This window comes from Aspergillus wentii (genome assembly GCF_001890725.1).
Source record: "Aspergillus wentii DTO 134E9 unplaced genomic scaffold ASPWEscaffold_1, whole genome shotgun sequence".
In the NCBI taxonomy this organism is placed as follows: Eukaryota; Fungi; Ascomycota; class Eurotiomycetes; order Eurotiales; family Aspergillaceae; genus Aspergillus; species Aspergillus wentii.
The window spans coordinates 2,828,942-3,082,692 of record NW_024467832.1 but is presented as its reverse complement, the minus strand read 5'-3'; the positions used below and the strand labels follow the sequence as shown (position 1 = coordinate 3,082,692).

The window sequence follows — 253,751 nt, the reverse complement described above, 5'->3', positions numbered from 1 at the left end:
CATATTGGATGAATTGTCGACGGGTCTGAGGATTTAGTAGGCGATCGACCGAGGGGAGATAACTAGGTAGAGCCAACCTTTCCCGAGAGGAAAAAACACTTCGACCTCGACGGAGGAGGAGGGAAACTCGGTGACGAGGCGAGGGAGTCGAGGAGGACTGGGAGCGAAACAGGCTGCGAAAGTTACGACCTAGACCTCTGCCAGGATGAGAATCGTTGACGGACATCTGCTAGGTGAGGTCCATCTAGAGAGGCAGCAATCATGACATAAGAAAGAAGGAAGCGAGGGTTTAGGGAAATGGGAGCATGATGCCGTTAGGGTAAGACGTACAGTCTGAGAGAGAAGAAGAAATAAAAGAAAAGGAAGGAAGAGATGGGAAAAACGGGAGGGAAAAGAAAAGAAAAAAGAAGTGGAACTGGAGAAAGTGGATTTGTATAAAATGTTTGGGTGTAAGTATTATTTTGCTCAGATCTACGGGCAGCCCCTGGGGCAGAGGAATGATTGGTGATGGCGAAAGGAAGCCCAAGACGACCATCGCGTGTCCTTTTTCAGCGGTGGATCTGAAATAATCATCAAATAATAATAATAACAACAACAACAATACAGAACTAATAGTCTGTCAGAGAAATAATCTACTAGTTAATATTAAACTGATCTCACAGTGCTTGTTTGCATCCTGATTGGCTGCCAGCCAGATTAACGAGGATTCTGTCCCGGTTTTGGGGACTGTCACCTGTTGCCAGTGGTTGTGTATTTCTTTTTCTGTCCCAGGCCGTGGCGTCTATAGTCTTGCCTGCTAGTAGATTCAGCGGTCAGATAGCCTCAATAATTCAGGTGTTGGTATAATAAGAAACAATATTAGGGATTCGTCAGGGTGCATTGGGGGGAGTCTGGGAGATCTGGTCATCTGAACCTTCCAAACAGACCCTGACCGGCCGAGGACAACCAGTGGATGATCTTCAGCGGTACGCCGGTATTGTATCATTCGATCGGGTGTTACTTGTCTGGTACTAGCCTGTCTATGCGATTGATCGATGTTTCACTTTTGCCCGTTTCAGCCCGCCCGATTTGGTTTAATCATCTGGATTTGCCACGCGATCGATCGATACTTACCTACGGCCTAGTAGTATACTATACTGGTAGTATCTGTACTGGTGGGATCTGTAAATGATAGCGGTGAGACAGCTGTCATATATAATAATAGACCATATCAAACAGCATGATCAACTCGGACTATTGTTGGCATTTCCAGGAATTCTGCACACGTTCCATCTGATCGGCCAATCGTGTCGTGCGGCTTGTCAGAGAACGCTTAGTCAGTCGACTGTTGAGGTTCGTTGCATATGCCCTACTGCACCTCTATCCATGGTACACTCGCTGCACTACTGCAGTACTCGTAGGCTGTCGACTGACTCACCGGAGTACGCCGTCGGGATATGTTTGTTGTCAATGATCTACAATGATGCCTAAAAAAGAAAATGATAAAGACAAAAAGAAGGTAGGCAACTCTAAGTGACACCGCCACCGTGCACCGCCACAGCCCAAGTGCGGAGATGCGCGTTCTCCGTGCGGAGTCCTCCGGATTCCGCTGAAATCGGCGGAAGGATCAGACAGAGCCAAGAGGGGGTCGGGGGTAGGGTAGAACACAGGCAGGGTGAATGGGAGTATTCATATAGCATAAACAAAACTAAGGACTGTTTTCCGATGACTGATGGATGAGATTGATGACTGATGAATACTCCGGATATCGGTAGATGATGGATGCTGTGAGAGTCAAGAAATTGAGGTGGTACATGATCAAACTCAATGGAGGGGAAGGAAGTGCGAAGCGAGGGAAGTCAACGGTATAAGTAATTGGAGGACTGGCTAGGTCATGTGGCCAGAATCAGGTGGTTGAGCTGTACAATCTGTCTGGAGGAGTGGGAGTGACTTGCCTCTTTATAAATATTATACCAGCAATTGAATAACGCCGTCCCAGATAAGAGCTCACCGGCATCGGATGGGGGCATAGAGTAAACTTAGTCGATCCTCTATGATAACTTTAACAGCAAAATGCAGTCTTGACCCGGCAAAACGATCACAAGAAGTACCCCGCGACCCACAGTTCCCTTGACTAAATGACATGACTTTTACTTTAACTGGAATGGGGGCCTCTGATTGGCGGGGCTCTTATCAGTGATCGAGGGACAGCATAGAGACGATCAACGTTTCAGTCACGCGACGACCCCATGGAGAGCCCGTGGGGTGTGGGAAGCACAGGACAGGGACTGGTCAAGGTCTGGTCAGTGTCTCTACATGGTGTCATAGACATTGATTTTTGATGGTCATCGACGGTAGTATGTAGTTGTATGTAGTACTCAGAGGGTAGTAGTACGGTCGGAAGCTTCACGTGACACTTGGCGCTGTACGGGCTCCCAGGGGGGGGCATCAATCAAAAGAATAAAAATCAGACGATGAATAATCGCAATCATACGGTAGGCGACGAAAAATCAAATAAAATAGACGAAGAAAATAAATGAAGACGAAGAAGAAAAAATCCAGTCGCCACGATAATCTCCCGGAAGGCCGCAGAGATAAACCCATTCTGTGACCATAAAGTATTCGATAACATTAATTCCTCCTCGCCTCCCGAACTTCGGCCTCTCCACCTTCACCGGCGGGATCCAATCCGGCATTTCGCTTTCCGCTCTCTCTTTTCGTGCTTCTCGTCCGACTCCGGCTGCGTCTCCGCTGTCTCTTCCTCCTTTGCCCCGTCTTCAGAACACACATAAATCCTCCTCTCTCCTCTTCATTCTCGCTCTTTCTTTCTCTCCATCCTCATCCTTCTCTCCTCCATCTCTCTCTTCTCAATTGTATACCCCCCCACATTTTATCTCTGATAAGCCTTTTTGCCTCTCACCGGCGGAAAGGAAATCTTCAAAACCGCTTAATCAATCCCTCAAATCTACCTTCACCATGTCCAACCTTCCTCACGAGCCTGAGTTCGAGCAGGCCTACAACGGTATGTTCTGTCTCATATCTGATATCGTATGATCGTCGATACTAATGTATACAGAGCTCGCCTCCACTCTCGAGAACTCTTCCCTCTTCCAGAAGAACCCCGAGTACCGCAAGGCTCTCCAGGTCATCTCGGTCCCTGAGCGTGTCATCCAGTTCCGTGTCGTCTGGGAGGATGACGCCGGCAACGTCCAGATCAACCGCGGTTACCGTGTCCAGTTCAACTCGGCCCTTGGTCCCTACAAGGGAGGTCTCCGTTTCCACCCCTCGGTCAACCTTTCCATCCTCAAGTTCCTCGGTTTCGAGCAGATCTTCAAGAATGCCTTGACCGGCCTCAACATGGGTGGTGGTAAGGGTGGTTCCGACTTCGACCCCAAGGGCAAGACCGACAACGAGATCCGCCGCTTCTGTGTCTCTTTCATGACTGAGCTCTCCAAGCACATTGGCGCCGACACTGACGTCCCCGCCGGTGACATTGGTGTCACTGGCCGCGAGGTCGGCTTCATGTTCGGCCAGTACAAGAAGCTCCGCAACCAGTGGGAGGGTGTTCTCACCGGTAAGGGCGGCAGCTGGGGTGGTTCGCTCATCCGCCCCGAGGCCACCGGTTACGGTGTCGTCTACTACGTCGAGCACATGATCAACCACGTCTCCGAGGGCAAGGAGTCCTTCGCTGGCAAGCGCGTCGCCATCTCCGGCTCCGGCAACGTTGCCCAGTACGCCGCCCTCAAGGTCATCGAGCTCGGCGGTTCCGTCGTCTCGCTCTCCGACTCCCAGGGCTCTCTGGTCGTCACCGGCGAGAAGGACAGCTTCACCCCCGCTGAGATCAACACCATTGCCGCCCTCAAGGTCGAGCGCAAGCAGCTCACCTCCATCATCAACGACGCCGCTTTCGCCAACAAGTTCAAGTACATCGAGGGTGCCCGTCCCTGGACCCACGTCGGCAAGGTCGACGTCGCCCTCCCCTCTGCCACCCAGAACGAGGTTTCCGGCGAGGAGGCCAACGCCCTCATCGCCGCCGGCTGCCGCTACATCGCCGAGGGCTCCAACATGGGCTGCACCCAGGCCGCCGTCGACGTCTTCGAGGCCCACCGTGAGTCCAACAAGGGCGCCGCCGCCATCTGGTACGGCCCCGGCAAGGCCGCCAACGCCGGTGGTGTCGCCGTCTCCGGTCTCGAGATGGCCCAGAACTCGGCCCGCATCAACTGGACCGCCGAGGAGGTCGACGCCCGCCTCAAGGCCATCATGAAGGACTGCTTCGACAACGGTCTCCAGACCGCCAAGGAGTTCTCCACCCCCGCCGACGGCAACCTGCCTTCTCTCGTCGCTGGTTCCAACATTGCCGGCTTCCGCAAGGTCGTCGCCGCCATGAAGGACCACGGTGACTGGTGGTAAATCAGTCGCCCCGTCGACATGATTTTTTGATGAATTTCCTTTTTTTTCTTTTTACCCTTTTCTTTTTCAAACAGCGTGCGGACATAGAGGCGCCGGGTTTTTTTTCTTTGGTTCTTTTGCAATGTTTATATCCTAACGGCATTTATCATGAATGATATGACTGAACTATATTTTTCCTCTGTAAATCGTAGCTCCACCTTCTCTACTGGATAAATTTAGTAGTCCTCAAGTTAGCCCGTTATGAGCCTTATTAAACTTAATTGGGAGTAGTCATATGACATTAATTTATTGATGTTGTTATTTCACTTTTGTTTTGTTTTGTTTTCCATACGCCACGCTGATGCTAAACCAAAATAAATACAAAAACCGGGTATCTCAATCATGCGTATATACACGAGTAGGTTAGTAGGTAGATAGGGAAAGTAAGTAGATAGGGTATCACGATTCCGGCCACGGCGCCAAATCATGCATGATTCCGCCCTGCTGTGGCCTGGTATTATCGAGGGTATTGTGCGTGTTTGTTTCGGGCCATTGCACCATCTCGAGTGGATCGGAGAGGAGACTGCGTCGGCGGGAGAGGACGCCCCCGCACGAGGGGTTTTCCTTAGCTTGATGCACGACCGTTGTTTCGCGGGCGCGCGTGGTTCGACTTCGACGGCGGGGTCGACGGAGGTATTCGTTGGGGACGGGGTCGACTTGTTTCTTTGCGGCTGGGACGAGGTTGAGGTAGAGGGGGAAGATGGCGCCCGCGCAGAAAAGGGCGACAAGCACGTTGTACGAGTATGTTGAGCCGTGGGCGTTGGCCGCGGCGTTTTGGGCGAAGGGGAACGCGACCCCGCCGCTGATGGCCATGGTGAGCAGGGTTGCGGCGGTTTTGGTGTGGCGGGCCGTGCCGCGCAGGGAGATGGCGAAGATGATGCTGAAGACGCCGCTTTCGAAGAGGTAGACCAGAAGGCCCATGGAGACGGCTGTTGCGCCGGTGGTTTTGGTGCCAATGATGGCGCACACTATCATTCCAATGTACGAGACCATGAGGATCCAACGGGGTTTGAGGAATAGCTGGGCAAACGCGGCTACAAAACGGCCGACGGCGAACACCGCATGGCCAACTGTCAGGTATTCGTATGAGCCGAGTTTGGCGCTGCACGAATTAGTACAAATAATTGATAATAAAATATACTGCTTGGAGCATACCGTGGATGTGCGTCCGTGACAAAGGTTTCAAAGCTCATCGAAACTACCTCTTGTCCCGCAACGTAGAAATACTGCGAAAACACCCCCAGGCCGAGAGTCAACCACACTACCGGAATACCAATCACCTTTGTCTCATTATCATCGCGACGACGATTGGCCAGTTCCTCGAGGTCTTCATCTGATGCTTCGGGAATCGGGAGATAGTAAAAAGCAGCAGCCAGGAGGACGTCAAACAGCGCAATGCCCAGATACGTCCATTGGACGTCGACAAGAGACCCCACGTCCGTCACCTGTTTGAATAAGACTTTTTTTGCCAACAGCGGCGAGACAACGCTCCCAATAGCTTGCACGCCCTGTGAAATATTCAATCGGATTTCCGAGTTCTCGAGCGGTCCGCAGAGGGCAATGAAAGGATTGGCGGCTGTCTCGACCACGGCCAGTCCAAACCCTACAATAAAGTTGGACACGCTAAAAGCAGAGTACGACGTCAACACGGCCGATGGCCAGAAGATGAGAACACCACAGGCGTAGATGCAGAGACCCGTTATGAATGTTGACTTGAATCCCCACTTTTTCAAGACTACCCGTCCGACCAACGGCGGGCCCACCAAATATCCACCAAAGTAAACTGCATGTAAGCCCATGGACCGCCAAGTATCCAGACGCACAATTTCCTGGAATTGACCGTTGAGAATGTCCAGCAATCCGTAGGCAAAGCCCCACAAGAAGAAAAGAACGGTGGTCAGCGCGATCGGGGCAATCGACTCCTTGTTGTTCAGTTTCAGCATGCTGGTCGGCTTCTTCATATTGACGAAATCGAAGAATGTGATGCTTTGCGGATACGAGCTGCTGGTCAAGGTCGTGTTGGCTTCTGGGTCTTGAACAGTTTCAGGTCCCGTCAAGAACTCCAGCATATTCATCCGCGAATCCCGACGGCTTCCACTAGCGCTGCTCCCGCTTCCAGCCTGAGAGTTCTTGTTCTCGCTGGCGGATTGCGATTGCGAGCGCGAAGAGCGTTCATTGGATGCGTTGGCAGGAGGAACATCAGCAGGCATATTGGCGGCCTGGATAGCATCGGCCGTGGTTCTGGTCTCGTCGTCGGTGTCCCTGATCATTTTGGGAATGATTCGAGCAACTAGCGGTTTCAAACTCGGAACGCAGGCGCACATGACCGACACATTTACCTCGACCACAGACCACATAAATGATAGCGAGGCGTACCCTAAAACATTAGCTTAAAACCTGGTGGTTCTGACAAGGGACATACAGCTAATATCATCACCTCGGGCATCTGAAAGGTGAATTGTTTGAATTGCGAGCTGACGAGATATGGCGGCATTTTGAATATAGACAATGCGGATGACATCCACGACCGCCACGAAAAAACCAAAGCTGAATGTGATGACCAAGATGATTTTTTGTTTCCGTGGAAGGCGCATTTGCGTAAGAATAGGCATGGGAAGGAATAGTATGGCCAAGTCGGTTATGATGTTGACAGGCGACGAGGAGAGATATAGGGTGAGAATATCAGTGCATTGACCGTCGGCCGGAAGGGTATATGCGAAAGCGGCTTGCACGGGTCGACACTGGAAGACATTGACCAGAGTCAAGGCCAAACCAGCGGCGTTAACGACAAAGAGGGTGACATAATTTGCCCAGCGGTAGACCTTTTCGCCTTTGGTCAGGGTTAGGTAGAAGACGAGAATAGAGGTTTTGACGGCCATCAAGGCAGGATTCTGAACAGTTAGCAATAATAACGAATGGAACCACACTAGACCACTCACGTAGAGAACGGTAAAGGCATAATTGGCGCGATTGAGACCAGGACGGTCCTGCGGATCGATGTTGACTTCATGAAGGCCCAGACCTTTGTGCGTCGCATAAAAGAGAGAAAAGGTGAAACCAAAGTCCAGGACCCAAGCCAGCAGAATCAAATGATCGTGCAATCCCACTCTCCCGACGACAAAAATCCTCGAAACGAATCGTAGACCGACAAACACGCTCGCAATGACGAGGAAAATAATCGACACGACAAGAACCTCGGGTCGATGGTCTCCCTCCATGGTGAGCGACCGAGTATCCGGACAAGGCCGTCGCCCGGACGGCCACGGCGCGAACCACGAGCGACAAACAGTTGTTGAAACGGCCAAAGACTTGTATCTAGAGTGTATACCGATTGAGGGGGATCAATTCCATCACTGGTGTGCGAAACTTGAGCCCCATCGTCGCCGAATTCGCGGTTCGGGGAGGATCGGGGAATTTGCGCAGTCGCTGGAGGAGCGAAGCGATGATGTCGGGGAGGAGGATATTTTAAAAAAGGACAGGGCGACGAGGGAGACCAACAGGTCGAAAGTCGAAAGTCGAAAAGAACGAAGGAAGCGACGTGGAGAAAATGGGGGGAGAAAAAAAGAAAAAAGGCACGAGGAGAAGTTCCGAAGGAGGGTAAAAAGAGTGGCTGCGGACGTGAGGGATTGAGGGGAGACGAGCGGGCGAAAGGCGGAGGCAGCCCGTGGGAGGAGATGCGTGGGTCTAGGGATGCAGAAGATGAGGACAATTATTTCAGAGATCAACTTGAGGGTGACTCAGACTGAAGGAGTGTGATGGTTATGAAGTGTCGAGAGAGAGAGAGAAGAGGAGGTGAAGAGGAGGTGAGAGGTGATGCTGTCCTGGCAGCTGTTCAACTGCAGAGCTGCTGTCCAACATTCGCATCCAGAGTCATCCTCGAAAAGCCTCAAGAATCCCAATCCAGCTCAGTCAGACTGACTCTTTTTTTTTTTTTTTTTTTTCTCCAATCATGCGGACCATAAATGAGACAGTCAGACTGGATTGACAGACGTAAGCTTTTTCCCCAGACCCAAAAAGAGCAAGACATGGTTCTCCAGACCGTGGACAGACGCCATCGAGCCGATCATCGTAAAGAAGCGCCTGTTTGGGTAAAAGAGCAGAGGGGGACAACACCAACCTGGAAAGGATTGACTGGACACGCAGTCAAGAACCCTAAGCGTTGGATAGTGTTGGAAGATCGGTGTTGAGGATTTGCTTTTGGTGGCAAAGTCGGTCTGGAAGAATGCTTGGCTGATCGACTGTGCATGTTGTTGATGATGAGAATAGAGATAGAGATGGGTAGAGGATATGCAATGATTTGATATGATGAAGAGGATGACAGAAGTTGATTTCCTGCATAATCTGACAATGCATTGTGTTCTTTGTTTGGTTGTTGGTGATTATGCAGTGTTGATAGGGATAACTTATGCACACAACTTCATTATCACACATATCAGTCTCAGACAGAGTACCAGACAAAGTATTAATTGAATACTATTATTATACTCTTCATCAGATGGTTCCTGATAATTGATCCGTAAATAAGAAACGTCTGGTTCAGATAAAAATTCAGATAAAACTCTTCCTGTTAAAAATAGTCGAAACAACACGAGTACGAGAGAGTTTCCTAATCAGGTAATGTATAGTATTCGTATTGCCTTTATATAAATCCACCTCTGCACTTGTTCAATTTATTCTTCATCTATTCTACAGTCACTCTTCTACATCATGTCTCCCAATCGAAGCAGCTACATCCGTTGTCCCTCCAACCAAGACGGAAATGTCTTCCAACTCTCCTTCTCGACAGTCCTTCGAGCCCTCCAGGCCATCTTCGCCTTTGTCACCATGGCCCTCTACGGTATCGACCTACAACACGCCAGCGCCGTTCATAACAGAGCCGATTCCAGCTGGATATACGCAGAAATGGTCGCTTGTATTTCTGTCGTCATCTGCATCGCACACTGCATCTTCACACCGAAACGAGGCGTCTGGTTTATCTTTGACTTTGTCATGGTCGTCCTCTGGGCTGCGCAGTCTGGGCTGTTTGGAATTATGTACATCGGCAATCATGAATCGGATGATAAGGACTTTACATTGTCAGTGCAAAGAATGAAGGCTGCAGCGGGGATCAATCTGGTGAATATGGTGTTGTGGTGTATTGCTGCTGTCTATGGGATTGTGTGTGTCTGTTCTTGTAAAAGACGGACCAAGAAGGTAGATGAGGAGAAGGATATCGAACGAGGGGTGGAAGAAAGAATTCAAGAGAAGCCAGAGAAGGAAATGTCCAAAGAGAAAGAAATGCTCAAAGAAAAGGAGGAGAAAATGGAGAGACCCCCGAGTTATGAATCTTGAAATTCTCGTGATAATTTAGCGACGTTGCACTGGGAATAACCTCGGATGTGATCAACACGAGCTCAATTGACTACCTACCATTGGCCAATTCACATGTTAATGCATGTTAATGTCATCAATACTACCCTGCTATATTAATATTGTTGATCATCACAGCCTATGCCATGCATACGGGCATATCTGCATCTTCACATGGCATCTTTCTCCTCATTATTTCCCAAAAGAGAAGGCGATCGGTCCAGGCCGGACAGGTAGTATGTCGATCTATTTTGCTATATAAAATGCACCTTTGCCAGTTTCCATAACAGCAGTCAGCATCATGAAGATATCCATTCTCGCCGTATTTTCCCTGGCTCATGCAGTCACAGCCAACTGGGCTGAGTCTATCTGGGACGATGTCAAACATGCCGTCAACTGTGCTGGATGCGAGGTGAGTTATCCACTACTAGATAGGATGTCATCACTGACAGACAGACTGTTCTATTTGCTCTCAAAGGAGTTGCTGATCTAGGCGAACACGCATTCCAAACCGTCCTGACTGATGTGTGCGATATCAGTGGTGTATGTTAATTCTGTCTCTCTATCTTTAAATCTCATCTTATACGAAAACAGACCGAAGATAAAGACGTCTGCTCTGGCCTCATCGCCGCTGAATCCCCTGCTCTATATTACAACATCAAGAACCTCGGTGTCAAATCCCACACCTCCAAAGTCCTCTGCGCCCAACTCTTCGGGCTCTGCCAATTCCCAGCGGTTCGACCGTATAACCTCACCTTTCCATCTCCCAAGCCAACCACTTCTCGTCCGCCTCCCAGTGGACAATCGCCTATCCGGGTAGCGCACATCAGCGACACGCATGTTGATCTATCCTACGAAACAGGATCGAATTATGAATGCTCCAAGCCCATCTGCTGCCGGGTGTATACGGACGAAGATGCTCCTGGGAATACCTCGTTTCCCTGCGGTCCATACGGCAACACCAACTGCGATCCCCCACTGCGTCTGGAAGAGAGCATGATGGCTGCTATCAAGTCGCTCAATCCTGCGTTCTCCATCTACACCGGCGATGTAGTAGCCCACGATCTCTGGATGGTCGACAAGACGGAAGTTCTGGATGACTTCAATGCCACCTACAGCATGCTGGACCAGCTCGACCTGGTCTACGCAGCAGTCGGGAACCACGACACCACACCAGTCAATCTCTTCCCCTCGACTCAACTGCCAGACAAAGACAATCAATGGGCCTACGATGCTCTCACAGCCGAATGGAAAAGCCTGACCAACTCGTCCATCCAAACCACCGAATACGGCTCTTATTCAGCCATCTATGAAAACCTGCGCATCATCTCGTACAACAGCATCTTCTACTATCAAGACAATTTCTACGCCTACACAGACCCAATGGCCCACGATCCCTCCAACCAACTCACCTGGCTCATCGACCAACTCCACGAAGCTGAATCCGCAAACCAACGCGTCTGGCTGATCTCTCACATCCCAACGGGCGGAGTGGACCATCTCCACGATTACTCGCACTATATAGACGAGATTGTCCAGCGCTACGAAGCGACCATTTCCGCCCTCTTCTTCGGCCATACACATACGGATCTTTTCCAAATCGCCTACTCTGATTATAAAAATCGTGCCTGGGACACTGCCTCGGCGATTGGATATGTCGCGCCATCGTTGACGCCGACGTCTGGCCCGCCTGCGTTTCGCATCTACGATATCGACCCGGTCACGTTTGCCGTACTAGACTATACGGTCTACATCGCCAACATCAGCAACCCGTCATATCAATCCAACCCCAAATGGGAGAAATACTACTCGGCGAAAGAGGCATATGGCTCTCTTCTCTCTCCACCAGTTACAGATTCGTCAAGCGAACTCACCCCATCCTTCTGGCACAACGTCACGGCTCTCATGGAGAAAGACGATTCCGTGTTCCAAGACTGGTGGTCGCGAACAACCCGCGGGTACAACGTAACGACATGTACAGGCGACTGCGCAAAGAAGGAAATCTGCGCCCTCCGCGGCGCCGACGCACAATATAACTGTGTTACAGCAACGCCCGGATTCCACTTTGACAAACGAGAGGAAAGCGAACAGAAGCCTAGGCCGGAATGTGAAGATGGACTGGGAAGAGTGCTGGGTGATATGATCCACAAGAAAGATTTCGTGGACTTGCTTCACGAGAGAACGGCTCAGTATCAGCACAGATAATGACATACCCTGCTACCTGGTATTACTGAATCACAATGCCAACACATTATAATATATGCATCGGTGTTTGAAATCCACCTGTACATCCATACATCTATCCATCTATTGGCCGACAAGCATCAATAAGAGACATTCCATGAACTCCGACAAGGCTGCTGTAACTGACGTGTCCTACATGACTCGTAAACAATACACCCATAAAAGAAGTACACTACCCAGGCAATAGACACTTCAAAGTACAGTGATAGTAATGGATCTATCCGCGATAAAAAAACGCCATAAAGCGCTGCTGGAGGTGGAGGATAGCAAGGATGTGATTATTGAGGTTTGTCTTACATAACTCCTAGGTACCTGATATGAGTATACTAAGAGATAGGAACTGTGTTCTCGTATCGAGTCTCTTGAGAAGGATATCAGTGAGAAAGAGAGTGAGTTGGAGGATAAAAAGGTTATCGTGGATGATGCCAAGGGCAAGTCGAAGAAATGGAAGGGCGAAGTTGATGAGTTGAAGCGTGAGAGGGTATTCCCCTACCTACCCTACTATCTTGGTTCAAGATGCTGATTACCAGGCAAAACTGAGTTATGTCTCTGTCCTCATCGACGGTGATTGTATGAATGTACGTCCTCCCTCCACCATCCATCATAAACCTCATCTGATAGAGAAAGTTCCACGACACCCTAATCCAAAAAGGCCACAGCGGCGGCCACGAAACCGTGCAAACCCTCTTAACCTCTATCAACGCTCACGTCCAAGACCTCGACAATCCCATCCACCCCATCCAGTGCAGAATCCGAGTGTACGCCAACGTGAACGGGCTGGGCAAGACGTATCGCAATGCGGGGATTATATCCGACGAAGAGACTCTGGTGTCGTTCATTCAGGGCTTCAATATGGAGAATGGATTGTGTGACTTTGTCGATGCGGGGGGTGGGAAGGAGTGTTCGGATGTTAAGTTGAGGGGTATCTCCATCTACCACCTACTATCTTATAGGTGATTTACTGACAGTGGGTAGCCCTTTTCGAACAAGACATCCAAGACACGCATTGTACGAGAATCATCTTCTGCGGGTCGTCAGATAACGGCTACGCACGACTACTCGGTCCTCACCGAGGATGTAATCGTATATCACTCATCCAAGGACCGCCGTTCGCATGGGAGATGAAAGAGCTGTCTACTCATTTTCCTACTGCTTCCTTTCCGGATGTTTTTCGATCAACCAAATTAAGCAGACGAGTCTCGTTCAGCCAGACTACGCCACCAAGTTCACCTCCCCAGCCAGCAGCACCAGCAGCACCAGCCAACTATGCCTCTGCAGCAAAGGCAACACCACCCCCACAACCACCCTCTCCCTCTCCCTCCCCAGAAAGAAAAGTCCCCAAAATCCCTATATTGAAGAACTCCTACGGGCAGCGCATCGACCGCCCCCTCCGCTTCTCCACCCGCGACCAGGTCGATTCCCTAAAACAGCTCAAACTGTGCAACCAATACCACATTCTGGGCGTATGCTCGTACGGGGAATTCTGCAGCCACAGCCACGAGCCGAAATTGAGCGCTACGCAGGTCGAGGATTTAAAGTATATTGCTAGATCGCGGGTTTGTGCGAGGGGTTTGGAGTGTGAAGATGAGGGGTGTGTTTGTGGGCATCGGTGTCCGAGGGAGAGTTGTGGGGGGTTTGGGTGGAATGGGTGTCGGTTTCCGAGGTATATGCATGGGGTTGATACTTCTGTTTAGTAGCTTACTGGGTCGTTCATTGTTGGTGTGTTTGGTTCTTTATTCTGATTCTGGTGGTGATGTTGTTGCTGGTGTGGTGACTCGGATAGTTAGGAGTAGTTCTTTGTTGAATCATACATACTGTTTCAGATCAAACTCAAAAACTCATAGTCAAGTAGCCAGTCAGACATGTCTCAGTCAGGAGTGAGGAGACGTCATAGTATCTGAATCTATTAAATCTAGTCTCCGTCAAGCTCAGCTCCTCGAGCCGTCAATCCCTACCTAACCCGTCCGATCGACATGAAGAAATGAATATCAGCGGCTGTGCAAAAAGGGGCTTACACTACAAGAATATAAATAGAGAAGACTTTCTTCCTTTGAGTCAAATTCATTCAAGTGAAAATGCATTGCTAAAACATGGATGGAATCCCAGACTCTCATCCATTTGCGCCAGTCCTTTTTCCTTGTCCCTTATCCCCATTCCGTAGTCGTGGTCATCGTAAGAATGTGAATCTGTCCAGTCAATGGTGTCGTGTGGCGTTGCGGTTTCTTAATCCCGAATTCTATAACTGATGTAGACCGAAGTCAAGAAGGTAATGTTGAACGAGTGTCGTGTCAAATGACAAAGGTTGAACGAGTGTCAAGTGTCGGAGAATGAAAGAATGTATCGACGAAACGGTGAAGATAAACGAAGGTATTCACAAGAAGGTAGAAATATCAACAGGTCAAGTATGAACGAATGTATCATATAAACAAGAAAAGAAGCAACGCCAGACTACAGATTCTGAATGTGTTCAAGCTTAGTTGATGTACCACTCAACACCGTGGAGACGGCCCTCGGCGAAGTCGGCCAGCGCGGAGAAGAAGTGACGCGACAGGTCAATCGAGGTGCTGTCACAGCCCATGCACTTGTCGACGACCTTACCGGTGGTGGTCTTGCCTCCGTACTTGACGGTGACCATCTTACCACAGTCGGCGTCAGTCATCAGGCCGACGGGCAGAGCAAGGACGCTCTCGGTCTCGCCATCGTTGGTCCAGCCACAGCTGCTGGGAGCGCTGGCGCTGGTGGCAACATCGTAGAAGGTAACCTGACCGGTGCAGGGAGAGCTCTCGGAGCATTGGCCAGTGCTGGGTGCTCCAGTGGAAGAGGGAGCGCTAGACGAGGTGGAGGTCGAAGTCGGGGTCTCCACAGGAGGCTGAGGAGTCTCGCTGGTGGTGGGAGCAGCAGTCGTGGTAGGAGCGGGGGCAGACTCCTGGGGCTGAGTGGGCACAACGGGAGCAGCGGAAGTAGTAGGCTCCTGGGGAGGAGTAACGACAGTAGGCGAGGGAGCGACAGGAGACGAGGTTTCCACCGGAGCGGGAATCGAAGAGGTCTCGGGCTCGGGCTCAGGAGAAGGAGTGGGCTGGCTGCTGACGATGGACACCACGGAAGTCTTAACAGACGGCTGAGCCGGCTGGGTGGGCCGAGCATCATAGACAGTGGTGGTGACATCAACAGTAGTCCATTCGACAGAGGTGGCAGTCGTCCAAACGACGACATCGTCACGCTTGGCAGCCGGAGCGGCGGAGGTGGCAGCAGCAAAGAAAGCGCTGAGGAGCGCAAGAGACTTGGTGAGAGGAGCCATTTCGAAAGAGTGGATGGCTAGATTTGGATGTATAAAGATCGAACGGATATAAAGAAGGACAACTGCACAGCAGTACACTCGTAGAGTGGGAATGAAGGAACGACAGAAGCTGTCAAGAAAGGACTGAGTGAGGATGAAAGAGAGAGAAAGACAGAATTTCGGGGGAAACGAAGAATACTTAAAGTGCCCTGAGCTAGTCGAGCAAGCTATACAGAATCCAGCCTAGCCTGCTTTTTAGTCGGTCGAAGCGGGGGCAGCCTCCAGACCCACCGTCAGCTCGTGAACCCTGGGTTCCGTCAGGGTCAAGCCAATCATAATTAATTGCCGTCCCCTCTCTCCCCTATTACCGTTCAATTGCGACGGCCTCAAGTCTGGGTATCTCATTTCTGGGACCGGGCCGATTCCAAACAGTGAGTCAATCAGCAAACACTGTCCTCCATCGGAAAATGAGGCAGCCAGAAGGAGCTGCCATCTCAGCATGATGTGTCAACGTAAGAATTGACGTGTGTTGGAAGAACAGGATATCTGTGCGGGTACCTGAATCGGAGAGTCGGAATATTCACTGCGAATCCACTGATTGGCGGGAGACCCAACGCCGGTGTAGCATCCCTGCTCTGGTGGAAGTTTACTCCGCTACTATGCCGGATCGGGGGTTAGTGCTGGGAAAAGTGTTTGCACGGAGTGATGAGACTGGCCCGTTGCAGGTCGGTTTTTTTAGCCCAATTGCCTTTTAAGAGGGATCATCCTGAACCCGTCTTAAGCCGCGGTGGACGCCACAGTTCCACTGTTTGTACCTGAACAGTCTCTGTAGGAGTATGAATATCTGTAGTACAATGTATGGAGTACAGTGTAGGTAGTAAGTAGGTATATGTACATATCAATAGATCATCTTATCTGAACAGAATAAGAATAACTGAATGAAACAGAGTAGCTCAAGGCTATGAATAGGAACAGCCACAAGACTAGTAATATATATAGGGCACCCCCTCTTTGTCGACTAAACTAGCGTGCCCACCGTCTCGGTCTCGACTCAGCCGTTTTTCTTTGACTCAACACATTCCAAGAAAAAGGTTTTGCTATCTATAGCCAAGTCTTTAGTCTGTTTCATCTTTGAGATTGCTAGAGGCTGTCAGAACCAAACCATGTGGTCTGAAGTTTTGGTTTGAATGGGATCATGTTGCAAGTCACATGTTTGGAGTTTAATGTGTCACAGGTATCCTATCTTGCATTAGCACACCATCTGGATAAGCATTCGGTCATCCAGGATTCGTTTTCTCTGGGCATATGACGGTCATCCATTATAGTTGACCGGTATTTAGTCTAGTCCACCTGCTCATTTTGTTGCTAATTTAATATGAGAAAGAATGCATCAATTAATGCTCATTATATACATTCTCAACTCAACTGATCTGTGTCGTCGTCTATCGAAATCCTAGATCGGGTCGGAAAAGTCTTGAATCACTTCCGTAGTCTTTACCGTCGAGTTTCAACTGGACTCGGCTCGCTCCAATCAACGAAACACTCCATGGCATCTCTTGTATCAGGGTGATCAGTTCCCAAAACCTCTTTCCGCAGCTGAGCACATTCATCCATCAGAGTCATAGCATCTTCATCGCGCCCGATTTCTTTCCAGGTGAAGGCCAGATTGTACATGCTGATAAGAGTACGTGGGTGCTTTGGTCCCAAAACTCTCTTTTCTGTGTCAAGTACTTGCATCTCCAGATCTTCTGCCAGCATCCACTTCTTTTGGCCATAATAAGTTGATGCCAGGTTTCCCATAGTACCCAGGGTATCAGGATGTTCTGGTCCCAGTATTTTCTTTTTCATCTTAAGCGCTTGTTGTTCCAACTCCTCTGCTTCCATCAATCGACCCTGGTTTTTGTAAACTGCGGCGAGGTTATTAATACTGACCAGGGTGTCGGGATGCTCCAAGCCATGCAGTCTTTTGTCAATCTCTGTTACCTGTGTAAGAAGTTTTTCTGCCTCTATCAGTTTCCCTTGATTCATGTAGTCCAGTGCTAGGCTATTAATAAAGCCCAGGGTCTGATGGTGCTCGAGTCCCAAGGCATTCTTGACTGTCTCCATCATGGGCTCGAGTAATTTCTCTGTCTCGTCATATCGCCCCTGACCTCGGTAGACCCACGCCAGTTTTTGTATACTATTCAGCGTATCAACATCATCTGCCCCAAGAACAGTCTTTCTCTTCTCCACAACTTGCACCAGCAGGCTTTCTGCCTCTCTGTATCGTCCCTGGTCGAAATAGACATTTGATAGTATATCCAGGCTTGTAAGGGTATCTGGATTATCAGATCCTAGAGCTCTCTGTTGGATATCCATAACATGTTCAATCAATTCTTCGGCTTTCTTATATTCACCCGAGGCTCTGTATGTCCTGGATAAATGTTTCTGAACATCGAGTGCCTCCTTATGGTCCGGTCCCAGTTTCTCTATTTTCCTCCCCAATAGTTCTTCAAACAAAGCTTTTGCTTGATTATATTGTCCTTCTTCCTTTAGATACAGTCCTGTATATTTTGCCAGCTCTTCCCTATCTTGTGTCCAGCCATGAAGCTCCTTACTATATAATAAGGTCAGAGCATGGGGTAGATATTGTCGCCAAAACTTTCGATTCACTTCTTCAGTAGATGGAAAGGTCACATTCATTTCATGTACTGTGTTAATTGTCCATTGTTCTAGCACACCTTCCTTTCTCAGCCAGTTTCTCATGGCTAAATGAACCAGTCGATGAAGACTAATCAACTTAGTAACTGGGTGTATTGTGATAAAAGAATATGCGTTGAGAAGCCCAAGTGCTTCCTCTTTCTGAATTCGGCTATCCGAGGGTAAAATAGATGGCGGGATTTCACGCGGATTAACACATGATATGAGTGATAAATACTCCGCTGCCAAAGAGTTGGAATTCTGGATCTCCTGGAAAGAAATCAACCAGGTGATAGCCACAGCATTCTGAGCTTCGTCGTATCGCCATTCATCCTCGAAATCCTTGCTGAGGAGTTCGATGGCCTCATGCTCCTGCTCTTGCAGCAGCGACAAGTAAGTGGATAATGGCGTTCCATTTTTATTGATATAGGAAGCAGCCTGGACAATTGCTAGTGGGAGAAATCCAAGTTGATAGAGAAGTGACTTGGTAGCTTCATGATCATCAAGGAGGTCTTTCTGAACGAGCGATGCTTTGAATAGATCTGTTGCTGTTTGATCGTCCATTTCTTGCATCTTAACCAGATTTGGTCCTGCTAGACTAACGGCAAGTTGTTGATTTCGCGTGGTTAATAGTATACAGCCTTGTCGTCCCCGAGGGAGGTAATTCTTCAGCGCAGAGGGGTCTGAAGATATCCACATGTCTTTATCATCAGCATTATCGAAAATCATCAGCCACTGGCCTGCATCTTCCTGGCTGAGACGAGACCGCACGCGCTCCTTTGCTTCTGTCGGCTTCACATCCTGCATCCCAAGTAATCGGCTGATATTCACGTAAGACTGCTGAACACGGGTCTCACTGATTGATGAAATCCAGAATATCAAGCACTCTGGATGTTTCTCCTGCACACGGTATGCCAACTCCAGAGCAATCTGGGTCTTGCCTACTCCTCCTAGTCCAGCAATTGCAAGTTTTTTTGCACCGTTTTGTGTGAACATTTTGCTCTCGAGATATTGGAGTTCAGTCCCTCGACCAGTAAACCGTGGGTTTCGATCGAATGGGATCATATACACAGGTTTTACTATCATACGTCAGATAAAATCTTGCTATTCAAATAAGATACATACTATCAACTTCTGAGTCTTTGCCTGTTGGCTTGCATTTTTCAGTCTCAGTCACTGAAGTTTCAGAGAGCAGCTCCTTTGCATAGGCAGCTGCCACCATCGCCGCGTATCCCTGCCACTGCTTGTTTTTATGAGAGTCGGAATAGTCGCAGATCCCTCGGATTACCAGACAGGGAAAGTGATCCATTAGTCCTGCTGCTTCCATTTCGAAACACAGTATTCCATGCTCTTGCGCGAGTTTGTCCCGTGTTTGACCATGCTTCATGACTTGGTTTCCTGATGCGACAAGGCCGTAGTGAATTTGAGATTGAGATCGCAATTTTCGATGAATCAGTTTGCTTTTATGGCACTTCGAGCAGTCCGAATAGGATTCTTCGTGGTCGTACGTCGATTCGAATAGCTGGTCTTCCTCTTGGCCTGGGGTGCCAAATTTGGATTGAAGCCGCGTGTTGCGTTTCATCACGTCTGATAGATATGTCGGAAATTGGGGTTCGTCTATCATATGATTGGCCTCCAGATTAGCCAATGCAGTGAGAATCACCTGCGGTGGCTTGCTGAGGCTTCCAGTGCGCTCAAAACGTCCTGAAGCAACTGTCTTGCCATAGTCGTATTGAACCACTCCTCCCAGCTGACCTGTTGGTTTGCTGACCACGATATCCCCAAGTCGAATATCGTTTGGCATCGGTACACCACCACCAATACCGACCATCAACCCAAACCGGATCGAATGGAAGGTGGACAGCATCTGGTCGGCCACTATTGCAGCCGAGGTGGTTCCATACACTCCATTAGGAAGGCATGCAATAACGATATTGTGTCCGCCAATTTCCCCTAGAGTATAGGCATTGTGATCATGACGGGGTTGGGACAGTTTGGGATGGGGTTTGTCCAACATGACTTTGGCAGCAGCCATCTCGAGTGGGAGGGCACAGATCCACCCCACTGTATAATCATTGTGCGATAGTATTCGGGTCATGGTTGCTCATCCAAGCAACTGCGACCTGAATAGCTGCCAAAAACACTTGAAATGGATCTATATCTGTAGATGTTTGGAGGAAGGAGTGAGGTGATTAGGAGGGGAACTCACGAGGCTGACCTTTGAGTGCGATGATGAGTTGTCTGCTTACCATCGAGAGCCAATGAGATATTTTTATCGAACAAGGATCTTTCAGAGCATCGATAAGGGAAGAATTAATCACTGAAACTTATGAGGTGCAATATAAATTCGCAGGAATTGCTATCTAGCATTCCTAGCATTCCTAGCTCCCCTGCCATGGTTTATTGGTAGCCGATACCATGTTCCATAGTCTCACAATTATTATAACCTACCATATCGGATACCTTCCACTGACCAATTGAGAAAGATTAAAGAAATTTGCACTCTTGAGAGCTAGAGAAACAGATAGTTGAACACAAGACATCGCAGCCCTGACAAGAAAACACGGGCCGATAGTTCTTCTGGGCAATCCAGCTAGCGATATTACTATGCCAACACATAATATCATCTTTAAGAATATCAAGCTAGTTTGGTCTTTGTTTGCTAATGTAGGCCAGATACAAGACCTCATCAACTTGGTTCATCAGCATCGGATCCATATTGAAGTGAGAAAATGGAGGTTGGATCATTCGGAAGAAATGAGACAGGAGTATGTATCTGGGGCGAGACATGGGAAAAACGTCAATGATTTTGGATTGAATAGACACCATCTATTTGCTCTTTTTTGAATCATCATTTTATACTTGACTCTAAACTGACTATGCACAGTGCACTGAAAGTTGAATGATCTTATAATTCTAAAATAGATTCACCATCTACCATCACTATACAGCCTGAGCATCCTCGACATGCTCGACAGTACTCGCAGCCTTCTTCGCACCCACAGCCTCAACCTGCGGAAGAACATACGTCCTCCACTTCCTCGCCGGAACCCGTTCAGCAAACAACATGGAAATCTCCAACCCACTCCTCCCTGTCGTCTCACCCACACAGAACCAAATCCACACCAACGAAGTCACAGTCGTCCCGGCATAGACGAATCCCACCATCGGGCCCAAATTCGCCGTGTAATAGAGATACGGCGCGGTGAACGACATAACCCACGTGGTGAGGTAGAATATGACAATAGACGTCGACATGATTTTATTCTGGTTCACGCCGACGGCCATTTCTCGGGCGATGGTGTATGTCAACGGGCCGAGGCCGAAGTTGTAGTTCATCGTTACGAGGATCGAGAAGATGACTAGCACGTACTGCGAGGATGTGGTGAGCGGTCTGGTGCCGATGCCCCCGATGATGATGAATGCCACCAGCATGATTGTCGTGGTGACGAAGAGGTTGGTTCGTCGTCGGATTTTGTTACCTGTAATGACTGACGCCCCGACAGAGAAGACCTGGAGGATGTTGATGATGAGCTGGATGACAAAAGGGTCTTCAATACCGATTGCCTGAGCGAAAACGACTCCATAAACATAGAAGAAGACAATCCCGCAGATCTGCTGCGCATACATGGCTCCAGCAGACCAGATAACCTTTGTTCGCTCAATAGGATCGAAAAGAAGAGCTTTCCACGACGAAAACTCAGCTTGATCCTCTTCACGCCGTTTCGCTTCCTCAAGAACAGTCAAATCATCATACGGATCATAGCCAGCCTCGCTCTGATGCACCCTGCAAAGCGCCTGCTTCGCCTCTTCCGTCCTCCCCTTCATCACATACCAAACCGGGCTCTCGGGGATAAAAGGCAACCCAGCCAGCATAAACAGCGGCAGGATAACCAATCCCCCCATCGGCAATTTATAAGACAACGACGACTCAATACTCTGTGTCCCCTGCGTGATCCCAGACGCCACGAGCTGCGAACAAGACTGCAGAAACTGGTACATCATCAGTGCCGGTCCACGAATCTGTACCGGTGCCACCTCCCCCGTGTACAGAAGTGAAGTCACGGTAAACTGGCCCACCCCGAGTCCGATGAGAATCCGACCGAGGATGATGACGCCTTCGTAATGTGTATCTGCGACTTGAGCGATACCACCGCCGAGCACACAAATCGACGCGAATAAAAAGACCGTCTTCCGGCCCCATTTATCGTTGATAGGTGCGGAGATCAACGCACCCAGTAAATCACCGATATATATAGATGACGCGGTGAGTGACGAAAAGCTGACTGCCAGCGCCAGCTTGCCATCCTCGTAGTGGTCTCCGTAGTCATTTTTAAACTCCTGCATGGCCAGGACCCCATTGTAGTACGTGTTATCGTAGCCATAGACGAGTGCTCCAATGGCAGACACAGAGCAGAAGAACAAGGCCCATTTCTGGGCTTTAAAGTCCACGTTTAACGAATCGAAGAGAGGCATGATGGGCCAGTTTGATGAGGATCAGTAGGCAAATCCGTCCCACCCCATCATGGGAGAGTGTCGCTATTTATTCTGTCCTACTGGCATCGGGACGGCCGTCTCTGATTCGACTCTCCGCTTTTCCCCAGATTCTTGTCGATCCGGGGTTGGGCAACTTCACCTCCACGGAATGCGGGGGTTGTTCGGTAATTCTTCTTTGCGTCATTTTTCTGTTCATTCGATTCAGCTTATCTGGTTTGTCGGCGGATATGCAAGCGGACCAAAGGATTATGCCAATGGTAGGCCAAGCGAGTTCAACGTTATACCAAGAATGCCACGACGGGAAGAAGTCGGAGAATTATCAGTCATCCAATCTTGCTCGTGATGTTGCAGTCAAAGCACATACAGTTAATGGCTTATTCGCTCTTAAGTTGACATGAACTACGAGTACTGGCATAAGGTAGATATTCTCAAGTCAATTCATTCTTAACCTAAATCACAGCCGTAAAACATCAAGCGTTATAGACTGGGTCCAAGGTCCATATATAACGTTTTCCAGTAAACCCACGCCTTGTAATCACAGAAAGACCACAACAAAAAGTACAAACGAAAAATGTCCATCAATCTCATAATATAGATACACCCAAACCTCCCGAGCGCCGAATGAACAAACCCATTAAACTTAACCCTGGCACATGATGCATGCCTCCTTGTTCTCAATGCTGCATTGAAGAACCTCTTGCGAGTAGATGTCATTCTCACGCTGCTCGCTTGTCTTCTCACTGTCCTCTTCTTGAGAGACACGGTTCTTCTGCTCTTCATCGGGGACAGGAGTAGCATCAGCGGCGAGGGTGCGTGGGCTCTCGCCACCTTGGTTGGCAGCCTCATTCTGACCGTTGGGCTGGCGAGGAACAGCGGCGTAAGCACCACCGGTGGTGGCACCGGCCCGCTTCTTGAACGAGGGGTTGGCACGAGCGACATTGGTGTCCTCAACCTTGAGCTGCTCCTGGTCGACAGTGAACTGGATAGCGGCGGCGGCAGCCATGGTACGGAGGTAGTACATGCCGGTCTTCAGACCCATCTTCCATCCGGCGAAGTGCATACTGGTAATCTTTCCCATGGTAGGCTCCTTCAGGTGGATGTTGAGGGACTGAGACTGGTCAATGTAGGCACCACGGTCAGCAGCCATCTGCAGGATAGATCGCTGGGAGATTTCCCAGACCGTCTTGTACAGAGCCTTGATGTCAGCGGGGATGTTGGGGATGTTCTGAACGGAACCACCCTCGGCAATAATACGGTTCTTCATATTGTCAGACCAGAGACCAAGGTCAACCAGGTCCTTGAGCAACCAGGGGTTGACAACCTGGAATTCACCGGCAAGGACACGGCGGGAGTAGATGTTCGAGGTGTAAGGCTCGAAACATTCGTTGAAGCCCAGAATCTGACTGGTACTGGCAGTGGGCATGGGGGCGACCAACAAACTGTTGCGAACACCGTGCTGGGCAATCTTAGCCTTAAGAGAGTCCCAGTCCCAGAGATCAGTGGGGGTCTTGTCCCACATGTCGTACTGCAGGATTCCCTGGGAGACCGGCGAGCCTGGATAAGTCTCGTAAGGACCAAGCTCCTTGGCGAGTTCAGCAGAAGCAGTCAAGGCACCGTGGTAGATGGTCTCGAAGATCTGGATGTTCAACTGCTTGGCCTCGGCAGAGTCAAAAGGCAAACGCAAAGCAAGGAATGCATCAGCAAGACCATTGACACCCAGAGCGATGGGGCGGTGACGGAAGTTGCTCTTCTTAGCCTCAGGCACGGGGTAGTAGTTGATGTCGATGATCTTGTTGAGGTTGCGAACCAAAACGCGGACAACCTCGTGCAGCTTACCGAAGTCATATTCACCACGGGCAGCATCAACAAAGGTAGGAAGGGCAAGGGAAGCCAAGTTACAAACAGCAACTTCATCGGGAGCACTGTACTCGACAATCTCGGTGCAAAGGTTGGAGCTGCGGATAGTTCCCAGGTTCTTCTGGTTGCTCTTCTTGTTGCAAGCATCCTTGTACAGCATGAAGGGGTTACCAGTCTCAGTCTGAGCCTCCAGAATGGCGTACCACAGCTTCTGGGCCTTAATGGTCTTGCGGCCACGGCCTTCCTTCTCGTACCTATTATGACGTCAGTATACTGATTTAGTTATGAAATATGTAGGAAACACTCACTTCTCGTAGAGAGCATCGAACTCATCGCCGTAGACATCGGCCAAGCCGGGGGCTTCGTTGGGGCAGAAGAGTGTCCAGTCACCGTTGGCCTCAACTCGCTTCATGAACAGATCGGGAGTCCAGAGAGCAAAGAACAGGTCACGGGCTCTGACTTCTTCCTTACCGTGGTTCTTTCGGAGATCCAAGAACTCGAAGACATCCGAGTGCCAAGGCTCGAGGTAAATGGCGAAAGCACCAGGGCGCTTGTTACCACCCTGGTCGACATATCTGGCAGTGTTGTTGAACACCCGCAGCATAGGAACAATACCGTTGGAAGAACCGTTGGTTCCGCCAATGTAAGAGCCAGTAGCACGAATACGGTGGACGTTAAGACCAATACCACCAGCAGTCTTTGAGATCATAGCACAAGTCTTGAGGGTGTCGTAGATACCCTCGATGCTGTCCTCCTTCATGTCAACGAGGAAGCACGAGGCGAGCTGTGGCTGGGGAGTACCAGCGTTGAACAGAGTCGGGGAGGCATGTGTGAAGTACTTCTGGGACATCAAGTGGTAGGTCTCAATGGCCTTCTCGATATCGTCACCGTGAATACCGACCGAAACTCTCATCAGCAAGTGCTGAGGACGCTCGGCCACCTTTCCGTCAATTCTCAACAGGTATGAACGCTCCAGAGTCTTGAAGCCGAAGAAGTTGTAGTTAAAGTCGCGGTCATAGACAATGGCCGAGTTAAGCTCATCTGCATGTTTCATAATCGTCTCATATGTTGCCTTTGAAATCATTGGCGCGGGCTTCTTGTTCTTGGGGTTGACATAGTGATAGAGATCTGAGATAACCAAGGAAAATTGCTTCTTGGTTTGCTTGTGGAGGTTCGAAACGGCTATACGGGCAGCAAGGATGGCGTAGTCGGGGTGTGTGACGGTCATGTATGCGGCAGTCTCAGCAGCCTGTAAAGCAGATTATAAATCAGCATGTGCTCCAATGTGGCAACCAAAGATTCTTCATACCAAGTTGTCAAGCTCAACGGTGCCAACACCCTGGTACACACCAGAGATGACCTTCTGGGTAATAGCAGCAGCATCGACATGGTCGGGGTCAAGGCCGTAACAAAGTCTTGACACACGAGCAGTGATCTTGTCGAACTGTACACGCTCCTTGCGTCCGTCTACAAATTTTGATCCGTTAGCAAAGAGATCACTCAAGCAGTGGCGAATGAATACGATCACATCCTCGATTGTCAAGCAGCTTGAGATCCATTCAAGAGCTTAAAGGTGAAATCTTACCTCTCTTGTAGACAAACATCTTGATTTGTAAGGCAAATGAGAAAACTGAACAAGGGTATTAAGAAGTATTAGAGAATAAGTGTAAAGACTGGGCTTTTCGTATGGTATTAGAAAAAGAAAAGCTTCGTCAAAAATGAAATGTGATGAGGAGAAAGAGGAGGAGAGAGGGATGGGAAGAAAAAAAGAAGTCGGAGGGGCAGAGATTCTGGAAGGTATTTGATCTCTCGCCCGGGCCAACGCGTTGCTGGTGGACACGGACGCGAATTTTCGTGTTTGGGCTAAATGGGCGCCCTTTGTACGGGTGCCCAGAACGCGCTTTGGGTGCCAGTCATGTGCTTTTGCGTGCCCTCAGTCCGGTTAGGCGCCGGAATCGGCAGTTGATGACTTCAGCCGAGTGGTATGATGATGTCGGTGAGCTGCGATATCAAGTGAACTGATCTTCTGGGCTATCAGTGGGTTTCGAAGCTCAGCTATGCTCAGTTGCATAAATCTGCCCTTTATACTCTGCAAAATGCCCTAGAATGATCTTCATCTAAAAGTACTATCTCTGGTACGAGATGAACTCTACAATGACAACAGTGGGTCGGATCTCATATTACCACGAGCGGTTCATTACGACTGATCTGATGATCTGATCGACGAACTCATGGTCCAAGGTAAGTAGATTCAAATCCCTGTTCTCGGGTAACGATTGTATTGTGTTTCAAACACAACTAAATTCAATATAGAAACATAAATGCCATTTATCAACCCCTTCAAAATCAACAAGCTATTTATGAAGGGGTTTTAAATGAAGGATCAACTCGAATGAAAACAACATATTGGATATATTTCGAATATTTATTCCATGGCCGGAACCGCAAGATAGAATGGACCCAACACAAGCATGCTCACAGTGTAGCCGCGAAGCCAACAAAGACAACAGCTGCGAATGCAGCGGCAGAGACGTGTCTGTCGGAAGCGCCAGCGGACACCGAGTCAGAGGGCGATGGCGAGCTGGAAGACGAACTGCTGGAGCTGGTGCCAGAAGAGCCACTGCTGTTGGAGTCAGAAGCAGAGCTAGTCGAGGTAGAAGTGACGAAGCCAGTGCCGGTCGACTTGGAGCCGGTAGAAGTGGCGGTGGTGCCGGAAGCGGAGCTAGTCGAGGAGCTGTCGACAACTAATATACAAGCAACGTTAGTCCTTGTCGCAAGGTAATCTGCACTGCAGCGTTGAAGCTTGATAGTACGCACCATTCTTGTGACCGGCAGACGCGCAGACATCGGAGAAGAAGTCGAGGGCCTCCTTTTTCTTATCACCGCATTTTTCAGTAATGGTGTCCTTCACTTTGTCGACATTGGTGACGCAAATCGCCTTGAGATCGGCGGGGTTCTCCTGGGAGCTTTGTAGAGGTGTCAGTCGATGATCTTCTTCCCCTCCACATTTCGCGTTTCCGAAGGATTGTCGCAAACCTACCCCACCGCAGAAAGAAGACAAGCAGGAGTCGAAGCAACAACGACGTTGCTGAGAGCCACGAGGGACAAAAGAATAGCGGACTTGGCGAAGTGCATTTTTGCTGATGAACTGGTTGAAAATCGGTTGTTGTAGGCCGTCGGTTAATCCGTCAAAACGATTAGGGGCAATGGATTGGGATCGCGAAAGCAAAAGGAATGAGAGGAATATGCAAAAGAGCGACTATACACAAATATCGGCTGTAAAGAACGTGGTAAATGGCAATAATAAGGAGTGTGGTTGCGCAAAAGCGAAAGAGTGGCGGATGCGAAGATAATCTGAAGAATGACAGAGATCTCGAAGCAGAATCCGATGAAGCAGAAGGAGGAAATTAGCATCGAAGGGGCCGAGGGTTGTTTCACTCCAAACTGGTAGCAACCCTGCCGATCATCAGTCCCTGTATTGTAATTACGAACAGTAAGGCTCAGAGTGGATGCCGCTAAGCTAGAACAGGATTGGCGTCAGGCACTCGATTGGGCGGAGACTCTGGGGGGCTGCTGAGTAAGTAACGGTGCAATTTCCCATACAGCCTCAATAATTCGAAGGCTCTGGCTAGACTTGAGTATTTATAGATAGGCTATTAATTTCGTGAGACTATAGATGGCTAAAATAGATTGAAAATATTCAGCTGACTTGCTATATTGCTAGGTTGCACGGATTATTAGCTAGTGGAGTACAGTTGTGTTGTAGAACTGTATCCAAAATCTTAGGTAGAATGTACAGTGTTTTGTTTCAGAACTATACACATGAAAGACACCCCAACATTTATAAAAGCGTGAAGCAAGGATTGTTGTATTTATATCATGAAGAATGTACAGAGAAACTCACAAGCAGAATACTCTTTCTGTCTGCAAAATGCTAACGGTGTTGGTTGTCGAATGTTGGATGTCCATAATCCACATCACCTGTCCCACATAGAATCATAATTGCTGGAAACAATCTCCTGAACATCCATTCTGAAGTCCACAATCTCCCTTCCATTGACCAGGTCATTTTCCCTCGCCCGTTTGTCTGCCTCTTCCTCATCCTTCGCAATCCCCGCCTGAACATGTCTCCGAATCAATCTCTTCCGAGCAATCTCAAAGTCCACATCGACAAACCAAAGCTCATCCATCAGGCTCGCAGCCTCATTCCACGGCTCCTTATTCAAACTTAGATAGTTCCCCTCGAAGAAGATAGCCCTGCACGTAGCAGGGATGGCTATATCATTCTCAACAGGATCCTTAACCGCATGGTCAAAGCTGGGGGCAAACACGCTCAGAGTCTCCGGTGTTACCTGTTCCCGGAGCTTCTGTACCAGTGTTAGAAACTTGTGGCCGTCAAACGTAAAGGCTGCACCCCGCCGGGCAACGGCGTACACGGGATCCGGCATCTGCGCGAGTTCTGCCCGTGTGTAGTGATAGCCGTCCATTGGGAGGGCTGTTGCAACGGGAGGGGAGTTTGCGTGTTCTGAGGAATAGAGCTGATTGATTCGATTGGCCATCATGTTGGCGAGTTGTGTCTTCCCGGATCCTGGGATGCCACTGATTGCTATCATTAAACGGGCATTGTCGGGAGTGGCTTGCAATTTTGCTGGGAAGAGGTTAGATATACTTCTATTACAGGGTTGGTTGTGCTGCCTGTTGCCATATTTCCTGTAGTGTCGAAGTGTCGACACTGCTTATAGGTACGTCCGGAGGGGCAAGCAACGATTCAATTACGATAGACTGCAATGACTTACCCCAGATTTTATCGACTAATCTATCCACCTGATGATCCATAGTGATGACCAGGTGCAACCAATGACGATCAAAAACAGATTCGCTATATAGTCAACAATGATATTTGACGTGGTCACGAGGATCGCGTCGAGATTTTTCACAAGTATGATAACGAAACAAAGGCGCCAAATGGCAATATATATATATAATTTTTGTGAAAAATCGTTCAAGGCAAATTGTCTTATGGTCAAAGCTTTTAATGGGAGGAGAAGTTGTGGAATGGTAACCAAAAGCAAGCTTTGTGGCCCTGATAAGAAATAGTCATACGCAATAGGCGGGGCTTGTCGTTCGGAGTGGGGTGCTGCGATGTGCTTCCCCGAAGCCTCCTCTACGTCACCGGGAAGGATGGTCGATCTTTTGCAACAACACCCGGAATTGTTGGAGATGATTCCATGGAGTGGTTTTTATAGGAGGAAAAACAACGGTTGGTACCAGGGGTACCCCTCTTTAATTAATGGAACTTTTCGACTGTACCTTTGATTGTCTAATACCCCACTTTCCATCTCGAATAGACTACCTCAGGCAAAAGGATGGATGGAGAGATAGTCAACTCGACCAAGCGCTGTACTCGCAGCTGTAAAACATGGTATATCACAGACTATGAATACAAAGAACCCGAGTGACTATATACGGGAATGGCTTTCCCCTGTTCCCAGGGCAGACAATGTCCACCTGGGCAAAACCATAATGCAAATCCACAAGAAGAAAAATCAATAATGCACCATCAACGCCAAACAGAATAACCCACCCCACCCGCTATTATTCAAACCGAAAGATATCTTTCCACATACAACAGTATCATATGTAAAACACTATCAACGACAATGGTAAGAAAGGAATATTCAGGGCCTCTGCCTGGCTGGCCCATCGGTGTCGTCAGAATCTGGGATTTCGTCTCCCGGGCCGAGCCTGCGGCCAAGAGATCGAGACAGGCCAGCAGCTGCCCACCATTCATCAGGAATATCCTGTCTGCGAGCAAGACGATCCAGTATGGCCTGCATCTGGGTAAAGTCCGGGTCGGTAGATGTATCGGAAAAGGAGAATGAGACCGTAGGAATAGGAGGTCGGCTATCCATGGTGGAATGAAGATTATGCATCTGCCGAATGGGGTTCATGAGGCGCATCCGAGCGCGATAGCGCTGGTTAAGAGCTTGCTGGCTAAGCTCCGACTCCGAGTCCGAGCCTGAATCGGAAGACGGTGGGTCACATGGGTTCAGGAACTCGGGATAGGGGTCGAGCACCATTCGCACTGTCGCCGCCGTAGGATCCAAAGAGGATGGAAGTGTTTGAGAAGGGTTGGCCGAGTTTCCGGATGTCCCTTCCCTCGATGCATTTGCCCCAGAGGCCGCTGTGGAACCGAATGAAGAGTCGGCACTGGGAAGATTGGCGTCTGGTGCAATGGTAGTTAGGAGTGTCTCCCACGCATCATGCTCTTGTTCGTCATCCTCTGGGCTCAAACTCCGCTGGCGGTCTCCAAGTCCATCAACAACGGGTCCGCGACCCACTCGATTCGCTTCGTTGATAGAGCGTTGACCGACCCTCCGCAACAAAGGAACTGTCAATCCATCTGGATCATCACCGGGACCACCGAAGCGGGGAAATGGGGATAGACGAATGACGTCTGGGTGTGGCTGCGAAGATGCCGTGCTGTGATATGCGGGAGCAAATCGCGGTGTGTAAGGCGGATGCTCTGGACTTTGTCGGTTGCCAGGGTCATCCCCTGGGGAGAAACGGCTGAGGAAGTCAACCATCGGCGACTCGCGCGGTATTCTCAACCGCCGACCAGGGTGATTGTGGTGAATGGCATCTCTTAGTAACCTTTGGCCGGCCTCTCGTCTATTCGAATCCACAAGTCCTCTTGTCAAATCAAAGGGGTCGTCGACAGGCCCAGAGTTCGGAGCTGGAGAGCGCACATGGTGTCTAAAACCATTCACTTCACGCTCAATCTCATCTGCGATCGGGCGAGGAAATCTTGAGCGAAGGGTTGCGCTGCGTAAGTCGGAACCACCGAAGCGCGACGGGCGGCGAATGGTAGATTGGCGGCGGATTGAAGATCGCGCGGCAGCAGAGGGATCCTTTATGGCGTTATTCGTAGATTTATCAGCGCCCGAAGGCTCACGGAACATTCTACAGCAGGGTTAGTACAATTGTTTGCCCCGTGCTCCATCCGGCGGCGAGGCAGCGCGTTTCACTCGACGGGGCACACGAGTCTGAACAAACTTACGGAATACCCATGGCGACGAAGTAAACAGCCCAATAAAGTACAAAAAAAATGCCAAACAATTCCTTTAACAAATGTGACCCCAAAAGACCGATAATAAATAGAAATAAAAAGAGTGGGACTAATCTCGGCGGGGAACGGGAGGATAAGTTGGCGACTTTGCGCTGGCAAGCCGGTGGTGGTTTGATGGAGAACGGGGGCGGACTGGCGGACTGGCGGAGGCAAGGAGGAAGGCAAAGGCAGAATGTCAGAAAGGAATTTGCACCTGAGGCTCCGAAGAAAACACGTCGGGGAGGAAAAGAGGCTGGAGTGTGGCGTCGAGAGGCTCAACAGATACGCCTGCGTACAATACAGTACGGCCGTTATCGCCCGCGGGTAACTTTCAACGCCTGAGTCTTGCATAGGACTCTGAGGCATCAACTCCGCGGCGAGGTCTGGTTATCTCGACCGAAAGGGATTTGTCTTCTTTCAACTTTTCTTACGCTTGGTCCAGCTTACATTCCACGTTGCGCCAGCCTTCTAAGTCATTAGGGGCTGCATCAATACCAATTTCGCCCAGAACGCTTTTCTGATGATGAGGATTTGGTCCAAACAACCACCAGACACCGTATATTTGGAGGAATGATTGAGCTCGGGCTCGGCCGGATTGCCAGTCTCCTACAGCAGACCCCTCTGTCATGGCAGGCCATCCATATCGCCGGAACTAATGGCAAAGGCTCGATCAGCGCTTGCCTTTCGCACCTGCTGGCGGCGGGCGGAGTCCGCTGCGGTCGCTTTACCTCCCCTCATCTTATCGACCGGTGGGATTGCATCACTATCGACGAGCGAGTAGTGCAAGAGTCCCTCTTCCGACACATCGAAGCCCAAGTCAAACTGCGCAATAAAACACTGGGGATTGGTGCCAGCGAATTCGAATTGCTGACGGCGACGGCCTTCGAGATCTTCAACCATGAACGAGTGGAAGTGGGAGTGGTCGAGGTTGGCATGGGAGGCCGCCTGGATGCTACAAATATTCTGAACAATGTTCTGGTTTCCGTCATTGCTAAAATAGGACTGGATCACCAGTCTTTGCTGGGAAACACCATTGAGGAAATCACTCGTGAAAAGGCTGGCATACTGAAACCTGGGGTTCCCTGTGTGGTCGATGGCACCAATGCGCCGGAGGTGATTAGCACTCTCGAACAGTACATCAACGACCTGAACCTTAATGCGATGTTTGTCCACTCGGACGTTTCCGATATCCAATCCCCGTTGCTTAGGCAAATATTCGAAAAGCTGGACCTTCAGCCTCATCAGCAGGCGAATATGTGTTGTGCTGTGTCGGCACTTCAGTTGGCCATGTCTAAACTTCGCCCAGAAGTCGACGTGGACACTTTAATCCCACATCTCGATGGTGTAGAGTGGGCAGGACGTTTACAAAACATTACCCTTGAGCCATTGGTTGCCCGCAAAGAGCCCATACTGCTTGACGGGGCTCATAACTCACAGTCAGCCGAGGTGCTTGGGGCGTACGTGGATCGCAAACTGCGCTCACCACAGAGTAACATAACCTGGGTGATTGCAGCATCGCGTGGAAAGGACTTGACTGAACTGTTTCACTCGTTTATCAAGCCTGGGGACAACGTTGCAACAACCGCCTTCGGACCTGTAGATGGAATGCCCTGGGTTAAAGCAGTCGACCCTCCAGAGCTTGCTACATGTGTTCAGTCGATCCTGGGGATCGGCAAGGTGAAAGACTTCGACGGAGACCTTCTGGCTGCCATCAATTGGGCCTGCGAGCAGGCCAGCGGTGGCCCACTGGTCATTGCCGGCAGTCTGTATCTTGTATCAGATGTTCTCCGTCTCCTCCGCGAGGCACAGGCGGGAAAAGAATCGCACGTCTCATGAGATAATCAGTTCGGGATGCCCCCAATGTTATATTTTGAAATAGAATGTAAATGTAAATATTTCTTGCAGCCATGGTTGATTAGCCGGCAGGCGAATTCCTTCGATAGTACTTATGGTACGGCGTAGTTCATGATTTATGCGCATTGTCCAACGCACAAACAGTCGCGCTATGGCCTACTAGTCCATTTTTGCAATTGATAATTGATTTAGCGTCATAGATTCCAAAAAGAGCATCCGGAAGATCTTTCGATCGACTTAGATAAGGTAGATCGGAGATAGGTAGGAAGCCGGTCGCTGCGTCATGTCCCGAACGGGTGGTGACCTGTGGAGAAGCGAAAGTTCAGAAACACCCCCAGTTTGTCTGAGTGGAACCAACAAACACCACAGTTGGCAGTCATTTCTTCCACTGTCCTTTGGTGGGTTTCCCATGGATCTGGCTGACAACCTGGATATTCTACCCTCGAAGGAAAGCAGGTGTCTGATGTGTAGCGACGCGTGTGGTCAACGCGGCTCCATGGGTGTGCGAGCAATTATCCCTCCTGTATGTCCCTCAACAGATCTCCATGCCCTATCTCCCCAAAGAGAATGGCTATCCCATAGCTCCCCTCGTTTGCTGTCTCACATGTGAATATTACTGACAATATTTGCTTGAAATAGGTTTTGCTGACATGAATAACCTGATCGATCGCCTGGCTCCTGCCTCGTTCCTCATTTCTCACCCTGTATCTGAAACCGCGCGATCTGACACGGCCCGCCTGATTTAGCGATTCCGAGACTGAGAAACAAGCGACTGATACATTTGTCGGATATGGTGTCTCGATCCAGCGAGGGCAGTGAGGCGGCGGCCCGTCCACCGTCCAGGGCGTCGGGGACATCAGCCAAACCGCGACTCTCGAGACTCAACACCAGCCCTACCAAGCGAGAAGATAAGACAAGGGAGGATAAGGTGGTGAAATCATCGGCGAAAGATGTGGCAGAGCTCAAAGATTATGTACGAATATGGCCCCCGGGTGTTATTCTTCCAGTGATATAATACTGACGGTCAACCGCATCGCAGCAATTGGGTGATTGCTTGGGCAGAGGTGCATTTGGGTCTGTTTACAGGGCGCTGAACTGGAATACTGGGGAGACAGTGGCTGTGAAGCAGATCAAGCTGACTGATCTTCCCAAGAGCGAGTTGCGGGTTATTATGGTAAAATCACTGGACCCTGGCTGGCTGGAAAAGTGCCGTGTCGCTAATTTTTTTTTACTACAGCTGGAGATTGATCTCCTAAAGAACCTGGATGTGAGATCGGGACCTACATCCCCAGTTCCTGGCAGAAAAGCTAATCCAGCTTCATTGTAGCATCCCAACATCGTCAAGTACCATGGATTCGTAAAGTCTGTTGAAACTTTAAACATCATCCTCGAGTATGTTATCTTTATTAGAGAAGACAAAGAAAAATTTTGGAAAGATGCTGACAGGCTCAGATACTGCGAAAATGGCTCATTACATTCAATCGCAAAGAACTTCGGTCGCTTTCCGGAGAATCTGGTCGGCCTGTACATGTCCCAGGTCCTTCATGGACTCTTATATCTACATGAACAAGGTGTCATACATAGGGACATCAAAGGCGCGAATATTCTCACCACCAAAGAGGGTCTCGTGAAACTAGCAGACTTTGGTGTTGCCAGCCGCACTACCGGTCTCAACGAGGCAAGCGTCGTTGGAACTCCTTACTGGATGGCCCCTGAGGTGATAGAGCTTTCAGGTGCTACTACGGCATCTGATATATGGAGTCTTGGTTGCACTGTCATTGAATTGCTTGAAGGAAAGCCTCCCTACCATAGCCTACAACCTATGCCTGCACTATTTCGCATTGTCAACGATGATCATCCTCCTCTACCCCAAGGTGCCTCTCCGGTAAGGTCCAAACCTCGTTGTCTGCCTTTTCATGTCTAATGGTAAAACAGGCTGTTAAGGATTTCCTCATGCAATGTTTCCAAAAAGACCCCAACCTTCGTGTCTCGGCCAGGAAACTTCTCAAACACCCCTGGATAGTGAACGCTCGCAGGTCTGATTCGGTCATTCCGAAAAAGTCCACTGAATACGAAGAAGCAGTAAAGAGTGTTCAAGAATGGAACGAGGCTCTGCGCTCACCCGGTGCAGGCACTTTACGAAAACCTTTCAAATTCGATCATAACAACCAAGTCCCTCTGCCCCCTTCTCGGAACACCCCAACGAAAGATACTCTACCGTCACCAATCTCTAAGAATGTAACAGAGAAATTTCGATCGGCCGATTCGAATGAGGACGACAATTGGGATGATGACTTTGCTACCGCCATATCCCCTAGTGCGATGAAGTTACCGCATCTCCGGCCACATGACAATTTCGGAGGAATGCTTTCTTCTGAGAAACTCAAAGCGTTTGCGTCTCTTGATGGGACAATTCTAAGATCCGATGATAGCTTTGAATTTGACGATCCTTTCACTGCTTCCTCTTTGCAGCCTGACGAGTCAGATTTTCAGGAGACAATTCGGCCAGTTCCATTCAAACAACCCCCAGTTGAAAGTGCGCAGCTCCAAAATCTACCACATCATCAGCCTGCTAAAAGCTCTATATCTCCCATGCACAATGTTCCAATTCTCACTCAGAATCCTGTGCCACCAATGAGACAACCGCCGCGTCCAGCTTCGTTCTACAAAGAGAACCCGGTTGAGGACTACTCCGATCTTATCATGGCGAATGAAGATTCATTGGACCGTAAGCTTGGAGCTTTCCGGGTAAGTAACTGGGGTGACTCTTGGCGTAATATGTGCTTACGAATTTTTCAGGAAGTTGATGAGGAGCCGGAACTCATCCTCCAAACCTCTCCATCGAAGGGAGCAGCTCAGTATCAATTATCAACCGAAGACGATGGACCACCACAACCACGGCTTAGGAAACAGATATCAGTCAAGCGTCATCGTTCCGCGATTGAAATTCAGAGATTCGCTGAAAATGAGAATGACGAAGATTTCTCTGACATCCTGGGTGCCGATGAGGTTGCTTTGGAGAAGCCTGAAAGTGACGGTAGCTCGGATCGTAGCACATTAATGCTTAACTCGAAATTATCGAACAACTCCTGGCTTGGAGATCAGGACGATGAGGATGACCCGTTTGCCCAGCTTGAAGAAGGTTTCGACGAAATGGATTTGGAAGCCAATATTGCGCGCGACAAATATGCTCGACTTCGAAGTCAAGTCGAGGGACTTGTTAGCTCCTTGAAGACCTCGCAGGATGAAGAGGTCCTTGCGGATATTTCAGACCAGCTGCTGACAATTTTCTGTGATCTCCCAGAGACGAAGAATATCATTATTGGTGCACACGGAATGCTACCCATTTTGGAGATCCTTGACTCATGTCGCCGGCGTGACATTATCCTCTGTCTGTTGAGAATTGTGAACGCTATCATTTATAACGATGACGAAATCCAGGAAAACCTTTGCTTCGTAGGCGGTATTCCCATCGTCAACGAATTTGCATCAAAGAAGTATCCACGGGAGATTCGACTTGAAGCAGCAGCTTTTGTGCAGCAGATGTATCAAACATCCACTCTCACACTCCAAATGTTTGTCAGCGCTGGAGGTTTGAATGTTCTTGTTGAATTTTTGGAAGACGATTATGAGGACGAACGAGATCTTGTTCTCATTGGAGTAAATGGTATTTGGAGTGTTTTTGAATTACAGGTTAGTTTGGCCTACTTGTTCGACGTATATGGCCAGGATCTGACAACAAGAAGGGCTCTACTCCGAAGAACGACTTTTGCAGAATTCTATCTCGCAGCTCTGTGTTAGATCCTCTTTCACTCGTCTTGAGTCGAGTATTAGACGAGGAGGGAGATCTGGCTGAGATTGTCGAGGGTCGTATTGCGAACATTTTCTTCATCTTCTCACAGGCCGAGAATCATGTCAAAGAAATGGTCTCTGAACGAACCGTTCTGCATAGTAAGAGTCCATGCATGACCCAGCTTTGGATTAGTTCTAACTTTTGTTGAAGGAGTTCTCAAAGAGCTGAAGCGCATGACCCCTGCTCACCAAATAACCATGTTGAAATTTATCAAGAACCTTTCCATGCTTTCAACAACCCTTGATTCCCTTCAGAACTCAAACGCCATTGACGTACTCACGGATCTTCTACGATCAACCATAAGACGACCTCATTTCCGAGAAGTCTCCAATCAGATTCTGAATACAATCTACAACATGTGTCGCCTAAACAAGACACGCCAGGAAGACGCTGCGCTAAATGGCATTGTGCCTCTGCTTCAGAAGATTGTAAAGACGGAGCGGCCATTGAAAGAGTTCGCGCTACCAATCCTCTGCGACATGGCGAACTCTGGAAAAGTTGGTCGTCGCGAACTGTGGCGCAACAAGGGTCTCGCCTTTTACATCTCCCTTCTTTCCGACCCATATTGGCAGGTTACTGCTCTAGATGCTATATTCACCTGGTTAGTAATGGTTCTCTTAGTTGAAAATATTCTGGCTTACCTTTGTTTTCTTATGACAGGCTCCAAGAAGAGACTGCAAAGGTTGAAGAGCATCTCCTGGATAACCGCCATGACAAGCCATCATTTACGGATGCCATTGTTAAGTGCTTGACGTTTTCCAAGGCAAACGCTTTTGAAAACATTCTTGAACCGCTCCAAAAGCTTCTTAGGTTAAGTCCACCAATTGCCTCGACACTTGCTCGGCCAGATCTCTTTACGCGGATCGGACAAAAGCTTCACCACGCTAAGGCTGCAGTTCGCCTGAACCTACTCCGAATCATATCAAGCATTTGCGACTCGAGTGAAGAGCAAGGAAGCCTTCTCGCCAGATACGGTCTTTTGGATGCAATCAGGGAATTGGAAAATGACCCAGCTATCTTGGTCAGAGATATGGCCGGAAAGCTTATTCAGTCAAGTGAGATGAACGATTCATATGGTATGGGAAAGCGCAGACCTGGCGCGAGACGGCAAAGCACTTCTACCACACCACCCGGTTATCTGGTAAACCAGTCTGCCCCCTCTACTCCACAACACATCCATCGCTCGAGTGGATCTAAAGGATATTACGAAGGGCGAGAGACGTCGCGACACCCACGGAATGCTTTAAGTGGCTCCTCGCTTGCAATGCGACCTGGGAGTCGAGATGGCAACGGCTCTGGTCTTCCCTCTGGAGTGAATGGAAGCTCTGGCGCATCAAGAAACAGAATGTCTCGCGGCATGTCTAATCGGCTGTCTCACGTCGAGCTTTTGACCGAGGAAGACACAAGGCCGCCTAGTTCAATGGGCCGCCGGCCATCCTTGGTTCCTAGGCGCCGAAGAACCCATACAGATGACGAATGGGCGATGTGATTTGACATTACTTACGTCCTGTCCATATTCCTTTCATGCTCTTTTCATTCAGTTGTTCATGCTACCATCTTCGGTCGGTTCTTTGGTTTCAAACATTAAGAACATAAAGGGGTAGCTATATAATGTTTTACCGAGTGCATCGCATAAAATAGGCGCATTGGGACTCGGTTTCTCTCTCTTTGAATTTCTTTTGTTATTCTGGCAAAACACCCAAAACGGACTGGCTGACTCTTGTATCTATCTCTTTTTTCTCTTTGTACTTTTTGTCGTATTTGGTCAATTTGGCCTACTTCTCTCGGAGCATTGTTGTATCTGTCGATATGCCAAGTGATGTCGATATGCTACATGCTACTGTTCCTTTCTAGACCAATTTTAGACTTATGGGATTCCTGATGAAATGTATATCTTCATCGTATGGTGCCGGACGTAGGGCCTCACATTTATTTTTCGAGCGTAATAACATTCCACCTAGTCGTACATTATGCCATACAACTCTAAGGCATGACCTATTATCAACCATCCTAATTCGATATCTTCTTGCCATTCTAGCCATCTCCATTATTCCATCAACTTGGATATATACCTCGGGATCACGTGCCTCCCGGCCCGACATCGGGAAAAGTGAAATCCGATTGGCGGCGAGGTCCGTCTGAAAATCTCCTGACGGCATCTTGAATCTGGGAACTGCCCTGGTCCGACTGTTGTGTTGCAAGGGTACAATGGCCTGGTGTTGACGTGCACGAACTCCTTATCAGGCGAAACGATCTCTCACGCTGTTGCTCCTAGTACGCCGCCCTTCGGTTCGGTATGAGAGCAGTGCTCCGCACGCCGTTGCGGGCGTCCGGCCTGGATCCCGCGACGGCCATTAAACACTCGAATTCACCTTTTTCGAAATCTGCAGCAATTGCTTCTTCGGTGCCATGCAGGTTCGCTTCTAGCTCGGTAAAGGCTTCGACATTGATCAGTCGACGGTGTGCCCAGCGGCAAACCTTGTCCTCCGTGTCAAGAAACAACTATTCTACGAAAACCTCTCCGCTATTCTCTGCAGGGGAGGCTAGCGGCAATGGAGGGAAGCAATCGGGGTCGAATGGGTCACGGAGAAAGGTAATCAAGTACGCAGTTGTTGGTGGTGTGGTAGGTGTTGGAGCGGTGGTGTTCTCGGACGATATTCAGCATCTATACCGCGCTACAGAGAGAACTGGACGGGTCGTTGGCACGCTGGCTGTGTGTATCAATGAGTAAGTTGGACATTTTCGCTGCTATCTATGAGTACTTGCTTATACGATTCTTTCATAATAGCTACCGCAAGACCCTCAAAATCGAAGCCGCCACACCGGAAGAACAAACCCAGAACATCAAGGCATGCCACAAGCGTTGCGCGGAGCGGACTCTGCGCGTTCTTGAGAAGAATGGATCTATCTTTATTAAATTGGGACAACATCTGAGCAGCATGGGTTACCTACTCCCGTTGGAATGGACGACTACCTTCATCCCACTCCAAGACAAATGTCCCGTCTCTTCGATCGAATCAATTGGAGAGATGTTCGTTGCCGACACTGGTCACCGGATCGATGAGCTTTTCTCGGACTTTGAATCAGAACCAATTGGAGCCGCCTCTCTTGCCCAGGTCCATATCGGAACGCTGAAGGAAACTGGTCAGAAGGTTGCGGTGAAGGTGCAACATCCGGCTTTGGCGGAATGGGTGCCTTTGGACTTGGCCTTGACGCGATTCACTTTTGCCATGCTGAAACGGTTCTTCCCGGAATACGATCTCGAATGGCTGTCAAGAGAAATGGATTATTCTCTCCCCGTGGAACTGGATTTCAGGATGGAGGCAGAGAATGCCACCCGGGCAGCTGAATACTTTAAGAAGCACTCTGATGTGCCGCTTGTTATCCCAGGAGGTAAGGTCATAATTGCCGGCACAAGCGTTGCATATACTGACAAAACCAAGTAAATTGGGCGCAAAAGCGCATCCTCGTGATGGAGTTCATTTCTGGCCGTCGACCCGATGACTTGGAATTCTTAGACTCCAACAACATCGACCGCGACGAGGTTTCTGCAACATTGGCACACATCTTCAACGAAATGATCTTTGGCGACAATGCACCCCTGCACTGCGACCCCCACGGCGGCAACATTGCGATCCGCAAGAACCCCAACGGACGTCGCCACAACTTCGAAATCATCCTCTACGATCATGGCCTGTACCGCACCATCCCCCGAGACCTCCGCCGCAACTACGCCAAACTCTGGCTGGCCGTGATCGATGCCGACGTGGATCGCATGCGCGAGTATGCGCGCAAAGTAGCAGGCATCACAGACGAGCAGTTCCCACTCTTCGCCAGTGCCATCACAGGAAGAGACTACACCGTGTTGACCAAGAACGTTGCCTCTACTCGCACCGCAGATGAAAAGGAGCATATCTCCGGCGCCCTCGGCGAAGGCATGCTCCAACAACTTGTCGAACTTCTCGGCCGAGTCCCGAGAATCATTCTCCTCATCCTCAAGACCAACGATCTGAGTAAGTCTACGTCCCCCTTCCACCAAGCAAATAAACCCCAGTCAAGCTAACCCCAAACAGCCCGCAGTCTCGACGAAAACCTCCACACCCGCCAAGGCCCCGTCCGCACCTTCCTCATCCTCGCCCGCTACGCCACCCGCACCGTCTTCGAAGAGCAAATCGAAACCATCAACGAATCCGGCGGCCTGCTGCGTCCCCTCAACTTCCTCCGCTTCCTCTGCGCCTGGACTGGCTTCCTGCGCGTCGAGTTGAAGCTGTCCATCTATGAGACTTTGCTATCTCTGAAGAGTCGGTTTGGGTCGTTGAAGTAGGATGAATATTCATTTCATTCCTGTATAAATTAATTTGCCCGCTGCTGCTTGAAGGGCTTGGCTTGGCTTGACTTGGCTTCGTTTGGGTTCATTGTTTAATGACTGGATAAAAGGGCACGGGCACGGGCACGGGCACGGGGTATATCTGTGCATCAGCGACGGCGTTGTTATTTCTCATATTTTTCGATATATCCTAGGGATAGTCGGCAAAAATTGTATACTTATATATAGATTATTAGAGCCGATAAAGCTAGAAGTTCAAAGTATCTGTTATTCTACTTATGTATTATAATCAGGAAGAAATCTGAGTTTCAATGGTTTTCATTACGAAACTATCAAAGGCACCTTTCGCTCGCAGTTTCAGCATAGATACTCCGTAGGTATAATCACAAAATGCCTTGCCAGAAAAAAGAAGAAAAAGAAAAAAGGGCATAAGAGAAGATAAAAAGAAACTGTACATCAAACAAATTCAATTTGTTTGTTTCCGTCAAAAACCTCACACATGGCCATTCCAAAGCATTTTTCCAGCATTGGCATCCTTTCAACCCAATATCAAGGGGTAGGCCGATGAAAAAGAAGAGAAAAAAATAAACGGAGTCGCGTATCAGATTATCAAATGAAAAAAGTGGGTATATAATCCCATGTCGCTTATTTTGGGGTTCGGTATCTCTTTTTTTTGGTGGACTTCTTTTTTTGATTTATTTCGATTTCCTTACAAGGTGGCAGCAGCACCCTCGGTCTGCTCGATCTCAACCTTGACGTTAGGCATGGTAGCACCAGTGCCTGAGAGGTCGGTCTTGACAGCTCTGGGGTTCTTGAGGTGGTAGTCGGAGATGGCAGACTTGATGGCGTCCTCAGCGAGCATAGAGCAGTGCAGCTTGACGGGCGGCAAGCACAACTCCTTGGCGATCTCAGTGTTTCGAATCTTACCGGCCTCCTCGAGGGTCATGCCTCGGACCAACTCGGTAAGGTAGCTGGAGCTGGCGATGGCGCTGCCGCAGCCGAAAGTCTTGAACTTGACCTCGCTGATCTTGTTGCTGTCCTTGTCGACACGGATCTGGAGCTTCATGACGTCGCCACAGGCGGGAGCGCCGACGAGACCGGTGCCAACGTCTTCATCACCCTTCTTCAGCGAGCCAACATTGCGAGGGTTGTTGTAGTGATCTAACAGTGCAGAACGGTCAGTATGAGAGATACAGATAAGCCAGCAAGGGAATACATATCTTTCTCGTGGTATCCTCTTCTCTGGGGACCAGCAGATGCCCGGAAGATGGATTGTGTCTGGGTCTGAACGCCGGAGAGGGCGGGTGTGATACGAGGAGTGGCCAAAGTGCCAACGGCGCGAGGGGCGACTGATACCAAGCGTCTGAACATTGTTGTGTGATAGTCAGGATTATTTCACTGCACAAGTGTAGTTGGATTTGATAGAAAGAAAACGTGGTGGATGATGGAGGAAGGATGGGAAAAGTGATGTCGTTTTGAAGAAAGACGGCAAACGGGAATCGATTAATTCTGGCTCTCGCCCGCCAGTATTATTCACCCCAGACTATACCGCATTGGGAAGCGTCCTTGCCTCCGAGCGAGTCCGGCCTCGGAGACCGGACTTAATGACGTTTTGTGGCCAGCATCCGGTTATGTCAGTTTGGATGGTATCATTATTTCTGATTTGTTGGTGTTCTCCACGTTCTTTTCTTTGCGATTCTTTCTATCGCTCTTTGGTGGTTCTCTAAAAGGTGTGGATGGGGTGGTTTTACGTTAGAGCCAGCGAAGAACTTTTCCCGGCTGGACGCTGACCCAATATGAAGTCGTCCAAGCCGGCATTACCAAGCATGTCCCACTGTTCTCCGTTCTCCTGAGATGCGTCAACCGTGGGATCACATCAGTGGCATTATATCATATTCTCATCAGATATTCCTTTCCTGTTCACGGCATCCGGTCTGATCCTCCTTATCAGATGACTCCCAAACACAAAACAACCCTGGGCAAGCCATCGGGCGTAAGTTCATCGTCGACTTTTCCGCGGTTCCCAAACAGACCAACCACCTTTCCCCGCTTTGCTGTTATCAGATGGGATTATCCATAATCTGATGCTTCGTCCAGTCATATTGTCGCTATATCGCGCGTTGACTAACACTCCTTCATAGTCGCTCAACGCCCCCATCGCCGCCTTCACCATGGCTATCGTGTTGTGCTCCTACTGCTTCTCGTCTATCCGTTCTGCCCGTCGTGAAGCCCAGTCTTCTCAGTCTGATAACAATAATCATATTCGTGCTGGTCCTTTACTGGATCGACAGTCGCAGTCGTCATGGGTACAGCAGGCATTGGAGGAACAGAAAAGGAGTCCCAAATAGTTTCTTTTTGTGTTTTTCTTTTGTACGACTACGTGTTAGATAGCGTTGATAATCATGACTTGGTGATGAACTGGCATCAATAGCAATAGTGATATTAATATTTATTCTGACTGACAGTCATGTGTAACCTCAACAACCATATCGTTCATCGTCAAATCAGAATTTTCAGTGTATCAATGATCATCTCCAGGCACTCTTGGTACTACTGGATCTACCATTAAAAAGAATTCATCATCTTATTGAAATGAAGATCGGTCGCTGTAGATTGTTAATACCATAAGAGCAATCATAATTCTCTTTCCTGACGATCTCATCATATCATCTGGATGTCTTGGTGAATTCCGGTGGACAGGATATTCGAGCCTTTGTGGGAAAGAAAATGCAGAAATTAAGGATTTTATTAGTCGCTCGGCAAGAATGCCAGGTCACATGATGTCTGACATCATCCGTCCTCTATCCAGTACTTTTGCGAGAATCTGTACAACAAAGTACCGTACAAAGTACCGTACAACAGGGATACATTTCTCGAATTGGTTAAATCATACTCAGGCAGATTATTACTGCATATGTATATTGCTTTGGAAATATAAAAGGTATGAATGTATGTACAACACATGCAACCCGGCGGAATAATCAAGAACGCTCGCAATCACAGAAATCTTTTTGCATCAAATCAAATTCACTGGCATGTGACAATCCCATTGTAATCCAGCTGTATCTTCACATGTCTCCCCCCTTGACGCCCATATCTCCTGGGCAATAGCGCCGAGGAATATGCCTTTAGCATAAATCCATTCCGCAGTAAAAGCTTTGTAACCCAAAAAAAACACCATTCAAAGCATATTACCTGCCAGATAAAACGGATTTTGTTTGCCCTGTGTCACGATCAGAGATCATCTTCCATCCCTGTAGCACAGTTTAAGACGCCGGTATAATATCTTTTCTCCTCGAAGAAACATCTGTCAATCAGATCCCTTTGGTTTCCTCCTTCATCTGCTGTAGTTTTAATTCTCCATCATGCTGTAATGTGTGGATGAGTTTTCGCAGGTATTCATATGTAAGCATCGTGGTCATCGCCGCGGGAACGGCACGGAATAGATTCGTGCCGATTCCAGAGTAGAATGCCCGCCATCCTTCTTCCTTCAAGATCGTCTGACAGGTACGGATAATCCCCGTATATCGGGGTCGGTTGGGCATGCCATCCGACGACGCAGGCGCCCGTCCACGGCCTTGGGGATGGTCCAAGCCTCCACGGAAAGTTATCTCCTCGGGTGAAGGCGCAGGGGCTGTTCTCTGTTGGGTCTGGAGTCTCGTTCGTAGCACTTCATGCGGATATGTCACGGTGCTAGCACAGATTTTACTCATGAACGTGGCACACAGAATCCCCATCCAGTGAGAGCTGCCATTATCGGGATGCTCTCCAATTCCATACCCTGTAAAGCCCATCTTCAAATATTCATAAAGCGGGAACTGAATGGCCACGTGGGCCAGTCCCAACAAAGCCGGCGAGAGACCGGAGTAAAATGAGCGAATTCCTTCGGTTTTGTACATTTTGCGGGCCGCATCCCATGTACTGGAATACTGCCATGGGGCTCTATACCCTTCGGTGCTGGATTTGAGACTCTGTGACATGAGTCGAGTTTTGATGACCCAGATGGGATTCGTCGCTATCGTCGAACATGCGCCGGCCGTAATAGATGCATAACCTCGTGCAAGCCACCAACTATCTGTAAACCGGGTGAAATCAGTCAATTGACCAGCCTTGGACAATAATATCGGGGCAGCACAAACCTGTGGTTTCGTGGTAATATTCTCGGGATCGATCATAAACCGCTAGATAGACGGCCCATGTAGGCAGATATCCCAGCAGCATAGGACCCAGTCCCTGGTAAAGACCTCGAATACCATCCGCTTTCCATATTATCTTTCCGGTTCCCAGCATACCACGATACAATGTTTTTGCTTCCACCGCATTTCCCCCTCTGCGTGCAAATCCACCCTGTGCCTGCAGTTTGGTCTTGATCACATCGAGAGGGCATGTCACGATCCCCGACGCTACACCCGCACTAGCCCCACAGAAAGGAGCAATATAGTAATTTGGAATACGAGTAGATAATATTTCAAGGCGACTGACGAGATCCGAGGTCGACGAGGCGTCAGGGAATTGTTGAGAATCCTGGGGAGAAGTGCCCTCTGGATGCGAAACCTGCTGCTCTTGGGAGCCGCTGGCAGCTCCGGAGGTGCCATGGTCTTCTGAAAACATCCTTCCAGCCAGCGCTCAAGCAGCTAATCTTGTCCGTCTTTATCTCACCGAGGGTTCCCGGACCCGAGCATATCGGTGCTCGCTCCGGAACCCAGAATGTCCTTTTCGGGTCGTGGTGGAAAGTGGAAGCGTGTCTAGCAGTTTTGAGCACTTGGGTGATTGTGGCCGTCTGACGGGGGCGATTTAGAGTTATATAATTTTTCGATGAGCCGATACTGCCGAACCGCTCGATTGACCGATGCCCTATCTTCATGCACAGACGGGGCGGGGTCTGTACCAGCACGCAACTCCCCTGTAGGAGCAAAACACAATTTCAACGGTTAATGAGCCCCATACCCAGCCAGTAAGCAATAGGAAAAAAAGAGGTCGAAAGGTCTGTCGGTTGAAAACGCCGAGAAAAAACGATGAGTGACGGGGCGCCACGGAAGATTGGTGAGTTAAGAAGGTGAGTCGATGTACCTTTGGCAGGTGGAGAGAGAGAAACAAGACAAGACGGCAGAGCCATCCGACTCCAAGCGCAATTCGAGCTAGCGGCCTAAGGCAGACCACGGGATCAATCACGTGGAGAGGACGGAACCGGTGGAACGGGTGCCTTGGTGCCCTGCAGCCTCAGGCATAAACTATCGGATGTTTTTGGGAAAGGCTCCCGACCGGACCTCCGTTTTGCACAATCTCCAACGTCGTCCAGCTTGACTGACCTTGTGATCCCTCTCTCCACGCCACGCCATCAATTGAACCTCACCCCCTCCTCTCTTTGGGATCGTCATCATGTCTGCTCCTTCGCTCGCCAACTACATCGTCAAGCGCCCTTTGCTGAAGCGCTGGATGATGCCCATTGCCAACTGGTACACCGACGCCGCCGGCTACAGAAGACTCGGATTGAGGTAACCATCCCCCTCCTTCGATATCTGAGGACAAGCGCGAGGGATACGAGTAGTCTGGGAAGGATTATGGGGCGAATTGGTTCTGTCGCAACAATCCATTCGCCTCTTGTCGTTTCCCAGTCTCCGCTTACCCGACATTTTCGATATGATCCTTCGTCGACAGACATGGCCCTGACTGACTGAAACCAGAGTCGATGACTTGATCCCCGAGGAGAACGACGCCGTCCAGGCTGCCCTCAAGCGTCTTCCCGCCAAGGAGGCCTACGACCGCGTTTTCCGTATCCGCAGAGCATTCCAGGTTCGCTCCCCTGCGACATTTCTCCAGAAGCAATGGTCTAACCTTTGTTCGCAATTACAGTGCTCTATCTCTCACACTCTTCTCCCTGCTGAGGAGCAGACCAAGCCTTCGGAGGTGAGCCAATTTTTCAACTTTTATATGCCATTGTCACCCTCGAGTCCCCACGGGACGCTCTCGGCCAATCCCGTGCCGCGGATTTGTAACTCTCGATAAATGCCATTTATAACGAATTTCGGTCTGGGCTGGACTCGAGGGGGCTAGAGAAAAACAAATCAAGGTTGAATGAACAATATCGCTGACCGTTTCACCCTTTCTAGGACGTCGAATACCTGAGCCCGATCATCCGCGAGGTCGAGAAGGAGTTCAAGGAGCGTGAGGACCTCGACAACCTCGTTGTCAAGAGGTAGATTACTTTTCTGCGGTTTGCTTTACTTGTTGGTCTTGGAAAATAGAATCTCTAGCTCTACGGTGCTGGAAGCAGAGGCGGAGGAAGGGTAGGAGGGTCCGGCTGTGCTGCGCTGCGATGAGCATGTCGCCGGATGTTATCTGATATTTCACTCGAACTGTGTACTGATACTGTACAAATCCATTTGTCATCGTTTATTTGATTTATCGTATGTGATATGGCGTGTAGCGTCGACTACCGGTCCCATACGTCCATGTTATACACCCCCGCGGCAAGGTGCCAAGCACACTCACTTCGCATGAACATTCATTTCCGAATATGCACTGTCTATTCAGCGGTTTGGGGACATTATATCAACTTGATCTCCGTCGTCCACACGTATGGATGACTGTACATATATCCGAGCACTGTGATAGGCCGATACCGATATCTACCCAAGCATGGAGTTCCACAAGACCCTTCGACATGGGTGATCAATAATCATATGTCATTTACCCACCGCTTCTCTTCTAATCTATATCTCTTTCGAGTATATATGACCGGCCCTCGAATGCCTGTCGACGATATATACAAGGTAGCCCGCTATCTCAGCTATACATTACCTGGATCCAGACAGGTCTGATAGTACCATTCAAGCGTTTAGTACGGCAACATCGACATTTTCTACTCGCCACATATACCACATAAAGAGACTCCTACAGTCCGTGTTAGAAACTTGGTTAGATGCCCAGATGCCCAGACTCGTAAGGATAACATACCTATATGGGGAGAACTTCGCGGCCAGCTCCACCATGTCTTTTTCAGGCATGTACTTGAACTTACCGCCCCCTTTAGCTTTGAGTTTGCTCACGTCTTTTCCTATGAAGGCTGCGCAACCTCTTCTGTTTCATGTTAGTCTCCATGAAACGTAGGACGAAAGTTTCAGAAATCAGATTATCCTGAACCACTAACTGCCGGTAGACAGGGTACACAACTTACTGCACACCCAGATCCCCCGTGGAGAAAACGTCGGTGCGTTTCAAGGCAAAGCAGGCAAACATCTCAACAGACCATTTGCCCAGTCCACGAACGGCAATCAGCTTTTCAACGAGCTCGTCATCGCTGGCATTCACCAGCATCCGCGCGCTCAATTCACCGTCTGCGAATTTCTGAGACAACCCTTGGATATATTCCGCCTTGCGCTGGGAGAGACCGGCTGTCCGCAACGTAAGAATCTCGCATTGGGATATCTCCTCTGGCGTTGGGAAACGCTCCGTCGTCTTCGAAGTCCCACTCACACTCGCAGTCACATCATCACCCTCGCTTTTGTTGAACAATGCCACGAATCTATCCCGGATCGACTTGGCCGCAGCACCCGATACCTGTTGCCCAATGATACTGACCACGAGACTTTTAAACGGATCGACCTCCTCCGCGAGCCCCTCGGGCGAGAACAATTTACAGTGGTTGTTCTCGATAACCGGTTTCAGGCGTGCATCTGCGGCAATCAAGTACGCATTGGCTTTCTCGAGGAGCGTGCCTGTCGTGGCGGTTGGGCGAGGTCGGCCGGTCTTGCTGGGCGAGATATCCGCCGAGCCAGGCGGGTAGGCAACCACCGAGGAGCCATGGGGTGTAAGGAGGGTTGCGTTCGTTCTGTGAGGTTCAACGGGTCGGTCAAGAGGGGGCGGTGTCGCACGTAGTTGTCTGTTAATAGCACTGTCAGTGGAAAACGGGTTGATGTCATTCAAATCTTGGTTGCGTTCAGAGCCACTGCCGTTGTCAACGGCTGTCTGTGTCTCTGGAGCGGTTTTCTCCACAGTCGGAGTTGTGGTCTTTTTCCCTCTTGCATTTCCATTTGCATAGACTTTTCGTGTCTTGCTAACCCCGCTATGCTGTGCTCTGCTGGGTTTTTTGGGACCTGTGATGGGTTGCAGTGGCATCACCTTGCTGCCGTTGGGGATTGCGCTTAGGCGGGAGGAACGCCTGAGGGCCATCCTAAGTCAATCAGATATAGTGTAGTATAGTCTTGTGATTATATATTATATAGCGGTGACTTGATTATGAGGTGCTTGAGGCTAGATCTCTGCGTGTAGTAGGGTAGTCAGGTAAGGTATGTTGATTGTTGGTGACTCGCAGCTGCGGCCGAGTGTCCCGCTCGGTCTGGGCATTGGAGACGAGTTGGAGATGCTACCATCAGCATAGTCAGATTAGTATTACCATCAAATGAGAAGTTCTGATGCTTCTCTGGGCATCTAGTAATGTATTGTGGCTTTGCTTTGTTCTATATTTGCTGTAATTTAAGATATCCTGAGATTTTAGTGCTATAGTGCATATATCCAAGTCCAACGTCATTCGTGACAAAGATATATACAGCCACGAATCCGCTACTTGCAATGTAAGGCAATATTGTTATTATCATGAATATCAGTCGATGAGCTTGAATTGATCAATACCAAGTATACGTATAGATACAAACTTCCAGGTATTTGGCGGTTGGTAGTATCATCTAGCATCCATGGATTGACGATGGACTTTATATATCCCTGGAAGACCAAATCACATCAATTCCAGCTTTTCTGATTTATTTCCCATCAAGACTGGATAGCAATGTTATTATTCCGCACGTCAGGGTAGCACGAAGCATTTCCATTCCAAACCAGCCACAGGTCAAAGACAGGTGACAATCCAAGGCTGGCATACCAGACTGTCAACCTGCATACCATGTATTCTTCACAATATTTGCATGAATGCCGCCTGTTCTGGAATTGCGGGGGAATGAACTGGTATTTTCAAACAGTATGAGCGATATTTCTGTCTTCAAGGTGAGGCTGGTGGCTGAAATTGATTTATTTTCTCTTGGCGAAGCTCTTTGTTTCCATGGCTGGGTAGCTTTTTGCATATGAGTAGTTTTTGTTAAGCTGTTGGCTATTGATTCTCCACTTGAATCAAGCTTTTCGAATAGATGGTCTTTACCTAAAGATGATAGTAAGGAATCCATTCAAATCTCGTTCATACTGCTTGATTGGCAGATAGAAAGTCACCAGATCAAAGCCGGATGAATCGACGTGACAAAAAAGCTTGGTTGCAGTTCTGATGGACTTATATCAGCCTAATTTAATTGAGCGATTCCTATTCGCCATGTGTTGGACTAGACTACGTGGCTTTCACCTCCAAAAGCATCGTGAGAAAATACGAAAACAAAGAAATCCATCCTAGTGGACTGAAGAACTGGGGAGAAAAGGCAACCGTCTCGCCGGATGCCGCGACTAAGGTGGACGGCGTGTGATCTGGACCGTTGACTCCCGACCACTTTGAAGAATCTGCCCTATCGCTTCGTCATCTAATTATCATGGTGGTCGATGAAAACCTGATGGTGGTTGAAGATGGATGCATTTGGACGAAAACGAAAGGCTTCATAAGTTGAAAGTTCAGTTGGTAAGTGTCATGTGAAGGTTGGAATGTGTGTGGTGCTTTATTTAGCACTGCAGTTCATTCCATGGGTCGGCATGCCATGGAAAAAAATCTCAGACAGAGCGTATTTTATTTGATCAAAATAGAACCGTCGAGGATAAAGTCGTACAGAGTATCGAAAACAGTAATGCCCAACCTTATCATGGTGTATCAATGGTGGCGTTGAGGGGAACATGGCCGCAAATACAGCAACGAAGCGAACAGCACCATCTGAGTCATGTTTCTCAACTCTGACCTCGTCGCTGTCAGAATCGAAGACCAAGAAGTTGGATGTCGTCTCTGATATTGAATATCATGACGTAAATTGATAATCATCAACCCCGTACTTCGGATGAAGACGAGGGAAATCATGAATATCATGAATATCACGAATATCAATAATGATCACTGTTCAAGGTGATAGGGAAGAGATCCCCATGCAGCATATCCTTATTGAGGGAGATAACGGTGGGTCAGGTGGAGTGATAATGAAAAAACCAAACCACTGATCGAAACCCCTACATATGGATATGACTGCCTGGTATAAATTGATGGAATATTCGACTTGACATCCTTGCTGTCGAATACACATTATTCAGCTCGACCAAATCATTGACAATAATTGCTACTGGCCAGACTCATAGAAAGAGTCTGGAAGAGTCGCTGTGCCTGGATGCAAGATCGCAATTACAGGAGCTTGTGATGGGGCGGGTGGGTCTCGCTTCGATCGTTGGAATACTTACTCGGGCCGTATGGTACTGTACATACGCTGTAATTACCACACATGATGGTTATCCAGTTTGCCTAATCTGAGGTGACGGTCAGGTCGCAATTTCATTTCATATTTGCCACTCGATGGCACTCGCGGTATTATTATCCCTGTGCGCAGAAGTCCATTCGGAGCTTTGTTTACTCAATACTTGCTGAAACCGCACGAGTTGAAGCAGCAGCTGATCATTCATTGCGCATGCTTCATCCCGCCGGCAGGCAGTCGAGTAATTCCAGGCCCAGTCAAGCCACAAATACTTTGATGCTGTGAATGAGTGGTAGCGGCTGGAGGGCGGGTCGAGGAATCCTGATAAATTCAGATCGACCGCTATGCATTAAACATTCTAGGTATCTTTGTACAGAGTATCGTACAGTAAATTAATTCGATAGTCTAGTTAAACAGGGGAACGGGCGATCAGGAGTGAAGTGGTCAACAGCATCATCGCATGGACGATGCCAGCAGGAAAAGTGGCATTATGACGATGTTGCAATAATTCTCGACTCAGAGGCATTGTGGTCAGTGGCGCACTCTGACTGTACCATATGATACGTATCTTACATTGAATACATACGGGGCACCAGGATCACAAAGGTTTCATAGATGGTGATGCTGCTGATCTTCAATAGTAGACCAAATAGAGCAGTGTGCTTTTTGTTTAAGCTTTCTGCATCCTCCTCATTATTGCGATTATTTCATCATACGACAGAGAATAAGCTGACAGTCATTACAGTCGATATTGACATCCTTACTCATAATCCTTCCAGGCTTTGGTCTTCCAGATTTTATCAACCAGGAAATCGTTATGTATTACAGTTGATACAGTTAATATTTGGCAAACAGGGGCATGCGTGGGCTCAACCAGCCAGGATAAACAATGTGATGAATGGCCCAGGGAACGGAGAAGGGGGCTAGCCATTGACCAACCAGAAGCCCCCGCCCGCCCTGATGATTGGAGATGTGTTACGGAACGGAGCAAACTAGGGGCGACGGACTCGTTTCCGGCCCAAAAAAGCAGGATTCCTGCTGGCTGCGCTGGTTGGTTCCTGGCTGGCCGTAACAAAAAAAAAACACAAAAACACAAAAACAAAACCAAACTTACGGTAGTAGCAGCCACCCGGTCTCACAGGTCCCACTCTCGGGCCACGCCTCCCCTTTCTCCTCCTCCCTGAAAGCGATTCCTCTTCTTTTCCTTGCGGTTCCTTTTTTCACCACCCAGTCCTTCCTCTTTCTTCCCTCGCTTTTTTTTTTTCTTTTACTCGTTTCATCTTCCAACGTGCTTGCCCATCTCGCACTTTCCCGTCGCTGAAGGAACGGCCGCCACAGCTTCTCAATCGTTGAAGCTTTCTTCTCCTTCCACTCGTTCATCCAACTTCTTTATCTTCCCATCAATTCCTTCGCCTTTGGGTCTCTCGCTGTCAATCCTCCCCATCGCTTTCAACGCCAATCCTATCTTCCCTTCGATTATTGGTACGTGGTTTTCGACTTGAATATTACGCTGTGAACGGTGCTGGAGCAACCAGTCTGGGGACTAGTCCATGCCACGGAGGGGTTCTTGGGCGCAATCTTGGATCTGCTTCGCACCACAAAGCTGTCGCTCTTTTACTAGACCAGGGGAACTGACTGGATTCATAGAACTAAACGATTCGAAATGGCCTTCATGAAGTACGTTCTTCCCGCCTTGGCTGCGGGCCAGGTCGCTATGGCTGCCTGTGAGTACAACCGAGATGGATGCATTGCTGGATAGGATCCAATACTGACAGGGCGCAGCTTGCGGTTCCGGTGACACCATCAAGATCTCCAGCCAGGGCGATGCCGACGGCTACTCCAGCTGCAAGACCCTCAAGGGTGACGTTGAGATCCAGAAGGAAATCACTGGCAGCTTGAGCCTGAACGGTATTGAGCAGATTACCGGTGGTCTCTCCTGCGACGGTGCCACCAACATGTCCTCGTTGAGCGCCTCCAGCTTGACCAGCATTGGCGACACCTTCAAGCTGAACAGCTTGACCACCCTTACCCAGCTGTCCTTCGGCTCTCTCACCAAGGTCGGCTCCATCCAGTGGACTGCTCTGCCCGAGCTGCAGACCCTCGACTTCTCCAAGGGTGTCGAGGAAGCCGGTAACGTCGCGATCACCAACACCGGTCTGACCGACTTGGACGGTATCTCCCTCAAGACCGTCGGCCAGTTCGACATCACCGAGAACACCAACCTCAAGAAGGTCAACGTCAACGACCTCACCAACGCCACCGGTCTCATCAACTTCGCTGGTAACATGCTCTCCTTGGAGATCGACCTCCCCAACCTTTCCAGCGGTACCAACATGACCTTCCGCAACGTCAGCAGCGTTTCCGTGCCTTCTCTCCACAACCTTACTGGTCAGCTTGGCTTCTGGGGTGACACCTTCAAGTCTTTCATCGCCCCCAACCTTACCGAGACTGGTGACTTGATCTTCAACGACAACAGCAAGCTCGCCAACCTCACCCTGTCTCAGCTCAAGACCGTCAACGGTGGTTTCCAGATCGCCCGCAACGACAAGCTCGCCAACATCACCTTCCCCAAGCTCGAGGTCATCACTGGTGCTCTTGACTTCACTGGCGCATTTGACGAGTAAGTCCATCTTTGAGTAATGGAAAATCATAGTACTAACTCTGTTACAGTGTGTCTTTGCCCGCTCTCAAGAACGTCAAGGGTGGCTTCAACATGAAGAGCACCGGCAACTTCGAGTGCAAGACCTTCAAGACCCTCCAGGACGACAACGTTATTCACGGCAAGTACGCATGCAAGGCTGAGGACCCCAACCCCACCACCAAAGATGGATCCAGCGGCTCCAGCACCACTACTTCCGGCAGCGCCTCCAAGTCCTCTGACGAGGGCGCCGGTGTTGCCATCGGTGTCAATGTCCCCGTTCTGGGAGCTGCCGCTATCTTCGGCTACCTCATCCAGTACGCTTTGTAAAGGACGAACGTTAGCTGAGAATTGTTTTTCAACCCCTTTTGATTTAAGGGTTTTGTAGAGTCGCCTAATAAGCAATGGTTGTTTTTATTCACTATACTCTGCTGTTCTTATGATAATAATTTGAGTCTTTTGAGGAAAATTCGCAATTTGGATTCTGTCCTCGGAAGACAAATACCGCAATCCATCGGAAAGGAGTTTTTTTTCCATTATTCCCCTTTCTGTCTTTTTTAGTTGCATTAGTTCACTCGACGTTCTGGCAATTCAATCTGCATGTTAGAGTACTTGTGGTTGAGGGCTGACATGCTCTGGTTGGAAGACTAGAGAGGGTGGAACGTTTGTGTTTTTTAGTTGCATTCGATAGACATTCCAGTTTATTTGATACCTTTACTGTTCTATTGTTTTCTCGTGTCCATTCATGACTGAATTGTAGATTGTTAACCGCTGGGGTGGCGGTTGGAAGGCCAGACCAGCGGGGGTGAAACGGCGCGTGGAGGGCGATTTTCGTTTCAGGTGATGATGAAACCAGCGCAAGGATTGGAGGATAGTATGAATGGGATCTGCCATGATGATGACACCCGTTGGATGGATCAGATTGCCAGCTGTCTTATCCACATAAAATTCTTCTACGTAATTTGACAGAATGATAGACGGACGGCGTACTCCGTAGAAAGGTGGCAATGAAGAATGACTGGTCGGCCATCTAATCATGCATGGCCAGGTGGACAGAAATAGAACGTTCAAGATGAGGTGCGTACATACGCAGGGAGGGGGATCAATCTTCCATGAGGACGCGACGGGACGGCCCCTCCGAGTGTATGTAGAAGTGAAGTGAGGTGGCCATTCCGAAGGTGACAAGTCATGTTGACGAAATACTAGAGAGAGAGAATAATATTGAGGCAGACAAAGGGATTGTGGGATGGGTCTCCCGATCCATGGAGATTAGGTTCTCGGAGAGCGAGAATATTGCCAGAGTAGGAAGTACGATACTTGCCTAGGTGGGCGAATATGCATCCCATGTGGATGTGTGTAGATGGTGGATAGATGATGGATAGAGAAACGAGGGCAGGGCTACGTGTACAAGTATATTTATCTAGCTTAGTTTAGATCAGGGACTACCTTGCTTATGAATATGGGGATACTAAATACTAGGTAGATGAAACCTAGGAAGCGAACCTAAAGATGGAGAGATGGGGAGGATTGGCTGGGAAGAGAGGATGAGGGCAAAGTTTATAGCGGGACTACTGTCTGGATAGGCCGGGATTTGCAGGTGGAGGAGGATTTCGGTATACGTACATAATGTAGACAACCTAGTCAGTAGTTAGCTTAAGACAAGGTTAGGATAGATAGACGTATGTTATTCAATAATTCTGATAATCTTTTAAATAGATTTTTCCAAATAAAAAATAATAATCATGACTCGTTTTGTCCCAATATGATATATACTACAACCTTGCATCGCGGAGAGACGGAAACCCTCCCAGCATCCGGGATATGGGCAAACTTTGGAGATCGGATCCGACCAAGGAAATCGTGTTGATTTCACGGGTTGAGCTTGGATGGGATGCGCCACATGGAGTTATTGTTCTACGGATGGGGTAGTATTGGATGGGTGGTGGTTATTGAATCTAGTCTTACCCTTGCTGATATCGGTTGATCTTTTCGATGTATACTATACCTGGGTTCTCCGTGTAGAATTAGACTGTGTTATTCTTATGGTTTGGTTTCCTGGAAAGCTGCCACACGAACCCCTTGATGAACACCTCTTGTTCGGCACGAGTTGGGGATAAAGGAGGCATACAGATACATATATGGGTGTATCTTGCATTATGCATTGCAGGATTTGCTCTACATATACTTTTGCATTATTCATCCTTATAGTTGTTGAATATGAATATGAATATGATAATATTATTGTGAATATCATGAATAATAAAATATTGTGTACTCTAGTGCCAACGTCTTGGACTGTTAGACTACTGTGTAAGCCTACCCCGCTATGTATGTCTGACCCTGCTGTGTAACCTCCCAAGTGCAACCGTCTTGACGCCATTCCCCTCCCCTCCAACCTCCTCCTCTTTCCAACTAGTTAGCTAAATTCGACGGAGCCATTTTGACTCTCCTCTAAGGATTTTGATGACGACCTCAGCAGACTCATCACTTTCTCTCCTTCTCTAACCAAAGTACCTTCCTCCCAGACTCTACACCTGTCAAAGACCCGCTGGATGATCTTCTTCCCTCGTTGTCGTTAGTCTCGCACAGTCAGACCATGGTAGAGGTAGGCGGAGGTGTAGGTAAGTGGTTAGGTAAGGTTCCCAGAATTCAATGAATCAATCTTTGGATTTATTGTTTAGCCAGTTTATTGATATTTTTCTATTCCTACAGTAGGGCCTCGAACTTCTATCGGAGAATAACAGAAACACACACACACACACACACACACACACACACTCACATACCCAGATAAAATCGACTCGGACAATTTCATCAACCTCTCGCGGCTCGTCATCCGCACCAAGTATTGATTATCCTGGATTTACTTATGTTCGTGCCTGGATGGTGGCTGCTGCCGCTCTGCCGCTGCGTGCAAATACGGATGTGCTATTGTACACAGACATACACACAGACAGTCGAGAAGCACCAGGTAAACAATAAAAATCCACTCGGCGGGACCGGACCAGATGCCGCATGAGCCAAAAAAGCGATGAATAAAAAAAATAAAAAATATTTTTTTTAAAGCAAAAAATTAAAAAGACGCAAGCCTTTGCAGGTTACTAACGTAGGTACTTGTGTCGGTCTAAACCTAGTACCTACAGAGCATGTACAGCAGACAGACAGCCTCGAGTTGGATGTCGATTAAGCCACACGGGCTGGAAGGCGAAAAAGACACATACCATCTACAGAAGAGACTACACGAATCCTGCTTCAGGGACGGATGGAACAAACGTGGGGCTGGAAATGGAAGAAGAAATTTGATTCTTCACAAGATATCCGGGGACGATGGAGCGAATATGACAGCTCTTATGGCCCGCCCCACTGTCGCGTTTCCTAGAATGATTGTTTTTTGTTGGGCTGTCCGTTTTTATCTTTTGTTTTTCTGGTTTTTGTTTTTTTTTCCTATTTTATTTTTTTGGTTTGTTTCGGATACTCGTTTGTTCGTTAGGGTCTTATGCGAGAAAGACGACGGCGTGGCTACCACGCTACACGCCTCAACGCTACGCTACTTTACATCGTCATCAGCCTTTGATGATGATGATTATCATCATCTACCATCGTCATTTCGACTCGACCTATCCCGCTAACACTATCCCCTATCTGGAGTATCCTCTCGACGCGGAGTTTTCCGGTTTGGTCGGTTTCCTCCCTTTGAGTCCAAACAAAGTCATCCGATATCACCAAATTAACCTATGTATTCCAAATCTTTGGTGAATTGATCATGTTAATGCTTCAACCCATCAGACAAGAAAAGAAACACCCAGAACTAATGATCTCTGACAGCCGTCAGATCCTGGTTCTTGGGCCCTTTCGGGTGCTCGACCCAGTTCTACGGTCCTCCTCGGGCTTACGGCGATCAGAGCTCTGATTCCCCCTTATTGATTGCTTCAGCCTTGGAGGCAGCCACCTTTCGGGTCTCCTTGTTGCTATTGTTGTTAATTGTATCATTGCTGTTATTATTGTTGCTCTCTTTCGTACTATTGTCATCAATTGTTCTCCAATGATGATGTTAATTGCCTCCTCGCAGGGGTTGTCTCAGATTCCCTTTCTGTTTGGAAATAGGTCCTTGCTTCGTGCTATTTCGTTTGGTTCCTTTCATTTCATCAGAGGGGGGCCAGATGGATCCGCCTGTGCGTCAGGATGTTTATGTGTATACTCCCCGTCCATTATGGAGTCGACACTCGGCTGCTTCTTTGGCCCTTCCTTTTCGTACTTTTGCCACTCCACTGGGGAAGGGAGTGGACCGGCTGCATCTAAAACTGCCACTGCAGAATTCTAGATCAATTTCTTGCTGCACAGTACTATAGTTTAGTTTTCGACTGGGCCTGCATCTGGCGTGTCACAGTTGATCAGATCGGGGGTATCTTGAAATCGTTCTGGGACGTATTTGAGTTTCTGCGGCGATTTATCTCCAAGGATACCGAGGGGGGAACAGAAACTTCTGTATACCCTCAGGCTGGCCTCTTGATGGTCAAGACGACGATGATTCGGATCGTCCCAAGCGCCGGGAGGATTGTTCCGCAACAGCCACCAAGGGCCGTGGGCCAGGTCCCCGGACTTGGAGGACGCGCTTACCAGACGATGGGAACGTTTTGCTTCGAGGCTATTTTCGGGAACGCGGGCCCTCATGAGATTATTGTCTGACGGATCATGATCATTGGCCGGACGAACTATTGATGGAGGAGATGCAAGGGGAGGCTGAATCTTTAACATGTAGATCGAAGAACCACAGCGGCGGTGACAAATCAAGGGTCCTGAATCCCCATCGAGTCAGTCTCTCCATCGCCCTGATGGCACGTTGATTCGTTGATCGCTCGTCGCCTCACGTCTGTGCATTTTGTGACAGAGATTCAGCGCTCTCTCTCCCCGAACACTAGTGTTGGAAGGGTGGGTTCTTCGTCGAACTCTGCCGGAAGCCCATCACTGCTTCCCCGCCCATCATGGGGGAAGAGAGAAGGAGGAGGGGATGGAGGGATGCTGCGGATGATGTGGGCTGCTGCAGAGCCCAAAAAGAACCACCAGAACAAATAATTATCACGCCCACAATCGATCTGTATGTCATATCGAGCTAAACTATCTGGGTAGTGCTCTAGATGCGTCTTCCCTGTTGAGGGTGTGTCGCAGATCTGGCCTTCGGTGATACATCCTTGGCTTCCGTGCAGAGATTCGACCACCATCGATGAACTCGATGCACGTCTGAGCGCCACCACCATCTGCTCTCTGCCCCCCCCCTCTCTCTCTTGCTGTGTCCATTTTTGATTCCGTTCGCTCTCTGCATCGAAACATATAAAACATGCATCCGGCTCGCGTTGTATCTCTAGATGCCATTGTGTCTTTCCCTCTTCACTCTTCATCGCCTCGTGGATTCTCTTCCTCTTCCATCGTACTTTGAACACTGCTCCCCTACCTCCTCCCCCTTTCTTCGTTGACGTTTTTTTGTCTTAAAAGAGCGTCATCGTCTTCTATCTGCTGCTATCTCTGAATCATCTTGTTTGGGATTTGTTTATATATCCTTGAAGTCATCTATCTACATTCACCCACATACGGATACCTACATACAGACATTGATCAAAGTACCTGCACTCGATTACATCCTTTACACTTCTACATACTTCCAACAGCTACAAGCATATTTCTACAATGATGTACGAAGACCTCGGCCCAATGGCTGATGAGTACTCCCGGCGCTGCTCTGCCCCGTGAGTTCTTTAATCAGCCTAAGAGATATACAGAGACTGACTTCTCAGTGCTATGCGCAAATTCGCTTCCCAAGGAGGCGGCTCAGTTGATCTCGGCGAGGACCGTCGGCTACCTCCTCTGCCCCGTGTCGAGCCTGGTCCTCGGGGTCCATTCAACCCGTTCAACAACGCCCACATCTTTGCCCCCAGTCCTCCCAGCTCCCAGGATGCCTTCCCCGTCAAGGCTGCCTGGCCTTCATCTGAACACATTGTTGCTCCTCCCTCTCCTGCCAACTCCGCCGACAGCTCATGGCAGGAGAGTTTTGCCGCACAAAAGGCCGCGGAGTGGCCCTTGAACAAGTCCCTCGAAGAAGCTATGGCCCTGATCCAGCCCCGGAACATCAACCGCAAGCCCCCATTGCAGCAGCTGTGCGGCCGCAAGCGCAAGGGCAGCATGATCTCCAGTGACCCCGATGACCAGCGAGAGAAGCACCGTGTCGCCGAAGGTAACCGCCGCAAGAACCTCAGCCAGCTGCACCGCGAGCTGGACAGCCGTATCCATGACTACTTCCTCGAGTGCGCCGGATGGAACCCGGCCAAGAGCCTGCCTCAATCCAAGGAGCACATTGTCCAGGGCGCTATTCACCTTATTGACACTATGAAGTTTGTGATCAACACTTTGGCTAGCCCGGACAATGAGCAGGTAGCTCAGCTCCCCGAAAAGTTACAGCCTCAGCTTCGCTCTCTGCAGCTTCAGCACATGGCAAGCAACCTTCAGATGCAGAACCAGTCCGCTCAGCAACAAATCAAGAGCCTGAAGCTCGACAACCAAACATTGGAGGAGCGCAACCGAACACTCGAGTTTCAGCTGAGGGGATACGAACACATGTTCCGATCGCCCAAGAGCGAAACCAACAGCCCGCCACCCGTTGGTCCCGTTCCTGAGCCCAAGAGCCTTCCCGGTTTGCGAGTGGTTTGCGACAGCCTGGCCAACACTCACAGCCCGGAATCTACCCGCATGGATCGCCTGCCCAGCTGCACCTCGCAGACCTATGGCCACTCGTTTCTCAGCAGCACGCCACCCATGACAGGTCCCTCATCGCCTGTCTTCCCATCGTACTCTGTTCCCAATTCGCGGCGGGAATCGATGATCCCCTCACCGTGAAATGGGGGTGAGGATCCTGAATCCTTGGTTTCCTTGATGCATTTATGATCAATCATCATCGAGGTTGCACTCGCGGCAGCATAAGTTTGGGCGTTTGAGTCTGTTTTTCCAGCCACTTTGAATTGGTGTTTTTTGATCTCTGGGATTAGCGTCTGCATTGTAACATTATACTTATTGTTTTTCATCGCAAGATGAGAAATCCCCCTGCACAGTCTCGAGGAGTCCCGGTGTTGGACTCCCGACTCGCCTATGGGCGGGTCTTGCACAAAAAACAAACCCACTGCATAGCCAAAAGTTGCTCTTGTTTGAAAGCTCAATTATTTCCTTGTGTTTGATTTTCCTTTTTTTATTGCATATTTTTTTTTTTTTTTTTTTTACTTTTCTTTTGTCAATAATTGTGGTGCAGTTATATCTCTTTTATTTGTTGCGGTGTGTATTTCCGGAGCGGGATCTGTTTGCATTTATTTCCTCTGTTTTTTCCCTTTTCAACATATACGGATTTTTTCGGTGTCTTTTGAGTGATTTATTCATATTCGATTTCCTTGGTCATTTCCTTTGTCAATCTGTCTCTTTTTTATCCAGGCTCATATCTACCTGGCTGTTTATTCCAAAGATGCCCCAGCTGGCCGCAGGGCTGTATCTATCCCGTACAGAGCGAAGCTGCCTGTTTATTGCTTTCGCGGTGACATTGTCGGAGAATCAGGAATATAGATAGGATATATGAATATAATTGACGATGATATGATGATTCTTTCAACCCCAGTACTACGTAACTATAGCAAGAAGGTGTAAGACTTTGCTGGCTAATTGGCGATCTCTCATTGCACTCATTGCCAAGCGACCGCGGCACAGGGTCTTCTGACAGTGTGAAGAGGCCCCTGCAGAATCCCCAGATGACATTTTCCTACGCACAGAGAAGATATCTTGTTCTGGAGGGAGGATAGTATCATACCAGAGGCATAATAGATATTCCAATCTATCCTCGACAACCCATTGTCTGGAGTACCATCGTCATACAATGAAATACCGTGTTTTAAGGTTGGAGGTGGTACCCCGTCACTATAAAAAGAAACGGGGACCCGTATTATTACATACGCGTAACGGACTGTCTGGACTCTTCGTCTCCGTCTGTCAAATCTCCTCCTAACGAACTCTCCTCCCAGCAGCGCACCCTGATCAGCATCGCCAACGGCTCTTCGGGATCGCGAGCCTCATCGTTTGTTCCTTTCCTTCTTCTTTTCTCTTTCTATCCCCCCCTCTTCTCTCCCTCCCAGTCCGTTCGTTTGTCAACCCACCGATCGTCTACTCTCGACTCGCTTGATTCCCTCCGGTAGGCCGATCCCTGCGATCTCCCTAATTAATCGCATTTTCGTCGACCAAAAAAAAAACACTTCTATCGTCTTTCTTCGGCCCCGGATTTCATCCTAGTCGATCATAGCGGATACGTTTCCTCATTCATCGGGCTCGAATCGTCGACGACCACCTTTTTTAACGTCTCTCGCTCGCTGTCTTGGTCTGGACCCGCACACGGCCGTACTACATACGTACTCCTTTTTCGAACTTCCGCTTCTCCCTCTTCTTTCCGTCCCCGAATCGACAAGGGTTTATCTGGTGAAGAACAAACAGATAGCCCACCCTTCCTCCCCGGATTTATCGTGTGCCGATTCAGGGGCGTCAAGGAACCGAATTTCGAACAATCCTTTCCACCTAATTTACGGGAAAACCTTTGTTGAAAAAAAGGTTCGGTTTATTTCACCACCGCGAAGATGCTTCTTCCCAAGGGTGGTGTAACGTGGAAGTCGGCCAAGGCCAGATTGCCTCCATGGAGGGCGGTGCTTGTTCTGCTCACTCGAACTCGGTTTTTGGTGTCGGTTGCTTTGACTGGGTTGGTGGTTTTGTTATGGCGTGGTGTTAGCTCGTCGGCTTCTCAGATGCAAAGGTAGGCTTGCTCCTTTTTCCCTGGGGTGGGTTGGGTGGGTGCTGATTGTGATTGTGTGTGTGTAGTTTCTACTGCTACGGTTCATCGAAATCGCCAATGGAAATGAGCATTAATGAGATGGTCGAATGGAATGCTCATCTTCAGACTCCTGTCGTTTTCAACCACCACGAGCCGTACGAGGTCAACTCTACCTCCATCTCGACTGTCGATCTCAACCCGATCAAGTCGACTCCCCAGGCTGTTCCGAATGGTGAGCGAGTGCTCATTCTGACCCCGATGAGAGATGCCGCGCCCTTTATCCAAAGATACTTTGATCTTCTCTACAAGATTACTTACCCCCACGACTTGATCGATTTGGCCTTCCTTGTTGGTGACTGCAAGGATGACACGCTCGCCGTTCTCAGCTCGGAGCTGAAGCGTGTTCAGGACCAGGTGGAGGAGAAGGTTGCGTTCCGCAGTGCGACAATCATCCAGAAGGACTTTGGTGCCGATGTGGAAATGAACGTCGAGGACCGCCACTCATTTGCCGCCCAGGGCCCCCGTCGCAAGTCCATCGGTAGAGCTCGCAACTACCTTCTCTACTCGGCTATGAAGCCCGAACACTCGTGGGTTTACTGGAGAGATATCGACATCTTTGACAGCCCCGACACTATTCTGGAGGACTTTATGGCTCATGACAAGGATGTTCTTGTTCCTAGTATGTTAAATTGTCTGGATTAAATGATTTTCAGGGCTAATCGTTGCAGACATCTGGTTCCACCGCTACAAGGATGGTGTTGATGTTGAGGGTCGCTGTATGTATTGTCATTCTTCTTCAATTGATTCTCGCTAACGTCTGCAGTCGACTACAACTCGTGGATCGAATCCGACAAGGGCCGTCGATTGCGCCAGAACCTCGACCCCGACACTGTTCTCGCTGAAGGTTACAAGGAATACGACACAGGCCGGACCTACATGGTTTCCATGGGTGACTGGAGAAAGAACAAGGACGAGGAGATTGAGCTTGATGGAATCGGTGGTGTCAACATCCTCGTCAAGGCCGATGTTCACCGCTCCGGTATCAACTTCCCCGCCTACGCATTCGAGAACCAGGCCGAAACCGAGGGTTTCGCTCGTATGGCCAAGCGAGCCAAGTACGGAGTGTATGGCTTGCCCAACTACGTTGTGTGGCACATCGACACCGATGAGAAGCCTGGCAACCTCGGGGATCGCAAAGCGTACTAGATCCGTCCATCTTGACTTGATTTGATCATCAGTCATCCCCCCACAATCCGGCTCAGCAAACGACCGTTTGGATCATCGCCCTTCCATTATTCATTATTAACTGAATACCCCTTTCTTCCGTACGCCTGATCCTAACGCTGTTGGGTCCATGTATGGAGTCTTCACTTCTGATTCATGTTTTGCTGCATTGTCTTTTTCTTTCTCTTTTTCTTGGAAGGATGTTTGAGACGGAAACCTAATGATTCCGGTAATTAGTTCTTCATGTCGCGTTGTAAGGTTTATATTTGCTTTTCTCCATTTTATCTTTTCCTTGGCGCTACGGGGGAAAACGTTGTTGTCTAGCGGTTTTGGAGCTTCATTGAGTTGAATGGTTTCATTGACCTCTTCTCTTGATATACGAGCTTGTGTTCTGTCCTTCTGGAGTTTCGACTCTTTTCCAGCAGTCTTTTGACATGTTTCCTTTACTTTATTTGGTAATTACTAGTGTGCTTTCACCGTCAACTGCTGTCTACAGATTGACTATCTGAAGAACAGTTTAGAGGACAGGAATGGAGTGTCGAAGACACGGAGAAGGACAGATGACACAAGACACAGGTGCTTGGCGTCCCATGTACATATATAGGCTTACAATCTATCGTCGGGCTTTATTGATCGTCCTCATTTATTGATTAATGCATATTACAAATTATCAGAGTTACTCCTTTGCTATTATTCCAGAGTTCTTGAAGCGGAAGAGAAGAGAAGATGAGGTGTAGCATGCAAGGTACGCGACTATTTGCCAATTTGCAGTAGCCAGCCACCGCAAACTATTCCTGATCAACTTTGTCAATTGTACTTTGTACTTTGGATTATTTTGAATTATCCTCAACTACTATCTTCCATCTTCATTTTATCCAGAGATACAGGTTCTAGAGTAGACAGCCAAAGCAACAAAATGAAGACGCAAAGAATCCCCCTCTCCTTCCCACCCGCAACAATCCCCACCTGCACCACCGCAATCTCAACCCCCGCCAAAAGATATCTCCATCTCCCCCGATTCCGGCCTCTGTCAACACCAAAAACATCCCACTTCTCGACTCCACGGTGTGCACTTCAACCTCAACCTTACTCTCACTTTCGATTTCAGATAAACGCTACGCAGCCTTTACGGATCCAACGCAATATGGCCTCCGCACCCGCCAAGAAGGAGTTTTTGTGTATTTTGCCCGATAAGCCGGGTGTTGTGGAGAAGAGGTTGGAGGTTAGAGGGTATGTTTCTTTCCCATTTCATGTTATTCATTTGTTTATTATGAATGATGATCGATGTTGATGATATATAGGGCTCATTTGGAGAATGTCAAGCCGCTCGTTGAGCAGGGATCTGTTGTTATTGGTGGTGAGTTTCTGACTCTTGCCTACGACTGACTTGAGAAAAGAAGAAAGAAAGAAATTATCTGACGATGGTTATGATAAAGGAGCTACATTCGACCACCACCCCACCGGAGGCGAAACTCCCGCTTTCAATGGAAGTATGCTCATCGTCGTGGTGGAAAATGAGGAGCAGGTGTGGGAGATTTTGAAGAATGATGTTTACGTTAAGAATGGAGTGTGGGATTTGGAGAGGGCGCAGATTATTCCGGTATTTTCCTGTCCCTTCCATCTTTTAGATGTTTCTTTGAGAGCAAGCTAACGGCTGTAGTTTAAATCCGCTGTGAGAACCGCTTTGTAGGTCGTCAGGGAAATCACACGGGTTATTTGCATGTATAGTGCTATACAGTAAATACAGAATGAATCAGATTAAAGCTTCGCCTTGGCTGTAAGCATCGACTCTGCCACTCTACGGCGTTGGATCTTGCCTGTTGCCGTTTTGGGGATTTGCGATACTATCCAGACCTGTCATCCAGTGTCAGCCCGATCTCAAACAAACATCAGTAAGTTAGTAGCTCACCTGTTTTGGAATCTTGAATTTGGCCAGCTTTTCTCCCACCCACGCCTTTAGCTCGTCTTCTGTGACTGCGTTGTTGCCTTTCAAAACCACCGCAGCCCCAATGTCCTCGCCGTAATGGCCTGGATCCGGAATTGCAAAGCAAACCGCTTCCGCAACCTTGGGATGATGAAGGAGAGTATTATCCAGCTCGATAGGACTGATCTTTTCTCCGCCCTTGTTGATGAGTTCCTTGATTCGTCCCGTGATAATCACGTAGCCGTTTGCGTCCAATTTACCCTGATCTCCCGTGCGGAAGAATCCGTCCTGGGTGAAGGACGATTTGTTGGCGGATGGGTTGTTCAAGTAACCCTTTGTTACGTTTTCTCCTCGCACGCAAATCTCCGCCTCGCTTCCTGGGGGGACTTCCTTGCCTGACTGGTCGAGGATCTTGATCTCCACGCCCTGTCTGGTGCCTACGCTCCCCGGTTGGCGTTTCGCAGGAGGAAGAGGGTTACTGGTCATCTGGTGCGAGGCCTCAGTCATCGCGTACGCCTCCAGGACCGGTGCGTTGAACTTCTTCTCCATATCCTGGAAGGTCTGAGGCGACAGAGGCGACGAGCACGAGCGGATGAAACGGATTTGCGGGGCGGGACTGGGTAATGGCGTCTTGAGCAGGATTTGATGGATTGTCGGCACAGCCGTGTACCAGTTTGCTTTGTGGGTGACAAAGTCGGACCAGAATTCTGATGCGGAGAATTTGGAGGGCACGACTACGGAGCCTCCTGAGGCGAGAGGAGCGAGGAAGGCAGCTAGGAGACCGTGGACGTGGAAGAGAGGCATTACCAGCAGGGTGCGATCTTGGGGTGTTAGATTGTAGGTTGCTTGGATGTTTTCTGGGATGCCGTTAGAATGATTCAATCGTGGGGACTGTGGGTTTTATGAATACTTACTCATGCTGGTCGTGAGATTCTTGTGCGTGAGAGGGACCTGATCGACTTCATCAATATTGCTTCATCGGATTTGCTGCATCGCATCTTACAGCTTTGGGCCTGCCCGTCGTTCCACTCGTGTGCAGAACAAGAGCAATATCATCCGGTTGAGCTTCTTCAACCCGATTCCCTGCATGTCCAGCCAGCTTCCCACTCTCCTTGACATCCAGCACAACCTCCCTTCCATCCCAATAACACTCCGCAATTGCAGCCTGATACTTCCTCGCAGCCCTAACAGCCGGGCCATCCTTGACAAACTCACCTCTGGCAATCAAAACAACCGTCGAGCTGAGGTCGTCAATATAAAACTCAAACTCGTCCTGCTTATACGCCGAGTTCAGCGGAGCGGCAATAGCGCGCTGGCTAGATGCAGCCAGGAACGAGACGATGAATTCATGCGAATTAACCAGCGCCAGTGAGACGGCTGCCCCATGGCCTACCCCCAGCTTAGCTAGCTTGGCTTGGAAATTGGCAACATGGGAATGCAGCTGTTGGTAGGAGACCGTTAGGGGATGGGGTTTCTGGGGGATGACGACTGCAACGTCGGGGCTTTCGGGCGAGAAAGACCGGACAAGGGTGGCCATGGTGGTGGAGTAGCAATATGTAGGACGGTTATACTAGTAGTTGTTCAACTATGAAGAAGAATGCTCAGATGAATAGAATTGAGATGGATTTAAGATGGAATTAAAATAAAATCAGGATGAAAATACAGACAAAAAACCCAAAAAACACAGCCCCAGCCCGAAAATCTCTCCTACATCATGGATGAACGCAGAGTTTCGTTTTCGTTCGTTTCTCCGCATTGCGTCTTTGTTTCTCCTCACGCATTGCCGACTGCCGCTCTGCCTGAGGCAGCTATATCTTCAGCACTACAGATTTAACCGCAAGTTGTGTAGGCATAATTCTTAAATATCATTAAACGGATATATATAACTATATATATATATTGAAGTTTGAATAATAAAGCAAAATGACAACCCTAGCTGACAACTCAATCAAATATATCGGCCAACTCCGCACAAACTCCCTCAAGCAACTCGGCCTTTACACGATCTGCATAACCAGTTCCTGCAATAATCCTCACCGTAAGCATACCGTGACCACTCGGAATCGCAAAAATTTCCAAAAAGTCGGCAGCAACCGGGATATCCCACATCCTCTTATTGCCGAGGCCGCCCAGAGCACCAGGCAGACCCAGTACGGGCTCCTCATCAACGTTCTGATACTGTATCCAGCAGCCAAAGTCCTTTGTGTCCAACGACCAGTCTGTACAGTGCTTGGAAATGTCCGACAGACCCGTCGTTTCGTGCGCGAGACTCTCTGTCTGCTGCTTTTGAAGGACCGCGAGCTGCTCTGTCTTGGTCTGACCGGGAGTGAATTGTACGCGGACAGGCAGGCGATTTAAGCAAGGACCGACGACGTTCTGTAGAGAAGCCGGAACGGTGGCACGGCCGGAGACAACACGGCCCAAGGTAACGTCCAAGGAACCGGTAAGGCGGCTGAGGGTGGAGGCGCAGGCCAAGGTGAAGAGAGAAGCCTGCGTAATGCCAAAAGGTGGTTTAGGCATAGGGACAGAGCGTACAAGCACAGTGGGCGGGCCGTCCTGTGCAGATACCGTCGAATTGCATGGTAGCACGGTCATCGAGGAGTCCTGGAGTGTCTTGCGCCAGTACGAGTAACTGTCCGTCTTATGCAATTGAATGTGGCCAACGTAGCGCCTAAAGTCTTTGATGTCCGGAGTCGTGCCATGATAGATATCAGCCAAAGCCTGGAGAGTCTGACCGAAGCTAATCGCGTCGTAGATTGCATGCGACATGCTGAAGACGAGTTTTGCCTTTGCACTTTGCTCACGAATGAGCTTGAACTGTACCAAAGGAGCTCCCAGGGAAGCTGGCATCTTCACCTCTTCTCCTACAAGCTGGTCGAATGCATCTTCAACGGATTCAACGCCGTCAATAACATCGATGTTGGGCCTCCAGGAGTCAAAGACAGCCTGGAAGAAGGAATCACCGCACCGAACAAAAGCTGTCCTGTAGATGTCGCAGTGCTCAACCAATTGCTCACAACTTTGGATTAGACGATTCTCATCCAGAATTTCGGCAAAGTCAATGTAGCTGTAGAACCAGGATCGCCGGGGCCCATGAAGGTTGTCTCTGAGATACGTCGATTGCATGTCTGTCGTCGGTAGAACATCGATAAGCTTACCATGACCAGATTGAACTTGTGACATCACTACTTCCTCGACAAAAGCACTCGGGTCTGTGGTATCTAACAAGGCGAAGCGCGCCTGTTCGCTTTCCTTCTCGAGCTCTGTCTCCTGATCTGTCTCGAGAAGATCAGCGATCCGGTCTTTGGTAAGGATATCCGCGACTGTCAGGAAGATTGATTTGTCGCGGGCGAGTGAAGCCAGCCTCATGGCGCTGATAGAATCGCCCCCAAGCTGAATAAAGTTGTTGTCCATTCCAAAAGATTGCTCATCCCAAGAAAGCACTTGTGCAACAAGAGCATGGAGCTTCACCTCCTCCGATGTTTCTGGAGCACGTCTTTCAATGCTATCTGCTTGGAGGAGATCCTCCTTTTGCATTGACAACGCAGCTTTGCGCAGCTTACCACGGTCAATCTTTCCAGATGCCGTATTTGGAATACTGTCCACAATCATATATGCATTCGGGATCATATAACTTGGTACTGTTGCTGACAAGCGATCTTTGGTGGAAGCAGCAAGTTCCTGTGCGTAAGATTGCGCTTTTGGTGTGCCAGGAATAATTCTCTCTTGCGAGAGCTCAACGAAGGCGACTAGGACAGATTCATTGGAGTCGGCTAGTTTGATGATATCCACAACGACCTGGGATGCTGTAGCCTCACCGATAGCATCAAGGACATGGTGCCCTATTTCCTCAAGCTCCACGCGCTGTCCGCGAATCTTGATCTGCGCGTCCTTGCGCCCAATGAACTCCAGGTTGCCATCTTCTTCGTATCGGACCAGGTCACCTGTTCGATACATACGCCCACAGTGATCAGCAAAGTCAGAACCGCCCTGCATGAGCCATTCAGGATTCGTTGGGAATGATGTCTCTGTTTTATCTGGATCGTTAAGATAACCTTGACCAACAAGAGGTCCTTCAAGCCAAAGCTCGCCAATGTCGCCCACGGCTGCCAAAGAATTGCCGTACTCTGGCTCAACGACCCATGTTCGTACTCCGAGACCCTTGCCAATGATCACACGGCTGCGTGTGGGATCCAGATTGTGGGAAATCGAAATCGGCGTGCATTCAGATGGACCATACGAGTGGATAATATGAGCCCGGTCCCTCCAATAGTTAATTTCGTCACGCGGTAAGTTTTCACCACCGTAGTTGATAACTTTGAGTTCTGTTCCATGCAGCAATTTACCAACTGTAGGGGTGATGAATGCGGTGTTTGCATTTCTGCGGGAAATAGCCTCCTTGGGCTCATTTTGGATCTCATAATGAGAAGGAACGCAGAGACACCCACCAGCGCAAAGAGTATACAGCACATTGAGCCAGGATACGTCAAAGGCATAAGACACAAAGTCGTATGTGCGAGTATGAGGACCGAACTTTAGCGTCGTCTGACCATACTTAAGGGCACTGGTGAAATTCGAGTGGTTGATTATTGCACCTTTGGGAATGCCGGTCGATCCGGAAGTGAAGACCACATAGAGCCAAGTATCTGGGTTCACAGCTGGCAGGCACAGATCTCCAGAGAGGCTGAAAGTAGGCACCTGCGTGTCACTCACGACTATGATCCGCGCAGTTGAAGGTGCCAACTCTCGTGCTCGAGATACCTGCGCAGCAGATGTGAGTACGATTTGGGGTTTGGCAAGGTTCATGACCATCTGCAGACGGCCAGTGGGCAATGTAGCATCGAGCGCCACCGAAGTACCGTTGGCTTTCATGACTGCCATTTGGCAGACCGATGTCCATTTCGACTTTTCAAAGAACAAAGGTACAATGCGTTGGCCACTTTGCGGAAGCCCATTTCGGAGAAGTTCGTGGGCAATTCGTGTTGATATCTCATCCAACTGGCCATAGGTGAAATCGCCATCCCATGAGCAGACTGCTGGAGCCCCGGGCTGCTTCGCGGCAACTTGTCCAAAAATCTCGTGGATAGTTTGGTCGGACCTTTCTAGAATAGTATCGTTCCAGCTCCTGATTTGTTCAAGATCTCTCAAGCTGCTGGTATTGAGCAGAGAAAGTGACTTGGCCTGAACTTCAGGCAAACAAATCTGCCTCAATATGTTTTCGAATCTGTCTGCAAGACGGCGGAACTGAGTTGGAGGCACGACAGTAGAGTCGTAACTGGCGCGGAGACAAATGCTGTTTGGCTGAAGGACGAAGTCCAAGCAGATAGCATAGAGTTTGAAAGGGTCGGCATCGGCAGTTTCAGTTGGCAAAGAAGCAGACTTGAACAGAGCATCCTTTGTGTTGTATTTGCCTCCAGTCTGAATAGCCATGTGCGATTGGAACTGGCATCCAAGGTTACAATCCTCGCTGACACGCCGTATCTGCTGGATACCAACTTGTTCAAATGGCATCATTTCTGCGGCTTGTAATTGAACTTGCTGAAGTAAGTCTTTTACGGTCTTTGAACGATCAATTGCCAATCGCAACGGTACTGTGGCAATGGTAGGCCCAGTCATATCCTCAATACCAGGTACATTTGCTTGTCTACCGGACACGGTTGCACCGAACGAGGCGTCTGTGGAGTTCGTGATTGTCGACAGTAGGATGGCCCAGGCAAGTCGAATCTTCGTTGATGCCGTGTAATCACCATCCAAAGCAATATCCTTGATCTCAAGCTTCAAGCGTGCATCGCATCTTGGCTTATAGGTCTTTGAGGGAAGGACGGGGAATTTTTGTGCGTCAAAATCGCGGAATTCATTCCTCCAGAACTCCTCTGCTTCTGTATGACTGCGAGTTTTGACATGCTTTATAAATGCCTGAAAAGGGGGAGCTTCCTGGATTGTTTCTGCTTGGTAGCTCTTGACTAAGGAGCCGAAAATGAGGGGCATGGACCACCCATCATAGAGAGCGTGGTGAATTCTCCATGAAAAGCAAGACTTTGAAATCTCATAGAATACCAAAGGCGTACCAAGACCAAATTCTGGCGCTGATATACCTTCAATCTCACATTTTTCACAGCGAACAATGACCTGGACAAGGCCGTGCTGACCGATATCAACAATCCTGGTTCGTAGAATAGGGTTTGCTCTGACAACCTTCTGCCATGCGGCACGAAGACGGGAAATGTCGATTTCCTTTTTAAGTTCCCATGTCTCAGTCAATACATTATCACCTGGGCGTCGGACAGTCTCAGCCAGTAGCCCAGCCTGTAAAGGTGTGCAAGGGAAAACGTCTTCGACCGCAGCGGAGTCAAGACCGCAGAGGCGTGCGACTTGACTTTTTACTTCTTCTTGTGAGGTCTTCCCGTCAAGTAGTGAGAAAGCCTCAAAGCTAGAACAATTCAGCTGCAATGACGGTTTTTGCACTTCAATTATCTTTGCAAGAGCGCTAAGCTTCGGCTGCTTGAAGATATCAGCGACACTGAGTACAAGGCCTCGTTTTCGTGCAGCACTGACAAGCCGCATTGCTCCAAGAGAATCACCCCCAATCCGGAGGAAGCTTTCGTCAGCCGAGATAGTTGCCAGACCAATACTAAGAATCTCAGCCCAAAGATCCTGAAGGAGCTTCTCGGATGCAGTGCTCGGGGCACGATGGCCAGACACGCGAAATGCATCTAGTGCAACAAGTTGCTCAAGTGTCTTTTTCGCGTAGGTCTCACGCAGAGACCTGCGGTGAATCTTGCCTGTAGCAGTCATAGGAAAATCCTGTAAGGTAATATAAGCGGTAGGGATCATGTATTCGGGTACAAGTTTTGCGAGTCGCTCGTCCAGGCCGGCAAGCTTGTGCCAGGATTCAGTTTCCTCGGCTTTCAAGAATGCAACGAGAATCGGGTTATCGCTATTGTGGGGTTTGAAGACATCGGCAATGATCTGAGCCCGAAGATCGCCAACAAGAAGGGCTTTTTGAATACTGTGCTCGATTTCTCCAAGTTCTGTACGTTGGCCACGGATCTTAACTTGAGAGTCTTTTCGACCAACGAAAACCAGTGTACCATCTGGCTCGTAGCGAACTAGATCTCCAGTACGGTAGAAACGGCATGGCTGACCATTGTCCTGCGTCCACTTAGGCCTTGTCACAAATGAAGCAGCGGTCTTTGACTCGTCTCCTATATAACCATGCGCTAATTGGGGACCTTCGAGCCAAAGCTCGCCAACGGAACCCAATGGTGCAAGTCTGTCGGAGCCATCGACTCTCACGATCCAGGTGGTTAGACCTATCCCGGTACCAATGGTATTGGGAACCATGCCTCGGACAGCGCGAATGATGCAGGCCTTTACGGTAGATTCACCTGGACCATAGCTGTTCATCAGCTTCTTGTTGTCGATCCAGTCACCAAAATCGGCCTCAGACCAGGCTTCTCCTCCCATCAAAACTTGTTCCAAATCTGGGAGTTCTTTGGGGCTGAGATGACGCAGAATGGTGGGTGTTGCGTTTATCAAAGTAGCTTTACTGTCTCTGATGGAATCAGAAAGGGAGTTCTTTCTTTGATGCTCTGATGGAATGCACAAGCAGCTGCCAGATGTGAGTGAGTGCAGCAAGTTTGACCAGCTGACATCGAATGCGTAGGAGGCAAAATCATAGACTCTTTGACCTGCCCTAAATCCATGAGCTTTTTGTTGGTGCTGGATAGCGGATGCAAAGCAGGAATGCGTGATCATAGCACCCTTCGGCTTGCCCGTACTTCCTGATGTAAAGGAAACGTAGACCAGGTTCGAAGGTTGGACTCGCTCCAGTAGAGAAAGTTCTATATCTGGATTTGGAAAGGTGTCTATAGAAGCTTTATTAACGACCAGGAGTTGCAGCCCTTCAAATTGCGTAGCTCGCTCGATGTTACTTTCCGATGTGAGAACAAGTTTTGCATTTACCTGGCTAAAAATGCCAGAAGCTCGCTCGATAGGCTGTGTGCAGTCAATCATCACGCCTGCCCCGCCAGCCTTCATTACAGCTACCACGGAAACCGGCATCCACATGGACTTTTCAAAGTAAAGAGGCACAATGACTCCAGGTCTAACGCCAAGTTGAACTAACTGGTGGGCTAGACGAGTTGAGAGCCGATCAAGCTGACGGTAAGTAAGCTCTCCATCCCAAGAGGAGATGGCAGGGGAGTCTGGCATTGCTTGGACTGTTCGAGAAATGAGCTCGTGGACAAGACCCTGCACATTCTCATAAGATGTGTTATTCCAAGCAGAAACAGTTCGGAGTTCGTCATTGCTGATGGTATCGATATCGGTCAAGCTTGAAGAGGAATTGATTGGCGAGCTAACTTGGCGTAGAACTGTTTCAAACTGGGCGAAGAGCCTAGTCACTTGCTCGGTACTGATAATATGCTTGTCAAACTTCGCAGCCAGTCGAACACCAGAAGCAACGATAGTAAAGTGCACGGAAAGAGCTCGAGTCACATTAGATTCAGTCTTAGTAATTTGTGTTTTGTCATAAGTTGAAGCTCTCTCGATACTCAGTACGGTCTGAAAGTCACAGGCAAGAGCCGAATCTGTGTTGAGACTGCGCAGTCTGTGTATAGCCAACTGTGGCAACTTCGACCAAGTCGTAATTGTCGACTGCACCGAATCAATGCACGAGGAAACTCCCTGGTTGAGATTTACATTTATCCGCATTGGAATTGGCATTGCATTGCTTGTCGCTCCATATTCGGCACCCAATGAGCCTGTTCCAATTGAGATGTCAGCGGAACCTCCATAGGACGCTTGCAGAAGGGCCCATGCGGCGAAAATTTGCGTAGTCACATTACGGTCGCTTTGCCATTGCGGGTTCTCAATCGTATAAGAAGTCGAGGCATTGGCGCTTGGCCTGTGAGAGGCATTGGGTAGAGAAGGGAAGTGGCAGCCGGCGTCAATTCCCTTAAAATGGGATTCCCATTGCTCGAGAGCAGATGAGTCGTCGGTGCCAACCGTATGGTGGAAGTAAGAATCATAGAGTGAGTCGCTGATCTTGACGCAAGATGTCACGCCTGATGCATCCTGTTGCGCAATTGAGCCGAGAAATTTGATGGCACTTTGTAAGGCGATTCGAATTTCCTGGGCATTGGCCAAACTTGCAAAGTCTGTTCGATATTGGATACCAACTTCGGTGTCGTCCTTATTGAGAGTGGCAGCCAAGACGATGTCGTACTGTACCCAGTCAGAAATAGAGAATTGATCAATAGTATGCTATATAGGGATAACTGACCTCATGGTGATCCTCCTCTGATATTTCCACAAGTTTCATGTTTCCATCAACAGATCCAGGCCCTTCACGAGCTTCGCGAACCGTGATGTTTGTGTTAAAGAGCTGATTTACGAATACCTCATGTTGAACTTCTGCGAGTGAAACGTGCTGGTTTTCTAGATGTTCGATGTTGTACTTGTTGATGGTGCTCATCACATTGAGCAAAGGCTGACCCAAGTCAACCCGTGCAATCAGCATATTGATCAAGGGCCCAACGATATTCTCAATCCCATCGATCGGAGAGTCACGACCAGACGAAAGATAGCCGAAGCAGACTTTCCGCATTCCTGTAAAATGAGAAAGTACGAGGGACCAGGCAAGGTGAAGGAATGCTGACCGAGTCAATCCATTCTCACGGCATATCCTAGCAATAGGTGTCGTGATGGCAGTGGGGAGGGTTATCCACCCATACAGACTGTTGCGCTGAGACTTTGAACGACCCAATGCCACATCTCCTGGCATATCACAAGCCTTTACGCCAGTAAGGTATTTACTCCAGTAAGACAATCGATTCGAAGCTGGCGTGCATTGAATATGCTCGATATAGTCGCGCAAAGGTGTGCACAATGACAGGAATTGTCCGGAGTAAGCCCTCTCAAGATCTCGTACTATCACAGGCAAGGACAAGGCATCCATGAGCGCGTGTGTTATGTCAAGCCGACATGCAACTTCACCTTTTTGACCAGTGCAGATTGTAAAGAAGCATTGCGGCTGCAAAGGTAGGCCCTTGAAGCCTCCCATCCGCTGTAGGTGCTCAACGGTAGTCTCAGAATCCGTAGCCTGGTAGATGAAAGCCTTATTGGGACTGTTCAGCACGACCTGGACAAAACGGCCAGTGTCGGGATTGGTTGAGAAGACGGTAGAGAAAACCGGATGCCTGCGCGAGACGGTTTCCCATGCTTTTGACAGACGAGAGACACAGACTGTCGAGCCGGTCGAGATTGCCTGCCAGATACAAGCGGTATGGTAGGAGGCCGTGCCAATGTTAGAACTGATAAGGATACCCTCTTGCATGGGTGTGCAAGGATAGACGTCCAGTACGTCGGTCTCTTTAATACTCTCGCTCGCCAACTGCTCCATCACGAGTGTCTCCAGGCCAGTATACGAAATATCAAGCAGCGGAAAGTCAGCGAGCGTAAAGCGGGTTGCCATGCTGGCAAGCTGATGCGCAACGCTGCTGAGAGTCTTTGCGTAAAGGTCCACCCAACGGGAGACTGCTTCATGATTTCGCATATGCCTGTGAGATCTTGTCCAGATCTGCAACTTCCCTTCCTGGACGACAAGGTTCATATCGACTAGAGATGGCCGCTGGTAATCAGGTCCGTCGCCAGGAATGAAAACATCGCGATCCTTCCTGTCTTCAAGCTTGAACATAGAATTGGCGTCCTCGAGCTGTTGGAACGAACCTCGATAATTAAAAATCAACTCGACATTCTTGTGTGATTCAAAAGCCTTCCTTCCAGCTGCACTATAGAAGCGAGAGGCAAAATAAGGCCTACCTCGACCGGGCACTTGCCTCCGGATATCTTTAGCAAACTTTATCAGGTCAAAGATAGAGTCATCGGACCTGCCACCAAGCTCAATAGGGTAAATGGAAGTAAACCAGCCGATGACTTCCGACAAGTCAAAATCATCCATGCCAGCTACAGGCTCACGACCATGACTTTCGAGGAACACAGGAGGCGGGCTTCGATCAGGGAATACTTGAGCAAAGCAGAAAATCAGCGTCCCCACGAGGATATCTAAGATCTCGGTTCGGAGACTGTCATTACTTGCGCCCAGAAGCAGCGCGGTTGCCTCGGTGTCGACAAATGATAAATTCAGTATCGAGTCTCTAAAAAACACCTCACCAGGCATCACGCCCCAGTACTCGAAATTTGGCGGAGTAATGTCAAAAGGTAGAACAGTCGCTGGATCGAGCTTCTCGCCTTCCTCGCGCTGCAAGTAGCACCATTCTTGAAAGGAGAGTTCAAGTGGTGGTAGTTGCGTGGACCCCGATAAATACTGACTCAACTCATGCCAAACGATACGCCAGGAAACGAGGTCCATCACGACATGGTGCGCACTCATGAGAAGCGTCTGGTCCTCATTAGGGCTGTTGAAAACGTCTACAGCAAAGACAGGACCATTGATGAGGTCCATACCCGCTTGTCGCTCGTCAACCACCAGTTGCATAGTTGAGCGATCCAAGAAGTCATGCTGTTTGAGAAAGAAGGAGCTGGATCCTACTGGCGCAATATACTGCTCCCAAATTGATTCGCCCATATGCCTGCGGAAGCGGGCACGAAGCATACTATGACGAGCCGTGATAGCTATTAGCGCTGCAAGGAGCTCCTGATGAGATGTATGCCTTGCTAACTTGACGATATAGCTGAGGGTATAATGGTTCATGCCCTGAGGATTATTGTCAAAGAAGATCTGTTGGATCGGTGTCAAAGGCCAGGCGTTGTATTCATTCGCTTGTATGCTGTGCCATTTCACCTTCTCCTGGACGGGCTTGCTAGATTGAGCCACCTGTCGGATAGTCTGCAGCTTCAGAATATCGGCAACTTTGATGGAAATGTTCTGGGAACGGCAGCGCGAAACGGTTTGCATGGCAGTAATGGAGTCGCCACCAAGACGCGTGAATTTAGAATCCAGCCCGATTTTACTAAGGGGAAGATTCAAGACCTCGCTCCACACTTTGTGAATTTTTGCTTCGAGTTCAGACTCATCTCCTTCCTGCTCTGGCAGTGATTGAGCGTTGAGCTGGTGCCAGTACATTTTCTTGCCATCTTCACGAAGGCGTCGACGATCCACCTTTCCTGTGGGTGTCATTGGCACCTCCTCAACAGGAAGAAAGGCTGATGGGACCATGTATGGTGGTACGAACTTGACTAGTCGGTCTTCAATACCCTCTAGAGCTCGGTGGAGGATAGGCTTTGCATTTACCGGCGACACTCCTGAGCTGACCGCCATGAAAAGAAAAGAGACTAGTGTTGGCACGTCGCTGCCATCCGGCTTGATAACCTCAGCGATGATTTGCACATTATCGGCCCTAGCTTCATTCGTTAAAGCGCGCTCGAGGTTGTACTCGATCTCTCCAAGCTCAACACGCTGGCCACGGATCTTGACTTGAGAATCTTTGCGGCCCACAAACTCTATATTACCATCTGGTCTGTAACGGACAAGGTCACCAGTGCGGTAAAGACGTCCCTGGCGACCAGTGTGGCCTGTGATACCAGAGAGGCTGGGGCAGCCACGGAGAAGCCATGGTGGAGTATCGACAAAGGCCGTGGTAGTCTTCTCGGTGTTACCCAGATATCCTTGGCCGATGATGGGACCTTCAAGCCACAGCTCTCCAATCTCTCCAACGGGCACAAGATCTGTGCCATCTAACTTGGCAATCCATGTGCAGGTACCAAGGCCAGTGCCGATTGTTGGGTCATTGCTGTCATTAGGGTCCGCCACAATTGCCGTGCTAACGGTTGAGCACTCGGCAGGGCCATAGGCATTAATGACCGTTGAGCGGGTAGACAATTCCTTAACAAGGGCAGCTTTAAGTGGTTCTCCTCCAAAGTGAATTGTCCGAAGACTGGCAGGGAGCTCAGAAGCGCGAAACCAAGCCACCGAGGGGGTAAGGACGGCATAGTTGACCTGGTACTTACGGAGCGCTCCGGCAAGGTCTCCCTTTCGTTCCTCGTCGGAAGGAATGCAAAGACAGCCTCCAACCATCAAAGCATGAATCACGTTACACCAAGCAGCGTCAAAAGCATAAGACGCAAAATCAAAGACTCGGTCGAATTCTCTGAAGTCAAGGCCCTTTTGCTGGGTGGCAACAGCACTGGCGTAGTTTGCATGACTGATTATAGCTCCTTTGGGAGTACCCGTGCTTCCTGATGTGAACACAATGTACATCCAGGCCGAGGGGCTGACTTTAGGGAGGGAATCTGGCCGGGCGTTGGGCCAGTGCTGACTGGAGAAGTTGTTCAGGACAAATGGGACACATTCGAGGCCTAATTCTTTGGCTTGTTCTTCACACTCTGGGGAGGTCAGAATGGTAGAGGCCTGGACCAGCTCGGCAATAGACTTCTGTCGCTGTATTGGGAGCGAAGCATCGAGCACCGTCGAGACGCACCCACATTTCATGACAGCCATCTGCGCAACAGGAACCCACATTGATTTCTCAATCAAGATCAGTATGATGCTTTGAGGCTGGACACCTTGGATGATGAGAACATTGGCAAGGCGGGTTGAGAGATCATCCAACTCGCGATATGTCAGTTGGCCATCATGTGCTGAAACAGCCAAAAGGTCGGGATGCTGCCGTGCTCTTTCCATGAATGCTTCGTGGATGCAGACATTGACGCTCTGGGGGACACGGGCATTCCAAGTCCAGATTTGCTTGAGGTCTTGAACTGAAATGGCTTTCAAGTCAACCAGCGGCTTTTCAGTGTTTTCTGACAAACAAATCTCACGGGCGATATATTCATATTGCCTGAGGAGGTGTGTTGACAACGCCTTGTCCGAGGGGCGGTCGTGGCTAACAACCCTAGCACGGATCCTGCCATCTTGTGCGCGACACTCGAGAAGAAGCTCTCCAAATCCAGGCGGGCTTCGGGAAAAGGCAATGAGAAAAGCCAGATCGTACTCTCGTTCCTCGCTGGAGGTGCTCGTTTCGTCGGAGTAGATCGTGTCAGCCGCGTCTAGGAGAGAGTCTTCCAGTTTGGCCTCGACCTGGCGGGTGAAGTCGCTGACGTGCGAGGTCCACTGGACAAAAATGTCAAGGTGGGCGATGAAATCACCTGATCCCTGGGCAAACAGATTCAGTTTGGCCATGCATCCATGCGAGGCAAGTAGAACAGCCCAAGCCGCACATGCTTTGGCCGTTGCTGAAACCCCAAAGTCAAGTTCTGGGATAGAAATATCAAAGTTGAATGGCCTTTTTTCATGTTTGTGGGTTTTAGTGGTGGTAAAAGTGTGGTCTGGAGATGAGATGCGAGGATAAGCATCAGAGTATTTGGTCGATGGGTTTCCAGAGAGAATGTCGTCTTCATGGGATGTTTGGCCGGCAAGGGCAGGCTTGGGCGGTAGGATAATCATGATTGAGTGAATATAATTTCTTGACCCCTTGCTGAAATGGCTTTCAAGAAAGGCTCTATATGAAGAGAAGACAATCCATTATATCTTATATGATAACTATAAAAATACGCAATTGACTTGTTCTGTATACTTCCAGGGTTTCCTTCCATCAATACAATTGTTTCATCGGCATATCATGCCATCCAACAGTGTGTTTAGCTGCTTTCTTCGGTTCAGTTGCAACTAGATGTATATACTTGTAAACCTATGCCAAGTGGCTAACCTTATGAGGAATAAGCCTAGCGGTGTATAACAGTCGGTGCTATTCCCACGCTAGATTATAAGGTAGCATCGCGAGATCGATTCATCCTTTGTTTTCGACACTGGCCAATCACTGCTGCTATTGCACCATATGGCTTTATGCAGATAAGATACTAAAATCTTACAGCCTTGATTTCTCACTACGGAATACGCCGAGTTTAGCTGATTATATTTCATTTGTATTTAGATTCCAGACCTACACTGCCTCCTTTCCTTTCCCTCCTTTCTCCCATCGTTCCTTTTCTCTTCCTTTTTCAACGGCACAACTCTGAAACGAGGCCGTCATGGCGTCTAGCGAGCATCTGGGTGGTACCACTAATGATCCTGCAGTGGATGGGTCTCTAGAAGCAGCCACTGGTATTCCAGATGATGAGACTAATCCATCACTGCCTCAGAGCTGGTCAAACTCTCGGAAATGGCTCATCGTGATCGCCTTGTCATTGATGTCCCTGATGGCGTATGGTCCAAATACCCCTGTAATTGTGAGAGCAAGATTTGCTGATGCCTTTCCAGCAACATGTCGCTCGTCATCTGCTCTCCGGCAACTTCTGCCATAGAAAAGGAGTTCAACAATTACAGCAGCTTTCTTTCAGTCTTCTACATCACCATCCCCAATCTCGGTCAAGCCATCTCTCCACTCTATATTGGCCCCTTGTCCGAGCGTCTCGGGCGTCTGCCAGTCTGTCACTTTTTCAATGTCTTGTTCCTAATTTTCACCATGATCGCAGGCTTCAGCAACAGCATCGCCATGATCATTATCTTCAGGTTCCTAGCTGGCTCGTCCATCGCTTCCATTTGCCTGAACCCGGCCATCACCGGCGATCTATTTGCCATCAAGAAACGTGGATCCGCCATGTCAATCACGAGTATGATTCCTATCCTTGGTAGTGCCGTGGGCCCCATTGCCGGAGGTTACATTACGCAGTACCTTAGCTGGCGCTGGACGTTCTGGCTGATGGCGATTGTCACTTCCTGCATGTCGCTATTCATGGCTCTTGTCCTGAAAGAGTCCTATGTGCCGGTAATACGCCAAAAAGCACTGAAGAAGGCTAATGGGTCCGAGGAAAAGGTCGAATCACCATCAAAATACTTCACAGGATGGAATGTGACAACAGTCAAGGCACTGGCTCTGCTCACCATACGTCCCTTTGTCATCTTAAGCCGCTCTCGCATCGCAGTGCTTATGGGCTTTTACCTGTCAATTCTATTCGCCTATGTCTCGCTCATCGCCGCGACCCTTGCAACTGTCTTTCAGGAAACCTATGGCTTCTCTGAGAGTCAATCGGGCCTCATTTACATCGCTTTAAGTAAGCCCTGACCAATCATAAATCCGCTTTCAGATCTAGTAATAATCGAATCTTTACAGCTATTGGCACGCTGACCGGCGCTCTCATGTGCCGCTTCACCCTCGATTACTTCCTGCTACGGGGATTGTCGGCCAAAAAGCCCAATGATTCAGATTGTGCCACTCCACGCCCTGAAAACCGTCTGATACCGATCATCCCCGCGATGGTCGCTTTTCCCATCGGCCTATTCCTGTACGGCTGGTCGCTCCAGAGACGCTTCCACTGGATCGTGCCGACCCTAGCTACCGTGCTATGTGGCTTTTCGCTGTCCAGTAGCACAACCCCGATCATGAACTACCTGGTGGATATTTTTGGGGATCGCTCTGCTTCTGCTGTTGCCGCTGTGCTGCCTCTACGCTACATTTCTGGCGCTTTTATGCCTGTCGCTGCTCCGTATATGTACTCTAAACTCGGCTACGGCTGGGGTAATTCATTACTGGCGTTTGTGCTGCTGGTCGTCGTGCCCATACCGCTGCTGGTAATTGTCCAGCCGTAGAGGATGAGAGCGCTGACAGTTGTGCGGTGAGCAGATAGACTAGAATAGATTGTTGGTAAATAACATTTTGGGAATAAGATACCATTCAAGCTAAAAAGGTGTCAGCTGGGACGCTAATTAGGTGCTAAAGATGCAACTATTGCTCTTTAACACGCTGACTTTTGGGCAATTCTTGGTAAAGCGTACTGCCTATATAGGAAGGTGGTTGAAGTTGTGGTGGCGAATTGTTTACCTATTTAGTCTAGATAAAGAAGCAATATTAACAAAGAGATCTATCAACCGTAAATATTGGTCATATCTTTCATATTCATTATCAATTATGCAATTTTGGTTTAAAAATAACAGATAGCATTATGGTAGATAGCAATCAATAATATATCCCTCTTTCAAACATGCATTAGTCTTGGTCTAGACCCTTAAAATAGCCTACATTGTAACTTCTGGATTATGGAAACCAAGAACTCTTGACTATACCTTGGCTTGTTAGCTGTGCTTGGCTATGTTCTAATTTCTGCATAATAATCTTCATACTATACACGTCTTAAGTCATCAACTCTTCCACGGGACTCGAAGGATCTAGACCTTGCATAGTATGCCATCGTCCCTCGGGATACCGACGGCGGAAAGCTCATTTTCAATTTCCAGGACTTTTGAGGTGATTGTTTTACCAGCATCAAGTACGTAGTATCAGCCACACTTCTAGGCTCTTTGGAGACAGGCTGGAATAGTCTGTAGACCGTATGGAGTTAGCATGGCAGCCAGTGTGGGGCATGGCCGGCTGTCCCCCGACTGGGCCGTTGTAGATCGGACTGAATCCACTGTTGATAAGGTCCCTTGAGCGTGTCGTGTCACTTCTTTGAAAGTCATCTTTCGAATAGACACGTTATTCGGACCTAAGTTCGTTGTAGGGGTTGTGAATCAACATGGCCTCCGCAGATATCATCAACCATGATGACCATGATGAATCCCACGATGACGATGCCTCTGAGTCCGCACCCCTTCTTCGAGATAGCATCAGAGTCGCTGGAGATGCGTCTGTCTCAGAAGAACCGCATGTCATACCCCTCAGGCTTAAGCAGCGTATAATCCTGCTCCTATGCGCTTTTGCCTTTACTACCATGCTTGGCGACAATCTACAGCCAGCAGCACTGATTCAAATCTTCGAAGATGTTATCTGTGATGACTACTACAACATGCACCCAGTGCCTCCAGCGTTGAACACCACTGCTTCCTCAACATATCTGGCTGATAAATGCAAGGCACAACCTGTGCAAAAGGAGCTTGCGTTGGTACGCGGCTTCCAGCAACTAGTCCCCGTCTTCGCTGCGCTGCTGTGCACCGTGCCATATGGTCTGTTAGCAGAGCACATTGGGCGTAAGCGTGTACTCATCCTGAATGTTGTCGGTATTCTCACTGCACTTTCATGGGTGCTGGCTGTATGCTACTGGCGATTTGCTTCGATACGCTGGGTTTGGCTTTCGGGGGTCTTTCTCTTTGTCGGTGGCGGCGACGCTGTCAACTCCAGCTTAGTACATGTCATGGTTACCGATGCGACAGACCAGGCTGAACGAGCGCAGATCTTCTTGTTTCTTCATGCGGCGGATGTGATATCGGGCTTCTTTGGACCGGCTGTTAGCGCTGCGTTGATGGAGAAAGGATATACCTGGACTGTTATGCTGCTTAGCCAGGGAGTGCTTTTCTCGGCCATGGCTCTGCTTGTGCGATTCATCCCGGAAACGCTGGACTTGAGGAGCACGTTTTCTCTTAACTCAGAACTGACGTCTCCGCGAGTTGCAGTCTCTTCTACAGCCAAAGCAGCAAACCCAATCGTCGCCGCAATCTCTAGTGTAGTGACACCTCTCTTCAGCGTGCTGATATCAAACCGGCAAGCCCTTTTGCTCCTCTGCATTCTAGCCCCTCAGACTGCTGCCCGAGATCTCTTCACTATGATCGGCCTGCAATACTCCAGCGCCAAATACTCTCTTTCTTACAGCCGAGGCAATATACTTCTCTCCCTCTTTCAAGGCGCACAAGGCCTGGTCGTCCTCGTGCTCCTCCCCTTGCTCACCCGCCTCGTCGCTGACCAGCGTGGCTGGACCGCCTGGGCGCGCGACCGTGTATATGCCATCATGTCCATTGCCGTGACGGCATCCGGCTTACTGGTCATAGCTGTTGCGCCGGCTCTGGGGATTGAGGCCACCGGACTTCTGCTGGTGGCGTGCGGTAGCTGTACAACAGGCCTGTTGATGAGTTTACTGGGGGGAGCCGTACAGCCGAGTCAAGTGAGCGCAGTATATAGTGCAGCGATGATGCTGAGCGTTGCGGCTCGGAACCTGATAGGCCCCGTGGTAAATATATTATTGGTAAAGGGCCTGGAGCTGGGATGGAATTGGATGGGTCTGCCATTTGCAGTTATGGCGATGTTTATGGCGTGTATGATGGTAGCAAGCTTGTTTATTAGGAAAGATAAGGGGAATTTTGGTGAGGAGTAGAATGAGTAGCGCTTTTTTTGGGGGGGGGGATCTGGGGAATAGTTGCTATCCAGGTTGACTACCTATATAATGTATAATGTTCCCCTCTGATCTGGCCATGCTGATATAGCTGTAATGGCCAGGGCAATCAAACCTATAACACCTTGCTTTTTCTACCACTCCAGTGCCAAATATATCTTCAGTCCTGTCAGTGATCCGTGGAGCAAAAACAAGGAAAAAAATTAAAAAAGAAAAAAGAAATGTTACGCTCCGATGCGGGGAATCGAACCCCGAGCTGCTCGGTGAAAGCGAGCGATGTTAGCCATTACACCACATCGGATCTTGTATATTAAAACCGAGGTATTAGTGTCAATTGAGACTTTCATAAAGATTGATGCTCATGGATACACATGACTAAACCAGAGCAACTGAACCAAACGAACCAAACAAAGCAAACAGATGATCTTCGGCCTTCTGGATGCTGCATCGCAAGTACCCCGTAATTCACCTTATTACGCCTACATCTACTTCTGTCATCTCATGGACCTGTCGATCTATATTTGACTCAATTAACGACCGTCCCATGACGTCTGATTCCACTCCTTCGAAAGGCGGGGGCTTATCGCTCTATGCCAATCTACTCGACCCGTCCGCCGATACCTCCTCACCCGGAACTATTTCACGCGCTCCAGTCGTCTTCAAAAAGGCCGACGAAGGCGAGCCGCAGAATGATGAATCCACTGCCAAGAAGCAGCAGCTAGCTGGTAGACCTCATACCCTTTTATCTCTGTGATGGAGATTTCATAACAAGTCAAGATTTGATTGCTCACTTGTGTTCCATCGGGTTCTGTTTCTGCTCATTCAGCCTCTCTTCGATTCCAACCTACCAAAAGACCACAGCTTTCGGCCCAAAAGCCAAAAGCGAAACCGGGCCTTCCAAAGGCTGCCCCCGTGCCTCCTCCAGCGGCAGCGGTCCCTGCCGCCAAGACGACTCTTGCGGACTGGGCGGGCACCGAGGATGACGATGTTAATGGATTCTACATGGGCGAGAAGAGGCAGCGAGGGGGCCGCAAGAAGCGCAAGAAGAACCGTGAACCGCAGGAGTTTATACAGAACTGGGATGATATCTATGACCCGTCCCGGCCGAATAATTACGAAGAATACAAGCATAGCGATGAACAGATTGCGGAGGTCCGAGAGTGGAAGGATCGTCTGTATTCGCATCGCATGGTGCAGTCTCCGACCAGGGATTCGGACAGTGAGGAGGAATATTCAAGGCCGATGAATCGTGAGTCCGCAGGTAATAGAATGCATGCTCGTCCAGTTACTGAACAGATTTTCCTAGGCAAATTTGCTCCCCCGAGCAGCTTCGCACCACCGCCAAATCTCAACGATAGCTCAAAGCCGCCTGCTTCAGTTCCTGATGACGCTTCCGGGGAAGATGCATATGCCCGGCGTTTACGAATGGCCACAAACTCGGGTGATATGCCGATGTCAGATCAAATCCCCCCTCCTCCCGAAGAACCACCTGCTCCGATTCCAGATGATCCTACCGGAGGAGATGCTTACGCGCGTCGTGCTCAATTGTCTACGGGAAATCAACCTCCACCGCCACCTTCTCGACCTCTGGATTCAGTCCAGCCATCCTCTGCGACCATATCCCGTGCTCCAGTCCGTTACACACTACCTCCACCCCCAGAAGATATCCCGGCCTCGGAAGCAGAACTCGAAGAAGTGTTTGCGAAGGAGCAGCCTGCTGAGGAAGAAGAGGAAGGAGATGGCCAGCGCTCGCTTCGTCCCGGCCAGAAAGGATTTGCAGAGCGACTGCTCTCAAAGTACGGCTGGACGAAAGGGTCTGGCTTGGGTGCATCTGGAACGGGTATTGTCAATCCGTTGCAGGTTAAAGTTGAAAAGCAAAAGAAGCGGCCAGATTCGGAAGGTGGTGGTTTTGCTACTCCCGCTGGTAGGGGTAAGATTATCGGTGGCGCGAAGAAGGCAGTTGACGATGGGGGTAAATTCGGTCACATGAGCGACGTTATTGTTCTAAAGGGCATGCTCGACGGAATGGATGTGGATGCAGAATTGCAGGGAGACCAGGATGGTGGATTGATGCAGGAGATCGGAGAAGAATGCTCGGAAAAGGTAAGCCATCTTTACCCTTGGTTACTGATAAGCAAATATCTGACATGAATCAGTATGGCCGTGTTGAGCGCGTCTTTATCTCCCGCGAATCTGGTACTCCAGTGCCAGTTTTTGTCAAATTCACGAACCAACTATCTGCTCTACGGGTGGGTTATTTGATAGTTTTAAATTCACGTTGCAATACTGATAAACAATATAGGCCGTCAATGCTCTCGAAGGTCGAATATTCAACGGTAACAAGATCACAGCTCGATTCTTCGACACCGAGAAGTTTGAGCAGGGAATATATGAAGATAAATAAACGCATCGTTAGGAACAATATTCAATACCCATTTCGCGACATTATTCGGTTCCAGACCTGAATTCGACCGTAATAGGGTGACTTGAGTGTATAGAAAAACTCCATAGCGATGCCACGTCAAAACGCCCCAACAGTCCACAGACAAGCAAATCATAACACCCAACGTTGATAAAAACAAAACTGGAGACAACAACGAAGCAACTCCTGCGTGTTCAAAATGTGATTTCATCAAACAACTCCATTTCCTCCATGAAACCATCCTCGTCCACGTCTGCGAAGTAATATAATTCGTTTTCTGCCTTAGGCCTCTCCTCGAAATCAGCTTCTGAGGAGGTGGCGGTTGAATAAGGCGACGATATCTCTTCGTAATCTTCCACCCTTTTTTTGTTGCGATTTTTTCTTTTGGGCTTTCTCTGGTGGCTGCAATTCTCGCACATCCCAATCATTGGGATCTCCAGCAACTCCCAGGCATGGCATTCGAAACCAGATCTGATGGCTTTTGCGCAAGAAATGTGAAGGACGTATTGTAGGTTTCGGTGACGACAAAGGGCATGACACCAGGTGATTTCATGGCACATTTTGGCTTTGGGGGCCTGGTCATATAACCAGAGGGGACTTGAAAGAGGAAGAAAGAGGGATTGCTTGATAGTTGGGCACTCATTGCCTTACCAGTTGTTTCGATGCTTTATATACTTGAGATTCAGAGTCGGTATGCTATTTTTGGCCAAGAGGGTAAAATTTCGCAGATCCATGGGAATACTTGGATATAAGAAAGGCCATGGCATATAGTCAAAGATGTTCTGTTACATAGATGTGTTTGTAAGTTTGTTGGCTCTTTGAGGGCTTATCGATTGTCTTTATATGGATCCCTGTCAATGTTTGGATTGTGCAGGGATTCTTTGTAGACCAACACTGAATGTAAATGAAAACAAAAGAATTCAAGAGCCATTCACTTGGAACTTGTGAATAAAATCTGTTTCAGATTTTTTTTCTTTGATTTCTCTTTTTGTTAATATTTTCTTACTAATTATTTTCTTAATAAAATGGGTTGGTCCTAGATGATACCATCATCTACAGGGCTGGTCACATGATGCTTGAATCATCTTGATCAGTGCTGTGGAGTGATTGGCTGTGGGGTATCAAACCCAGGAACACTGGCAGCTTCAATCTTGAGATAGCCTTACTCTTCGCTTTTCCTTTTCAATTCAGGCTTACTACCACTTTTTTTACCCATACATTTTCATCCTTTATATTTTACTCTCTCTGGCTTCATTTTACTCACCAGGACTACGAGATTTCATTCGCACAATCGTCTTATTTTAACCCGTTGTTCCTCGACACCGATAATCTCAACTTCAAACTCGCAGCCATGTCTTTGTGTCAAAATCGGCTCACTGAGGAACGGTATGTAACCTTATTCCTGACCTTCCCATACTTGATGGTGTTTACCGGCTGTGAGAGTGGGTTTTAAGGACTCAAAGCTGATCGCGACAAAAAAATCGCAACAGAAAGCAATGGAGAAAGGATCACCCGTTCGGATTCTACGCAAAGCCTCACCGCACCGCCCAGGGTGCCCTTGATTTGAAACGCTGGGAATGTGGTATGCCGGGCAAAGCTCAAACCCTCTGGGAGGGTGGCTTTTTCAAGCTCGATGTGACCTTCCCCGATGGTAAGTCTTTGTGTGTGATGCGCAGGGTCTGGATGTAGGCTAACATGAATTTTTTTCTTATAGAATACCCGACAAAGCCCCCTAAGTGTATGTTTCTTTCCCTACGATTTTGTATCCCCTATATGCCGTTGCAAGCGGCCACACTTGCGCGATGGCCTGTTTCCATCTTTACGCAACTCCTACATCTCCTATGAAAAGAATTTCATACCATGAACCTGACTAATAGGTTTCTTTAGGCAAGTTCGTGCCGCCTCTCTTCCATCCCAACGTTTACCCTTCTGGAACCGTCTGTCTGTCAATCCTGAACGAGGAGGAGGCTTGGAAGCCGGCCATCACCATCAAGCAGATCTTGCTCGGCATTCAAGATTTACTCGACGACCCAAACCCAGAGTCCCCAGCTCAGGCGGAGGCCTACAACCTCTTCAAGAAGGACCGCCCGGCCTATGAGCGCCGCGTCAAGCAGATTGTGCGGGAGAACCCTGCTCCGTAGACTTTGATGTCCCGGATCTTCGTTAAGAAAGAAAGAAGAAAAAGGAACTGGAGCATCTGGCAGCTCTTTTGGAGATCTTGCATCTGGGTTTGATATTTCTCGAGCGAATTCGGCGTGACACGGAAGGGGCGTTTGTATATCCCTTAATGTTAGCGATTGTCTTGTCTTCATGCATATAGAAGATCTTTAGTGGGTCTTAATGGAATTGACGAGAATCAAGTATTCTAACATTCATGAGAAAGACCTCTTCTATCATTTCCATTCCAGGAGTACGCAGCAGTATGTAACCATTGCTACTACATTAGTATCTACTAGACCATCTCCATCGGCACACAGTCTTGGCCAGTGGGAAGGCGCACAAATGACAGTTACCGTAGTGGCTACTGTTACCTTATCTTATCGGGTGAGTCAAAAGATTTGTGGCCGAAATCGCCCCTCGCTCGCGCTTTTCGCCCCGCCGGACGGGCCTTTAAAATTTCCCAATTCCCCCATATCAACCACCCGGGAAACGAGCTTAGTCAATTAATCGTTCTTCACCTTTTTCTTGCCCTGGCCCTTTGCTACGTCTATATATCTTTCTGTGGCATCTTAATTGCTCGCGGCCAGCATGTGTGGTATTTTCGCGTGTCACCAGTACGTCTTTTCTTCCCCGCGAAATTCCGGCCGCACACCAAATGGGGGTGTTGCCCCTCTATTTCTCCAGGATCGACTGATCGCTGACAATGTTCGAATAGGCACCCCGATGTGCAAAAGTTCAAGCCCACGGCTTTGCGCATGGCCAAGGCGTGAGAATCCCTCTCTGATAGTTGTATAGTTTGCTGAATTGCTGATTGTCGTTCCCAGTGTGCGCCACCGTGGACCGGACTGGAGTGAGTCACAGTCCCGCTAGATGGATATCCATTGCAATCGCAACATTTCTCTAACAGTTGATCATAGGCGGTAACTTTACTTGCAACAACACTAGTGAGTTAAACGGTGTGCTGCTCTGGAACTTCCAATGCTAATTGAATGGTAGTTCTCGCTCACGAGCGTCTGAGTATCGTCGGTGTCGGTATGTGACCCTACTTGGTCTTTCCCCTATAATCGAGGTCGATTACTGAGAATTATACAAGACTCCGGAGCGCAGCCCCTTGTCAACGAGGACGAATCCCTCGTCCTGGCCGTCAATGGCGAAATCTACAACCACCGTATCCTGAGAAAGGGATTGAAGACCAACTACAACTTCAAGACACATTCGGATTGTGAAGTGGTTATTCCTTTGGTATGATAAATATATGGATTGGGGGGCATTGGTAAGGGAGACTGACAGATTTTCAGTACATGGAACACGGTCTCGACGCACCCAAGCATCTCGATGGCATGTTCTCTTGGGTTCTTTACGATAAGAAGGAAGACCGTGTCATTGCCGCACGCGATCCCATCGGTGTTACCAGCTTCTACATTGGATGGTCGTCCGAGACCCCCGGCGCTGTTTTCTTTGCCTCGGAGTTGAAGTCTTTGCACCCAGTCTGCGACAAGATCGAGGCTTTCCCTCCTGGCCATGTCTACAACTCCAAGGACGGTTCTATGACTCGCTACTTCCAGCCTAACTGGTGGGACCCCGCCAACATTCCCTCGACCCCCGTCGACTACAAGGAGATCCGCAGAAGCTTCGAGAGAGCCGTTCGCAAGCGTCTTATGGCTGAGGTTCCCTACGGTGTTTTGCTGTCTGGTGGCTTGGACTCGAGTTTGGTGGCATCCATTGCCCAGCGTGAGACCCTACGTATGCAGGAGGCATCTTTGAAGGCCGCGGTCGAGGCCCAGCTTCACAAGCAAACCGGCGCTTCTGAGTTGGTCGGTATTGATGACTCCAACGAACTGTCCACTGTCACCACCTTCCAGCAACTGCACTCTTTCTCCATTGGTCTCCCAGGCGCACCCGACACCGAGGCTGCCATTGAAGTCGCCAACTTCCTCGGAACCAAGCACCACGCTTTCACTTTCACTGTCCAGGACGGTCTCGACGCTCTTTCCGACGTTATCTACCACCTTGAGACATATGATGTGACCACCATCCGTGCATCCACCCCTATGTACTTGCTTAGCCGCAAGATCAAGGCCATGGGTGTCAAGATGGTTCTGAGTGGAGAGGGAAGTGATGAGACCTTTGGTGGCTACCTCTATTTCCACGCAGCCCCCAACAAGGAGGAATTCCACGCCGAGACCGTCCGCCGTGTCAAGAACCTGCACTTGGCAGACTGCCTGAGAGCTAACAAGTCGACATCCGCATGGGGTCTGGAAGCCCGTGTGCCTTTCCTGGACAAGGACTTCCTTTCATATGCTATGGGCGTGGACCCTAAGGACAAGATGATCACCGGTGACCGTATCGAGAAGCACATGCTGCGGAAAGCGTTCGACACCACCGATGAGCCTGACGTCAAGGCATACTTGCCCGACAAGATTCTCTGGCGCCAGAAGGAGCAGTTCAGTGACGGTGTTGGCTACAGCTGGATTGATGGACTGAAGGACCAGGCCGAGATCGAGGTGACGGATGAGATGTTGAAGAACCCCAAGCCCGAGTGGGGAACTGACATCCCTGACACCAAGGAAGCGTATGTTATGCTGTGTTACCAAGAAACCATGTGGAAGAAATTAAGCTAACCTAAAATAGTTACTGGTACCGCTGCATGTTTGATGAGCTCTTCCCTGCCTCTTGCGCAGGCACTGTCGAGCGCTGGACCCCGACTTGGTCGAAGCAGACCGATCCCAGTGGAAGGTAAGTTTACACTGGATATCTTCAGGCCGAAGGCTAGGTTCCTAACAAGTCATTACAGAGCTATCGCTACCCACAACGCCAAGTACAAGAACGTCGAGTAAATGCTCTAAAGCTGAACTCGAAGGGCTGTCTGTCTCGGGATTATTTGGTATAAAAGCATTTATAGACCATTTACCGCAGGTACTGAGGCGTCACAATTGGCTTCCGGTTATAGACGCGTACGATGATCTATCGCGACCATCTGGCGTCTACTTTCATCTTTTGGCTCTTGTACTCCATGTCTCTTTTTTCTCTTTTTCCTGATTTTTTGGCCGGCAAAAAAAGTCTTAAAAGGATTGGCTTGTGGCGTCATGATGTTCCATAATTTCTCATTTTCAGAAAGATTCCTATATGGGCGGTGGTCTTGCGTTGATTTCTTGAAACCCTGGTGAGACCGGGAACCATGGATCTCTTCAAGCGCTATAATGCTCTATTGGTATATAGGTAATACAGTACCCATGGCTTGGATATCTCATAAGGGCTAGATAGACAGAGCTATGAATCTGATGATATTCGTGCTTTCCATTGATATGACGTTGGCGGGGTTGCAGGAATGGATGTAAACATAAGCGTGGATGCAGTCTGTTGTTGTCATCTGCCGGAAAATGACGGGCCCGAGGCATCACTACCTTATCACGGGACTTGGCGGCTTTTACCGGGACCTGGGCACCGGCCAATCAGAGCGGGTGTCTTTTCCCGTGGACCTCAACGTTCCGTCGACCCTTTCACCTCTCTTCCTTCTCCCCCCCCATCATCATCATTCTCCCCCTTGGTCCTACCACCTACTCTTCCCTCCCACGACTATATCGACGTTTCTCGTCTCTGTATTTCTCTTTTAATAATTCACAATGTCTGCCCCCGCTGCTTTCTCCGACATCGCTAAGGCGACCAACGATGTACGCATTAACCATTCCTTGTTTTGAAAAAAAAAGCTTCACCGAGGGAAAAACACGGGCAGCTTGCTATGAGAGGTTCACAATGGCTAATATTCCGTACAATAGCTCCTGAACAAGGACTTCTACCACACCAGCGCTGGTAAATTTTGCTCCCTTGTTGATAATTTTTTTCGCGATGATGTGTTTGTGCGCGATTAAGCTAACCAATTTGCTACAGCCAGCCTTGAGGTTAAGTCCAAGGCCCCCAATGGCGTCACCTTCAACGTGAAGGGCAAGAATGCCCACGAGGGTCCTATTGCTGGCTCTGTAGGTTTTCCCAGATTCGATGTGCCATCGCGAGCTCTCAATGGACAATTGCTAATCGACTTGTTTTGAATATAGCTCGAGGCCAAATATGTTGACAAGCCTACTGGTAAACGCCCCATAATGCGAAAACCACCCGATCCCAAACCCAATAGCCTGAACGGGTCGCGGCCTATGTGCTTTATATCAAGCCGCCACGTCCTGTCCAGGTCTATCAAATTCCATGTCATGTCCAGGATCACCGATCATACAACCACGCTAATATGCAACCCCTACTCAGGTCTCACTCTTACCCAGGCTTGGACCACTGCCAACGCTCTCGACACCAAGCTCGAGCTTGACAACAACATCGCCAAGGGCCTCAAGGCTGAGATCATGACCCAGTACCAGCCTTCCAAGCAGTCCAAGGGTGCCAAGCTCAACCTCTACTTCAAGCAGCCCAACCTGCACGCCCGTGCCTTCTTTGACCTCCTCAACGGTCCCTCCGCCAACTTCGACGCTGTCCTCGGCCACGAGGGTTTCCTCGTCGGTGCTGAGGGTGGCTACGACGTCCAGAAGGCCGCCATCACCAAGTACGCTGCCGCCGTCGGCTTCAGCGTTCCCCAGTACACCGCTGCCATCACCGCTGGCAACAACTTGACCGTCTTCTCCGCCAGCTACTACCACCGCGTCAACCAGCAGGTTGAGGCCGGTGCCAAGGCCGCCTGGGACTCCAAGACCGGCAACTCCGTCGGCCTTGAGGTTGCCAGCAAGTACAGACTCGACCCCTCTTCCTTCGCCAAGGTACGTGTATTCCCTCGCATGCGGAATCCAACCCATAAATTGACCTTGTTTCTTTCTCTCCCTTTAGGCCAAGATCAACGACCGTGGTATCGCCGCTCTGGCTTACAACGTCCTGCTCCGCCCTGGTGTCACCCTCGGCCTCGGTGCTTCCTTTGATACCCAGAACCTGAACCAGGCCGCCCACAAGGTTGGCGCTAGCTTCACCTTCGAGGCTTAGATCAATTCCCCCGATTTTTCGTGTCACTAGAGCTCGTTCGCGCGTATACCAGGCGGGACGAGCTGGTGTTATTTGAAGGTCGACTGAAATAATGCATGTATCGTAGCCCTCAACGATGTCTCTTGTATATCAATTCTACCAATCTAAATTCCCTTTGTTTGAATAGATGATGGGTGCCTTTCCTAGTTAATTAGGTGCACTAATAAATGATCGAATAGAACCAGTCTATATTTTAATTATTTTGAATAATAGAAATCACCCATGCGCCAAACAAAATAATCTAAGAATGCGTAACAGCCATATATACGAACCACGAAATGACAGCCAAGGAAATGGTCCACAAACGACCGATATACCCGACATACCTAATTCTATCTGCGTCGGTTTCCTTTTTCTTTGCTCTTTTTTTCACCCTGCCAGAAGAGCCCTGTCACGACACCGGCACCAATGAGGGTCCCAAATACAAGGATAAACCGCAGCGCAAAGTCTCCAGTGTTACCGATATATTTCTCATTGATACCAGCCATTGCCCTAGACCGCCGCTCTTCACGCCGGGCGTCCTCAGCCGCCTGAGTTCGGTAATGCCCACGGGCATTGAAGTGGTGAAGAGTATTCCGATCAATGAAAGACAGAGGGTCTTCTTCCTTAGCACCGCCAGCAGCACCGAACGAAGACGCAGACGCATGGCCACCAGGGCTCCTGCGATGGGCGTTATTCCCATAACCACCGTGAGCGTAGAAGCTAGGCGGGGGACCACGGAATGGACCACGTCTCTGACTCAGTCCGCTTGCGGGTCTGGAGCCTGCATACGAGGCATTCTTGCTGTGCAGGTTGGCGCTGTAGCTGCTGTGGCTACCCATGGGGTGTTGGCCTGGGTTTGCGGTGCTGTGGGTTGAGGAAGAGTATTGTGCGAAGATACCATGATCACGGTCGTAGGTGGCGCGTTTGGTACTCTGGCTGAGAACATTGTAGGCGGAGGAGATGCGGGCGAAGCGGGAGGAGGCGGTTGGATCGTCACGGTTGCGGTCTGGGTGGTGTTTGAGGGAGAGGGAGTAGAATTGCCTAGTAATACATGGGTTAGCTGGTTGACTTGAGGAGTGGATGAGGTTTGTGCGTGTGTTTAGCTTGTGCGGGGGCAATTCAAGTAGCTCGTTAGGCACTTGATGAGGGGTGTGATGGGGCCTAGAGGCATAGCTGAGGGGATGCACACTTCTTGATCTCCGCTGTGGACGCCGTTATCGGCACATCCAGAATCTCATAGTAGGTCGGTTCTCGACTTGACGCATAGAAAGCCGTAGCAGTAGCTGAGAATGATGCCGCAGACCCAGGTGGGAGGATTTTGCTGGTGGGCGAGGGGCGATGATAATGATTGACCAGGAACGAGGCGCAGGTCCTCACGCGAGGAGACGGCATGCCTTGTATGTGCCACTCGGGCTCACATTTATGTACAAAAGAGATATATAGAATATTAACTGAAGAGAGAGTGTTGAAGGAGTGAAGAAAGAGAGAGCTGGGGATCAGCAGAGTTGGTTGATTGATTGATAGCGGGAGATTTCATCTTTAAGAAAGCGGAATCGGCCAGCGCCATCGGAGGTGCGTCATCGAGATGAACATGAACTGATGAAGGCGTTCCCGATGCCGATGATCTACTGTACCTTTCTGTCCTACGGTGTGGAAATTAGTCTGAGTATAGTAGTTTCTATGGTATTTGACATGGCTAGAGGGGTATATTGATATTATTTTGGTCAAATTGGGTGTATTATTGTTCAATCTGGTATAGCCCATAGTCGTTATGCTGTGGCGTGCATACTATCGATAAATTTATTTATAGCACAACGCCCTTCTATCGAGATATAGTTCATTTGGAATATAGAAATACTTTATCTTATGCTATTTCCTCTCTTCAAATAAAATGCATTTAAACAATGCGTGCGTTAAATCGCCATCGAACATATATCGCCTCTAAGATCACACCTTGCATCGAGTCTTGGCACAGAACTTTCCCCGACGGAGCCCTTCAACGGCTTCACTTTCCCCCTCTTTTCTTCTATTCTTCGATTCTCCCCCATCAGCAACGCCTTTTTTTCCCGCACTCAGCCTGCGGAATTCTTAGTTTTCCATCATGGCTGCCCAGGCTAGCGAGAATCTGGAGAAGCTTAACCGTAAGTCGCACGTTCCACGTTGGTTTTTGCCCGCATTTGACTGATAAGATACCGATTTGGTTTTTCAGTGAACGGCCAGAGCGGCGACGCGAAAGCGGACGCCCCTACGGCTGATCAGGCAGCTCCCGGAGAGGCGGAAGATGACTCTGACGATGACAAGGAAGATGGAAATGGCCCGGAAGCCGGAGCGACTGGAGGTGCGCATCGAGCGTCTGATGGATTTGGTGAAGGAACCCCGCACTGACATAGTGGTGACTATTTTCAGACGCAAAGAAGAAGAAGAAGCGCAAGCCCAAGAAGAAGAAGAAGGGACCTGCCAAGGTCCAAAGCTCGCCTCCGCGAGTTCCGGTGTCCAACCTATTCCCCAACAACCAGTACCCCGAGGGTGAAATCGTCGAATACAAGAACGAGAATTCATACCGCACAACCAACGAGGAGAAGCGGTATCTCGACCGTATGAACAACGATTTCTTGCAGGAGTACCGTCAAGGAGCCGAGGTTCACCGTCAGGTCCGCCAGTATGCGCAGAAGAACATTAAGCCGGGACAGACCTTGACAGAAATCGCGGAGGGCATTGAAGACTCAGTTCGCGCCCTCACCGGCCACTCGGGTCTTGAGGAGGGCGACAACATCAAGGGTGGCATGGGTTTCCCTTGTGGTTTGAGCATTAACCACTGCGCGGCTCACTACACCCCGAATGCCGGCAACAAGATGGTTTTGCAGCAGGGCGACGTTATGAAGGTCGATTTCGGTGCTCACTTGAACGGTCGCATTGTCGACAGTGCATTTACTGTGGCTTTTGACCCGGTCTACGACCCCCTATTGGCGGCCGTCAAGGATGCTACCAACACCGGTATTCGCGTATGCTTCAGCCAGTTGCTCAGTTTCCATTCAAGCGTGTAACTGACCAGATGTAGGAAGCGGGAATTGACGTCCGCATGAGCGATATTGGTGCCGCCATCCAAGAGACTATGGAAAGTTATGAAGTGGAACTCAACGGGACTATGCACCCGGTGAAATGCATTCGAAACCTGAACGGTCACAACATTGACCAACACGTTATCCACGGTGGCAAGAGTGTGCCCATCGTGAAGGGTGGTGACCAGACCAAGATGGAGGAGGGTGAGGTTTTTGCTATTGAAACCTTCGGTAGTACCGGAAAGGGCTACGTGAGAGACGATGTATGTCTGAGAAACTTGGCCTCAGGTCGAGCATTTTGATGTTGGAGTCTGAATGTGCTAACATACGAGCAGATGGAAACTTCCCACTACGCCCTGGTCCCTAACGCAAACCCTGTGCCTCTGCGCCTTTCCTCGGCCAAGAACCTGTTGAATGTGATCAACAAGAACTTTGGCACTCTCCCCTTCTGCCGTCGTTATCTTGACCGCTTGGGCCAGGACAAGTACCTCCTCGGGGTAAGTTGGATATACTGTAGTCTACAGCATTGGAAAGTATCGAACCGACTAACATTCGTATAGTTGAACAACCTGGTATCATCAGGAATCGTTCAAGATTACCCGCCTCTTTGCGATATCAAGGGCTCGTACACTGCCCAATATGAACATGTAAGCATCTTGTGCGTTGCTCTTTTAAGACTTGACTAACCATATACACAGACCGTTGTTCTTCGACCCAATGTCAAGGAGGTCATCAGTCGTGGCGACGACTACTAGGATGGTTGTTTTGTGTGGATATCCCAAGGGCATTCGATCTTTGAGCGATTACGATATAAAAAATTCACGAACTACAAGACTCAAGAAAAAAAAAGACACGAATCGATATTCTTCCTTTTGGATGGACTCTTCCATACTCCATAGCATGAATATACAATTAAAAAACCATTAAACCAGCATAAACTCCCACTGTATCCTGTTTATCGGGCCATTTGTGCCGCTGTGTAGCCCCACGTGGAACGAGTCCGCTCCGGGTCTCCGTCCGCTCATATTAATTCGTTAATAAGAAAGAGTCCAGATTTCTGCACATGATACCGCAGATCGACACGGCTTGCCATTGCGTTTTGCATTTCTCTTTTCTCTTTTTTTCTTCTTCTTCTTCCTCTTCCTCCTGATCCATGGCTTAGGATTTAGCTTGGTCTATCCTACTCCACCATCCCCTTCCATCATGCCGTCCTCTGTTGTCGAAACAGCGGACTCCGCGCCTCACCTCCGAGTTTCCACCAAGAATCAAGCATCGCCATCAACAGACGGTGAGAAGCCATCGACCAGGATCTCACCTCCAGAGAAATCATTAGTCGATGACCAATTCTTTTGGACATACACGGAGGAACCTCATCGCTCGAGAAGACAAGCTATCATCAAGGCACACCCAGAGGTAAATATTTCCCGTCTCCGAACCAAGTATCGTTCCCCTGTTACTAACACACTTCTTCCGTGAACCAGGTAACCAAGCTCTGCGGACCTGAACCTATAACCAAATATGTGGTTCTCGGTGTCGTCTCTCTCCAGATCTGCTGCGCGTACCTTCTCCGTGATACCTCCATCCTGTCATGGCGTTTCCTTGCAACGGCCTACCTGATTGGGGCGACGTCGAACCAGAACCTCTTCCTCGCCATCCATGAGATCTCCCACAACTTGGCCTTCCGATCGCCAATGGCGAATCGATTGCTGGCTATCGTCGCCAATCTACCCATTGGAATCCCGTATAGTGCTGCATTCAGAGTACGTCGTTCACCAGCGAAGATGGGGGAAAAGAAAGAATAAAACCATTTACTAACTACTCTCTAAACAGCCCTACCACCTTACCCATCACAAGTCCCTGGGCGTAACAGGCCTCGATACCGACCTCCCCACCGCCGTCGAAGCTTTCTTCCTCGACTCCCTCCTCGGCAAGGCCTTCTTCTGCACTTTCCAGATCCTTTTCTACGCCCTCCGTCCCATGTTCGTCTACAGCCCGCCCTTCACCTCCATCCACCTGATCAACCTAATCACCCAACTCTCCTTCGACTTCGCCTTGACCAAATTCTGCGGCGGCTCCCTCCAACCCTTCTTTTACTTCATCATGAGCTCCTTCCTCGCTGGCTCCCTGCACCCGTGCGCTGGCCATTTCATCGCAGAGCACTACTTCTTCTCCAAGGTCGAAGCAGGAGGCACCGAGTCGATCGAGGAATTGAAGAAGATGGAAAAGGACGGCAAGAAACAGCCTCACCCTCTCGACTCTCTTCCGCCCCCGGAAACTTACTCGTACTATGGCCCTCTCAACATTCTCACGTACAATGTCGGTTTGCATAACGAGCACCACGATTTCCCCGCTATCCCCTGGACTAAGCTGTACACGCTGCACCAGATTGCGAGCGAGTTCTACGAGCCGCTTCCTTGCCACCGCAGCTGGACCTGGGTTATCTGGACGTTCATTATGGATAAGAATGTGGGTATGTGGTGCCGTGTCAAGAGGGCCCAGGGTGGTCGTATCGTTGGTGGCAGCGCAAAGACAGACAAGAATAGCGGACGGAGTGGTGAGACTATCTCGGCCGCATCGGCTGGTCCGGACGAAGCAGGAGATGGATGGAAGGAGAGTGAACTTCAGAATTGAGTTCTGACCAGTCATGTTGAACATGTTATGAAATCTGTTTAGAGATGATGTGCTTCTGTTGCTTTTCTTGGGATGATTTCCATCATTTTGTATTGTACTTGTACGATGAATATGTTCTGGTTCCATTATATTTCTTGAATTGCTACTACTACTACTCAGTACTTTTACTGTAAGACTACTATTAAGAAGCTTGTTAATTTTGAACGTTTTGGCATGGGTCAGCGAAAATATACATTGGAGATGAAGTCATGATGGGTTGACTTGGTACTGTCTGACTGGCACATGCATTCGTCTAATAGAGACACTCGCTTTCAGGATAGCAACGATTCAATAATAACAAAATCTGGGGTAATTGACGAAAGGGAAGTCATAGGACAGATCGTCCGACGTGGATTCGGAGAGCAGAAAGCGCAATTCACATGATACGCAGCGAAGACATTTCGAAACATAGATGTTCCCTTAAGAAATCTACATGGTCATCCCTCGCATGCGCAACTGAAATAAGACTCGCTGTTTCCGTTTTGGGTCGTTCATAACACTAAAAAGCAAAGAAAAAAGACCAAGGTAGCCAGGGCACAAGTCAATGCCGGTGGTGGTGATAATTGGAATCAAACAGAAAAGGGGTTTAATGAGAAATAGAATGCTGATGCTGACAAAAGGAATTAAAAGAAACAGTGCACTTCAGAAAGGAATACAGTTGGTCTGTAATAGAAGGTAATAAAATAAAGAAAAAAAAGGGAAGAACGGAAGGGACAAGAGAGGAAGTAAGACCTAGAAGAAAAAGTAGGCGATCAAGAAACTTAGCAGGCACAACCCAGCGACAACCTGGACTGGCACACCAGACTCGGAGGACTGAGTATGTTGCTGCTGCGCCAATGGAGGAGTGGGCACCTTAGCGGTGTCGCCGCCGGTCTTCCTCTGTCTCAAGCCCTCGGCAAGTTTCTCTTGCAGTTTCTGGATCTGGGAGTTGGCTTCAGAGAGCTGCGCCTTGAGATCATCGCTGGGTGTACTGGCGAACGTCGAAGCCTCATTTGACTGTGGGGTCAAAGTTTCCCGCCTTTGTTTCTCGCTGAAGTCTGGCGGTGGGATAGGTGACGTGTCCTCGGCGGCTTTCTTGGAGAGACCAACTGCGGGGGTTTCGAAGGTACTGGGAGAGGTATACGCAGGAGGTTCGTCTTCATGAGCATCCTATATGACAGTCAGTTGCATGCATGATGTAAAAATCCGGGAATAGTTCCACATACAACGCCATTGGTCTCAGCGCCTTCTTCAGCCCCTGCGGCCAACCAGTTCACACGGATCTTGCGCTCTTGGATTGAGGATTTGGATGCCTTCTCGAACTATAGATTTGTCAGCGACAGTCCAAATGCTATACTAGAAAGAGTTTCAACGTACAATTGAGGTGACATTTGCGAACTCCATATCGCGGGTGACTGCGACAGTCTGAACCAGGAACTTGTCCTTGCACTTGGCATCATCGGCAGGTACATCCTTCATAGCCTGCAGCAACACTGTTCAAAATTATCAATCCATGCCATCCGGACATCAGGTGCCGAGTGTACCAACCTTGGACATCCACATGCTTGCCAGGCTCTATTCTTCCGGAGTTGGGTCGAACGCAGTAACTAGGGTTAGGCTTAGTTGGTGTTCATTCACGGATTTTTTTTTTGGAATTCGAACTCGAAAAGGGATAACGGAATACGCACTGTTTAGGAGCGGTGGTTTTGACCTAGCGCACAAATCATAGTCAGTATGCGATGGTCTTCCTGGCTTCCCGAGTCCTTGTCAGACCAGGGGGATGGGTGGCCCAACGCACCTTGAAGACAATGGCCTCCTGGTTCTGGTTGTTCAGGTGCAAGACCTGGCAAACTTCGCGGTCGAAAGGCCCTGTATATCCTTTGTCAGTTCCCGAAAAGAGTGACCAGCGTAGGCAACTTTGGAGACGGGGGAGACCCACGCTTGAAGTCCAGCTCGGGCGGGTTGAGCACAACGGACATGGTGGACACGGCACACAGCGAGATGCAGGTACGAACGATCGGAGCGCGCAAAGGAGTAGAGATGACGGAAGACAACGCTCTAGTAAGAACGGGGGAGAATAAAGAATGCTCTGTGGGGATGTGGGAGGAGAGTTAAAGATCCAGAAAGGGAGATGAGATATTCTAGCGCCGAGGCCAAGGGATAAGAGCAGTTGGTCTAGTCTGTTAGTTGTCGCCGTCGTAGTGTCTTATTATGATTAGCGATTATTCTTCCGACGGGGAATCGTCACTCGGGCTAACTTAGTTTGCGCTGCGTCGCGGCTGCTGGTTGGCCCGTGTCGCTGACTCAGCGCGCCAGTCAGGTGATGTCATTCGACGCTGCGCCGGTCGGTTTAATAGTATGCGCTTTCGCTCCTCAAACCATCTTCAAACAGTCATCGACGGGCATCGTCTGTGTGCAATACCCTCATTCTCGTGGTGTCTGTCATTATCTATCCCCTTGGGCTGTGGAGCCCAGCACCACCTCACTCCGGATCCACGGATTCGCATCCTCGGGACTTCCTTGCGACCCAAAAAGTTGGGCCTGACCTTTCACGGACGGTCTCTAAACATGTGATTTTACGGCGTTGGCAGATGAAGATGCTGCCTACTGTCCAGGAATTTATCCATTATTCCAAGCGAGGATATTAATGGTGATTACAGACTGATTCTGACATGACTTGCTGGCCAACAAACCCGGTTCATATTCCATTACTATATACAAAGTCGCACGGCGTACAGGGAACAGAATTACTCAACATATTGCAAACCGCTTCGACAATGCAAGAGCTGTGTTACACGAGTGATTAAATGAATCCTCATCTTTAAGACTTCGCCATTTCGCCATGAAACGAAAATACAAATGGTTCGTGGTTCGCATCGGTCCTAGTCATGACTAGAGGTCGAAGGTGAAACAAATGATCCCCAAGATTCAGATTGTTTTAGAAAGAGGTATTTCCGACAGAAAACTCCTTGCAGATACGTTAAGATCCGGTATTGTCTTAGACTTCAATGCCTGAACGATCTCATTTTGTGTCCTCAAGGCTCAGTCTGCCGCCTCAGATCAAATAGCCAGTCAAAATGACAAGCACATGGGTGCAAGGATAATTTCAACCTGGAATACTAAAAAGAAAAAGAGTCTCAAAACTGTTTTGCTCGCTTGAAATTAAAGTAGAAATAATTGACTGTATTGGCATTGTCAACAATGAATTCAGAGTAATATATGGATTGGAGCGAGACAGGGCATGTAAATGCATACAAAAAGTGGTGCGGGCCTTCCCGTCACTCGCCGCCTACCGATACGTCACCTGGAAGCTCACACCCAACTGATTGCTTTGTTCCATCAACAATCATCTTCACTTTTTCTTCTTTCCCACTTGAATAAATCCCAACCCTTTCATACACATCTAGCCTCACTTTCCTAGTGACGAAGCACCGGCTTCGTACTCTCTTACCCCACCTTGAGCTTGACAACTCTCCTCCCCACCAACGATCGCATCCTTCAACCTATCATCTTCCAACACAACACAACCATGGCTTCCGATTTAGACCAGCTCATTGAAATGGGCTTTGACCAGGAGAGAGCACAACTGGCAGTGACTAAAAGCGGTGGTCGTAAGTTTTCAACTGTTATCCGCTTGACAGGCTGTTATCTTGCAAGCTGAAACAATCACACAGTCCAAGGAGCTCTGGAATGGCTCGAACAAAACCAAGACAAGTCGCTCGAGGAGATCAAGGCTGCCGCAACCAACGAAGAGGAAGGCCCAGCACTTCAACCGGGTGAAGAGCCCCGCAGTCTGGTTTGCAATGAGTGCGGCAAGAAGTTTCGAAGCACGGCTCAGGCCGAATTCCACGCTTCAAAGTCCCAGCACGTCGATTTCGCCGAGTCTACAGAAGAGCTTGCACCTTTGACCGAGGAAGAAAAGAAACAGAAGCTTGAGGATCTGAGACAGAAGCTGGCAGCCAAGAGAGCGGTGCAGTCCGAGCAAGATAAGGTCGACAAGAAGAGGAATGAGGTACGGTATATCCTTTCGAAGTTTACCGAACAATTCTCACACATATTTTACAGGAAATTCGCAGGAAGAGTACCAAGGAGTCCCAAGATGCGAAGGAGGAGCTGCAACGAAAGCAGCAGATGAAGGAGGCAGCCAAGAAGAAGCAGGAAAAGCAGGATGAGATTGAGGCAAAGAAACGCATCAAGGCTAAGATTGAGGCGGACAAGGAAGAGCGGCGACTCAAGGCCGAACGGGAGAGGGCCCAGCGAGCTGGTGTGGCTCTTCCAGCCCAATCTGCATCTGCCCCGGCTCCAGCCTCTGGTCCTGTCGCTTCAAAACCCGCTTCTGCCTACACAGAGTCTCGCCTAAGGTTCCAGACGTCCAAGGGCAACGTTATGAAAACACTTCCTGTTACTACAACATTGTTCGAGGTTGCCGCGGCTCTGAAGCAGGAGGATGGTATCGAAGTTCAAAGCTTTCTTCAAACCTTTCCTAGGAAGGTCTTCAACTCGGAATTCTTTGGCGAATCGCTAAAGGACCTTGGCCTCACTCCCAGTGCGAGTCTTGTGATTCAGTGAGTCTGGTCACAGTTGGAGATACCCGACATGCCAGGTGATGATGAATGTTTCCAAAGGATGATGATGGCGTTTAGAAGATGATAGAATAATGACAAGAAAATTGAGATAATTGAAGCACAATTGACTACTCCCATGAGTTCCAACCATTCCTCCAAGTAATTTGCTTGAATAAAGTGTTTGACTGTATAGTTGCTAGTTTACACGGTATTTCGAAAACCCGGTATGAGAAACTTTCTCAAAATATTATATGCACAGAATATTATGGAAATCATATGCGAAAAATATCATCGATGGCATATGTCTAGCATGAATGCTCCGTAATGCAGTAGAATAGCATCACGTGATATCGCGATATGCCCGCGTCAGCATCCGTCACGCGTCGTACACGTCCGATCAGCACCATTGCAGCCGAAGCTGACCACCAATACCCCAAAGTCGACCGTTTTCACATTTCGATGATCTCTTCGACTTTTCAGGTTTTGCATCACATATAATGCCAGCGTGAGTTGATAACACCCACCAAAATCACCCCCAAGACCTACGACGAAGCTAATCGCGTCCCACCCAGTGTTGGCGACCAACATCGCGGTGGTCCAGCTAGCATCATGATGCCGAATTCCACGGGTTCCACGACTGGTAACCCGTTTGAAGAACCCCAACGTCGAATGAGCGAATACACGGCGCAGGAAATCGCTACACTTCAAGCACGTCTCGATAAGAAATTAGGCCCCGAATACATCTCCTCTAGACCTGGTGCTGCTGGACAGAGAGTGCATTATCTGTCCGCGGACAAATGCATTAATCTTGCCAATGAGGTTTTTGGATTTAATGGCTGGTCGAGCTCGATTCAAAATATCCAGATTGATTTTGTATGTTTATGGCGTGGAAGACTTCGCGTGAAGTATAAAGCTGATGGTGGGATAGGTCGAAGAGAGCCAGAATACCGGCAAGATAAGCTTGGGACTATCTGTGATAGTGAGAGTTGCATTAAAGGATGGGACTTTTCACGAGGTGGGTATTTAGCTGCGGTTATAATGTTCTACCATAGTTGGATGCTAATGCCTTGGATTTAGGACATCGGATACGGCCATATCGAAAACTGCAAGGGAAAAGCTGCTGCTTTTGAGAAAGCTAAGAAAGAAGGAACCACCGATGCCCTCAAACGTGCCTTAAGGAACTTCGGTAACGTGTTGGGTAACTGTATCTACGACAAAGATTATGTTTCTAAGGTGACCAAAGTGAAAGCTACCCCGGTATGGTATCTTGATATTATCATCTCAATTTTAAGCTGAACTTTACCAGGCCAGATGGGACGTCGACGATCTTCATCGCCATCCCGACTTTGCTCCAGTTAAGAAAGAAGCGATCCCACCAAAACCAAAACCAATTCCCGAGGATGATGATCTTCCTCCTCGCCCAACGGATACCAGGAAGACTAGTAATATCGAAGATACTGCTACATTTGATGGTGATGGCGAGTTTGGTAGTATGTATCACAAGCTCATTGGTCCGGGCATGGCTAACTGTATTAGGTGACCTATTTGACGAAGCCGATTTTGTTGATACCACAGGTGGAAATCCAGATGAAATCACACTAGAGCCCGAAACCCAGAGAAGACAACTACCGCCGACACCAATGAATGGCCCTAATAACGCCCAGCGAATGCCATTGAATAATATGCCCCGCCCTCCTGGAAGGCCTGACGCAGCAGTTGTAACGCCATCCAAGCCTGAACGAGCTTGGACTCCGGCGCCTATCAACAGACAACCAGCTGCTCCTGCCATGAACGGACGGCCAAACCCGCCTACGGCCAACAACCAGTATATGGCACAACGACAGTCTGCTCCAGTCCCAACACCGCAGCAAAATTTCCAAAATCCGAGAGTCGCGCCACCAGCTCAATCGCGATCTAGTCAGGAAGTTGCTCCGCCGGGCGGGGGTGGCCAAGTCCCTATCAAACGGGAACTCGGTCCCAATGTCAATGACGGAAATGCCCAAAACAACCTTGCTCCGGGCACGCCATCGTTTGACCCCCAACGCCCGCCTTCTGCCTCATTCTTTTCGGCTCGAGCAGTTGATATGCTACGAGACAACCCTAATTCAGCCCCACAGTTTGACCCTCATGCTGAAAGTCCATCTATTCGCAAAACAGCTGGAGTTGACCACACTAAAAGTGTTCCCATATCTAAACCAATGTTGAATGGCCCCTCTCCGGCTACAAACAATGCACGAGATTTCGTCAACCCTTCCGCAGATACCCATAGAAAGATTGGTGCCCCTGGTGGGGGTGGAATCGGTAGCCCGATGGCTAGAGGACCAACAACTTCGTCTTATCGTCCATTGACTCGACCGAATATACCGAATGGTGCGGCCCCGAACAGGGCATCAGTTGGCCCTCCAAATATCAATGGAAAACGACCACCATTGAATGACGTGACAAATGCAACTGCTGCTTCGGGTGGCAGCGGGACTGCCCCCAATTTTGGTGTTAACGACCCGAAAAGGCCGAGATTCAATGAGGGAGGTCTAAACCCTGCTATACAGCAGCAGCAGCCCCAACAGCAACAGAAATAATCTCGATGCTCTATATTTAATACCACGAACAGCATTTTTACGACCATGCGGAACTTTGGATCACCTACGGCTGTCTGGTGATCGTCATTTTTAGGGAACTTTGAGCGGAAACGGCGTTCATAGGGGTAAGGGAATAGATAATGGAGTGAAACCAACAGAACCTAACGACTGGACCTTTTTATTTGTATCTGGCCTTGATTGCATACTTACTCGTATCTTCCTACTCGTGTCATTCCTTTTATCGGTCTTTGTTGTGGATGATACCAGGGCAGTATACTATTGATTCGAGAACATACATATCATCTTATGTTACGGAAAGGTTTTCATTTGGAATGGGCATTTTCTCACGTCGTGGTCTATTGATACCATATACTTTGATTTGAACTCTATTTGAGTCCTTTTATTTATTTATTTTTTTTTTTCTTCGGGCCATTTGTTGAAGTGAAAGTTGAGGGTTGTCTATTCATCAAAGTTACGGCGGTGACATAAAAGACTCCATCACTATACTAATTATAGATAGTAGAGAATTAACAAAAACAATTATCAGAAGACAAACTGCATTTTGTTTGGATGGGAATATCTTATGTAGAAACGCTTTGAAGACGAATGGATCTGAATTCTCCTGGAGTTCTAGCCCTAGTAACATGACATGCGTAAAATACATATTCCTTTTTTTGCTCGTTTTTTGAATCATTTCAGAAAAGAAAACAATGCCAATTGAAAAGAAAAAAACCCCCCGTTCGGTATTCGAAAAGGAGACTGAGATGGGGAAGTAGAAATTACATAGCGCAAACCCGAACCGCAGAAGGAAATGAAATCGTACAGAAAAATTTGAAAGAAATCATCTCAGATAGAAAGGAATAAAAAGACAGGCGCAAATGATTAAAAAAGGATGGTCCGAAGATACGATAATCCACAGTAGCACAATTGCAATTATGCCTGCCATCAACCATTGTACTTTAGATGTTGGCGCACAGGGACTAGATTGCCTTTTGTTGTCATTCGATCAATAACAAAAGACATTGGATTTCAACAAAGGGGCTTATGATTATCAGAAACCGCATACCGTGAGCTTTGAAGACCTCCTTTGAAAACAGAACTAGTAGATCTCGCTACAGGGAAACGGTTTTCCTCTATTTCCTTGGGGGCATGGATAGACTTGGACATCGTATTAGCCTTGGGGGCGAAAAGGGACTGCCCTAAGGCACCCGTACCGACGTCAGGCTTTTGCAAAGTCTTGAATGCTGGGGCCGTGGAGAGGGCGGGTTGAGTTGTTAGTACTCCTGGTTTTTCGGCGTTGGCTGCAGTCTTAGGCTTGTTTTCTGCGGGATACGTAGAAATGTTCTCGACATTCAGTGGCTGTAAAGCCTCCTTAGGAGATCCTGGCTGAGTAGGCGAATTCGTAGAGCTAGTGTCGTTGAAAACCGAAGGCTTCACTTTCGTGGATCGATCTGGAAACGAAAACTTCACCTTGGACTCGTGTCGCTCTATACAATTGTTTTTAGTCTTGGTCAAAAAAGGTAAATGGTAAAAGGGAATTCACTAGTTTGACATACCGTCTGCATGATGCTTTGACAATGATAAGGTGTCCTTGTTTACCCCAGAAACTGAGCGACCACCTCTGCCTGGAAGTAGATGGTCCCCGACACTCAGACGACTCTCCGGACTCTCCGAATTTTGCTCATAATAGGTCTGCCTGCCCGGAAGCAAACCATCTCCAATCTTGCTAATATTGAACGAGCCTTGTGTAGAATAAGCTGATCTGCCTGGAAGCAGGCCGTCTCCAAGCAGGCTACTGGTTGAGCCTCGCTTAGAATGAGTTGGCCCAATTGTAGACTGGAAGCTCGTTGAGTCGCTTGAAATACTGTTTGTTGGAGAACGGTATTTGGTGAAACTTGTGGCCCTGGTGGGAACAAAGGGTGCTGCTGAAACAGCATTCCTAAGACTCCGTATGCTAGGGCTATCTTCGGGTAAGGCCAATTTCTTGATGCGTTGACCGGAGGGAGTACCTTCAACTGGCAAAGAGAGCGACTGTGCTTCCTTAGAATCGACCTTTGGTTCCTCTGTCGTTTTGGTTGGCTCAGGCTCGTTGTTCGTGGCCTTCCCAGGCGTGTCAGTCAAATGAGACTGATGGGTGGCTTCTCGGGGTTGGTTATCTGTAGATGGAGCCGAAGACTTTGCCGAATCTTGCGTGGCCATACGACGCTCTTTCTCAAGCTCTTTTTCGAGCACTTGCTTGCATTCCTTCAGATTTTGCAAGTACCGATCCGAGAGAGACGTGCTTTCCATGAGTTTTTCGAGCAATGCGATCTCGTGTTGTAACGCACCAACGGGGCCATCGTTCTTGGGTAAAGTGGCAGAGGTAGATTCGTCAACCTTTCGATCTTCTTCCTTCTTTATCATAGAGGATTCCTTGAAGCTAAGCCTTCTTCTGGGGCTGGGGAAAGATGAAGACGATGGGGTATTAGGAGCATCCGAAGAGCCTTGCTGGAAGTCTATTCCTTTCAGATCCTCAAAGATCGGGCTCATGAGCATTGCCACCTCCGACTTTCCTTCCTTAGGTGGCGTGGTGCTGAAATCGAGGAGCAATTCCTCGGCAGCATCAGGAACGCCTTTGGGCTCCTCATTTTGTTTCGTGGTAGGAATGTCCATGGGTAACAACCGAAGTACCTTTGAAGAAAGATCTTCAAGTCGTGGCTCTTCAGTTGCAGTTTTCACAACCACCGAGCCACTCTCAGAAGGAGTCTCTAGGCTCATTACTTCAGAAAGACCGTCTTGATCATCTGCCACACGCGCATTTGCTGCAGGGGCAGAAACAGATACATGGGGTACATCAGACTTTGCAGCAATACTAGGACTATTAACAGAAGGTCTTGGACTAGGAATTGCCCTGGATTGCTCCTCTAAACGAACAGAAGAAATGGAAGGCTGACCCAAAAGTGAATCGGTGGCCTTCTTTTGTGGCACCTTTTCCTTTTTGTCGTTATCTTCTGACGCCTTCTTGTTTGTCGCGGATGCATTTTCGTCAGGTGTCTTGCTGGCCCTGGGAGAGTTTTCAACAGACGATCGATTGCTGACGCTACGAGCAGCAGCAAGGAAGTCTTCAGGGGAGCAGAGACTTGATGGAATGCTCCTGGAAGTTGGTGTCAGATAAACAAACCCACGAGGAGGGACAAACTTACATAGGTCGCCTCGTTTTGATAAAGGGCTGCTCTGGTTTCTTGAATTCTAGGTTGTGATCATGCTATTAGATATTTCTCTAATTTCATCTGGGTAATTCGCTTACTTTCTTTGAACTTTTGCGGCATGCTCTGGCCTTGTTTCGGAGAAATGTTGCTGCTGTTGATATCAAGTGCAGGATCAAGTGGACGGCTCCGGGCAGGAGGCAACTGGACTATGTGATGTCCCAACTTCGAGACAGCCCCCTGGCTAGATGTTCTGCTCGAAGCACTCGGCGTAGCGCTTGTGTGGCCACCAACAACTGAAGGCTGTCTGGAGCCCCGCCCTCTTGTCCCTATAACACCACCACCACGGCCTCCAAATGTTGCTCGGGTAGAGTTGGAATGATTACCACTCCTCTTGGAAGATAAGTCATAGCTCTGGCCACCGCTTTCGTGAATTATGGCATTAAGTTGCGCACGATGGCTCTGACCGTGAAGTAACGGGTCCAGGTCCTCCAGATCTTCGGTGTCCCCTAATTCCTTGTACACATCTGCCAGAGATTTAGTCATGGGATGCAATTGTATGTCATTGAGCGCAGCTACTCACTTGCCCAACCAGAAAGTTTTCCCTCATTTTTCTTGGCCAATCTATGAGCTTCTGATCCCGCCGTATTGGTCATCCGAAGTGCTTCGATATCCTCCAAACGTTCTCTAAATCTCTTGGTATCTGATGTTGAGATGTGCTCCCGTCTAGCCGTTCCTAAATCTGCCTATTCGAAATCTAGGTCAGTTTCTGCTAGGAAATAAGAGAGCCCATGCCGATGAGGATTGGAGTGAAAGCAAAGCAATTAGAGAACTCACCATCTGCAGCCTTTTGAGCCGCTCGGCCTGCGTTGAATCCATCTCTCCTGCTGGCCAGCAGATGCGGCAATCGTAAGCCAAAGAGATGCAGGGCGAGTCTGGTCAAGAAGCAGTATTTCTGAGGGGTCCCCAGCTCTGGTGGGGGAATTGTCTGGGGATGAGAGCAGTGAATGAAGGTCGAAGAAAGTCTGGAGAGAAATATTCCAGGAGGGGAAGATTGGGCCCTTATTAGAAAGAAAGAAAGAGAATTGAATTGAATTGAACGACGGGGGGAAAGGAAAAAAATCAGTGACAGCCGTCTTCGACAGCCTCAAACGCTGCGAGATACGGAAATAATTCCTCCAGATGGAACTAAATTGCGCGTATGGAGCTGGTGATGGAGGTATTCATCCTGAAGGTACCACAGGTAGAGGGATGGTTTGGTAGAGATGAGGACAAAAGAGACTGGGGAAGAGCTGCAGCTGGAAAGATGCAGAAAACAAAGAGAAATTGGGTGAGGAGGGATGAATCTAAAGTCTAGGGCTGTTGCTGCAGCGGCAGCCTGCAAACGCAGAAGCTCGGCGAAAAAAAGAAACACCCCAAACAAAGTGATTGGTTGTGTGAGCGATTAGATAGCTGTATTCTTTGTGTTAGAAACAATGTTTTAGTACTGATCTATCAGAAATGAAGATTCACAGTCCTCTGTTGAATCAAAGGCGAGCATACAATACCTATACTATGAGGTCTCTAGAGTATCGGTTCAAACTACTGGCGCTAATTGAGGAACCCAATGGGTTATCCTACTCCATTAACTGTATTTTTCGGTCTCATTTCTGAACGGTCGCCATACAATGCATGTCTGATATAATGATTCTGCGCAAGATGTAGGTGAAACGACATTGAAAACGGTATATACACTGAATTTGAGTAGGACGGCGAGTCTATGAAAATCAAGTCTAAATGTAGTAAGATACAAGGCAGAATTTGTAGTTTTGAAATGTATGGCACTTTCAAGCAGCGCAAGAACCGGAGCCGCCCTCATCTATTGATTTCATATCAGGTTAGCAAGTCCAATACGACGAGGCAATGAGAGAAGGGTCAACATACTGCTCATCATCTTAGCAATGGCCTGGACAAGACTAACTCCCATGACGGCGATTCCGAACGCTATGCACAGATAAGCAGGGATTTTTGCCTTTCGGCTTGTATTGCTTAGTTTGATGTAGCAAAGAGGAGGGAAGATATAGGCCAAGGCAGAGGCACTTGTCGCTCCGATGAGCTCAAACACAGCTCCTAGATCGCAGGTTACCAAGGCCAAAGCCATGGACGTTACGACCAGGGATGTTGTAAATATCAAATGCCGGTTCAAGTGAAACGGCTCGTCAGGGTAGTAATAGGTTGTCATAACTGATCGACACACAAATGCTTCCAGCGGCAAGGTGGTGAGCATGTTGAGGCCAAAACATCTGATCAAGTTAGCTCAATGATCCATGCTGGCCAGGAATTGTAAATCATACAGCCGTGCTATATTCACCAATATATTGTCCGATGGAAAGTTATTCAGAACATTTCCTTGAGTTTGAGAGCCAAAGGTAAGGAAGCCTGTAATACCCATAGCCAGGCACATGAATAAGGATACTGCTGTTGAATAGTGGGTAACACGGGCAAAACGATCCATCGTCGGTTTCTGAAGTGAGCCATAGATCAAAAGACTATTATGGTCTTTGGAAAAGGTCAGCTTCGGACGGCCTAAAAGATGCGATATGACGTACGGCAAACAAATGCTGCAGAATCGATTAGCTTTAGATTCCAACTGAGATACTGGAATTGAGTGCTATTATACATACCAAAAGATATCACTCCGACTGCCTGGAAGAAGCCAGAATTGACAAGAACAAGATTCTTTACATCTCCTCGCGACTCTGGAGGGACGCGGAATCCTTGGGTGATGACGGTGATCACAATCACTATCATGCTTATCAACGCAAGGGTGGACGCTTTTGCCAACTACATATACATCAGCGTTCTGTTCGGCTAGTCGTTTTATAGGTCTTCGAACCTTGGCAATGTCCCGATACAGAGACAATGGGTATGAGATACCAAGGACAAAAAGGACGATTATGGCGCGCCTGTCGGTAAGAAGCCAGAGGAATGACATATCTCGAAGGGAAGGGAATAGAGCGTTGAACACATGTGGAATAGTATCTCCAACAATAATACAGAAAGCAACCATGCCTCCAAAGGCAAAAGCCCATTGAGCAAGGGAAATGGCGATGAGTCCACTTTTTCCGAAACAATGTTGCATAGTTGCCTGGAAAGAGTCCGCGCCGCTCAACTTGGAGTTGACCACGATCAAACGAATCGTCCAGTCCACGGCAATTGTAAGCGCAACCAGAAGCCCTATGCCCATAACCATCCCTGCTTGTCGGAGCGCATAAGGCTGCCCGATAATACCGGCGCCAATGATGCTATTTGCCATATTCATAAACGCCATCCGCATCCCACTCCTGGGTCTAGCGCTCTCCAAATGGTCTTCAGGGAAGAAGTCCTCAGAAGTCGCAAGCGTCACACTCGGGGCCTCAATATCTGTCAATAGAGGAACCATCTGCCCCCTGTTTCTTCGCCCTGGGTCATTTTGGTTATCGTGCTCGTAATCTTCTTCTTCTATCCATAGCGTATCTGAGTTGGGGGAATGGCCACCCGAACGGTGTTCTTCCTCCGATTCCTCGTCGAGATCAAATCGAACACGGTTCGGCGTGCGAGGAGTACGACGTTGTCCATCCGGGACAGGCTGCGACATCGAGGATTGTCGTCGTAGGTCGTCAGGTCGTGTGTTAGGTGGGATTGTAATAGTCGGAGGCGCGGGCGGATTGGATCTAGTGGGATGGACTATCAAGTGGGGTTCTTCGATGGGAGACGCTAAAAGTAGGGATTGAGATTCCCCTCCATCTGGGCCGTTTTGGCCATCCAGGAGAGCATCGTGTCCTTCATCCCTGGGCATGGCTGAGTATGAGACTTGTCCATTCGCATCTCCGCATCCGGTGTTTTGGGGCCAGATAATCACGGAGGTGACACGTGATGGGCCTTATCGATAAGCCGACACGTAGATCTACAGGGGCAAATGACGACTTACGCGGTTACACCGGCTTGACAATATTTAATATTTAATATTTAATTCTATTAGGGGTATGGGGATTGATCCGGAAATCTTTCTTTGATTCTCTTATTTAAGTTTGTTACTATCACGTTTGTGGCGTTGTAATGCTTCTTTCATTCTACAGCACATTCCATCTATATAAACAATGGAGATAGCCTCGCTTCTTTCATTTCTTAGAGATCATGCACACAAATAAGTAGACTAGAGATCAAAGAGAAAAAGGCTAGATATATTTCTAATTAGATATATGAATTTATACCTCATAGTTGTATGAATTATTTGCTATGTTCTTAGCTGCCACTGACTGCCAGAATAGGGTTGGCCTGTCGTGTGCCCCAAAAGACAATCCTTCAACCCCTCCATCCTTTCAACACATCTCAATTGACCATCATGCTCACATCTTAGAGCTTAGTTACAATGAGCTCTACAATCGACCTGGGTAAGAGCATTTTTCAAACTCAGGGCTCGAGCTTGAATCTTACCTTACGTGCTTCAGCGGTGATGGCCCTACCCCCGGAGTCTACCCTTTCAAGAAGCTCTAAGGATGCTGAAGAATTATTTCGCTCTGGAGGCTTATGGGTGATACAAGCACCCGAACTGAAGCTACATATTTGTATCACTGCAGGGCCAGAAGTGACGCACTGTGCTTCAGCATTTTCCTCGAAACTCGGGCAGGTCCTCTGCAATTCAAAGGTATCTGACGTTTTGATCAGACTCATGGCTTCTCAAGCCATTGCTAACATCTACCGGTAGCTTTGGGTGGATCTAGGTCTTGCTGTTATCTTCAAAAGCTGCGACCATGTCGTTGGACCAAACCATTCAACCATCTTCCAGCTCTCTTTTGGGCTTTGCAGGAGGACAAAACACTCCACGTTCTCGAAATCCTTACGACTACCAGCTGAGATGCGATGCTACAATGAGGCCATACCACCTATCGATATCCCCACTGCTTACCTGGCTACAATCAACGTCTCTTTGGAGTATAATTACTGCTCTGAGAGTCCACAACCATATATATCCTGTGGCCCGATGACACCAAAACTCCTAGAACCGCTACAATATCCAATAGATAAAGATGAGAACCTGGAAGATGATATCCTAGACGAACAGTGTCTCTATTTCAACTCCTTACCGCAGCCATCAAACATGGCTACTTTTAAAAATGGTGTATCGATATTCGTGGAGGAACTTGAACAATTGAATGAAGAATGGAATAATCCTCCCGAAAAACACATGAATGAAGAGACATTTCAATGGGAAAGTAATGGGACTCAGTCCGTCCAAGACTTCCACACATTATTTGATACTGGTTTTCGAGCCCTGATTTTCCAATATCCGTCGCCTGCCGATAAAAGATCCAAAAGATCGAAAAAGGAACGGTCACAATGTCTCTCTGAAATTGCTCCTGCTGTGTTTAGTCGTGGTTATCGTGAAGTGAGTCCAAACATTCAAAGTCATATACCGCCGACTAACTTCATTTTCCTACCAAACAGGCCATGAGCCAACGGTCCCAGTTTATTCCGTTGATTGCGAAGTCCCTCAGTTCTATCCTGGACAGAACCACCGATCCAAACTTGCTGCCGAAGATTTCCGCTCTCAAGTCGTTAAACCATTCACGATCAGAAGGCCTACCTCCTTCGAACGCGATGGATACAAGAAACGCAATAAAATCGTCACTTTGGAGTATCGCCCAAAAGCAACTCTATAACCCAAAAGCCTCAAGAAATCTAAGCCCATTGGAAACTGCACCCATTCACGATGAAGAGCACCCTACGCTTGAGGGCTCCTTGCTCGCGGTCTCCATCACAGACGAAGCAGACTATGCATGGGATGGAGACGAAGATGACACACTAAACTATGACTCAGACTCTCTAGACCCCCAAGAGCATTTCGAAATCTGGGAAACAGAAAACGGAGACGACACTCTTATTTCCCTAGCAGAAGATCACTCAATTGGCATGCTGGATGGGAACAATACCGACGACGACCAGATAGAAACACAAGACACAACGTTATGTACCCCGGAGAATGCAGATCAGATCGTTTCATATCTATCACCGACTCCCTTTGACGATGGGCCACTGTGTCAGTCTGGTCTAAGTGATAGCGAAATGCTCGCTTCTGACCCGTTTGACGAGGCCATTTCGAGTCCGTATTTCTGTCTAAATGGGCTAGACCTCATGGATGAGGTGGCAGGCTTTGATGAGGATCTTGATGATATGTTGTGTGGTTAATGAGGGCCACGATTGTGATGAATGCATGTATTTGTACATATCCTGCTGTATAAATAGAACAGCCCCAGTTATTAATGGAAAGAGCATCCTGCTCGTGGGATAGAAGATAGAGAAGCACTCTGACTACGTATAAATATGTGGATGGTCTTCATATTCTATACTGTTATTGAGGAATATGAAAAAAAGAAGGCGAGAAACAAAGCATAGTCAATGGTTTTACAGAATGGCTAATTCGTGATAGAAAGCCTTCCGGTGTTCTAAACTTTAGATACAAACCTCCCGCTAGGAGAGCAAGATATCAAACGAGCCACAATGAAGAAGTAATTGCTAAATGCCATCCCTGAATACTGTTCTACGTCCCCATAAACTCCATACCTCTAGAATGCGCGATAAAACTGTTGGTCGTTGAAATTAAGCCGTAGCCTTCAATGGACAAATTCTTCCTTGAAATAGGTCCGTGATGCAGCAGCAGCCCGAATCAATCATAATCAGGCATGCTGAGCTCGCTCAGTGAAGAATGAATACGTCGCTTAGGGGAATGCTCAAGTTCTTTCGGCTCAATCAGGAACTTTGGATTTGTCGGCACCTGCCATGAGGCCACGTCGGAAATTTGAGCTAGATAGGCAAGTTGCGACTCATCAAAGGAACGGATGAATTTTTCGTCGAGTGGGCGAGACTTCGGGAAAGAATAATTTAGGTATTCAGTGATGACATCGTCGATGTCCCAGTTCTGCAATTTGCGAAAACACCCAACTATACATCCAGTTCGGTGCTACCCAAAACATATTCAGTCATATGCTAAGCAGGGCGAGCAGGTGTACAACTTACTTTACCCTTATTGCAGTGAACAAGTACAGGATGATTAGCCTTGTTTAAAAGAATCTCGAGCACCTTGACGATAATATGATCAGGCGTTTTAACCGCAGGATCCTTATTGGCCTGGATCAGAATTCGATGGTGGGCAATGCCGTTTTCCGTGAGAAAGTTGGAGTGGGCTGTAGTAAACGGTTCTTCAACAAGGGTTCTATGAACCCAGAATAAGTAAGGACTAATCAAAATATGATAGATCACGTACATGATAGTTTTCAAACCGAGCTTTCTAAGAGCTGGTAGGTGCCACGCGTGGGGGAAAGAACTGCGATAAATGCCCTTCACGACTTCCCCAAAGTTCTGCGGAAAGTCATACTGTGTGGGGTCGTGATCGAGTGTAGAGCTCTTGAAGCGAGACTTTTCTGCTTGTATCACGCACATGTCAGTCCACTCATCATAAAAGCACAGGCTAGAGGCAAGCGGACAAGGGATCTTTAACATGAAGCCAATAAGATGGTTATTGTGAAGGCTCACTTACCAAACTGCCCTTTGAGGGAGCTGTTAGAGCTCTTTTCGAGCAAGGGAAGCGCCATTGTGCAATATTTGCCCTGAAAGGACGCGACTGGATAAGGATAAATGCGTAGGGACGGAAAAGAGAGTCCGTTGTCGACGTGTAATTCAGGACAGTCAAAGACTGACCAGAGTCAAAAGGACACGGGGTAGGGTGAAGGAAGATGTCAGAGAGAAGATAGTATTTACGTCCAAGGAGAAGCGTTTTCTAGTATTGAAAGACTAGAAACAATCTCACAACGACGGAAGAGGTGGAGATAACTTGGGAAAGACTTGAAAGTCCAGCCCTCGAATATCAAAGGAAACAGAAGAAGAAGTTTAAGAAAGCCATCGTTGTAGAATGAGGCAAAGGAAGATGGAGGGGAAAAGCAGGGGAGGGAAGAGAAGAGATCAGAAGAGAATTGAAAAACAAAAGCCCAGTCTGGCAGAGGAAAACAATGAGATTGTAATGCTATAATAGGTATTGGGCGGTGAGCTGCAGAGGGAAGTATCAACAGAGCAGAGCGGCGTCCGCCGTCAGAACCCACGCTAGCAGTGCTTGACGAGGGAAAACAGAACAAACTCAAGATCCAGACTGCTTCTGAGTGAAAGAAAAAGACAATCAGACAGTGTTTATTGGCGGAGAGACATATTGCCCCCCTCAGGCACTGTCACACATGATCCATCAAATAAAGACTGTCTGTCACTCTGCTTGTTATATTTCTCATACCCACTAATATGGTAGATGTGAGTAATCACAATGGAGAACCCTCATTCCTTGGGCTGTTTGATTAGCATATCAGACACTTTCGTCAATGCATTGTCAAAAAGAAGTCGATGGATGCTCCAAACCAATGACTTGAGCGCGTTTCGGGGACTGACGAATGTCTTTGGCTGAGATAAAGGCACATTCCCGGCATCTATCTAATGAGATCATGAAATTGACAAAGAGAGATAGTCAGATTCTATAACGCTTCAGTGATGAGCACGAATATCAATTGCTGTCGGTCTAATTGTCGGTCTAATTGTCGGTCTAATCGCCAAAATCAGTGTTTCGTATCAGGGTACGGATGAGAAGGGTGAGTAGCGAGCTATGATGTCTCTTCTCCTAGTCCAAACATTCTGATGGAATTGTTCCAGGCCCTGTCATATAGCATATCAGCAATGTTCGAAAGAGATTCACCAATCCAGGAACTTACGCTTCGCAGACTTCTTCCGCCGTTATCCCCTTGACTCTAGCAATTACATGGGCAACTCGGACGATGGCCACGGGCTCGTTGCGACCCTTGACCATACAGCCTTTCTGCCACTTTTCCTTCTTGACTGCCTTTGGCAGCTCTGGTGCGCCTTCTAAGAATTTCGAGGATGCGTGGGAGGGGCGAATCTCGCACTGCAAAGCCATGTTAGTTGGGATAATCAGACGGTGTAGGAAACGCGAGATTTGCATACCCAGGGACCATCAGTCTCGATCTGCAGTCGATCCAGAGGAATTGCCTTGACCACCTCCAAATTTTCTTCGGTCTTCATGCTGCAGCCGTTGACTCCAACATCCAGACCTAAAGCGACCATTCGGTTCATTTCTTCCATAGTCCCGGTAAAACTGTGGACCAATCCCCTTTTAGGGAGTTTTGCTAGTCTTGGAGCAATCAGCTTCTCGAAATCTTCGCTAGCAGCCCTGGAGTGAAGGAAAAGAGGCAGCTGAATTTCCACTGCGAGGTCCAGCTGGGCTTCGAAGTACTTGAGCTGCGGCTCTTTTTCGCTCATAAACAAACGATCGTAATCAAGACCGATTTCACCGAAAGCAACAGCATGGCCAGCTTGTTTCGATTCTAAAGCTAGAGACCGAAGCTCATCAAGCAATTTCGACGGTCCACCTGGATAGCTATCGAAGAGCTTGGCCTGGCATGGATGAACTCCGACAGTGCCGTAGCAAAAGCCCGCTGTCAGAATTGTTGTCAGACAAGGAAATCAGAAGAAAGAGAGAAGAGTTGGGCATACGGTAATTGCGAGCAATCTCAAGAGCACGCCGAGACTCTTCTAGGTCAGACCCAGTGACCATGAACTTCATGCAACCCACTTCACGGGCCCTTTGGATAATATCATCCAGGTCACTATCATGGACCTGCTTTCCATGGTACTCTCCTTGGAAAACAGGGTCACTGAAGTTGATTCCAATCTAGATTGGTTCTTATTAGCTATTGAGGCTTGAAAGAACCACTCCTTCCCAAGACCACTTACATCAACATATCTCAAGGGCTGGCTGGTGTCACCCATTTTGACTGCAGGTGAATTTGTATGTGCAGAAACAGAGAATCTTTGTCTCTGAAAGACAAAGGGCCTACAACAGGATGCTGCAATCATTGTAAGTTTTTTTCCTTGCTCCTTCCTATTTGAATGCATTTTTCATGTCTAACATTGAATTTTGACTCAGACATACCTGGACTATCCCGGGAGGAAAACGGCGATCGTGACTGCCAGAAAGCGCTTCCTCTGATTCCTACGTGGTTCAGAAACGAGGGTTTACTATTTCCAGAAAACCTCAGAATACTTCCAACAGAAAATGCCACCTGCATGAGAAAGTGGTAATCACTTTGTCTGTGGTTGATTTCTCCTGTGACTCGATATCGATCGATATCCAAACATTCTTTGTGCAGTTCCGACGAGAGTTTACTAGCCACAGTTACTGCGCCTCGTGTGGCTGGTACATGCTTACATAAAGATGGGCTTGACGGGAAGAACACCGAGTGCAATCGGCGATGCCCCGATTCTCCGCCGACGAGGAAGACCGAATTCGGCTCATCAGCGAGAGGTCTGAGATGCCACTCTGAAGCAGTGATGGCAGTGCTACATCGCACTGAGTCCATCAATTTTTTATGATTGAGGAATCAATGCCTTCCAGAGATTCCACCGTTCGACCGATTGTGTGGGGATACTCCGCATGTCTTATAGATTGACAGCAGAAGATCACGTCTCCTGCGCAATGTGCATCACTGATCTCTCGCTACGACACTGACATGCTGTTTCAGTAATTCCACGGGCGAATCAAAACAGCCCTTGTCGTTTAATTGATAAAGACAGCATTCCTGAGCTACGGGCTATTTGTGTGTTGCATCAATGCGTAGTCTCATCACCAATCATCAACCCCTCATTATCATCACCGGTCCGGGGACGAACCCGAGACTAAGACCGCAGTGGAACCCCGAATCGATGAAGATCGCTCTCCTCCGCATTTCCGCACTGTGTGTCCAAGTGGCCTGGTGGAGGAGCTCCAATTTCTTTTCTCGGGCGAATGCATTTCCTTATAATGCGTTGTCTTCGCCATTCGTGATTCTTTCTTTTCCCGAATAGCGAGCTCCGTGATATACCTGCCATAACATATTCTACGGCCAACCCCACATTTGATAAGCATTATCGCTCCGATTGTGTATCAGGCATATCTAATCAGACCCGATTGCTGGATTGATGTGTCAAAATGGCAACTCAGAAGCTCGTGACTGTCCAGCAGGTCTCAGAACATAAGACGCCTGAAGATTGCTGGATTGTCGTGGATAATCAGGTGTGGGACGTTACTGACTTTTTGGAGGAACATCCTGGGGGCTCTACGAGTGAGTTTTGTCTGCTGTTTCAAATTGCATTGTGGAGCAAAGCTAATATGACCTACCAATACTAGTTATCTTGAAATACGCAGGCCGTGATGCCACAAAAGCCTACTCGGAAGTTCACACCCCAGGCGTCCTGAAAACAAACCTCCCGGCAGAGAAATATATAGGTGTTCTCGATGAGTCCACGATAAACGATGAATGGATCAAAGAGCCACCTAGTGCAAGCCCCAAGGTTGTTTTGGAACACGAGAAGCCGTCTTTGGACACTTTGATCAACTCACACGACTTTGAGGAGGTGGCATCCAAGACAGCCTCCAAGAAGACATGGGCATTCTACTCCAGTGCCGCGACAGATTTGATAACCCGTGATGCTAACAAATCGTGCTTTGATCGCATATGGTTCCGACCTCGGGTGCTGAAGAATGTGCGCTCCGTTGATACCAAGTCGAAGATTCTGGGGGTCGATAGCAGTCTACCTTTGTTTGTTAGTCCAGCTGCCATGGCCAAGCTCATACACCCAGACGGTGAATGCGCGATTGCAAGGGCTTGTGAGACCAAGGGTATTATGCAGGGTGTAAGTCCCATATTGTATCCTTCGCGCCATATCCCACTGTCTAACCATTGAGCAGATTTCCAACAATTCTTCCTACACAATGGATGAACTAAGAAGCACCGCACCCTCGGCAAACTTTTTCTTCCAGTTGTATGTCAACCGAGACCGCGCCAAATCGGCTGCTCTGCTCCGTCAGTGTTCGGCCAATCCCAACGTAAAAGCGATATTCGTGACAGTCGACGCTGCATGGCCAGGCAAACGAGAGGCGGACGAGCGAGTCAAGGTAGATGAAAGCCTTTCAGTTCCAATGGCACCGAGCAAAGCGAAGAACGACAAACAAGGCGGTGGTATTGGACGTGTCATGGCCGGGTTCATCGACCCTGGATTGACATGGGAAGACTTGGTTTGGGTACGGAAGCATACGCATCTGCCGGTGTGTCTGAAAGGAGTGATGTCGGCAGATGATGCTATACTAGCGATGAAGGCTGGGTTGGATGGCATTCTGCTGAGCAACCACGGAGGGCGCAATCTTGACACCAGCCCGCCGTCTATTATCACATTGTTGGAGCTCCACAAACGGTGCCCGGAGGTTTTTGATAAGATGGAAGTTTATGTGGACAGCGGAATCCGGCGGGGAAGCGACATTTTAAAGGTATGCAAGTCCAGACCAGAAGCAACATATTTCATGCAGGGCTAATTGATATGTGGAAGGCGGTTTGCCTGGGTGCCACGGCGGTTGGGATGGGACGCAGCATGCTCTTTGCTACGAATTACGGCCAAGAGGGGGTGGAGCATTTGATAGATAGTAAGTCACATTTCTTTTCTTTTCTTTTTTTTCCAGCCCCCTTATCGACGGGATCCTTGAAAACCACTACTAACCCTGCGGACAGTTATGCGGGATGAATTAGAAACCGCGATGCGCAACACCGGTATCACCAGCCTTGACCAAGCGAATGCAGATCTGGTCCACACCGGGGATGTCGACCACCTCGTGCCGGGGAGTGTGTCGCATCCGTACGCTCACGCAATCGCCAAGTCACGACGTGGTTCCAAATTGTAGAAGAGACTGATAGTCTGATAAATTCGATAACTGGTATATAGGGAGATTGTGATACAGTTGCCAAGTATTCTAGAGATAATGCATACATAGTTGGTGGATCAACATCGTAATCCTCTTGGCAGCTGGCCTTCAGCCCGGCGATTTAGGATGATTCCGAAGCCCAGAACGGAAGGTTACCAGTGTGCTCCGTACTCCGTAGAGGATCGGCGAGTTTGACGAGTTCCGGACGACCTGAAAGGGAAAAAGAAAAGAAATCGAAGAGAAAAGAAGAAGAAGAAATGGTGAGATAAGATCGACTAGTCGTCGTCGGGCTGAATTGTTCAGCAGGATGATCCATCTCGCGACCGACTCAGATCCACGATCGCCGTCACGTGCAGCGCCCCCTTTCGGGCGCCCCACCTCTCAACAGTTGAGGAGGTGGTGTTGTCACCAGCAATCCGGGGACTGCCATAGGCAGGCAACACGCCAACAACAATAATTATAGATCCGTTCAGAGATTCAGCTGAGATTCAGATTACTACAGGATCGGCTATTCTAGAAATCTCCGCAGAGATTTAAACTATTGAAATGCGATGGATTCGATGGAGTAGGATTACGCTTCCCTTTCATTAATTTAGTCTGAGTGTAACACGAGAAGGACTGGGAATGATTCTCAGAACTACAGGGTAGAAATGAGCACCATGAAAACACCATGATCCATGATGACATGATTGTGTTGCATAACCCACTACCAATAATTAATTCCACGACACAATATGTCTCGACGACTTCTCCAAGGTAGAGACGATCGCCTCCATCCTCCTATCACAGCGATGGATCATCAAGAGGGGAAATCATGGATGGTGCATATCACCAATAAATGAGGGTGTGATGTATCCTAGAGGGCAACACGTTTAATGGATTAATTTAGCCAGGATGCATCCCATCTCTTCCGTAGACTAGAGTGGGATGCTAGAATATACGCAGTATGCAGCATCCCATACAATAATGATGATAATACTAAGACTAATACTAATAAATAGTCCAGGCGATCTTCAACAGGGCCAGACCGCCCCATACTGTGCCGTCCCACTGCAAGCTGCCCTTCTATCATTCCTCCTTCCTTTCCCCTCCCAACGTTCCGCGAACAGCCACATATAAGTATCTCCTCACTCCCTCTGCTTTTCTTCCATCGACCTTCTCTTCTTCTTTCTCTCCCATCTGTCACTTTACTACTTTAATCTGAAATAATACATCCTAGTACACCCTAATACATACTTTACACTACACATACATACAGACTACTATGGCCGCTCCTCGCTCAACATCGTTGCGCGCCCTTCGTGTGCTCTCCCAGCAGAACAAGGCTGCTCCCTCCATCCGCCGCAACTTGCACATCACTGGCGTTCACTCTGCCCAGACTGCCAATGTCTCGGATCGTGCCTCCCTCTACTCGGCTCGTACTCTCACAGACCTCAAGAATGAATGCCAAAAGAGGGCATTAGGAGCCACTGGCAGCAAGCCCGAGGTATGTCTACATATACTATACTACATGATTTGTATATATCACTAACAAGTGTAGCTCGTTGAACGTCTCTCCAACCATGACTTCCTTCAATCCCGTGCCTTTAGCATCGCCATGAGAAGAATCAACGGCAGTGCCTTTGCAGACTCCGCTCGTCAATTCAACACCTCCCGTTCCCAAAAGGCCGTCAATGACTCTTCCACTGTCGACTTTGCCTACATGCCCTCCATGGCTGAGCTCGAGGCTACTGCTCCCCGTGCTGGCCCCCGCATTCCGATCCTTCCCGACCAGTACTCGCATCATGTCCCCAACCAGTCGATCCCATCTGACGCGGCTCCACCCATGAAGCCCCAGGTCTACTCTGTCTCCGGTGCGGGGTCCGATGTCGCGGTCAGTCCCATGACCGAAGTCGTCGACAATGAGTCCGTGGATATTGACCCATTCTCGCTCACGGAAGCCGTTGGGAAATCTCGCTTCGGCGCAGAGATGCAAAAACAAAATAACGGGTCGGAGGGCCAAGGTATAGCCAAACAGTTGTGGGGTGGCTTGCTCGATGATCTTTTAGGTCCTAAACAGAGTGCCTTGAGCAAGTGATTGAAGATGATCTACTTTGTTTCTAGCGATGATGTTTTCTATTCTACTGTTTATTGTTCAATATGATTCAATGGCATGACCCATGTGATATTCTACATGTGAACTGTTCGTAGTTAATTCCGAAATAATATAATCACGCCATATACACATAGCATCAACATGACGTCTACCGACATAACATCCGGGATTATCATATGTACATCCAAGAAGACGCACAAAGTCAGAATAACCTAGGCCCGACATCCACCCGCCCGGAACAAAGGACCTCTTCATCGTACTGGTCACTTGACTCATCCTCACCAATAGCAATAACCAAGGTAAAACCATAATTCACACCCGAGGTGATCTACCTAACTTACTCAACCTCAACCCCCTACTCCCGAGTCCCGATTACTTTTAGCAGAGCTGGATTATTATCCGAGAGATCGCCGTTAGCCAAGTGTGTTAACTGTTAGCTAACGACTAGTTTAGCCGCCAAGTCTGTCGAAAATTGTTTAAAAATGATCTGAAATCTGATAATTCAATTCCGTAAGGGTAGAGTAGAGTAGAATGTTCTTCCGATCCCTTCCGACGGTGTTGTTCTTATCCAGCCGGTGCTGTGATGATGTCATGGATTTGTTGTACGTATTTGGATTTGTGATTTTTTGACGTTTACATATTGCACGCGAAGAATTGTGGATACTCTCAACAATTATTAGTTGGATGGTTAGTTGGTTTGGTTTGGGAATTGGTCATGTTGTACTACATCGGAGGTGGTATGGTGATTATGTATTCTGCAGTGTAAAAGTATTCTTATCCTTGTATGGAGTAGGGCTGGGTAGGAAGTATTATCTGATGCCTCGGCTTGTTTGATCTAATCTTTACTGGTGGGAGATAGATTGGAGGGAGTGGGATGATCTTCGTAGACATGTGAATCATGGCAGAACGTCCAATTCCTTTGCAGTGTGGAATTGTTAAGTAAATACAGGCAACCCTTGTATCTCTGGAAAAATTAGTTATGCTGTTCATATTTTCCATTTTATCCATCTCATTCTGGAAATTGGAGATGTAATAATTGCCGAATATGTGGCTAAACTAGATAAATAAAATAAAGCAGGCTGCTGGATCAACTATTAACGATGTGCTTTCAAAGATAGACGAGATTGGAAGACTTTCTCAAGCGATGATAACTGGAAATAGACGAAATAGACCATTGCTGACTGAAAGATATGTTTGAAAATGCAAAGTGACTACTTATTCTCAATGGCGTTTTTAGTCATGAAAGTCTACTTTGCATGCCGCATCTGAAATCCCTAGCTGTTGGCTTTGGTATCGACATTGTCTCGAGGATACAGAGCATCAGACAAAGAAGTCGTCTGCCCATTCTTGACTCGGTCTGTTTCCTCCTTCACATTGAGTATCTCGGGCCAGTTGAAATGTTCCTTGTCGAGTATATTCCCGATTGTATCCACCATCTTTGCTGTTGAAAGGTACAATGCCTGCATGTATCGATAGTCGCAGCTGTCAACCGAATTCTCTCCAACATACTCGCGGATCAATTTGTTCGTAAGAGAGTAGCGATCAATCTCCTCAGCGAGCCGGTGGAACAAGGCAACTCGTTTGTCTGAATTTTCCTCACGCGTAGAATTCGAGTCCTTGAACGATGGAATGCGATATTGATCGTCTTTCAGGCGCCGGGTACGGGCTTCCTCTGCCACGCGGCGATACGGCTCTTGTTTCATAATATCATACGTACTCCAATTCCATTTCGCAGTGATCCCCTTGGCCGCAAGCTTCTCAAAAGCGTATCGTTCTCGTCTCTCTGCTCCCCAGCCATCAAAATCGGTGAACCAATTGATATCTGCATCTTTGATCTGCCCTGGGATGCTATTCCACCCAGATGTATGGAAAAGGGCGTTCAGTGATGAAAGGTATCTTGTAGACACCCCCTGCTTGTTGAAACCGATTCGCACAATTCGGCAACCTATGGTATGCATGCTGTCAGGTCGGTAAGTACCCATTGGAACACTGTCCTTACAGACGTCAGCCAGGATAGGATGAAGGTCTGCGAGAGCTAGACGGGTTCTCCCGAATGACAGCGGTACCATCTTGTATACAAAAGGGACTTCTTTGTAGGGGATAAGTTGGGCGCGAGGAATGGGTTTAGGAGAGAGGTGGGTGGAACGATGAAGAGGATTAAATACTCCTGAGGATTCCTCGATGAGAGGTCAAGGCAAGCTAGTCAAATATATCTCAGGTCAGTCAGTTGGTTTTGGTGATCAGAAGTGAGGTAAAAGACAAATCTTCTTTATATTTCACCTTTTTTACCTGGTCTGCTCGGATATATAGTACGCGACATTCTGACAGAATTCAATTTATCGAAGCCGCGTCATTTGAATACTATTGAATTAAGGCCAAGTCGTGATCCAGGTGAAGTAATGGTGAAATGAAATCGATGGCCTCTTTCCTTGGGCTGTTATATTATCAATGGTTAGCCCTCGTATGTTTTCTCGTTCACTTCATCCTCACATGCTTAGTTTAGCGGCTCACCAAAATACTACGAGATCCTTGGTGGCTTGTTCAGTGGTGTCAAATCGTTGAAAACTTGGGACGTCTGGTATTTTGACCTCCATATTCAGCAGAAACCTCTGCCTTATCCAAGCGTTTCGATCGTCTCTTCAGGTTTTGTCCTATAAAATTGGGTTTGTTAGCAGACTGGTATAAATACTGACCAGAAGAAATAGGTACCATACACTTTCTCAAGTACATAGTATCAGAACAGACACACAGCTTTTCAATTCTTCTGTGATGTCGGCAAACTGAAGTCAAACGCTGGATTGAATGACAACCAGTTTGGGGGCTCGAGTTGATGACCCCGTGACTGCTGCGCCAATCCCCTTTGGGAGTCTTGCTCTACACTGAACCCTCCTGAATCCGTCCAACTTCAACTCTTAGACACGGCAAAGAACAACTCATCTCAAGCGATATTCCTTTCTGCTTTAGAATACCCTGTCATCAAGCCCGGTACAGAGGAAATCGGGGCGAGCATGCTGAGATACAGATACGAATTTAGAAACAACTTTTGTCAGCCTTTTGCCACGGTTTGCATCTAAATTCATCCTTTCCCGCTTAGATTTACTAATGTTTTTCTGTATAGGTCATCTGTCCTTCGACGTCCCGTCCCAAGATGCGCCATCTCATAGTGGATCATTGAAGTTGATATATAACGTGAGATGATCGACAGAAGCCAGGTCAACAAATGCCAGAAGGGCAATAGCAAGCGGAGATCTATGATTTGCTATGCAAAAGTCCGTAACTATAGATTTTGTAATCGGCACATTGGCAAGTTAGTGGGGAAAAATATCCGACTGATCAAGCTCTGATCTGACAGATTTTTCACAGGAGATTTTTTATATCGATCCGACTAAGATACTCGCAACTGCCAAGTGGCGAAGCAATACCGTTGGACTCAATGCCGAAGATTGGCAGTGAGAATACAATGCTTACTACAGCTGAATAGAGCAGGAGGGAAGATTTTCATCGACCAGCCGCTGTCAGTGATCGGAGAGCACCACGTCGAAGTGGTACGTATACACTGCACTCAGCTGATGCATGTCAGCCCATGGATCACATTGTTTCAGATGGATGTTTCAACTTTCGATATAATGGCACACCCGGCGGCCATTATTGGTGACACCCCTCTGTCGCTTTGCAATGTCATTGGCTGGTTCGATGCAGTGTTGGCCGAACAGGCGGGTAAAGGCCGCGCGCCAATTGCGTTGTCGCTAAGTCCCCGAGTCTGGCCTTGTCGGTGAAACACCCCTTGCACACAGACAAACGATGACAGGAGGTGAATAATACTATGGGATTGATATAGCGACTCCATCTGAACATCGCAGTTCGTCATAAAGTGGCTCTGGTGGCAAAGATGGAGCCCTGATGGCGGTGGCCTAAAAGGTGGTCAGATCAATAGGTGGGTTTTTTATACCCTGCTAGAGTCTAGACCGCCAGCCTATCATATTTCTTTTGCCGATCTGTAAAGTGTCCAAACTCCAAACTCATCTAATATTGCAGTCTTTTGAGAGTATCCAGTCCACCCTTCCCGTGGATCAACCAAACTCTGCCGCTCTCACTTCATCAATTCCAGTCATCTCCTGGTTGCAATTGCCCATGATACTGATAGATATAATTATAATGCCTTCAGGGGGAGATCCCCATCGGCTCCACCCAATAGCTCAAAGAAGCTTAACCCGTGGCTGATCAGGACTAGCGGCGCTGCCCAGTCTATATTTGCAGCCAATCAGCCTCGAGCATTCCCAGTTTTTCTCTTTCTGGGGAAGCAAAAGTTGGCCACTAGGGCCTAGGCATGTCCCCTTTAGGAAGCAACTTATCAGTCCGTCTAAAAAAAAGATATTCACTCTCTCCCCTCACTCCGTATGATTTGTTCTGTTCTCTTTTCTATTCTGGATCTTCCCGTCCTTTTTTTTTTTAATCCTTTGGTCTCTGACTGTACATATTCTAATCTAATTACATCATTCGTTCTCGGTCTCTTCTCTCCTGTTGCTATTTCAACTGCCCCTCTCTCCCTTATCTATCTCTCCCTCGACTACTGTCTTTGTCTTTCATCGTTACACCACTGTCTCTCCTTAATTAACCCTCATCCACTCTTTTACGAGAGGCTGGCACTCTTGTATACCTTTCTCACCTATCATCGTCAAATGAAGCTTGCAATCCAGTCAAGCAGATAGCTTAGTGGCTAGGATCATGCGTCTCACACCATGTCTCTTCACTGCTACATCTCTCTCCACCTGCGTCGCGGCCTTTTTTCCCTATAGCTTCAAACCCGGAGACTCCGCCAGCGATTCCATCCAAGATGCAGATTCAAAAGATGATGCCGACTCCAGCGGTTCGATAACTCTGGACCTCCGAAAGGTCCGTCGCGGTAATAACTACAAAGTTGTCATGGCAGACACGCCGTCCGCCAACAACAGCGTCGCCCTCAACCAAGACGGAAATGACTACTCTTACTTCGCCACCATCAAACTCGGCTCGCAGGACCAGGATATGTGGATGCTACTTGATACTGGAGGAACCAACACTTGGGTCTTTTCTTCGGATTGCACGTCCAAGGCTTGCAAGCAACACAACACCTTTGGAGAAAAGGCTTCTACCACTCTCAAAATGACGTCGAATAAATGGAATGTTGGATACGGAACTGGCACTGTTAGTGGTCTCTTGGGCAATGACACCCTTTCCATTGCAGGACTGGATGTTGGGATGACTCTTGGATTAGCCGACGAAGCATCAGACGATTTCATGTCCTATCCCATGGACGGTATTCTGGGTCTTGGCCGCTCAAACAATAGCGGATACGGTACACCCAGTTTTATGGATGCCTTGGTGGAAGGCAACCTTCTCCAGTCAAACAGCATTGCCTTTAGCCTCTCTCGAGGCAAGGACGGGGGTAAGGATGGGGAAGTCTCCCTGGGTCATGTTGACGAAAGCAAGTATATCGGGGATATTACCTATACCGACACGGTAGGAGACAGCGCACGGTGGACTATTCCTTTGGACGACGCCATCGTGAACGGCCAGGCCTGTAATTTCACCGGAAAGTCCGCCATCATCGACACAGGAACCTCCTATGCTTTACTTCCCCCCGGAGATGCCAAAGCTCTTCATGCCCTCATTCCCGGGTCTACTTCTTCTGGCGAGAACTATGTCCTACCGTGCAACTCGACCGCGGAGCTGCGGTTCAAGTTTTCTGGGGTCAGTTACAGCGTTTCCCCCAAGGACTATGTCGGGTCCAAGAGTGGCACAAACTGCGTGTCAACCATTATTGGACACCAGACATTTGGAGACGACGAATGGCTCTTGGGTGATGTCTTCCTCAAAAACGTCTACTCGGTTTTTGATTTCGACAACAGCCGAGTCGGCTTAGCAGGTCGTGATTCCGACTCGCCCCCAATTGGCAACTCAACATCCTCGTCAAATTCCACTATTACATCAACCTCGGATGTGTCTGAAGACGATGACCCAAAGACCGAGTCTACGACTTCGACTTCGACTGCTACTGCTGCTGGCTCCAGCGGTACTAGTTCGACAGACGACCAGACTGGTGCAGCATCCAACATTGTTCCCAAATTCTACTGGCCTGCCGCGATGGCTATGTTCATGCTCTGGATATAGCCTAGTTCTAGCGGGCTTTTCCAAACCTCTTCCCACCCGAAGCTCACACCTTCCGCAGTCTATCCGGTTTCTCATTCGCTTATATCATTCACTCGCTTTATACACCATTCATCATCATTCATCATCATTCATCATCATTCATCATCATTCATCATCATTCATCATCATTCATCATCATTCATCATCATTCATCATCATTCATCATCATTCATTTATTCTACCCATCGTCTATCTTTTAATACCCCCGGAGCGTTCAAAAATGTACATTGTTTAGACCCGGCACTGGTTGATTTCTGGCATCAGCATACACTGTTTTCTGAACATACATAACTGGATTGCACATGGTTTTTCATTCTACGGAGTACTTGGTTGAAGATCTGTCGTCGGGTCTATGATATGTGTCTTGTTTTTATTCTTTATCTTTTTCCTATTGGCACATATTTCACTGATCTTGGTATGCTTTGTTGATAAACATTAGAGGGCGGCGTAATGGATTTGAGCTCGAGTATTTTCGCTCATGCAAATACTATTTATTTCACGACAAAGACACCCTTTACAACACAACCTTTTCCGGAATCAACGTGTATGACTTTGGACACGAGTCTGTTATAATCAGTTAGTCAACTGCTTTGAAGTGCAGGAAACAGGAAACATACCTAGCATGGTTTTGTCAAACTCTTGGACGTTGTTGAATCCAGCAACACACATCAGGATATCAAAGTCCGCTAGGAGAGACTTCATGACATGACGAACTCCATCCTCGCCCAAGATACTGAGTCCCCAAATCCAAAGTCGTCCCACGAAGACAAACTTGGCACCGAGTGCAAGAGCCTTGACCACATCGCTGGCTCCGCGAACTCCACTGTCATACATGATGTATATCTGCTCACCGACAGCTTCAACGATCTTCTCCAACGCGTCGAGACTTGGAATTGCCCCATCAACCTGCCGACCTGCATGGTTGCTCACGACAATACCATCAACGCCATACTCGACACACTTCCTAGCATCCGCAGCAGACTGGATTCCCTTGATCACAAACGGGCGACCCCCGGAGATTTGCTTCCACTTCTCTATCAGCCAGGGAATCGTCTCCCAGGACCACGCACGACCGTGCCAGATTGAATCGATCCACTTCGTCGATGCCGCGACGATATCTTTCTCCGGGTCGATGCCGTCCTCGCGACACCGCTTCTGGAACACAGGATCAGACAGACCTATTTCGGCGCCGATGCCGCGGTAAAAGGCATAGTTGGAGTTGGCGACGTCATCGTGTCGCCAACCAAGCTGCCAGGTGTCCGTGGTGAGAATTAGCGCGTCGAAGCCTGACTTCCATGCGCGCTCCATGAGAGATATGGTCAACTCGTCGTCGTGAGGCATGTATAGCTGATAAAAGCGAGGGCCGTTCCCATTTGCCTCTCCAACCTTTTCGATGGGTGTGCTTCCAGCCGTGGAGAGACAGTAAGGCAGGTTGAGTTCCCCAGCGACCTTGGCGACCGGGACTTCAGCCAGGGGGTGGTATATCTTGTTTATGCCGATGGGAGCGAAGCCAATAGGTGCGGACACCCTGTGGCCGAAGATCTCTGTCGTGGTATCCCGCAAGTTTGTGTCCACCAGCTGTCTAGGGATGATTCGGTGGCGGTAGAAGGCTTGACGGTTGGCCAGGTGGGTGTTGGACATGCCTGCGTTTGAGGATGCATAATACCTAGCGAGTCAGTGTGGGTGCTTTGGTATGCGTCGAGGTTCTCTTACCAGCCGGCTTCGGTGAGCTTTTGTCGGGCTCTTTCTTCGAGTTTCTTTGGATCTGTCGGTTATCAGCATGGTTTTTAACAGGACGATTGATCCTTCATACCAGTGTTGAAAGGAGGTACTTGGCCATCGTTGCTCTTCCAAAAGTTTTCCCGCTGGTATAATCCCCATTGGGGCGTTGCTCTGTTCTGGATATTGGGGTTGCTTGGGTCACTCATGATGGATATCGTCAATTCGAATCAGATAAAGGTCTCAGAGAAAGGAAATATAGTATGATACTGAATAGCAAATTGAGTTCTGAATTCCCTTCCATGCCACCGATTGATATAGATGCCAGTCTTATCGATGACTTCATTTTGACGCCGTTTCTCGGTCGAGAGAGATGGAGCTCCCTGGCCATTCTAATTGGCGATCACTACCATATTGTCTCGTCCAAGCTTTGATGGACACATGGATTGTATCTCTGAGATTATTATTTTGTGAGTGTTGGAATTGAGGAGTTGTCGGATTCTTCTCGACCGAATGATTCCACTTTAGTGTCAGGTCACTCGGATGAGAGACTAATAGTATCTGCAGATCATTTAGTATTTAGTATTTAGTATCCTATTTTGCTATCTTAATCATCTACTCTGTACTTGAATATATTATCCTCATTCATTTTGTTGAGTGCTATACCGATGATGTCATTGCACATTACAACCTCAATTCCTCCAAACCACCAACAAAAAGCGTCAAAAACCCCCAGAAACAAACCCAGATAGACTTCCAAAATGACTCCTTTTCCATCTTCTCATCCTCGTTTTCCAATGCATCTTCTTAGCAAATAATTACCAAATGAATGCCGAAATCCCGACTTCCCCCGGATAGTGACAAAAGGCTAACCGGCCCGGGAAAACCTTCGGGACGTGCCAGTGTCAGCCGTTCAGCTATCTTAAGTCGGCTGCTTCCTCTCAGCTCACACACCCCTCGTTTGTTCTGTCCAGTCATTGAAGAAGAATTGTTAAACAGTCGGTTTATCTTTCACAATCATCATGTTCGGATTGAGTAGACGGTCAGCGGTGACGCGCTCGAGATGTCTTGTCGCACAGAGAGCTAGACAGTCACCGCAATCGCTCATATCGCGGGATTTCCACAGCACCCAGGTCAACGCAGAACGACCAACATGGCTGCCGATGCGGGTGAAGACGCCTTGGATTGAGGCGTTGAGTAAGAGTCGTGAAAATCCGACTCCTGCGCCGCGCCCAAAGCCGGATTTGACGCCCAAGAAGATGTCGGATACTTTTTATAGTGCTGTACTACCACTGGCTCAGGATAAGTGGCTTCTGGATAGCTATCTCAATGCGTCGGGCCATATCAGGTATGTCTGTCTGAGTCAAAGTTGGATATGCGACGATTACTGACAGAGCTAGATTGGGTTCTTTGTTGATGGACCTCGATGCTTTCGCTGGTGTCATTGCCTACAGACACACTGGAGACTCGGTGACCACAGTGACAGCGGCCTGTGACAGAATCACCATCGAGCATCCGCTAATGGAGATTTGTGATCTCGAACTAAGCGGTAAAGTTACATATGCTACCGGAAGATCCAGTATGGAGATTTCGCTGCAGATAGCCAAGGCTCTTCCGGAAGGGCAAAAGCACAAACCAGAAGATATCTTAATTACTTGTGCTTTTACCATGGTTTCGTTGGACCCTGTGACGAAGAAGTAAGTGACTCTTGTAATTATTATGAACGTCTATTAACGTATCAGGCCGTCTCTTGTCGCCCCTATCTTGGCCGAGACTGAGGAAGAAAAGCGTCTTTTTAAGAAAGGAGAGGAGAACTCCCAGGCCAAGAAGGCATTGAGGAAAAAGAGTCTTTTGCAGACGGCGCCGGTTGATGAAGAGAGTGAACTGATTCATTCCATGTGGACCAAGGAAGTGGCGTATCTGAGTAAGTTGCCATTCTCGTTTGGATTAACAATACTGACTTTACAGACCCTGAAAATCCGGCCAAAAGACCTTCAAACGCAGTCTACATGAGCGACACTGTGTTAAAGTCCGCCATGATCATGCAGCCGCAAGATCGCAACCGCCACAACTTTATGATCTTCGGTGGCTTCCTCCTCAAACAGACCTTTGAACTTGCATTCTGCTGCGCTGCATCTTTCTCCCACTCTCGCCCGAACTTCATCTCCCTGGATCCTAGCACATTCGAAAACCCGGTCCCTGTTGGTAGTGTGCTATACCTGCGCGCCACCGTCTCTTACACAGAACCGCAAGAAATGGAAGGAATCGACAGCAAGTACACCAAGGTGCAGGTTCGCGTGGACTCCAAGGTCCGAGACGTCGAGCACGGCACCAAGAAGTCGACAGGCATGTTCAGCTACACCTTCTTGGTCGAGAAGGATATCCAGGTCATGCCTAGGAGTTATGGAGAGTTTATGCTCTGGACTGATGCCCGGAGACGTGCGGCACTTGTTCCTGATTCCAAGGAGCCTAGCGCTCTTAGAACTATCAAGGACAGTGTGACGGAGTAGATTTTTCAAGCATACAATGTAATATATCGTTTCCTAACTTGCTTGCTATAGATAGATCATTTCAGTGATAATAGAGTACATAAAACCATTTAACCCTAAAATATCAAGTAGAGGTACGAATAAGTCAATCGACTACTATACAAGTCACATGACAGCCTAGTTCTCCGCACTACACTCATGATAACACTCAACCTCATCACCAACTCCTCAATAAATCCCCAGCTACATTCCATACGATAGAAGCCATCTCATAAAACAAAAGGTAAATTAAGCCTGGCACTGAATAGAATGTCCCTCCCAAATACCTGGTATTTACGTCGAGTGGCCGACACAGCCGCCAAAGCGTGCCTGATCTGTTACAAACCCTCGAGCAGTGTGCTGATCACGCCAGATAACAAGGTATGTTGATATTGCCTATCTGTATCTTGTTTACCGGGATATTTATTGAGTTGTTGAAGGATTTCTTTTACGTATGTCCCGCCCACTTGAAGGATCGCAATTTCTGCTCGCCTGTTGTGGACACGGAAGAGCAGCAGGCCAAGAAGAAGCAGGATGCTATGGCTTTGGAGATTGAAAAGGTAAAGAAGGAGTACGAGGAGAAGCAGAAAAAGAAGAAAGAAAAGGAACAGGAAAAGGAGAAAGAGAAGAAGGCAACCGATGATAATGCCAAGGAGAAAGACGATCAAAGCAAGACGGATAAGAATAAGGATGGCAGTGACAAGAGTGATGAGAAGGAGAGGGATGACAAGGTTTGTTTTCTTTTCTTTTTCTGCTTTATATTTGCTTGTTTTCTTTCTTTGTTTTTTTTTTTTTTTTTTTTTTTTCCTGGGTGTAAGGTAGGCTGACATGGCGACAACAGATCGATTCCATCAGAAAATCAGATACAACTGGTGTATCCACGCCCACGTCGGATGACTCGCCTCGGATATTTTCTTTACATAAGTAGGTTGAATTTTGAATTTGAAAGAGTTTGATCTGCCTAGAACTAATCTAACTGTGTCAGAAACTTCTACCAAATGCGCATTGACAGACTGCGCAATATGGAAATGGCAAAGAGAAACCGTCAACGATTACAAGATCCTTCACTCTTCCCATCTGTTCCTTCCGGGGGTATTTGAATTACACGGCAGCGCAGATCGATCATATCAGTTTTGGCCCGACTGACGTGACGTTTGCAATCCCAGCGTCAGCGGGAGAAGGCGTTGTTATTTTTTCTTTTTCTTTTTTTCGACGAGGCTACCTATGACGCGCCTTCTTCATGACGATCTCTGATATGGATTTGAAAGATTGTTGGACGACGATACATGGCTGTTTACCTTTGGACGATGAAACGGATACGAGATGCAGAGTTAGTGGCCAGTGAGCAATCGACAGGAACGCCACATTAATGCAGGAAGCTCGATTATCATCCCAACGAGCACTAGTGACTTCGTGTACTGAAGGGCAAGACGGACGAACGAACTTCTAGATTGATGGGATAATTCCAAGCCGTGAGAGATCGACAATCGCCACGAGGATGAGTGAAATTCTGCGTCTGTGGCTTGAGGGTTAATTAGCAGTTCGGTCCGTGTTCTTGATATCATGCGGTGAGAACAGTCCTTGACTTGACTTGCATCTTGTGACTCGGCCAGTGTCATGTCACTTGTGGGCAGAGATTTACCCTGAAAGATGTAGGTTGATGAGGGATCGCCGGCCTAATCAGTTTCCAGAATGCGGACAAGGATGAATCAGGTGGGTTGAAGGCTCGACAACGGTTTCCCAGATGGTGTATGATCACTGCTTGAGACCTGCATGCTGATATTTCCGTCTGCCATGTCAGCACATCTAGCGGTGAAAATCCTGACTAGTCGTACAGACTGGTTATTCCACCGCTCAGACTGGGGAGAAGATAGAAGAAGATAAATATACCATGATTGAGCTATGAATACAGCAGAATATATACCAGACTCGCAATTCATGTATGCATGCATTGTTCACGGGAATAAGCACTAGGCTAAACGCGATGCTGACTGCTACACAAAGTACGGTACAGGTCAGATGGAAGCCGTCTGTGCTTTGGGCAGCATTCAGCCTTCAGCCCTAGGGGAATGATGGAGTGTTCAAGCAAGGCGTATGTATTATTTATGCTTGATGGAAATAGATCACATTACATCCACATCCAGCATTGCCATGTATAGATGGGATTTGTAAAGCTGCATATCTACGTATTCCACAATAGTCAATCATACTCTAGCACATCTATACATACTACCTAGTATCTATGTCTATGTCTACGGAATGCAGCATGATGTAATTAAGGCCATGGCCACCGTGATAGGAATGTGACGACTCGCCTCGAATCGACTCGACTGGATGCGAGGATGTGGGGAAGGGGGCAGTGCAATGAGTTTATCCATACTCATCTTACTCTTCCTCTCTGTAAGGGGAATGCATACAGTACTCTAGTTACAGCTTCTATCTATACTCTCTATAGATACAGATACAGATATCTACACATCACTCAAACACAACATCTTCCAACTCAACAAAAATAAAAATAAAAACACAAACCAAAAAAGAGAGAGAGAAAAGAATCAAGCAAGGCCCTCCTCAATCCTGAAACCACTCCGTTCCTGATACTCCATCACAAGTAGGCAGTGCAAATTGCTTGGCATGCAAGAATGGAGCCCTTACCAGCCAATCAACCACACGCCCCCTAGCCCTGTCCTGAAGTGTTCACTGCTCAGTGTGTCTGTTATTTCCCTTGTGGGGATTTTATTTTCTTGTCGTGTCGCATCGCATATTTCGGGGCTTACATACGACTTTAACAGGCTGGTAAAGAAGAGGGAAAAAAAAAAAAAAAAGGCTGAAGATATCCGGAGTTAAGAGTGGGGCTCGACCTGACTGGTGGTTTGAAAAATACACGGGTATGTATTATTGGATACTCCTGAAGATTCTGGAAGATGGTGGACCACCACCTACCTATTTACCGTCGACTACTGGATATGTGTAAGGCGAGAAGAGCGGTGGTGTATGCAAATACAGCGTAACAGTGGATACCTACCCAAACCAGGGGTCAAGACACGTGGACTGATGAAATTCCCAGACTTGAATTGAAATATATTACCTGACTGACTGTCTGGAAGTTGTATATCCATGGGAAAAGCCAGGATTAGCGGCCGGTTGCGTAAGAGCCAGTTTGCACAGCCCCCATGGGACCCGGCGCTAACAGGCCAGTTTAGGTAGTTCCAGTCAGTCCAGCCCAACGGGGACAGCCGACAATCATTGGAAGGTGGTTGCTGTATTACTCAGCTAATCCCAGAGCCAGGGATGAGAAAAGTAAAAAAAAGTATGTTTTATTAAGGAAAGGGCAGGGAAAAAAGTGAAACCATTTCCCGATCCAGTCCGGGTGCAGATGCAGATCCTGGCGCTTGTTACGGTGCTTTGGGTGGCCTATCAGAGAAAAAGGTTTGGAGGGTGGGGCTGGTGTGCCTCGTGGGGGAGTGGGGCTGGCTTTTATTCTTCTTTTTTTCTCTTTTTTATTTCTTTTTCCATTCTCTTTCTTTGGTTGTATGATGTTATGATTGAGGATTACAGATAGAGTGTAGATAGAGGAATATTATAATTTGGATAATATATTATCATTTACCATAAAATATAGAAAAAGTAAAAGTACTATGTAATATAGAAGATCGACAAAACAGGGTCTGCAATTGAGTAAGCTTAGCTTTGGGGGCAGTGGCCAACGATCTCGCCAAGATATCAAGTATATTACGTCTTCAGTAGCTGTACAGATTTTCATTTCCAATTGTATTAGTGACTTGTAGCGAACAGTTCACAGTTAAAGTGCTACTAGTAGTAGTAGGTACAGTAGACTGTTCTGTAGTGATTCAGATGATCGACACAGGGTCCAATATGGAGATCATGGATCACACACTACCCAACAAGTCCCCGGCTCCCCGTTCTTTTTACTTCTGCAGATGACACCTGCGCAGCCAATCGTGCCTTAAGGGCGGGATTTATTTACACCATTTTATCTGAGCTAACGTTTTCATGCTTTGGCCCCGTTCAACCGTGGCTCCCCTGTCCCCTGTCCCCCGGTCCTGGGTATAGCTTTCGGCTGTCTGTCCATGGGCCAATGCCCAACCTCATAAGGCAACCGAAAGCCTGGTTTAATGAGATGCGATGATCGCAATACTGTCTGACTGTCTGTGTGTTCATTGTTGGACCCTGGCATTTTGATGTCATCACTCGTTTTCATTTTTGTACTGTATGTAGTAGATGTTGTTGTAGTCAAAGATTCCCCCGTCCAGCTCCTTCCGCTGAGCCTTGTCGCATCCCAGGCGGTAATCGAATCCCCAGTGCGGCTGGGGGTAATTTGCCCCCGCGTGCTGTGTTGACTCGATCTAGAATATCAACTCTGGCTTTGGCGAGGCCAATCGCGGGAACAACCCAGGTGCCGCAGCTGCATCGCATACCCTGCCACGCGAACTTGCCAACATTCTGTCCGCAGATTTCGTTGGGGCAGGTCAATCGGCCGGAGAGCGGTGCGTCAGATCCATCTTCTGAGGGGAAAAGGCTAGGACGCATCCACGTCAGTGGATGCAAAATGACATGGGCACAGTCTTTTCCAGCTGCCTTTGCACCGCCCGGTTGTTCGTGGGGGATGACGAAGGGCGTCGTCGCCAGCTTGCGTCTGTCAATTGGTCAGTATTAGAAATGCAAAGCCTTGGCGTAGATCTCGATGATCTGAGACCATAATTTGGGTGTGCTTGAACACGCACCGGCATTTACGACATTTGATCTCTGTGATACGGTCAGTAGCGTCTTCGGGTTGGTTCTTCTGCTCGTCTTCGAACAAGACAGACTCCATCTCCGGGGCACGTCCACACGCTACACTCTCCTCGACTTCGCGGCGGTACAGCCACCGGCTGTAGATGGGATGGTCCGTGACATCATCCGGACAGCCCATTTGCTTGTAGAGAGAGAGTTGGTCCATGAACCCATCATTAGGCTCACAGAGCGGCCGGCATTCTCTAATGAGCTCAAGGGCTGACTGTGGCGTAAGACTGGGCTGATGGTGGAGCAAGTAGGCGATGCAGATGGCGGCGGAGCGGGACTTGCCCATCGCACTATGGCAGGTCAGCCTCAGGGGAGAGAAGCAAGCACATACAACACGGGGTAAGGAAGATCAACTAACCAATGGACAAGAACACCACCGCCAGCATCCAGACCCGACTGGATGAATTTTACCGCCGCGGGAAAATGCTCGAGGAGATTTTCATCATCGACATCATCGACGTCGATGCGGTGGTGGTGAAACGAGGCAAAGGTCTCATCTACCTGCTGCAGGCGTAACACGGAAACAACATGGGTGATGTTTGCTCTGGTCAGGGCAGCTTTGTTCTTGACGGACAGGATGCTACGGAGATGGGACCGTCAGCAGGTTCTTCCCCGCATCATCGACATGTATCAACTGTCGCGAATAAGAAAGGATCAAGACGAACCCTCCAACGTAGATGTTGTGGCCTGGAAGACAGTTCATAGCCATGGTGAGACTGGAAGTCAGATGTCGTTGACTCGTTGCGGCTATCACAACTCAGTCAAATGCCTCGGAATAAGATCTTGAGGTAGTAAGCAGGAGAAGAAAGATGATTGGTTGGTTGGGAATAGACGGATTAGGACATTAGGGTGTAGGGCAAGGGCAAGGGCATCGCAGCCTGAGGCAGAAAGATTGATACCCCACTGATTGATAGACTAGCCCAGTAGGGTATTAATTCGAGAATGCTACAGACACAAAGTAAGAAAGACGGCATGGACTCCACCGGACAGCGCAAGCGACCGTCGTCTGAAGCCAAAGCGATTCGCCCAACAGGCCGCAAACCCGTGATGGTCGCCATCTCCAATGTTGATCGAGTATCAGAAGCAGAAATTAGCCTTTGGATGTGCAGTAGTGCCGTTTGGGGCGGCTGTGATTGGTGCCCGAGAGACGCCAAGGCGTTAAGCAGTGGGTTTGATGGCTTGAGAGGATGATGGATGTTGTCAGTCTGTGCGGGTTGACTGACGGTGTCGCATGGTCATAAGCTTGACTGCGATCGACAGTAGTATTATCCATGTAGATGTACATGGTGTGATTGTATGATTATAAACTGTTTACTGTACAGAGTAGGTGAAACAAGACACGTCTGCCCTAAAAAAGTGAGGCATGCACGAGAGTTTTAGCCTGCAGCCCTCTAAGGCTTAAGGCTGACGGCGCTTGCACGTAACGTAGCCTAACTTTACTTGCTTTTTTGCCGCAAGGACGGAGGGTTATTAAAGGACTATTGGGACGGTTGGCCACCCAGATACGGGACAGTTGACGAGGGACGACAAGTGCGTCAGCATTTCCAAGTTTTCAAGAATTCAGTTTGTGCCAAGCGACATGGATGGGAAAAAGAACGAAACAGGAGAAGAAGAGAGAGAAAAATCGGAGAGGAGAAGAAGCCAAATGACAGCAGTGTGGCAGTGCATGTATCTAAAGGGAGAGTGGGGCAGTGGGTCTTGATTTGAATATTTTATCAGACAGTGTAAAATCGAAGAATAAAATAATAGAATAGGGTAATAGAGTATAGATAGTAAGAAATATTATTCTCTGTTTTCGTCTGTATTTTCTCTATTTTATTCTCTATTTTATAATTTTATTCTATTTATTATATGTGTTATGAATATAATAGTAATATTAAAATATGGTGGCAACACTACTGTACACTGCCTCGTTCCTAGTCCTACACCCAACAAGGCTAGTCCGACTTCACCGCTGTATATGACTCGCTTGTATATCATCCCTTTTCATTCTCTTTCTGAGTCTGATTCTGGTCTGATTTCTGAATATTTGAATAAATAATAATAATAATATTCTGTAGTTGAAAGTAGTACGTACTGTTCATGATATTTCAAACTTGAATAATGACAGGAAAAGTACTATATGTATGGAAGTAGAATTGAAAAATACACAAACGCTATTCTGGCCTAACTTCCAAGTGTCCACTCTTCCGTTGCAGAGACAATGCGTATCATCTCTTTTCTTTTTGCTCTCTCTACCAGTCTTCCTCTCGCTCTGATATCAGAGAAACTCTCTCTGCAGGGTCAGAGAGAGACACTCGACCAGCCTGAATAGCCTCTTCAGTATCAGATCCACGATCAGCAACCGTTTCCCCAGCCTTGCCTCGCCAATCAGCCCTGCTTACTCTCTCCCTCTCTCTCATCCTCTCTTTATCCTCTCTTTATCCTCAGATCTGTCTCGCTTTACCTGCAGTTCTTCCTCGTTCTTCTCCCCCACACCTCTCTGCTTCAATTCCCTTCCTTTTCATTCCTCTTCTCTTTCTCTCCCTCCAGATCGGCCCTTTTTTTTTTTTTTTTTTTTTTTTTTAATTACCTTTCTTTCCCAACCGGTCGATCACAGGCAACCTCTGCAGCTTTGGGCTGATCTGACCCCCCTCGAGGTGATTGCATAGCCGACTTGTCCTCCGTTACATTGCTTTTTTTCCCCTTCCCTTTGCCTCCCCTTCGTCCTCCACCTCCACCCTAAGTGTCTTTGCTCCTATACCATTTTCGAAATTCGATAGCTGCCTAGATCGCCTGGTCCTCTTGTCCTTCTCTTAAAGCATGCTCGTTGGTCCTCGTTGAGCTGCTGTCCGTCTTGTGTTATTTTGATGGCAATCCTTCGCTTTCCTCAGCTGCGCCATTGCGGAAAGCCTTTCTTTCTACCGACATTCGTTTAATTCCTTCTTCGTCATCTTCTTAAATTTTCCCAGAAAAAAAGGTTCGCTGTCAGCCCTATTTTTTGCCTTATTTCTTTTTTTTTTTTTTTTTTTTTCTTTTTTTTCTGGTGAGCATCAGCGTGCGCCAAGGTGTCGATATTTAGATGGTGGACAACTCGTCCTTTTGTTCCATTTCTTTTCATTGGTCTACTTGCGAAGAGCGGGCGTCATTCTTACACTCCGCCCTTTTCTTTGGCATCACCTTGAGGTCAGATTGGCGTTTAGTGGTTTTTTTTTTTTTTTTTTTTTTTTTTTTTTTTTTTGGAGGCCGTGGCTGCTGCGCCTTTTCGTGGTCTGACTTTGCCCGCTTACATTGTTTGGTAGACGCCGAAACCCTTCTTGCTTCAACCTCAACCCACCAAAGTTCCATCCATCCAAACTCCCCCCATTTATTCTTTATTTTATTTTCTCATCTCACCCCACGGTGCAAAGGACCGTGCTGGACGCCTTCGGTCCTTCAGTCAAATTTAATCTGTCACCGAACCTTCTGTGACAGGGTTCGGTTCCAGAAGCGGGATCTTCTGTCGCAGCGTCAAAACGCGGGGTCGCCACTTGCCTCTGCCATTTTCCTGAGGAACCTTCGGCTCTGCTTTACGGATCAATCGTCGTATTTCTTAAACTGCTCATTCGCACGGTTCGCCCTGGACTCTTCCGGTCTTTGCATGTCATCGGATCAGCCTCCATCGGTTTGGTTCTAGAATGGACTTCCCGCGGCTCTCGCCACCTGCCATTAGCATTCACGACTTTAATAGTGGTTATGACCATCACCATCCCCCCGACAGATTCCAGTATACTATGCCCGGGCAGTCCTTCTCTGGGCCCATGCCCATCCCAACTAAATCAATGTCCAATTTCGCCCCTCCCCCACTGCCTCCGCCATCCCGCATCACCGATCTTGAAGACGGTCACGATGCCGGGTGGCTTCATGCCAATCCCAGAGGATCCGCTTCTTCAACAAAACTAGCACCAATTAACCCCAGCTCGAGCTTGTTCGGAGGCCAGCGTCGTCTGGAACCATCCCTTCCGAGCAATCGAATGGCACTCGACGACCTCGATGGCAGACACAGCGGTTTGCCGATTTCTCGAAGTCCTGAAGCTCATATTAAGATTGAGCCCCCACCTCCGTTGGAGGAGGGGTTCAGGAATTCCGTTTCCATCAACGCCCCGGGTCCAATGTGAGTGACGGATGTCTTGAGTTGTCAAGATGTATCCGTGGTTCTATCGTATTGTTTGCATGCTGACTTGGACCACAGTTTGAAAGGCGAGCGGGACTTTTCTCGACGGAGTGTGAAGAGCTCATTAGATGCATATGACCAACATCTTCTCTCGAAAATTGGGAAACCACTCTCTCCACGACAGTCGATCAGTCATGGGGGTGATAACAAAGGGTCTCTATCGACATTACCTATCCCATCATCACGAAACTTTGGAAATTTCCCTTCCCCGGGAGGCTCCGACGGATCTACTCTCGATGTGAAATGGCACAACAGCCCCCAATTCGGTGGAGTGTCGCCCGGTACCAAGACCGGATGGAATTATATCGATTGCCGAAGCCCCAGTGTGGAGAGCAGTGCGCCATCTTCTGCTATGGATTACGATCAACCAGCCTTTTTGCGCCGTCGAGGAGGAGGAACTACGCCCAACCATGACGATAATTTCAGCCTGCCGAGTCGATCAAACAGAGGAAGCTACGATCACGGTGTATTTTCGGATATCGAGGGTGATATGAACAACGATGATTCGTTACCGCCACGACTGTTTCAACTTCGAGAGCCGACACCCCCGTACTTGGACGCGTCAAAACCAGGTACCAAGAGGAGGGCATCCTCTCCTCCGCGGGAACCGATGAGTGACGATAAGCATACGCTGCATGTGACCACGAGTAATGGCGATCTCTCGCAACGACGAACCACCGGACACCCGTTCACGAGCAATACCCTGTCAGTTAACAGCGGCTACGCACCCAGTCACGGAAGTCGCTCGGCTGCTTCGTCTCTGAGTGTACGGACCTCAGGGTCATACTCGTCTGCCGCATTTTCATTAGGAGGAAGCAGTATGACCAGCACTTCTCCCTACGAGCGATCGCCCGGTGGGTTTTCCTCCAGTTCGGATCTTGATTCGCTTCATGAAAAGTCGATTCTCAACCCCAGCTCGCCCGGTGGGCTAACTGCCCACTCCGCTGTCATTCGACCCTCCTCGAACACTCTGGAGCCACCAAGCACAAATACCCCAAGAAAGCTGTCTTTGGGTACCACTCTCAATGTACCCAAGCCAGCTGCGCCCAAGATTGGTGGATTGTATATCTGTGACTGCTGTCCCAAGAAACCCAAGAAGTTCGACAACCCTGAAGACCTACGGTAAGATTTATGTTCCGAATACAGAAATGACTTGTTTTCCTGACATTGCTCTAGCGCGCATGAAATGGAGAAGCAGTATATGTGCCAATATTGCAACAACCGGTTCAAGAATAAGAACGAAGCCGAACGTCATCAGAACTCGCTTCATCTGCGCCGTCATTCCTGGTCTTGCGCTGCACTTTCAGGATATCAAGCTGCCTTCCATCATTCCTCGTCACCATCCAGCCAAACGGGTGCAGGTTCTTCCCACGACACCTGCGGCTACTGCGGTGAAGAATTTCCAAACTTCCCTCAACCCGATTGGGACCGCAGGTTCGAGCATTTGACAGCAGTACATAAATTTGGCGAGTGCAACAATGCAAAGAAATTCTTCCGTGCAGACCATTTCCGCCAACACTTGAAGCATAGCCATGCCGGCACAAGTGGCAAATGGACCAATATTCTGGAGAATGCGTGCATGAAGGATGAGACTCCCCCTGAGCCCAAGGGGGATAGCAACGAACGTCGCGCTAGAGCGTTGTCGAATGCCAACAGCACAACTTCTACCGGGTCGGGGACACTCACATCAAACGCCATTAGCGAGGTTCTCAGCGATTGCTGACAACTATTGGGAAACCTTCCGGTATCAGTGGAGGAATCTTACTTTTCCTTCCAGGAGATGGCCCAATTATCGTCGGTTAGGGCCATCTTGCGGGAATCCATGGCATGGCTTGCTCCTCTAATGGGCTAGGCTATCTTGGATTCTCGTTTTTCTTTTATCAACTCTTTCTAACTTGCCTGTTTATGGCAATTTTTCATACTTTTTTTTACTGTCGCGACTTACTAGGGAGGCCTTTTGTTTCGCATTTTCAAAAGTTCCCAGCGCTTATGATTCAATGTTCAACTTGATGGTGGGTCATTTTATTTTGTTCTCAAAGTTGAGAAAAGCATTGAACATCTACCACGGCATCATCTTGTTTTGGTTTTTTCATATTCAACACTTGGGTTTTGGAGTACTATCAGGGAAAGATATTGGGATTGAAACCGGGGGTCCACCACACAAAAGGAAAAAGAGTCTCGGCACAACGGCGGCGGTGATGCGACACGACATGACCTTTTTTGATTGATCTTTGTTTTATTCAATTCTGTCTTCTGGCCCGGGAAAGGGAAAACGGAGTCTTGAGGGATCTTCTCTGAGGATGGGTTGTGTGTCTGGATGCGTGGGTGCATATATCATATCATTTGGTTATATTCTTCTGTTTTTTTCTGGCGATTTACTTCTTCTATTTCTTGTTTATTCTTTCTTCCTTTCTTTCTGCCTTTCATCCGTGGGAGTTGTGTGTCTGTGTGTGTGGCACTCTATGTATGTATGTACAAATTCTTCTGGGCGGGCATATGGCGCATCTTTTCTTTTACTATCTATCGGCCCCTCTGGTGATGTGCCTTGGAGGGCGCTCGGCCTTTTTATTATTTCTTTCTTTCTTGTGATTCGACTTTTTTTGTGCTGTACTCTGAGAAAGCCTGGGAGGTTACTTGACATGGAGGATTCGGGATGAGCCACTCACCTGTATACAGGTTTGCTTGATTTTCAGATCCCATCCATGAGGCGTATATATGCATACTGTACTCAAGTACATACCTCTCCAGGCATTTTGTATATAGATTTGAGCAAAGATACATTCTCATGATTTATGATCTCAATACCCACACCATAGATAAGTGATTGTGATGAAGAAACCTGATATTACTGACTGATATGGAATTTGAAATGTACATTCATCCATTTTTATAATATCCCAAGTCAAGCAGTTACTCTACTAGGCCAGAAATCAAACGTACACGGTACAGTGCAACTGCCATTAATCAATACATTCAACGCCCCAGCAATGCATTAGCCAACAACCGGTTAAATAAAGAATCTAAGTAAAGGGAACTTTTCACACCACAAGAAAAGGTAAAAGGTTGAAAAAAAAAAAAAAAAAATCTGTCATTAAGACACATGACGAAATAGAACACAGTTTATTGGTAGATCATGACATCTCCTGATCCTCCAAGAGTCCGGCTGCTTCTTTTGCCAGTCTGAGGTCTTTGCCCACCAGCCCAATGTCTCTCAGGTACAATTTGAATGCAGATAACAGGTCGCTGAGGGAGATCTTCAGTGTGTCGAGCACAACCTCCACGTCTGGAACCCGGCGTGCCTCTGCTTGTGCTGCCGGCTGGCTCGTAGGCGGGAAGTTGACATCGGTCCAGTGTGCATCCAACCCGCCGTGCACAAATGGCTCCAGTGTCATGATTGTATCCGTAAAGAGGCGCACAACACCTGGTACATCAGCCTGGACCTTACCATATTGGTCCTCAGCCAGACTCGCCACAAGGAGACGCGTCAGTGATTCAATGGCATCAACAATAGGGCTCACTGTGCCGTGAGGTGTGCCAAGAACAATGCCAGACAATCGTCTAGCGTAAGTCTGCCGAAAAGGTTGACCCACTGGAGATCGCAGAAATTGCGCAATGAATGGATGGACGTTCTCGGGCTTCTTGGTTGACGATCCCGTGAGCATTTTGAGTTCTTGGGATGAATCGATAAGTCTCTGCTTGCGCTCCGGGCTCAAAACAGCGGAGGAAGCACGGTCGAAAACATCGCGAGCTCTTGCGCGGGCAACTGGTGTCCAATCTGCAGACTGTCCATATGACTTGGCTGTCGTGCTAAAGGCCTCCCCAAACTTGTCTTGTCGCGAAGTCGCCTTGGGAGAAGCAGCAAAGACGTTTTCATCCTTGGGTGGGTCCGTCAAGCGTGGCAAAGTGTGAAGGACAGGTTGGGGTTGTTCAGGTTGCGGCGCAGGCTGTGATCCCGACGCAGGATTCTTCGCCTCTTCGATCCGGGTGGTAATTCCTTTGATCAGTCCTGTGGCAGACTCCAGAATCTGCGACCAGGCCGGGCCACCGTCGCGGTCAATGTCGTTGAAGATTGCCTTTCGTCGATCAGGAAATTGTTGACTGATGAAGCACAGCTCCCAAAATGCGTAGGTAATAACTGCTTCCTTTTTCGCTTTCAAGCCGTTCAACAAGCTGCCGTTAGGATCTTTCGCCTCTGCTGTCAATGGCTGACCTCTTTTAAGAGGCTCCTTGCTAATAAATGCGGAAAAGAAAAGGTTGGATGTTTGCCAGCAGACAACGAGCAATGCGCCGGATATGGCAGACCGGATGAGCAATCCCGGACCAACTGGGAACCATCCTGGTGGATCGGCGGCAGACCGGGGAAAGTTCCAAAACAGTTTGGCGAAGTACAGGGTGAAGCTCCACGCTGGGCGTCTCAGGAAAAGCATGTAAATCAGGGGGCAGAAAGTAGCGACCATTGTACTTCTGGTAACACCAGATTTGATAGATTCGGGAAGTGCAAGTTGTAGTCTTTTCGAAACAGGCTCGATCGGGTGTGTCCTCTGGTCTGCAGAACCAGGGACCCGCTTTGCGACGGGAATAGGAATGCGGTCATGATCGTAGTACAAGTGGGCGACTGACTGCGCAACCGCCAGAACCATATGATAAGTGTAGAGGTACATCGGCCTCTCGTTAAGACTGGCACGCTCATGGGGTCTGATTGGTTTCGTGTTAGCAGGGCCCCAGGGCTCTACCGTCTTTCATTCAGAACATACCGGCCCCGTTTCACCCATTCCAGCTGAGCGCTCGAAGAAGACGACCATTTGTAGATCTCACTAAACCACCACGCAGAGAACAAGTACCATCCGAAAGTTTGAAGCACATCCAGCGGGACCATGAGTTTGAAGCTACCAAGCGAAGAGCTGGTCGTTCTCGAGCCGATGTGCATCTGACCGACGCGCAGGACGAAGATAACAAGGGAAGAGAGGGAGAGAAGGACTGTACGGATACCGCACCCTCCAATTGGGAACCATGACCACAGGACTAAGATACAGTCTGTCAGCTATTTTCATTCGTACGGAGCACTAGGATCAGCAGCCCTTTGCGCAATACTCACAAGATGATTTATCCCCAATTAAAATTGCGGTGATGTAGCAGACAAGAAGAGCAAGAGCAGATGCATGAACAAATCTACGATGCAACGCCGACGTTAAAATGCGCCTGTATGGTCGAGGCTGGGCGGCAGCCATGGTGACAAAAGCTGTAGTCGAAACGACAGTATCTCTGATCAGAGAGATGACGAAATAATCAAAGCATCATCCGAGCTGCAATAGCAGCGACACGTCCCGATAAGCCGGGTGAGAAATTGACTGGACAGGGCGGGGTTGGCGAGGGCGATTGAAAGCGATTTGTGTTGCTGCGGAAGAAAGCCGGACGACAAAATGAAGCTTTTGGGACAAAAGCATCAAAACACACCAGCCACAGACTAGTCAGGTGATCTACAAATGTGGCGCAGAGAGCCCCTCAGTCTAGTCCAGACACAGTCTAGCGCGGCGCTATCATGTGATTGCGGCCTGCAAACGCAGGCATCAGCGGAAGGTCCCGAGGCAACGACATTGCCCTGTCGGCGTTACTGCATCAGCCTACATCATCATCTATTCTTGTTCCTTCCACCCTACACCGGCTTTCCAATCACTCCCAAACATCATGTCTTTTGATCGCCTAAGTTCTTTAGAGTCGCAGCCGACTGCTCTGCGGCGCGAAGAAGATCCTCAGTATCGCGATGACCCCGACTTCCACCGTCTCACCGAGAGTGTATCGAACCAGTTGTTTACCTTAACATCCAACGTCACCCGCTTGTCGAGCCAGGTTTCGCTTATAGGGACCAAGCGGGATACTGCTCGTGGGCGTGAGAGGGCTCATCAAATGCTAGAGGAGACCCGTTCGGGGTTCAAGGATGTAGCAGAAGGCATCAAGAAAGTACAAACATGGGAGGATGTTAATGTATGTCTTAGCGCAAGGGATATGGACCTATATACGGCAACCAGACTGACCTTTTCGGAAGCCTGCCCAGAAATGGACACAGCAGAAGCTGGCATCCGAATTCAAAGCCACCTTCGATGAGTTCCAGACCGTCCAGCGTCGTACTTTAGAAAAGCAGCGGGAGTCTGCAGTAGCAGCTCATCCAGCCCTTCACGATGGTGAATTTGCAGGAACAGAGGAAGATGGACATCAGCTTCAACAGCAACAACTGGAGGAGCAACCTCGTCTTGCCAACCAAAACGAAGTGGATTTCCAAGAATCGCTCATCATCGAGCGTGAGACTGAGATCCGAAACATTGAGCAAAGTGTCGGGGAGCTGAACGAGCTGTTTCGGGATGTGGCCCACATTGTCCATGAGCAAGGTGGGCAGTTGGACATCATTAGCGACAATGTCGAGAGAGTCAATACGGACACCCGGGGCGCGAATGTCGAGCTGCGGGGTGCCAGCCGCTATCAAAAGAACGCTCGAAACAAAGCCTGCTGCCTACTTGTCATTCTTGCTGTCGTTCTACTCATAATTGTGCTAGCAGTTGTTCTTGGCTAGACGTCGAGGTCCATAACCTCTTGATCTCTTACCCCACCACTGTAGGAAGTGGTTTGACCATGTCCTTCCTTTATTGTTATGATATCCTCTGATGTATGATTAAGCCTTAATGGCCTGCAATTATGGCTGATTGTCTCTTGTTTGCGGCGCACATGGAGTGAGAAGAGCAGTTTCTGTTTTCTTATTTTTTTTTTTTTTTGGCTTTGGGATAGATATCGTACATAGTTTCTTTTGTTATACATGAATGATACATCGAGATGGTTCTTATCGCAAAATCATGTCTATACTCCTTTTTCGCCTCTATATGTGCAGCCCAGAAGAAAGAAGAAAAAAAAAAAAATAGGGGAAACAGCTGGTAGCCTATAGCCCGGTGAACTGACTGAATCTCATCCTGCAGCCCTCATAGGTGTTCATCTTGGGCCGGACATCCAGAAAGAAGCTCAACTTCCCAGGTGCAGCTTTGGCAGCCAACCCGGTCGCATCGCCATTCCCTCCCGTTGACTTTCCTTGGTAGAAGTCAATCACATACTCAATTCTCTCCCCACCACAGCGCTCGACCACCCAGTCATGTCGATCAAACGGCAATTGATAGCCCAGAAATCCGTTTATGCGCGCGCGAGGACTCAAATACTGCGGGTCGACTCCCAAGCCACGGAATGAATACAACCTGGGGCCTCCGCACTTCTTACTCCCCGGGTCTGATGAGGGAGCCTTCTTTTCCCAATCTAATATTTGCTGCCAAGCACGCTCATTGACAGCATTGTGGATAGGGATGATGGATGCTACCGATGTCGCCAATTCGGAAGCGGACGTGGTGGATGCGGGGGTGTTGCCTTTGCGCATGAGCGCATCAAAGAATTGCCGCTCAGAGGGATAGACCCAGTTGCCCGAAGCCTTGTCATGGCCTGTCTCGGACTCGGCATTCGATGGGGAGCCGTGTGATGGGACTGCCGTTGAATATGGGGACGAAGAAGCTGCGGATGCTTCGGGAGATTGCTTGAGCCCGGGATCGACGGCCCGGGGAATACTGCTCACTTCACGATCGCCAGAAAGTGGTCTTTGTGATTTTTGAGGTTTCGTATCTTCATCGGAGGGAGCAGCGGGAGAAGGATGAGGATGAGGAGCACCGCCCGAGCCCCGGTTTTGCTGCAGCCAGATCTCACGGGTTTTGTGGTCGACTGGGCATGTTGCGGCCGGAGCAGAGTCCGCAGGAGGAGTCGAAGGAGTGCTTGCACCAGCTCCCATGATCCGAAGTCGTGAAATTCAATGGGTAGAGAATTATTTATTATGGTTGGCGATGAAGATGCATTAGTAAAGGCTGCAAAGAGAACAACAAGAAGGCGGAGAAGAAATTCTGACTGCTTCACCGCCTTTGGGGCCAATAAACCGCACTCGAATACAATACGGCGGCAGGCAGTGATACGTGACATACCGCCCTGTTATCGCCTAGTGGTAATTTTGCGGGGTGATAAAATACTATAAAGCAACTTAATTGCCCAACACAGTAATCTGTCTACCCCTCCGTCTTCCATCTTCAGTTGTTCCTCTCGATCTTCTCCTCAACACACTCTTGCTTCATACAGACACAATGGCAGGTGCATCAGACAAGGCTGTCTTCCGGGCTACCACCACCGCCCCGGTAAACATCGCCGTTATCAAGTAAGTTGGTTGCTATATGCCTATCGAATACCCCTATCCCCTATTGTTTAGACCGATTCTGATTCATGACCATAGGTACTGGGGAAAGAGAGATCCAACTTTGAACTTGCCTACCAATTCGTCCCTGTCGGTGACGCTTTCTCAGCGCTCTCTGCGCACCCTTACCACTGCCTCCTGCTCGGCTGTCTACCCCGCCGCTGATGAGCTTATTCTCAATGGCAAGCCCCAGGACATTCAGTCTTCCAAGCGTACGCTGGCTTGTCTCGCGAGCCTGCGTTCCCACCGCCAGGCTGTTGAGGCTGCAGACCCTTCTCTGCCCAAGCTGTCTACTTTCCCTCTTCGAATTGTCTCTCAGAACAATTTCCCCACAGCCGCTGGTCTCGCCAGTTCCGCTGCTGGTTTCGCGGCCCTGGTCCGTGCCGTTGCTGATCTCTACCAGCTTCCCCAGACTCCTCTGGAGCTTAGTCGCATTGCCCGCCAGGGATCTGGCTCTGCCTGTCGGTCCCTGATGGGTGGATATGTGGCTTGGAGAGCCGGAAGCCTGGCCGATGGAAGCGACAGTCTGGCTGAGGAGGTTGCACCCCAGTCCCACTGGCCTGAGATGCGCGCTGTGGTTCTGGTTGTTAGCGCTGAGAAGAAGGATGTCCCCAGCACAGAGGGTATGCAAACAACCGTTGCTACTTCCAACCTGTTCGCTGCCCGCGTCGCCTCTGTTGTCCCCGAGCGCATGGCTGCCATCGAAACCGCCATCCAGAACCGAGACTTCCCTAGCTTTGCAGAAATTACTATGCGTGACTCGAACGGTTTCCACGCCACCTGCCTGGACTCGTGGCCCCCAATCTTCTACATGAACGACGTCTCTCGGGCCGCCGTCCGTCTTGTGCACGACATCAACACTGCTGCTGGTCGGACTGTGTGTGCTTACACCTTTGACGCTGGCCCGAATGCAGTTATCTACTACCTTGATGAAGATTCTGAACTCGTCGCTGGAACAGTCAAGGCTGTCCTGAAGTCCGATACTGAGGGCTTTGAAGGCCCCTTCAATGAGCGCGTGAAGGACATCACCACCCCGGGCGTTTCCCTTGACAAGATTGACTCGAGAGCCGTGGATGTGCTCAGAGATGGTGTGAACCGGGTTATCTTGACCGGTGTTGGCGAGGGCCCGATCAGCGTGGAGGAGCACCTTGTTAGTGAGACGGGCGAAGTTCTTTCCCAGTAAAAATTTAATTTCACCAAGTACCTAATTTTACGAATTCAATACGTTTTCTCTTCAATTTTAAACCATGTCTTTTCCAAATAAAACATATCTTACCAAGGCCTGCTGCATTGCTGCAGTATATTTACCTATCCCTGGGGGCTCTGCATCAGTATTAAATCACAGCTATCCTAGTTTCTAATGCCGATTATTTTATCATGCCATTTCGCTATCAATGCCAACCCTGGTTGTTCTGTCCTTTGTGTCACAATCTCAAGCACCTCATCGCAAAATCTACGTAAATATTCCGAATATTCACTATTGGACCGCCTTACGCCAGGGGTATCTCTTTGATACAGCGTTAACAGCAAGCTAGTGGTCTCCGATCATTCCTCTATTGAGCTTAGACTCTTGATAGTGCATGAAATGAATGCTCTAGTAGTCAGCAAGTTTGTGGGTCACACTGATGAAATCTACGGAGTAGATTTGAGACCACATCCAGGTCTAACGTCAAGGCTATTGTTGAAGCTTTTCGCAGCAAGGGATGGGATGTATTAAAACAGAGTATGTTTAATAGACCATTTGAATACTTGGGGATGGATTGAACGGCAGAATGGTTGATGAGATGGCTTATGGTAAGCTGACGTGAGGGTAAGTATAAATGGTTACATTTTGAATAGTTGGACTCGCAACTGTCATAACGTCAATCAGTAGAATTTTTGTTTCCTTCTCATGAGTGAAGTGGAAAACTATCTAAGCATAAACGGATCAGCTCAGGCCAGCAGGTCTGACTTCTTCATATCCTTAACCGGTGGTGCTTCGCGTGGTTTTCCTGTCAAAGCAACACTTTCCCAAAACACACCTTGTCCTCCAGTGGGTTTATAATTGTCCTCTGCGGCATCTCCGGTTGCATTTTCACCATCTTGGTCCTCGCGCTGTTTCGCAGCTTCATCTGCAGAAACATCGAATACTTCCTCGCGGTACTCGACGCACAACTTGAGAATATCCTGCAGTGCCTTCTCGATAGCAGCGGCGCGTTCTCGCATGCCCCGCCGCAAGAGTGCATCGACAAGAGACTCAACTTCGGACACCGTTGAGTTGACTCGTTCAATCAATCGCCGGAAACTGTTCACAAGGTACTCTTCTTCATACACAGTACCCTTCTTGCCACGCGCACGCTTACGCTCTTCACGACGGCGTGTCCGCGATGTCTGACGCGAGGATGTGGTCTTGTTTGTGTATCTTGTGAACATACTCTTACCGGCAAGTGTTGAGGCTTCTGTGGGCGCCAGTGATACATTGTCGGGGATATCCACGCCTTCGCCAATTGTGGGATCTCCACCAAAGTAAGCCAGCGGGTCTTCAGCGCGGCGTTCACGAAGCTCCCGAATTCGGGGTACTTGCGCATTCAGTTGGGATCGGAAATCAGCAAGGAGGTTTGTTGTCGAGCCCATTGCATCTGCGAGACCCGTATCAACGATGTCAGAGACTAGGTCCTGTTTTCCGTTCAGTGCAAGGAGTCGTGCAGCATCGGCGAAGCGAGAGCCACGGCAGAGGAGCCGGGCGGCCTCTGGGATGTCGTGCAGATGCTCTGCATGAATGTGAGCAGCAGATACATAGTCGCGGCTTTCCTCTGTGAGCACCATGGCCAAAGCGTTGGCGTGCTCATTAAGCTCGGTTTCCGAAAGAGGGACCATCATAGCACAGTACAAGGACTCGCGCCAAAGATGGGCGAGCTGATAACATTTGTACGCATCCTTGAACAGTGAAAGAGATTCATATGCTAGTTCTCATTAGCATTTGGTAGCTAAAATTTGATAGGGGAAACACACCAATGCCGGCCTCCTTGTGCTTGGAATTATCATAGAGGTAGTCAGCATAAATGTTGGTCATGTCTCGTAGCTGCTCGGGTTGGTATTTGTAAGCCTCGATGGCTTCTTTATACAAGACATGCTTGATTGCGTACGCCCGGAGCTCGTCGAATTCATTCAGCGCATGAAGATATTTAAGTGCCTTGGCCCAGCGACCAAGGTAGTTGTCAATCTCAAAGCACCGGCGGAGCTCGGGGAGTTTCTGCAGCTTGCGCAAGAATGGGAGATATTCCCGAGGATCCTATGTAGTAAACTTTATTAGAATGAAATGTGCGAGAAATCTTTATATGCAATTCTTACCCTCTGAGCTTGCTGTGCAACCAAAAGCGTGAGCTCGAGGTCATGGAGACCCAGTGCATGGTCATACAAGCGATTTGCATCCGACAAAAAGCACATATGCTCGATTGCATCTTGCGCTTGTTCAGAGCTTTTCTCTGTTATTTGGTCAATAATTTGCAAAAACCGCTGCGAGGGTAATAAACCTACCTCTCAAACGAGCAACGAGCTGAAGTCCAGCATCAAGATCTGGTGGTGACTTGCAAACATGTGCAGTGACCAGATTCTGCAGATTGGTATCCAATCGCTTCTCGAGAGTAGCCAAAAACGCATCGCAAATCCGATTGACCTTGCTACCTTTGCTGGGTAGCTTGTTGGTTGAAGCCGGAGCGTTACCTTTCAGCATGGCAGCAGCAACCGCTTCAGGCTTAGACACCTTTAGGGTGTCCTTGTAAAGAGTTTGCGACACATCATCCTCACTGGTTACAATCAGCATCGGGTCTTTCTGAATGACCACGCAATCACTTACCTCAAACGAGAGAGAAAATCGTCAATAAATTCAATTTTCTTCACCTGGTCGACAAACAACTGAATATTTTCCATGAACTGCTCTGGGGCGTAGTCGTGGAGGATATTCATATCCACCATCTGACTACGACAGGCAAGGAACGCAGATCTATAATCCTTTCGATCAATGAAATCTCGAATTCCAGCCAGAACAAGTGCTCTTGGGTAGATGGTCTCAAGGTTTCCTCGGGGCATCTGCAAGGTAACGGCAAACTTCGAAGGCATCACTGTTACCAAGCGTCCTCCACGCTCGATGCTTCTGCAGCGCTCATCTGTTTCGGGGGTATCGCCAGGGACTTCCATATCTATATACAGAACATGATTAGCCAGTCAAATAAACCCGGGTGGGTGGGAGTCAGTGCTTACTCTCTGGGTTGTCCAAGTGAACAAATTTAAGGAGGTGTTGAGAAGTAGTAAACAAGACGTGAGCCGTGGTTACGACGAATGAGGTGCAGTTTTTGGCGAGCAACGTTTTATTGGCATATAGAGCTCCTGTTCTTGTCATAGAGATCAAGACATGCTACAACAGTTAGTAATTGCAAAGTAGATATGGCTCATGAATATATTACCTCGTCTTCGGATATCTGAGCAGCTCGAGCCCAGTAAGTGTCAACTGTGGGGCTTAGAACCCAAGGAGAAACTTCAAGTTCGTCTGGTGACTTCAGGGTGATGCTTGAGTATGAGATAGGCCGTCCGGGTTGGCTAACATGAGAGAACCATAGTGATTCATGACCAAGGGTTGGGAAGAGAGTAAACAGTTGCTCGGAGTCGGTGGCTTCATACGCAATCTTGGACAGACGGCTCTCTAGTGCCGTATGCTCGATTTGCGCGTTGTTCAGTGGGCCAGTCTTGAGAACGTACACTTCATTCTCATTCAAAAAGGCGATTTGCCTAGGTCGACTGTCAGGTGACAAAGGATAGCTCGACTCCAGTATGGGACAGGCAACGGGTTTGCTTTTAAGTGACCACAGAAAGACGGAGAAGTGATCCTTCATCAGGACGGCGATTCGGGACCCCGATTTGCTGAACGCAACATCGATAGCATTCGAGTCCAGCGCCAGTTCGTTGTGCGCCATCGGAGGTGGCACTCCGGACAGCCTCAGAGGGGTCAACTTCAGTGTTTCTCCGGCAGGTTAGAAAGATGCTCGTATTCTGTAGCGCAATCCACACTTACTGCCATCAATGACTGCAACTGCACCAACGTCATCTGGAACTAGGGTTGAGCCGTGGTGAACATCAAAAACAAAGTCCACATCTAGCATCGAGACTATGAATACGTTAGTTCGCATTCGCATTGTTACTTGGGAAGCAGCAATTACCTGAAGCGCCAGCCACAAAACGCAAAGCCTTTTCTTGGTGCCATGTAAAGGAGAATGGGGTCGAATACTCCGGGCTGACCGTCACAGGTACTTCCTGTTTGAGGTAGTAGTGGTAGTTGCCCATTGTCCAGAATTGCACTCTGTCTTTGAATTGGACTGCAAGCACCGTCGAATCGATATTCCAGCTCAGGTGAATATTCGAAGCCCATGATGCTCTCTCTTCGTCTGTAAGACGAAGCGTGAACTCCCCATGGCGCAATCCATTTCGCTCAAAAAATACCACATCGACCCGGTCATCAAGCCGCTGGATACCTGCAATGAGATTGCCATAGGGTCTCCAGCTCAGTGCTCCTTCCAGCCCATCAACAGGCTCACTGACACTATCAATAGTCCCCTCTCTTGAATAGACCCGAATCACTCGGCGGTTACCTGCTTCAATACTATTCACCGCGACGTAAGCACCGTCTCCTCGCCAGGTAATGGTGGTGCTAGCATCATCATTGTTGCTCAGCTTTCCCTCATCAAATTTCTCCGGTACAGTTGGGTCACGAAGAGCTTTGGCTCTCTTTCCTTGGAATTGAGTCTCCCGTTTTCCCCATCCCACGGATACATGCTGAGATGCCTGGAGATCTTGAGGAGTGAATGTAATGTCTGCAACATTCTCAAAATCTCTAGTCATGTAAAGGAATGTATTGGCTCTTGTTGTAATAGCCAAGAGTTCTTCGTCTGGAGACCAAGCAGCAGCTGTGATGCCAACATCAACCGAGCCCAAAATCTCGATCTTGTCCTCGCCGGGAAGAGGTTCTTCACGAACAATGATGATATCACCTCCTTCAAGCACCAGACATGCTGTGAGATTGTCTGCAAAGTAATGCAAAGAAAGGACTCGGTCACAAGCCAAGTCGGGCAAAGGACAAGGTGCATCCCACGATGCGATGCATTCAAATACGTCCGCGCCTACCGGGTCCGAGAAATAGGCATCGTGACGCTTTCTCCGCAGTTCAATAACGGCATTATCCTGGGCAGGTCCGAATGTACAAACGATTGCATCCGAAGTCGTATCCCAAGCAGTGGCTGTTAAAGGGAGGTCGTTCTGAAGTTGCACCTCGGCGAGGCGAACGTTTTTCAGGTTGCGCATCTTGAGAGGGATATTTTACCCCGCCGCCATGAATCGACGAGACTCTGGCTGCAAAAGAGCAAGAAGGAAAACAATTTAGCAACAGCCCAAATAAAAGATAGGCTTCCACCAGGATGATAATTGTCTATGCCTTGTTTCCTTGGGGTAGCGTTGTCTGGGGAATTGCAACCATATCAAACCTCCGACCCCAAGATTTTAATTTTCTTACCGGGAAAAAAAAGTTGGGCGCTCGACCAATGACTTCATCCATAAACTAATATCAAAGTGTATCCACGATCTACAAACGGACTTCGCTCAACCACAACGGCTACTATTTACAAAGAACAATTATAATGTTATCGGGATCAAAACTTAATCAAATTCTCTAGCTTTATACACGATATCCGAATGCTGCGAATTGAGAATACATTTGTCGACTATTTTCCCAGTCCCCAGAGTGCCATGGCGGAAGAAATACAGCGCATGAGGATTTAGCGGGTCTTGTTGGTTTGCCAGACTGGAAGAGAATTATTGTCAGATAATCGAACATGAATAGCCATAGAAAATTCGGGAACATACCAGCAATGGCGAAGGGAGCACCGAAACCGGCAACTACATGGTCTAGGGTCAGCCACACTTCCTCCTACTCTCGATCGGGGGTTCACCGACTCATGAAGGACCAGTATCTGACGGCAAAGAATCTGGTGTGAGGGTTGAAAGGAATGTTGGAGCGAGGGCCCTCGGCGTAGTGGTACGGGCTACCGAGCTGGGCACGAGTGGTGGAGAAGCCACGACGGGCAACGAAGGAGGTGGCCATTCTGGCACGGAGAGCGGCGGCAGCGTTCATCTTGGATCAAATCAGAATCAATTGAGGTCCAATTGACAATCACTTATAAACGAACCTTGAGCAGCGATATGAGCACGGTGGTAATCCGGGGGAGGGAATCGATGGGCAGCACGGAGGGAAGAGCAGAAGGCGTGGATCGAGCAGCTTCAGCGGCTCTCCGGATGCCGTGTCACGTGGTTTGGTTCCGGTCCGAACTGGCAAGTTTCTCCGGCGGCAACCGTATAATGCTCATCTGCCCAATCATACGCCGCCTTCCTCAAAAGGAACATTGAAATTTCTCGGAGAGAAAGAGAAGCGCGCCCAACCATCATTTCGCCCGTTCTTTGCCCCCGTGGCTAATATTTTGGCATTCGGCCGAATATGGACGAGCTATTCGATGTTTTCGATGACCAGCCTCAGGCTGTGAAGCCTTCCGACGCAGCGCCCAAGCGATCGAAGAAAGACAAGAGCAAGAAGCGCCAGGTGAATGGACATGTGAAGGACAATGGCACAGCACCAGAGGTCAAGGAGGATGTTGACATTCCCGATGCGCCTGCTGTAGAGGCTGAGCAGGAGGAAACCGAGGCCCCAGTGACAGACAACAAGGAACAGCAGCCCGAAACGAAGCGGCCGCGACTCGAGGCGGAACCGGAGCCTATAGTCGCAGACGAATTTGAAACGGCACAAGAGCGTGAGATTGCAGGATCTGCAGGTCTTCAGGCGACCAAAGATGAATCTTCTGTCGTCCTTTCGCATCAGGTTCGACACCAGGTTGCCATTCCACCAAACTATCCATATGTGCCAATTTCTCAACACAAACAACCTGAAGACCCAGCAAGGGTGTGGCCTTTCACACTTGATCCGTTCCAGCAAGTCGCAGTTTCGTCAATCCAGAGAGAGGAGAGTGTGCTTGTTTCAGCCCATACCAGTGCCGGAAAAACAGTGGTCGCAGAGTATGCTATCGCTCAAAGTTTGAAGAACAACCAAAGGGTTATCTATACCAGTCCCATCAAAGCGCTGAGCAATCAGAAATACCGAGAATTTGCTGCGGACTTTGGAGATGTTGGTCTGATGACAGGAGATGTCACAATCAACCCAACAGCTACATGCCTGGTCATGACTACAGAGGTGAGTGTTCCTTTCTGGGATTGTCGGGAATATTTCCAACTGACTGTTTTGCTCTTCAAGATTCTCCGATCTATGTTGTACCGTGGCTCTGAAATTATGCGTGAAGTCGCATGGGTGGTCTTTGACGAAATTCATTACATGCGAGATGCCAGTAAGTTCCGCGCAGCTATTACTGGTACCCAGTTTTACTAACAACGGATCCAGCTCGTGGTGTTGTTTGGGAAGAGACTATTATTCTTCTGCCAGATAAGGTTCGCTATGTTTTCTTGTCTGCGACAATCCCGAACGCCATGCAATTCGCCGAGTGGGTTACAAAAATGCACAACCAGCCGTGTCACGTCGTCTACACAGATTTCAGACCGACGCCCCTCCAGCACTATTTCTTTCCTGCAGGCGCTGAAGGCATACATCTCATTGTTGACGAGAAGGGCGTTTTCCGCGAGGAGAACTTCCAGAAGGCAATGGGCTCCATTGCAGACAAGAAGGGCGATGATCCAGCAGATGCTCTGGCCAAGCGGAAAGGAAAGGGCAAAGATAAGAAGCTTAACAAGGGTGGTAAGGAAGGGCCAGCTGATATCTACAAGATCGTTCGGATGGTGATGATCAAAAACCTGAACCCCGTCATTGTCTTCAGTTTCAGCAAACGCGAATGCGAATCGTGTGCTCTGAATATGAGTTCGTTGGCGTTTAACGACGATTCGGAGAAGGAGATGGTTTCCAAGGTCTTTGACAGTGCGATTGAAATGCTGTCTGAAGAGGATCGGAACCTGCCACAGATTCAAAACATTCTTCCCCTTCTCCGGAGAGGTATTGGTGTCCATCACTCTGGTCTCCTCCCTATTCTCAAAGAAACTATTGAGATTCTTTTCCAAGAAGGTCTTATCAAAGTTCTATTCGCCACGGAGACGTTCTCCATCGGTCTCAACATGCCTGCAAAGACCGTGGTGTTTACTAGTGTTCGGAAGTTCGACGGGTTCAGTCAACGCTGGGTGACACCATCAGAATTCGTTCAGATGTCTGGTCGTGCTGGCCGAAGAGGTCTCGATGACCGAGGTATTGTCATCATGATGGTTGGGGAAGAGATGGACCCTGCTGTGGCAAAGGAGATTGTTCGTGGTGAACAAGATCGACTTAATTCGGCTTTCCACCTAGGCTACAATATGATTCTGAATCTTATGCGCGTTGAAGGCATTTCGCCCGAATTCATGCTAGAGAGATGCTTCTACCAGTTCCAGAACACTGCGGGTGTGGCTGGCCTTGAAAAGGGTAAGTGTGTTTTCGGGTCGATGATGTGCGTCATGCATACTAACCTGAGACAGAGCTTCATGAATTGGAAGACAAGAGAGCCAACATGAGCATCGCCGACGAAGGAACCATTCGAGAATACTATGACTTTAGAAAGCAGCTTGATGGTTTCACAGACGACGTCCAAGCAGTCATAAGCCACCCAGACCACTGTCTATCATTTTTCCAGCCCGGACGTTTGGTGCACATCAAGCATAAAGACCAAGACTTTGGCTGGGGAATTCTCGTCAACTTCAAGCAACGCAAACCTTCGAAGAACCCAGCGGAAGAGTTGACTGCTCATCAAAAGTTCATTGCGGATGTTTTACTCAAGGTTGCCGACGGAGCATCCATAGGCACCAAGACGTTTGAGGATCTTCCGGCGGGTGTCAGACCGCCCAAGGAGAATGAAAACTCTCGCATGGAGGTTGTGCCAATCACGCTCAGCTGTCTTCGAGCCATCGGTCATATCCGCCTTTTCCTGCCGAAAGATCTGCATTCGCAAGACGCGAAAAACGGAATGAGGAAAAACCTGGATGAGGTACACAGACGCTTCCCCGATGGGGTTCCTGTGCTTGACCCAATTGAAAACATGAATATCGAAGGCGAGAATTTCAAGAAGCTACTAAGAGTAAGTGATTTTCTGTCTTATCAGGGAAATTCATTCCATGCTAATTACAAATTAGAAAATCGAAGTTATTGAGTCCCGTCTTTTGTCCAATCCTTTGCACAATTCGCCGCGGTTGTCGGAACTGTACGAGCAGTATGCAGAGAAGGTGGAATTGGGCACCAAGATCAAAGCTACGAAGAAGAAGATCACGGATGCCATGTCAATTATGCAACTTGATGAGCTCAAGTGTCGCAAGAGAGTGCTGCGTCGATTTGGATTTATTAACGAAGCAGAAGTCGTGCAACTGAAGGCACGAGTTGCCTGTGAAATCAGTACTGGTGATGAGTTGATGCTTAGCGAGCTTCTTTTCAACGGATTCTTCAATAAGCTCACACCTGAGCAAGTCGCATCAGTAATAAGCGTCTTCGTCTTTGAGGAGAAGTCGAAAGAAACTCCTGCCTTGACAAGAGACGAGCTTGCCAAACCACTCAAGGACATTCAAGCGCAGGCTCGAATTGTCGCCAAGGTCTCTCAGGAGTCCAAGCTGGCTGTGAATGAAGAGGAATATGTGCAGAGTTTCCACTGGGAGCTGATGGAGGTTATCTACGAATGGGCAAACGGCAAATCCTTTGCTGATATTTGGTACGTTGTTTTTTACTCTATTGTGCCTACCCTGTCGCTGAAGCTAACGTGTTACTGCAGCAAAATGACCGATGTCTACGAAGGCAGCTTGATTCGCGTCTTCCGCCGATTGGAGGAGTGTCTGCGACAGATGGCGCAGGCCGCCAAGGTGATGGGCAGCGAAGAATTGGAGGGTAAATTCGAGACGGCCTTGACCAAGGTACGCAGGGACATCGTTGCCGCCCAGTCGTTGTACCTGTAAAAATCTCTTTTCCATTTCTTTTTTTTTTCTACCCATCATTATCCACATGTAGTAAGACAATCTGTGTTGTGTGGTTCTTTTCATTGGTGTCGCATGTCCCCTGGCGTTTGGGTATAAAAAGGTCTCATTGTTGGTTGTGCTGTTGTTTTGCCACTCCTGGTTGGGAACGAGTATTCTTTTTCCTTCCCCCTACCATCATTGTGATAGCTCCGATGTAAAAAGAAAAAAAAACAGCAAAGAAATGAAAATATAATCTAGACGATCAATACATCCATAGCTTATTTCTTGTAAACGGGTGCCGTGAAAACCACCCAACCTGCACTGAAGGACTGCGTTGCCTCCCGCAACCCGCCTTTGCCTGCCGTCCACCGCTTCTCTCTGACTTTCTTCTCTTCTCCCCACCACTGCAACTCTCTTTCTCTCCTTTATCCTCCATCCTGTCCTTCCCTTGCTTCCTTTCCTTCCGCCTTCTCGTGTACATTTTATCCTTCTTCACGAATCCCCGACCTTGAATTCACTCATCCATCTCTCCTATTTCTCTGCTGTCCAGCTGTTTGTGGGCCATCATGAACAGTCTGGTGGCTACACCACCTGTGCCTCCACACTTTTACGAACATCCTCGTCTCTCTCCCTCTCGTTCAAGTAAGGATCTTCCTCTTGGGTTGCCGTTGGTCGTCCTTCGACTGGACGTAGATGCTTGTGATAGAATGATAACTAACTGAGAAATTCTTTAGTGTCTACCCCAACCCACCATTACTCCAGCCGCAAACGGAAGGCCGATGATGATGGCAACGATCATGACGGACGGATGTCTGCTTCTCCTACCAACTCTCCCGCCCTCACACCTCGAGCTCTTCCCGCTGGCCGGATCTACAAACGTGCCCGACCGAATGTCTTTGGCAGACCTCTCGCTCTCCCCCGTTTACTCGAAACCCTCGACACAGATGCCCTGCGAGGGGTTCTACGATCCATGTGCGAGCGTCACCCCGATCTAGTCGACGAAGTGGTGCATACATCTCCTCGACCGAGCGTCGGCTCTGCACTTCAAGTTCTACGAAATTACCAGTCTACTTTGCAGTCCTCCTTCCCCCTGGGTGGCAGCCCTGGATCCGACTACGCATACAACCGAGTACGGCAGCCTCTTAGCGACCTCCTAGATGCTTTGAGTGACTTCACGCCACATTTCTTGCCTCCCCATGAGTCGCAGGCTTCCGTTTCCCTGAGCTACTTGGATGGTGCTACCGATATTATTCACAACCTGCCTCGATGGAGTACGCCACACAACAATATAGAACGAGAATCTGCCTACGATGAAATATGCAAGGCTTGGATCCTGGTGATCAGAGAAGCAGGCAAACGCGGAGGTGGCATTCAGCTACAATACGGCGGCTGGGATCAGAAACTGGCGAAACACAACCAGAACTCTGGAGGCAAGATGCAGGCGGCCGTGAACGAACTCGGGTCCAGTCTGGGCTGGATGCATGGACCGGATACCCAAAACTATGGAAACCCCGTTGGGAATGAATTTGGATCTATCCGAGAGCAGCTTCTGTCTGGAACGTATGGACTCGGCACTCCAGTCAAGGTCGGGCCTTGGTGAAACTGCCCACTTATTCATACCCGACGACATGTCACATTTATTTCCCACAATCACCATCACCCACCACCACTATCACCACTGCCCGGGCAATTAAATTGCTCCGCATCCCATTCCAAAAAAAGCTATGGTCCGAATCCTCGACCGCGCACATCCACGTATGATACGATCATGATACCTACTGCATGAAACTAGAGAGTTGAGGGTCAGATTGGCGTTTACAGTGTGCAAAGGAGAATACTTTATTTTTTATCTTCTTTCTTTTCTATTTGTTGTCATATTTCTGGAAACCAAAGCAATCGTTTCGATCCTTTCCTAGATTCCCATTGTTTTTTTAAGGGCATTGTTTTTTACCGTCTTCCTGCTCTTTCAGATTGCACCATATTATTTGTTTTCGAAACGGTCAAGAATAGACCCGTCCTTCTTTATTCTCCTTTGCTTTTCTTTATCTTCCTATGCTTTAATATTTCCCCTTTCGACTGCAACTAGCACTTGGAAGCTCCCGTGAATCTTGCGCTAGCTGACTCCAACGATGTTTTTTTGCACCATCTACCTGTCTTGAATACCCTTCCGATTTTCTTTCTGTTTTACGGCCGGCAATTTCCATTTTGTTCTCGGGGGATCCGTCTATATACTGCAACATTCACAGGCCAGGTTATGTGTCAAGTAAAAAGAAAACAAGAAAAAAAGAAAGAAACCCCAACATTTGTCTTATGATATGTGGAGGCTAAGTTACTGATTAGATAGCTCAGAATCCAAATAGGATCTTGTTACAAGTAGCGATATTTATCATTGACGGTTTATATATTTGTTTCGCTATTTAAGAGATGAGACTGACTACTAGCCGAGCCAGGTATTCAATTATAAGGTCATATACACGTGATATCGATGTCAAACCGATCGAACAATGATCGAACAAGAAAAGAATCAACTAAAGTCAGCTGGAAGTCCGAAGCTCATAATAACAATGCCCTTTTCGCAACTCGAAACAGCCATCCTGCATCTTCCCAGCCGCCCTGCTCCCCGGGTCTCTCTATCGCTGTTGAAACATCCTCAAATTTTGTGCAAGTGCTGTCGTTATCCTCGATGGTCCCGACTGAAGAGCCATCATCCTTGTCCTCATCTTCGGAAGCAGAGTGGCTGTCTTCTGCCACCCGGTCCTCATAACTGGGTTGGTTTTGAAAACGGACAGTTGGGGGTATTGAGGGCGGTCCCTCATCAGTCCCAAATAGAGTCCATTCCACTACACGGTCAATCCAACTACCCAGCCCAAAGCCCCTCTCCCGAGTCAGTTTTTGTAACTCCAATTCATCGATCTCATCCTCTGAGTCCGAGTACTCGGATGAGAAAGACGCTGACTCGTCACCTTGGATAGAGGCCATCTCAGCACGGATTCGCTCGTCTACAAAATCTGGGACGAAGGCTCGGACATCCCCCGCGGGACTGGGAATGTTGGAATTTGCGTGGCGGAACCCATTATTGACATCAATGCCGGTCATGGTTAGGCCGAGATCAGGTCGACTGCCTCTCCTGCTAGTCGCGAGGGATCGTGACCCCCGTCTGGAATGGGGAGTATTGGCAGCGGGTGTTGACATCCCTGATCGAGATCGCCTACTACCCTTCCTACCGCCAGTGTCATAGTATGTCTCCGAGACGAGACTAGTGGAGCTCTCCCGTTTCGCTAGCCAGCTCTGGCCCTTTTCCTCGCGAGTCGACGACGCAAGCGCAATACCAGCACGAAGCATCCACTCCGAGTCGGAACGTCGATGGGCCGAATCAGACCATTGTGGTTGTGGTGCAACGGATCGCTTCTTCTTTCCACTGTGATGAATCGGCTGGGCTACATCCTGACTTTGCAAATTCGTGTCACTCAGATGTGTACGACTGGAGCTCTTGCTGCGAATATGTCGGGATTCGCTGCGGGAATGTGAAAGGACGCCTGGAGTTCCTGGAACTGAGTAGCTAGAAAGATATGAAGTTCTGTGTTGATTGCTGTATGCGCCTGGTGAATTATCACCGGAGCTCTCGTTGACCCGCGGTGAAAAGTAGTCCCCGGGTTCTACATCGTCGTCGATGGGGAATCGAGGCGTAAGGGGAGTGAGCGAAACATGGTTCAATGTAGGATAAGAGCGGCGAGACCGAAAGCCGCCATGAGAAGAACTGGACTATATTCAGTTAGCAAAGATATAAACACTGCAGTCTCTGATAAATCAATAGGAAGCTTACATTCATTGTGAAGAGTGTGATGAAAGTGAAAGATGGACGACCGATTGAAGATGAAGGAAAGAGGTCGGATCGAGCTTCTCCACCTGAGAAAGTAGGGATGCTTTTCAGTGTTTTGGCATGTGAAAAGCGGGCAAACGCCGATCACTAATTTATTTTTTCCTGCTTCAATGCTTGTCAAAGGATTTACTGAAGGTCAGTTCTCAAGGTATATATATTTTGTCTATTTGATATTGTCGCATCTACATTGGCAGAGATTATGTGGAGTTGGTGTCTTTTATTGCGGGGAATTCGGGGTTCGCATTGGAGACCGACAATATATAATCATCATGATGGCACTTATACTATTATCTTTCTCCAACTTCATATATCAATCTTCCTAGACTAAATTAATGTTCATTTAACCCGTATATATATCTAATTATCTGCAAGTCTACATATCTAATGCAAGAAGCGATGTGATATAAAATCGATGCATAAAAGATTAAAGAAATACTACTTCATTCATGTCTAATGAAAAAAAAAAGCAAAAATTCTCCTTCATTATTATGCTTTTAACTATTCAATCTTTCCCTTATTAACGACAAATCCCTCTAGTGCAGAAATCGCAGCCCACAACCGGTTTTCTGCCTCGGGGAAGACCAACGACCGCTTGCTGTAGAAAACCTCGTCGCTGACCTCTTCGGGGTGTCGGGGCAAGCAGTGCATGAACTTCCATCCATCGTTGGCACCACCTCGTTTGGCGAGTTCTGGGGTGATCTGGAAGCCTTCAAAGGCCTTCATGCGCTTGATCGACTCCTCCTCCTGACCCATAGACACCCATGTATCGGTCACCAGGACATCGGCCTTCTTGACCGCTTCTTCAGGCACATTGGTCTGGAACAGCTTTCCGGGCTTGCTGACCCCCTCACCAGCTTGCTTGATAATGTCCAGCATGTGAGCGGGGATCTCGTAGCCCTTGGGCGTAGCAACGGCCACGTCGATACCCATCTTTGTAGCAGCAATGGCCATGTCGAACAGGACGTTGTTGGCATCACCAACCCAGGCAATCTTCAATCCCTCAAGGCCCAAGCTAGACAAATGATGGGCCTTGGATTCGAATGTCTCGTACATGGTCTGGAAGTCGGCGATGGCCTGCAGCGGGTGGAACGAGTCGCAGAGGGCATTGATAACCGGCACAGACGAATGCTTCGCAAGGTCGGCAACGTCGGAATGCTTAGCGACACGGGCCACCATACAAGAGACCATCGACGAGATCACCACCGAAGAGTCGTACAATGACTCATTAACCCCCAATTGAATATCGTCTTTGCCCAGGAACATCGGGTGTCCTCCCATCTGCGTCACAGCGCCTTCAGTCGATATCCTCGTCCGGGTGCTTCGCTTGTTGAACATCATGGCCACGGTTTTCCCGGACAGAGCCCCGAGCAGGTTTTGGGGGATGGACCCCGACTTGATCGCTCGCTTGTGGGAGGAGGCATTGCGCACGAGAGCAGCGAATTCGGTCGGTGTAAGGTCTGCGATGGAGAGGAGGTGACGGGGAGCGAACGGAGAGGTCAGAGGAGTCGTCTGAGAGGAATATTGTCGCCAGGAGACCTTATTCAAAGGAATGGATCGGCGAAGATTGGAGCCATAACGAGCGGCCATCATGGTGAAACGGATGCTTTGCGTAAAGCAATGGGAAAGGACCAGAGACACAATTGGCGGAGAAAGAAGTAGGGGAAAAGGAACAAACGAAGAGAGACAGCCTGAGACTTGGAAGAAAGAAGAAAAATGAGTCAGGCGAAAAATTCTGGACAATAAATAATTGAGACGGTGATCTGCTGGTGCGGGATAATAAATAACCTCGTCTTTAGGCCCCGGAGGAGATCCACTCTGGGCTTCTCCGCCTTCAGTTACGTCGATGGGAATCATCCTCTCTCTCCTCCATTCATCATCCTTTTGGTCATTAGCATCCTCCTCGTCATTGAATTCATCCTTCTATTCTCATCTTATATAGTATATACATTTAAACTCATCCATATTCCTGTTTCTCATCTGTATCGCCCCCAACTCCACTCGCTATCTCCATACTATTTATTGCAGCTCCGTTAAATACCGCCATTTCACCGCGTCCCAGCCATCATGGCTGACGAGGCCGGCAAACCTCTGCTGGACAGAGGCTCCAGAACTCCATCTCCTCATCCTCCATCCTCTACGAGGCCATCCTCTTCATCTCGCCCGGATCAGCAAGCCCGATCGTTTGAATTGTCCTCCGAATCCACGCCGCTTTTGATACGTCGTGACAATGAGTTGGCATACGGCATCTGCGAGCCAATCCCGATATCCTCGCCCACGTCTCGAGCTAGCTCCCCCGAAAGAGGCCCAAGGAAACAGAAGAATAGACTACGATTGTCAATGATCTTGCCCCTCATCATAGTTCTGGTGATTTTGGCAGTTCTTGTGTTTGCGTTTGTCGCCCCCGCAGTAGTGAAGCAATATGTCAAGGAAGCTACCGTGTTTCAACCTACGGATATTTCCATTGATTCAGCAACTGCAGATGGTCTTCGAACAAGAGTGCAGGGTGACTTGGTGCTCGATGCTGGCCGGGTGCAGAAAAGACCTGTTCGGAATATTGGTCGTTTCGCAACCTGGATTGCACGCATGGTCGAAACCGGTGAGTCGGAAGTGCAGATATACCTGCCAGAATATGGCAATGTTCTCGTTGGAATTGCTACCTTGCCCTCGATCAAGGTGAATGTCCGGAATGGCCATGAGAACCACGTCGACTTTATGGCTGATCTGTCGGCTGGTGACATCCATGGTATCCGGGGAGTGGCCCTGGACTGGCTGGAAGGGAGACTCGGCCGCCTACGAATCAAGGGCCGGACACAGTTGCATCTCAAGTCCGGTCTATTGAATCTTGGAGTACAAAGTCTGTCAGATGATGTGACATTCGAAGGTTCGTCTTGTCGATTCCCTAATTATTATTGCTAGTTTGAATCAAATTTGCTAATGAGATTTGTAGAGAGTGATTTCCCTGCTCTGCCACAAGTCAAAATCAATCATGTTGATGTGCATGAGATGGGTTCTTCTACTGGAAGGGGGATGGCAGTTGACGTCTCCCTTTCTGCTTCAATTGACTCCCCATTCACACTTCGAATTCCTGAATTGGGTTTCGATGTTCTTGTCCCAAGTTGCTCGCCGGGCGAGCCCTATATCACTGTTGCCGACGCAAAGACTCAAGAGGTCCAAATAGTTCCTGGGCAGCTGACCAACATGAATGTCAGTGGCCTAGTTCAGGGCCTGTCTGATAGGTTGACCAGAACTTGTCCGGGGCAGAAAAGCTCGCCTCTGGACTTCCTCGTCAAGAGCTATACTCACGGTCTCAAAACGACAATCTATGTTCGTGGAGCCAACGCTCCATCGCTCCACACCCCTGAGTGGATGGTCGATCTTCTCAACAGTGTTACAGTGCCATTGCCATTCACAGGACACGTCTTGGATGGTCTTGTCAAAAAGTTTACCACGTCCAATGTTCATTTTTCTCTTCCCAGTCCCCTGGCGGAGCCAGGAACGCCCGAAGCTCAGCCAAAGGTGTCTGCTTTGATGAAGGTTCTTGTTGGTATGCCGAAACAAGTGAATATTCACATGGACATTCCACATGTCCGTGCCAATGCAGATGTGTACTATAAGGGAGATAAGTTTGGCGTCCTGGAATTGCCCAAATGGCATCCCGCAAATTCGACCATGGTAAATGGTACTGATGGCTCTCCCGGAATGCTTGTGGAATTTGCCATGAAAGATGCACCGTTACGAGTTACCGACAGCCAAATTTTCACCGATGTCATCCAAAACCTCATATTCGGTGGAAAACCAGTGGAACTACACCTTGTTGCAGCCGTGGATGCAGAGATCTCTACCGGGCTGGGTCGGTTTGCCGTGCGTGAAATACCGGCGGAAGGAAACGTGAGCGTCGGCTGTGAGTATTCTTCTATTCTATCTTGAGATTATATTGAGATTATGAGCTGATCACTTGGTAGCCCCATTTGGTGGTTCAATTGACGAGCTGCTTCCCCGAGTAGAGACCATGGATATAGAGTCCACAACTGAATCCTCTGCGCTTATGAATACTAGGATAAACTTTACAAATCCAACACGGTATTCTGCGACGGTCCCATTGGTTGACTTTGTTTTGGTGTACAATGCAACAAAATTGGCTCGTGTCACTGCTCGAGACGTCTCGATTGTGCCCGGTATCAATTCCGGAATCCACGTTGATCTTGCATGGAGCCCATTGGAATCAGGCGGACCAAATGGCGTGAGTGCTGGTCGAGAGCTGCTTTCGCGATACGTTTCAGGTGAGAAACGATTGCCTTCAATATTTTTTCTTGATATCTGACCACCCTCGTAGGAACCAACAGTACGGTTATTTTCAAAGCCCACCGGGGAACAATCCCTGCGCTCCCAGAGCTTGGGGAGGCATTATCCGAATTAGATTTCCCAGTTCAGATTCCCATTTTGGCCAAGAAGCGGCCGCACTTCATACAAGATGCAACGGTACTGTCTACTCTCATCGACATTTCATATCCTCAAGAACATTAGATGTTACTCTCACATCACAAGTGAGAAGCGTGTATCTCTTTTGTCAAAACATCAATCTCTATTTTCAACAAAGAGGATGATCCTCCTGACGACAAACGTGACTGACTTCTGTGTGCTGCTAGCTGCACCTGTTGTCAATGACGGCCGAATTCATCCTCTACTCCCCCTTTTCCCAAACGAACCTAGAGATCACCTCGGTTCAAGCCTCCGCATTTTATGAGAAGGAAACAAAAATCGGCAGTATCGACTACTTTACCCCCTTCTTGATACCACCGGGCTTGTCGCCGACCCCGCATTTGCCAGTTGATCTGGTTTTGAGCGGAATCGGCTACGATGCTCTGGTCAAGGCTCTCGGAGGTGATCTGGAACTGAACGTGGTGGCGGATATCGGTGTTCGGGTTGGAAAGTACAGAGAGCTCTTGCACTACAAGGGCAACGGGATCGCAGCTAAAGTCAGGGTTCTGCTTTAGCGGCTTTGCTTATTTTTGATTTTGATTCCTTTTCTTTTTCTCTTTCCTTTCTCTTTGCTTTCAGGGCTAGAATGTTTTCTTCTTGAATTAGATATATATTTTGGCAGGTCCAAGATATCGGCGTTTTGAGGGACAAATTGCATGACTTTTTGATGAATGATGGCTCAGAATGATACAATTCTTTCCGGGGAGATATTGAGAAAATTGTTTCTAAAAACCAATGCAAGCTAGGGTTGATATTTATATCCTCTAACTCGGCATTGATACGGGTTGGATGAGAAAGGGGAAAAAAAGCTATACAATACCACCTGGAAAAAGGTTGACAATAGCAAGATAGATTAACATAAAAAGCGTTATATCAAAGATCCTAACCCGGTATTCCCTAAAAAGATAATATAACAAATTTTACAATACTAATCGAATATTGCACAAACAAAAAAAAAAAAATAGGGGAAATAGAGCTCGAGAAAAAGACGCATAGAAATTGCTTTTTCAGGCGGTATAATTCATTGCGGACATTGGGGCTATTTAGCCGGGAGGAAGAGTGCTAACATCAACCACGTCGGAGGCCTCCTTCTCGACCTCCTCGTTGGGCTCGGAGAGAGGAGAACGGGGGAGAGCCATGAGACCGGTTCGGGTGGACTCGAGGATACCGAATGGTGCGATCAGCTTCATGAAGGAATCGATACGGTGAGGCTTGGCGGAACTATTGATGGGTCAGTTATTTGATAGGGAAGATTATGCGAAGGGTGTAAAGTATGGACTAACATTTCAACGATGCAGTTGTTGGTGCTGATATCCAGAACCTTACCACCAAACTGGTGAGTCAGGCGAGTGATGGCATCGAGATGCTCGTGCTTGTGTCTCAGGGCTTGGCTCTGGGGTAAGTGACGAGGGTGGAACTCGGTCTTCTTGCTTGCCTGTCCGGCCTTGTCTTGTCCATCCAGGCTTTCTCCGGGGGTGGTGATCTCGCGGTGGTGCTGCAGCAACTCCTCGAAGAACTCGGGACCCAGAATGCTGACCTTGGCCAGCAAAAGTTCACGCTGAACCAGAGCCGACTCAGTGTAGTCAAGGACAGCCCAGACGGGGACCAGGTCGTCCAATTGACGGCGGGCCTGCTCCACGACACCATCCTGACCTTGCAGCACAATGGTCATACGGGACAGGTCCTCGACCTCAGTGTTGCAGACGACCAAGCTGTCGATGTTGAAACCACGAGCAGCCAAGATTCCGGAGACACGCGAGAGCACACCAGGCTCGTTCTGCACGAGGCAGTTCAGGACATGGCGCTTCGGGGGGTTGGTAGGCACCACGGGAGTCTCGTAAAGGATGGACGTGACGGCAGTGGGAGCATCCATTTGACGCGAGGCATCGGAGACAGGCAAAGGAAGAGGCGATCGGCGATGCAATGCCTTATAGGCCAGAGCCGAAGTGGAACTGGATGAAGCTCTGCATGAGGTGAACCGGGGCAGAGAAGCGGCCACTCGGGAAGTTTTGCTCGCTGTCGAAAGGAAGGGTGCAGACGATGCTGCCGAAGACAGCATCATAGGACGTCGAAAAGCCATGATCTCCCGGGTTTGGGCCCACACGATAAGGCCTGCAAAGCGAGGGAGAAGAGGCAGAATTTCAACAGGGCTGGAGAAAGGGAGTCATGATTCGGCGAGGCGGTCATTTTCCTCTTTTATACTGGGCGGTCCGACCTCGGGGGCATTGCTGACTCATGACTTATGTCTGATTGTACCGTACCAGCCCCGTACGCCGTACGGTAACGTCGTTACACGCCAACAGTACCGCCAACCGCATGGGGACTAGCGTATCAGCAATGCATCTCCAGCTTGACGTTCGATGGAGATTCATTCATCTTCTTTGTTGTCTTCAGTATCTTTTTTTTCTCTTTCTTTGCATAGCTTTACTCGATCTTTATTCATCTTCCATATCGCCTCACTGTGAGGCAGGGCTCTTTGCTCACCGTAAACTTCCTAGTTCCTACAGAGCCTCTGTCTTCATTGTTACACTAGTGTCCGTTTGGGCTGATCGCCTGAGCTCCACCAAATCCTTCAGAAAGTCCTACACACCGATCGCCTCGGCCATTGTCTTCTCTTCTTGACTCTCTCCAAGTACAAACAGAGCTGGCCAACCCCTAATTCTTCCACCATGGCCGACGACGACCGCCGGGCCAAACGTTCCCGTTTTGACCAGACGGAGCCGGAGCCACGACGACCATCGCGTTTTGACCGTCGTTCTCGATCGCCTTCGTCGCGACAGTCGGAAGTCACTCGAACTCGCAGTCCCCTCAGTCGTGAACCGCGCAGTCCGAGCACAGATGCCGGAAAGAAGTCTGGGTCTGTAGACCCAGCAGCCGCAGCAGGTATGGCCAGAACTATATATTCCAGGTCTCTGACTGACAGGACGACAGCTGCCGCGGCCGCCAAGATCAATGCCCAGCTGCAAGCGAAGAAAGGCATTCAGCATGTCGATGTTCCTCCAATCCGTTCGGTGAGTATAAAAGATCTCTTACTAGAGCCTTTCTAGAACTGTAAAGCTGACTTCCTCTTCTAGACTTCTAGTCCCGCGCCGAAGCCCGACGAGTCCGCTGGCGATGCTGCGAAGTTGAATGCGGAGATCTATGTTGCGGATGGAGACTACATCAAAGATATCGAAATCAATGATTTGCGCAATCGTTACACACTGACAAAAGGCTCTACTCAGAAGATGGTAATTACTCCTGTTGTATCCGCTGATTCTCCAGGCACAATTGCGCAAGCTGGCAACTGCCCGGCGCCATGCCCTTTCTTTCTTCCCTTTGTCTGTTTTCTGTCTTGTGGTCGTGGCTAAAGCTTACCCAAATAATCGAAACCCATAGCATTCCACCTCCCCTCATTTGCATCTGCTGACCTCCGCTGCGTGACTTTTAGATCAAAGAAGAAACTGGCGCCGGTACGCCTTCACATTTTCCATATTCTACTATTGCTACTATTGTCAACAAGAAGGAAGCTCATAACTTTTTCTTTTCAAGATGTCACTACCCGAGGAAACTATTACCCGGATAAGAGCATGGCCAGTGCAGCGGTATGTGTTCTATTGTGACGTGGCTTTCCACGAGATATTGCATCCTGCGTGTTTGTCTAATCGGTCTTTTGTCTCTTCTATAGAACCCTCCCTTATATCTCCACGTCACGAGTACCAACAAGGATGGCCTTGAAAAAGCCGTGGCTCTCATCGACGACCTTATGCAGAAGGAACTTCCTAACCTGGTCGATGAGCGTCGATTCCGTCGTCGGGAGCCCGAGCCCGTGGAGCGCGATGAATATGGCCGTGTATGAAACTGTACCGATTTATCTTATACCAGGCTAAGCTAATTTTCTGCAGCGTAAATGGCCCGAGGAACGGATTCCTATCGACCTCGACCCCATTCCCGGTTTCAATCTACGAGCTCAAGTTGTCGGACAGGGCGGTGCCTATGTGAAACACATCCAGCAGAAGACCAGGTGCAAGGTCCAGATTAAGGGGCGTGGCTCTGGATTCATGGAACCTAGTACCGGCAGAGAAAGCGACGAGCCTATGTATCTCCATGTAGCGTGAGTAAACCGGCCATGTCTCTTATTTTGCCGTCTGACAAGAATGCAGTGGCCCCGATCCAAACGAGGTCCAGAACGCAAAAGAACTCTGCGAGGACTTGTTGGGCAATGTTCGAGAACAGTACCAGCGCTTCAAGGAAAACCCACCCCAGCACAATTATGGCGGCTACGGCCAGCGTGGTGACCGTTACAACAATAACAGAGACAACAGCTATGGTGGTGGTTATGGTGGATATTCCAATCACAACCAGGGCCACCATCATCAGCAGTCGACCCCGGCGTCGGCAAGCCCGTCCGGACAGACGCCAGGAGCTGCAGGTGCAAGTGCTAGTCCAACTGACTACAGCGCGCAGTATGCCCAGTACTACGGCTCTGACCCATACGCAGCCTATGGAGGTTACCAGAACTATGTTGCCTACTATCAATATTACCAGCAAGCCGCTGCCGCACAGCAGCAACAGCAGCAGCAATCACAAAGCCCTGCCCCCCCGCCGCCTCCTGCCAACGAAGCTCCTCCCCCTCCCCCTCCTGGATCTGGATCTCCGCCTCCGCCGCCGCCTGGTGGCAGCTACAGTGCTGTAAGAATCTTCTTCATTAATAAAAGGCAAACCGAATAAACTTGCTAATTTCATATAGGTTCCCCCGCCACCGGGACTTTGATTCTCAAATGCTTGCTGTCAACTCGACAGGTTTGGTAAAAGTTCTTTAGTGAATTGCAAAGTAAATTGCGGTATCACAGAGGAATTTCCGTCTTGATTTGATTACGCGCGAGATAGTTGCTGTCAACTCTCATTCTCCACTTGATGCCCCTTTTTGATATTTTTGAAATTTGATTGCGGGCTGACAGCCACCTGTAGAACAAATTGGAACGCCATGGCTATTCAGGTTTTTGCCTTTGTCGAGAAGAAATAACTACTGCGCAATTCGTAACTGACAGAAGAGTAACCCTGTGTGGATTTATGGATTGGTTAAGTTGTCTTCGTATCGTGATGCTGATGTATAGATATTGGTAATGAACATAAAACCCCCTCTGAAGATACACATTTTCGCGTGTTTGATTAGAATAGAACTGCGATGCGTATCACTAGAATCAAAGGCAACTCCAACTCCTTCAAGGACACGTGGGACAGGGTATATGAAAGTCTAACAGTGGACAGAAGCTCTAACGAAACCCGTTTGGAAACAAAAATTGCATATAAGGGAGAAAGCTCATCTCGATAAAACCATCCGGGTTACTTGGAGGAACCATTTTCGCCTTGCGTATGGCCAGAGCACTCCGGCCTTCTTTACAAAAATCGCAGGCGAAATCGCATGGGGATGATGACTCCGGCGCATCTCCTTCGTTGCGTGGGACCTGGGAGCCCATCTGTTCCAGTTCGAAGTCACCGAAGAATTCCTTGATGATCTCATGTCTGCACCGGGTCGTGGATTCACAATATCGGACCACGTTCCGGAAGCTCTCTAGTCGGGCTTTGTGGCTTTGGAGATTTGCTCGGTGGTCAGCGTTCCCCGGTTGGCCTTTGCTTACGCCGGCCCGATTTCTGGCTTTTGTGACGTCCTTTTCAAGATGGTCGAGAACCCTATCGCGTTCTTGGGTGTTGTAGTAAACGAGTGATGCGGCGGCGCGGCCATCGCGGCCTGCGCGACCAGATTCTTGCACGAAACCTTCGAAACTTCGAGAGGGGGTCCAATGGACGACAAAACGGACGTCGGGGTTATCGATACCCATGCCAAATGCATTAGTTGCCACAATGATGGAGAATGCTGGATTTGGTTTGTCTGGGTTTTCTGAATGTGTTTGTGGGGACATCCACATTGTCTGAATACGGGTTCTGTCTTCGCTCGAAAGACCAGCATGATAAGCCACAGCGTTGACGGAATCGCTTCTCTCTGAAAGCTTGTTGGCTAGATCCACCGAGGTTGCACGATAGTTCACGTACACGATTCCTGATATGGGAGAGAGATTAGCAGCAGCCGAACCGAATCTGGCCTCCCGCCGAGTCTTGATGGAGTCCAGCCAGGAGACAAGGTCGTCCACCTGGAAGTCTTCTGGACATAATGGGTCTTCAGCATAATCTTCGAGATATCTAATCTCATAATGAATGTTAGGACGAGCAGAGGGTGTGTTGAAGATCTTCAATTGAGAAACATCTAAACCCAGTATTGCAATAATGTCTTCGCGGACTCGAGGGGTTGCAGTCGCCGTAAAGGCACTGATTGGGACTGTGGGATTTTTGAGGGTACGTTTAAACCAGGCTAATTCCTTATATGCCGTACGAAAATCATGCCCCCATTGACTTATACAATGGGCCTCGTCGATGGCAACCCGGGTCAATTCGCCCTGAGAGTGAATAATCTGAAGACTGCGTCGGAAGGTCTCTGTCAGACATAGTTCCGGAGTCACGTAAAGAAGACGAGTTCTAGGGTGACCCGAAAGCAAATCTTCCCTGATCACTTTTCTTTCTGACACCGATGTTGTAGAATTGATGGTTGCCACTGGTACTCCGATGGCTTGAAGCGCATTGACCTGATCTGTCTATTGTCCAAAGCACACAGCTTCAGTAAATGGTCATCAAAGACGTTCGATAAGGGCTGCACTCACCATCAACGCCAGGAGAGGACTCACAACAACGGTCACTATCCAAATGAATACGAAACAAAGCAAACACGTCTCAGTCATTTGGTCATCATTAGGGAATTTCTAGAGGATGACCAACCGCCATGGCTGATCACAGCAGGCAACTGGAAGCACAGACTCTTCCCAAACGATGTAGATGCCTGCAGGAACACGTCGTGACCTTCAATAGCAGCCGCAATAACCTCCCGCTGGAGAGGACTGTAGCCATTGCATTAGTGCTGGTTTTTAGACTCGGTTCGAGAGATTGCAAGTACTAACCGAAATGACGTCTTTCGGAATACACGATGCAAATAAAAGTCCAAGTCTACCTTTCGACGGTTGAAATCATCTGTTACCATTTCTGCATCTTATGAAAGAAGAAGATCTGGAGATGATGAGATACTGCTGACTTCAATTGTGCGCTTTTTTTCCAGATGGAAGAACGCGTCGTCGCGAGAGAACGGAAAGACAAGACAAACGCGATATCACGTGAGCAATATGATGCTGGGCAATCATTTTAAGCCATCATCGAGATGGCCTGAGGCAATTTTCTGAATTGAAATTGCAGGTGCGTTTAATTGTAGTAGATGAACAGGAACTCCAGCGTCTTAACTTTCTATCCAAACTGAACAGTTTCACTTACCTACCTTATCGGGGATGATATACAGAATAGGGACGTGCTAGAGTATAGTATCTTGACAATCGAGGTACAATTACAATGTAAATAATAATGACAGTCGATGCCCACCGCAGGGTATATATATACAGGTCTATAATGTACACACACCAAAGATTATCCCCACTCGTCTCAGCGATATCCCCTGGATCTATTCATTTGTTTCTCCAGTTCCTCCTTGATGGCGAGGACATCCAATGCCTTGCGCTTCCATGGCTGCCAGATACGCTCAATTTGCAACCAAACTTCCATGACCTCTTTGGGCCCGCAGCAAGCGCCAAATGCACGGAGAATGATGATAATCATCCGACGACCGAGAAAAACGCCGTTTTCGATTTGGCGCTCCATTTCCTCCAGCTCGTCCTGCGGGGTCTGTTGGTTTCGCAATCTGTCGTTGAACAGCTCGTCCACGTCAATGTCATCATGAGACTCTACCATCTCCCCATTTGTGCTGCATTCGGCTTCTTCACTGTTGGTTTCTCCCTTCTTTTCTATATGCTCGTCCTGATCTTTGTCCGCCTCATCCTTTGCAGCAGGCTTGCCTAAGGGTAATGGTGTATAGAGCCCACTTGGCATATCACTCGGAAGTGCCGGTTTTCCCACACGCGATGCGGTACCACTTATAAGCGGATTTTCCCAAACAAGTGGTTCTCGTCGCAATGAAAACCGGTCGCTTGGTCTATTCCGAGATTCATGGTATAGTCTGTTCCTAGACTCGTAGAGAGCACGGAGATATGTTTTCCATGCTTCTCGAAGCCTGTCAGCGGACCAATACTTTTTTCTCCCGCCGTGGTAAGCGAAGCCTTCAAAAAGTAGCAGATATATCATGCCGCGAGGGGGAATCGCAAAGGCGTTTTCCATGTCTCCGAGCACTGACATGAAACCGTTCAGATTTCCGGATTGATGAGCGTGGAAGGAGAGAAGGATATGGAACGTCCGTGTATCAGGGGTCATTGGCAAAGCATCTTGAATGGTGCGATGGTGTTCCGGGAGCTTGTCCTTCAGAGCAGCCGAAATCTTCAGAACCTTGCCCAACTTTTTGTTTCTTTTGCGGTAAATGTTAAATTCCGACGAGAGCATTGGTAAATGTTCCGCCACCTGTTCGCCATAGAAGTCTATCTCTTTCTGCACAGTGGCTTGGGCTTGCAACATGCGATGATAGAGTTGATCCGCAGTCTTAACTTCTCCAGCTCGAATAAGAGACACTAAAAGGCAGTTTAAAACTACCGTGTCCACAATTTCCCCTGAAGACACAAATTCATCGTAGGTCTGGCGAACACCATCTGCATCATGCCGCATTCCGTGGTAGTACATCTTGGAGACTTTGCCCTCGCGATTGAATTCGATACCGCGCTTCGTCATCTCATCGATCAGACGATCAGCAACCGTGAATTGACTGGCTTTTATGGCGATGTCGAATAGAATAGTGAAAACCACGTCATCGGACTTGACTCCAGCCACGTGCTCCATCTGCTGCCAGATACCAATGGCCCTAACCAGGTCTCTCTTGAACACTTTTCCTGATGCGCGACCGGCAAGGTGAATAGCAGAGCTCCACAGGGAACGAGACATGGGCAGCTTGGCCGCAATCATGTCTTCCACCAAAGCAAGATAGCGACGAGCATCGACCCAGCGCCGGTTTGGAGGGGTAGCGAATCGACGCAGGAGGGCGCCACGTGAGCGTTTTGATAGATGCGATACTCCCGGGCAAGGGAGTTCTCTGTAAAGTCGAAAAATATATTGATTTGATTTCTTTTCATCCCACAACGCCTCAAGAAATCTTTCCACCGATAGGACATCAACAGCATCAATGGAATTTGCTGTTGCATCCCGCACTTGCTTCGGCCTAGAAACTGAAGACCCGATCCCCATATCTTGTGCCACCGCTTCAGCCGCCTCTTTCCAATTCAATTTACTACCAAGTGTAGAGCGATATAATTGTGATGTTGATGCGTATTTTTCCGCGGTGGGACTAATCTTCCCGTGATACCGGTATGTGCGTGTTTTGGGGGCAGAATTCGATCGGTCGTCAGAAGCAGTACCTTGGGAAATGACACTGCTCGCAGTGTCATTCCGATCAGGTAGAAGAATAGAGTTATCCGTCATTGACTCATTATTGGGTAACGCTGTTGATAATTGAAACGGTGATGGTGTGTCCAAGTATTTTGTCGTATCCGATTCCGCGTCTTCGCCATGACTTTCTAGCGAAGGCTCACCCCAAGGTCTCCCCCTTGTATTGTCTTCATCGTCGTCTTCTTCCACGCGTGCTATAGCGCCACTGTTGAACATACGCTGTGCCCTCGAATTTTGCATCCCCAGACTCTCTGTCGTAGAACCCAGATACTCCAGACATCTTTTCGACGACAGCTGCCTGCTATTACCCACGTTCCTCCTTCGCCATCGTGCCATGTGTTCTCGAGAAGCATTCATGGACATTGTAGACAGCCCCCTGCCACGAGGTGAGTGCTCGCGACAAAAGCTTGCCATCACCAAGGAGCCGACAAACACGTCTGCTATAGACGCAACGGCCGGGCGAGGACGTCGGGGACCGAGTCTTCTGATAGAGGCATTGTATGCGGACGAATCTGGATTAGGCATCGAACTGGATCTGGAGAGCAAGCTCGTATCCAAGCCCTGCGGGGGCTGGAATCGCAAGTTCGACGAGCTTTGGGACCTATTGGAATGAGGCATGAGACGACAGACATCGTGGCATTTGGTCAGCCATGCATGTCCCGAGAAAGTCTCGAGCAGCTTGAAGACAGGATAGAGCAAAACGCTCTCCAGATGCCAAACAAGCCGAGCAAAGTGGGGAAAGACGAGAAAAGGAAACAAAAAAGTAACTGCGGAAGGTGGGCGTGACAACGGTGGATGGTGTTGAAAGCTTTCCTCCCCCGTCAAATTATTATTTGGATGTCTCTCTCTGGCTTTGCACGGAGCGGAGCCGGGGTCGGGCCAATCGGAGGCGCGCATTGCCAATCCAGTTCTTTTTCACTACCCGCGCTCTCAACCACCAGGAAACCTGCGGTCCGAACAACGAGGGATTGCTCGCTCAACCAATTCATCTCCTGCCGGTCAAGTTGGTCTACTTGGGATTGAATAATCGAGGCCGTGAATCTCACGCTACGAAACTTTTTAATACCGATTCCCCGACCGCAGCGGCTGTGGACCTTGCGCTCCTCTCCTTTGTTCCGCCATGGGCAAATACAATCTCACAGCCCTCCGGGTTCGACAGACTGCTCTTAACCAAGCAGCAACCGGAAAGTTCAAAGTTCTGCCAACATGGGTTAAGGCATTAGGCGATATCCCTCCTTCCCAGGTTCTTGTGCGGAACCAGCCCCAGCAACACCAGCTCGTCCGACAACGCGTGAAGACAATTCCCGGATCCTCAAAGACGCAGGCCGTCTTTGAAGCACAAGAGAAGCGGACGAAACCGAAGAAGACAAGCCGCTTATTTCAGCCCGTGGAGATTAAATTCGAGGAGGACCAGCTGCGAAAGGAATTTTTCCGCGATCATCCTTGGGAGCTTGCCAGACCTCGCGTTCTTATCGAAAGTTCTGGCAAAGACTTTGAGAGTCATGACTGGAGTCGGGGAATTCAGCAACCAGGAAAGAGGTTGGATGGTGAGAGGTGTGTATTGATTCTTTCCATTGATGGCTACAATGCGCCTTTTTTTAAGCAATTGATAGACCTGTACGCGGTGTGGGGTATACATATACTGATATCTTTCTTTTCCACCTTCCAGTGTCGTTCAGAGACAGCTCTGGCTCCTGAATAATGTACCTGATATGACAAAGAGTGCTGCTTATGATATCGCGCGCCGGGAATTCTACAAACTCCGTCTGCAGGAGGACATTGAACGACGAGTTGCTGCGGAAGAGGCGGAAGCGACCGGTGCAACATTTGGACCTACACTTCTCGATGTCGGTATGCAGCTCGAGAACCAGGAATACGAGCGCTGGAAGGAATGGGCCAAGATGGAGGCTCAGGTACAGGAGCAGAAAGCAGCCGCATTCACCGGTGCTCCGGAGGTCGCAACCCCCAGTGAAGAAAGCGTTGAGGAGGCCACTACCGAGGAACGGGCCACGCAGTAAACCTAGAGATGATAATTTTGGAGGATTTGCTTATTGATTGATCCCTTTGTTGTCGGGGACATTTACTTATACCCGACAGACTTGATGGCCATGTATACTACTGAGGACTGTTTCATATTGTGTCTATTCTCTTTTCTTATTCTTCTGTTCTTCATGGAAGTTTCTCTTTGCTACCAGACATGAGATCTTAGACTGTATAAAAAGATCAATTCACACCTGAATTGGATGTGCGTTTCACAATAGACTAATACTACATTAAATAGGCAGTCAATTCTGACGATGATAAAATGATGCCATAGTCTCTTTTTTTTCCTTTTCTTTTCCTCCCTATTTTTATCCCTGCTCTAGTGTCTGGATTTCACAGTCGTTGGCCAATCAACGGCCTCAGCGCCAGGGCCGTTTTGTTGCTTTACTTATCGCGCCTAACATCCATTCACCTCCATTATCGACTTTCCCCCAAAAAAGACACCATCCTGACTGACAGCCGGCCTGCTTTCTCATCCTCCACCAAACAATATCATGTTAATTATGAACTAATTGATTTTCTGCTTTTCTTCTTTGTGTCTTTTTCTGCGATCCAAGGTCTATCGATCTGCTGGTGGCATTTGGTCTGGCAGCTGCACCACCTCCGCGATCGCTACACCCTCTACCAGACTCCCTAGAGATGTTAGCATCTTGAGCATCGTTTTCGATTGACTCTAGTGCTCTGATGCTCTGATCTGATTACCCTCCTTGATATCACTAGTCATTTCGATTCCAGAGTCATCAGTGCTGTGTCGACCTCTCCTCCGCCCGAAGTCAACCGAGTCCCCCTCTTCTTGAAAATCAACAAACTCCCCGGTTTTTGTGTCGCGCTTCAACCGGACAATCGGATATTTCCACCCGTATATTAGCCTACTCGGATGAAGGGTTTATACTCGATTGAAAACGATTGAACACGTCGATAAGTCGCTGTTGTAGCGTGCTTTGATCATGCTCCAATCGGTCCTGGTACACACCTCGCAGATTCTCTGGTCATCTGATTGAACTCTAGAAATCCGGAGCTTTAATAGGATCAAACCAACACTTCCACCCGAAATTCGACGAAATAGCCTTCCGTTTGTGAATTACCTTTGACCATGTTGTCCACAATGGTTCGCCCGGAGGATACCATCCGAGTACCTCGTCCATACCGTGGAGATACCGATGACGATGATGGAAGTAGGGGAACGCCAGAGCCAATATTTCCTCCTCTTCCGCTGAATGATGACGGACCGCCTAGAAATGAAGACGAATCTATAAAAAGTAATGGGTCTACAGTCGATAGTTCTGGTAGCAGCAAGCATCATTCAGGGCCGAGATTGCTTTTGCCCGAGGAGATAATCGAACTTGTTCGCCGTGCAGTTGAAAACGGAATACAAGAGACCAAACGCTCTTTGGCAGGAAGCGAGGCTGTTGGTGATGTTGTCAAACCGAAGCTGACTATTAATATTGGCCACTCCAACCTGGGCCATATTCCCGAGGCGGTGGTCGATATCATCAAAGACGAAGTTGAAAGGTATGCTAACCCGTTGCCTTTTGCTGACAGCAGTTCTGCCAGAGTAATGCGCAGGGCTTCGATATATTTGGATTAAGCTAACTCTATCCAGACTCTCTTTGTCGACTAACCACATCTTTCACATCCCCCATAGATTTGCGGAATGCTCTCACCTGCGGTACCTTAACATCAGAGAAAATGTTTTCCGTGAATTTCCAAAAGGAGTATGTGAAGAATTTCAGTCCTAACCGTCAGAGCGCTAATTTGACATTAGATCTACAAATTACCACACCTCGAAATATTGGATCTCAGCGGAAACAAGATTAAACATTTACCGGAAGACATAAAGAAATTAACTTCACTGCGTGTCTTGTCGGTGATGCAAAATCGCCTAGGAGAACTACCGCTTGGACTCTCTGATATGAACAAGTTGCAGATTCTGAAGGTCGCTGGGAATCCTTTGCGGTACCCCCTGCGACGGGTCTTAGAAATTTCAGAAACGGAAATTGCTCCATCCTTCATGTCCGACAATGAGAAAGAAGTTGCGGTCACTGCCGAATTGAAGAAATTCTTGAAGACCCGCCAGCCTGCCGCTCTTGAGATGGAAAGTAGCAGTGAGGCGAGGTATGGGACCTCCTTCCTCGACTATAAAACGAAGTGAACTAACTCGATCGTGTTTTAGTGAGGGTGTGTTGGATACGCCCAAGCCAGTTAAGCGTGGATTAAGCAGTCGTTTCCCCGTGATTCCAAGCACTGGCGAAGGCGCCTCCGGTTCCAGGTCACCGTCGCTGTCGCGCCCCCCGCCTATCCCGATAAAATCCCATTACCGCATTGCCTCTGGGCAGAGTACCAGCTTTCAAAACAACATCATCCAGCGACCTGGTGTGACCCCTCTTCCAGGGGTGAATGAACGCAATCGGAGCAATAGTGAGGGCATAATCCAAGCCTCCCTCGCCGCGCGCAGTAAGCGCATGGGCGTCATCCGGAAGAACACTGATTTAGGTACTCTGGACGAAACACGGCCATACCGAAACAGTCATTTGCGGGGACTTAGTCACGGTTCCCTCCTAAGAACAAGACCATCCGGCGCCGCGAATTCTCATAGCCCAAGTAGCCCAAGGGATCGCAGGCGCTTGAAAGATGGATTCGTCAACCGGATGTCAAGCCTACCAGAGCACAAGGGCGAGAAAGAAGCGGGGGAGCCCATAATTGACTGTGCTAGGGGCATACTATTCGCTCTTGTTCAAGTCCAGTCCCATGTGACTGCTTTGATAAATGTGATCAGAAGTGACGATTCTCGGGGGAACAATCTTGAACTTGTTTTCTACAATGCCTCCACACATGTAGAGCGACTCAACGATGCTCTGGATAAAGCGGAAAATAACCAGACTGATGACCCAGACCTGAGGAGGTTGTCCAATGATAACGTCAAGCAGGAATGTATGACGTGCATCATGGTCTACACTCATGTTGGCACGCAACTCCGCAATAGTCTTGACAAGATCGTTGCCAACGGCGACTCGCGCTACGTGCGCTCGTTGATGCTTATGATGTATGGCAGTGTGGCTGAACTAAGGAATGCCTGCACAAGCCTTGGAGCTCCGCTACAACCCCGCAAACAACTGTCCATTGGCAAGCTTCCTATTCCAGAAATAACCAAGGAACCGGCTGGCCCGGAACGGTTTGTTGGGCCAACAGTGACGCCAACAAGGGGAGATAATTCGTTACCAATGCGCCGATTCCGCAGCGACACAACGGTTCAACACCCTCAGATTACAATGAATGGTCCATTGCCAGCGTCATCAAATTATCAATCCGCAGTCAGTTCGCCTGGATTTGGCTCTACACCCTTCAGCTTTGGACAACGAAGTCGATCAAGCAGCAGATCTAATCTCATCAATACGTCGGTACCATCCTCACTTGCAACGCCTCGTTCGGGAGAGACATTTCCACCCATACCTAGCTCGGTTGTTCCTCGGATAAACCCTCTGACCGGACTAGACGAAATAGAAGAGGAACGCATCTTCGAGAAGATCTTTTACCAGCTCACAGCGGCCTACACGGCTGCTCTCCAAGCGCTACCTCTGGCCCGTCGTCAGTTTATGCGATGTCTCGAGGTAGCAGAACAGGCACGAGGATCTGAAGGCATTCAGATGCTTTGGAATAATCTCATCCGCCGTTGTCGTGTATGCTTGGAAGTATCGGAGGCACTTGGTCTCCGCCTATCCAACATGAAGGTCAAGGAGCCAGGAGGGGGAATGCGGAACCATCGAGAGTTCTGGCAACTCTGCAAAGGCTTCATGCAGTCCTTTGTTGATCTAGTGACCGATATGCGAGAGGTCAAAAGCATGCAACTTCTCCCTCCCGATATTGTCATCATTCTTCGTCCAGTTCAGAGGGCAAGTAGAGAGGCCGGTCGATTGATCGAAACGTCGCCCTGGTCGTATCTTGCAGACATGGCGTCGGCGAATGCGCCACCAAACATTTACGGTCCACCTCTGCAGGCACCACATTCGCAGAATCCGTCGTCTATGTCCACACCGAATGGATTTCAAATCCACTCAAGTCTGTCCCCCCAGACTATGGCGATCCCCGCAACTCCCCTAAGTGCTGCTCTCGGCCCTGCTGCACAAGCAACCATACCAACCACACCGGCAAGTGCGTACAGTGACAAATTTTTTGAGGGAGATGTCTTCCAAAGAGCTGACTCATTACTTTCAATGCCAAATCAAACGCCATTTTTCACACGCCGGTGACGTGGCACGAGAGACCCCGCTCTACGCTCATCTTTCCAGGACTTTGGTTCCTCGGCATACGGCCTTTTGTGCAACGCCACAAGCCATATTGTTTATTCCAAATCCTTGGTGTTGTGAATAAAATCTCATAACTTCCAGGTGTCTCTGCTTGTGACCGGGGCTGCAAGTGGCTCCTATGTGTATTCAAACGGGGGCTTGCATCACATTCTTCCTTGGAAGGACTGTTGTGCATGTACTCTTTGCACACACGCGTTAAATAATGATTTGAGGAGCAAAACACAGTTACTGTCGTGTTTATTCACTACGTACGCTCCTAGTCACGCCTAGGCGGACACGACTATTTCTTAGGATGATGTACCCATAGTCGAATGACTTGTTGGTTTCGGTTTCTTGTTCCATACTGCTTTCTTTTTCCCCCCCCTTTTATTTTCTTATTTTTTTTGTTCCCTTTTTCTTCCGCGTGTTTTAATTCAGGGTCTGGGGGTTTTCAAAAAAAAAAAGACAGGCTCGGACATACCAAGGACGGATGGAGTTTCGAGCTTGAACACTTTGCATAGCGTTGTTTTCTTCTATTGAATGACATGGATGACGGGAAAGAAAAGAGACAAGAAATCTAGACACTATTTTGGGAACTGGCTGTGGTTCCATTGATGTATATGTTATGAGATAGAAGTCACAACTTCTAGTATTATCAAGATTCAAGATACCACAATCAGAATCAGATCAAATAATTAAATTTATGCTATTGCCCATATCCTAGTTGATTCTGACTTCCACAAAAAAAAAAAAAAAAAGTCAGCCCCGGACAACAACATCCCTCACATATGCGAACATCTCACGCGGCTTATCAATGAACACACTATGACCTGCATCTCGGAAAAGATGGAAAGAAACTCCGCGCTCTGAGGCCCAGATCCCTGCCTCGGCAAGGCCGTCGCCATTGTTCTGCATGGCCAGATTAGCAGGGGTAGCATTATCGGTGAAGAACACGCGGCTCGGCTTTTGGGAAAAGCCCTGCGCCCCGCGCCAGGTCATGTTTTGAAGACATAGTTCGGTGCCAAGATGGTTGATCAGCATGTCATGGTCGCCAGAATAGATGTGCAGGGCAAGGTTATGCGACGTGACCAGTGATGGGAGAATGGAGTACGCCGGTGGAGTGGGTGGAACTGCGACGGAGACAAGGGTTTGGAGGATGTCGTCACTGCAGGCACTGAACAGAGTGGCATCGCCACTGTCGCTGTCAGGAGGAAGAGCGTTCAATGTGGTTTGGACATCTGCACGGCTGAAATACGAGGCCAGCAGGTGAAACGGGTCGATTGTGTTACAGTCATTTTTGATGTCGTAGACGTCGAAGCATTCCTTGCCCACGCCAGAGGCAGACACGGTGTTCAGGTAATCCATGGCGGTGGAAAAGGTGGCGCATGGTCCCTGACAGGTGGAATTTAGGATGGATGACAGTACTCCATCTTCCGTGGTAGGATGGGTGTTGCATGTATCGCTCAAGATAGAGCCCTGGCTGCGACGGTGCCGTTTATAGTTCATGCCCTCTGGATCCCCGGGGATGGTGATTTTGCCCTTGGGAGGAAATGTGTTTGCATGCTCCATGACGGAGTCGAAGCCACAGATCTCATCCGCTTTGGCGAAGGCCGATATAATATCATCAGGTATCTGGAGCAAGGAGCTTTGAGATTTCAGATAAGCACCTGTTGTGACGAATGAACTAGCGGCAGCGTTGCCCCAGGTTCCATCGCCCATTGACATTGACCGGAGATTAATGGGGGAGGAATCCTGGTTGTCGACGATGGCAGATGCGAAATATGGGATGTAAATCCCTGCATATGACTCTCCCATCAGATGAACCTGCTTTTTCTGTAGATGAGGGAAATTGGAGAAGAAATTTTGAAGCCAGCTGTAAAAATCAGATACGACTCGATCATTGTTGGTGACGGGGTTCGGTGCGCTTGCGGTCGACAGACCCGTCCCCACGGGCTGGTCGACATAGAGAACATGGCCTAGCTTTGTCCAGGAGTTTGGATTCTGTATGAGACGAGTCGAGTTTCCATCGAAAGAAACGGGGCCATTCCCTGTCGTCAATCCGATCAGAGACGAGCAGCCAGGCCCGCCGTTGAGCCAAACTATGAGGAGAAATCTATTGTCAGTTATCTTCCTATGTATACTTGTTCCAAGGAGAGAAACTCACTAATTAGATGATCGTCGTAGTCAAGGTCCTCTGTCTCAAAGAGCCAAAAGAACATCGAATTGCCCTCCTCCGTGTTCGGGACAGGAAGCCGGCCAGCCCAGCTGGGGCCCAGAGAAGGACCATCAGGCAGCGAATGGACCTCGAACTGAGAAATATCAGACGGTGAGGTCAAAAGCGACCTAGCGATCATGGGTATAGCTAATGCAGCATGGAAGAATGACAAAATGCCAGCGATATTCATCATTTTGTGCGTGGTAGTTGGGAATTGCTTCAGTCAAGTATCAAAAGAGAAGACGACTAAAGGATAATAATCCATTCTTTTGTCTTGAAAAAGTCCATGATATCCTCTTGTGCTGAAAGAAATGCTTGGATGAGCCATGGAAGGTCGAATGTTATTGAGGTGATCGTTATTATCGAATGAATGAACCTGAAGCTATCCAGAAGTTGATCTCAATAGCAAGAACCTTATTGAGTATGATGTTCTGGTTATGACGGAGCATTGGGACAAAGGGTCTTCCTTCTTTGAATGGAATACCCATGTTAAATGAGTCCATGGCCATTCTGTAGGTGTTTCAATCGAGAGTTGATTCTGGTGGGATGTCAAGATGTTGTCTTCTCTTCTGGAGAGATGGTGATACTTGTGCCTCAGGCATGAATTCTCACATACTCCTCTCTTTAACCGGGGGTTTGTCAACAAATAATAGGCCAGCCAGTATTACGAACAGTATTTATGTATAAATTCTAATTACTGAGTATCCAGAATTCAAACAATCTCATAAATACCAAAATGGAGGCTCGAAGCTGTCTGCATGCAGCCCTACGACATTTCTAGGTCAAGTGACTGATATAGGGCTTAGGTTTAGGGCCATCACGGGGCTGCAAGTTGCTGCTTCAGTCTCACCTTCATCATGAGACGATGCTATTCATCACGAGAACCTTTTGGACTCATCATGGTGTCAACGGATTATCAATCATTCATCCTGAGGGATCATGGACTATCGTTCTATCCCAGATCCATCGGTCTTACTGGTCGGTAGTACAGGAAATTATGAGATCGATCGATCCCCATCGGTTTTATCGCTGCCTGATATGGTGTACTCGTATGCCACTATGGGGTGATGTTACCGCTCTTTTAACTGGAATTCCTTGGCTCCTTAATTGACTCTATCAATGGCCCAGGGTCAGATGAGGCGACACACACGGCCCACGCGTTGGACGACCGACTTTGCACTGTGCAGCCAAAGTGAGGCGTTAAGCGCAGGCGAGTCTCATGTCTTGCAGCCCCTTATCCGCATAGTCAAGCCGGAATTAACTAACAAGAATCAAGAATCAAGGCAACACCCCTGGCGCTTTGAAGGGGAAAAAATATTCAAGAAAGAAACTGAACATGCACAGGACGGAGAACGAAATCCATAGGATTCACACGGAGTAATATTAAGGATATGGGCACTGCTCTGTCGATCGGCCGTCCATTTTCAATAGCGAAATCCTCCCATCCCGCGCGTCTGTTGCACGGGGGTCGACTTACTATTTATGATAGCACCTAGGCAGCACTTCGATAACCCGATTTCAACACCTGACCGAGGTCTATCTATTATGTATTCATCTCGTATCTACTCCGTTCCAGGGATGGACGTCGAGTGGGATCTACATTTCAAGTCCAAAAAGGAAAGAAAGTTTTTCAAGTCCCCTGCACCTGGTCTACTTGTCGCCACAAGTCTTCGGGCTTGTAACGCAAGATTCCGTCGGCGGCCACGGAGACTCGATCGCGGGTCCCGAAATGTCGGTGGACGGAATGGGTCCGGCCATCCCCAGATACCTCATTCTATGAAGGACGGAGGAGTAGATATCATATCCACTGTCCGAAGGCGATGATGGCGGATGGCCACTCATAAGGGGAGTGGAATTGTTGAATGAATTCACGTCTCATGAGCCACCAGAGCTCCCCCTTTCATTTTACAAGAATTATCTACACATGTGGGTCCCTCCCAAGGAGACAAAGCCACAGGACTGAGGAGATCTCGGCCGCCGATCAAGAAGTAGAAGCTCTCAGGGCGATCATACGATGAGAACCGAAAACGAAAACGAATTGGATACATCGTCGAAACTATGGGGTACATATCGTCATTTTCCTTGATGTTGAATTGACACGGCAATCAATTTCTTAGCAAAGATTTTGCTGCGGGAAAGCTGTGACCATCTCAGAAAAAGAAAACAACCCTTTCAATGGCTGCTATCGTGAGAGACGCAACCATCTCAGATGCGATTGAGAATTCTCCAGAATCCAGCCAGATGTTCTCGGAAGGAGAGAAAATCGGGTCTGATAGAGATTGAGTTTCAACACTGGAATGTCCCAATCCAGAATCCCCTCTTCATCTTTCGCCTGGTCTACTACATACTACTATTGCCATCATGACATGGGGTTTTATTGATTGACTTCACTATTGCCGACCAGTTGAACGATAGCGGGGCGGAAAGCTGCATTCGACTGTACATTATTATTATTATTGTGGTGGACGAATTTGCCTTCACTTTCTAACGGAGTACATACTGTGTTCCGACACCCGACAGACAAAGGTTCATTGACGGTGGCGTGTGTGTCCTTTTTTCCTTTTTCTTTTTCTTTTTCTTTTTTTTTTTTAAAAAAAAAGAATTATCTTTTAAATTTTTTTTTTCTTTTTTTACACCCTTCCTTGTTGCTTATCCTTTCTCCTTTTTGGGTCAATTCCGCGTTACGGGTAACAGCATTTCCCTTCTCTCCCACCACAGGCCAGCTGGGATCGTACACGATGCTGTGCCCTGTCATCGTGAGGAATGCTGGGGAATAATAACCGCACAAAGTTCTAGGAATTTCGACTGTGGAATTTGCCTTTGCCTGCAGTGTCCCTCGCCGCTACTGCTGGGAACGATCATCTCCTTTGTTACCCACCATTGCAGCATGCGGACAGTCCGGAGAAGGGGGGCGCAAAGAGGGAGTTCTAGGGGGCCTCTCCCTTTAGTACTCGCGCCCAGCATATCACTATCACTCGATCGCCGGAATAGAATAATCTCCCACTCCCACGTCATTCACTAAAATATGGCTAGGAGCCGTTGGTTCTGCGACAATCATGTTCTAATCTAAATACGGAGAGTATTGCTAAGATTTCTTCTAATCTTCTTTTTGCCGGCCCCCGTTCACATCCTGTCGCAGACCCAGAGCCCAACAAGCTCGTACGTACACTGCTATCCGCAAGCATCCTGATCAACAACAGCCTCACTTTTGCATTTCATCTTTTTTTAATTCCTGCGAAATGCAGTGGCGTCCCCACTAGCCAAGGCTGTTCTCGACGCAATCTGTAATCAAAATTCTTGTAAGGTCATCGCTGTTTGCTTGCTGTCGGTCTATCTCCCTCTCTTGTTGCCCGCCATTATGATCCATTCCAATCCCCAATTGTAATCTTTCGTTGTTTCATGACCATTCTTCTGGTCCCATCCGGATGCCGTTATGTTGAAAACGCATGCTTGCGACTGCCATTGGTTATATCAAGACACCATCATCCCGGTTTCTTTACCAATCTGATTTTCGCCGATTTATTTGTTCATTCCCATCTGTCTTGTCTCGGCATTGCAGTTGAGTCGCTGTCGTTTGTTTCAATTGTTTGCCCATCCTGGCGCTCCATTGTCATTGTTGCATAGAGCATTGAGCTGTGTGCACCGAACGCCTCGTGCTTCTTTATTTTTTTACCCATTTTATTTTATTTTATTTTATTATTTTTTTTTTCTCCTGGGTTCCCCCCCTAGCATTTCTTTTTCTCGCGCTCTTCTCTTTGGTTGACCCTTCCTTGCCAATTTTCGCCTTACTTGCTGTCACCCTTCCTCTTCTTTTTCCCTTCAGCCATAAGGTTATTCGGACTGTCGCCGTCAAAACACTAACCTAGACACACCCCGGCTCCAGCTTGCCCCAGTTTTGTGATCATCGGATTGGGCCACCATCGTTGGCTACCCCTAAGTCCAGTCTTGTCGTCGCCCCAAACCTTCGAACTAGTCGCTGTCAGCCTGTCTGCCTCAGGCGAGTCTTGACACTACGTGTTTGCAAGAGGCATCATCCATCGTCCATTCGATCCACCGGCTGATACGAGGCTATGGTGTCTTGCACGCCCTATACGAGACGCTCATAACCTTTGTTATTTAGCCTGCAGAAGGATTTGTGATCATTTCCGCAATCGACATACTAGGTTACCAAAGCACCCTGGCAAGACTCGATCTTATTCTCGACCTTCCCAACTATACGGAAATCTCGGATTCAGTGGAATTGATGGAGATGGATCTTCAAAAGGCCAACGAGACGAGAAGGGATACGCCTAGCAAGCAGGAAGAGAGTTCAGAATGTCCTCTCGAGCCATATGGAGGCGGCCACTCGAAAGACTCCCCTAAGAACGACTCCCTTGATCACCATCGTGAATCACACAATGATGAAGACCCCGCGACCATGAATCAACGATGCCAACCCACCCAGTTCCCCTTTAATAATAATAATTCCCGCCGGAAACCCGCGTCAACTACTACACAGTCAACTTCCAGAATACCCCTGCCATCGCCAGAAGCTATAGATATCCCTGGCGCCCTGGGCCTAGCTGCCAGGGAACACCGATTGTTACTCGTCGCAAAGCGACACCCCCCGGTAACAAAGAAAACCCTCAGCGAACTTGACCTACCTTGCATCATGAGCAACATAAACCTTCGCATGGACGCCAACTTCGATCGTGATCTACATTTCAAACCCGATCTCGATGGCGAAAAGGGTAAGCGCAAGCGAAGAGAAGCCACGGACTACTGGGAGGCCATGGCAGCGGAGATTTCAGTCTACGCATTTTGCGCATCTACTGAGATGGGAAGCGCCGGTGACGGTGGGCATCAGAATGGTCAACGGCAGGCCTTTGAGCCCAGGCTCCCTGCGATGTTCGAGACGTTACAAGATGTTCTCAAGACACTTGTCCCCGAGCGTGATCATCCGAGCGTCATGCAAAACCTCGAGGTATCTTTATTGATGCAACAGATTCGGAAAGGAGTTCTTGATATGGTCGGATTGGCGAATTGGCTAGCGGCGCTGCTTAAGACCCATTGCGCCCCAATGCGGGACGAGTGGGCGGATCGCATGGTGGAGCAGATCAGCACTGGGTCGCAATCGCAAAATTCCTTGGAGATCGTCAGCGGCCTTCAAACGCTCTTTGCCATCTTGGAGGCTATGAAACTGGTGAGGGATATTGAGTGTTTTGCGTTAAGAATTGTTTTACTGACTGGGTGGGCTTATGTAGGATGTTGCGAACCACCAAATCCGCGCCTTCCGGGTTCTCCTCATCGAGGACACCGTACCTTTTCTTCAGGAATATTTCCAGAATAAAATCGAAAGAGAAAACTTTCGCGTGGAATCTTCGCGGGTCTGGTATCAAGAACTTCGGGAACACGAGCTGCACAACATGGATAGAACCAAGCCAGTGGACGGGTTCTGGCCTGTATCGGTGATGTTAAACGGCTTGTCCGACTTGTTACTTCAGTTCCATGACCCAGAAGGGTTTCCAGAAACCTTCATCTTCGACTCGGATCGACTTTGGCAGCTCCGGTCCAGTCTGCAGAACCTAATCAACTTGGACATCAGTTGGTATATCTTTGAATCATACATCCACACTCAAAAACGATATCTCTCCGCGCCCGTCGAAACGTATGCGACATTCCGCTCCCGGATCGGATCACTGATGGAGGAGAACGAGGACTGCCCCCGAGGATCACCGCGATGGCTGCAGAATGTACGGTGTGTCGCGCTGGAGATTGCTCGTTTCGCATGCGCCGCCTGTCGCAACGATACCGTGGTGTCGGATGATGTGATAGTGCCTATTGAACGAGCACTGGAATGGCATCTATCGAATGACTCGGAATTGTTCCAGTACTTCCAGAACTCCATGCAGGAGAAACTGATAGCGGCCACCTTTGCCTCTGCGAAAAAGTATCTCAACATGTCTCCGCTCGCCATCTGCGAATCCCAACGAAGCTATCCTCAAGCTACACTCATCCAACACCAATACGACATTGAGCGTATCTCGATGCGGTTGGCCCACATGGGCGTCCTACACTGGCGTGTTTGGGCACCGATTCTATACGTACGCGATAGCGTAACACCAAGTGATATGGGAAACGATCCAACGCCATCGAATATTCATTTATAATATCCTTAACGGGGTACATTGAGCAAAATTTGTGTTTCTTGATTTGCAGTTCAGCGTCTTGCATAGGTAGTTTTGGAACATGGCGTCCATATGGAAAAGGGCGTATTTCTTTATCAATATATTTTTGTTTATTTCTCTTGCTTTGGATATTGACATTTGGGGTTTGGTCTCGGGGCATTCTGTTTATTGATAGCAATGTTTCATAGATGTGATTTTGATAATCGTATTTTGTCTGCAGTTTGGCAGTAATGCATAATCCATACCTGGTTAAATATGTACGGTTATGTAATCACGTTCCTGCATAAATAAGATCTACATTCAGCATCAACAATTCAGCATCGCATCTCTTAAACATGCATCAACCTCGCAGCCATCATGCTTGATTCGCTATAGCAATAAAATACGCACATACATCCATACGTGATACACCCCCTCAATACCAGCGTATCGCCACATCAATTGATATTAGTTTTGTATCCACCATGCGCCTCACTCCTATCCTCCAATCCACATATCCTCGTCTCACATCCCTCAAAGCCGCCCAACTCCAACGCATCGCCCAAGCAACAGGCATCCAATCCTCAGGCCCTAAACCGGCCCTCCTCGATAGGCTTCAAGCTGAACTCCCGCAGAGCGAGTATGCCCCAATCTCCGGAGCTGGCAGCCATAGCCATGCTAAAAACGGCATGAGCATTCTGAGCATCGATATGGGGATTCAGAACCTTGCTTTTGCGCATCTTCTTGTTCCGGGCTCTATGCCTTCTCTGAAGGCATCTTCGTCGTCGGGGTATTCAGCGCCTCAGATACAGCTAAACGCATGGCGACGAATGGGGGTTTCGGACATTGATGCGTCGTCGGTCTTCCCTTCGGGTATCTCTCCACCATCCTCCACAAGTTCAAAAGGCGCCAGTAGTGTCGATGCCTTCCATCCCTCTCTATATGCAAAACACGCATACACGCTCATCACCTCATTACTGGCAACGTACCAACCCACGCACATCCTCATTGAACGACAGCGGTTTCGTTCTGGGGGTGGCAGTGCAGTGCAAGAGTGGACGCTGCGCGTGGGCGTGTTTGAGGGGATGCTGTATGCGGTTTTGCATACGTTGGCGCAGCGTGGTGGTGGGGGTGGGGATGTTGGTGGGCCTTTTGTTCACGGGGTGGAACCGATGCGTGTAGCGAGGTTTTGGGATGGAGGTGGCGGTGGCGGTTCAGTTGAGGGTGAGACGGATGGAGAGAAAGTGAGTAAGAAGAAGAGAACTAATTCAAAAGAGGGAAAGAAGATCAAGATTGATGTGGTTGGGGGTTGGTTAGCTGCGAATATGGGGGGTGAAGCTGGGCAGACGCCATCATCGTCGAAGATATGTGTAGGGGAGAGTCCTGAGCTGCGGGATTTGGTGGATGCGTATTTATGCAAATGGCAAGGGAAGAAGAAACGATCATCGAAGAAGACAGATGGGAATGGGGGTGGGGTTAATATTGGCAAGTTGGATGATTTGGCTGATTGTCTCCTTCAGGGTGTGACTTGGTTGGAGTGGCATACTATGCGGCATCGAATTTGCCAGGAGGGACTGGATGTGATGGAGTTTGATCGTGATTGAAGATACCCTGTATAAGTATAATTGATATATAAAGTGATCTTGCAAATAATACCGTCTATATACGACTACGTTGGCTTTACTAGACAATCATAAGAAAATAAAAATGGAATTCGCTCTCATGAGTCTATGGGTCATTATCCTTCTGTCCAATATGATAAGTCAGTTATTTACTTGGGTAAAAAGGAAAAAGTAGTAAAATCATATTGTACAGTCGAGTAACAGGTATCTGAGATCGTTTGGTTTTCCTTCTGAAGCATATCAATGGTGTCTGACATACAGGGATCGTGACAATGGCTTTGGTAGAAGTAGAGAAAATAAAATAGAAAGGAAGAAATAGAAAAACTTTGTTGGTAAAAAAGGTAGTCTCAGAGGACCCTGCATAGAAAGAATATAAAATTTTGGAAAGAAAAAAGGCCAGTCAAGACATGGAAAAGATGGGTGTCCCGCTAGGAAAGAAATGGAAACGAAAATGAAAAGTAGACGCTTGTAGAAGCCAACCATTTTGCACCATCCAGATATTTCTGAGCCGGTACAAGGCTAGCGCACAGCACGCGAAGGAAGAAAATCTCAGTAACAGATGCTCATGTCACAGTCTCCAGAGGCCCGTGCAGCTCTGCCAGTCTAGCTTAGTAGAAGTTGCGACGGAAGCCAGTGGGGAAAGAAGCCTTGCTGCTGCTAGTGAGGAAACCAGAGGGCTTCGCAAAACCGCTGCTGATGGGGAGAGTGCCGTTGCCGAAGTGAGGACGGCCAGAAACAATAGCGGAAGAGGAAGCAGCAGGAAGAGAGCTAGTAACAGAGGCAGAGCTAGAAGGAGTCGGCGTTGGGACCTGGCTGCTTTCATCTTCGGCGGAGGAAGAAGGAGCAGACTGGTGCTTGTCAGAGTCATCCGGCTTCTCGTAAAAGCCACCGGGCTGGGCAGTGGGGGCGGGGGTGGCAGTCTATCGATACAGGTCAGCTTGACATCTAGATTGGGAATGCGATTGAAGACATACCACAGTGACGGTGTCGGTAACAGTGACAGTAGCCTGACTGCAAGCCTGGCGGTTATTTCCTTCATTGTCTCCATTGCCTTGGTAGTCGCCAGAGCTTCCGGAAGAGGGTGTAGGGACTTCCACAACAGTCAAAGTAGAAGTAGAAGTGGAGGAGATGGTGGTGGTAGGCTCGTCTGTGGCACTGGCGCTAACACTGGTAGTAGCAGGCTCGGGGGTCTAGAGAAAATTTATATCAGTACTCAATCCTTCTCATTGACGAGGTTTCTTCTGACTTACCACAGTGATGGTGTGGAGCTCAGTGGCAGTCTTGTGGACAGTCGTAGTGACAACAGACGTGGAAGTACCAGCACCCATGGTGTAGGTGAGAGTGACATCCTTGGTAGTGGTCTTGGTCTCAATGACGTGAGAGACAGAGCCATCAGCACCATTGTCAGCAGCGTGGCTAGACTGAGGGCCGGCGGGCACACCAGTGCTGAGGGGAATGGGAGCCGGGGTAACCTTGGATGAAGAGTAGGGAGTGGCCTTGGACGAAGAGTAGGCAGGGATCCTGGACGAAGAAGGAGTGGCCTTGGAAGAGTAGGGGGTTGCCTTGGACGACGAAGGGAAGCGAGCAATCACCGACGAAGAGAATGGAGCAACGACTGAGGACGAAGCAGCCACAGAGGATGAAGCCGCAACAGGGGATGAAGCCGCAACAGAGGACGAAGCAGCAACAGAGGGCGTAGCAACCACGGAAGACGACTGGGCAGCAACAGAGGATGGAATGACCACGGAAGACGACTCAGCGGCCGCAGGAGAGGACGGGACAACCACAGAGGAAGTCGACTGAGCATCCACGGAAGAAGATGGAACAACCACCGAGGAAGACGGAACAACCACAGCTGGGGGAGACTGAGCAGGCACAGAAGACGACTCAGCCTCGACAGAGGAAGATGGGACAGCAGGAGGTGTCTCAACATCCACAGAAGAAGGCTGAGCGGGCACAGGTGGAGTCGGCTGAGCATCCACGGAGGAAGACGTGGTGGGCTGCACAGGAGTCGGGTAGACCATCACGGAAGAGGTGCTGGGAGCAGGCTCGCTGTAGTCTCTGGCATTGAGGAAGTGGTTGTGACGAGCGTGAAGATCGTGGTGGTTTGCCTCGCCAACGGCAGCGAAAGCACCCAGAAGGGCGATGGAGATCTTGCCGGTCAACTGCATGATGAAGGAAGCTGAATCAGAGCAATCAATGCCTCGTTGAAACAAACTCAAATGACAAAGTCTCTTTCAGAGTCAGCTGCACTGATCAAAAAGAGAGTGAAGTGCGAAATCGATTCGCAGGAACAAAAAGAATGACTGGGGAGAAAAGAATGGATGATTCTCTAGCACAGAGAAAGTAGAAAGGAATGAACCAGCAGCCTGACTGGGAGGAAGGAGAAGAAGAGGAGGAGGAGGAGAGGAAGAGAAGCAGAGATTAATTAATAAGGAGGGGAATTAATGAGCAGGAAGATTCACTGCGATGCTGGAGTATAGAATACAGTACGTTACAGCGTTACAGGACCAGATCCATAACGGTCCGTTGGGTGGGTGGGGCAGGGGTCAGCCAGAGCCAGTATTCTTGGTCTTGTCTGGTATTGCCTGTCGACTTTGCGTGCTTATCGTTTCATTTTATATGAGGTTGAGGGTGTATATACAGCGTAATGCCTGGTATAGAGACAAGCCAATCAGAGAGCGTGGGTGGGGATGGGTCCAGGCACCGCAAGTGGATTTGCTGTAGCCGAAGATTAAGGCCCGTTTCATGGAGTCATTCTAATTTATGATTGGTGGAGGGGACCAGGGTAATCTCATTCACTTTTTTTTTTCTCCTCCATGATTATATCAATGTCATATGCCACGATATTATGATTGGGATTATAATATTAAATTAATATTAAGATTAATCCAAATGAATCCAGCCTGATCTAGCCAATATCATAATATACAGTACTTAGATATAATATGAGTGAAAGAATATCTACACTCCACGGGGATGGTTGCATCATATTTGGATGGAGTCATGTTTATAACTCTAATTAATTAAGTGGAAAACACAAGCCATTCCCTGTTTTCTGTGCAACAGAACGGAGTAATATGGAATAACCATGTCGTACCGATATAATATTGCATCTCTGTCCTACTATAGACACGGCTCATTTATTATTATTCTAGACCATTCCACTGGAATCCTACCTTGTGGTAAGACTGCAACCGAGAGACAGAATCTCGGAATATTCCAGCCGTTGATACCAGAATGGTAATATTACTGATCTGTATCTTGGTGACAGTGCCGATCCATGCGGTGATCCTTAAAGGCTCGATTCTAGCAAAATAGAAGGAGTGGAGCATCAAGAGTCTAGAGTCCGGATGTCTACAGAGCATTGACAATGTATACAGAAAGCTGTTCGAATGGAGCTTAATAGCATCAATTACTGAGAGGGTTTTGTCTGGTTGATTACTGCAAATTTCTGATATAGGAGTTTTTCGCAAGGTGCTGTATACCCACTTGGGTAAGTCTCGGATATAACATGCATTCAGTGTTTCAACTCATGACTCGGATAGCTACGTCCGAGATATCAATGCGATCCCGTTTTACCTATGGCCTATACGAGTTCTATGTCTGATATTGGATGAAGTACAGTAACCGTGTCATTTATATACCTGTGAGATATACCCGAAGCAACATCGAACATGCATATACCTGGCATAAATGTATGCCTTTATCTCCATATTATCATCCATGCAATATAATAGACGGCACATGTCCATGCACGTTTCATCCATATTAAGGCATCATGGTTCTTCCTTAGTGGGGTTCCCCAGGACCCCATTACCACCATGCAGTCTGCTCTACAGAATGCCCATAAACATATTTATCTAGATGTTAATATCAAATCCATTACTCATATTCTTGCCGTGTTTAAACGGAAATCTCCATGGATAAATCCGCCTGTGCTGTGCCGTGGATGAGCCAACGCCGCCCGTCCTCATCCACATCCCATCATTTCTTCTTCCCGCAACCTCAACTTTGGTCCTTCTCAGGCCCTGACTCCACTGCTACCGAACTGACGTGACTCGAGGCCTCATCGTTGTTTTATCCGATTTATTTTTGTCCTTCGATACTGCCTCTGTCGCATCTATCCGTCCTTCGCGTGTCAATCGAACTCGACTGACGCAATCGCATCGTCAAAGCCATGACGAACCCCTCCTTCCAGGTTCGTCGAGCTGAGTTCAGTCGATCCCTGAAACGTTTCACCGCGTCTTCCACGAACTTTCAAATCCTCAGCTCTGTCCCTTCTTCTACTGAAGCTCAGCCACCCCCTCCAGACGTTCTCTACGTGCTGGACTCGTCCTACAATCCCCCAACCCATGCCCATCTCCGCATTGCTAGCTCCGCTCTGCTAGAAAACTCTAGTCGTTCGCCTCGCCTCCTGTTGTTACTTGCTACGCAAAATGCGGATAAACCACCTAAACCGGCACTGTTTGAGGACCGTCTCATCATGATGGAATTGTTTGCTCGGGATCTCTTGTCGTATATGAAGACAACGGCGCCCAGCCAACCTGCCCCGCAAATTGACATTGGGGTTACCAAAATGCCATATTTTATAGGTAAAGCGGCGGAAATCGACTCCGCTGGGGTCTATCCAAAATCACTTGAGCAGGTTCATCTCACGGGCTACGATACGTTGATTCGGATCTTCGATACAAAGTACTATCCACCGGAGCAAACGCTCCATCCGCTCCAGCCCTTCATCTCGCAGCACAGACTGAGAGTCACCATGCGTCCTAACGATGAATGGGGCAACAAAGAAGAACAAGAGGCTTTCCTCCTCAATCTGGCTCAAGGAGGTAGGGAGCATGAAGGTGGTAAACGAGAGTGGGCAGAGCGAATTCAGTTCGTAGAAGGGAAGAAGCCGGGGGAGAGACCGGTGAGCTCTACACTGGCTAGAGAGGCGAGTCAGCGGAATCCCCAGGATCTTGAGTGGCTGGTCCCTGAGAAAGTCCGGGGCTTCCTCTCATCCCAGCAACCCTATACCGATAACTGATCGGCTGGTCACGCGATCATAGAATATAGATGGCGGCAGACACGGACGACTCTTTTAGACATTTCATGACATTTTTGGCACATATCATACAACCATGCAGCAAAAAATGACTATACTGTAAGCAATGAATCCGGAACACCATACCTTGGGCGACGCCTACCCCGCCACCAGACATGCTAGTACCTTATTACCTAGCATTGAGAATAAACCACTTGGCCCATGTAATAGAACTACTCTTCCTCTTCCTCCCTCTTGCCAAACGTGTATGCCAGTCCTCCGCCGACCAAATTGGCAAAGCAGAGACCCATAGTCGCACCGCGGACAACGCCCCGAACACCCCATTTCTTCATGAATGGCTGCTTCCGCCGACCGGCAAGCAGTAGGTAGAGTCCCGACCAGGCCGCAGTGAGACCGGCACTATCGACCTTGAAGCCCTGGAGGTTCGCATAGCTTGTAAAGAGAAGGACCGGAGGGAAAAGCATGGGAACCGCTTGGAAGGGACGAGCATGTTGCGCCGTGATCAAGGTTGCGAGAAGGGTCGGAGGGAAGGAATTTTCTGGTTGCGATATTAGACTAAGGAACATATCGGAGGCTAGGAATTGGATGAAAGGGGGATAATTGCATACCTCCCCATGCCTTTGCTCGCTGGACGAGAGACTGCTTTGTCTCTTGGACTGTGGTATTTGTGCTGGACATTATGGAAGAGGACCTAGAACAGGAATAAAAGGATTGTCAGTATAAGACAGATAAATCGACTGTAATTGAGAGTCTCACAAGATAATTTTATTATTTATGAGCAGGCGCAATTGAAATGCAGAGCTTGCAGTAGCAGTGATATATGATCCTAAAAAATGACGATGATGACACTGACAGGCCACTTACTAACGCCGGGGCTTAGCGTCAACAACTGAACCGCCGAAAGACACCACGTTGATCAGTCAGTTCCTTTTATCCAAGAATCTAGAACCTCACGCAACGCACCAAACCACTGCTTTCCTATCTCCATCAGAAAGGGAGGGAATCTATTATTCCATCGCCAAGGACGGGGTTTATTTTCGCTTGTTTTTTGTTTGAACGGTCGGCTCTTTCAACCAACCCTCTCTCTCTTCTCCCGCTGCGGGATCGGATTTCTCCTCCTCCGTCCGACCTGCGCGCCACCCCGTCCATCATCATTCGGGCCAAAAATCCTGGAGAGAAATACAGATCCTCCGATATATCAGTTTTATACACCCCATCACAACCATGCCTGCGGCTACAGCATCCGGGGTAGACGGCGGGGGCTCGGCCAAGTCTCGCGACCACAACCAAGGGAATCAGGACAGAAAATACACTCCGGAACAGAAGGCGGCGGTATTGAGGATACGAAAATGCTCGGCAACCGCATTTTATGAGATTCTGTCGTTGGAGAAGACTGCTACGGATAGCGAGATTAAAAAAGCATACCGGAAACTGAGTTTAATGACACATCCTGATAAGAATGGTTACGAGGGCGCAGATGAGGCTTTCAAGTGTGAGTTTTTGCTTTGGCTGCGGATAGGTGTTTGGATGTTTGACTGACGTGCGATGTAGCGGTTTCTCGTGCGTTCCAGGTGTTATCGGATTCAGAAAAGAAGGCCAAATATGACAGGTTTGGAGGAGACCCGGATAGCAGATTCACCCCCAGTGCTGGGCCATCGGGCGCCTCTCCCTTCAGCGGTTTCAGTGGTGGTGGATTCCCGCGGTCAGCAGGTCCTGGGTTCGATGATGAGATATCGCCCGAGGAACTGTTCCAACGGTTTTTCGGCGGTGGTTTTGGTGGTGGCATGGGAGGTGGTTTCGGTACAGTGATATCCCGCGTCATAGCTTACCGCGAACCGTTGCTAATTCATCTGTTCTAGGTGGTCCTCAGTTCGTCTTCAACATGGGAGGAGGCCCTGGATTCCGCGTTCACCAATTTGGAGGCGCTCGGCCACGGAGAAGGCCTCGCGAGGCCACTGCCGAGGAATCTGCACCGTCCGGCTGGGCCCTGTTCCAGCAACTTTTGCCTCTCATCCTTCTCTTCGTGCTCCCTCTCCTCTCTTCGCTTTTCTCCGGCTCTTCTACTCCTTCTGGTCCTTCTTATCGCTTTGATGCCGCTGTTCCCCCTCACACCATGCACCGAACGACACCCAAACTCAACATCAACTACTTTGTTAATCCTACGGATGTGGACGACTATAGTTCACGGAAATTCCGCCAGTTGGACCAACGGGTAGAAGTGGACTATGTCTCCAAACTACGGTATGAATGTGAGAGTGAAATGCATGCCCGGGATCGAATGATGATGGATGCCCAAGGCTGGTTTTTCCCTGATGTAGAGAAGATGAAGGAGGCGCGCTCTCTGGAGTTGAAGAGTTGCCGTCGGTTAGATTCTCTAAAGGGGAGACGGTAGACGGCATTACTAGCTTTTTGACTAGACGTGATTCTTTTGTCTTGATTATCCCCCTTTTTTTCCCTTATACTTAATCTCTTTTTTTTTTTCTTCCTTTTTTTGGACTTTCGCTTCCTTAAGATGTCAATAGTGCATGAAACAAGGATTTGGGCGTCTCATGGGCTTATGTGTGATTGGACTTCTATGACTGTTATCCATTCTCGAGAAATGAAATGAGTCTTGTACACAATGAATCAATATCATCTCACTTGCATTCTCACTTTGATATCACCGTGCCATAAAAAATAATGCATCTCTTCGGGGCGGAGAAATGAAGGCGGCGCTTAGTTAATATGCGGGCGAATCTCAGCGACCATGACCGAATGCCGCCAGCATGAGTGATTGCCAGCAATCATTCCTCCTCGTTTCTTGATCTTTCTTTCTTTCTTTCCTGGGTTTTACGACGGTGGCCTGACATCTCTGGGAGACGGTCTTTTAGCTTTTTTCTACGTTTTTCTAGCCGGTCTTCTCTCCGCATTCCTTGCCCCGCTACAAAAGCTCTCTGTGCGTCGCCATATCCTTATCGTTGAAAGATGTCAGATACTCTTTCCGACGCGGACAAGGTCAGTTGTGTCCCCCAACGCCGCAGGCGCTGTCGCTAGAAAGAAATCTCCCAGTATCCAGGAACTAATCCTGAATACCCCATCTTTTAGATCCGCAACAAGCGCCTCGCAAAGCTTGGAAATCCATCCCCGTCTTCGCCCGTCGAGGGAAGTGCAGAATCAGCCTCCGCCCAGCGACCCACAACACCTTCGCAGAGTACAGACAGCCCACGACCACAGGCTAGTCGAGACAACAGCGCACCAAGTTCTGCTGCACCATCGCCGAGGCCCGAGTTGCAGCAGTCGGAAGGAAAACGGATCAAAATCACACCCGTTAGGACTGCCAGTCCAGCCCCGGATCGATCACAATCTGGAACGCCGGTCTCCGCGACACCGAGGGCAGAGGAGAGTATCGAGTCCTTTGAGGACCGTACTCTGAGCGCTGTTTTCAAACTTACCCTGAGGGAAGATCGACAGAGGGATATCCACGGACAACGGTTGATCTATCTATCTGGTTTGAAGAGTGAACTTGAAGACGAAGGCCGACAGTTGCGGATCGAGACCTCGGTGCTGGACCAGGCTCTTTTGGAAGCTGCTTCCAATGTTCACCAGCAGAAGCCTTTGGATTACTTACTACCATGCTGGAAGAGGATTTCCCGGCTGTACAAAGGTTTCCGCCGTGCAAGCGACAATGACCCCAAGTTCCAAGTTATCTGCGAGGCCCGGCGCCTGTGCACGAGTTATTGCATGTTTGCTATCACAATGCCGGATATGTTTGGGTGGGTTTTGTCTCTTTCATTGGCTGGGGTGATGGGATACTGATTGATGATTCTAATGCTCATTAGACTCGAGCCGTCTGAGCAGTCGCCGCTGAAGCCTTACCTACTCTTGGACCCTGAGGAGGATAGGGGTGTTGATTTCGAGTTCATCAGCGAAGCTGTCAAAAGGTTTGATGAGGACGAGAGCATCAAGCCCGCTTTCATCGCCGCGGTTGAAGAATTGAGCCAAGAGCTTGCTGAAATGAACATCAATGATGACTACAAGCCCTATGTGACGGTATGTGAAATGCCATCTTGCCACGGGAGCCCTATGCCAATTAATATCCCCTTAGGCCTTGCGGAATCTTGTCCGTCACGCGGTTATTGCCGCCGCGATTACAGAGTCATCCATTTTCAATGCGTCTCGGGACCCAGCACTGTTTGAGAAGCGCACGCTCTTGGGACCGTGGTTTCGCTTGTCTCCTCTCCAAGGGAATGTGACCATGTCATACTTCTCGAGCCCCAAGACAAGAGACCAAGGGTATATTCTTAATGCCCAGCGATCTCTTCGGATGATGCAGCAGATGCTCAGCGCGGATATTCTTGATGTAATCAACCACTTGATTCGAGCATCGAAGGATGCAAGAGATAGAGTCCTGGACTGGTTTGCCACGGCGTTGAACATCAATCACAAGCGAAGGGCAATGCAGGTGGACCCCAACACAGTATCGTCTGATGGATTCATGTTCAACCTCACTACATGCATGGACCAGCTCTGCGAGCCGTTCATGGATGCATCTTTCACTAAGGTAAATTTGGAAACCCTATCAGGTGCCTGTGTCGTTTTGTCTAATTTTCTTTTAGATTGATAGAATCGATGCCGGATATCTCCACCGGAACCCTCGTGTGGACATGAAGGACGAGACCAAGATCAACGCCGATCAACATGCTTCTGATGCTTTCTATTCTCAGAAAGCAGAAGGCACCTCTAACTTCATCACCGAGATCTTTTTCTTGACGGTTGCCGCCCATCACTATGGAAGTGAATCGTTGACCTCGAAATTGGATCAACTTGAAAAGGACCTCCGACACATGGAGTCCACCATCGTCAAATTTGAAAACGAGCGGCACAAATGGATAAACAACCCGATGCAACTCCGGGTGTTTGAACAAGCCCTCAAGAAGTACAAGGACAAGTTGGATTTGGGCCTGGCTCTGAAGTACAGTCTCCAGGGTGTCTTGTTTGACGACCAGTGGCAGGCCCGTTCTATGCTGTTCATGAGATACGTTATCGTCTGGCTCTTAAGACTTGTGTCAGGCGGCAACTTCCCCAAGCAACCGGTCAAGCTGCCTCTGCCACAGGAGCAGCCGGAAGTCTTCAAGTGCCTTCCCGAATACTTTGTGGAAGATGTTGTCAGCAACTTCAAATTCATCATGTGGTGTATGCCTCAGATCATCACCGCTACGCAGGGTGATGAACTGGTCATGCTTTGCCTGACGTTCTTGGAGAGTTCGGCTTACATCAAGAACCCATACTTGAAGGCTGGACTGGTGTCTATCCTATTCCGAGGAACATGGCCGCGCCCCGGCGGCGCTCGGGGTGTCCTCGTGGATCTTCTGAACTCCATGCCCTTTGCCAATGATCACCTGTTGCATGCACTTATGAAATTCTACATCGAGGCTGAACACACAGGTACCCACACTCAGTTCTTTGACAAGTTCAACATCCGTTTTGAGATTTTCCAAATTGTCAAGTGCATCTGGCCCAACACTCTCTACCGTGACAAGCTTTCCAACCAGGCCAACCAGAACCTGGACTTCTTCGTGCGATTCGTCAACCTACTGCTCAACGACGTGACCTTCGTGCTCGATGAATCCTTTGGTGCATTCAAGACCATTCACAACACTCAGGTGGAGTTGAATCAAAGTGGCAGCACGATGGACCCTACCATGCGTCAGGAAAGAGAGGAGCAACTTGCTTCCGCTCAGCGGAATGCCAAGTCCTACATGCAGCTGACGAATGAGACCGTCGCAATGCTTAAGCTCTTCACCGATGCGCTGGCAGATTCATTCACAATGCCGGAAATCGTCCAGCGATTGGCAGACATGTTGGACTACAACTTGGACGCTATGGTGGGCCCGAGAAGCAGCAACCTGCGCGTGGAAAACCTGCGTGACTACGGATTCAACCCACGGGCTTTGCTAAGTGAAATTGTGGACGTGTACCTCAACTTGAGGAACAAGGAAAACTTTATCTTTGCCGTTGCACGGGATGGTCGGTCTTACAAGCCGGTCAACTTTGAAAAGGCCGCAGAGATCCTGCGTAAATTCAGCCTCAAATCTCCAGAAGATCTGAGGAGGTGGGAGATTCTACAGAAGAAGGTCATGGAGGCTCGGGCGGTTGATGAGCAAGCGGAGGAGGACCTTGGAGAGGTTCCGGACGAGTTCTTGGGTATGTTTCGAAGATTAATTCTCTTCGTGCGTGAGTTGACTAACAATTTTCTCTTTAGATCCTTTGATCTACACATTGATGGAAGACCCTGTCATCCTGCCCAACTCCAGAATGTCTATTGATCGCTCGACTCTGCGTTCCCACCTCCTGAGTGATCCTCATGACCCATTCAACCGAGTTCCACTCAAGATGGAAGATGTGAAGCCTGGTAAGCATTCACCTTTGGTCCCGATTATATTCACTCAGATTGAAAACTAACCATCCTTCTTCACTTAGATACCGAACTCAAGGCCAAGATCGAAGCATTCAAGGCACAAAGAATAACAGAGCGGAGACAGGCAGCAGCAGCGGAACAGGGCGAGAAGATGGATACTTCTTCATGATCATCATTCTTCATGCACATAATGCTAGCTGTTATTTATGATAGATATGGTTTGCTTAAGACAATATGCCTGGGATTATTCATATACGTTTGTTTGGATTGGGGTGGGCTTTCTTTTATTTGCTGTTATTAACCCACACATCAGAATATCATGAGCGACATTTACCATGAGCCAAGAATCAACATATGCTTATAATATCTGACCATTTAATTAATACTCTGTAGCTCGAGTTCATATCTGTAGTAGTATCGTGCTCTTGGAATAGCCTCCATTCACTGCAGAACAACGCAGATCATGTGGGGATCCGATAGTCCCGTGACATCACGCTCTTGCTCTTTTGGGACAACAGCAGCTACACAAAATCTCCAGATTCTTTCTTTTTCTTTTCACTCATCTCAGGATCCAGTTCTTATATGGAAGGACCCATCTTGTACAGCTCTTTTATTCGACCCCGGTTGATTCAGCACCCTCGTTGAAAGCTCAGAATTGACGTAACCGACTTCTTACAAGGATACCTGCATGGTCCCCAAGTAGCTCTGCAGTCTGCAGACAAACAATTTCCGACTGCCTACTCATTTTCACTGGATATTTGGATAGTATTAACTTACTATTCGAAACCATAAGCTGAAAACATGGGCTCTATCATCTCGTCCTGCGTGGAATCTCTACCACCCCTGGTTGACTTCTTCCCTCCTACACCAGAAGCGTACGCCGTTCTTCTCAATGGCTTCCAGTACTTCCCAGTTGTAAGTCTCAAATTACACAAAAAAAGCTTCATAGATACATAGCTAACACACATCAACCAGTTTACCCTTATTCAATGGCTTCTCTCTTTCTACCCTGCCGGCAAGAAATCCATGAACTCCTGTTTGAACTTTCCTGGTCGTGTTGGCTGGGTCATCATGGAGTTGGTGGCACCGATTAACTTCCTCTTCGTGCTCTGGAAACTGCCACAGACGCTCGACATTGCATCTCTCCCGCTCATCAATAAGCTGGTCGGGTCTCTGTATGTCATCCACTATGCCAATCGAGCTGTCATCTCGCCTCTGTTCGCTGCGCCGAGTATGTCGCCTATCCATGCTCTTGTCGTGTTTGCGGCGGTTATCTTCAACTGGGTTAACTCCTCCTGTATTGCGTCGTGGGTGGTCGGGTACAACGTTTCTACCATTGGATACAAGACGGACGGGGGCATCCCATCATCTCCCCAGGGAGGGTCGGGATCGGGGTACCTCCCATACTTGGGTCTGGTCCTCTTTTTCACTGGCATGATTGGCAACATATACTCTGATCGAACTCTATTCCGTCTTCGTCGCGAAGAAGCCGATAGACGAGCGGCCAAGGAGGATCTCGACCAGAACAAAAACGACAGCAACAATGGCCAGTCCACGAACAAATACTTCAAAGTCTACGTCATTCCTCCTTGCCAGGGCGTTTTCCGGTCCATCCTTTACCCAAACTACGCTTTTGAATGGATCGAATGGCTCGGTTTCATTCTCGTTGGCACAGCAATCTTTCCAGCCCGTCTTCCATCTGCCATTTCCTCCTCGCCTTCCTACTCAACTCCTCCATTCAGACTTGCACCCTGGCTTGTTCCTGCCGCTGTCTTGGCGGAGAAATTCAATGTGCCTCTGTCTCTACCCGGCTTGTTGTTTCTTGTCAATGAGATTTCTACTATGTTGCCTAATGCTCGTTGGGGTCGGAAGTGGTACGTGGAGAGATTCGGAGAGAAAGCTGTCGGTGGAAGAGGTGCGGCTGTTCCGTGGTGTTCTTGGTTGTGATTTACAACATCATTTATGGTCAATTTTGGGGACTTTTAAGCTACTTTTTGGTACACTGCTGGGCTTTAGATAAGTGCCTGTTGCATACATAGTAAGTTTCGGGCGTTGTTGGATCATACCTTATCTTGAGCTCCAAACTGTATCTACATGCGGAGATCTACTTGGTTGGTCAGGCAAGTGTCAATGGGACGAATTTGATCAAATAAGTACTCCCAGGAAACGTTAGTCCAAAGACATGGAGACTACAGTTTACATTTATAGATGGAAGAAGATATTGTTTCAAGGCAAATGCCCTCATTGAATTAGATTGAGAGATATGTTGGTACCCTCAAAAAGTGTGATAAAACACATTGTTGAAATTATGAAAAACCACCGGCAACAACCCACATCAAGCGCTCATGCTTCCTGTTCCCAAAACAAAAGAAACTTATAAAAACAAACACGGCCAGGAAACCGCTGCTCGCTGAACTGATGTTGGCTGAATGCCGATGTTGAAATCGTAAATGTTGAACTCCTTTACCCGCAAATTTTGTTATCTAAAACCCCCAACCCTTATGTTGAACTTTTGGTATCATCATCGTAACTCATCATAAAACGAAACTCCACAATTCGTTTCTGAGGCGACTGGTTGAATGTCGCCCCCATCATGGGTTTAAATTGTTATTAATTTATTGGGCGTACTTCTGACGGAAGTGCTTGGCAGCGCTGACCAAGTTGGCCAGAGCAGCCTTGGTCTCGGGCCACTGGCGGGTCTTCAGACCACAGTCGGGGTTGATCCAGAGCTGCTCGGGGCGGAGGTACTGGAGCATCTCCTCGACACGGTCCTTGATCTCCTGCTCGCTGGGGACACGAGGAGAGTGGATGTCGTAGACACCGGGACCAATGTGGCGGGGGTAGGCCTCGTCAATGAAGACCTTGAGGAGCTTGGCGTCAGACTTGCTGTTCTCAATGCTCAGAACATCGGCATCCAAAGCGGCAATGGCGTGGAAGAAGTCCTGGAACTCAGAGTAGCAGAAGTGAGAGTGGATCTGAGTGCCATCGGTAACACCTGCGGTGGACAGCTTGAAAGCCTTGACAGCCCAAGAGAGGTAGTTGTCACGCTCGACTCCGGAGCGGAGAGGGAGACCCTCACGGAGGGCAGGCTCGTCAACCTGGATGACCTTGATACCGGCGGCCTCGAGGTCAACAACCTCGTCACGGAGGGCAAGAGCTAGCTGCTGGGCCTGGACGGACTGGTGGACGTCGTCACGGGGGAAAGACCAGCGGAGACAGGTGATGGGACCAGTAAGCATACCCTTCATGGGCTTGCTGGAGACCGAGACGGCGTACTTGGACTCCTTGACGGTCATGGGAGCGGGACGAGAGACGTCACCGACAATGATGGGAGGACGCACGCAACGAGATCCGTAACTCTGGACCCAAGCGTGGGTGGTGAAGACGTAACCAGTGAGTCTCTCACCGAAGTACTGAACCATGTCGTTACGCTCAGGCTCACCGTGGACGAGAACATCGAGGTCGAGCTCCTCCTGGATCTTGACAACCTCACGGATCTCCTTCTCAATGAACTCCTCGTACTGCTTAGGGGTGATCTCACCCTTGGTGAACTTGTTACGCTGGATACGGATCTCCTTGGTCTGGGGGAAAGATCCAATGGTGGTGGTGGGGAAGCGAGGAAGGTTGATGCTCTTGCTCTGCTCAGCGATACGAGCAGGGAACTCAGACTGGCGGTTGTGCATGGCCTCAGTGACAGCAGCCTGTCTGGCCTTGACCTCGGGGTCGTTGGTGCGCTTGGAGGAAGCACGGGACTGAACGGACTTGGCGTTGGCCTCGAGCTCCTCACGGACAGCAGCAGGGCCCTCAGTGACAGCCTTGGCGATCACAACAACTTCAGCGGTCTTCTCGACAGCAAAGCTGAACCAGTCACGGATCTCAGCATCGAGAGTCTTCTCGCTAGCGAGAGTGTGGGGAACGTGGAGGAGAGAGCTAGAGGTAGAGACGATGACTCTGTCCTTGCCCAGCTTCTGGATGGCCAGCTCGACCTTCTCAATGGCGGCCTTGAAGTTGGTCTTCCAGATGTTACGGCCGTCAACGACACCAGTGGAGAGGACCTGGTTGGGGCCGAGAGCACCGATGACGGTCTCGAGTTGCTCAGGGTTGCGGACAAGGTCCACGTGGATAGCGTGGAGGCTCTGAAGGGAAGAGAGGACATCAATGTTGTGGACGATGTCACCGAAGTAGGTGGCAAGGGTAATGCGGGGGGCCTTGTCACCGAGGGCACCCAGGGTCTCGTAGGCGGGCTTGAAAGCCTCCTTGGACTTGGCGGGAAGGTCGAAGACGAGGACGGGCTCATCGATTTGAACATCCTGAGCACCAGCCTCCTTGAGCTTGGCAAGAAGCTCAACGTACAAGGGGAGGAGCTTGTCAAGCTTGGTGATGGGGTCGACGGTCTGACCACGGTCGGCCTTGGCGAGGGTCAAGAAAGAAACGGGACCCAAGACAACGGGGCGAGTGACGATGCCAGCCTCCTTGGCCTCGAGGAACTCAACAACAGCCTTGGGCTGGTCGGCCAGCTTAAAGACCTGGTCGTCCTGGAGGGTAGGCTTGACGTAGTGGTAGTTAGAGTCAAACCACTTAACCATCTCCTGTAATTGATTGTTAGAAAATATGGGTCCTTTGTTTGTTTGTTTATCGATACAAGAAACGTACCAAGCTAGGAACATCGATGGCAGCCTGGCCATCCTGGGCGGGCTTCTGGAGACCACGGCCCATGGCGAAGTATTCGTCAACGGGGTGGAGACCATACTTGCTGTATCTCTCGGGGATAACCTATTCAGAGACCAGATATTAGCGTTTATAAAATGAATCTCTATAAAAGAAATACATACACCGAAGGTCTGGATGTGGTCAAGGACCTGGTCGTAGAAAGCAAAGTCGTTGCTGGGGATGACATCGACACCGGCATCCTTCTGGATCTTCCAGTGCTCGAGACGGAGTCTCTTACCCTCAGCGAGAAGGTCATCGCGAGAGATCTTTCCTCCCCAGTAAGCTTCAGTGGCCTTCTTGAGGTCACGGAGCTTTCCCATACGGGGGAAACCCAAGACAGCGCTAGCAACCTGTCAGCAACTTGATATTCGACAACTGATAGTGGGAGGGAAATGCATACGATTGAACCATCCTGACGGTTGTATATGTGTGAAAGGAGGAGAAAAAGCGGGGTTTAACACGAAGAGGGAGAATGGTTGATAAAATCAATCACACAAAGATAATTCCCTTCTAGCAATTTCTTGCTAACAAAGGATAAAAGGAAGAAAGGAAGAAAAGGGGAGGAGGATGGAGAAGAAAAAAAGAAGAAGAAGAGAGCGAAGAGGAGGGAAGAGGAAGAATAAGAATGAATGGAGGGGAAGCGGGACGACAACGGCGCTAACTGAAAGGGGCTGGAAAATCCCACCTGATGGAGGGGCACCGCGTGTACTGGAAATACAATGTATGTTGAGGGCTGCGCGGGCAAATACAATAGTACGCCGTAATACGGTGACAGCCAGCAGATCCTGCCAAATGGCGTGATTTGGAGCTGGCGAGATTTCGCTGGGGCGGCTGTGATTGGCCGCCGTGCCCCACCGCTGCGCTCTCCGGGATCGGCGACTAGGAGGTCTGGTCGAGGACGAGCAGGTATTTTCATGTCTGCGATGAGAGGATGTGGTGATACAGATGTGCTGTGATGGACGAGTTCATGTCTGCAAGCTGCGTAGGAACAGCACCAACCGGTGACACAGGCTGAGAAAAGATGTCAGCGTGCAGCTCAGCTTCTCACAGTATGGACTAGATAGACGCCATGATACCGATCACATAGGTTACACATGACAGGAGTCATCCTGATATGGATCGACTATTGGCGTGGGATGAAACAACCCAATTAACAAAGATGACAATGCCATTGGGATGCCAAACCCTACCTGTAGGTAGACTCCAAGCAGACCATTGCCATGTTTGATGCTGCTTCCTTATTCAAGTCAAGGCCGTCAAGACTGCTCCTTCCTGCAACATGAATAGCCTGCCGAGGGTTTGCTGCAATCCGACTCAGGATGCATTCCCCATGCAAATGTCCATCTCGGGATGCATTCATCGGCCTATAATACCAATAGTTCTCATTTAATTCCCAATGGGTTTCCTGTTTTGTCGTCGTTTCAGGGAGTCCCGAAAATCCGCATCTCCCACCGACTTTGCACGGACGTACCAGTTAGATCAGACGGACTCGCTGTCATCTTCAGATGACCTTCCAGAAGGTGATAAGAACAATCATCCCCTAGCATCCCGTTATTTCTTGTAATAAGGATTGTCCTCTGACATCCCCAGGGAGATCCTCAACAGCAGAAAATGCAACCCGCGAGACAGAAAGAGAGTCCTCTGGAGGATTATCTAATAGACTACGCAGGCGCCTTTCTCGAGACATCAAAGGATTGCACCCAATAAGAAGATCCGACAGGCAGACAGGGACATCCCTCTTCTCATTCTCATCCAGGTCTTTTAAAGGCATCCCCGGTCCAATCGCCTCCAACGATTTTGGCAGCAGCCTGATGAGCGAGCGAGGGTATGATAGCGATGCGCAGTCTATCCCTACCCCAAAGCAAACCAAGCGATCTCTTTTGACAACAGCGCCTATCAGGCGAGATGCGTCACCTCTTGGGCGCACATGCTCCGTTGAAGAGCTAGACTGGTTGGGCAAACCCTTTCATGAATCCACGGGAAATGAGCCACATTCAGAGTATGGAGATATCAACAGATCGCAAATTGCATTTGATTTCCTGGGTCATGAGCGCTGGAGCCCGTCGGCACTGCAAACCGCATCTGATTCACGTATTGTGGGCATGGAAAACACCATGCCAATGGTTGCAAATCAGTCAGACAGTCCCGTCTATAGACAAAAGGTAGAACCACCCGCAGCTTTCTCCAAATCAAAGCAGGATGAGAATAGCACAAGGATTGGTGTTGCGGTATCGAACCCTCCAGAACTCATTGATGTCTCCCAAGAGATTAATGACCAACATTCAACGCCTGTTAGCCGCGTGAGCTTGGCTTGTCAAGACAACCTGATACCAGAAAGGTACTCGGGTTCATTGGGGCGAAGTGCATCACAGCTTGTGGTTACAAAAAGACGAAAACAAACCACTCGAGAACCATCATCAGAAGTTCGCTCAGTCCATCTTACCGATATGAACATATCCAAGATGCTAGCATCTCCCTCTATTTCCCCCCGCGTTCTATCCCAGAACCAATCGCTCGACGAGAGCGGACAGAGAGCTGAATACACTTCACAAGGCGTGTCAGATCAATACCACAACTATGGCTGTCAGAACTCACAAAGGTCATTGACCCCGGGTAAAGGGGCGCTGAAGTTCGACCTACCCCTGGTATGCCACAGTAAAAACCCATCTTCATTCTATTCACGGATGGCAAGTCTTTCTTCTGCTGCATCCGGCGATCACCAAGCACAAAGTCTTGATACAATAGACCATGGCTCTCTAAAACCAGAAAGAAGGTTTCCAAGCGCGGTCCACAGTGTTGCTGGCAAGAAAAGCAAATTCACAGAGCATTTTGATCTGGATCGGTCAAATGCCTCGGTTGGTACATTTGTTCGTGGCGAAAAGCCCGAAGACCTAGTCACCCCTCGAAAAGTCAGTATAGGATGGATGTCCGGAGGACGACGTCTTGGCTACGGCTATACCTTGATATCAGAGAGTGAAGAGGGGAGTCCAATGGGGTCTAACTCGCCTCAGAACCGCAAGAGAGATATCACTTCAAATAGACTAACGATTGAAAACATAGTCCGCAAAGTGTCTCCAAGAAACAATAGCAGGGCCTCGTCGACATTAACAGAAGCCCCTGGATCTGTCAATGGCATACCAAACATCATTGACCGTATAAGTCTCCGTAATCTATCTAGTGCTACTGCATGTCGAAGGGCGACAAATACCAAGGGCTCGACTGATGTTGATTCTGAAAACTCTTCTTTATGGGCGAGACTTGCAGGTCGAAAGGATGCGAAAAGTCTAACATGTGCCACCGATGGCCATGACTCTAAGCTTGATTTGAGTAAAGTCTCGGAGGGGGGCAGAAGCCCACATGACAACGAGCTCGCTGGTGTAGAAAGCAAGGGAGGCTTTTTGAGAAAATATACCGAAATACCCCGATCAGAAAGTCCGCGAGCACAGGAGCCGAATACGACTGGACTCGAGGGTGCTTTGGAGGCAGAAGCCCGAGAGATTCGATATCGTGTTGAAAATGGGTACCGCTGCCCCTCTCTGGATCTGATAAACAAACCCAATGCCAAGTTCAAAGTCAAGAGGCATAGAACTGTTCGAGATTCTCACCTTGATCGCGAGGATGAAATCATTGACCTTGACCATTTGTTTCCGCATGAATTTTCGGGCAGAGGCCGCCATTCAAATCATCGTTCAACAACAGGACGTCCAAGGGATGGTGAATATATTCCAACTGATTTCACAGCCCCAATACCTGACATGGACGCTGGTCTCGATTTTGATCCCGATCTCCCAAGGTATTCTGAACAAGCCGGTTCGGATATTACTACTGATGATTGGGCCAGTTTGTACCAGGACTGTCTGGAAATTCTTTCGGACCGGGAGTAAGAAATCCACGACGGAAGAGTCCTGAGCACCAAGTATTGTCATGCTGCGAGATCAGGGCAAGGGAAACATTGAGCCGTAGCACTCCAACTAGTGGATGGAAAGGTACGGCTATTATATTATACTAAAGGTCATGGTTCCTGCGTTCAGTCGTATGAGCTGCAACAGCCAGGGCTAGGATTTTCATAGCTGCATCTGGGGGCGGGTTTCAATAAACCAAAAGGACGTACAGGACTATTCATAGTGGGCCAAAATTGATTATAGGGTAGTGACAATGCATAAGTGCAGTCCAGTTGTAAAAAAGGCATGTTCATATATTCGTACAAAGGTATATTGAAACAAGACAAAAACTCAAGCAAGGAGAGGTAGTATCGCCTCTACCTTCTTTGCCGCTTGGAACTCTTATCACTAGAATTGCTCAGAACACTCGCTGAGCGTTTATTTAAGGCCGATCCGCCTTGATCTTGGGCTGCCTCAGCGGATGCAGCAGCAGCGTCTCCTTCAGTGCCGGCCTTGTCACCCACTTCAGCTGCTGGTCCAGCTTGGCCTTCCGCCGTGGGTTCTACAACGGAGGCGGCATCTGTCGGGTGAACAGCGGTATCAGATGGCTCACCGGATGGTGGTACCGGATTGTCATCTGTTTCTGTCTTCACTTCAGGCTTCTCTTTCCCCCCTACTTCGCCGGCCTTGCGTTGCCTTTCTTCTCTGGCGGCTTCAAGGACACGGATCTCACTTTCGACCTTCTCCGACACCTTCCGGGCATCAAGCAGCAAGTTCACCGAGTGTATCAGCTTCTCAAAGTCCTTGCAGACGCGTTCTGTGGGCATGACCAGTCGAGGCGGAATCTCCAGTTCAGCGAGGGCAGCAGCCAGCTTCTGTGATTGCACGTTCGACTTGGCTTGTGTCAACTTCTGGGCACGATCACTGCGGAACTGAACACTAGGGGCCAGGCGCTCGTGATGCTGCACGCCATATCTGGCTTCTTCGGCCGGTGTAAGGGTCTTGGCCGCAGGCGGGGTATCTTTGGTCGCGGCAGCTGCGGCAGCTGCTGCTTTCTTGTTGGAGAGTGCCGCTGGTGTAGTGCTTGGGGTGTCTGCTCGACTTTCGCGGGCATTGGTCGGGGCGCTCGAAGCTGGCGTTTGTCCTGCTGGGCTAGGGGCAGCTCCTTCGGGACCAACCAAGGACCGTCTCTTTTTGCTTTTGTCGGCCTGGAGAAGCGTTTGAAGCAACTGGGACAAGCCCTGGCTAGACTGGTACATGGCGGTGTTGCCCACGCTGATCGGTACCTCGAGCCTGGAATACAATTCTCTGCGTTCGCTGATGAAGTTCTGTTCGTTGGCCGTGATGCGTTTGAGTTCTTCCAGCAAGATTCCTTCTTCGCGCACTTCATCCGCTGTACGGTTTAGTTGTAGAGCCGCAAGCTCTTTCCGGGCCCGCTCCCGGTCTGGGTCGAATTTCATCATCTTCTCATGCAGGTCAAATTCGGCTTCGGACATCTCGGAGGGAGGGTGTTCGAGGGCAAGCATGGATGCGGAAACAAAGTAATAACGGGCCTTCATCTGTTCCATCGTTCGGTATCGTTTTGCGGGTACGAGGGCGCTGGCATTCGCTTCTGCGTCCAAGGCTTGGGGCTGGTAATCGTAGCGATCGGCGATAACGACCCATCTTAAATCGTACTCCTCAACAATATCCATGAGGTAGTCCGTCTCCTGCCGCGACCAGTCGTCACTCTTCAAATGTCGGTTGTATTCTTCATCCGTGTATCTTTTGGGCACCTTGGCCTTGATGTTGTACTTGGCGAATGAATATTCTTGCTCGGGTGGTTTTGGCGCTCCCTCCTCGTTCTTCTCGTCCACGTCCATCTCCGGTCCTTCCAGGGCTGGTAACTTGCTGGGCTCATTCTGTCTCTGCCAGTGTCGCAATACCAGGCCGTCCGGTCGAGCATCATTTGTAAACGGCGACATTTGCCTGTGATAACCCTGAGTTAGAAATTCATTTCCTGACATTCAAGTCGAACTCTCCGCTATCTTTCGCATAGAAACCGAATCAACGCTTCCGAACATACCATGGTCGAACCCTCAACTTGCTCATCCATTTTGGTCGCCCCTTGTATCGATTTTCGTTGATGGCGATCGGGGGCGCTCTTTCACCCAGGAGCGCGTAAAGTTCACGGGTGATACCCTCTATAGATGAATTAGACACCACTCATCTTTCATTGTTCCAGTTTCATAAAGAAATCAGAGAGCGATAAGCTCGACCTAACGAACCTGGTCTTTTTTCCACCACCTTTTGCTTCTTGTGAGGTCTGGGTTGTTGCCCCTCCGCGGGCAAATCCAGCATGTCGCGAACGTCTGCGGCGGCCATGATGGCGAATTCCGGGGCCAAAAATCGGCCACCAGTTTAGAAAAAAGGTAGACGCAAGATTTGTCGGGTATTAGTAGCAACCAGATAGGGCGAAATATGAAGTTATCGAAATGAAAAGGCACAGTAGGAGATGCAGAGCGGATGTGAAAGAGAAGAATGACGGACGGACGAATCTGTCCAAGGACCCGGCGATTCGCGCCAAGACCTGGAGGTTCGGCGCTCCGTTGGTGCCAGATCTTCCCAAACCACACGCCCCTATGGCCGCATTGTCAACATCACCAGAAGGACCACTCCGTTGATTGACCCCCAGCCAGGACCGCAGAAGAAGAAGACCACCATCGTCATGGCTCCTTCCAGATCTTCGGCATCATGGCTCTCGTCTGCCCTGGCCGTGTTTGCCTTCTTCACCCTCGCTATTCCCGCCAACGCTCTCTACTTCTACATGGACGGCCAACAAACAAAATGCTTCTTCGAGGAACTCCCTAAGGACACCCTGGTGGTTGGTGCGTTATCACTGATTCAGATGCAATTGCAATGCTTTTGATAAGCCTGTCTAATACGATTTCAATAATCACCAGGACACTACTCCACCGAAGTGATCAACTCCCAGGCCAGCGGGTACTCGGTCGATGCGAATCTGAACATGAAAATCACCGTCGATGAGATCTTCGACAATGACCACCGCGTCGTCTCCAAGCGCGATGGCCACTCTGGACGCTTCACCTTCTCCGCCGCTGATGCCGGTCAACACAAGATCTGCCTTACTCCCGACACACACGCCGCTACCAGTGGTTGGCTCGGTGGTCCTCCTGCTGGTGTCAAGGTAAACTTGGACATGGCCATTGGAGAGACCAGCAAGATCGAGACCGAGGACAAGGGCAAGATGCAGGATATCGTACAGAAGGTCAAGGACCTTAACGGACGGTTGCAGGACATTCGCCGAGAACAGGTCTTCCAGCGGGTATGTTAAGCTGTTCTCTCGATCGATTTGAAAGGGACAAATACTGACCTAGATGTGTGGTTCAGGAACGCGAAGCCGAATTCCGTGATCAATCCGAGGCCACCAACTCTCGTGTTGTCCGCTGGACAATTATGCAACTCGTTGTTCTGTCCGCCGCTTGCGCCTGGCAGCTGTCGCATCTCCGTTCTTTCTTCATCAAGCAGAAGCTGACATAAACGGGGTGTGAGAGAAGTATACAAAGGAGAAAATATCCGGCGCACGTTGCATGGGGATTCTATATGTTTTTAAGTCATTTCTGACGTGAATCAATACGTTACCTGGTTTCGCAGCTATACAAATTAAGAGTGGCTTCGTCGATGGCGTGAATTGGCCCTACTACCTCGGGCTTTTTGTCTAAATATGGCGAAAAAGATCAGGTGCTACCTTATGGTTGAAATATCCAGGCAGGATGACTGGGAGAATCAGACTGCAATGTGCCATGTTTTGTGGTGTTTTCAGCGTTTTGTCATATAGATGTTGATATGGATGTAATGACTATTTCTTTCCATGTTGTCCTATCTCGTATATTTTACTTTTTATTCCATTTAACTTTGGGAAGGTTTTGCATATCAAGAGTTGGTTCTTTTAAATTATGGTTATGTTAAGTGTCACGCATGATGTTGCGGATATATAAACAATGAGACACAACTAGGTATACAAAATACACCACATCATAATAACACTCTTAAAAAAAGAATAAATTACTCAGGAAAAACCACCCTTATTCATTGTGTCTTGCATGTATATATATACTTCCCCGGCACTTCGAATTCCAAGTCATGAATCATTATTAGTATGCCATATGCCCAGCCAACGGCACATCGCTCATAAGTACATCAAGCACCAAAACCAAAACCAAGATAAAAAAAAAAAGAACAAAAAGACACTAAAATAGATCTAATTGCAAAATCCCGCCTTCTTTTCCATGTGATTAAGATGGCTTTCAAAAAGAAAAAAAAAGAGAAAAAAAGAAAATAAGATAAAAAGGGGGTTTGAGTAGAAAGAGATAGAAGGGGGAGGAAAAAAAAGAAGACGTTGCAGATGTGGCAAAAAGGTATATGATGTTCATGATATATTCATCGGATCGGGTGTCTGACCCGTTGTGTCACCGCAGAATCCAATGATCAGACGTTCAAGGTCGGATAGCTTGTACGGCTTGGTCATGTAGCCCTTAATTCCCACTTTGGATGCACGTCCGAGCGCTTCGTCCGTGACATCTGCGCTAACGGCAAGGACAGTGGGAGAGGGCAGTGGACGGGGAGAAGGGACGACGTCCGTCATCTCCGTTGAGTTGGGGGTGAGAGACGGACGTCGGATTCCCCGATGTGAGATACCAGATGGATCAGGGGGAATCTGACCGTGGTATTCATCTATTAGCTGCAGGATTCGGGATGTAGCCTCGTACCCGTCCATCTCTGGCATCCAGAGGTCCATCAGGACAATATCGACGGGTTTTAGCTTCTTGCGGTGTTTGCGAGGCTCGGGGACAGGGGTGCCATCTGGGCTGTCTTCGCCATCCGGTATGTCTGTACGGTGCAACGTCACAATGTCCTCCATTATTTGCACGGCTTCTTTGCCGTTGCAAGCTTCGTAGACGTCGTGGTAGCCGAGTTTCTTCAACATATTCACCAACACCCGTCGGTTTATCTTGTTGTCTTCAGCAACGAGGAAAGTGAGCGGACACTTAGTCCCAAGTTTGCTGTCATAGGCATGCCCGTTGATTGATGATCGACCGACCTTGGATGAGCCGGGCAAGGGGCGAGCTGGCGTGGATGCCTGTGAGGTAGAGTCATCCGTGAGACTGGGCGACGGTTGTTGGATTGGTTGGTTTTGAAGACGAGTAGAAGGTGATAGGAAGGAGGGTTCAAGAATGCTGTTGCTCGCACTACTCAACCGCGATGGGTCGCAGAAAGTCGGAGGGGTGAGGATTCTCTCAGCAGGAGAGATGGGTCTGTTGCTGTCAGGCTGATTGACGGGTACTCTGATTTCGAATTCCGAGCCGTGGTCAGGGCCAGAAGTCTTTGAACGAACACAGATGAGATCACCTCCCATTTTTCTGGCAAGACCTTTTGCAACCAAAAGACCCAGCCCAAGCCCGTCTTTACTTCGTGTAGTTGATGCATCCTCCCGAGCGAAAGGCTTGAAAAGCTTGGGCAAGAACGCTTCAGGAATTCCCGGGCCAGTGTCTCGAACGGAGACCAGGACATCGTTTGCTTTGCGACCGACGGTGGCAGAGACAGTGATAGTACCGGTGTTGGTAAACTTGATTGCATTCAGGAAGACACAGGAAATCAGCTTTGCGAGATCCCGGTCGTCAACGAGAAGAGTCTCCGGCAGCGCAGCATCCACGGACCAATTAATTGTCTTGGAATGAACTTGTCCATTGGAGGAACGCGACCGGACTTCGATCTTTTCTCCTAGCTCGGTGCCTTCACTAACTGCAAAGTCAGGCCGGCCACCGACGTGAAGGGACTCGTTGATCACCAGACGTAGTAGGTCGCGAAGCTTGGTGAATCTTAATGCAGGGCCCTTGAGGTTGATGTTGATACCCTCCAGGAGAAGGTGAGGGGCCGAGCGTCTGACTGCAAGCGAAGGACGCGGGTCAACCATATTGGCCATGACTGCCTCGATTTGGCGTGCAGGAGTGGCGTGGATGATCTTTTCACTCTCATGGACGGCATTTTTGACCTCTTCGCTCCGGGGAGAAAGATCCTTTCGCGAAGACACCCGGATGGTCTTGTGTTTCGGTGGGGGCCCACTAGACCATTCTGCCGGGTTACTACGTCGTCGTTTGTATGGGTTCACTGTGATGTTGCTTCCTTCGATGAAGATGTTCGGACGTGTCTCAAAGTTGGTTACAGGCGATTGCATAGGGTTCTCCCGTTCGACCTGCGGGGTTTTCGGAACTTGCATGTTGAGATCGTAGGCATGGACAACATTGTCGGCGGCTTCAACCGCTCGTCGTGCACTATCTTGGACCATTTCGATGCTTTCTTTGAGAGACTGAAAGACATTTCCTGTCTTGGTCGAAGGCTTGCCTTCGATGGCCTCTCGTACAGTGGCGTGCATAACATCGAGCATTCCGACGACACCCTGCATTGGGGTCCGAAGCTCGTGAGACAAGCTTCGAGCATAAGGCTGGAAAGGTTGCGTCGAAAACTCAGGCAGGCCATGCAGGAGGGTGGCATGGGCATCGTCAACACTTTTCTGAGTAATAGAAGCGCTTCTTTGTCGTGCCTTGAGCGCGCGTTTTGCATCCACACGAATCCGCTGGACGACCAGGTCCTCTAGAGAATATAAGATCATTTCCAGAAATGACCAGGAGAGATTTCGTTTGCGCAAGCCGGACTCGGACCACATCAGACCTAGATAGGCAAGACATCTGCTTTCCAAAAAGAGCGGAACAGCCAAATAACCTTCTGCTGGAAAAGGGAGTTTATCCGGCCCAAACGATGTGAAAGATCCAAGGTTCTCGGGTACTAGACAGGGTTTCTCGTGGTCCATGTGAGACAACGGGTTACCCCCGGTGAAATATCGATCTCGATGCATGCCGACGTTCTGGAAGCCATCGTTGTAATAGAAAGCGGTGCCAAATAGACAGGGTCGACATCCTCCCATTTCACCCACGGGCTCCTCATCAAGGACCCTCCGAGCCACGAAACCATACTGTGCATTGCAGATCGAGGTGATGTTTTCCAGTAACCGGGCCCAGAACGTATCCGAGTCCAAAATTCTCAATTCCTGCTTGAGCGTGACAAGGCGTTCGATAGCCGGGCTTTGAGCCCGATCGGCGGCGGGCGGATTGAGGGGAGCATTGTTGTGGGGAAAAGCGACGGGAGGAGTGTCCCCGGGGAGGTAGTGAGACTTGCACGGGAGCGACGAGAGATTGCGACCGGCCAAGAAGGCATTTGACCATTCTGGCTCGACTGAATCGGACATGGCGCCCAAAGCAATCGAGCCTAGATCGAAGGAATGAATTGGAAAAAAATAAAAGGAGGGAAATCGATGAAGCGGAGGATGATCGTCAAACGTAGACCGTCAAGGAATGTCGGATGGTTTATGGGATAGGTATAGGAGGGCGCCAGTATACTACGGTGGATTTGCGAGAGATCACTTTGAACAGGACACAAAGCATGGCTTTCGATCTGGAGATGCAAAAGACGCAACGGCGACTTTGTTAGCAATCAGGCAAAAAATCAATTCCCCGGTGAAAAAGAGAAAAGAAGAGGTAGTTCTCAAAAGAAAAGGTCTTTGCAGCAGCAAAGTCGAGCCGACTTTTCATTCTTGGCTAGGTTTTCTGCTGTGGTGACATACATCACTTTGCACGAGATAGACAAATAGAAGTATTAGACGGTCATTATGAAGATGAGACCGCGCAGAGTAGATTGGTGTATAGTCCCTTGAGTCTTTTGATTCAGACGGTCTGGAACGGGATCAACCAACGGCTTCGTACAGCCTTGAGGTAGGACAATCCCCAGATTCCAAGAGAGAAAAGGATAGAAACAAAGAAGGCGAAAAAAACGAAAGAAGAAGAGAAAGAAAAAAGTCGAGGATTTAATGGAGAGAAATTTCGATGATGATTTTCAGATCAATTATAGCAATATACTTTTTTTTTCTTTTTCTCTTCCTTTTTTTTTTTTTTTTTGTTCTCTTTTTCTTTTTTCCTTTTTCTTTATTTCTTTCTTGTCGTGAGTTCTCTCTTTTTTATCTTTTTTATTTTTTTTCTTCTTTTCGTTCTTCTTCACTCTCTGTCCTGGATTAAAGAATCCCCTGATCCCGGGAAAGCCACAGCAGGAAAAGAGGGTGAATTGCCGGGCAAGGGATCAGTGACAGGGACAGAGGGGGTCGAAGTGGAGGCGGAGGGAGGGAGGAGAGAAGAAGGGAGGGGAAAGAAAAGAAAGATGAGCCAGAAGAGATGGAGATGGATAGATGGATCGATGGAGGAGGGGAGGAAGAGATGGAGACGAGGAGGAGAGAGGAGAGGAGAGGAGAGGAAGAAGAGCAGAGCCAATGGCGGATGGCTGCAAGTGAAGACGAACAGAACAAATTTCCAACGATCCAAGGCGAAGAGGGGAAATAATAATAATATTATTATTAGGGAAAAACTGGGGCCAGTTGGCAGATCGTTGGGTCTAGACGCCGTCGGTCTGAAACTGCGTTCGGACGAGAAGGAGTAGTAGGTATTCCCTATTATATAATAACGAGAGGATGTTGATGATTATTGAAGATCTGCTGTATTATTGAGACGGAGTGATAATAATGATCATAAGATGGATAATGGATAATGGACAGAGATGGATAATATGAAGATGATGGACTGGAGAGAGCACGGAACACCGCCGAGTCCGACACACAATGAAGATAATGATCTAGAACGCCATCTGGTGTACCCGCACAGGACAGACGGTGACGCTTGCGGACTCTTTGCTGGTCGTGATGAAGCTGATGACGAAGGCTGCTAAGGTTTGATGGAGATGAGATTACGGTAGATCTCTGCTGTCTGTCAGGGGCATTATTTAGATCTGGGTTCTGGTGCCATGGATATGAAAATGTATGATTGTATGGTATGATTATGGTTATTATGATGCAGGTTATATGGAATTACCTTACTACGAGCACATGCATACGATTACAGACAGTAACAGCAGTATTACCTCACTATTAAGCAGTAACTAATAAGCAGAATAGTACACCGTAATAGAGTAGATGGAATACCTATTGCTAATTAGTATTCTAATGGTACGCACTTATGAACACGCACAACCGAGGTATCACAACAAGAGGAGATCCCAACAGAATTATATACTAGTAGACTCCATAAGAATAAGAATAAGAATACATTCCATCCATATCTAAATCTGAATCTGAATCTGATAACCATCTATGCATACGGAGTAATATACCTTATCGTAGAAAAATGTCTCCCTCGCCCTACACCATCTCAGTCCCCGACTCCCACCTCCAATCCCTCCACCAAAAACTCTCCACAGCCACCTTTCCCGATGAACTCGACAATGCCCATTGGGACATGGGCGTCCCTCTCGACGAGATCAAACGACTAACGGCTTTCTGGCGTCATGGCTTCGACTGGCGGAAAAAAGAACGCCAGCTGAACGAGCAATTGGCCCAGTTTACCGTTCCTGTTTCGGTCTCTGGCTTTGGTCAGCTTGATGTTCACTTTGTGCATCATCGGAGTCAATCGCCTCGTGCTATTCCTTTGCTTTTTATCCATGGCTGTGAGTACCTTATTTTCCGTATTATACTCCATATTACGCATTGATTGACGAGAATAGGGCCCGGGAGTTTTCTAGAGGCATCCAAACTCATCCCATTCCTCACTACTGGAGATGAGAAGCAGCCGGCTTTTGATGTGGTCGTGCCATCTTTGCCCAACTTTGGTTTCTCTCAGGGTGTTAAGAAGGTATATCATCTCTTTTTATCAATTATCATTAACTATCACAGAATAATTGACTCATCGATCCATCTAGAGAGGATTCGGTCTAGCCCAATATGCAGAAGCAATGCACGCCGTCATGACATCTCTAGGTTACGAAGAATACAGCAAGTCTTCACCATCTTCACCCCGATAACAAAACCAACTAACAAACGAAAACAGCCATCCAAGCCGGCGACTGGGGCAGCATGATCGCCCGCGTCATGGGCCAATTCTACCCCCAACACATCAAAGCAGTCCACCTCAACTTCGTCCCCGTCCCGCCCCCTTATCCCTGGAAACACCCCCTCATCTTCCTCCAATCCCTCCTGACCATCCCCTTCTCACCCAAGAATAAAGCCTACCTCTCCACTACCCGCGACTACATGACCAAGGGCAACGCATATCTGCGTCAACAGGCAACTCGACCGCAGACGCTCGGGTACGCGCTGCACGACAGCCCCGTTGCCCTACTTGCGTGGATCTACGACAAACTGCACGCCTGGACGGATGACTATCCCTGGACGGACGAGGAGATTCTCACCTGGGTGAGTGTTTATTTCTTTTCCGCCGCGGGGCCGGCGGCGTCGTTGAGGATTTACTATGAGGCGGAGAATGGGGGGCAGGGTGAGGGGGGTTTGTCCACGGCGCAGGTGATGGCGGGTTATGTGCCTGAGAGTGTCAAGCTGGCCGTGGCGCATTTCAGTGGGGAGATTGTCAAGTTGCCCCTTTTGTGGTGCTCGTCTGTAGGGAATGTGGTCAAGACGAGTGAACATGAGGCCGGTGGCCATTTTGCGGCGTGGGAGGTGCCGGAGCTACTAGCTGGGGATTTGAGGAGTTTCTTTGGGAAGCAGGGCCAGGCATATAATGCCGTAGCAGGGAAGGATGGTTATTAAGGGTTTATACCAGGATCAGTCCAGCAGGTCAAGTCACATCCAAGTGACGTGCATATATTGTCGACATCTTAGATGTATCATAGGAGCCCATTCCGATCAATGTAAATATGCAAACGGAAAATAGGAGGAGAATCTAATGACCCATCACCTTTCTTTCTGTCCTCACTTTTTGTTCTGCCAAATCAATCGACAGGTGGAAGACCTCGTGCGCCATTTAACTGCTTTCAACCAGCAAAGTTCAGAAAATGAATTGGCATTAAGAAACGAGTAAACATGCAGACATAACCGCCTTAATCCTGTCTTCCCTTCAATAACCGCTGAGTAACCTTGTCCTTCTCTATGATGTACACTTGGGCACCCCAACCCGAAAGGGCATCTCTGTCGACGGCACTCAGGAGGGCTTGCGAAATGGTCTCAAACAGGTCATCGGCGCTCTGTATAACATTAGCAAATATATCCTACTTTATTATCCACATAAACATACCAGATCCGGTTCCCATAGACCTTCGCAGGTACCAAAAAGCTGTTCACTGGCTGTCCCGCTGACAATAAAGTCCTTTGCAAAATCGATACAACCGATGCTGTCGAATCCGCAGATGAAAGGCTTGCCGGTCGTAGGGTTGATACCAGCAATGACGGGGCTGACGAAGAAAGGACCGAATCGCTTCTCGTACAACGACGAGCTCACCAGGTTGGCCAGCGTCTGGGGCGCGATGTTTCGTTCCTCGCGGAGTCGGTACATGTTGACCTTGTACCGGAAGAGATCTGAAACGGTGGCGACATCGGTTGCGAGGCCGGTCAAGCCAAGGTAGGTCGAAGGGGCGTAGTTGAAGATCTTGGGGAAGTTGTTGGAGACGGTCAAGGACTGCATACCCAGACGGAGATCACAGGCAATTGCAACGCAGTCCTTGCCCACCATGGCAACGCAGGCACCGCCATCTGCAAACTAAGAGTCAATACTGTTTCATCTGAGCCGGAGATAGGAACTAAAGGACGGGGCATACTGATGTCGAAAGGAGAGCTCTAAATCGATGATTCCAGTCAGCCTGTTGCTCGGTAGGTTGGCTTCCCCCAGAGAAGGGCGGTTTCACATACCATGATTAATCTTGTGTGATGAGTTCCTGTCTGCAAAAAATTCCCAGTCCTTCTATCAGCGTTGTCAGAATCAAACCGTGGCAAGGGGGCGGTTGGAAGGTGATGGTGGAGGTGGATGAGCTGGTGGTGGTTGATTGATGGGGAGCTTTCGGTCTGTCCGGCCAGCAACGCGTGAGCCGCAGAGCTTCGGGGCGGATGACGCTGCGCCCGCTGCCTGCCTTTCATCTTCCTCTCCTCCATCCCCATCGGCCAGCGTCGCTCGTTGTTTTGCTCTTTGTTTCTATCAGGTTCTTTCTTTTTCTATATTCTTATTTAATCTTCCAGGAGAATAAAAGAAAAAGAAAAAGAACTAGATAAATCGATACCCTCTCAGCTGTGTTCTGTAATAGTTTGCCCCGCAGTATATCATACCCTATCAAGGCAAACCACCACCTTAACTACAATGAGCTCTCATGTCGTAGTCATAGACTCGACTGCTCGACGAGCTACCGTCAAGACTACTCCAGGCAAGCATCTGACAGATGTTTTGCAGGAAGCTTGCACCAAACTGGGCGTGGATGCCAGCCAGTACGGTTTAAAGTAAGTGAAATTCCCAGGCAGACATTTCAGATGGAATATGCTGACTCTGTCTTCAAGACACAAGAGCAAACAGCTTGACCTTTCTCTAGCCTTTCGTCTATCGGGCCTTAGTTCCGGCGCAAAGCTCGAGCTGGTCCAGTTATCACGATCCCCCTCCGTTGTCACAGTCGGCCTACAACTACCAGAGTCAGAAGCACGAGGTGCCCCCAACGGACGCATCCTAGATAAATTCCCCAGCACAACAACATTATGGTTTATACTGCGCAAGTTCGAGGCTGGTGTTGCTGGAACTGGGGCAACTCGAAATCTCACAGGGCGGGGAGTCCCCTCTACAGATGGCAAGACAGGGTCCGGAAGGATACTTTATGAGATGCCCGTCCTGCAGATTATGGAGAGAGAGCTGTCGACATTTACAGATCTTCAGAAATCACTAGCCCAGCTAGGTTTCAATGGTGGAAGTATTCTATTGAGACTCAGCTTCCGTCGAACAGAGGAGCCGATAGAAGAGGCGATGGCCAAGATTCAAGAATATTTCAGATCGCTCGGAGAGGATGTTCCCAAGACACAAGAACCGCCTGCGCCTACTCCTGTTCAACAAGCACCCCCGGAGATTGTCTCTAGTCAACCGACAGACCAACCAGCAAGCTCTGTGTCCGAAGAAACCACTCAAACCCCCAGTGTACCAGAACCATCTGAAAACCCTCCTCCAGCATCTACTTCTATCGAACCATCTGCGCCAGCCGGCACCACTCGACCTGTCACTGTCTTCTCCCCTCCAACCAATAACACTCCTCAATCCGCACAAATGTCATACAATGAAAACGATTATGTCCCAACAGTCGACCACGCTAAGGCACACCAAAAACTACTCAACACGGGCTCGAAAAACGTCCGTCTCCCCAGCGACGCTGAAATCGCCGCCAAGGAAGAAGCAGAAAAGGAGAGACTGGCAGGCATTAAAGAGGTGGATGTGAAGATCCGACTCCCAGACCAGAGTCAAGTCGTGGCGAAATTCGGACAAGATGATACCGGAAAGGGCCTATATAGCTTCGTGAGAAGCTGTCTTGCAGAGCCATTCGTCGGAGAGAAATTCATTCTGACGCAATTCGCCAGTCCTGCCGTCAAGGTTAAAAATACCATCCCAGATTCAGACCAGAGCCTCCTCATCAAGCATGTGGGCTTGGTAGGTCGAGTTCTTCTTAACTTCTCTTGGGATGAGAGTACGTCATCCGCCGCTCGAACTGCCAAAGCAAACCTCCTCAAACCAGAACTCCGAAGCCAAGCTCAGGAAATAAAAGTCGAGCAGCCCGCAGACGTCATGGATACTTCTGAGGATACAGAGAAGCCAAAGACAGGACTTGGCACTAGCGATGGTGGTAAACCCAGTACACGGAAAACTGGCGGTATGCCTAAATGGCTTAAGCTGCCAGGAAAGAAATGAGCTGCATGTCTTTCTTATAGTTTAGAATTTTCTACGACCGCAGCTGTATTTCTACAAATCATGTAGATAAACCTGACTAGTATTTTGAATAGGACAATTTGCTCCACAATATATATATGCTTCATCACATAGCCGTAGATTACCTTAGATGCGGAGTCGACACAGGGCTTAAACAGTCCACATAATAGTCTAATACGGGATTTTACTTATTAAATCCGGGGATAAACCGTAGCAAACATTTTAAAAAACCAGCCATACGAAGAACAAAATTGCTCCAGAAACTTCCAAATTGCATTAAGAATCAAATGATCCATTTGATGGTTGTCCATGCCTATCGTATCGTATCTTAGGTAGGTCTCCCTCTCTTATCTCAGAAGAGGGTGAAAGCCCGACAAAAGAAAAGGAGTCATTGAGAAATAAAAAAAAGATGATACAAGATGCTTCCGAGAGGGCGGGGCATTGTATTGTTTATTTTTCCTTTTCATTTCATTTCAAAAGGTATTTTTTGAATCATATTTTTGCGGACCACCACAATTCCCCACCACGCCATCGCGGCAACCATCAAACTCACTTAAATCTCGTCATATCGTCCTTGGCGAATAAAAAAACGAGTTTAGTGAGCACCAGCAACACGGCGGGCCTCGGCGATGACCTTCTGCATGTCCTCGACCTTTCGCTTGCCACGGGTGAAAGTTCCGAGCTGTAGAAGTCATGTTAGCTTGGTTCGTTTGAATTGGTAAACCGGATGATTGGTTTCTCAGGTTCGCTCCGTAGGTTGGATTGAGTTGGCCCATTCCCTTCACCAAACAGACAAACTGAAAGGGGATATAAATAGAACGACAAGAGTCAAATTGTCGAAACGTATACCCGGCCCAAATGACAATCGACCCCATGACCATGCCATGTTCATTCCCAACCAACCCAATTCAACCCGAGAAGCGACCGTAGAAAATTCAATCAATAACCGGAGCATTCAACAACGTACCCTCTTCTTGGCGAGCTTGCGGGCGCGCTTGTCCTGAGTGTTTCTCAGGAGTTCGATGATGCGGCGCTCATAGGGGGCAAGACCGACAACCTCGCGGGCGATGTCACGGACGAAGGCAGTGCGGCGAGAGGACTGGCCCTTGGTACGGCTGATCCGGTTCTTGGGGGTGCTGTAAGGGGTGGTCTTCTGTTGAGCGGGAAGAAATCCAAACGTCAGTCTTCTGTTTCAATATTTCCTGAAGTTTCAATTTCCATGATTTGTATTTTATATATCCACCATTCAGCCTAAGTCGAGTCGGAATAATCGGGCTTGACGCAGAGATTTCTTTCTTCTTTTTGATCACGTATTTTTTCTCCCGACAATATTCCCCCTTCCATCATGTTCTCGTAGAAAAATCCTCTGTTCAATATCCATCCGACTCGACTCGACTGAAAAGGCGACAAAATACCCAGGGAAAAAGACAGGGAGGAGGAAAAGAATTCAACATACGTGGCCCTTGTTCAAGCCGACCACGATTCCGGAGCGTTCTTGCGCCATCACGACGGTTGATGACTGCGGTTGGCGACGACGGTGGTTGCTGGAAGGAGTTGTCGAGTCGATGGTCGTCGGTGCGGATGGAATCGCGATGGAGTTTGCAAGGTTTTGGTTGGCCGCCGCCGTTGGTGCGTAGGCGAGAGAGTAGGGCTTAGGGCTAGGGCGGCAGACCTACCTGAGTTGCCGCATTGGGGACTTCCTAGACGGGTTAGCCTGACAGCACTTACTGGATCGGGCAAATATTACTACATTTGGACTGCTTCGTACCAACATCGATTCATCTCTTTTGTAGAGCTATTATTACGGGGTATACAATAGACTATTTTTCATTATAAACAGTGTGTTGCCTGTTCAATCGTCTCTCATCATACAGACTTGGCCACATGCCCAAAATCTATCGCTGTTCTCCCGGTTCAGACTCCACGTCTACTTCAACAGTCTTCAAGATGCCTTTGGGATAATTATCCAAATGCACAGCATCAAGGGTCGTCAGCGCAGTCGAATCTGTCACTGTTGTAGTAACTGGCTCAGCTTTTGCTTCAGTTGTTGTATAACTGGTACCTTGAAATATCGGTGTATCGTCCAGCTCCCAACTGCTAAGCTCAGTCGTGTTGGTACCCCGAGACCATTTTTGATTGCGGAGTGCACGACTCGAAGAGCGAGGACGTGTCTTTGACTGTTTCTTGCCTTCATGACTCGAGCCCTTTGTGCTCAATTGGGAGATTTTAGTCACTGCTCTCCGAAAATAGAATCTGAAGAACTTTGGTAATGCTGGAAGACAACTGGCGATGATCCCGGAGGCTATTTCAGCAGTTCTATATTGTCTCAGATTCAGTTACTACTCGTTGGATAGTTTGGGGATATACTGACGTCCACAGGAATTCTGGAAACCAGTCATATGTTTTATCATCGCTATCCTTGTTTTGGACACTGACAATCAAACGCATGAGACTTGAGACACAACCGCTTCAATCTCCTAGTCAATGACTGAAACAGCAAGATAAGAAACATTCTTGGAATGACCGAAACTTACAAAAGACCAGCTGCAAATACCCCAGATATCCATAGCTTTTTTGATGGACGCATCTGCAAATGCCACACGCATATGATAGGCAAGAGGAGGACCTGAAAGTCGGAAGCCACATTGATGGCAGATGTCACCAAGATGGGGATGTTGATATTGATGCAAGTCCCCGGTGTATTCTTATCCCAGATCCTCTTTCTAGGCGTGCATTCGAAAATCTTCACCACCGTATCTGCCAGATAGAAGCAGAAATTGAACCATATGAGAAGTTGAATGAAAAAGTAAACTTTGTTTTTGAAAGATGGTCGGAATACTCGAAGGTAGAGGAGGAGGATGGATAGTTTGGTAATGAAGATCAGAGGGCCATAAACTATTTGCGAGGCATTGGCCAGCTATACTGACGTTAAAAGACTTGTCTGAATTTGAAGAACATCCACTCACTATTGAGAACTCCTTCATATCACCTTCTGATATATCCATCTGATGGACTCCGCTACCATGTTTGTCGGCCAATAAGGAACAGGTAGAATAAGCGATGAGGCCCAGCTAATTTCGTACTGTGAGCGCGCAACATCGCAGAAGGAAATATCAAGTACTGTTTCATGCTGCGTACCCAGGCCAAAAAGCAAGTATCTGAAGTGACTTAGTGGCTTGGGCATATATGGGCACATGTTTTGATACATACAGTCTTCCCATCCCGGAGATCGTATGATCCTAAATTTCGTATACATTCGCATACATACGCAGATGGTACTGATCGAGAGACATGTGGACACAGTGACGATATTCCAGACTCGTGGTGACTTTTGATACCAAAAGGGGTTCTGGTCAGCACCACGAGGGTATATAAATGGAGCCATGGTGGATCAACACGGCTTGATAGAAAGGCAAATTTTGATATAATCATCAAAGGGAGAAATATAAAGGAAATATAATCCCAGGCCGAAGAAAACACAAGCCCTAAAAGGGCTATCTCGGGATGTATTGCGTCTGGAGGATGTTGTGATGCACTCGCGGAGGCCCACTATGATTCCAAATTGAGGACATCCACCATGGATGAATTAAAAATACTATAGATAGTGTCAAAACTGACAGTTTATGAGACTCCGCAGCAGCAAGGGGATAATGACCATGGCCTGTTTGGCGATACTTCAGTCTTTATCCCCCACACGAGCAGGCGGGCGTAGCACGGGAAAGATCCCCATAAACCGAAAATATCAATCAAATTAGGGGCTTTCCCGCTTTAATTCTGAAGCCGGACTCTCGTGTAAGAATAGACCAGAATTCCCGCAGAGTAAATTTGGTTGTGCAACCTCAGCCGAAGTGAAGTTGCCTAAGAGCGTCTGATTCCACTGGCGTAGAGATGCCAAAAGGCGAGTAGCAGGCCGGAAGAGCTAAGAATGCAGAACTGAGTTTCAAGATGGGGTGTTCCATGTAACAGAAATTGGCCGATGTTTTAGCAATCATGTTTGCTGGTCGGTATAGGCTGAAGAAATCCACATGTAAGGCTGCCACAACAAAACCTGTAGCTTATGGAAATATTTTGTCACGATCCCCTGTCAAACCCGGACACCAGTGCAGAACACTAAGCTATCATGCAGGGTTACACGCACGAGGTGTGTGTGTTGTCCTGTGCGACTCGGATCCTCGGATCCATCCGTATCTGTCACGCTCCTTGGGAAATGAAGGGCAGAAATACTGCTTCACATGCAATTCTGGGGTAGCAGAGGGATGGGAATTTGACATATATAAAAGCAGGAACGGTCACCGGATTGGGATGGGAGTATTAGCGCTAGAGAAAGGATACACACACATCGGGACCGTTCCCTTGCGTTGCGTAAATCGGGATAACCGTTGCACTTGCATTGATATGGCTTCATTGTCCGACTCTAAATTACTAATAGTTTCGTTAGTTTGCCAGTAAACGATGGGGATGATGACGACATATCAGATGGCCCAGGCAATCTTATTTGAAGTACCAGGATATAGCCAGTATTCAAAACAAGACGTCTTGACGCTGGATGAGAATCTGAGATTATGGCAGTAGAAGAGAAAAGGACGATTGGAGAGCGAATTGATTTCGAATATAAAATATTGACAGGCGTATATTAAAGCTTTGCTACTCGAAGTTCGCATTTGTCAAGTTGTTTCCTGTATTTGAGGTTCAATGATATATTGTGACTGGCTTTTACCCGAGATAGAGATAACCCTGGTCGCCATCTAAGAAGAGTTGAACTGGAATATCTGCTTAAGTAGTGTAAAGCAGCTGTCCCTCTCTTCACATAACGGATACGCCTTTCTTCTTTCGCCGTCTCGGGTAACGCCCATGGGAATTTCGCCAAAATACATCCACTCCATACCATTGCTAGGCAGTTCTTCGAGGTACTTATCTGCTTCAGATAGTATGTTGGACTGATGATTGCGCCCCCATAGTTGCTTCAACCGGGCTTGAAACTCAGGGATCTTGTGTAGTTCCGTGCAGATCCAACTCCTCAACCCTGGCAGTCATTGTTTCGAAACTTTCTCTAGCAGAATAGTAATGATTCCTTGATGAGTCTTCACTACTGTCCGGGAGTCTATTGTCATAAGTATCTCGGGACAGAGCGAATTTCTTCAGTTCAGGTAGATTGGCAAATGCTTTCCGTATAGTATCATGGTCAACAAACCAGTCGTGCCTTGGGCCAAACTGGTGCCCAGCACTCAAATGAATCTGGGTCAACCCTTTCAGCGTACTGATATGTTCAAGAGCAGTTTCGTCAATGCTTGTCCCGGTCCACGTGAGGCTCAGGGAGGTCAAGTTGCCGAAAGACTGTGATAAAAGAGGCAAGACGCCATCATTGAGTAAATCAGACGGAACCTCGAAGGGGATAGCCAGAGTAGATAGTTGGTCATTTGCCTGCAGAAAGTTCAGGATACTGGCGGTATTTTTTGAGCCGTAGAAATCGCAGACGAATCTTTCGAGAGACGTGATTTTCCCACGTCTGCTGAGGAATTGAGCAACGACAGAATCACTGCGCACTTAAATATGTAGCGACTGAACGCAGCCTTGTCCATCGGGAAGAATCAGGCTATCAAGGATCCCAGGCTCTTCGAGGAGATCACTCAATTGGACATGAAGGTTGCGGAGCTTCTTGAATGGGAGAAGAGTCATACTCCACCCACGGTCTAGGGGGTCATTTACTTTGGATTCGAGTCTCCAAGTGAGCGACTCCAAAGCCGACACACAGAGCCGTAGAATACTGACGTGGAATGGAAGAGCTGAAACTGGAGAAAACCCTCTAGGGAACCAGGAAACACCTAGGTCTAGAGACCGTAAAAGCCATTCAACAACCGGCTGGCCCCTCAAGTCGATTTGAAACTCGTCCTCAATATCATGTTTCTTCCTAGCTTTAGATGTGGAATTCGAAGCCGAGCAAGAAATTCGTAGAATTCCTTGCTAAAAGGTGCTGTTTCCTCCTAGTCCAATAGTTCGAGATGAGGAAGCGATTTCTCGAGGACATGAGGTATGGAGGGAAGATAACTATAGAAGTATGTCTGACGAATGTCCTCTAGCTGGTTTCTCCTTACATCTAGAGGAGTCTGCTCATCGCCTAGGCGGAGATTGTGCCTCGCAGAGACATGTTTATTACCCGTGCAGACCGTCAGGCGTCGGATACAGGCCCATAACGACAGAAACCTTTTGTGCTCAGAAAGTTCCTGGGCCCCGGAGTTTTCTAAGCTTAGTTTGGATAGCAATTGGAAGCTGGCGGGGCTGTAGTCCAGAACGACACTGGCGAAACGGCGAGAACGCACGAGTTGGAGACAGTCACGATTGACTAAAGCTAGCGACGACAGGCTATCGCTGGGTATAAGAAGAAGGATTTTCGTTAGTAGCTCCGTTGGGAGCTGAAAAAGAGGAGAGTCAGACGATGGCGGTTTTCCTTGTTGACTTGACTGAATGGCAGAGGGAGCGGAGGCACGACATCTTCGAGGTAGTTATCGACCACCCCGCTGAACGACTCAAGGAGTAATCGCAACGCTTCCTGGGGCTCCCTGAGAGCTGTATTGACGATGGTGGAATAGTCTTGGTTTATGATTTTAAAGGAAGTGAATGGAGAGAAGAGACGGGAGAGGGGGTTGAGTTGAAGCTGTTTAGGCGAGGACACGAAGAAATTGATCTCTCCAGGACAAGCGGGGTAAACGAAATTACGGTGGAATCAGTTTGCGATAGTAGACGACAGATATTCTTCCAAACCTGATCGACAATGATGAAATGAGAGAAGGTATTATCTGTGTGGGTATTTCGATGATGATGCAAGTACTGTACTTGAAGAATGCAATGTTGATATACTCATATTATATTCCTATGTAGCTACCCTTTATATGGACATCTGTTATTGCATGGCATCATAAGTAAATATTCTGGATTGAATCTATCATGTCTACACTGTCATTTTCATATCAAACATTCATACCATCAGTTCATCCTCACAAAGTCACCGTCAACATTCCATCCAATCCCTCCTCCCAACTTTCCATCAACTCGCCACAGAGCATCTCCAGCGCCGGGACATCAAGTGTCTTCTCCAGTTCGGACTGAAGCTGCTTGCTCTCCGCGTCGCTGTCAGTGCCAATCATGACGAGGTCGATCAGGGTTCCCAGAGTGCCGGGCTCGGAGATGCGTGCCTTGAGACCGCGGATGTTGGCCCGCACGCTCTCGTGGAGCTTGCGTGTCGATTCCACCAAGCGTTCCACGCGGTCCTTGGGCAGTTTGACCGACTTGGAGGCCTTCTTCAATGCCAGAGATCCGACCTGAGACACAGCCTTGAGGGATTCAAGAATGATGAAAACCTCGTGCAGGTACTTCCAGGATGGGGCGGAAGGAGACTCAGGATGCAGGAAAATTGCAGTACCTGAGACAATCGGAGAGAGCTTGGCATCGTCCGAGGAAACATACTTGGACTTGGAGTCCAGCCACTCCTCAACTTGCGTGAGACTGCTGTCGACATCTTCGGACGTGACGGACTTTGATCCGCTCATGAACGAGGTGACCTTCAGTAGGTTCAGTTGAACCTTGGTGTTCTCGATCTCTGGGGCTGTCAGTTCGGTCTCTGCGTTTGACACAAGGTCTTCAAGACTGGGCAAATCATGTGAAGCCACTGGCTTCTGAAGAGCCATGTTCTTCAGATTACCGAACAGCTGATCTGTGACCCGGGTGGACTTGACCCATTGTTCCTACGCTATATTAGCCAGTTGACACAGGTCAAACCATCAAAGAACTTACCCGAGGCAAAGGTCCCAAGCGCATCCGCTCCTCAACGGTTGCCTTACCGGGAGCTTCGCAGTTCATGAATGCATCAAACACGCGCTGGTCAGAAACCGGGGACGTGTCCTTTGCTATAAATCGCCTTCATGTTAGTGACAAATAAATAGTGTTGAAGAGTGACAAACTGACCAACATCATCATAACGGCTCATAGGATCACCTCCAACCATCCTCTGCATACGCTTCACATCCAGTGCCCACATCCTTCTGCAGATACTGTTCTTGAGGCGGCTCTGGAGCTGGATAGTTCCTTCCACATTTATATAGCTGCCGAAATCCAGACCATTGGTTCGGTTTCTGATAGTAGTCAAGTCGGCAGAGCGATAGAAATTGAGTGCCTGTACAAAGGCTGATTGTGGGTTAAAGTCCTTGTACTCTGCTCCCTCTATCGGTGGTGCCGAGTGTGGGTGGATTGTTGCTAGACGTGTGAAGAGGTTGTGGGCAACAGTCTCATACTGCAACTGCTTGACAGATAGTTTGCTAAACGTTTTCAACGCGAGAGATCCCGCACCGAGACGCAGATAGATCCGTACCAGAAGCAACAGGGACTGGTAGTTATGGGGCGAATCAATGATGAGACGCTCGAGGATGCCGGCTGCGCGAATGAGTGCGGTGTCTGGAACCTGGTCTTGGTTTCCATTGATCCAGGCTCCACTGAAGCGGATCAGACTCATGGCTGCAAGCAGGCAGAGGTCATCACTTGGTTCGCTCTCAATGGTAGATGGGGCCTCGGTTCTCTCGGGACGATCTGTCTCGCGGTAGACCTGTAGACAGCGGGCCACGAAGTCCTCGATTCTTGGTCTTGAGACATTAGCATCGTCATATGATAGTTGGAAGCAATATTCGAGTTTAAGGGCGTTGATTTTCGAGACGCCTTTTCCATTTGCCTTTTGTCGCAAGTTAGCTTACAGACACAACGTAAAAGACGTCGACAACTTACCTCATTTCCATCTAGTTTCAAAGCATGTTGCACGAACTTTGACAGACTAGCATTGTCTAGGGCTGGGAGATATTTTTGAAGATCACTGAAGCTGTAAAGCTTGTGTTTGTTGTTGTCAAAATATTCCTGACAGGCGGAGAGTAAGTCATCGGTAGACTGTGTGCCTGACTGGAAGCCCCAATGAATCAAGTCAAGGCGAGCCAGCTGGGCATTGCGAGACTTTGGCTCGGCGCTGATGAACTCCTTGATATAGTCTTGTGTCTCTGTAGTAGTTCTGGGAGATAAATGTCAGCCAGTCACAGCGCATTACAGACCAAGGTGACACTTACTCCGGAGTGTTGATATTTTTTACCGCTGTGATAAGCAAGTTCCAAACAGTCCAATCATCACACTCCTGCAGAGCCTTCTTTTCAGCTTCATTGGTAGGGATTTTAAGTAAGTTCTTGGTGTAGGACAAGCCCTCGGTCCACATCCCGGCCTTTTCCAGGCTGAGAATCTTGGCTCCGACAAGTGCCCAGTCATTTTGGACAATGCGTGAGGTAATCCCAAGGTTTTCACTTTCGAGAATCTTTGCGATTTCGGAGTGACGATCTTGAGATTCGAAGATCTTGATGAGAAGCAACAGCTCTTCGGTGTTTTGTATGGCTTTGGGAGGGCTAAGCAATTCTTTCTGTTGTAATAAAAAAATAGTCATTAGCATGTCTCTCAAAGTTTCATAGAAAGCAAGGCCCAGATGAGCGGTCAAGATATATCAGAGCATACCGGATCGGAAGGAACACTTTCGGCAGCCTTGGAGACCATACGATAGGCCAATGTCCCAAAAAGTTTACGATCAGCCTCCGAGCTCGCAGCATCGATCGCAATGAGATAGCTGAGGAAGATAGCCCAGAAATGGTACTTTCTCGTTTTGGGGAAGTTTATCTGGAGACTCATGGCAGCCTGTATATTGTCGGACATAACCCGGTCAGTACTTGAACCGAGGCCAAAAGTACATATCGAGTCGACTGACCTTTTGCGCCGATTTCCAGTCGTCACCCTCAAACGCATATCTGAACCATTTCATCTGGATTTCTTGGTCCTGGGGCTTGGCCTTGGAGGCCTTTTCCCAGAGACTTCTCATGGTTGTTTCTTGGCCCCCGATCTTTTGCAACGTCTGGTAGAGGGTATCGAGGGTATCAAAGTCCGTGGTGGGCGGATCGAGCTTGCACAGCTCAAGCGTCTCTGCAACGCCGCGCTGGTAGTGGGCTTCATCGGCATGGCGGCAAAGAATGTGTGCTTTCCACGCCTATAATTAAATCCGTACAGGTTAGCAAGAGAAGACGATGAAAACCAGAAGCAAAGAGAAGGAAGAAAAACCCCACCTTCAAAAACCTTGTATCCTCACCCTTCTTCATACGCTTCTCAACAAGCTGCAGCGCTTGCTTCAGATTCTGCCCGTCAATGGCATCTTGAATCTGCTTGTTGCGCCGATGAAACACGGCGTCGTTGGTGGACATGTTGAATGAGGGGAAGTTGAATCAACTCTGACAAGAAACAGTACACGGCGAATAACCCAGAGAGACAGGTAAAAAAAGATCGTATGCTGCGCGACAGAGCCCAGCACACGCGTGCGGGGAAGATCTGGCGGGGGATGCAATTGAATTTAATTCCTCTCTATATTTTGTTCGGCGGGGAGAAGCAATTGGAAGGCGGTGATGGATGGGGTTGTGATGTCAGGGCACGGCTATGTTACAGACGGCTATATCACAGGCAAATCTATATCAGCAATATTCTCGATCGTATGTTGTTATATTGATCAAACAAAACCTATAACTATTCTTATTCTTAGTAGATGCTTCACAGCATAGATTGAATGGTCTTTCATTGATTCACAAAAATACTAGACCAGTAGTTCGAAACCGACAAAGTCTCGCAAATTTTACAACATTCGAGAACACACGAAGAAGCTCCAGAATTGTCCTACTCCATCCTCCCTGAGCTTGTAATATCAAGCAACAAACTGGCAATATGTTCTGTACCGTAGCAGGGAAAGCCCTTGGTGAAAATGCAGCACCATGGTGGGTAGATTGACTTTGATATAGACCATACTTTAGACCCAATAGTCTTGCTGACAGTCTTCTCAATCAAAGGACATCGAATTCAAGAACTTGGGGTGGATATAGCACGACAAAAGCATCACATTGGAGAAGGTTCTCCGCAAGCATTGATATTGGGGGAAACATCGATGGAAAAGAACAACAGGAACCAGTCACGTAAAAAATTCAAGGTAGCACAAACATAGTACCCCACATATGCAGGTGTATTATTGTAGGTAAAAGAAACACGTAGTATACACGTCCCAAAGGGCCATCTCACCAAGCCTTATGTCGCAAGTTGAGACACTCAGGAAAACAAATCCAAATAGAGAACAGGCGTTTATCTTTACCTTGCAGATCAGCCAAAGGGCAAACGATAGCTGATAGATCCCGTTTACCCAAAGCGGTATAATTTTGCTTGCAATTGATAGCCAATCGATCCAGCTTCTTATCAGAAGACTGGCCCCCTCCGTGAAGTCAAACATCAATGAATGTATAGAGAAATGGGAATCACAAGGCATCCCTCCCGCTCTGGGGTCCATATTTTTGGGGTCAGACAGGGTAACTTGCTTCCGATAATCAAAGATGGATGCAATCGCATTCGCAGCATCCGAGAAGCATATTAGCTTCCTGTACATGTATCACCGCTGATCACTCGAGTAAGTTATTGCAATATACCCTTGCGAGAAGGGCATCTTGCACAACTTATCTTGGGTAGATCATTTCGAAAGCTTCTTGTTCGTCAACTGTAAAACTTGTCAGTACCATGATCAATGAATGCTATAATAAACACATGGATATTTATAGAGATGGTATCCAGCCATGTCTCGAATAAATAATAGCAAACTGCCAGGTTGACTGGCGGTCTGAGCAGCATGAAGTGGACAAGAACTAAATGAAAGACAAAGACGACTTACCCACTCCTTTTTGCAATCCCGATAGGCTCTGTAGAAAAATTCAATCAGCAACATGTAAAAGATAGTAGAAACGGCAGCCAATGGAGGTGCAAATTGCCAACTCGACCAGAAGTCTGGAACAGCCGTTGCGCTCATCTGATCAACTCTGAGAAGTCCACCATCGAGTAATTCGAATAATACAAAGGCAAACTATAGAATTGGTACGATAACAGTACAAGACTAAAAAAAATGGGACTTACTGGAAGTAATCACCGCACATTTCCCGGTCGAAGGCGTTACGCTTCATACACTGAAGACTTCGAGTTGCGAATTCTTGACAGGGGTCATAATACTCGCTGGCATTTTTGCTGGGCATCACGAGTTAGTTGCATTCAATTTGCATATAGAGATCAAATTGCAATAGAATATAAGCAAGGTATACTGGGGATAGATGCATGCATGGCATCTCCCTTGGGCAGGAATCAAAGCTTCGAAGGAATAATTCTTCAGCCATGCTGGTGATAACAGAAAAACCAGGATACCATGCAGCCAAAGTGGAACTTGGTAACCAAATAGACAAAGAATGAAGGCAATATCGGGTGGTGATGTGATGATCAAGTAGTACTCACTTGGAGAATCTCTGTCCAGACTTTCCCCAGACGCCATCGGATTCCGCAGGCTGTTGCTGCTGCTGCTGTTGTGGCTGGTCAGATTCGGACGCCATGTTTGAAACACGTCGTGATCACTAGACGATGGATCTGAAGCAATGGAGATGAAACTAAAGCTGACAAGCTGCTGACAGCTGCTGTTGATGATCGCCTGGGGACGAACGCAGCAGAAAGACGGGAAGCGAGGAAAAGCCGGGATCCGCAGTTCTTGGCGCGGAGATCGGATGGGGATGGCCTCAGTCCAGCTGGATTTGGGGTGCATCATTCACGTATAATTGTTTGTTTTATTTTATGGTTATTCTAGATTGATCTGACTGCCAGACACGATCCTCAGCTCTTAATTGGGAGTGTTTTGGCTGTTGTAGTCGAAAACTTTATCCTGCTTCTATCTTCCATTCGACAACGCCCATAGATAGCGCTATCCTCAGTCTTTGTACTTTGTAGCATCGTCTTGATGGCGATAAAGGGACCAATCCACGGATTCTGGTGGATCATCAAGCTGCCTTTTGCTTTATCGCATCTTCGTATCTATGAATCCACGCAACCACCAAACCTAATCCCACCTACTGTATTGCCACATCTCTGAACCACATCCATCTGTATTCGTTGTATCGGTCGTGATATCCGGAGTAACTCCACAGCCAGCTTCCTCGCCAACTTGCTCATCAAGTATCAACCAACCCCAGTATCGGTTGGTTTATCAACCCTTACCTGCCCCATCTACTGTTGTGCTTACCCCTCCCACCCTTGCAGCCCCGATCATCCCCAAAGGCTAACCCCTCAGTGAGCTTGGTGGCTTTTCGATCTTCATTATCACCACCATCAAACCCAAGGCATTCTCTCATCTGGATTATACATCACATGGCCTCGGGCATCAGTACCTAGTTCATCCCACAGATACCGACTTTGGAATGAAAAGCCTTGGCTCCATGGTTTTCGGTGCTGCGTGACACATCTATCGGTGGGAAGAGACCCCCAGAAGACGCCACCCACCCACACATCCCTTATACTCCGTATGTGATGTTCATATCAATACACCCCACTTTGGTCAGCGTTGTATTATTGTTAGCAGCTCAGATGGGAGCAAGTAGGTGATCAATACTAGTAGACAGTTTGTAAGTTCTGGTATGGAAATGCACCGTGCTTTCTCTTCAATCTGCGGCTGACCTTGATGTTAGCTAAGAGAGAAAATTAAGTTTATAAATTATAAACGAGAAACCCCTCGTGTCACACTGACCACTCTCTGGGGCGACCCAGAAAAGATTAATCCAGTGGCCAGTAGTACTAGTACCGGGGGTTTGTGCTCGAAACTTCCGAAACCTGGGCGGTTTCTTTTCTTTTTTTAGAGCCTGGGCTGTAGAATTGACAAAGAAAATCGTATGCCAAACCCAGTCCTGGATATTTCCTGAGTGTTGATATTCGCATCGATGCCCAAACAAACAATCTCCATGTTGCAGATGGTGTAGACGCGGGGAGCGCAGTGCAAGACCGCCCGTGACGACCCCAAAGGCACACAGCTGGAGCAAGCAAGAGGGGTATGAAAGCAGGATGACCAGGAGGTATGGAGTAGAATCTAGGGACTGATAAGTGCAGTTTTGATTCCTTTTGATAGCTTGCCGAAGAGGACACATCCGCTCCAACCTGAACCCCAAATTAAGTCAAAAAGTCCATCCAGCGGCATGGTAGCGGAGCCCAACGGTTCGAGCTGACATCGGCCATTTTAGCCCTCCACACCTTTTGTCTGAGGGACCCAGAATGCCATCCAATGTGCGATAAATGATGGAGAACGCTAGTCAAATCATTTGCCATCGCGCTCAACTCGTCAAATTAGGTTGCGTAACAGTCCCAGATGCTAAAGCATGGTCCTCCGTTATCTGGTTCGGATTTCCAAACTCGTTGATAGTCCTCGCTCCTAGAGGGTGGCTTATCCAGGACAACCCTTGATTCTGCCGTGGTTTGCCCCAGTTGTAATTGTATGTTTTGAAGTATGAATTCTAGATTCAACCAGGCGGCAAGTGATGATCCTAGAGTAGGACACGGTGGAGTTCCGCTCCTAGGTGCCAGACCACACATAGGAACAGTTTCCATCATCACCAAAAAACAAAGTCCAGACCCACTGCCATTCACCGCTGTTGATATCTGAATGGCCTTTGCTTGTGTAAGGTGGACGACATAATTCAGCTTGCCCATGATCGAAACCTTGCATGTGGATGTGGTGCGAAAAGGGAAGAGTGTCATGATGATTCATAGGCCGAGTAACAATTCATCCACACAAAGTACAGTACCTGGTGATACCGATGTATCGACTAGGAACCGGTTGCAATTAGCTAAGGCTTGTTCCGGCGGCTGGCATCGAACGTCTCATCGGGGCTGGCTTCAAATCATAGATATAAATACTTCGGTTCAGCATCTGCTTTGCTCTCCAGAAGCTCTTCTTTCAAATCCAAGACTTGTGTCTGTCATACAAACAGCACGTTGGCCCTGACTGTTTTAGTTCATATCACTTGGAAGTATCAACACTCTTAGATACCAGTCAAGGTTAGCTTTGTCCCTATCAGCATCCTTTATGGGTATTTCCTGTGAACTCAAAGATTCGTCAAAGGCTCATCACTTTTTATGACTTTAGAAAATGGCGACCGTCGGCACACTTACCTCTTCTCCCGTTCCAACCTCGACGGCCCATTTCCAGTTCGGCAAGGATGCTGCTCCTGTCGAAACAAAGCCTATTTCTCAGTCAAATAAGGCTATTATGATGTCTGAGCGTGTTGCTTTCGATCCTTCCAAGCACTTGAACTTCACACCACCCTCGAAAGTGCATACCATGACCGAGCTTGGGTATTCTGAAAGGCATGGCATCTCTCCTATTGGTGTCTCTGAGCCTTTCCCACTGTTCTCTGCCGAGGCTATTCAGCACATGAGAGACGAGGTGTTGAGTGACGAAGTTTTTGCCAAACATCGGTATTCCAGTGATTTGGCCCCTTGTCAGTTGAGAGGGTTTGCATCAGAGTGGGTTTCCCAGATCACCGTGCTATCGGTAGACCCGCTAACGTTTCTCGTGCAGATGTGCGCCTTTCGTCTATGACGCCTGGAAGAACCCCGAGACTCTCGCTATCATCTCCAAAATAGCCGGAGTTGACCTTGTGCCTGCCATGGACCTCGAAATTGGACATGTGAACATCTCCGTCAACAGCGAGGAGGAAAAGGCCAGGGCACTGACTGCCGCAGTGGAGGAAATTAACCGCAAGGCTGATGAGGGTGTTTCAGGATGCCCTTGGGAAGGCGACAAGCCCATCGTTGATTGGCACACTGACAGCTATCCATTTGTCTGTGTGACCATGCTTTCAGACTGTACGGATATGATTGGAGGAGAGACCGCGTTGCGAAAGGGGGACGGTGACATCGTCAAAGTTCGAGGGCCGCAGATGGTAAGTTTTTATGAATATAGAATCTCCGATACAAGCTTACGGAATATCCCTAGGGATCCGCAGTTATCCTGCAAGGACGATACATTGAGCACCAGGCCCTCCATGCTTTGGGAACGACGGAGAGAATTTCCATGGTAACCTCATTCCGGCCACGGTCCTCTTTGGTCAAAGACGATACAGTCCTCACCACAGTGCGCCCAATCTCGGACCTGGGAGAATTGTACCACCAATTTGCCGAGTATCGCTTTGAGATGCTCCAGGACCGATTTCAAGATGCAAACAAGTTCATGCGTGACCAGAAGCGAGCAAGACGCCCGTTCGACACCCGTGGCCTGAAGCAGTTTATTCGTGAACAGATTGAGTTTTTGGAGCATATGGAAAGAGAGGTTGTCGATGATGACAAGGTCCAGAAAGGTGTCATCCATAACAGCCACTTGGTTTCGGAAGACCTCAAGCACAAATCCAAGAAGCGTGCTTTGTCTGCGGTGGAATAGGCAGGTCCTGGACTAACGCTACATAATAATAATAATGATTCGAATGTCTCTTGTTGCTTGGTGCTTTGCGGGCTAGCGTTTCAGAGTTTGTTGCATGCTGGGCCATCGGTTTTTCGTTGCTTGGCTCATTCCTGTTTATGCAGTGCTTTTGGCGTTTGTTGCTTGGGAAATTGTTGTTCAGCGTTTTTACTGAGATAGATATTTAGCGACATAGATTTTGAACGACCTTTTATTTCTTGCAGTTTAACCTCTTGATGGAAGTGAATTCCGTATGAAGTCTAAGCTTTTTGACCATTTGACGGGACCTGCTGCGTGGTTGTCTTTGGACATTTGTGTCCGACAGACGTTTGGTGACTGATCAGCGATGAAAACTCTCTACCTAGGTCTTTCGGAATAGAAAGGAGAAAGTGGCCTGTTTTTGAAATCGTCGAGATGTTTCAAACATCTGTGTGCCTAACTCCCGAGTATTATCGAGAGCAGTGTTTGGACCCATCAGTTGCGAAAAAACCATGCGGACAGTGCATGGAGGTCAAACCAGGTCGATTTGGACAGTTCATTGAGTGATGAAGTATTGAGATTCAGAGAGAACTTGTATCACCTTTATCATTCAGCAAGCACTGTGCAGAACTTACATGGCTTTTTGAATTGCTTCAATAGGTTCTTTCAGCAAAAATAAAATTGGTCCAAGCGATAAGTGCCAACAACCGAGGATCGAAACAGAGAAGTAAAAAGCTGGAAACTAAGGGGCTTAAAAAGCCTACTTGAGTGCCGGCCAGGTTTCTCGTAATAGAAGTGATCGTTTTCCTTGGGAGGGGGTGGGCACATGCTGCCTCTTAGTGTCGCAAGGTGCAGTGTACGTAGCAGTGACTCCATCCAAGATCAGCTATTTCCACGGCAGAAAAACAAGCGAACGTATCACAGTCCAGCTGGTGCATATGCATATGATCTAGATAATGTACCCGTGAGTGTGACAGTGGTTGGAAGCGAATTCGTAGTATCTGTGCCAAGCACATCCCACATTGTTTACCTGAGGCAGCCCTTCAGAAGACATAGCGTGGTGAGAGATGCAGTAGTCTCAAAAGTGTTGGTTGGCTATTAATTTTTTGCTGATGGTTGTGCAAGTTTCCAGTGTCGGATGTTTTGATAAGGGCTAGTGAGCATTTCTTGACCAGTGATATTATGTTTGGATTGATATCGAAGCCAACACTGAAATTGGACAGGTAGACTGTGGTTTATATGGAGTGAAGGCCATTGATTCACCTGTAGTCCAAGTGATTGATCAGTCATATTGGCCCAGTGGTGATCAGCTGAGACGTATCAGAGGCCCTGAAGAGTTCCATCGACCTTATTCACTGGCCAGAAGCGTTGAAGTAAGTCTCATCTCCGAGATGACGAGATAGACGACGGCGATGGTGATGCTTTGTGTTGGACTGTCAGTGGAGATGGATCGAGGATCACAGAGCGCTAACCCGCAACAGGCTAGCGTGGCTGCTGACTAGTGGCGGCTGCCCGTCAGAGGTTCGAGGCGTGTTTGTTCGGTTTGCGCGACAAAGTAATGCTCACGTCGCCCTGGCGGTGGTGATCAGTGTTCTGCTTCTTCATCTCTGGCTGCTGCGCTCTTTCTCAAAGTCAGGGGAAAGAGAAAGACTGGTTTTACTCTGCTGTTTGGGCGTCAATCCTTTCAGAGCTCCTTGCTCCTTTCTTTCGCGTCAGTCATTGAAAGCCTAAATGCGGTTTTCCACTTTGAGTCCTGAGGGTCCCTCGTTTACTTAAAACTTCACATCTCGCCACTACTTAGACCTTTTACCACACGCTTGAACCGGAAAACTCTTCCCGAATCTGATCTCGGTCTTTGTTTATCGTATACGGAATAAATCATCAAATGCCCAAATCGGCTGCGGCGCGAGCTGCAGCGACTAGCAACACCAGCGCGAAGATCATGACGAGTGAAACAGGGCCCGGGGGCGACGCATCGGGGGTAAGTTGGATTCTAAGGCTATTTGATATTGGGTGAAGGTATACTAAAGGATTCGGTGCAGCTTTCGAATACACTACAGGGACATGTTGACGACATTCGCACTCTTTTACAATGTGGAATCTGTATCAGGCCACTCTACGAACCGTTTACTCTGGCCTGCGGGCATACCTTCTGTTATAGCGTCAGCCCATCTCACTTATGACAATGCCTTCTCCAACAGTTTCTGACACCTTTGGTAGTGTTTAACATCATGGTTCACCGGTGGGAGGACAAATAAAACATGCCCAGACTGTCGAGCACCGGTAAAATCGCAGCCAACGCCTGCGTATCTCGTGAGTCTTCTTACACTTTGTATTGCAAGCAAATACTAACTCTTGACTTTGATAGGTTCGTGCGGTGGTTCAAATGTTCACAAGTCGTGCAGAGCTTTTGGAGAAAGGAGAGACAACTGCGGAACACACACAGCATCAACAGGAGGAAGCCGAAAGACTAGAGAATGACAAGAAAAATACACATCCAAAAGAAGGAGGTTTATTCCGAGGCACATTCAACAAGAAGCCCCCAGTTGCACAACCCATTGTTGACCTCGAAGACGATGTTGTTCGCTGCCCCCATTGCTCGTGGGAACTCGAAGATGATTCGGGTTGCGCCCAATGCGGATACCGACAACCCCCTGATTCGTTGGCTGGTACCGAGTCAGGACTGAGTGAGTCAGACGAGAACTCGGAGATGACCGATTATTTCGACGATGAGCTCGATGATGGTTTTGCGGAGATTGACGAATACGCCTGGCAAGGTTTGCAAGGCGGCATACCACCTGACCATCTACCATTTGGAATACCTCCCCAGTTGTATGGATTAAACCGCCGCAATTTTCACCCTCCCTTTGCGCTTCCTCTCGCCAATAATCCCTATGAATGGCAGTATGGCGGCCGCTCGTCTCCTGTTATTGGCGATAGCGAAATTGGCGATAGCGAAGATGAGGAAGAGGAAGAAGACTACGATGATGGTGAGATGGACTCTTTTATCGATGATGACGAACATGTTGATGAGAATGACTACAACTCCGAATCGGACCGGTCGACGGTGGTTGGTGATAATGAGTACCACGAACGAGATTATTACCACGAGCCCCAGCACTATCGCTTCGATGCCTCGCAAGTGGACAGTGATGTTCCGATGTCACAACAAGGCGATGGAAGCGATGACTCGGAAGATGTTGTTGAAGAAGATGAGGACCATGATGACGACGACGATGACGATGACGACGAAGAGCCAATACGACCAGCCGTAAATGGTCCGCGGTATAATACCCAGCGCTTCGGTCCGCAGGGCAACCCATCTGGCTTCAGACCAACTCTGCACTCCCGGATGATTAACAGATCTCGTACTGAAAATCCCCTCCAAACTCCGCGTTCAGTTGGATCATCTGCGAACAATGCAATAAGTCTTGACGATGATGATGACGAGGACGAGGACTCTGACGAGGGCCCTGTTGGACCTTCGCGGCGAGGAAGAGACAGAAGGAACTGCGGGCGTCTCGCATATTGACCCATGCTTTTATATACTCGCAGATTCTGACTGAACACATCAGATTTCCGATTACGGATGGTTATCCACTTTATTATTATCTGCCGTCTTTCATTAAAATGAATCAACACAGTGAAACCGTTTCAAAGACGCCCATTCTGGTTGATACGGTATCCGGTCTTTGCGAATGTTTACAGTCGACATTCGATCATGTTTTTTGGTAACATTGTGTTATCCTCTTCAACTCTTTCAACTTTTCAGAGATCAAGCATTATGGCGCTTAGGAGGGGAAAATGATTCTATACTGGTTATTATTCTATTATTCGAAGTGACATCCAGTCTCAAAAAACCCATCGCAAATACCCCATTGTTACGGATTCTCTTATTTTTGTTTTTATAATTTGGGTAGCAGGGCCATAGCGAACTTTAGTTAATTGCTTTAGGAAAGCAGAATGTATTCTACGATTCAAGACCTCAACTCCTGTTCTTACACTACAGTTTATGTCTGCCTGTGAATCGAGCTAACCAACAGTACCGGGTTATTACCACTTGGCCTGACTACCTAGGTATGAGGCAGACTGCACAGCACCGGCAGTCTGCAAAAGAAATATGCGGGAGAAATAGGTCAGTCTTATCATGCATTTTGAGAAGCCAATGATATCAAGCCACGAATCCAAGGGATTTTTCCATTGACAGGCCTATCCAGGAAATATTCAACCTTATGCAGATCTTGCTTCAGTCGAGACAGTCTGTCACATATGCAAACCAAACAGGACGTTCGAAATTCTCGCCATGAATAGCCAGAATGAGAACTGCATTAAGTGTCAAGTACCACTAATGACATGGGGACAGCTTTAAAAACATTCAAAGTACTGCCAACCCTTGTGTTTCCATGCAGACTGCCATGAATGCCAAGATCTGAGCAATGAACGCTTGCGCGAAGAGTGCAAGTACATGAGACTGGGCCATATCGTGCGATGTGTGGTGCTTGGGAATGCTATTGGCGAAGGCAAGTCGAGTGCGGACGGTGCTCATGAAGGGTACTATGGATTCAAAATTTATCTTGGATGTCTCTCGGATATACAGAAACGGCCTGCACACTGTCAGATTTGCCATTATTTTACACAACTAGTAAGACTGA

At 48.6% G+C, this 253,751-nt stretch overlaps 95 protein-coding genes and 1 non-coding gene across 96 annotated transcripts; 48 read left to right on the top strand and 48 right to left on the bottom strand.

Moving 5' to 3' along the window:
* Positions 1-2,955: 2,955 nt before the first annotated feature.
* ASPWEDRAFT_102820 (glutamate dehydrogenase) lies at positions 2,956-4,389 on the top strand (the record flags this gene model as incomplete). Its single annotated transcript, XM_040827512.1, has 2 exons — positions 2,956-3,001; positions 3,056-4,389. The coding sequence occupies 2 exons, from the start codon at positions 2,956-2,958 to the stop codon at positions 4,387-4,389; spliced, it is 1,380 nt and encodes a 459-aa protein (XP_040694876.1).
* A 438-nt stretch (positions 4,390-4,827) lies between these two features.
* On the bottom strand, positions 4,828-7,646 carry ASPWEDRAFT_47830 (putative MFS monosaccharide transporter; the record flags this gene model as incomplete). The annotated part of the gene is made up of 4 exons (XM_040837017.1): positions 4,828-5,530; positions 5,584-6,805; positions 6,851-7,319; positions 7,368-7,646. 4 exons carry the CDS (start codon positions 7,644-7,646, stop codon positions 4,828-4,830), a joined length of 2,673 nt encoding a protein of 890 aa, XP_040694875.1.
* Positions 7,647-9,049: 1,403 nt separating this feature from the next.
* Positions 9,050-9,789, top strand: ASPWEDRAFT_34696 (MARVEL domain-containing protein). The gene has a single exon (XM_040834069.1). The coding sequence runs from the start codon at positions 9,136-9,138 to the stop codon at positions 9,757-9,759; it is 624 nt and encodes a 207-aa protein (XP_040694874.1). The 5' UTR covers positions 9,050-9,135; the 3' UTR covers positions 9,760-9,789.
* Positions 9,790-10,078: 289 nt separating this feature from the next.
* Positions 10,079-11,982, top strand: ASPWEDRAFT_167228 (PPN1 endopolyphosphatase family protein; the record flags this gene model as incomplete). Its single annotated transcript, XM_040830123.1, has 3 exons — positions 10,079-10,189; positions 10,234-10,320; positions 10,372-11,982. The coding sequence occupies 3 exons, from the start codon at positions 10,079-10,081 to the stop codon at positions 11,980-11,982; spliced, it is 1,809 nt and encodes a 602-aa protein (XP_040694873.1).
* A 225-nt stretch (positions 11,983-12,207) lies between these two features.
* ASPWEDRAFT_34695 (CCCH zinc finger DNA binding protein) lies at positions 12,208-13,749 on the top strand. The gene is made up of 5 exons (XM_040834068.1): positions 12,208-12,307; positions 12,359-12,502; positions 12,552-12,599; positions 12,649-12,943; positions 12,997-13,749. The coding sequence occupies exons 1-5, from the start codon at positions 12,233-12,235 to the stop codon at positions 13,713-13,715; spliced, it is 1,281 nt and encodes a 426-aa protein (XP_040694872.1). The 5' UTR covers positions 12,208-12,232; the 3' UTR covers positions 13,716-13,749.
* Positions 13,750-14,494: 745 nt separating this feature from the next.
* On the bottom strand, positions 14,495-15,319 carry ASPWEDRAFT_23301 (uncharacterized protein; the record flags this gene model as incomplete). Its single annotated transcript, XM_040832460.1, has 1 exon — positions 14,495-15,319. The coding sequence occupies one exon, from the start codon at positions 15,317-15,319 to the stop codon at positions 14,495-14,497; it is 825 nt and encodes a 274-aa protein (XP_040694871.1).
* A 117-nt stretch (positions 15,320-15,436) lies between these two features.
* ASPWEDRAFT_251224 (uncharacterized protein) lies at positions 15,437-15,924 on the bottom strand. The gene has a single exon (XM_040832694.1). It carries the CDS (start codon positions 15,797-15,799, stop codon positions 15,554-15,556), a length of 246 nt encoding a protein of 81 aa, XP_040694870.1. The 5' UTR covers positions 15,800-15,924; the 3' UTR covers positions 15,437-15,553.
* Positions 15,925-16,641: 717 nt separating this feature from the next.
* On the bottom strand, positions 16,642-20,176 carry ASPWEDRAFT_146540 (uncharacterized protein). Its single transcript, XM_040829505.1, has 2 exons — positions 19,103-20,176; positions 16,642-19,056 (listed from the first exon to the last, which is right to left on the bottom strand). Exons 1-2 carry the CDS (start codon positions 20,073-20,075, stop codon positions 16,793-16,795), a joined length of 3,237 nt encoding a protein of 1,078 aa, XP_040694869.1. The 5' UTR covers positions 20,076-20,176; the 3' UTR covers positions 16,642-16,792.
* Positions 20,177-20,792: 616 nt separating this feature from the next.
* Positions 20,793-22,492, bottom strand: ASPWEDRAFT_34692 (uncharacterized protein). The gene has a single exon (XM_040834067.1). It carries the CDS (start codon positions 22,451-22,453, stop codon positions 20,921-20,923), a length of 1,533 nt encoding a protein of 510 aa, XP_040694868.1. The 5' UTR covers positions 22,454-22,492; the 3' UTR covers positions 20,793-20,920.
* A 472-nt stretch (positions 22,493-22,964) lies between these two features.
* Positions 22,965-26,158, bottom strand: ASPWEDRAFT_34691 (ribonucleotide-diphosphate reductase subunit RNR1). The gene is made up of 4 exons (XM_040834066.1): positions 25,917-26,158; positions 25,641-25,798; positions 24,640-25,580; positions 22,965-24,585 (listed from the first exon to the last, which is right to left on the bottom strand). The coding sequence occupies exons 1-4, from the start codon at positions 25,933-25,935 to the stop codon at positions 23,115-23,117; spliced, it is 2,589 nt and encodes an 862-aa protein (XP_040694867.1). The 5' UTR covers positions 25,936-26,158; the 3' UTR covers positions 22,965-23,114.
* Positions 26,159-26,376: 218 nt separating this feature from the next.
* On the bottom strand, positions 26,377-27,862 carry ASPWEDRAFT_178952 (putative GPI anchored cell wall protein). The gene is made up of 4 exons (XM_040831780.1): positions 27,372-27,862; positions 27,149-27,297; positions 26,645-27,075; positions 26,377-26,572 (listed from the first exon to the last, which is right to left on the bottom strand). The coding sequence occupies exons 1-3, from the start codon at positions 27,464-27,466 to the stop codon at positions 26,807-26,809; spliced, it is 513 nt and encodes a 170-aa protein (XP_040694866.1). The 5' UTR covers positions 27,467-27,862; the 3' UTR covers positions 26,377-26,572; positions 26,645-26,806.
* Positions 27,863-28,180: 318 nt separating this feature from the next.
* Positions 28,181-29,409, bottom strand: ASPWEDRAFT_34689 (kinase-related protein). The gene is made up of 2 exons (XM_040834065.1): positions 29,128-29,409; positions 28,181-28,979 (listed from the first exon to the last, which is right to left on the bottom strand). Exons 1-2 carry the CDS (start codon positions 29,165-29,167, stop codon positions 28,309-28,311), a joined length of 711 nt encoding a protein of 236 aa, XP_040694865.1. The 5' UTR covers positions 29,168-29,409; the 3' UTR covers positions 28,181-28,308.
* Positions 29,410-29,515: 106 nt separating this feature from the next.
* On the bottom strand, positions 29,516-31,601 carry ASPWEDRAFT_34688 (uncharacterized protein). Its single transcript, XM_040834064.1, has one exon. It carries the CDS (start codon positions 31,291-31,293, stop codon positions 30,010-30,012), a length of 1,284 nt encoding a protein of 427 aa, XP_040694864.1. The 5' UTR covers positions 31,294-31,601; the 3' UTR covers positions 29,516-30,009.
* Positions 31,575-33,275, top strand: ASPWEDRAFT_23294 (dihydrofolate synthase; the record flags this gene model as incomplete). Its single annotated transcript, XM_040832459.1, has 2 exons — positions 31,575-31,763; positions 31,920-33,275. 2 exons carry the CDS (start codon positions 31,575-31,577, stop codon positions 33,273-33,275), a joined length of 1,545 nt encoding a protein of 514 aa, XP_040694863.1.
* A 344-nt stretch (positions 33,276-33,619) lies between these two features.
* On the top strand, positions 33,620-39,069 carry ASPWEDRAFT_34685 (uncharacterized protein). Its single transcript, XM_040834063.1, has 11 exons — positions 33,620-33,816; positions 33,933-34,266; positions 34,333-34,467; positions 34,531-34,560; positions 34,621-34,685; positions 34,746-35,178; positions 35,229-36,041; positions 36,093-36,986; positions 37,040-37,244; positions 37,297-37,747; positions 37,807-39,069. The coding sequence occupies exons 2-11, from the start codon at positions 34,084-34,086 to the stop codon at positions 38,633-38,635; spliced, it is 4,038 nt and encodes a 1,345-aa protein (XP_040694862.1). The 5' UTR covers positions 33,620-33,816; positions 33,933-34,083; the 3' UTR covers positions 38,636-39,069.
* Positions 39,070-39,442: 373 nt separating this feature from the next.
* ASPWEDRAFT_47820 (ABC1 kinase family protein) lies at positions 39,443-41,470 on the top strand (the record flags this gene model as incomplete). Its single annotated transcript, XM_040837015.1, has 4 exons — positions 39,443-39,873; positions 39,935-40,539; positions 40,590-41,159; positions 41,220-41,470. The coding sequence occupies 4 exons, from the start codon at positions 39,443-39,445 to the stop codon at positions 41,468-41,470; spliced, it is 1,857 nt and encodes a 618-aa protein (XP_040694861.1).
* A 712-nt stretch (positions 41,471-42,182) lies between these two features.
* Positions 42,183-43,037, bottom strand: ASPWEDRAFT_178946 (putative iron-sulfur cofactor synthesis protein (Isu1); the record flags this gene model as incomplete). Its single annotated transcript, XM_040831779.1, has 2 exons — positions 42,724-43,037; positions 42,183-42,634 (listed from the first exon to the last, which is right to left on the bottom strand). Exons 1-2 carry the CDS (start codon positions 42,842-42,844, stop codon positions 42,183-42,185), a joined length of 573 nt encoding a protein of 190 aa, XP_040694860.1. The 5' UTR covers positions 42,845-43,037.
* A 58-nt stretch (positions 43,038-43,095) lies between these two features.
* ASPWEDRAFT_34682 (uncharacterized protein) lies at positions 43,096-44,166 on the top strand. Its single transcript, XM_040834062.1, has 2 exons — positions 43,096-43,466; positions 43,615-44,166. The coding sequence occupies exons 1-2, from the start codon at positions 43,425-43,427 to the stop codon at positions 43,819-43,821; spliced, it is 249 nt and encodes an 82-aa protein (XP_040694859.1). The 5' UTR covers positions 43,096-43,424; the 3' UTR covers positions 43,822-44,166.
* Positions 44,167-44,787: 621 nt separating this feature from the next.
* On the bottom strand, positions 44,788-46,084 carry ASPWEDRAFT_102363 (putative mitochondrial carrier protein; the record flags this gene model as incomplete). The annotated part of the gene is made up of 2 exons (XM_040827470.1): positions 44,788-45,548; positions 45,613-46,084. 2 exons carry the CDS (start codon positions 46,082-46,084, stop codon positions 44,788-44,790), a joined length of 1,233 nt encoding a protein of 410 aa, XP_040694858.1.
* Positions 46,085-46,605: 521 nt separating this feature from the next.
* ASPWEDRAFT_250126 (ubiquinol--cytochrome-c reductase subunit 7) lies at positions 46,606-47,781 on the top strand. Its single transcript, XM_040832685.1, has 4 exons — positions 46,606-46,968; positions 47,158-47,266; positions 47,327-47,380; positions 47,584-47,781. The coding sequence occupies exons 1-4, from the start codon at positions 46,853-46,855 to the stop codon at positions 47,671-47,673; spliced, it is 369 nt and encodes a 122-aa protein (XP_040694857.1). The 5' UTR covers positions 46,606-46,852; the 3' UTR covers positions 47,674-47,781.
* Positions 47,782-48,083: 302 nt separating this feature from the next.
* Positions 48,084-50,001, bottom strand: alkA (DNA-3-methyladenine glycosylase II). Its single transcript, XM_040832693.1, has 3 exons — positions 48,651-50,001; positions 48,431-48,553; positions 48,084-48,367 (listed from the first exon to the last, which is right to left on the bottom strand). The coding sequence occupies exons 1-3, from the start codon at positions 49,643-49,645 to the stop codon at positions 48,304-48,306; spliced, it is 1,182 nt and encodes a 393-aa protein (XP_040694856.1). The 5' UTR covers positions 49,646-50,001; the 3' UTR covers positions 48,084-48,303.
* Positions 50,002-53,231: 3,230 nt separating this feature from the next.
* On the top strand, positions 53,232-55,033 carry ecm33 (GPI-anchored protein Ecm33). Its single transcript, XM_040834061.1, has 3 exons — positions 53,232-53,579; positions 53,638-54,475; positions 54,526-55,033. The coding sequence occupies exons 1-3, from the start codon at positions 53,519-53,521 to the stop codon at positions 54,821-54,823; spliced, it is 1,197 nt and encodes a 398-aa protein (XP_040694855.1). The 5' UTR covers positions 53,232-53,518; the 3' UTR covers positions 54,824-55,033.
* Positions 55,034-59,099: 4,066 nt separating this feature from the next.
* ASPWEDRAFT_249851 (uncharacterized protein) lies at positions 59,100-60,087 on the bottom strand. The gene has a single exon (XM_040832682.1). The coding sequence runs from the start codon at positions 59,887-59,889 to the stop codon at positions 59,386-59,388; it is 504 nt and encodes a 167-aa protein (XP_040694854.1). The 5' UTR covers positions 59,890-60,087; the 3' UTR covers positions 59,100-59,385.
* Positions 60,088-60,175: 88 nt separating this feature from the next.
* ASPWEDRAFT_167209 (putative HLH DNA binding domain protein) lies at positions 60,176-61,378 on the top strand (the record flags this gene model as incomplete). Its single annotated transcript, XM_040830122.1, has 2 exons — positions 60,176-60,234; positions 60,283-61,378. The coding sequence occupies 2 exons, from the start codon at positions 60,176-60,178 to the stop codon at positions 61,376-61,378; spliced, it is 1,155 nt and encodes a 384-aa protein (XP_040694853.1).
* Positions 61,379-63,144: 1,766 nt separating this feature from the next.
* On the top strand, positions 63,145-64,541 carry ASPWEDRAFT_23285 (ANP1/MMN9/VAN1 family protein; the record flags this gene model as incomplete). Its single annotated transcript, XM_040832458.1, has 4 exons — positions 63,145-63,317; positions 63,383-64,014; positions 64,049-64,111; positions 64,159-64,541. 4 exons carry the CDS (start codon positions 63,145-63,147, stop codon positions 64,539-64,541), a joined length of 1,251 nt encoding a protein of 416 aa, XP_040694852.1.
* Positions 64,542-65,703: 1,162 nt separating this feature from the next.
* Positions 65,704-66,249, top strand: ASPWEDRAFT_47814 (uncharacterized protein; the record flags this gene model as incomplete). The annotated part of the gene is made up of 4 exons (XM_040837013.1): positions 65,704-65,789; positions 65,861-65,916; positions 65,996-66,159; positions 66,220-66,249. The coding sequence occupies 4 exons, from the start codon at positions 65,704-65,706 to the stop codon at positions 66,247-66,249; spliced, it is 336 nt and encodes a 111-aa protein (XP_040694851.1).
* On the bottom strand, positions 66,113-68,175 carry ASPWEDRAFT_146499 (acyl--CoA ligase). The gene is made up of 4 exons (XM_040829504.1): positions 67,487-68,175; positions 67,398-67,434; positions 66,469-67,340; positions 66,113-66,413 (listed from the first exon to the last, which is right to left on the bottom strand). Exons 1-4 carry the CDS (start codon positions 68,018-68,020, stop codon positions 66,318-66,320), a joined length of 1,539 nt encoding a protein of 512 aa, XP_040694850.1. The 5' UTR covers positions 68,021-68,175; the 3' UTR covers positions 66,113-66,317.
* A 153-nt stretch (positions 68,176-68,328) lies between these two features.
* ASPWEDRAFT_178936 (uncharacterized protein) lies at positions 68,329-80,952 on the bottom strand. Its single transcript, XM_040831778.1, has 2 exons — positions 75,770-80,952; positions 68,329-75,711 (listed from the first exon to the last, which is right to left on the bottom strand). Exons 1-2 carry the CDS (start codon positions 80,888-80,890, stop codon positions 68,428-68,430), a joined length of 12,405 nt encoding a protein of 4,134 aa, XP_040694849.1. The 5' UTR covers positions 80,891-80,952; the 3' UTR covers positions 68,329-68,427.
* Positions 80,953-81,394: 442 nt separating this feature from the next.
* ASPWEDRAFT_34669 (uncharacterized protein) lies at positions 81,395-83,313 on the top strand. The gene is made up of 3 exons (XM_040834060.1): positions 81,395-81,647; positions 81,704-82,497; positions 82,557-83,313. The coding sequence occupies exons 1-3, from the start codon at positions 81,475-81,477 to the stop codon at positions 83,030-83,032; spliced, it is 1,443 nt and encodes a 480-aa protein (XP_040694848.1). The 5' UTR covers positions 81,395-81,474; the 3' UTR covers positions 83,033-83,313.
* A 598-nt stretch (positions 83,314-83,911) lies between these two features.
* ASPWEDRAFT_34668 (uncharacterized protein) lies at positions 83,912-85,553 on the top strand. Its single transcript, XM_040834059.1, has one exon. The coding sequence runs from the start codon at positions 83,956-83,958 to the stop codon at positions 85,522-85,524; it is 1,569 nt and encodes a 522-aa protein (XP_040694847.1). The 5' UTR covers positions 83,912-83,955; the 3' UTR covers positions 85,525-85,553.
* A 218-nt stretch (positions 85,554-85,771) lies between these two features.
* On the bottom strand, positions 85,772-85,843 carry ASPWEDRAFT_t14. Its single transcript has one exon. It is a non-coding gene; the product is annotated as a tRNA-Glu (tRNA).
* Positions 85,844-86,086: 243 nt separating this feature from the next.
* ASPWEDRAFT_101488 (putative G-patch DNA repair protein (Drt111)) lies at positions 86,087-87,946 on the top strand (the record flags this gene model as incomplete). The annotated part of the gene is made up of 5 exons (XM_040827390.1): positions 86,087-86,267; positions 86,369-86,791; positions 86,849-87,645; positions 87,699-87,791; positions 87,845-87,946. 5 exons carry the CDS (start codon positions 86,087-86,089, stop codon positions 87,944-87,946), a joined length of 1,596 nt encoding a protein of 531 aa, XP_040694846.1.
* A 1,146-nt stretch (positions 87,947-89,092) lies between these two features.
* ASPWEDRAFT_34666 (E2 SUMO-conjugating protein UBC9) lies at positions 89,093-90,436 on the top strand. Its single transcript, XM_040834058.1, has 4 exons — positions 89,093-89,350; positions 89,455-89,615; positions 89,679-89,702; positions 89,852-90,436. The coding sequence occupies exons 1-4, from the start codon at positions 89,316-89,318 to the stop codon at positions 90,103-90,105; spliced, it is 474 nt and encodes a 157-aa protein (XP_040694845.1). The 5' UTR covers positions 89,093-89,315; the 3' UTR covers positions 90,106-90,436.
* Positions 90,437-90,712: 276 nt separating this feature from the next.
* ASPWEDRAFT_99751 (asparagine synthetase B) lies at positions 90,713-92,961 on the top strand (the record flags this gene model as incomplete). The annotated part of the gene is made up of 9 exons (XM_040839684.1): positions 90,713-90,738; positions 90,840-90,890; positions 90,949-90,974; positions 91,042-91,068; positions 91,121-91,156; positions 91,218-91,366; positions 91,423-92,696; positions 92,756-92,860; positions 92,919-92,961. 9 exons carry the CDS (start codon positions 90,713-90,715, stop codon positions 92,959-92,961), a joined length of 1,737 nt encoding a protein of 578 aa, XP_040694844.1.
* A 713-nt stretch (positions 92,962-93,674) lies between these two features.
* On the top strand, positions 93,675-95,207 carry ASPWEDRAFT_34664 (porin). Its single transcript, XM_040834057.1, has 6 exons — positions 93,675-93,795; positions 93,901-93,934; positions 94,013-94,101; positions 94,177-94,207; positions 94,379-94,881; positions 94,949-95,207. Exons 1-6 carry the CDS (start codon positions 93,748-93,750, stop codon positions 95,096-95,098), a joined length of 855 nt encoding a protein of 284 aa, XP_040694843.1. The 5' UTR covers positions 93,675-93,747; the 3' UTR covers positions 95,099-95,207.
* Positions 95,208-95,469: 262 nt separating this feature from the next.
* Positions 95,470-96,511, bottom strand: ASPWEDRAFT_167198 (DnaJ domain protein; the record flags this gene model as incomplete). Its single annotated transcript, XM_040830121.1, has 2 exons — positions 95,470-96,160; positions 96,309-96,511. 2 exons carry the CDS (start codon positions 96,509-96,511, stop codon positions 95,470-95,472), a joined length of 894 nt encoding a protein of 297 aa, XP_040694842.1.
* Positions 96,512-96,987: 476 nt separating this feature from the next.
* ASPWEDRAFT_56351 (uncharacterized protein) lies at positions 96,988-100,809 on the top strand (the record flags this gene model as incomplete). The annotated part of the gene is made up of 9 exons (XM_040838284.1): positions 96,988-97,260; positions 97,329-97,457; positions 97,526-98,121; positions 98,178-98,441; positions 98,514-98,675; positions 98,739-98,825; positions 99,475-99,591; positions 99,660-99,938; positions 100,009-100,809. Exons 1-9 carry the CDS (start codon positions 97,221-97,223, stop codon positions 100,807-100,809), a joined length of 2,475 nt encoding a protein of 824 aa, XP_040694841.1. The 5' UTR covers positions 96,988-97,220.
* A 771-nt stretch (positions 100,810-101,580) lies between these two features.
* On the bottom strand, positions 101,581-102,806 carry ASPWEDRAFT_98998 (putative integral ER membrane protein Scs2; the record flags this gene model as incomplete). The annotated part of the gene is made up of 7 exons (XM_040839633.1): positions 101,581-101,997; positions 102,054-102,149; positions 102,205-102,320; positions 102,376-102,434; positions 102,516-102,538; positions 102,626-102,696; positions 102,767-102,806. 7 exons carry the CDS (start codon positions 102,804-102,806, stop codon positions 101,581-101,583), a joined length of 822 nt encoding a protein of 273 aa, XP_040694840.1.
* A 1,471-nt stretch (positions 102,807-104,277) lies between these two features.
* On the top strand, positions 104,278-105,541 carry ASPWEDRAFT_34659 (uncharacterized protein). Its single transcript, XM_040834056.1, has 3 exons — positions 104,278-104,438; positions 104,502-104,839; positions 104,893-105,541. The coding sequence occupies exons 1-3, from the start codon at positions 104,357-104,359 to the stop codon at positions 105,394-105,396; spliced, it is 924 nt and encodes a 307-aa protein (XP_040694839.1). The 5' UTR covers positions 104,278-104,356; the 3' UTR covers positions 105,397-105,541.
* Positions 105,542-106,004: 463 nt separating this feature from the next.
* ASPWEDRAFT_100755 (RAD52 DNA repair protein RADC) lies at positions 106,005-107,971 on the top strand (the record flags this gene model as incomplete). The annotated part of the gene is made up of 5 exons (XM_040827327.1): positions 106,005-106,265; positions 106,321-106,407; positions 106,470-106,649; positions 106,699-106,882; positions 106,929-107,971. The coding sequence occupies 5 exons, from the start codon at positions 106,005-106,007 to the stop codon at positions 107,969-107,971; spliced, it is 1,755 nt and encodes a 584-aa protein (XP_040694838.1).
* A 598-nt stretch (positions 107,972-108,569) lies between these two features.
* ASPWEDRAFT_178925 (uncharacterized protein) lies at positions 108,570-112,453 on the bottom strand. Its single transcript, XM_040831777.1, has 6 exons — positions 111,994-112,453; positions 111,740-111,902; positions 111,258-111,683; positions 111,154-111,199; positions 109,528-111,104; positions 108,570-109,458 (listed from the first exon to the last, which is right to left on the bottom strand). Exons 1-6 carry the CDS (start codon positions 112,033-112,035, stop codon positions 109,001-109,003), a joined length of 2,712 nt encoding a protein of 903 aa, XP_040694837.1. The 5' UTR covers positions 112,036-112,453; the 3' UTR covers positions 108,570-109,000.
* Positions 112,454-112,765: 312 nt separating this feature from the next.
* ASPWEDRAFT_34654 (putative amino acid transporter) lies at positions 112,766-114,993 on the bottom strand. Its single transcript, XM_040834054.1, has 6 exons — positions 114,032-114,993; positions 113,820-113,979; positions 113,745-113,756; positions 113,490-113,694; positions 113,080-113,438; positions 112,766-113,014 (listed from the first exon to the last, which is right to left on the bottom strand). Exons 1-6 carry the CDS (start codon positions 114,971-114,973, stop codon positions 112,983-112,985), a joined length of 1,710 nt encoding a protein of 569 aa, XP_040694836.1. The 5' UTR covers positions 114,974-114,993; the 3' UTR covers positions 112,766-112,982.
* Positions 114,994-115,546: 553 nt separating this feature from the next.
* Positions 115,547-117,363, top strand: ASPWEDRAFT_178923 (uncharacterized protein; the record flags this gene model as incomplete). Its single annotated transcript, XM_040831776.1, has 3 exons — positions 115,547-115,822; positions 115,883-116,563; positions 116,623-117,363. 3 exons carry the CDS (start codon positions 115,547-115,549, stop codon positions 117,361-117,363), a joined length of 1,698 nt encoding a protein of 565 aa, XP_040694835.1.
* Positions 117,364-117,841: 478 nt separating this feature from the next.
* On the bottom strand, positions 117,842-118,766 carry yphA (tyrosine phosphatase family protein; the record flags this gene model as incomplete). Its single annotated transcript, XM_040832457.1, has 4 exons — positions 117,842-118,135; positions 118,192-118,387; positions 118,439-118,595; positions 118,712-118,766. 4 exons carry the CDS (start codon positions 118,764-118,766, stop codon positions 117,842-117,844), a joined length of 702 nt encoding a protein of 233 aa, XP_040694834.1.
* A 1,047-nt stretch (positions 118,767-119,813) lies between these two features.
* On the bottom strand, positions 119,814-120,996 carry ASPWEDRAFT_167189 (3'-5'-exodeoxyribonuclease; the record flags this gene model as incomplete). The annotated part of the gene is made up of 5 exons (XM_040830120.1): positions 119,814-119,865; positions 119,922-120,112; positions 120,172-120,662; positions 120,721-120,898; positions 120,961-120,996. 5 exons carry the CDS (start codon positions 120,994-120,996, stop codon positions 119,814-119,816), a joined length of 948 nt encoding a protein of 315 aa, XP_040694833.1.
* An 894-nt stretch (positions 120,997-121,890) lies between these two features.
* ASPWEDRAFT_248498 (FMN-dependent alpha-hydroxy acid dehydrogenase) lies at positions 121,891-124,008 on the top strand. The gene is made up of 5 exons (XM_040832666.1): positions 121,891-122,327; positions 122,393-122,898; positions 122,954-123,529; positions 123,589-123,682; positions 123,768-124,008. The coding sequence occupies exons 1-5, from the start codon at positions 122,195-122,197 to the stop codon at positions 123,935-123,937; spliced, it is 1,479 nt and encodes a 492-aa protein (XP_040694832.1). The 5' UTR covers positions 121,891-122,194; the 3' UTR covers positions 123,938-124,008.
* A 1,214-nt stretch (positions 124,009-125,222) lies between these two features.
* ASPWEDRAFT_167187 (uncharacterized protein) lies at positions 125,223-126,035 on the top strand (the record flags this gene model as incomplete). The annotated part of the gene is made up of 2 exons (XM_040830119.1): positions 125,223-125,444; positions 125,499-126,035. 2 exons carry the CDS (start codon positions 125,223-125,225, stop codon positions 126,033-126,035), a joined length of 759 nt encoding a protein of 252 aa, XP_040694831.1.
* Positions 126,036-127,327: 1,292 nt separating this feature from the next.
* ASPWEDRAFT_23262 (uncharacterized protein) lies at positions 127,328-128,122 on the bottom strand (the record flags this gene model as incomplete). The annotated part of the gene is made up of 1 exon (XM_040832456.1): positions 127,328-128,122. The coding sequence occupies one exon, from the start codon at positions 128,120-128,122 to the stop codon at positions 127,328-127,330; it is 795 nt and encodes a 264-aa protein (XP_040694830.1).
* Positions 128,123-130,778: 2,656 nt separating this feature from the next.
* ASPWEDRAFT_101582 (uncharacterized protein) lies at positions 130,779-132,203 on the top strand (the record flags this gene model as incomplete). Its single annotated transcript, XM_040827401.1, has 1 exon — positions 130,779-132,203. The coding sequence occupies one exon, from the start codon at positions 130,779-130,781 to the stop codon at positions 132,201-132,203; it is 1,425 nt and encodes a 474-aa protein (XP_040694829.1).
* A 521-nt stretch (positions 132,204-132,724) lies between these two features.
* On the bottom strand, positions 132,725-134,344 carry ASPWEDRAFT_34644 (L-lactate dehydrogenase). The gene has a single exon (XM_040834052.1). It carries the CDS (start codon positions 133,881-133,883, stop codon positions 132,816-132,818), a length of 1,068 nt encoding a protein of 355 aa, XP_040694828.1. The 5' UTR covers positions 133,884-134,344; the 3' UTR covers positions 132,725-132,815.
* Positions 134,345-134,983: 639 nt separating this feature from the next.
* On the top strand, positions 134,984-136,471 carry ASPWEDRAFT_167183 (putative acyl-CoA thioester hydrolase; the record flags this gene model as incomplete). Its single annotated transcript, XM_040830118.1, has 4 exons — positions 134,984-135,309; positions 135,362-135,658; positions 135,704-135,885; positions 135,930-136,471. The coding sequence occupies 4 exons, from the start codon at positions 134,984-134,986 to the stop codon at positions 136,469-136,471; spliced, it is 1,347 nt and encodes a 448-aa protein (XP_040694827.1).
* A 144-nt stretch (positions 136,472-136,615) lies between these two features.
* On the top strand, positions 136,616-137,804 carry ASPWEDRAFT_248748 (AAA-ATPase Vps4-associated 1 family protein). The gene is made up of 4 exons (XM_040832672.1): positions 136,616-136,870; positions 136,930-137,220; positions 137,331-137,413; positions 137,475-137,804. The coding sequence occupies exons 1-4, from the start codon at positions 136,760-136,762 to the stop codon at positions 137,587-137,589; spliced, it is 600 nt and encodes a 199-aa protein (XP_040694826.1). The 5' UTR covers positions 136,616-136,759; the 3' UTR covers positions 137,590-137,804.
* A 2,706-nt stretch (positions 137,805-140,510) lies between these two features.
* Positions 140,511-142,117, bottom strand: dspC (dual specificity phosphatase YVH1). The gene is made up of 4 exons (XM_040832659.1): positions 141,958-142,117; positions 141,651-141,872; positions 141,235-141,582; positions 140,511-141,146 (listed from the first exon to the last, which is right to left on the bottom strand). The coding sequence occupies exons 1-4, from the start codon at positions 141,999-142,001 to the stop codon at positions 140,744-140,746; spliced, it is 1,017 nt and encodes a 338-aa protein (XP_040694825.1). The 5' UTR covers positions 142,002-142,117; the 3' UTR covers positions 140,511-140,743.
* Positions 142,118-144,948: 2,831 nt separating this feature from the next.
* On the top strand, positions 144,949-147,207 carry znfA (putative C2H2 finger domain protein; the record flags this gene model as incomplete). Its single annotated transcript, XM_040830117.1, has 3 exons — positions 144,949-145,424; positions 145,503-146,606; positions 146,661-147,207. 3 exons carry the CDS (start codon positions 144,949-144,951, stop codon positions 147,205-147,207), a joined length of 2,127 nt encoding a protein of 708 aa, XP_040694824.1.
* Positions 147,208-148,615: 1,408 nt separating this feature from the next.
* On the bottom strand, positions 148,616-150,712 carry ASPWEDRAFT_100359 (nucleoporin NDC1; the record flags this gene model as incomplete). The annotated part of the gene is made up of 3 exons (XM_040827301.1): positions 148,616-150,179; positions 150,239-150,506; positions 150,580-150,712. 3 exons carry the CDS (start codon positions 150,710-150,712, stop codon positions 148,616-148,618), a joined length of 1,965 nt encoding a protein of 654 aa, XP_040694823.1.
* A 457-nt stretch (positions 150,713-151,169) lies between these two features.
* ASPWEDRAFT_100054 (SNAP receptor PEP12) lies at positions 151,170-152,049 on the top strand (the record flags this gene model as incomplete). Its single annotated transcript, XM_040827274.1, has 2 exons — positions 151,170-151,466; positions 151,528-152,049. The coding sequence occupies 2 exons, from the start codon at positions 151,170-151,172 to the stop codon at positions 152,047-152,049; spliced, it is 819 nt and encodes a 272-aa protein (XP_040694822.1).
* A 360-nt stretch (positions 152,050-152,409) lies between these two features.
* On the bottom strand, positions 152,410-153,294 carry ASPWEDRAFT_167177 (cytochrome c1 heme lyase CYT2; the record flags this gene model as incomplete). Its single annotated transcript, XM_040830116.1, has 1 exon — positions 152,410-153,294. One exon carries the CDS (start codon positions 153,292-153,294, stop codon positions 152,410-152,412), a length of 885 nt encoding a protein of 294 aa, XP_040694821.1.
* A 44-nt stretch (positions 153,295-153,338) lies between these two features.
* Positions 153,339-155,140, top strand: mvd1 (diphosphomevalonate decarboxylase MVD1). The gene is made up of 2 exons (XM_040834051.1): positions 153,339-153,708; positions 153,784-155,140. Exons 1-2 carry the CDS (start codon positions 153,638-153,640, stop codon positions 154,925-154,927), a joined length of 1,215 nt encoding a protein of 404 aa, XP_040694820.1. The 5' UTR covers positions 153,339-153,637; the 3' UTR covers positions 154,928-155,140.
* A 354-nt stretch (positions 155,141-155,494) lies between these two features.
* Positions 155,495-157,015, bottom strand: ASPWEDRAFT_34631 (uncharacterized protein). Its single transcript, XM_040834050.1, has one exon. The coding sequence runs from the start codon at positions 156,598-156,600 to the stop codon at positions 155,677-155,679; it is 924 nt and encodes a 307-aa protein (XP_040694819.1). The 5' UTR covers positions 156,601-157,015; the 3' UTR covers positions 155,495-155,676.
* Positions 156,818-160,309, bottom strand: ASPWEDRAFT_247455 (Elongator subunit IKI3). Its single transcript, XM_040832657.1, has 7 exons — positions 158,937-160,309; positions 158,792-158,884; positions 158,187-158,740; positions 157,984-158,137; positions 157,580-157,595; positions 157,261-157,529; positions 156,818-157,208 (listed from the first exon to the last, which is right to left on the bottom strand). The coding sequence occupies exons 1-7, from the start codon at positions 160,072-160,074 to the stop codon at positions 157,033-157,035; spliced, it is 2,400 nt and encodes a 799-aa protein (XP_040694818.1). The 5' UTR covers positions 160,075-160,309; the 3' UTR covers positions 156,818-157,032.
* Positions 160,310-161,035, bottom strand: ASPWEDRAFT_247182 (cytochrome c oxidase VIIc family protein). The gene is made up of 3 exons (XM_040832655.1): positions 160,723-161,035; positions 160,633-160,665; positions 160,310-160,570 (listed from the first exon to the last, which is right to left on the bottom strand). Exons 1-3 carry the CDS (start codon positions 160,898-160,900, stop codon positions 160,545-160,547), a joined length of 237 nt encoding a protein of 78 aa, XP_040694817.1. The 5' UTR covers positions 160,901-161,035; the 3' UTR covers positions 160,310-160,544.
* Positions 161,036-161,260: 225 nt separating this feature from the next.
* Positions 161,261-164,784, top strand: ASPWEDRAFT_100680 (ATP-dependent RNA helicase MTR4; the record flags this gene model as incomplete). The annotated part of the gene is made up of 6 exons (XM_040827322.1): positions 161,261-162,007; positions 162,068-162,158; positions 162,212-163,273; positions 163,327-163,922; positions 163,978-164,543; positions 164,604-164,784. 6 exons carry the CDS (start codon positions 161,261-161,263, stop codon positions 164,782-164,784), a joined length of 3,243 nt encoding a protein of 1,080 aa, XP_040694816.1.
* Positions 164,785-165,109: 325 nt separating this feature from the next.
* On the top strand, positions 165,110-166,789 carry ASPWEDRAFT_247215 (cut8/STS1 family protein). Its single transcript, XM_040832656.1, has 2 exons — positions 165,110-165,426; positions 165,519-166,789. The coding sequence occupies exons 1-2, from the start codon at positions 165,351-165,353 to the stop codon at positions 166,382-166,384; spliced, it is 942 nt and encodes a 313-aa protein (XP_040694815.1). The 5' UTR covers positions 165,110-165,350; the 3' UTR covers positions 166,385-166,789.
* Positions 166,790-167,180: 391 nt separating this feature from the next.
* Positions 167,181-168,887, bottom strand: ASPWEDRAFT_247174 (DUF3984 domain-containing protein). The gene is made up of 2 exons (XM_040832654.1): positions 168,608-168,887; positions 167,181-168,546 (listed from the first exon to the last, which is right to left on the bottom strand). Exons 1-2 carry the CDS (start codon positions 168,611-168,613, stop codon positions 167,338-167,340), a joined length of 1,215 nt encoding a protein of 404 aa, XP_040694814.1. The 5' UTR covers positions 168,614-168,887; the 3' UTR covers positions 167,181-167,337.
* A 275-nt stretch (positions 168,888-169,162) lies between these two features.
* argB (ornithine carbamoyltransferase) lies at positions 169,163-170,254 on the bottom strand (the record flags this gene model as incomplete). The annotated part of the gene is made up of 1 exon (XM_040830115.1): positions 169,163-170,254. One exon carries the CDS (start codon positions 170,252-170,254, stop codon positions 169,163-169,165), a length of 1,092 nt encoding a protein of 363 aa, XP_040694813.1.
* A 474-nt stretch (positions 170,255-170,728) lies between these two features.
* ASPWEDRAFT_100994 (uncharacterized protein) lies at positions 170,729-173,658 on the top strand (the record flags this gene model as incomplete). Its single annotated transcript, XM_040827347.1, has 5 exons — positions 170,729-171,545; positions 171,612-172,565; positions 172,627-172,944; positions 172,998-173,143; positions 173,311-173,658. 5 exons carry the CDS (start codon positions 170,729-170,731, stop codon positions 173,656-173,658), a joined length of 2,583 nt encoding a protein of 860 aa, XP_040694812.1.
* A 528-nt stretch (positions 173,659-174,186) lies between these two features.
* Positions 174,187-175,223, bottom strand: ASPWEDRAFT_23245 (acetolactate synthase regulatory subunit; the record flags this gene model as incomplete). The annotated part of the gene is made up of 2 exons (XM_040832454.1): positions 174,187-174,364; positions 174,427-175,223. The coding sequence occupies 2 exons, from the start codon at positions 175,221-175,223 to the stop codon at positions 174,187-174,189; spliced, it is 975 nt and encodes a 324-aa protein (XP_040694811.1).
* Positions 175,224-175,689: 466 nt separating this feature from the next.
* Positions 175,690-178,147, top strand: ASPWEDRAFT_246578 (KH domain-containing protein). The gene is made up of 9 exons (XM_040832645.1): positions 175,690-176,026; positions 176,075-176,154; positions 176,218-176,373; positions 176,574-176,595; positions 176,675-176,727; positions 176,811-176,975; positions 177,028-177,236; positions 177,286-177,814; positions 177,873-178,147. Exons 1-9 carry the CDS (start codon positions 175,813-175,815, stop codon positions 177,894-177,896), a joined length of 1,452 nt encoding a protein of 483 aa, XP_040694810.1. The 5' UTR covers positions 175,690-175,812; the 3' UTR covers positions 177,897-178,147.
* A 251-nt stretch (positions 178,148-178,398) lies between these two features.
* ASPWEDRAFT_64430 (putative RecQ family helicase RecQ) lies at positions 178,399-180,274 on the bottom strand (the record flags this gene model as incomplete). The annotated part of the gene is made up of 4 exons (XM_040838747.1): positions 180,133-180,274; positions 179,954-180,072; positions 179,839-179,873; positions 178,399-179,772 (listed from the first exon to the last, which is right to left on the bottom strand). The coding sequence occupies exons 1-4, from the start codon at positions 180,210-180,212 to the stop codon at positions 178,399-178,401; spliced, it is 1,608 nt and encodes a 535-aa protein (XP_040694809.1). The 5' UTR covers positions 180,213-180,274.
* Positions 180,275-180,502: 228 nt separating this feature from the next.
* Positions 180,503-183,404, bottom strand: ASPWEDRAFT_34623 (pentatricopeptide repeat protein). Its single transcript, XM_040834049.1, has one exon. The coding sequence runs from the start codon at positions 183,218-183,220 to the stop codon at positions 180,662-180,664; it is 2,559 nt and encodes an 852-aa protein (XP_040694808.1). The 5' UTR covers positions 183,221-183,404; the 3' UTR covers positions 180,503-180,661.
* Positions 183,405-183,471: 67 nt separating this feature from the next.
* On the top strand, positions 183,472-184,898 carry rsm25 (mitochondrial 37S ribosomal protein mS23). The gene is made up of 2 exons (XM_040834048.1): positions 183,472-184,156; positions 184,272-184,898. Exons 1-2 carry the CDS (start codon positions 183,723-183,725, stop codon positions 184,618-184,620), a joined length of 783 nt encoding a protein of 260 aa, XP_040694807.1. The 5' UTR covers positions 183,472-183,722; the 3' UTR covers positions 184,621-184,898.
* An 840-nt stretch (positions 184,899-185,738) lies between these two features.
* On the top strand, positions 185,739-188,892 carry ASPWEDRAFT_99901 (putative cell morphogenesis protein Sog2; the record flags this gene model as incomplete). Its single annotated transcript, XM_040839697.1, has 4 exons — positions 185,739-186,157; positions 186,249-186,360; positions 186,411-186,760; positions 186,819-188,892. 4 exons carry the CDS (start codon positions 185,739-185,741, stop codon positions 188,890-188,892), a joined length of 2,955 nt encoding a protein of 984 aa, XP_040694806.1.
* A 795-nt stretch (positions 188,893-189,687) lies between these two features.
* On the bottom strand, positions 189,688-191,556 carry cp9 (putative serine carboxypeptidase; the record flags this gene model as incomplete). Its single annotated transcript, XM_040829503.1, has 2 exons — positions 191,093-191,556; positions 189,688-191,027 (listed from the first exon to the last, which is right to left on the bottom strand). The coding sequence occupies exons 1-2, from the start codon at positions 191,334-191,336 to the stop codon at positions 189,688-189,690; spliced, it is 1,584 nt and encodes a 527-aa protein (XP_040694805.1). The 5' UTR covers positions 191,337-191,556.
* A 3,830-nt stretch (positions 191,557-195,386) lies between these two features.
* ASPWEDRAFT_23238 (TCP11 family protein) lies at positions 195,387-197,292 on the top strand (the record flags this gene model as incomplete). Its single annotated transcript, XM_040832453.1, has 2 exons — positions 195,387-196,325; positions 196,387-197,292. The coding sequence occupies 2 exons, from the start codon at positions 195,387-195,389 to the stop codon at positions 197,290-197,292; spliced, it is 1,845 nt and encodes a 614-aa protein (XP_040694804.1).
* Positions 197,293-197,624: 332 nt separating this feature from the next.
* Positions 197,625-199,231, top strand: ASPWEDRAFT_246677 (uncharacterized protein). Its single transcript, XM_040832646.1, has one exon. It carries the CDS (start codon positions 197,775-197,777, stop codon positions 198,891-198,893), a length of 1,119 nt encoding a protein of 372 aa, XP_040694803.1. The 5' UTR covers positions 197,625-197,774; the 3' UTR covers positions 198,894-199,231.
* On the bottom strand, positions 198,937-199,612 carry ASPWEDRAFT_246748 (uncharacterized protein). Its single transcript, XM_040832649.1, has 2 exons — positions 199,171-199,612; positions 198,937-199,035 (listed from the first exon to the last, which is right to left on the bottom strand). Exons 1-2 carry the CDS (start codon positions 199,392-199,394, stop codon positions 198,981-198,983), a joined length of 279 nt encoding a protein of 92 aa, XP_040694802.1. The 5' UTR covers positions 199,395-199,612; the 3' UTR covers positions 198,937-198,980.
* ASPWEDRAFT_246683 (uncharacterized protein) lies at positions 199,613-201,218 on the bottom strand. Its single transcript, XM_040832647.1, has 4 exons — positions 200,474-201,218; positions 200,220-200,407; positions 199,886-199,918; positions 199,613-199,831 (listed from the first exon to the last, which is right to left on the bottom strand). Coding segments are annotated over exons 1-4 (831 nt in total). The 5' UTR covers positions 201,083-201,218; the 3' UTR covers positions 199,613-199,830.
* A 1,873-nt stretch (positions 201,219-203,091) lies between these two features.
* On the top strand, positions 203,092-203,943 carry ASPWEDRAFT_99399 (uncharacterized protein; the record flags this gene model as incomplete). Its single annotated transcript, XM_040839661.1, has 1 exon — positions 203,092-203,943. One exon carries the CDS (start codon positions 203,092-203,094, stop codon positions 203,941-203,943), a length of 852 nt encoding a protein of 283 aa, XP_040694800.1.
* A 115-nt stretch (positions 203,944-204,058) lies between these two features.
* Positions 204,059-204,944, bottom strand: ASPWEDRAFT_246552 (uncharacterized protein). The gene is made up of 3 exons (XM_040832644.1): positions 204,718-204,944; positions 204,570-204,652; positions 204,059-204,499 (listed from the first exon to the last, which is right to left on the bottom strand). Exons 2-3 carry the CDS (start codon positions 204,637-204,639, stop codon positions 204,174-204,176), a joined length of 396 nt encoding a protein of 131 aa, XP_040694799.1. The 5' UTR covers positions 204,640-204,652; positions 204,718-204,944; the 3' UTR covers positions 204,059-204,173.
* Positions 204,897-206,630, top strand: ASPWEDRAFT_34614 (uncharacterized protein). Its single transcript, XM_040834047.1, has 3 exons — positions 204,897-205,453; positions 205,513-205,761; positions 205,821-206,630. Exons 1-3 carry the CDS (start codon positions 205,186-205,188, stop codon positions 206,351-206,353), a joined length of 1,050 nt encoding a protein of 349 aa, XP_040694798.1. The 5' UTR covers positions 204,897-205,185; the 3' UTR covers positions 206,354-206,630.
* Positions 206,631-206,764: 134 nt separating this feature from the next.
* On the top strand, positions 206,765-210,710 carry ASPWEDRAFT_34613 (ubiquitin-ubiquitin ligase UFD2). The gene is made up of 7 exons (XM_040834046.1): positions 206,765-206,955; positions 207,046-207,713; positions 207,780-207,990; positions 208,046-208,501; positions 208,557-210,144; positions 210,203-210,352; positions 210,421-210,710. The coding sequence occupies exons 1-7, from the start codon at positions 206,926-206,928 to the stop codon at positions 210,525-210,527; spliced, it is 3,210 nt and encodes a 1,069-aa protein (XP_040694797.1). The 5' UTR covers positions 206,765-206,925; the 3' UTR covers positions 210,528-210,710.
* A 449-nt stretch (positions 210,711-211,159) lies between these two features.
* Positions 211,160-212,305, top strand: ASPWEDRAFT_23231 (3-oxo-5-alpha-steroid 4-dehydrogenase family protein; the record flags this gene model as incomplete). Its single annotated transcript, XM_040832452.1, has 2 exons — positions 211,160-211,273; positions 211,334-212,305. The coding sequence occupies 2 exons, from the start codon at positions 211,160-211,162 to the stop codon at positions 212,303-212,305; spliced, it is 1,086 nt and encodes a 361-aa protein (XP_040694796.1).
* Positions 212,306-212,973: 668 nt separating this feature from the next.
* ASPWEDRAFT_23230 (5-methyltetrahydropteroyltriglutamate--homocysteine S-methyltransferase) lies at positions 212,974-215,388 on the bottom strand (the record flags this gene model as incomplete). Its single annotated transcript, XM_040832451.1, has 3 exons — positions 212,974-214,947; positions 215,012-215,131; positions 215,191-215,388. 3 exons carry the CDS (start codon positions 215,386-215,388, stop codon positions 212,974-212,976), a joined length of 2,292 nt encoding a protein of 763 aa, XP_040694795.1.
* Positions 215,389-219,326: 3,938 nt separating this feature from the next.
* ASPWEDRAFT_167150 (SANT/Myb-like DNA-binding domain-containing protein) lies at positions 219,327-221,313 on the bottom strand (the record flags this gene model as incomplete). Its single annotated transcript, XM_040830114.1, has 3 exons — positions 219,327-220,917; positions 221,015-221,132; positions 221,217-221,313. 3 exons carry the CDS (start codon positions 221,311-221,313, stop codon positions 219,327-219,329), a joined length of 1,806 nt encoding a protein of 601 aa, XP_040694794.1.
* Positions 221,314-221,423: 110 nt separating this feature from the next.
* Positions 221,424-222,489, top strand: ASPWEDRAFT_167149 (emp24/gp25L/p24 family protein; the record flags this gene model as incomplete). Its single annotated transcript, XM_040830113.1, has 4 exons — positions 221,424-221,436; positions 221,496-221,816; positions 221,892-222,274; positions 222,340-222,489. 4 exons carry the CDS (start codon positions 221,424-221,426, stop codon positions 222,487-222,489), a joined length of 867 nt encoding a protein of 288 aa, XP_040694793.1.
* A 774-nt stretch (positions 222,490-223,263) lies between these two features.
* Positions 223,264-226,711, bottom strand: ASPWEDRAFT_34607 (hybrid sensor histidine kinase/response regulator). The gene has a single exon (XM_040834045.1). It carries the CDS (start codon positions 226,250-226,252, stop codon positions 223,379-223,381), a length of 2,874 nt encoding a protein of 957 aa, XP_040694792.1. The 5' UTR covers positions 226,253-226,711; the 3' UTR covers positions 223,264-223,378.
* Positions 226,712-228,165: 1,454 nt separating this feature from the next.
* On the top strand, positions 228,166-229,849 carry ASPWEDRAFT_56316 (epoxide hydrolase). The gene is made up of 4 exons (XM_040838283.1): positions 228,166-228,549; positions 228,607-228,734; positions 228,802-228,874; positions 228,930-229,849. The coding sequence occupies exons 1-4, from the start codon at positions 228,231-228,233 to the stop codon at positions 229,640-229,642; spliced, it is 1,233 nt and encodes a 410-aa protein (XP_040694791.1). The 5' UTR covers positions 228,166-228,230; the 3' UTR covers positions 229,643-229,849.
* An 83-nt stretch (positions 229,850-229,932) lies between these two features.
* pup3 (proteasome core particle subunit beta 3) lies at positions 229,933-230,849 on the bottom strand (the record flags this gene model as incomplete). The annotated part of the gene is made up of 4 exons (XM_040829502.1): positions 230,738-230,849; positions 230,647-230,665; positions 230,127-230,581; positions 229,933-230,076 (listed from the first exon to the last, which is right to left on the bottom strand). The coding sequence occupies exons 1-4, from the start codon at positions 230,738-230,740 to the stop codon at positions 229,933-229,935; spliced, it is 621 nt and encodes a 206-aa protein (XP_040694790.1). The 5' UTR covers positions 230,741-230,849.
* Positions 230,795-232,881, top strand: ASPWEDRAFT_34603 (putative UBX domain protein). Its single transcript, XM_040834044.1, has 2 exons — positions 230,795-231,316; positions 231,374-232,881. Exons 1-2 carry the CDS (start codon positions 231,180-231,182, stop codon positions 232,755-232,757), a joined length of 1,521 nt encoding a protein of 506 aa, XP_040694789.1. The 5' UTR covers positions 230,795-231,179; the 3' UTR covers positions 232,758-232,881.
* Positions 232,882-233,028: 147 nt separating this feature from the next.
* On the bottom strand, positions 233,029-234,374 carry ASPWEDRAFT_146382 (60S ribosomal protein eL36). The gene is made up of 3 exons (XM_040829501.1): positions 234,232-234,374; positions 233,743-233,928; positions 233,029-233,457 (listed from the first exon to the last, which is right to left on the bottom strand). Exons 1-3 carry the CDS (start codon positions 234,277-234,279, stop codon positions 233,371-233,373), a joined length of 321 nt encoding a protein of 106 aa, XP_040694788.1. The 5' UTR covers positions 234,280-234,374; the 3' UTR covers positions 233,029-233,370.
* A 172-nt stretch (positions 234,375-234,546) lies between these two features.
* ASPWEDRAFT_34601 (uncharacterized protein) lies at positions 234,547-236,480 on the bottom strand. The gene is made up of 7 exons (XM_040834043.1): positions 236,426-236,480; positions 235,986-236,367; positions 235,914-235,933; positions 235,742-235,846; positions 235,310-235,692; positions 235,147-235,242; positions 234,547-235,091 (listed from the first exon to the last, which is right to left on the bottom strand). Exons 2-7 carry the CDS (start codon positions 236,158-236,160, stop codon positions 234,671-234,673), a joined length of 1,200 nt encoding a protein of 399 aa, XP_040694787.1. The 5' UTR covers positions 236,161-236,367; positions 236,426-236,480; the 3' UTR covers positions 234,547-234,670.
* Positions 236,481-237,755: 1,275 nt separating this feature from the next.
* Positions 237,756-238,451, bottom strand: ASPWEDRAFT_167143 (uncharacterized protein; the record flags this gene model as incomplete). The annotated part of the gene is made up of 2 exons (XM_040830112.1): positions 237,756-238,284; positions 238,336-238,451. 2 exons carry the CDS (start codon positions 238,449-238,451, stop codon positions 237,756-237,758), a joined length of 645 nt encoding a protein of 214 aa, XP_040694786.1.
* A 1,174-nt stretch (positions 238,452-239,625) lies between these two features.
* ASPWEDRAFT_34599 (MDM20/NAA25 family protein) lies at positions 239,626-243,198 on the bottom strand. The gene is made up of 8 exons (XM_040834042.1): positions 242,906-243,198; positions 242,554-242,829; positions 242,307-242,483; positions 241,874-242,214; positions 241,545-241,818; positions 240,735-241,491; positions 240,564-240,676; positions 239,626-240,514 (listed from the first exon to the last, which is right to left on the bottom strand). Exons 1-8 carry the CDS (start codon positions 243,038-243,040, stop codon positions 239,768-239,770), a joined length of 2,820 nt encoding a protein of 939 aa, XP_040694785.1. The 5' UTR covers positions 243,041-243,198; the 3' UTR covers positions 239,626-239,767.
* Positions 243,199-244,506: 1,308 nt separating this feature from the next.
* Positions 244,507-245,218, bottom strand: ASPWEDRAFT_73514 (coiled-coil-helix-coiled-coil-helix domain-containing protein; the record flags this gene model as incomplete). Its single annotated transcript, XM_040839341.1, has 3 exons — positions 244,507-244,564; positions 244,776-244,883; positions 245,145-245,218. Coding segments are annotated over 3 exons (240 nt in total), but the record flags the coding sequence as incomplete, so codon positions are not given.
* A 2,524-nt stretch (positions 245,219-247,742) lies between these two features.
* ASPWEDRAFT_34590 (uncharacterized protein) lies at positions 247,743-249,520 on the top strand. The gene is made up of 3 exons (XM_040834041.1): positions 247,743-248,189; positions 248,245-248,608; positions 248,662-249,520. The coding sequence occupies exons 1-3, from the start codon at positions 247,813-247,815 to the stop codon at positions 249,100-249,102; spliced, it is 1,182 nt and encodes a 393-aa protein (XP_040694783.1). The 5' UTR covers positions 247,743-247,812; the 3' UTR covers positions 249,103-249,520.
* Positions 249,521-250,984: 1,464 nt separating this feature from the next.
* On the top strand, positions 250,985-252,631 carry ASPWEDRAFT_167139 (uncharacterized protein; the record flags this gene model as incomplete). Its single annotated transcript, XM_040830111.1, has 4 exons — positions 250,985-251,080; positions 251,142-251,261; positions 251,320-251,412; positions 251,468-252,631. 4 exons carry the CDS (start codon positions 250,985-250,987, stop codon positions 252,629-252,631), a joined length of 1,473 nt encoding a protein of 490 aa, XP_040694782.1.
* Between the last annotated feature and the right edge of the window lie 1,120 nt (positions 252,632-253,751).

Bases quoted from the DNA above. Each gene is read 5' to 3' on its own strand.
- ASPWEDRAFT_34613 (XM_040834046.1), top strand. From the start codon at position 206,926: ATGTCAGATACTCTTTCCGACGCGGACAAG. The intron at 206,956-207,045 runs GTCAGTTGTGTC...CCCATCTTTTAG, and splicing joins CTCTTTCCGACGCGGACAAG to ATCCGCAACAAGCGCCTCGC. The intron at 207,991-208,045 runs GTATGTGAAATG...ATATCCCCTTAG, and splicing joins ACTACAAGCCCTATGTGACG to GCCTTGCGGAATCTTGTCCG.
- ASPWEDRAFT_34654 (XM_040834054.1), bottom strand. From the start codon at position 114,973: ATGCCCAGGGATGAAGGACACGATGCTCTCCTGGATGGCCAAAACGGC. The intron at 113,980-114,031 runs GTTCGAAGACCT...ATGTATATGTAG, and splicing joins TGTATCGGGACATTGCCAAG to TTGGCAAAAGCGTCCACCCT. The intron at 113,439-113,489 runs GTATGATTTACA...TAACTTGATCAG, and splicing joins TTGGTGAATATAGCACGGCT to ATGTTTTGGCCTCAACATGC.
- ASPWEDRAFT_34607 (XM_040834045.1), bottom strand. From the start codon at position 226,252: ATGTCCGATTCAGTCGAGCCAGAATGGTCAAATGCCTTCTTGGCCGGT.
- ASPWEDRAFT_246578 (XM_040832645.1), top strand. From the start codon at position 175,813: ATGGCCGACGACGACCGCCGGGCCAAACGTTCCCGTTTTGACCAGACG. The intron at 176,027-176,074 runs GTATGGCCAGAA...ACAGGACGACAG, and splicing joins AGACCCAGCAGCCGCAGCAG to CTGCCGCGGCCGCCAAGATC. The intron at 176,155-176,217 runs GTGAGTATAAAA...TTCCTCTTCTAG, and splicing joins ATGTTCCTCCAATCCGTTCG to ACTTCTAGTCCCGCGCCGAA.
- ASPWEDRAFT_34623 (XM_040834049.1), bottom strand. From the start codon at position 183,220: ATGCCTCATTCCAATAGGTCCCAAAGCTCGTCGAACTTGCGATTCCAG.
- ASPWEDRAFT_34688 (XM_040834064.1), bottom strand. From the start codon at position 31,293: ATGTTCCGTGAGCCTTCGGGCGCTGATAAATCTACGAATAACGCCATA.
- ASPWEDRAFT_34590 (XM_040834041.1), top strand. From the start codon at position 247,813: ATGGCGACCGTCGGCACACTTACCTCTTCTCCCGTTCCAACCTCGACG. The intron at 248,190-248,244 runs GTGGGTTTCCCA...TTTCTCGTGCAG, and splicing joins TTGAGAGGGTTTGCATCAGA to ATGTGCGCCTTTCGTCTATG. The intron at 248,609-248,661 runs GTAAGTTTTTAT...GAATATCCCTAG, and splicing joins AAGTTCGAGGGCCGCAGATG to GGATCCGCAGTTATCCTGCA.
- ASPWEDRAFT_34689 (XM_040834065.1), bottom strand. From the start codon at position 29,167: ATGGATCATCAGGTGGATAGATTAGTCGATAAAATCTGGG. The intron at 28,980-29,127 runs GTAAGTCATTGC...ACCTCTTCCCAG, and splicing joins ATTAGTCGATAAAATCTGGG to CAAAATTGCAAGCCACTCCC.
- ASPWEDRAFT_251224 (XM_040832694.1), bottom strand. From the start codon at position 15,799: ATGCTGAGATGGCAGCTCCTTCTGGCTGCCTCATTTTCCGATGGAGGA.
- ASPWEDRAFT_178936 (XM_040831778.1), bottom strand. From the start codon at position 80,890: ATGATTATCCTACCGCCCAAGCCTGCCCTTGCCGGCCAAACATCCCAT. The intron at 75,712-75,769 runs GTCAGTTATCCC...GACTGGGTACAG, and splicing joins CAGAGGAGGATCACCATGAG to TACGACATCGTCTTGGCTGC.
- ASPWEDRAFT_146382 (XM_040829501.1), bottom strand. From the start codon at position 234,279: ATGGCGCAAGAACGCTCCGGAATCGTGGTCGGCTTGAACAAGGGCCAC. The intron at 233,929-234,231 runs GTATGTTGAATT...CCCGCTCAACAG, and splicing joins TCGGCTTGAACAAGGGCCAC to AAGACCACCCCTTACAGCAC. The intron at 233,458-233,742 runs GTACGTTGTTGA...TGACTTCTACAG, and splicing joins GCAAGCTCGCCAAGAAGAGG to CTCGGAACTTTCACCCGTGG.
- ASPWEDRAFT_246552 (XM_040832644.1), bottom strand. From the start codon at position 204,639: ATGTCCAGCACAAATACCACAGTCCAAGAGACAAAGCAGTCTCTCGTC. The intron at 204,500-204,569 runs GTATGCAATTAT...TATCGCAACCAG, and splicing joins GCGAGCAAAGGCATGGGGAG to AAAATTCCTTCCCTCCGACC.
- ASPWEDRAFT_34666 (XM_040834058.1), top strand. From the start codon at position 89,316: ATGTCTTTGTGTCAAAATCGGCTCACTGAGGAACG. The intron at 89,351-89,454 runs GTATGTAACCTT...AAATCGCAACAG, and splicing joins AATCGGCTCACTGAGGAACG to AAAGCAATGGAGAAAGGATC. The intron at 89,703-89,851 runs GTATGTTTCTTT...AGGTTTCTTTAG, and splicing joins CCCGACAAAGCCCCCTAAGT to GCAAGTTCGTGCCGCCTCTC.
- ASPWEDRAFT_178925 (XM_040831777.1), bottom strand. From the start codon at position 112,035: ATGGATTCAACGCAGGCCGAGCGGCTCAAAAGGCTGCAGATG. The intron at 111,903-111,993 runs GTGAGTTCTCTA...GATTTCGAATAG, and splicing joins GGCTCAAAAGGCTGCAGATG to GCAGATTTAGGAACGGCTAG. The intron at 111,105-111,153 runs GTAAGTTTGTCC...ACCAACTTCCAG, and splicing joins ATCAAAACGAGGCGACCTAT to GAGCATTCCATCAAGTCTCT.
- ASPWEDRAFT_34691 (XM_040834066.1), bottom strand. The intron at 25,581-25,640 runs GTATGAAGAATC...TCTGCTTTACAG, and splicing joins CCGTTGAGCTTGACAACTTG to GCTGCTGAGACTGCCGCATA. The intron at 24,586-24,639 runs GTGAGTGTTTCC...ACGTCATAATAG, and splicing joins TTCGATGCTCTCTACGAGAA to GTACGAGAAGGAAGGCCGTG.
- ASPWEDRAFT_34668 (XM_040834059.1), top strand. From the start codon at position 83,956: ATGGCCTCCGCAGATATCATCAACCATGATGACCATGATGAATCCCAC.
- ASPWEDRAFT_34664 (XM_040834057.1), top strand. From the start codon at position 93,748: ATGTCTGCCCCCGCTGCTTTCTCCGACATCGCTAAGGCGACCAACGAT. The intron at 93,796-93,900 runs GTACGCATTAAC...TCCGTACAATAG, and splicing joins TCGCTAAGGCGACCAACGAT to CTCCTGAACAAGGACTTCTA. The intron at 94,882-94,948 runs GTACGTGTATTC...CTCTCCCTTTAG, and splicing joins ACCCCTCTTCCTTCGCCAAG to GCCAAGATCAACGACCGTGG.
- ASPWEDRAFT_250126 (XM_040832685.1), top strand. From the start codon at position 46,853: ATGTCTGCTCCTTCGCTCGCCAACTACATCGTCAAGCGCCCTTTGCTG. The intron at 46,969-47,157 runs GTAACCATCCCC...GACTGAAACCAG, and splicing joins TACAGAAGACTCGGATTGAG to AGTCGATGACTTGATCCCCG. The intron at 47,381-47,583 runs GTGAGCCAATTT...CACCCTTTCTAG, and splicing joins AGCAGACCAAGCCTTCGGAG to GACGTCGAATACCTGAGCCC.
- ASPWEDRAFT_248498 (XM_040832666.1), top strand. From the start codon at position 122,195: ATGGCAACTCAGAAGCTCGTGACTGTCCAGCAGGTCTCAGAACATAAG. The intron at 122,899-122,953 runs GTAAGTCCCATA...ACCATTGAGCAG, and splicing joins CCAAGGGTATTATGCAGGGT to ATTTCCAACAATTCTTCCTA. The intron at 123,530-123,588 runs GTATGCAAGTCC...GATATGTGGAAG, and splicing joins GGGGAAGCGACATTTTAAAG to GCGGTTTGCCTGGGTGCCAC.
- ASPWEDRAFT_247455 (XM_040832657.1), bottom strand. From the start codon at position 160,074: ATGCGCAACCTGAAAAACGTTCGCCTCGCCGAGGTGCAACTTCAGAAC. The intron at 158,138-158,186 runs GTAATATATTCA...TAACTGTTGTAG, and splicing joins CTCAGATATCCGAAGACGAG to CATGTCTTGATCTCTATGAC. The intron at 157,209-157,260 runs GTAGGTTTATTA...ACCAAATAACAG, and splicing joins GCTCGTTGCTCGTTTGAGAG to AGAAAAGCTCTGAACAAGCG.
- ASPWEDRAFT_246677 (XM_040832646.1), top strand. From the start codon at position 197,775: ATGCGCCTCACTCCTATCCTCCAATCCACATATCCTCGTCTCACATCC.
- ASPWEDRAFT_146540 (XM_040829505.1), bottom strand. From the start codon at position 20,075: ATGACCCGAATACTATCGCACAATGATTATACAGTGGGGTGGATCTGT. The intron at 19,057-19,102 runs GTATGTATCTTA...GACGTATGATAG, and splicing joins CAAAGACTCAGAAGTTGATA to TAAAACCTGTGTATATGATC.
- ASPWEDRAFT_34685 (XM_040834063.1), top strand. From the start codon at position 34,084: ATGGTGTCTCGATCCAGCGAGGGCAGTGAGGCGGCGGCCCGTCCACCG. The intron at 34,686-34,745 runs GTATGTTATCTT...TGACAGGCTCAG, and splicing joins ACTTTAAACATCATCCTCGA to ATACTGCGAAAATGGCTCAT. The intron at 36,987-37,039 runs GTTAGTTTGGCC...GACAACAAGAAG, and splicing joins GGAGTGTTTTTGAATTACAG to GGCTCTACTCCGAAGAACGA.
- ASPWEDRAFT_34682 (XM_040834062.1), top strand. From the start codon at position 43,425: ATGACTCCCAAACACAAAACAACCCTGGGCAAGCCATCGGGC. The intron at 43,467-43,614 runs GTAAGTTCATCG...ACTCCTTCATAG, and splicing joins CCCTGGGCAAGCCATCGGGC to TCGCTCAACGCCCCCATCGC.
- ASPWEDRAFT_178952 (XM_040831780.1), bottom strand. From the start codon at position 27,466: ATGCACTTCGCCAAGTCCGCTATTCTTTTGTCCCTCGTGGCTCTCAGC. The intron at 27,298-27,371 runs GTAGGTTTGCGA...ACCTCTACAAAG, and splicing joins TGTCTTCTTTCTGCGGTGGG to CTCCCAGGAGAACCCCGCCG. The intron at 27,076-27,148 runs GTGCGTACTATC...CTTGTATATTAG, and splicing joins GTCTGCCGGTCACAAGAATG to TTGTCGACAGCTCCTCGACT.
- ASPWEDRAFT_56316 (XM_040838283.1), top strand. From the start codon at position 228,231: ATGTCTCCCTCGCCCTACACCATCTCAGTCCCCGACTCCCACCTCCAA. The intron at 228,550-228,606 runs GTGAGTACCTTA...TGACGAGAATAG, and splicing joins TTTGCTTTTTATCCATGGCT to GGCCCGGGAGTTTTCTAGAG. The intron at 228,875-228,929 runs GCAAGTCTTCAC...AAACGAAAACAG, and splicing joins TCTAGGTTACGAAGAATACA to CCATCCAAGCCGGCGACTGG.
- ASPWEDRAFT_34601 (XM_040834043.1), bottom strand. From the start codon at position 236,160: ATGGCTCCATTTATATACCCTCGTGGTGCTGACCAGAACCCCTTTTGG. The intron at 235,934-235,985 runs GTATGTATCAAA...AAGTCACTTCAG, and splicing joins ATCTCCGGGATGGGAAGACT to ATACTTGCTTTTTGGCCTGG. The intron at 235,092-235,146 runs GTCAGTATATCC...GAGACAATATAG, and splicing joins TTTCCAGAATTCCTGTGGAC to AACTGCTGAAATAGCCTCCG.
- ecm33 (XM_040834061.1), top strand. From the start codon at position 53,519: ATGGCCTTCATGAAGTACGTTCTTCCCGCCTTGGCTGCGGGCCAGGTC. The intron at 53,580-53,637 runs GTGAGTACAACC...GACAGGGCGCAG, and splicing joins CCAGGTCGCTATGGCTGCCT to CTTGCGGTTCCGGTGACACC. The intron at 54,476-54,525 runs GTAAGTCCATCT...ACTCTGTTACAG, and splicing joins TTCACTGGCGCATTTGACGA to TGTGTCTTTGCCCGCTCTCA.
- ASPWEDRAFT_34644 (XM_040834052.1), bottom strand. From the start codon at position 133,883: ATGTCCAACACCCACCTGGCCAACCGTCAAGCCTTCTACCGCCACCGA.
- ASPWEDRAFT_34696 (XM_040834069.1), top strand. From the start codon at position 9,136: ATGTCTCCCAATCGAAGCAGCTACATCCGTTGTCCCTCCAACCAAGAC.
- ASPWEDRAFT_34692 (XM_040834067.1), bottom strand. From the start codon at position 22,453: ATGCCTCTCTTCGATTCGTTAAACGTGGACTTTAAAGCCCAGAAATGG.
- ASPWEDRAFT_249851 (XM_040832682.1), bottom strand. From the start codon at position 59,889: ATGAAGAGTGAAGAGGGAAAGACACAATGGCATCTAGAGATACAACGC.
- ASPWEDRAFT_34603 (XM_040834044.1), top strand. From the start codon at position 231,180: ATGAGCTCTCATGTCGTAGTCATAGACTCGACTGCTCGACGAGCTACC. The intron at 231,317-231,373 runs GTAAGTGAAATT...TCTGTCTTCAAG, and splicing joins GCCAGCCAGTACGGTTTAAA to ACACAAGAGCAAACAGCTTG.
- ASPWEDRAFT_34599 (XM_040834042.1), bottom strand. From the start codon at position 243,040: ATGTCCACCAACGACGCCGTGTTTCATCGGCGCAACAAGCAGATTCAA. The intron at 242,830-242,905 runs GTGGGGTTTTTC...ATTTAATTATAG, and splicing joins AGGATACAAGGTTTTTGAAG to GCGTGGAAAGCACACATTCT. The intron at 240,677-240,734 runs GTCAGTTTGTCA...GGCGATTTATAG, and splicing joins GAGCCGTTATGATGATGTTG to CAAAGGACACGTCCCCGGTT.
- mvd1 (XM_040834051.1), top strand. From the start codon at position 153,638: ATGGCAGGTGCATCAGACAAGGCTGTCTTCCGGGCTACCACCACCGCC. The intron at 153,709-153,783 runs GTAAGTTGGTTG...TCATGACCATAG, and splicing joins GTAAACATCGCCGTTATCAA to GTACTGGGGAAAGAGAGATC.
- ASPWEDRAFT_34659 (XM_040834056.1), top strand. From the start codon at position 104,357: ATGGCTTCCGATTTAGACCAGCTCATTGAAATGGGCTTTGACCAGGAG. The intron at 104,439-104,501 runs GTAAGTTTTCAA...ACAATCACACAG, and splicing joins AGTGACTAAAAGCGGTGGTC to TCCAAGGAGCTCTGGAATGG. The intron at 104,840-104,892 runs GTACGGTATATC...CATATTTTACAG, and splicing joins TCGACAAGAAGAGGAATGAG to GAAATTCGCAGGAAGAGTAC.
- ASPWEDRAFT_246748 (XM_040832649.1), bottom strand. From the start codon at position 199,394: ATGGTTGGCTTCTACAAGCGTCTACTTTTCATTTTCGTTTCCATTTCT. The intron at 199,036-199,170 runs GTATGTCAGACA...CATATTGGACAG, and splicing joins AAGCCATTGTCACGATCCCT to AAGGATAATGACCCATAGAC.
- ASPWEDRAFT_34695 (XM_040834068.1), top strand. From the start codon at position 12,233: ATGGATCTATCCGCGATAAAAAAACGCCATAAAGCGCTGCTGGAGGTG. The intron at 12,503-12,551 runs GTATTCCCCTAC...GCTGATTACCAG, and splicing joins ATGAGTTGAAGCGTGAGAGG to GCAAAACTGAGTTATGTCTC. The intron at 12,944-12,996 runs GTATCTCCATCT...GACAGTGGGTAG, and splicing joins TTCGGATGTTAAGTTGAGGG to CCCTTTTCGAACAAGACATC.
- ASPWEDRAFT_248748 (XM_040832672.1), top strand. From the start codon at position 136,760: ATGTCCCTCCCAAATACCTGGTATTTACGTCGAGTGGCCGACACAGCC. The intron at 136,871-136,929 runs GTATGTTGATAT...GAGTTGTTGAAG, and splicing joins TGATCACGCCAGATAACAAG to GATTTCTTTTACGTATGTCC. The intron at 137,414-137,474 runs GTAGGTTGAATT...TAACTGTGTCAG, and splicing joins CGGATATTTTCTTTACATAA to AAACTTCTACCAAATGCGCA.
- ASPWEDRAFT_246683 (XM_040832647.1), bottom strand. From the start codon at position 201,082: ATGCAGTTGACCGGCAAGATCTCCATCGCCCTTCTGGGTGCTTTCGCT. The intron at 200,408-200,473 runs GCAACCCCCTAC...TCTTCGTCCAAG, and splicing joins GCTTCCCTTCGTCGTCCAAG to GCCACTCCCTACTCTTCATC. The intron at 199,919-200,219 runs GTCTGTTGTCAC...GCTTGCAGTCAG, and splicing joins ATGGGTGCTGGTACTTCCAC to GCTACTGTCACTGTTACCGA.
- dspC (XM_040832659.1), bottom strand. From the start codon at position 142,001: ATGGCTATGAACTGTCTTCCAGGCCACAACATCTACGTTGGAGG. The intron at 141,873-141,957 runs GTTCGTCTTGAT...CCATCTCCGTAG, and splicing joins CACAACATCTACGTTGGAGG to CATCCTGTCCGTCAAGAACA. The intron at 141,583-141,650 runs GTTAGTTGATCT...GACCTGCCATAG, and splicing joins GGTGGTGTTCTTGTCCATTG to TGCGATGGGCAAGTCCCGCT.
- ASPWEDRAFT_34631 (XM_040834050.1), bottom strand. From the start codon at position 156,600: ATGGTCCCTCTTTCGGAAACCGAGCTTAATGAGCACGCCAACGCTTTG.
- ASPWEDRAFT_34669 (XM_040834060.1), top strand. From the start codon at position 81,475: ATGGCGTCTAGCGAGCATCTGGGTGGTACCACTAATGATCCTGCAGTG. The intron at 81,648-81,703 runs GTATGGTCCAAA...ATGCCTTTCCAG, and splicing joins TCATTGATGTCCCTGATGGC to CAACATGTCGCTCGTCATCT. The intron at 82,498-82,556 runs GTAAGCCCTGAC...GAATCTTTACAG, and splicing joins CCTCATTTACATCGCTTTAA to CTATTGGCACGCTGACCGGC.
- alkA (XM_040832693.1), bottom strand. From the start codon at position 49,645: ATGGCCCTCAGGCGTTCCTCCCGCCTAAGCGCAATCCCCAACGGCAGC. The intron at 48,554-48,650 runs GTAAGTTGTGTA...AACATGAAACAG, and splicing joins ACGGGGGATCTGGGTGTGCA to AAGAGGTTGCGCAGCCTTCA. The intron at 48,368-48,430 runs GTATGTTATCCT...CACGGACTGTAG, and splicing joins GCGAAGTTCTCCCCATATAG to GAGTCTCTTTATGTGGTATA.
- ASPWEDRAFT_247182 (XM_040832655.1), bottom strand. From the start codon at position 160,900: ATGAACGCTGCCGCCGCTCTCCGTGCCAGAATGGCCACCTCCTTCGTT. The intron at 160,666-160,722 runs GTCGGTGAACCC...TAGACCATGTAG, and splicing joins CAGATACTGGTCCTTCATGA to TTGCCGGTTTCGGTGCTCCC. The intron at 160,571-160,632 runs GTATGTTCCCGA...ATTCTCTTCCAG, and splicing joins TGCTCCCTTCGCCATTGCTG to TCTGGCAAACCAACAAGACC.
- rsm25 (XM_040834048.1), top strand. From the start codon at position 183,723: ATGGGCAAATACAATCTCACAGCCCTCCGGGTTCGACAGACTGCTCTT. The intron at 184,157-184,271 runs GTGTGTATTGAT...TCCACCTTCCAG, and splicing joins AAGAGGTTGGATGGTGAGAG to TGTCGTTCAGAGACAGCTCT.
- ASPWEDRAFT_247215 (XM_040832656.1), top strand. From the start codon at position 165,351: ATGAACAGTCTGGTGGCTACACCACCTGTGCCTCCACACTTTTACGAA. The intron at 165,427-165,518 runs GTAAGGATCTTC...GAAATTCTTTAG, and splicing joins TCTCTCTCCCTCTCGTTCAA to TGTCTACCCCAACCCACCAT.
- ASPWEDRAFT_34614 (XM_040834047.1), top strand. From the start codon at position 205,186: ATGCCTGCGGCTACAGCATCCGGGGTAGACGGCGGGGGCTCGGCCAAG. The intron at 205,454-205,512 runs GTGAGTTTTTGC...CGTGCGATGTAG, and splicing joins CGCAGATGAGGCTTTCAAGT to CGGTTTCTCGTGCGTTCCAG. The intron at 205,762-205,820 runs GTACAGTGATAT...CATCTGTTCTAG, and splicing joins TGGCATGGGAGGTGGTTTCG to GTGGTCCTCAGTTCGTCTTC.
- ASPWEDRAFT_146499 (XM_040829504.1), bottom strand. From the start codon at position 68,020: ATGGCCACCCTTGTCCGGTCTTTCTCGCCCGAAAGCCCCGACGTTGCA. The intron at 67,435-67,486 runs GTAAGATGCGAT...GAAGTCGATCAG, and splicing joins CGACGGGCAGGCCCAAAGCT to GTCCCTCTCACGCACAAGAA. The intron at 66,414-66,468 runs GTGAGCTACTAA...ACTGGATGACAG, and splicing joins AATTCAAGATTCCAAAACAG to GTCTGGATAGTATCGCAAAT.